The sequence below is a fragment of the Bos mutus genome, chromosome 26, assembly GCF_027580195.1.
Source record: "Bos mutus isolate GX-2022 chromosome 26, NWIPB_WYAK_1.1, whole genome shotgun sequence".
Classification (NCBI taxonomy): Eukaryota; Metazoa; Chordata; class Mammalia; order Artiodactyla; family Bovidae; genus Bos; species Bos mutus.
Genome location: NC_091642.1, coordinates 9,914,114 through 10,172,055, shown reverse-complemented (window position 1 = coordinate 10,172,055; position 257,942 = coordinate 9,914,114). Strand labels below are relative to the sequence as shown.

At 47.9% G+C, this 257,942-nt stretch overlaps 1 protein-coding gene, 1 long non-coding RNA gene, 1 other non-coding gene and 1 pseudogene across 15 annotated transcripts; 1 reads left to right on the top strand and 3 right to left on the bottom strand.

The window, feature by feature from the left end:
- Positions 1–18,216: 18,216 nt before the first annotated feature.
- Positions 18,217–252,758, top strand: TACC2 (transforming acidic coiled-coil containing protein 2). Of its 13 annotated transcripts, XM_070364033.1 has the most exons (25): positions 18,217–18,322; positions 44,504–44,582; positions 49,496–49,555; positions 62,489–62,601; positions 92,296–97,557; positions 98,120–98,233; positions 154,058–154,192; positions 204,872–205,008; positions 213,837–214,060; positions 214,937–215,148; positions 216,977–217,012; positions 219,143–219,203; positions 220,314–220,608; positions 227,797–227,858; positions 228,890–229,005; positions 230,378–230,549; positions 231,822–231,962; positions 232,848–232,937; positions 239,763–239,906; positions 240,368–240,444; positions 241,894–241,937; positions 247,875–248,035; positions 248,254–248,360; positions 249,019–249,139; positions 252,205–252,758. In XM_070364033.1, exons 2-25 carry the CDS (start codon positions 44,550–44,552, stop codon positions 252,268–252,270), a joined length of 7,983 nt encoding a protein of 2,660 aa, XP_070220134.1. In that variant the 5' UTR covers positions 18,217–18,322; positions 44,504–44,549; the 3' UTR covers positions 252,271–252,758. The 13 variants fall into 13 exon arrangements, with proteins under 13 accessions (XP_070220134.1, XP_070220125.1, XP_070220130.1 ...); XM_070364024.1 differs by having other exon boundaries at positions 62,492–62,601; positions 213,837–215,148; XM_070364029.1 differs by having other exon boundaries at positions 213,837–215,148; positions 220,314–220,515; positions 228,893–229,005.
- Positions 33,714–35,822, bottom strand: LOC138985854 (uncharacterized). Its single transcript, XR_011462817.1, has 3 exons — positions 35,757–35,822; positions 34,568–34,617; positions 33,714–33,778 (listed from the first exon to the last, which is right to left on the bottom strand). It is a non-coding gene; the product is annotated as an uncharacterized lncRNA (long non-coding RNA).
- LOC138985856 (U6 spliceosomal RNA) lies at positions 138,234–138,340 on the bottom strand. Its single transcript, XR_011462823.1, has one exon. It is a non-coding gene; the product is annotated as a U6 spliceosomal RNA (small nuclear RNA).
- LOC138985863 (U6 spliceosomal RNA) lies at positions 152,633–152,733 on the bottom strand (annotated as a pseudogene).
- Positions 252,759–257,942: the final 5,184 nt, after the last annotated feature.

The following is a 257,942-nucleotide window of genomic DNA, read 5'->3' as shown; positions in this document are numbered from 1 at the left end:
AATTCAATGAAGTGTGTAAATACTATATAAATAGCTTTAAATACAATGTAAGTGTTACCTGGGCGTTGCCAGTGCATGGCAAATTCAAATTTTACCTTTTGAAACTTTCCAGAGAAAAAATTTTTCCAAAATATTTTTTATCCTTGGTTGATTGAATCCGTGAATGCAGAAACCTCTGATCTGAGGGTTGATGGTATACTATTAATACTGCTTACCTGGAGTAGAAATAAGAAGAGAAATAGGTTATTAAATCTGTACTGCTTCAGTGATATGTTAATTGTATCATTTCAGAAGAGAAATTAAACTTTAAAATGTTAATTTTCAATCTGTACCGTGGAACAATAAGTACAAATTAGCAATCAAAAAGTGCAAATCAACATTTTCAAGGATATAGGGTTTTAAGGGTCTCAAGGTCTAAATATGGTTGTCTGTTAACCTCCGCACCCCACAAGCATCGCCCTGTGTTTTTTAGAAAAGAGTCCAGAGCCATGCTAGTCGACAGCACTTAGAACAACAGCTGGTCAGAGAAAGTTCTACACTTGAAGTGATTTCTAGCTGACAAAAACAACCACAAATGATATTAGCTCAAGGACCTTTTATAGCATGCTTAAGCCCTGGACTTCACACCATTCTCCAAAACTTCCCCCACCCCTGATTTCTTTTATTTCTTTTTTTAACATTAAAGAGCTTATAGGAAGTTCTCTGGTGGTCCAGTGGTTAGGACTCTGAGCTTTCACTGCCAAGGGCATAGGTTCAATCCCTGGTTGGGGAACTAAGATCCTACAAATAAATAAAAAGGATAGTTTTTTTTTTTAAGCAAATTATTGCTTATAAAAGAAAAGAGAAACTTGTAAAGAAATAAAGGCCAACAAATTAAACAATTCTTTTTCTAAATTAAAATTTGTTCTAACATTTTTTTCTAATCTCATGCCTTTGAAATCAAGTGTGTTAGTATGATGACTTCTTCTATATCCTTGTCACTCAATGCTAGACTCTTAAGACCTCATTAATGTTTTGGATCATGGTGTCTTGAATTTGAATGTGCATATGAATTACCGGGGAAGGGGCCTTGTTAAGGTACAGACTGTGATTTCCGTAGGCCTGGGAGAAGCCTCTCATTGTCCATTTCTCACCCTCAGGCAACGCCTATGATGCTGCTCATGGACCAAGCCCTGACCAGATGATTTGGTAGAGCAGAACCATTTCAATATGTAGTGCTCACCTCGGAGCACTATAGTAAGATTTTTCTTCTCATCAAGATATAATTCATGAGCCAATACAATAAAATTGAATTTAATAAAAAAAATTTAAAAAAAGGTATCATTCACATATCATAAAATCCATTCTTTTACAGTGTATCATTCAGTGTTTTTTTTTATTATATTTACAGAGTTTTGCAAATATCACCACAATTATTTTAGAACATTTTCATCACCTGAGGAAAAAACCCCATGCCTATCAGTAGACTCTCCCCTACTACCCCCAAGCCTCCCCCAGCCACTGGCAACCAGGGACCCATTTTCTGTCCCTCCAGATTTGTCATTTTTCCCTGGACATTTCATATGAGGGGAATCAGACAGTCCTATGTTGTCTTTTTGTATGTGGCTGCCTTCATTTAGCATGATGCCTTCAAGATATGTCCATGTCGTAGCGTACGTCAGTACTTTTTCTGGCTGGATGATAGTCCACTGTGTGGACTGACCACATTTGGTCTATCCATTCATCAGCTAATGGACACTCGGCTACTCTTACCTTTTCACTGTCGTGAATGCTATCTTGGCATTTTTCAAGCGTGCAAAGGGGCCCCTGTTGTGTCACAGTCACTTGTTCATCCAAGAGTTGGTTACTGCTACTTTTTTTTTTTTGGCAGCATGTAAGGCATGTGGGATCTTAGTTCCCCAACCAGAGATCAAACCAGCGCCTGCATTGGAAGCCCTGAGTCTAAACCACTGGACCCCCAGGGAAATCCCAGGAATATGATCTATTGTGAACATTTCATTTATGCCCTCCTTCTCCTCTCAATATTCTTATCATATTTTTCTTTTTTTAAAATCAGCCTTAGCTATGCTATTTTGCCTCATAATAAGGATGTTAATAATGTTACAAAATTGCTGTTATTTTCATTTTTAATTATTGATTTCATGAGTAATATTTGCTAACTTTTAAATATCCCAATCTCAAAACATAATTGAGATAGTTTTCAAAAATTTTTTGGCACAGAAAACTTATTTGGTTTACATATTAATATTGGTCTTCTCAATTGTGTAAAAGAATGCTAACATTTGCCTAAATATAATTGTTTCTTCATACACAGAAATTCTCATTGTATTTATCTCACATCAGAAACATGATATATGTCTACTCCTTTCTGGTCTATTGCCCTGTTATTTTTATACACAGCACTCTTTTAAAAATACATACGAAACCTGATACTCAGTGTATTTATTTAATTTTAATTGGAGAATAATTACTTTACAATATTGTGACAGTTTCTGCCATACATTAACATGAATCAGCCATAGGTATACATATGTCCCCTCCCTCTTAAACTGCCCTGTCATCTCCCTCCCCATCCCACCCCTCTGGGTTGTCACAGAGCACCAGCTTTGGATTCCCTACATCGTACAGCAAATTCCCACTGGCTGTTTTACACATGGTAATGTACATGTTTCAATACTACTCTCTCAATGTATTTTAAGATATAGAGAGTAATGCAGTTTAGCAAAGCTCTGAACATTGAAATTAGTGGTTGAAGTTAATATTGAAAATATTGCAAAGGGGATGAAATTTTCATTACATTCTAGCACTCTTTGGGAATGCTCACTTAGGTTGATATTCTGGATCTCCAGTTTTAACACACACACACATAGCCTCATGCACAAACACACACACACTCTCTCTCTCTCTTTAGCTGATATACTTCTCTGACCATGGAAAAACAGCACACTCTTTCCTTCTGGGCAAAGCTATCAGATATCACAGGAGAGATTTCCTCTCTTGGCCAAATGAAACAGATGAGACTGTAGGCATAATGGTTAACCAGGCTTCATTGTAAAATAGACTTGAGCTAATTTCTTACTAATTTAGGCACATTACTTAACTGTGTTGACTTACTGCCCTTACCTCTAAAATGAGGACAATAATTTGGCATCAGAGAGTTATTATAAAATATTAAAATCAGTATTATCCTATCTAAAGTTCTTAGCACAAGCTAAGAAATACATATATTTTAGCTTAAGTATTTTTGTTCTTGTTAGTTTTGTGTTACTTAAGGAGTGCCCTGGTGGGAAATATGAAGGGAAAAAAGGCAGGAAGGAAAAATAAACATGGGAGGTGATTAAGGGACTAACAGGGGTGGATAATTTACACTTAATACCGGTTGGAACCTAGCTTAGGAAAGCTGATCTAAGGCATGTCATGCATGCGTGCATGATAGGTCTCTTCGTGTCTGACTCTCTGCGACCCCATGGACTGTATCCTGCAAGACTCCTCTGTCCATGGGATTTCCCAGGCAGGAATACTGGAGTGGGCTGCCATGCCTTCTCCAGGGGATCTTCCCAACCCAGGGATCAAACTCAAGCATTGGCAGGCGAGCTCTTTACCACTAGTGCCACCTGGGAAGCCCAATGCATATTATAAATGGCTTCAAAATAGAGCAGCTTTGTTTTTCTTTATTATTATTTATTGACCACTCTGTGTGCAAAGTGGACAGTTTGCAACTTGATTTGATGTATAGAACTTTGCATGCATAAGAATGCACATCTTTCAAATACTCATGGAAGCTTCATGAAAATGGATCAAAGGCAATAAAGAAAAATTAAAATCTACAAAGTAGAAAAACTGTAAAAAGTGAATCATGTTAGTTAACACATATTATTCTTTTCTTAATCTAAATTTTTAGACTTTCTCTATTCATTGTAAATATTGTTTGTAACTAGGTTTTAATTACCATTATTTGTTTTTAAATTTATTTTAAATTCAAATTTAGATTAAAATAAATATTTTTAAATTTATTTTTATTTTTTAAAATATTGATTTGGCTGCACCAAGTCTTAGTTTCGGCATGTGGGATCTAGTTCCCTGACCAGCAATCAAATCTGGGCCCCCTGCGTTGGGAACGTGGTGTCTAGGCCACTGGGCCACCAGAGAAGTCCCTAAAATGTATTATTTTTTATTTTGAATTTATTTATTTTTTAATGGAAGGATAATTGCTTTGCAGAATTATGTTGGTTTCTGCCAAATATCAACATGAATCAGCCATAGGTATACATATGTCCTCTCCCTGTTTATTTAATTTAAAATTTAGTTAATTTCTGCTTTTATCTTCATAGCACTCCTACTTTCTAATGTCCGAAGGTTAATTTAGCTCTTCTTTCATAATACCTTGAGTACATTTATTTATTTACTTTTAGTCTTCCTCATTTTGTGTTCCTTCTTTATTTTAAAATAAATTCATTCATAGTGTTAGTTTTCCACTATATACCTTAAACTTGAGAGCTAGTACTTTCATTTCATTTTTTAAGAAATAGGCATCAATTTTAATTTGTATTTTTCCTTTTTTTCAGCTAAGGATCCTGTGTGCTTAGTCGCTTCAGTCATGTTCAACTCTGTGACCCCATGGACTGTAGCCCTCCAGGCTCCTTAGTCCATGGGATTCTCTAGGCAAGAGTACTGGAGTGGGTGGCCATGCCCTTCTCCAGGGGATCTTCCTGACCAGGGATCGAACCCACGTCTCTTACGTCTCCTGCACTGGCAGACAGATTCTTTACCACTAATGCCACCTGGGCAACCCTCAGAGAGGAAGTTTCAGATTTCTGCTCTTACACTTATAAACTATGGGACTCTGGAAGCTACCTCACCTCCCTGACCTTTAGTTTTCCTATACCTCAGTAGGATTAATGATAAGGATCCTCAGCTCAGTTCAGTTGCTCAGTCATGTCCAACCCTTTGTGATCCCATGGACTGCAGCACGCCAGGCCTCCCTGTCCGTCACCAGCTCCTGGAGTTTACCCAAACTCATGTCCATCGAGTCAGTGATGCCATCCAACCATCTCATCCTCTGTTGTCTCCTTCTCCTCCCACCTTCAATCTTTGCTAGCATCAGGGTTTTTTCCAGTGAGTCAGTTCTTTGCATCAGGTGGCCAGAGTATTGGAGTTTCAGCTTCCAATGAATATTCAAGACTGGTTTCCTTTAGGATGGACTGGTTGGATCTTCTTGCTGTTCAAGGGACTCTCAAGAGTCTTATCTAACACCAGAGTTCAAAAGCGTGAATTCTTTGATGATCCTGCTGCTGCTGCTAAGTCACTTCAGTCGTGTCGGACTCTGTGACCCCACAGACGGCAGCCCACCAGGCTCCCCTGTCCGGGGGTGTTATAAAATTTTTTACATTGGCTTTTGTTTGTTTGCTTTTGTCATTCTTTGAAATTAGTCTCTAGTTCCACTGAATTTGGGTTAGGAATTTGTAGAGATTTTTTTTCTTTAAAAATTCAGTTCAGGGGCTTCCCTGGTGGTTCAGTGGTTAAAAATCCACCTTGCCATGCAAGGGACACCGGTTCCATCCCCAGTCCATGAAGATCCCACCTGCCGCTGAACAACTAATTCTTTGAGCCACAACTACTGAGTCCATGCACTGCAACTACTGAAGCCTGAGTGCCTCGAGTCCGTGCTCTGCAACAAGAGAACCCACGGCAACGAGAAGTCCACACACTGCAACGAAGCATAGCCCCTGCTCACCACAACCAGAGAAAGCCCACGTGCAGCAACAAAGACCTGCTGCTGCTGCTAAGTCCCTTCAGTCGTGTCCGACTCTGTGCAACCCCATAGACGGCAGCCCACCAGGCTCCCCCGTCCCTGGGATTCTCCAGGCAAGAATACTGGAGTGGGTTGCCATTTCCTTCTCCAGTGCATGAAAGTGAAAAGTGAAAGGGAAGTCGCTCAGTCGTGTCCGACTCTTAGCGACCCCATGGACTGCAGCCTACCAGGCTCCTCCATCCATGGGATTTTCCAGGCAAGAGTGCTGGAGTGGGGTGCCATTGCCTTCTCCACAACAAAGACCTACTGTAGCCAAAAAATAAAATCAATACATAAATCCTAAAAAAAAAACTTTAAATAATTCAATTTAATTAAATGAAAAAAGCAATTCACTGATTTCTTCCATCCACACCCTCCCCTCTGGAAACCACTTTTCTCTGTATCTATGAGCTTGATGTTACATAGGTGTATATGTATGTATATGTATTAAATTCCACATAGAAGAAAAATCATATGGTATTTGTTTCCCTCTCTCTGACTTGTTTAGCTGAATACCCTTGAACTCTATCCATGTCATCACAAATGGCATGATTTCATTCTTTGTTAATGACTGAATAATATTCCATTGTAAGTGCATACCAGAATTTTCTTTCTGATTCATTCATCTATTGATCTTAGGTTGTTTGCATATCTTGGCTACTGTAAATAACGCTGCAATGAACATAGAGGTGCATACATCTTTTCAGCTTAGTGTTTTTGTTTTATTTTCATAAATACTCAGAAGGGGAAGTGGAATTTCGGAGCCAGACCACTTGCCACCTGGCTGACACTGAGGACATTATCACTGGTGGCAGATGACACACAGATTGTCCCTGGCAGAGGGGTGGCACTGCGATTGTTAAGTGAACCATTTGTGCTTCTTCCTAGATTGATTTCCAAATCTGAAAATGACAATGTTTTATTGGATTTCTGTGAGTATTGTTTAGCAAGGAGCTAGTGATCAATATGATTACTGGTTACATTTTTTTCTTATACTTTATATTTCTCCTACAGTTTATGATTGCTTTGATTGCACTATTTGAAGAAATATTTTGTCATCTTTTCCCAATTTTTTTGTTCAATTCAGCTATTCTACTGGAATTCTCCTTTAATCTGGAGATTTCTGTCCCAGCGCCCTCTATCTGCCCACTTCAATTTGAAGGAGCTGCAGTTCCAGCCTTGTGCACAATTGTCCTAGTGGGGCTTCCCATTCCTGCTTCCTTCTGTTAAATCCATTGTTTTCTGGATTCCACGTTTAAAACCTTTCTTAATTTATGCTCTGATTTTGTGGAGGCACTTTCTTAGAAGAATGGTAAAGGGGAAAATTTTATGAGTCTGAAAAATGTCTCTAATCTGTCTTTCGATTTGGTGGATGATATGACTGACATAGAATTTTGAGTTGAAAATGGTGTTTGTTTTTTTAATCAGAAACATAAAGGCATTGCTTTGTTGTCTGCTTGAGAGGGATTCTGATTCAATAGCTGCTCAACAAACATTCCAGGTAGTGCTCTAGGCATTGGAGATACAATGTTGAATAGGACAAAGTTGCAGGCCTTCCGGGATCATCCAGTGGTTAAGACTTCAGGTCCCAGTGCAGAGGGCTGTGGATTCCATCCCTGATCTGGGAGCTAGGATCCCACATGCCCTGCAGCCACAAAAACAAAACAAAATGGAGACAATATGGTAACACATGCAATAAAGACTTTAAAAATAGTCCACATAAAAAAAAATATTTAAAAAAAGACAAAGTTGCTACTCTCATGAAGGAGACATAATAAAAACAAGAAAAAAAGACTTGGTTTGTGCCATGAAGAGAAGGCAATGGCACCCCACTCCAGCACTCTTGCCTGGAAAATCCCATGGACAGAGGAGCCTGGTGGGCTGCTGTCTATGGGGTTGCACAGAGTTGGACACGACTGAAGCGACTTAGCAGCAAGGATATAAAGGAGGGCGTCACTGACTCGATGGACGTGAGTCCGAGTGAACTCCGGGAGTTGGTGATGGACAGGGAGGCCTGGTGTGCTGCGATTCATGGGGTCGCAAAGAGTCGGACACGACTGAGCGACCGAACTGAACTGAACTGAACTGAAGGATATAAATGCTGACTGCTGCTGTTGCTGCTGCTGCTAAGTTGCTTCAGTCGTGTCCAACTCTGTGCAACCCCAGAGATGGCAGCCCACCAGGCTCCCCTGTCCCTGGGATTCTCCAGGCAAGAACACTGGAGTGGGGTGCCATTGCCTTCTCCAATGCATGAAAGTGAAAAGTCAAAGTGAAGTCGCTCAGTCGTGTCTGACTCCTAGCGACCCTATGGACTGCAGCCTATCAGGCTCCTCTGTCCATGGGATTTTCCAGGCAAGAGTACTATGCTATTTTAGATATGATGAGCAGGGACACCTCAGAGGAGGTGACATTTGAGATGAGAGTTGAAGTGTGAGAAGTAGTGAGTCATGCAAAGATTCAGGGAACATGTGTTCTAGTCAGAGACGATGGCAGAGAAAAGCCCTCGAGGATAAAATGAGTCTGGCACATGTAACTGCAGTATGATACACAAGGGAGGAAATGCTGGAAAATGAGTTTGGTTCTGATTCTCTTTACTTTGTAAGTGACCCAGTGTCTTTTATTTCTAGAAGCATTTAGGGGGTGGTGGTAACTTGAGATGGCTGTGAACTCTTTGATATTTCTCCCACTGAAATGGAAGATCTATGTTTCCTCCCCTGTAATCTGGGCACTGTGACTCTCTGATGAGTAGAATATAGCAGAAATGACACTGTGTCCGTTTCTGGATTCGAAAGATCGGCAGTTTCTCTTTCCTGTGTATTAAAACAGTTGCTCTTGGAACCCATCTGCCATGCTGTGAGGAAGTTCAAGACACACGAAGAGGCCATAGGTAAGCCACTGCTGAGCTTCTAGCCAAAGTCTGCGTGACCTGCCAGTGATGGGAGTCAGCGTTTTGAAAACCCCAATCCATGGAGCCTTGGAATGACTCTGGTTTTAGCTGCAGTCTGATTGCAGCCACATGAGAGCCCTCTCCCAACATAAGAGTTCGCTAGCTGAGCCCTGTCAACTCACAGGACAGTGAGAAATAGTTTTAGTTATTGTACCAGACGACTTTTCAATCCGGAGATTCATCTCCTTCGACTTTGGGAAATATTTTCGTTATTCTTATATTCTTTCTTTGATAATTTCTTCCTTCTGCTTTTTTGTTCGGTGTCTGGATCTCCTGTTAATCAGATGTGAGACTTCATAGACTGACTCCCTAAGTCTCTTATATGCTTTCATATTTTAAATCTTTCTTTAAATCTATTTGTAAGTTATTTTATTAAGGTTACCTTTAACTTTCTGGGTTTTTTTTCCCCAGAATACATGGCTAGTTTGGTTTTTGGTTTTGGTTTTGCTTTTGTCTAATTGATAGGCACCAGGAGAGGGTGAGATGGGGAGTTGGCTTCATTTACACCTGGTTTTTATTTTCAGCCCGTTCTCTTGGTTCTCTTGGGAGTTTTCAGCTCTCTGCCACGTTCCTAGTGTTTCATTGCCCCTCTCCCCCCAGCTCTGGGCTGGGACACCTCAGCTCTGATTCCCCTGTGATCAGACCTCCATCCCCTTCCGTTACCCACAAACACGGAGCCATCTCTTGGCTGGCGTGCCGTCCAGTTTGCTTCATTATTGCCCTAAGACGCTTGAAAACAAAAAACATCCTTTAGCGATCACTTTAATGAAGTACCTTGAAGGGAAAGAGTTAAGTGTGTACGCTCCAGTTGCTTCCTTAATGGGAGTTTCTTTTTCACTGCATAAGGAGATAATGAACCGTAAACATTATCTTTTTATTTTAATAAATCCACCTGTTTACTGTCATAATAAACATTAGTTTGAATTTACTTTCCTTTTAGAACTTTTAAATAATCAGCAGTTCTAGGCATTTCCTGGGAAATGTTTTGTTTCCTTTGCATTGTCGGCCATATGCTAGTAATTTTCAGCAAGTCTGCATTTACATGAATTTGAATTGGGCAAATAAGTAATACAAAATAAAAATATTATAAAACCTCACTTTATAAGTGAATTTTGAAATATGTCAAATATCCTCAAATTAAAAACAATCTTTTTTTCTTTTGTGAATTAATTAGTTTTTAGGTTAAGAATCCTTTCAAAGCTGACCCGACAAATGATGAAAACTGCATCCACACAGTGGCCACGTGGTGGCGCCACCTCCGCTGGTAAGCAGGCGTGTCCGCAGCTTTTCTTCAGGACCGAGGGAAGGAACCACACCGTTCATAGCCATTAGGACTTTCGCTTGTGATTTTCAGTCAGTTCAGTTCAGTCGCTCAGCTGTGTCAGACTCTTTGCGACCGCATGGACTGCAGCACACCAGGCCTCCCTGTCCATCACCAACTCCTGGAGTTTGCCCAAACTCATGTCCATTGAGTCAGTGATGCCATCCAACTATTTCATCCTCTGTCGTCCCCTTCTCCTGCCTTCAGCCTTTCCCAGCATCAAGGTCTTTGCAGATGACTCAGTTCTTTGCATCAGGTGGCCAGAGTATTGGAGTTTCAGCTTCAACATCAGTCCTTCCAATGAATAATCAGGACTGCTCTCCTTTAGGATGGACTTTCAGTCTATCTCCTTGCATGCAGGCCAAGGGACTCTCAAGAGTCTTCTCCAACACCACAGTTCAAAAGCATCAATTCTTTGGCGCTCAGCTTTCTTTATAGTCCAACTCTCACATCCATACATGACTACTGGAAAAACCATAGCTTTGACTAGATGGACCTTTATTGGCAAAGTAATTTTAGTGTAATCGAAAGTTGTTGTTTTTTTTAATATCTCAAGGCAATTTAGCCCAACCATGATGACTTGGTACTAATGTGAGGACTAAAAAAAAAATGCTTCTGGGTAAATGAACTGGGAACAGAACTTAGATTTGATAGAAAACCTTGCAGGAGGGCAAAACAGCTCACGATGACAGGACAAGAGGTTGTTTAGAAGAAGATATGGGAGGTGATGCTGAGAAAATTACGGAGAGCACTAAGATGTACATTAACCACAATGACTGTGGGCCCAGGTCCTCTGAAACTATGCCCTTGACTTCCATGCTTGTTCTTAAGGGAAAATACAACTTAAAATACTTGAGGGTTGAATTGCACAAGAACTTCAAGAAAACATGATCAAATGTGATCACCCTGAACCATCCTATTCCTGAATAGGGGTTTTCTGCTTTTAGAGGGCTTTTATATCCTTGTCTTATTTGGACTGTGTAGGCCTGTGGAGAAGGTGAGGTGGGGGACAATTTTACACCTGATGAAACTGACGTATTGTCACGCGAGTGTATGTTCCTCGGTTCTTTGTCTCGTCACAACAAAGGTTTGGAGTGACGGACATTAAAGCCCCCTCAGCGGGTCACAGCTCTCGGGTCTTGAATGGACCATGTTATAGCTCTTAGACAAATCAGTGTTACAGCTCTATTTTATTTAGAAGATAGCAGGAAAATCCATCTTCAAGGTGTGAGGGCACATCGATCCAAAGACGCGAAGAGAAGAGCGCCCCAGCGCGCGGGAGAGAGAGAGAGAGAGCTAGCTTTGGCTCCTCTTTTTATATGTTTATCTCTCCCTGGGCCTGTCCTATGTAAATTGGGCCAGCCAGGAGTGTTGTTTGTTTTACCTGAGGTCCTCACTCCGGTCCTCACTCCGGTCCTCACTCCGGTCCTCGGAGCTTCTTTTGTTCTATTTTCGTGGGCTTTTCCCTTCCTTGTCTTTTAGCCACTGCCATTTTGGACTCCTTTTCCCTCTTCTACCTACCTAACATTCCCCCCTCAAGAGATGGGAGGCCCAATTCTTTGGGAATAGGGGCGTCAAGGTCTTTCTGGCTACTTCCTGCTGAACTGGGACGGTGAGGGGTATTGGGCCTCCCCCTCTTGTTAGTCTCAAGCCTCAGAGTCCTTATAGCTGTGTCCATCTAAGGGTGTGTGATATTTTCCGTGGTCAGCTGTAGTTTTATATCTTTGTTGAACTGGCACTGCATGTTGTAGCTGGTTGACCTGGTGGCAGAGGCTTAGCCTCTATGGTCTCAAAATTGGAGACTACTGCATACCCGGCTCTTCTTTTTCCATCCAAGACAAAGCTGCTTCCATCGGTGTACCAGATTTCCTCAGGATTGGTCAGAGGATCTTCTGACAATCCCTCTCGGGGTTTTGTCCAGTGGTCCAAGGTTTCTAGACAAGAGTGAAAGGGGAGAGAGCCCTCGGGGGTAGGCAGGAGGGTGGCTGGCTTAAGAACCTCACAAGGGGATATAGTGAGGCCTGGATTTTCCATCAGCGTTACTTGATATCTGAGGATTCTTTGATCAGACATCCATAAATGGCCTCTCCCATTTAGGAGTTGTTTTACTTGGTGGCTGGTAAAAATAGTTTGCCCCCAAAGGAGAGTTTTAAAGCATCTTCTATCATGATTGCCATAGCTGCAAGATTTCGAGGGCAGGGGGCCCAACCTCGGGTAGTTGGATCTAGCCTCTTGGATAAGTAAGCTACAGGCTGGGGCTCAGATCCCAACCTTTGAGTTAACACTCCCAAGGCTATTCCCTCTCTTTTATGGACATAAAGTTGGAGTGCTTTTTCTGGGTCTGGCAACCTCAAGGCAGGTGCCTGAGTTAAGGCCTGTTTTAGTGTAGCCTCTGCCTTCTTTTGAGGAGTTCCCCACGTCAGTGGGATTGAATCATCTCGTCCCTTTAAGCTTTCATATAAAGGCTGGGCAATTAGACCATAGTTGGGTATCCAGCGGAGAAGGCAATGGCACCCCACTCCAGTACTCTTGCCTAGAAAATCCCATGGACAGAGGAGCCTGGTAGGCTGCAGTCCATGGGGTCACTAAGAGTCGGACACGACTGAGCGACTTCACTTTCACTTTTCACTTTCATGCACTGGAGAAAGAAATGGCAACCCACTCCAGTATTCTTGCCTAGAGAATCCCAGGGACAGAGGAGCCTAGTGGGCTGCCGTCTATGGGGTCACACAGAGTTGGACACGACTGAAGCGACTTAGCAGTAGCAGTAGCAGTGGGTATCCAGATTCTACAATACCCAGTTAGCCCCAGGAAAGCTCGCAATTGTTTTCGAGTCATGGGGGAGGGCAACTGGAAGATTCCTTGTACGTCAGAGGACAGCCTCCTGGACCCATGTGTAATCTGAACTCCCAGGTAAGTGACCTTTGTCTTGACCATCTGTGACTTAGCACGGGAGACTTTATATCCCCTTTCTGCCAAGAAGTTTAGAACCTGAATTGCATGTTGTTGGGCACTTTTCTCATCTGGAGAGAAGATTAGTAGGTCATCTATGTATTGTAATATTTTCCTATTAGGTCCCAGATCCAGATCTCGGAGATTCCGGCTAAGGGCCTGTCCAAACAGGTGGGGGCTACCTCTGAACCCCTGAGGTAATACTGTCCAAGTCATCTGTTTGTGTTTTTCTCCTGGGGCCTCCCACTCAAAGGCAAAAAGATATTGGGATTCTTTAGCCAGTGGTGTGCAAAAAAAATGCATCTTTGAGATCCAAGACTGTAAACCACTTGGCACTGGGTGGGATTTCTCCCAAGATTACATAGGGATTGGGTACTGTGGGATGGAAGGGGACTACAGCTTCATTTGTGATCCGGAGATCTTGAACCATTCGCCAGGTTCCGTCTTTTTTCTTTACTGAGAGGATTGGGGTGTTACATGGCGAACTGGTGGGGACCAATAGCCCACAAGCAAGGAATTTATTTATTAAAGGCTGTAGTCCCTCCCGAGCCTCTCTTTTGAGAGGATATTGTTTCCAATTAGGAAATCGAGTGGGATCTCGGAGGACGATGATGACCGGTTCAGCTTGGTGGGCTCGTCCAGGAATCCCCTGGCCCCACACCTGGGGGTTAATTTTGTCTTCCCATAGTTTTTGGTCCCTCTCTATTGAAGGTGTAACGGGTTCTTCAGTAGTAACCAGGAGCTGTAGAGCTCTACGGGCTCTATGGGCTCTACCCATCACAAGGCTGGTCCCCAGTTTAGTGAGTATATCTCTTCCCAATAAGGGGGTAGGACACTCAGGGACCACCAGAAACTGGTGGGAAAATATTTGTCCATCCCAGCAACAAAGAAGTGCTCGGGTGAATCCTTTAGTAGTTGCTTTTCCTGTAGCACCCAAAATGGTACAGGTTTGGGAGAAGGCTCCGGAGTAGGAGATCAAGACAGAGTAGGTAGCCCCTGTGTCAACCAAGAAATTCTCGGACCTACCTGCCACATCCAGTTGCACCCTTGGCTCCAGCCCCGTGATGGTTATCTGTGACAGCGGGCTGGCTAGAGCAGGCCGCTTCAGTCCTGTTGAACCATCGTGAGGGAAGGCTTGGCGCTTGACCTTGAGGCTCTTGGGTCTCGAGGGCAGAGTGCCGCCCAATGTCCCAGTTGATGGCATTTGTGGCAAGCCGTTCTAGGAGACTGGTCACGGTTTGGACACTCTTTGGCCCAATGCCCCACCTGTCTACAGATCAGGCATTTGTCTCGTGCCTTGTCCTTCAAGGACTTGGGGTTTGCCACAGGGCTTCTCTGGAGGGTGGCCAGCATCTGGGCATGCCTTGTCTCTTTCTTTCTCTCCCTCTCCTGGGCCTTGGCCTCCTTCTCCTGTTCTCTGTTATAAAAGGTATTGGTGGCTGTCTGAACCATCTCATCTAAAGAAGCAGCAGGGTCCTGCTCTTGTAGCTGTTGTAACTTAATTCTGATATCTGACGCACACTGGGACAGGAATTTAACCTTTAAAATCACCTGTCTCTCGTAAGAGTGTAAGTCCAGATTGGTAAACTTTTGGAGGGCCTCTTTTAGCCTTTCCAGAAAGGCAATGGGGTTCTCATCAGGCTCCTGAGTTATAGTCCCACAAGTAATAGGCTTCCTTCTGTTTCCATGGGAGGACTTCCTTAGGGTTGAGTCTTTCTGAAGTTTATCCTACCCAGAACTGTTGCAACCTGAGAGCCAGGCATCCCCGGGTCAGGGTGCAGATCCCCAGGCAGGCTGAGGCGTGACAGCCTTCTAGAGATTGAATCCCTGGGCAGGTCGAGGTGTGACAGCCTCCCGAGAATTGGGTCCCTGGGCAGGTCGAGGTGTGACGACCTCCTGGGACCCCTGGGACTGGCGGATCCCGCCTCTACTGCGGGAGCTTCGCTGAGTTGGGCTCCTGCTGTGCTTGGCCTCTTCTGCACGGAGGTTGTTTCAGCCGGGTTAAATCCGAGTCACAGCACCATAGATGTCACGCAAGTGTATGTTCCTCGGTTCTTTGTCCTCGTCACAACAAAGATTTGGAGTGACGGACATTAAAGCCCCCTTGGCGGGTCACAGCTCTCAGGTCTTGGATAGACCGTGTTATAGCTCTCAGGTCTCGAATGGACCATGTTATAGCTCTTAGACAAATCAGTGTTACAGCTCAGTGTTACAGCTCTATTCTATTTATAAGATAGCAAGAAAATCCATCTTTGAGGCATGAGGGCACGTCGATCCAAAGACGCGAGGAGAAGAGTGCCCCAGCACGAGAAAGAGAGAGAGCGAGCTAGCTTTGGCTCCTCTTTTTATATGTTTATCTCTCCCTGGGCCTGTCCTATGTAAACTGGGCCAGCCAGGAGTGTTGTTTGTTTTACCTGAGGTCCTCACTCCAGTCCTCGGAGCTTCTTTTGTTCTATTATCCCGGGCTTTTCCCTTCCTTGTCTTTTAGCCACCACCATTCTGGACTCCTTTTCCCTATTCTACCTACCTAACAATATGATGTTCAGACACTTGATCCAAGTCCAGGTTAGAAAGGAGATGAATCAGGACTAAACATCCAACCTTCAGATGCCTCATTCAAAACTCACTCAGGTGTTTTGCTATTATAGGGTTTTTACACACACACACACACACACACACACACATATCACAGAACTCCATCTTCTTAAAGAATTCCTTCTCAATTCAATCAAAATATTTAAATATATGAGAAGTAGGATTTATGGTCCATAGAATTCAGTGCTCTGAATAGTAGAATAATTTTGAAAATTAAATATTTATGCTAATGAAAATTAGTATTCACATTATGAATGTGGATGTGAAAAATTCCTATTCACATGAGATAAAATTCCTAGACCCTAAGAGGAGGCGATCGTCCTCTTTCTCTGGACCCCAGTCCCCACACCTCCCTGGCTCATGCTGGCCCGCCCCCCGGAGGCAGCCACTGACACTAGTTTCTCCTGTGAATTTCTAAAAAGAGTCATTAACTTATATATCATAAGACAGTATAGTATGAGTTTTTCAGAACATAGAATTTATATACTATACATAATGTAGTATAGACATGGAAACTTATACCCTCCTTTTTTTTACATAGATGGTGGGTGACATATTAGAAACACTGTGCTGCATCTTAATTTTTTTTCACTTAATGATTTATCTTGGAGAGTTTTTGGTGTTGGCATGTAAAGAGCACCCCATCTATCTTGAAAGCAGGACTCCATCTTGGGCCAGACTGTGGACTTTGAGCTATATGCCCAGTATCTATGGAAACGACATACCAACTGAAAAACCAGGCCCCCAGAAGGAAGAGCCCCAGGGCTCTCTATTACCTAAAAGAATACCCTAATTATCCGTGTAACTGAATAGAATCATACATTCTATTATGGTTATTGGGGAATGACCACAACCTATTGATAATTGTCCGCTGTTAACTACCTAGGCTTCAGTTCAGTTCAGTCGCTCAGTCGTGTCCCACTCTTTGCGACCCCATGAATCGCAACATGTCAGGCCTCCCTGTCCATCACCAACTCCCGGAGTTCACTCAGACTCATGTCCATCGAGTCAGTGATGCCATCCAGCCATCTCATCCTCTGTCGTCCCCTTCTCCTCCTGCCCCCAATCCCTCCCAGCATCAGAGTCTTTTCCAATGAGTCAACTCTTCGCATGAGGTGGCCAAAGTACTGGAGTTTCAGCTTCAGCATCATTCCCTTCAAAGAAATCCCAGGGCTGATCTCCTTTAGAATGAACTGGTTGGACCTCCTTGCAGTCCAAGGGACTCTCAAGAGTCTTCTCCAACACCACAGTTCAAAAGCATCAATTCTTCAGTGCTCAGCCTTCTTCACAGTCCAACTCTCACATCCGTATATGACCACAGGAAAAACCATAGCCTTGACTAGACGGACCTTTGTTGGCAAAGTAATGTCTCTGCTTTTGAATATGCTATCTAGGTTGGTCATAACTTTCCTTCCAAGGAGTAAGCGTCTTTTAATTTCATGGCTGCAGTCACCATCTGCAGTGATTTTGGAGCCCAGAAAAATAAAGTCTGACACTGTTTCCACTGTTTCCCCATCTATTTCCCATGAAGTGGTGGGACCGGATGCCATGATCTTTGTTTTCTGAATGTTGAGCTTTAAGCCAACTTTTTCACTCTCCACTTTCACTTTCATCAAGAGGCTTTTCAGTTCCTCTTCACTTTCTGCCATAAAGGTGGTGTCATCTGCATATCTGAGGTTATTGATATTTCTCCCGGCAATCTTGATTCCAGCTTGTGTTTCTTCCAGTCCAGTGTTTCTCATGATGTACTCTGCATATAAGTTAAATAAGCAGGGTGATAATATACAGCCTTGATGTAACTCCTTTTCCTATTTGGAACCAGTCTGTTGTTCCATGTCCAGTTCTAACTGTTGCTTCCTGACCTGCATACAGATTTCTAAGGCTTATGAATCAAGCACAGGTTAACTTTGACTGTTTCTCTCTTCTTCCTTTGTTCAGACTAGTTTCAGGGACTTTTGGGAGGTGGATTTGGACACATGCTTAGGGTATATAAGGTTTTCACAAAACCTGGTCGGGGTCCTTGGCTAAGAGGAAACTCTGCCTTGGGCCCGCTGGTGTAATAAACTGCACTCCACTATCTGCATTGTCCTTCTGAGTGAATTTGTTTCCCAGAATGTGTGGCTACAACAGAATACTGATGGAATTTTTTTTAGGTATCTTTGCCATTTAGAATCGGCATTAACAGCCTTTGCTCACTTCGCCTTTCCCAAAGGGGCCTAGTGACATTTTCAAAAAAGACAACTTGATTTTACAAGGCCAGTAGAAGTTGACAGTGACCTGTCCCCATTTACCAAAAGTACTTCTCATTTTATAGGTTTTTTTTTTTTTAAAGACCGTTTTGTTTTGAAAAGTAAGGTATAGAACTGCCCCCAAGTAAATTTGATTGCAGCTCGAAGCAATCTGGCTTCAGATCCCAGATACACGTAGAAAAACAGAGCACCTCGGGCTCCCAGTACCTGCAAGCTCTCTGCCCCTTGTTGTCCTCCTTCTGGGCAGCAGAGGTTTCTGGAAAGTTGCCTCTGGCCTGGGTCAGATTGCTTACACACTGCCGGCTCCCAGGCCAGCGTTCCGAACCTTAAGCCAAGGCACATTTATAGAACGCTTCCATGTGATCCTGGGAAGACAGACTGCGAGCGGAGGGCAGTGCTGAAGAGCCGTAACATCAGGAAGAGAGGGCCTCTCCCCCTCTCTGCCCCTCATGCTGAGAGGATACTGGGTAAGTAAGCCTCAGATTGATGGCTTTATTCCTTTGAGCAACATGTGCTTTAAACTGGTTTGGCTGCTGAGATTAGCGGGGTAAATGCATTTCTTTCTTTCTTTTTTTCCCTTATAAAGGGAAATTGAAGGCCCATCTGTGCTTCTTATTTCTCCCCTTCTGATTGTCTCCAAAGCCACATAAACCGTATTTTTTTCTTTCCACTTAGTGATTTGTTGCTTTTGGTAGGACAAGTCCTCATTAACCTAGACCTCCATCTCTTCCCTGGTAAAATAAAGTTTGGGCTAGGTGATTATTGAAATTTCTTCTGGCTTCTGTGATGATTCTGCCGACAGCAAACTGGATTTTCAAGTATTTATGAGCCTGTGGAATGATGATTTAAGAGAGCCCTGAGGGCCTGAGACACCAAGACTTTATGACAAAAAGTTATTTTAAAGCTGGCGATGCTGTTGATTTTGACATGTTTGCACAGCGTCTCTCTAGACTCCACAAGTACCTTTTCAGACCTGCTTCTGACGTCATGGCTGCCAACTTGAGCTGCCATGTGATTTCAACAAAAGCCGAGTGTTTCTGAGTTTGACTTGGTGTCAGCTATAACCCAGTCATCAGATCACACTGAAGTAAGGCAGTGAACTTAGCCTCATGAGAGAATCTAGCAGCTGAGTTAAACACAGTGGAGTGTGGGAGTGTGTGTGTATGTGTGAGCATGTGTTTTATTTTACAGCACGTTCCGTGCAACAGAAATGCACAGACTGAAATTCTTTATCCCACTTACTCTTGAGTATAATCCAGTGTGTAATAGCTGAGTTTGTCTGGATGCAGCAAAGTTCCTCCCAGTTTTAGCTGCTGCTCCCACACTGGCCCACCATCCTCTCCACTGACACCTGTCGGCTCCCTGGGCGGGTTTCCTGCTCTCAGGTCTACCTGACTTTGCCCTGTTGCTTCTCTCTGGGTCCTCCTGCACAGGTGCCGAAACCAGGTGGGCCCTGTGGATGGCTGAGGTTAGGGGAACCCTTATCATCCAGTTCTGTTGTGAGTGTCCACAGGTTTTTACTTTTACTATGCAATTTGTTCTATCTGTTTACAAGAGGGGATTTGGGAAGACCTGAAAACTCTGCTGCCACCATCTTCCCAGAATTCCACTCTGCAGGCATTTAATTGCACTCAGAGAGACCAGCTCGCTTCTGCAAGAGCGCTTATAGGTGGTGATGAGGGTCTGGCCCAGGAGCCAAGGCAACGGGCAGGAAGGGGACAAGAAGAGACCTCAGGAAGGAAGAATTCAGAGGGCTTGGTGAGTATGTATTGGAGAGACCAGAGGAATGAAGCAGAGGGGCAAATAAAAGATAATCATCAATTCATTCAGCAAACATTTAAGTGATCCCCATGTACCAGACCCCTGGAAACAGTGGAGGAAAAGAGGCCACCAGTCACAGAATCCAGGCCCTTGTGGAGCCCCCAGGCTAGTGGGGAGATAGAGACTAAGTAAGCCATCACCACACTGTGTAGTGTTACGGTGAGAGCCCCAGGGGATGTGCCTGAAAGAATGCAGGCCTCTCAGCCAAAATGGGAAAAGTCAGGAGAGGGATTGGCTGGGAGATATCAAATGTGCATTTCAGGAGGTTGAGTGACTATGCATCATCCAAGTGGAGATATCTGTCAGAGAGTTAAAAATGCGGTGGAGGTGGAAGGGAGAGGTCAGGGCTGGTGTCTAGACGGGGAGTCTTCTCCATGGGCTCAGTAGCGGAAGCAAGGGGACCTGTGGAATCTTCTAGGATCAACCCAGGCCGGAAGACCAAATCCTGAATCTCATTAGAAGGCTTTACAAAGAGGGGAAGAGGAGCACTGGAGAAGGAAAAAGAGGACGAGGTTTTGCAGCACCTTTCAGAAAAGTCCTAAGTGGAGGGAGTTTGTGGAGGAGGGTGGGGTAACAGTGTCAGGTGCTATGGAAATGCTGGAAGATGAGGACTGTGAAGAGGCCAGAGTGTGAAGGTCATGGGCAACTTTTGAGTGTGGTTTTAATCCAGGAACATTTGGTTGCAAGAAACAGAAACTCATTTAAAAAGAGAATGGGGGATTCGTTGAGAAGACACAGCTCTGGGTTGAAGCAACTCTTTTAACCCCTACTTCTCAGTTCCTACCTGCTTCATTCCAGTCTGAAGGTGGGCCCGTCTCTGCTGGGCGCCCACACCCAGTCCCCACTCAGGTCAGCACGCACTGGCTCTGGGGGTCTCTGGCACTGAGCTAAGCCCTCCTTCTTATTGCCTCCTGGCTTGTAGCCTCCTTCATTGACTTCCAAGGCCCCTATCAAATAGCAACAGAGGGCTCAATTCCTGTAGCCAGGCTGCTTATATCTGCGCGAAGTTCTGGAATGCCTAAAACTGGTTGTGTCTCAGGGTTCCGGGGCACCAAGGAAACATCCAGACTCTACCAAGGTCCAACTCACCTCTGAATAGTTGCCTTTGATGCTGGTCAAATCCTGAGTTGCAAGATTTAAACCATGAAATATTATTCTTTCTGCTTGTGCTCCTTTAGTACGAAAGGGCTGTGAACGGTTTGGAGGTGGGTGAAGCTGGAGTAATGATTCCTACGTAGGACCAGGTTTCTCATTTTGAGGGGACACAATTTTGTAGGTGACTCAATGAGTTTAAAAAACATGGCCCTGGGAATTCCCTGGCGGTCCAGTGCTTTCACTGCCAAGGACCTGGGTGTTATGAGTGCTCAGTCAGTGTGTGGTGGGCAGAGAGAAGAAGGATGAAAGAGTAGGTTTCACAGCAAAGGATAAAGGCAAGCCCTTGTAAGTCTCCTGCTTGAGTGTGTGATTTGGTGGGAGTAGAGAAGTATAAGCTGGGTAGCTGTGACAAGTGCAGGCAAGGATGTGGATTTAATAGGCCAGGGGTAGGGGACAGCAGTGGATGGCTGATAGGGAAGGGAGAGAGCCAGGACAAACACCATTGACCAGATTGTGGAGTATCGGCAAGCAGAAAACCAAACTCACTGTGATGCCCACACTAGTCCAATGCTCTGATTCCTAAGGAGGTGACAAGCCTGGGTGAGATTTGTCCAGCTCAGCACAAAAGATCCCATCCCAACACCAAAGGCAGGGCATGGGGACCAAGACTCCATGTGGTGAGACAACAGAGGAGCAGCCAGAGACCAACTAAGAAACTCACACAGAGAGACAATCTTTGTGGGCTTGGCTGTACCCTCTGATGGTCGCTGAATAACCCATGACCCTTGTCCTAGGGTTCTTGATTCAGTTGTGTTCAGAAGAGGTGGAGATCCATGTGTTTTTACCATTCTAGCCTGGCAGGCAAGTTTGTGTGTGTGTTTCAATCTTGGGCAATGCCTACATTCGGCAGGGGCAACTCAGGATAGCTGCCACTTTGCTAACATTTCGTAAATGTTAATGCAGATGTTTAAAATTGACACAGTGGAGTCACTGGTGTGAGTGGGTTCTCTGAGTTTGTGACCTAAAAAGGGGAATTTCTGCTCCACACTCGAGTCAGGGAACAGCTTGGCTGAGCCCAGTGCCAGAAGTGGTGCCAAAGAATTATAAAGAGATTAAACCCAGCAACGCAGGCTAATGTTGTTCCAGCAAAGAGGGCCCACTTTCTGTAGCCAGGCTGCTTATATCTGCACAAAGTTCTGGAATGCCTAAAACGGGTTGTGGCTCAGGGTTCCGGGGCATCAAGGTAACGTCCAGACTCTACCAAGGTCCAACTCACCTCTGCATAGTTGCCTTTGGTGCTGATCAAATCCTGAGTTGCAAGATTTAAACCATGAAATATTATTTCTTTCTGCTTGTGCTCCTTTGCTATGAAAGGACTGTGAAGGGTTTGGAGGTGGGTGAAGCTGGAGTGACGATTTCTAAGTAGGACCAGGTTTCTCATTTTGAGGGGACACAATTTTGTAGGTGACTCTATGAGTTTAAAAAACATGGCCCTGGGAATTCCCTGAAGGTCCAGTGTTTTCACTGCCAAGGACCAGGGTTCAATCTCTGGCCAGGGATCTAAGATCACGCAAGCTGAGGGGCATAGCCAAAACAAACAAAGAAACAAAAAACAAACAAGGAAAAACATGGCTCTGTATTCACTTTTGGTCACTCAAGAAACCATCCCTATGGCTACACTTCTGCTGAAACATAGGTTCAAGTTAGGATCTGATGACGTTACTTTGCATCTCGTATTTCATAGCAAACAGATGAGACAACAACTCTTGAATCCTGTCAGTCACAAGATCATCCCCTAATGTGTTCCAGTTCTTTGAAGAACACTTGGTGGGGGTATTGTGTGCATCACCTGGCAGAAGCATCACAATTTGACTTCTGTTGCATGTACTTCCCTCTCCGCCAGCACCAGCCCCAGCTTGTCTAAGACTGAGATGCTTTTGCAAACGCCTCATTCCTTGGTGGCTTGGGCCTTCCCAGGTGGTGCTAGTGGTAAAGAAGCCACCTGCCAATGCAGGAAACAGAAGAGACATGGGTTCAATGCCTGAGTCAGGAAGATCCTCTGGAGAAGGGCATGGCAACCCACTCCAGTATTCTTGCCTCGGAAATTCCATGGACAGAGAAGCCTGGGGGCTTCTTGCGATCCATGGGATTGCAAAGGGTTGGACATGACTGAAGTGACTTAGCACACCGCGCTGGTGGCTCACTCAGGAAAGAATCTGCCTGCAATGCAGGAGACCACCTGCAGTGTAAGAGACCTGGGTTTGATCCCTGGGTCAGGAAGATCTCCTGGAGAAGGAAATGGCCACCCACTCCAGTAGTCTTGCCTGGGAAATCCCATGGACAGAGGAGCCTGGCAGGCAATAGTCCACGGGGTTGCAAAGAGTCGGACACGACTTAGCAACTGAACAGCAACAACAACAAATTAGCAGCAGGTCACCTTCACGCATCTGGGAAAGGGATGATCTGATTGCACTCATCACCATGGATGCAGCAAAGATGGGCTCAGTTGGGGTTGCTGGAGAACTGGAGTCACACGTGTAAGAGGAAGACTTTCCTTCCCTCTCTCCCAATCTCCTTCCCTTTCTTCACTTTTTATTGTGCTTTCCAAGCAAGCACAAAGGTAAGGAGAATATTATAAGAATCTTCATATACCAATTACTAGTTTCAGTGATTATCTGCATCTGGATAATCTTATTTCATTTATAACTCTACTTGCCATTAATGTCTGTCCCAACTATGATATTGTTTTTGAGCAAATCATTCCATCATTTAATCAGTAATATTAGGGTATGTATCTCTAAAAGATGAGGACTGTTTTTAATATGTGTATAATGATAACATCATACCTAAAAATAAATGATAATTCCTTAATATTAAAAATCCTGTTGGCATTCAAATATCACTGGTTGTCTCATTTTTTAAGACAGTTTATTTCAATCAGGGCTCAAACAAGAACCGCAGATTTCTTGGGTTGATCTGTCTCTTAAGCTACTTTTCTATTTCACACCCCCCTTTGCCCAAGCTTCCATAACTCTCCTATATCCTCCATTATATGTGTCCTCCACAAACTTCCTGTCTTTCACCACCATAGTTACCTTTTTTGGTCCTGTTTGTAAGAGTTATTTTTAAGTTCTTGTCTGCTACTTTCGCCTCTAGGACATCTGTGTGTCTGCTTTTATTGATCATTCTCCCTCTTGATTTCCATTTTCTGTTCTGTTTTCCTCCTTCCTCACATATCCAGCAGTCTGTTATTATGTATTGGGTATTATAGTAGGTACTACATTCTATTCTCTTCCTTTAAATAATATTGTATTTTCCTCTACAGGCAGTTAAGTTACTGGGAGATTGCCTTGATCATGTGGTGGCTTAGTTTTAGACCTTGTAAAGTTGAGTTCAGTTCAGTCGCTCAGTCGTGTCCGACTCTTTGCGACCCCATGAATCGCAGCATGCCAGGCCTCCCTGTCCATCACCAACTCCCGGAGTTCACTCAAACTCACATCCGTCGAGTCAGTGATGCCATCTAGCCATCTCATCCTCTGTCGTCCCCTTCTCCTCCTGCCCCCAATCCCTCCCAGCATCAGAGTCTTTTCCAATGAGTCAACTCTTCGCATGAGGTGGCCAAAGTACTGGAGTTTCAGCTTTAGCATCATTCCTTCCAAAGAAATCCCAGGGCTGATCTCCTTCAGAATGGACTGGTTGGATCTCCTTGCAGTCCAAGGGACTCTTAAGAGTCTTCTCTAACACCACAGTTCAAAAGCATCAATTCTTCGGCTCTCAGCTTTCTTAAGGTAGGTCTATTTTGATTTAGCCCTTATTCCTAGGGGATAATGTTTAGTCCTGAAATATAGTCTTTATTCATATGGTGTAGTTCCTCCAGGGTTTTAATGAGAAGTGCAAAGCATTAACCAAGCCTCTCTAATTCCATGGAGGGGGAGGCTTCCCTGATGGCTCAGACAGTAAACAATCCTTTGGCAGTGCGGGAGACTCACGTTCGACCCCTGGGTCATGAAGAAACCCTGGAGAAGGGAATGGCTACCCACTCCAGTATTCTTGCCTGGAGAATTCCATGGACAGAAAAGTCTGGCAGGCTATAGTCCGTGGGGTTGAGAAGAGTTGAACATGACTGAGCCACTAACACTTTCACTACACTTTAATTCCATGGGACTCTGAACTGCAAACTACCCTCTTGACACTGCCCCTTTTAGCTTCTAGCTGTTGCTTTTTCTTGAGCTCTTTGGAGCTTACCCTGAGGTTGTGCATTCTAGGAACTGGTCAAAGACTTAAGGGGAATCTGTGTACAGATTTTGGCTCTTTCCCTAAAGAGCTTCCCCCTTCAATTCTATCCTCTCTGGCAGACTCAAACTCTGTTTCTTTAACTTAGCAACAGTGAGATTTTCTGCATGAGTTTTGGTCCCCATTTATCAAATAGTAAAACTATTAGATTTCAAAGATAAAAGATAAAATTCTCATGACCTCCAGAGAGAAAGATCAAATGACTTATAAAGCCAAAAGAATTAGAGTGCTATCATATTATTAAAAATCAACACACAAAGCAAAGTTATCATGCAATAGCGTTTTAAAACCCCTCCAAAACCCAATGAACTAAAGTATGAATGAAGGAGTTTATTTTCAGTCAACCTGTTCTTCATATATCAAGGCTAGAATAAAACAGGTTTCAGCATATAATAACTTAGGAATTCTGCTGCCTCGGGAATTGATTGTTCTGGGTAAATTTTCCCAGGTATTCAGTGATTCCTTTCAATGTGTACAGATTCAGGTATTTTTCTCTTTCAGAAATTTTTTCTTGGATCAAAGTTTTTAAATATCCGCTCTCCTCCATTGTTTTGTTTTCTTGTTCAAGGACTTCAACAAAAGGGATATTACTCTCTGTCTCCCATTCCCATATTTTCTCTCTGATCCTATTTGCTTCTTTCTTCTTTTAAAAAAGTAGTTTTAATTATGGCCAATGCCACAACTAGAATTAATTTATTTTAAAACTTTGTTTATTGTTTTTAGCTGCGCTGGGTTTGCATTGCTGTGCACGGGTTTTCTCTAGCTGTGGCGCGGCGGCTGCCCTCTAGATGCAGTGTGGAGGCTTCCCACTGAGGCGGCTTCTCCTGTTGCAGAGCACAGGCTCTAGAGCATGGGCTCAGTAGTAGTGACTCATGACTTAGTGGCCCCATGGCACGTGGAGTCTTCCTGGGCCAAGGATCGAACCACGTTCCTTGCATTAGCAGGCAGATTCTTGACCACTAGGTCACCAGGGAAGTCTTATTTGCTTCTTTCTTGTGTCATTTCTCATTCTTTTCATCATTTATCTGATTTTCTTCAGTGCCCTTGTTTAACTTTTTTTTTAATCTATTCTTTTTGGGTGCCTTGTGATTTATTTATTTCTGAGGTAATCCAGCCATTTTCTATTTCCTTCCTGAGTCCAGTCAACAGTCTTTACATTTCTTCCTGATTTTTGTTCATTGAATTTTTGAATTTCCGATTTGAAGTGTTTTACATATGCGCGACAGCATGTTAAAAAGCAGAGACATCACTTTGCCAACAAAGGTCCATCTAGTCAAAGCTATGATTTTTCCAGTAGTCATGTTTGGATATGAGAATTGGACTATAAAGAAAGCTGAGCACTGAAGAATTGATGCTTTTGAACTGTGGCATTGAAGAAGACTCTTGAGAGTTCCTTAGACTGCAAGGAGATTAAACCAGTCTGTCCTAAAGGAAATTAGTTCCAAATATTGTTGGAAGGACTGATGCTGAAGCTGAAACTCCAATACTCTGGCCATCTGATGCGAAGAACTGACTCATTGGAAAAGACCATGATGCTGGAAAAGATGGAAGGTGGGAGGAAAAGGGGACGACAGAGGATGAGATGGTTGGATGGCATCACAGACTTGATGGTCATGAGTTTGAGCAAGCTCCAGGAGTTGGTGATGGGCAGGGAAGCCTGGCATGCTGCAGTCCATGGGGTTGCAAAGAGTGGGACACGACTGAGTGACTGAACTGAACTGACATATGCTTGAATGCTTGTTTAAGAACATTTAATTGTTTGGTGGTGGTGGTGTTCAGTCGCTAAGTTGTGTCCAACTTTTTGTGACCCCATGGACTCCAGCACACCAGGCTATTCCGTCCTTCACTATCTCCCAGAGTTTGCACAAATTCATGTGCGTTGAGTCGGTGATGCTATCCAACCATCTCATCCTCTGCCACCCTCTTCTCCTTTTGCCTTCTATCATTTCCAGCATCAGGGTCTTTTCCAATGAGTCAGCTCTTCATCAGGTGGCCAAAGGATTGGAGCTTCAGCTTCAGCATCAGTCCTTCTAATCAATATTCAGGGTTGGTGGACTGACTTACAATTCTCTCCTACTTTCTAGCTATTTTGAGAGTGGGGGAAAGATTTTTCCCAGGTGATACATATGAATTGCTGTCTCCTGATATTTCTGTTTCGCAATAGCTCTGTATAGATTTGTTGACATTCCTCTTTTGCATTTTTATAACATTGGGATGCTCTCCAGGATTGCTGGGTTAATACTGCCCTGTTCTGTCTGTACAGCTGCCAAGTTTGGTGGCACAGGGTGGGGAAGGTTTTGTGGTTCTCTTTTTTCCTTGTCAGTCTCTAAATTTTCTCTTGCTCCTTCTTTTCCTCATTTAGCACACAGTTGTGATAGAGTGCTTCTCCTGTGGTTTTTGCTTTTTTCCCCCCTCTCCCAGAGCACTGCGTTTTACATCATGCCTGTCTCTTTAAATGCCCTGTGTTTTGAGGCCCTGCCCCTTTGAAGTCCAGGCTCTGATTTGTTCACACACTATTTTTTTTTTTTTTGGTATTTTCTGACTTAGAGTGGACTTAATCATTCTGACAATAATTTTAGACCATCTTTATCTTCCTTCTGTCTTCACTGTTTTGCTGATAGCAAAGAAAAAAAAATCATTCAAAGTCAATCTGAGAAAGAGAGGAAAATTTCATTCCATTCAAATCGAGGATTATAATCCATGAGACAGCCTCCCAGAGAGCTCTGAGAAATGCTCTGAAGAGGTAAAAGAGGAGGCCAATATGTCTGTGATTTGGCAGAAGAGGATACGTGCAATCAGGAACACACTTGAACAGAAGTTTGCTGCTAGCCACAGGAGCAGACATTTTAGTTAATAGTTTTAGTGCTTTTTTAAGTAAGGGAAGATGCAAGAATCCAGGTTCATAAAAATTTTCTCCTGAAGATATCTAACTATCTGAAGGCCTGTTTTGTCAGTTTTCCCAGAGTACGGAGTGCCTCATCCTGATCTTTGCCCTGAATTCCTTTCAAGGTATATCGTATGCAGGTCTGTGACTGTGGTGGCTAATGACTAGTGTCTGGTAGAACTGGGTAGTGCTTATCTTTTGGAAGCATATTAATTCCTCCCAAGGTTTGGGAAGCATTTCATGTCTAAATTTGTCCCACTGCACTGGGGATTCTCATTCCTATTTCAGGTGATTTTGTTGATAAGCCACTCAATGTGCTGTTGCTGGACGAGCTCTGTTAACAGAAGTCCAAAGCCTCTGGGCCATCTGTCTTATTAGTCTGTTTGGTTCAGGAAATGGTTTCTTCTTGTTGACTCTTCTCTAGAAGTTAGACTATTACCATCATGGTCTTATAGGACTGTATATTTGATCAATCATTTCAAGTAATCTAATCATTTTATTTATCTGCAGCTCAGTCACACATTTGATAATGCAAGAACCAAGGATCTAGTAAATAGGCAGAAAACAGGTAATACCCCTGGTAACACTAATAAGGTCCTAAGTAAGTGCTGGGGCTTTTCAGACAGTGCTAGTGGTAAAGAACCCACCTGCCAATGCAGAAGATATGAGACTCAGGTTCGATCCCTGGGTTGGGAAGATCCCCTGGAGGAAGACATGGCAACCCACGCCAGTATTCTTGCCTGAAGAATCCCATGGACAAAGAAGCCTGGTGGGCTACAGTTCCTAGGATTCCAGAGTCAAACATGACCATAGCGACTCAGCACACATATGCAAGTAGGGACTTAAGCAAAGAACTTCCATTAGAAGCCACCCAGTATCTTCCCAGGTTATCTGACCTGTCTGTTCTGCACCAATCACTGTCTTTAAGGGAAATGATATATCGACATTATACATAAAGTTCACCAAAGATGTCCACATGGACAAGGCAAGTGGTGGCTCATCATAACCCCTTACAAGACTGAGAAAGAAATATTTTATTCTAAGGAGTTACCTGACTCATGCCAGAAGGAGAAAAATTGGTCTTTATGGTTGAATGGGTATTTCTGCCACTGTTGGCAGGGAGTCTGTTGAAGTATAATACAGATACATGATGCATCCCAGAGGGGAGGGAGGAAGCTCAAGTGGGCGGAGAAAATTTTCTGTTTAAATTTTTTTTATCTTGCCTTGAAGTGAATTTTTTTTGGTGTACCATGTGACATGGAGGATCTTCCCTGACCAGGAATCAAACCTGTGCCCGCTGCACTAGAAGTGTAGAATCTTAACCACTAGACCACCAGCAAAGTCCCTAGAGTGGGAATTTTTATTTCATCACTAGGATACTAGGTCAGTCTGTGCTTTCTACAAAGTTCCGTGCTGGGGGGAGCACGGGAGCTGAGGAATTGTGCCCTGGGACTGTCTGACTTTTCTCTTTTTATTACAGTTATTTTGAAGACTGCTTGAACTTCTCTTTTTTACTAAGGACCTGGCTTTTGTATACAGTTCCTTTTTCTTTCTCATTGTTTTGTATCATTTGGGGTGGAAATAGCAGGAGGCAGGTGGTTAGGATGCCTCCGTTGTTTCAGCTGTCCCCAAAGCTAACTTAAAAACAGGAATACAGGGGTTGGCTGTAGCTCAGTGGTTCTTTCGACTACAGAGTGATCAAATTACTCAATTACCCTCTCTGAGGCTGGTTCGAGACCAGCAGATGCTCTCCAGTCCTTCAAAATAAAAAATAGGAAAATAGGATTAAGATGTTCTTTTGTTCTTGCTGAAAAGAATAGGACATAACAAAGTATTAAAAAAAATAAGACTTAACAAAATTTTATTTATTAGGACTTTAAAAATTATATCATAACTTTTTATCCTTAGGACTTTAAAAATTATATCATAACTATTTTTATCCTTATTTTAAAAAATCAATTAATTATTTTTTCTGGCTGCACGGGTCTTAGTTGTGGCATGTAGGATCTAGTTCCCTGACCAGGATTGAATCCAGCCCCCCGACATTGGGGGCATGGAGTCTTAGCCACTGGAACCACCAGAGAAGTCCTCTAATATTTTAAAGATAAATTTACAATAAACTTACCTGAAGAACAGAGGTTTTAGAAAGCTATTTTCTATTTTACATAATGAAAGTACCTGATGTTAGCCAAACTCTCTCTAAAGCCTAACAATTACATTTGCAAAGGCTTACTAACTGTGTCATGTCACTATGTGTCAATCTCCTAGCTGTGTTAACTCTTTGCAATCCCATGGACTGTAGCCCACCAGGCTCCTCTGTCCGTGGGATTTCCCAGGCAAGAATACTGCAGTGGGTTGCCACTCTCTTCTCCAGGGGATCTTCCTAATCCAGGGACTGAACTTGGGTCTGCTGCATGGCAGGCAGACTCTTTACAGTCTGAGAAGGCAAATATCTTCCATTTCTTAGTTTAGCTCTAACTAGTGACTCATCCGTGTTAATATCTTTGGCTCTGATATGATTGGCCTTGGTACTACATCTACACTCAAGATCTTTATCGTGTTGTTTGCGTTGAAACAGCCTTCCTAGCCCTCATTCCAGCCTCCTTCCACCCTCCCCTTAGCCTACAGTTCCCAATTAGGTTGATACTGTATTTAATTTCCAAAAATGGCAGCACAGTTCAGCTTTTGGATTCAAAGTGATGTCTGAATCTTTGTGGGTTTCAACAGCTTGTTTTCATAAGAAATAGGTTTTGCTAGTATCCAGTCCACAGAGAAGGACTGTATGGAAATTATGAGTAAGGACAGCCTTATATTTAAATGTATCACCAAAGATCTGTTTTGACAGAAAAAAAAAGAGAGACCCCTTACTGCAAATCAGTACTCAGCTTCGTGTTTCCACTTTGGGCTGAGGCTTTATGCGTGGTTTGTAACATGGGATGCTGAGAGCAACGTCCTCAGGGAACAACAGGACAATGACACTCAGTCTGGTCCAGACCACAAGGCCACAGTGGCCACCGGTCAAGGAGTTGTTCTTGTAAGCTGTCATCTCGCCGCTCGAGAGGGATTTGATGCATCCATTGATCCTCTCTTACGTAGTGTTCTTTGTGATGTTTTCAAGATGGCCAAGCGAATTGGGTACGGGCTGGTATGAAGGAATATTAAAAGGATCCCCCCAAAACCAGTCAATCCTAAAGGAAATCAAGCCGGAATATTCATTGGAAGGACTAATGCTACAGCTGAAACTCCAACACTTTGGCCACCTGATGCAAAGAACCAACTCATTGGAAAAGACCCTGAGGCTGGGAAAGACAGGGCAAGAGGAGAAGGGGATAACAGAGGACGAGAAGGTTGAATGGCATCACCAGCTCAATGGACATGAGTTTGAGCGAACTCCAGCAGAAAGTTAAGGACGGGGCAGCCTTGCGTGCTGCAGTTTATGGAGTCACGAAGAGTTGGACATGACTTAGCGAGCAAACAACAACAATGCAATAAACCATCCCAAAACTTGGTGGTTGACAACAATAACCACTCATTTAGCCTCTGATTCTGTGGATTGGCAATTTTGTCTGGTCTCAGCTACGATCCCTCACGTGTCTGTGGTCAGCTGTGGGCTGGCTAACTGACAGCTACCACTCATCAGTCATGAAGACAAGAGAACACGCTGATTGAATGCAGTCTCAGAACAAGGCAGATTTAGATTGGCGCTTGAGTAAAGGTCTGCACCCATGTCTAAGATAATGGTCCGTAAAGTCAGCTAGATTGGCCCTGTTGATTCTCAGGCCTCAGCACTGGCTACTGCCCAGCCCACGTCCAAGTTGTAGTCACTGTTGTCCAGAGCCCTTAGTTCAGTTCTCATGGAATCATGAGTGGGAATCTAGACTATGAGGCAATAGAAGTAACTGTCCAGTGAACCAGTATACCTCTCTCCAGACAAGATGCCTCAGGATGGAGTGAGTTTCCCATCACTGCAGGTATTCAAGCAGGGATTCCATGATTATCCCCAGGTTCTAGTTTAGAGGTTCAAAATTTAGAGGGCATCATTACCATGAATACCTGGCCTCTGTCCCCAAAGAACCAGATTCCAGCTCATGAACTAGACCTTTCAAGACCTGTGTCAAATATCCTGGGATGTGACTGCCAGTGGAGACCCGGGGTCTCCCCATTAAAAAGCAGCATAGGGCTCCAGAACTCTCCTGACCCAAGAATCCTCCCCTCTCCACCCTATCTGCTTGTGCTGGCTCTGTCCTTGCCCCGATTTCTGATCCTGCCAACCTGATTGTGCCCCTAAGTCTATCCCCGCTTCACAAGTCTCTGGATTCAGTACCTTCCTGCTTCATCTAACCTAGGGCAGCCGGTCTAGGCTAACCACACACCGTCCCCCGCCCGCCCCCCACCACCTGCCTCACTCTACAACCTCCCCCACCATCCCAGGCAGAAAGAAGGTATAAGGAATGAGATGTGTGTTTTTAAACAGCTAAAATTTGTCAACCACTTAGTATGCACTGTAGCTATTAAATACGATACTGTAGCCATGGGAAAATATTTTTGATATGTTACTGTTAAATGGGAAAAAAAGAAGTTTCAAAAAGAATACAAACAATATGTGTGATCCCCGACTTTTATTTTTGTGGATTTTATTTAGGTTTATAAATACATGTTTACCCAGATGTCAGCTGGGTTCTCCCTGCCCTTTTTAAATTTAAAATTGGAATAATTTATTTGGAGAGATTTAGAGAATAGGCATTGAATTCTGATTGAACAACAGTTGCCTGTGATGGTTCAGACGCAATTTGAAATGCAGAGAGTCTGATAAAATGACATGAGCAATGAACAATCATGAACACCTCTCTGGGTCCAGACGATTCCTCGATGGGGCATGGAGATCAGAGGCACGGAACTTGTTTATAGCATCCGCCATAATGCCATAAACAACAAGCAGCTTTGAGAAATGCCATAGCGTTCTTCACCTGCTAGTGTTGGAGGGTCTCCCGCGGAGGCGTGGGTCACGACAGCTCACCACAGGGCCGGGGGCACTGGCCGCAGTACTTCTGGGAGGTGCCCCTTGGTTTGAACCCTTTTGGAGGTCGCCATCAGCTCTGCCACAATGCCTGCAGACCTCCCTGCCCTTCTAGACTCCAGTTCAAGTCCATGCCTATGAGATCTCCAAAGTCCACTCTCAGATTTCCAGGAATCCCCAAAGGTTTATGGTACTCTCTGTCTCCTCTACATCAGGCCCCTACTTTATGCTGTCTTTGTTCCATATTGTACTGACTCAAATATGAATAAAACGCAGCCCTTTCTTCAAGCTGCAAACCCCAGTCATAGCCAAAAACCAAACAAAGCAAGACACAGTACTTGCGAAGCATTGGTGAACGCAGCATGAAAATCTGGGGAGAGAGAAGGGCTTTGAGATCTGTTCTGCCCAGTCTCTCAGTTGGGTCCGAGACTCTTTGCGACCCCATGGACTGCAGCACGCCCGGTTTTCCTGTCCGTCACCATCTGCCGGAGCTTGCTCAACTCATGTCCATTGAGTCGGTGATGCCATCTAACCATCTCATCCTCTGTCCTCCCCTTCTCCTCTTCAATCTTTCCCAGCATCAGGGTCTTTTCCAATGAATCAGCTCTTAGCATCAGGTGGCCAAAGTACTGGAGCTTCAGCATCAGTCCTTCCAATGAATATTCAGGGTTGATTTTCTTTAGGATTGACTGCCTTGATCTCCTTGCTGTCCAAGGGACTCTCAAGAGTCTTCTCCAGCACCACGGTTTGAAGCCATCAATTCTTCAGTGCTCGGCCTTTTTTATTGTCCAGCTCTCACATCTGTACATGAGACTTTGTGATACGATAACAGAAAACAACTTTAAAATAATGTTAGACATTCTTATTATTCAAATTACCCCATTTCAGGGGAAGTTCCACCGCCCCTTTACCTTTTTCTCTGTCTCACACAAAAGCCCAGGTTCATCTCCTCCAGCCCCCAGTTCCTTTCTCTGACCTTTCGACCTCTTCTCTGACCTTCCACTTCAGGAACCAAACCCCAAGTGCTGTCATTTTACACGGGAGCCGGGTAAACAACTCATTTTCCTGAGCTTCAGCTCCTGCCAGTGTTTGCATCTACACAGATTAAATCAAGTTGTTCTGCTACAGGAAGACCATTCCTTCTCTGGAGGAATATTGAGCTGGGCTTGAGAAGGAGCCCAGCCTGGCCTGCTGCAGGATGGAGGAGAGCTGGGATGCTCCACCAAAAGTGAGGCTCTTTATACTGGGGCCAGTTACCTAAACTCTCTGGCCTGATGCTCAACATCTGTCAACAAAAGCCTTACATTAGCTCTCTGCTTCTCCACTCTAGGCCAGTGACCCTCTGCTGGGGAGACAGGTTACAAGATTTTGATATCCTCAATTCTTGATGTGACCAGGTGGGGACTGGACAGTGGACAAGCCATCCAGGAGCCTTGTTCCCAATCAGGGGCTGTATTTATGTGATTGTAATCTGTGTGTGGGGGCTTCTCTGGGGGCTCAGCGGTAAATAATCCACCAGCCAATGCAGGAGATGCGGATTCGATCCCTGGGTCGGAAAGATCCCCTGGAGAAGGAAATGGTAACCCACTCCAGAATTCTTACCTGGGAAATCCCATGGACAGAGGAACCTGTTGGGCTGCAGTCCATGGGGTCTGCAAATGAGTTGGACACGACTTAGTGACTAAACAACAACAATAAATTCTGTGTGCCATTATGTGAAAAGCTTGGGAGCCTTAGAGGCCAGAGCTGTAGTCCCTCCCAATTCTAATAGTTGGAAATAGAGATTGACATTTGGATGACAGAAACGCCAGGTTGTAATTGGGTTCAAGTACGTTGTTGGTGATGGGGAAGCCTAAACAATTCCCTTAAGGGCTTCCCTCCCTGGTGGCTCAGTTGGTAAAGAATCTACCTGCAATGCAAGAGATCACCTGTAATGCAGGAGACCTGGGTTCCATCCCTGGGTTGGGAAGATCCCCTGGAGAAGGAAATGACAACCCATTCCAGTATCCTTTCTTGGGAAATCCCATGGACAGAGGAGCCTAGTGGGCTACAGGCCATGGGGTTGCAAAGAGTCAGACACGACTTAGCGCTAAGCCACCATAAAAATTAGAACTGCTGATGGAGTGAACTCGCTTTACTTTTTCATTTAATTGGACCCATGGTTATTGGGTTTCAAGACAGAGAGTCTGGAACCAGGAGAAAGAAGACTTGGGTTTGATCTCAGCTCTGCCAGCATATCAGAGTCAAGTCAGAAGGCAGAATGTTCCAGGTATTTCAACAGCAAGAATTTAATATAAAGGATTGCTATCTAGGCAGATAACAAAGGCAGACTCTAAGGGATGATGAAGGCAGCCACTGCAGGAAGCAGGTGCCACACTCAGGGCTTAGGGAGCACAGAGAAGTAGGGGTTATTATTTAGGGGTGTGCAGGAGGGGCCCCACAGAAGGGGACCTCAGACCTCTGTGGAGGGATTTCCAGTCAGTTGGGGCTGATGTCTGTGAGGCTAGCTCTGTGAGAGCTGGGAAAACTGGACTGCTCTGCTGCCCCCGGGAGGGGACTGGCTGCTGAGGGGGAGCGGTGAGCCTGGGGTGATGCTCCCAGAAGCGGGAGGCAGACAGGAAGTTGCGTGCCTTACTTCTGCCTCACTCCTCTGGGCTTTGCCTTCCCCTGGCAGAGACTCTCAAGGAGCAGTTGGCAAAGCAGAAAGGGGGTTTTCAGAGTCTCCCAGCATCTGAATAGAGTGGATTTGGAGCTGAGAAACAAGAACTTAATAACTGGCCCAGCCGCTCACCTGCAGAGTCTTGTGTCTGATCTCCATGGTGTGAGAACAGGTGATTTCTAAGTTCTGTGAGACTCGACTTTTCACATCAAAGTTTCCAGGTGGCTTCAGAGATGGGGGGGCTTCCCTGATAGCTCAGTTGGTAAAGAGTCCACCTGCAATGCAGGAGACTCCAGTTTGATTCCTGGGTCAGGAAGATCTGCTGGAGAAGGGATAGGCTACCCACTCCAGTATTCTTGGGCTTCCCTGGTGGCTCAGCTGGTAAAGAATCTGTCTACAATGCAGGATACCTGAGTTCGATCCCTGGGTTGGGAAGATTCCCCTGGAGAAGGGAAAGGCTACCCACTCCAGTATTCTGGCCTGGAGAATTCCATGGACTGTATAGCCCATGGGGTCACAAAGAGTCAGATGCGACTGAGCAACTTTGACTTTCAGAGATGAGAGAGAGAAGAAGACAAGAGGCTAAGGGAGGATATGAAGGAAGAGTTGTGATTTCACTCAAACCCCTGGAGCAGCCAGGTCCGCAGTGCTCAGGGAGGGCCTCTGCCAGGGCAAAAAGCAGGCAGTGCCTCTTAATATTAATAAATCCCCTTCCCAGGCTACGGGTGTTTGTTTGTATTAAAACAGGAACATGATAACAGAGCTATAAGTAGCTCCGTGCTCAGCTGTGCAAGGTAGGGACTTAGAAGAACTGAATTCAGCCACTGGAGGAAGAGGCTGAGGCTGCTGCTTGCCTGGAGTGAGGGTTGGGGCCATTTGTGGGAACAGCAGCTAGCTGAGGTCACTGGGTTTGCCAAGCAGCCAAAGGAGCTGCTGGGTCAGGTGAATCTGAGCTCGCTGCCAGTGAGCAAGCGTTCTCTCCCAGTCAGGGCCCCCCACATCCTGGGCTGACATGGGGCTCGAATGGCCGGAGGCCACTGTGCCTGGAAGGCAGTGCCAGGCAGGAAAGATGGGTCTATCTGATCTTGCTAGGCTGGTCTGGAGACCACTCCGGAGCCTGCCGAGGCCTTGGCAGGGCAGCCTGCCCCTTGGAAGCAAACCTGGTCTGAGTCCAGTTCTGGTTCCAGCTCGGGTTTGCTGTGAGAGGACAGGCAGATCATTTTCACCCTCTAGGCCTCCACTTCCTCATCTGTGTTGGAGAAGGTGATCTCCAAGGTCAACAGTCGAGACGATTCAAAGCTGAAGAAGAATCAAAATGTATTAAGCCTGTAAAATATATACATTTTCCCCCATACACACAAAAAAGAGTTTTTAAAATAGAGAATTAAAAGCCCAGCACAGAAAACTCAATGAGATTGATGAATCGACACATCCCAGTAGATTGTTCACAGGACAGTGGGAGTTTGGCTGCAAAACCTCTCTGAGTCCAGGTGTTATCATCGATGAAACCAGGCCTGCAAGATCTCAACTTCGTTTCTCCAACTCCTTGTGCCTCCGACCCTGTCCACAGCAGATAAAGTAGGGGGTCAGCCCAGACAGCACAATCTGGGTTCTGAGCCGAGTCCTCCACCCCCATTCTGCTCTGCACAGGTTAGCTGCTGTGCTGGTTCTCCTGGCTTCATCCCCTCCTCTGTCGGACTTGACTCCAAGTCCCATTTCCCCAGTGATGCTTTTGGCTTCTCTCAGCAATGCTTCTGGCTACCGCCCCCCCCCCGCTAGGCTACCCCAGCCATGATTGTTCATCACCAGCCCAAACTTTTCCTTCTACCCTCCTCCAGATTAGTGGGCGGAATTCATAAGCTGGGGCCTTTCCAAGAAACTTCAGTGGACAACAGCTGGAAACTCCATGTTCTGCTACAGAAATAAATGAGTGAGCAATAAAGGCAGTTAGTTACCTTTGGACTCTAGGTGAAAATCTTCCAGGGTGACCGCACTACATTGTTCATTGAATACTGGGGTTGGGGCCAACCAGACTCCATTCTTCCTCTTCCTCTCTCCTGGACTTCAACTGTTTATCCATACAGAAAGAATACACCTGCCTCATATTAATAGTTTTTCTGTAAGTGCAGGGGAACATAAGCAACTCAGTGCTTAGCATGTAGAAAGAGCTCAGAATTTACTAAATAGATGAGTAACTGAGTGAATGAACTGAAGAGAGTCCTGACTTGGGACTTCCCTGGTGGTCCAGTGGTTGGAATTCGACGTTTCCAATGCAGGAGTTTGATCCCTGGTGGGGAAACTAGATCCCTCATGCCACAACTAAGACTTAGCAGCAGCAGCAGCATACATCAGGTACGTGGTGGAGTTGGTGTTCCCTGGGCAGTGCTCTGGCCCCAGGGACTTGTTCATAATCACAACCTTATCCTGCCTCCAAAGGCAGGTTGTCCCAGAGACAGATGACGGAGCTCACATACATGAGCCTTTCGCCATCTGTGGCAGGAAGCGAAGACTGGTCAGTTGCTGAATGTCCAGCTTGGAAGAAAACAGCACAAAGAGAGGGAAGCTGATCAGCTATGAACACGTATAGACTGTGATAAGACTGCTGTTGGGGTCCCATCAGAGTATTGCCTTGAAAAGGGGTCGTGGCTAAGGAATGAAGGTACTCTGGAATCCATGGTGTCCCGCCTCTGGGTCCATCCCCTGTGTCTGGAAAATCTGTCTTTTTAAGAGGCTGAGCACTGGTTCCTGGGATAGAAACTTCCTGAGTAGAAGTCTGTCTACTCCTTCACTCTCTTCCCCAGTGGCAGTGACTCTGATGCCTGGTGGTGGTCAGGACAACAGCAGTGAGACAGCTGTCAACGACGATGCTTAATGTCCGGTAGACATGGTCCAGGGGCTAGTGGTGGTCACAGCAACAGATGAGGCTGCAGAGTTGACCGAGGGAGTGGTTCCTGGAGGGGATTTGCCCTGCTGAAGTGTACACAGCTGAAAATTGAATACCGAACATCCCTCACCTTCACGGTCTTTACTGGGCTCTGCCATTTGGGTTGGCCATCTTCTCTCTGCCCTTCACCCCTCTCCTTGGGAGGGAGCCCCCCATTCCCTCCTTCTCTTTGTCAGGGTTTTGCTATGTTTGCTCACCTGCTGGAGACTTGCTTGGGACCTTTCTTCATTCCCTATGGACTTATCTAAGATATTTTGCTTAAAAAGTTCCTCTTCCCTAGAAGAATTCTCTTTTGACTTTTTGATGGGCGTCGGGGATGAGGGTAGGCCAATGTTCTTGTTTTTTATCCCTTGAATTCTCAATTTTATGGAATTCTAGTATTAGTAAACCCAAAAGCAATCATTTGCAAAATTTTCCCCCAGTAGTAGATTTATTTTTTTCAAGCAATATCTTATGCAGAATCTCAAGATATGAAACACATTCACGTTTAAAAATTGAGGTGAAATTCACATGACACAAAATTAACCATTTTATTTTATTATTATTAGAGTATAGTTGATTCACAATGTTGTGTTAATTTAAGGTGTACAGCGAAGTGAGTTACCCATTCTTTTTCAGTTTCTGTTCCTATATAGGTTGTTACAGAATACTGGGTAGAGTTCCCTGTGTTATACAGTAGGTCCTTATTAGTTATCTATTTTGTATACAGTAGGGTATATACATTAATCTGCACAGCACATGTGGGATCTTAGTTCCCTGACCAGAGATCAAACCCTGCCCACCACCCCTGCAATGGAAGTGTAGCATCTTAACCACCAGATCTCCATAGAAGTCCCTACCTCTGCTTTATAAAAAGTTTCTTAGTATCATTTTTATTAGATTCCACATATAAATGACATTATATACTTGTCTCTGTCTGACTTCACTTAGAATGATAATCTCTAGGTCCATCCCTGTTGCTGCAAATGGATTAACTATTTTAAAGTGAGCAATTAAGTGGCATTTGATACACTCACAATGCTTGCATCTGCCTCTCTGGATTTACCTATTCTGGACATTTCATGTCAAAAAAAGTCACATAATATGTGACCTTTTGTGTCTGGTTGCTTTCATTTAACATAGTACTTTCAAGTTTTGTCCAAGTTACAGCATGTGTCAGAATTTTATTCCTTTTTATGGCTGAATAATATTCCACTGTAGGGATCGATCTCAACTCACTTATCCATTGCCTGCTGAAACATACACACTTCGGCTCTGTTTGAACCAGAAGTGGGGCCCTGAGATCCCCCTCCACATTCAACTTTCCCCTCCAAGGAGGTCCTGACACTCCTCTGAGTTTGTTGACACCTGGTCTCCAGGAAACCTTTGATGAAATGCTGACTTGTTTCCCTGGAGTAGTCACACAGTGGGGACAGAAGTAAGAGTTTTCTGCAGAATGAATGAAAGTCTGCCACTACAAAAAATATATGCATATTATATGTTAAAATTGGCTGCATTCATGCAAATAAGTGGCTGATTGTTAATCACTGGAATACGGGGGAGGAAAGAAGCTGCCGGACACAAGGGTCTTCGGGGGGCCCGCCCATCTCCAGCCCCACCCTCGGGCTGCAGAGCCTCCTCCTTCTCTGGCGGACAGGTCTGCCTACCCGCAGTCTGGGCTTTTTACAACTTCACTTGTTGAAACTCAAGCCACGCCTGGGTAAGTACATTCTGCACGCATCACACCATAAACATGTGCCAGACTTCTGGCGTCATCCTGTTTCCACAAGTTTTCTTTGTCTTTCCACGTTATTTACGGTGGAATTTTCCCAGGTGCAAACAGGAAGCCCTTGGAGCATTTTCTAGAAGGAAAGGTTTGGCCCCCTCTCTGAACTGCAAGGACGCGAGAGTGACTCATGGTGCCCCTGCTCCCGGGGCAGGGCAGCCCTGCTCCCCTAGGTGCGGCCAATCAGATCACAGGGGCCAGTATTGGTTTAGATAAGCCTTTGCTGAAAGGAGCCCAGCTCATGTACAAACGGGGAAAATCCTCCTCGTGAAAGGCCAGCCTCAACGGGCTGGGAAATGCTGATGTCTGTGTATTCACTGCGCGGCTTGCAGGCTCTGCCCAGGTATGGGGTGCAGCTGGTTTGTGTCAGCGTCGTGGGTGGAGACTGGGCTGCTTGCCCGACGGCTTTAGGTGGGTCAGCGCCTCTGCTTAGACCTCGCCGCTTCTGAATGGAGGAAGAGAAAGTCCAGTTGCTGACACGCAGACTTTCCGTGGGCCTCGGCCTCCAAAGTCAACAGACTATCCCCGACCGTAAGTAGATGGCAGAGTGGTACTTACCCCTCTGGTCTTGGGGAAGCCCAACGCGGGGCAGTTCTAGAGGTCAGTGGGAGAGACTTCCAGGCACAGTCAGGCTTCCCTCCAGGAGGTTTTGAAATTTACCCTGAGCCAGAGGCCGTTTTAAAAGCTAGTTTAAAAAATCTAGTTCAATAGATAAGTAATGAGAACCTGCTGTATAGCACAGGGAACTCTACACAGCGCTCTGTGGTGACCTACATGGGAAGGAAATCTAAAAAAGAGGAGATAAATGAATATGTCCAGCTGATTCACTTTGCTGTAGGGTGGAAACTCGCACAACATTGTAAAGCAATTGTACTCCAATAAAAATTTGAAAAAGTGAAAACCTAATTTAGATGTTCTGATTCTTAAGAAAATTGATTGAATTTTATTTGGTGAATGAGTTTGAAAAATGAATGTTGCATCGAATCATGTGTAATTCCAGCTGTGTGTGGTTTGGCCTGGCAGGTGCAAGGAAGTTATTTTAATGGAGAAGGGCACAGTGATTTTAACACTCACCATGTTTCCTAGGGAGGCATCATTTTGAAAATGAATAGAAAAGATAAACTGAAGTGACTGATTTTAAATAAATGAACATTTTACATTCTATAATTGAGCATATGCTTCCTTTTTTTGGTCCATCTTATAAACAGCAAATGGCAAAAAAGGATTGAGCAATTGCAACTTTTTGATTAAAGAGTTAGGAGGGAGAGAGTTGATCATTACAGTGATGCCACTCATAATTTTCTCTGGGGCGTTTTATTTAATTTTTTGAAAAACTTTTTATGTTGGAGTATAGCCAGTTAACAATGTTGTGATAGTTTCAGGTGGACAGTAAAGGGACTCAGCCATGCATACACATGTATCCATTCTCTTGGGGGCTTTCTAACTGGACTTGTTCAAAAATTTATATTTTATTTTCCTGGGACTGTTAATTACACATAGTATGTGGTAGCTACTCACTCAATGTTGGTTGAATGGCTAAGCAAATCGATGGACATGTTTTATTTTGAGTAAGTCCATCGCTGAGCCATCCTGCCATGGAAGAATCTTGAATCAGAAGGAAGGAGACTGGGGTCTGTTTCCAGCTTTGGCTTCTCCATCTGGGTCTTCGGCAAATGCCTGGCCTTCTCTGCAGCCTGTTTTCCCACTGGATTAAATTGGTGATCTCTAAGGCAGAAAGTGAAGAGGAACTCAAAAGCCTCTTGATGAAAGTGAAAGTGGAGAGTGAAAAAGTTGGCTTAAAGCTCAACATCAGAAAACGAAGATCATGGCATCTGGTCCCACCAGTTCATGGGAAATAGATGGGGAAACAGTGGAAACAGTGTCAGACTTTATTTTTCTGGGCTCCAAAATCACTACAGATGGTGACTGCAGCCATGAAATTAAAAGATGCTTACTCCTTGGAAGGAAAGTTATGACCAACCTAGATAGCATATTCAAAAGCAGAGACATTACTTTGCCAACAAAGGTCCATCTAGTCAAGGCTATGGTTTTTCCTGTGGTCATGTATGGATGTGAGAGTTGGAGTGTGAAGAAGGCTGAGCGCTGAAGAATTGATGCTTTTGAACTGTGGTGTTGGAGAAGACTCTTGAGAATCCCTTGGACTGCAAGGAGATCCAACCAGTCCATTCTGAAGGAGATCAGCCCTGGGATTTCTTTGGGAGGAATGATGCTAAAGCTGAAACTCCAGTACTTTGGCCACCTCACGCGAAGAGTTGACTCATTGGAAAAGACTCTGATGCTGGGAGGAATTGGGGGCAGGAGGAGAAGGGGACGACAGAGGATGAGATGGCTGGATGGCATCACTGACTCGATGGACATGAGTCTGAGTGAACTCCGGGAGTTGGTGATGGACAGGGAGGCCTGGTGTGCTGCAATTCATGGGGTCGCAAAGAGTTGGACACGACTGAGCGACTGATCTGATCTGAAGGCTCCAGCTCAAAAAGTCTGTAGTTTAATTTATTTATTTATTGAAGTATAGTTGATTTAATACAGTGATATGGTGGGGGTTCCCTGGGCAGTCCAGTGATTTGAGACTTGGTGCTCCCCATGTTTGATCACTGGTTGGGGAAGTAGGCTCCTGCATGCCACATGGTGCAGCCAAAAATAAAAACAAAAATTTTTAAAACGACGTTTATTTTATTAAAAAAAATACAATGTTGTTAGTTACTGCTGCATAGTCAAGTGATTCAGATACACACACACACATACACACACACACACATATGTTGTTGTTTAGTCGCTAAATTGTGTCTAACTCTTTTGCACCCCATGGACTGTAGCCTGCTAGGCTCTTCTGTCCATGGGATTTCCAAGGCAAGAATACTGGAATGGGTTGCCATTTTCTTCTCCAGGGGATCTTCCCAACCCAGGGATCGAACCCACATTACCTGCATTGGCAGGCAGATTTTTTACCACTGAGCCACCAGGGAAGCCAATACATACATATACACATTCTTTTTTAGAATATTATTTTCCATTATGGTTTATCATAGGACATTGAATATAGGTCTCTGTGCTATATAGTAGGACCTTGTTGTTTATCTGCTGTATATATAAAAGCTTACCTAGTAGCCATATTGCTGCAAATGGCGTTATTTTATTCTTTTTTTATGATTGAGTAGTATTCCATTATGTATAAAGTACCACATCTTCTTTAGCCATTCATCTGTCAAGGGACACTGAGGTTGCTTCCATGGCTTGGCTATTGTGAATAGTGTTGCTGTGAACACAGGGGTGCATGTATTGAAAAGTCTGTAATTTTAAAAGCTTTCTGAAACTTGGTTTCTCCACCTGGAAAAGTGAACAAATAGTCCCACTCCTGCTTCTCTTATGGGGTCTCAGAGCTGGAACTCTGTTGGGTGATGTCAGCAGACATCCTGGGTTTCTCTGTGGGCTGTGTGGGAAGCACCTTCATTATGACGATGATTAATAAGCAGTGTCATCAAGTGAGCCCGATGCAGTGACTCTGGGTGTCCGGGCAGCAAGCCGCCTTTCATGATTATTTATTCACTGTCTGGCTACAACAACCCATTTTCCTCAGCAAGAAAACCATGCTGCCTTCAGAGAAATATGTGCAGAAGTGAAACTGATTTGCTGAAACAAGTGTTTAGAGTGAAAAATATCAAAACCACATGTTCCCGAGGAGCAGTGGATTTCACGCCTGCTAATGTTAGGCACCCAGCTCTGCTGTCCCCGACGATGGGACCCCAGCCACGCTCTGGATTTCCAAACTGAACACAATTGGAAACAGAAAACACTCTGACAGGGCGTGTCTCATGCTCTCCTTGGCACACCAGCCCCTTTTGCCACTCCGTTTGTATATATCCGTATGTGTGTACATTGGCGTTAAGTCAGAGACTCAGTAACAAACTCGTCTTTCAGAAGTGTCTGCCAACCATGGGTGGGAGTTAAACACCAGCCTGTACTGGGAAAGACGGCTGGGTGGCACTTCGCAAAGGAAAACCCTTCAAATGCAGTTTTCCATGATGTGACTCTAGAGATAAACACTCCCTATCATCTGGTTTTTAAGTTCGGGGAGATGAGTAGGCAGAAAAAAGCCCCAGACCTCCTTCAGTTTTACAGATGTACATACCCTTTCGTTTCTTCCAGTCGGCACTAATCAAATCCGGAGGGACGCTGAGCACCCTGAGTCGTCATGGGCAACGAGAACAGCTCCTCAGGCAACCAGGTGGGTGTCACGGGGTTTCCCCTTGACCTGCGCCGGGCTCTTGAGTGACACTGACTAGACATTTCCAGCATCTCCTCTCTGCCCGTCTCCTCTCCTCTCTATATTCGTGTAGGTGTTTCTCATTCCATTTTCAGAAGTTTCATATTAAGTGTATGTTAGTCACTCAGTCAGCTCAGTCATGTCTGAGTCTTTGCAACCCCATGGACTGTAGCCCCCCCCCAGGCTCCTCTGTCCATTGGATTCTCCAGGTGAGAATACTGCAGTGGGTTGCCATTTCCTTCTCTAGGGGATCTTCCCGACCCAAGCATCGAAACTGGGTCTCCCGTACTTCGGGCAGATTCTTTACCATCTGAGCTACCAGGGAAGCCCTTTGTAGTAAGTCTAGCCCTGATTTTATAAATTATATAAAAACTAGTTTTACTTCTTATTCTATGCTTTTAAAATTGACATAGGAGAGTTTGGCTCATTTTTCCCCCCTGGATTTTGCCCCTCCCCCATCCACTAACCTACATGGATATATCATAGGTTAAAATAAAATCATTTCCACACTCCCCTACCACAGCCTCCCCAGCCCCCTGCCACAAAAAAAAAAAAAAAAAACTTAAGATCTGGAAAAAGTTTTAAAATCTATCAATGTAGAGCAGATTAAATGTGAACTATCATTTCCATGTTAGGTAAGGTTTTCAAAATTGAGGAATAGACTTTGCTTAGTTGTGCGTAATATTGGGATATTAAAATAAATACAGATTTTATCTTAAGTTTGAGAGCTATAATTCAATGCCCTGGTGAACAAAATTAGGGAAACACTTTCGCATTGATCTGACACACAATGGAAATCTTGGATTAATAGTACAGAGTGTTTTGGATGAGAAAATCGGACCTAAAAGCCACCCTTGGGCAATTCATTTTCCCTTAGCTTTTTTTCTTCCCTACTATCTTTTCTCAAGCAGGAAAACAGGAATAATCAAAAGAAAAGGTAGAGAGTTTCCTGTTGACCTAGTGGTTAGCATTCTGGGCTTTCACTGCTGTAGCTGGGGCTCAGTCCTTGGTCTGGGAACTGAGATCCTTTAAGCAGCGCCCAGTGCAGCCAAAAAAAAAGTAAAAAGATAATATTTATTTACTTACTTGGCTGTGCCGGGTCCCAGTTGTGTCGCACAGGATCTTTAGTTGTGACATGCCAACTCTTAGTTGGGCATGTTAACTCCTAGTGGGATCTAGTTCCTGGAACAGAAATCGAACCCAGAGCCCCTGAATTGGGAGCACAGAGTCTCAGGCACTGGATCACCTGGGAAGTCCCTAAAAAAAGAAATGAAAAGGTGGCCAACTTCAGTCTTTAGAGGCAGAGAAGAAACAGTGATGGTGTTAAATGGCTGGAGGGGGGCAATAGGGAGAGGTGGGGACTGTCGCAAACCGGGGCTTCTGTTCCATTGTCTAAAAGAGAGCGGCGCCATCAACTCCAGCAGAGGTTGCCAAGTGGGAATGTGGGCCCAGTGTTACAAGACCTTCCTGTGCCTTCAAGAGAAGGCAGAAACCTGTGTTTTTTCCTAAAAATCTTGCAGTTTTTAAAATTAAACTTTTTTGTTGTTGAGAGAATGGTGGATTGACATGATGTTGTAAGATATAATACAAAGAGGTACTTCCCTGGTGATCCAGTGGTTAAGACTCCGCCTTCCAATGCAGGGGGTACAGGTTTGATCCTTGGTTGGGGAGCCAAGATCCCACATGCCTGGTGACCAGAAAACCAAAACAGAAAGCAGAAACAACATTGTGACAAATTCAATAACGACTTTAAAAAAAGAGTTCCACATTAAAAAAAAAATCTTAAAAAAATTTTTTTTAAAAAAGAAGTAATACAGAGAAATCCCTGGTACCCTCTACCTAGTTTACCCCAAGGGCAATATTTTACAAAACTAGAGTACAGACTCACAAGCCAGATACAGACATTGCCACCATCTAGATACAGAATATTTCCAGAGGCAGAATTTCTTTTGTTGCCCTTAGAGCCACATCCACCTCCCCTGGGGCCCTATTCCTAACCTCTGGCAATTTCTAATTTGTTCTCTATCTCTATAGAGATGAGCTAGAGAATGTTATACCATGTTACATAAGAGGAACCACACAGTAAGTGACCTTCTGGAATTGGCTTTTTTCACTCAGCATGATTTCCTGGAGATTCATCCAGATGGTCGTGTATGTCAGTAGTCCACTCTTTTTTATTGCTGGGTAGCATTCCCTGCTACCGTTCATTGAAACCGTCATTTAGTGAAGGACATCTGGGTTGTTTCCAGTTTGGGGCTACTACAAAGAAAGCTGATATGGACATTTGTAGACAGGGGTTTTTTTTTTTTTTTTTTTTTTTGTTGCTGAACATAAGTTTTCATTTCTCGGACATAAAGCCCAAGAGTGCAGCTGCTTGGTCATGTGGTAAGTACGTGTATAGTTTTATAAGGAACCACCAGACCGTCTGCTAGAAGCCCTGAATCACTTTACATTCCCACCAGCAGTGTCTGTGTGACCAGTTCTCTGCATTCTGGTCATCAACTGGTATTGTCACTGTTTGGTGGTGACGTTCTGATGTGTCTGTTTGATATCTCTTTATGCTTTTAATTTACATTTCCCTGATGACAGATGATGTTGAACATCTTTGACGTGCTTATTACCATCTGTTTACTCACTTTGGTGAAATATCTGTGTCTTTTGCCCATTTCCTAACTGGATTTTTCTTACTGTGGAGTTTTGAGAATTTTTATAATGTCTAGGTACTGATCCTTTTTCAAATTGTGGTTTGCAGATATTTTCTCCTATTGGTAGCTTGTCTTTTCATCCTCTTACCAAGTTCTCTTACAGAGAAGCTTTTAAGAAGTACAATAGATCAGTTTTTCCTTTTAGAGTTAGTGCTTTTTCCCTAAACTGAGAAGAATTTCTACTTGAATATAGACAGAGTTAAACTAGCTTATATTTTCTCTCCATTACCTATACTAAACCTCACTGTCCAGAATTGAAGGCTGGTTTATTTATAATAGATACATAGAAATGGAACTGGTGCAACAAATGGAGGGTATTTTTGAAAGGTTCTTACTGTATATTAATAGCTATACCTATAGCTGTATCTCTATACAAAGCACTTTCTAGAAAGGTGATGAAAATTTATATGTCTCTCAACAGGATGTGAGGGCCCATCTCACTATATTCCTGCAAACAGTGACGATTTTAGTGTCTTAGATTGTTACTGATTAGGGGTAAAAATGCTCAGAGGTTTGAAGACTCTTCACCCACACTCCTCATCTCCTGCCAGCTCCCAACCCCAGGCTCCCTCCCCACAGCCCACCTTCCTGGAGCAGACGGGAGATGTTTTTCTGGCACCACAATTTTTTACATTTCCAACCTCAGCCAAGCGTGACCCAGTGGAGCATCATGGGTTGCCTTTAGGACTCCCGGATCAGAACAAGGCTTGCCTACCTGGCAGAAACAAATAGAAATTAAGCACAAATACATTTGGCTTCAGAGCTCAGGGTCCCCCAAGGGGCAGAAGCTCCAGTCCCGTCTTTCCACCGTCGCCTGGATGCCTCTGTGTGGATGACTCACAGTCACCCAGCTCTTTAAACCTGAGCTCGGCTTCCTTCCCTGATCCTCCCCTCCGCATTCTCTCTCTTGGGTACCATGACCTATCCTACCGTTCAAGATAGAAACCTGGGAGTCACCTTTAACTCCACCCGTCCCCATTCTCTGCCTTTAATACATCACCCTGTGATTGATTGATTGATTAGTGGGCGGGCTGTTGAGTTTTCCAAATTTCTGTTTAATCAGGACTGTTTTGGGTTGTGAGAGACAGAAGCCCATCTCCAGCGGCCACATGCAGAGAAGGGGCTCATCTGTCCTAAAGAACCGAGAAGTCCTTAGAGAGGGTCTAGCTGCAGTAGTCACTGGGCTTCAAAAGATGTCACTGGCGATCTCTCCTCTCTGGATTTTGCTCTGTTTTCCTCTCTGACACCCTAGTCCTCAGGGAGGTGCCCCCAGCCCTATAGGCAGCTCCACGCTTCTTCCAGCTAATGGTCCAGCCTCTGATCAGCTCTCTCTAAGGAATCTGATGGGCCCTGATCCCTCTCCGGCTGGGACCAATCGCTGTGTCCTGGAATGTGAGACAGCCTGAGTCATGTCCCCATGCCTGATGGGGAAAGGTGGTTCCAGGGCAATGATAGTCCCATCAGTATAGCTTAGAGCACTTTCTCAAAAGACAAAAAATGTAGCATAGATCCATGTGTTAGAATACATGTATATATAGGTGTATATATACACCTATACATGTGTATATAGCTATACATGTATATATACGTGTATATCATGTATATGTATATCATACATACATGTGTGTATATGTATATACATACATATCATGAATGTCATACATCCATATAGTATGTTAGAAGTCCTGCCTTCTAACACCCTTTTCCCTCTCCATTCCCGTCGTCACAACTGTATATCCTCATAACTGGGTCACTGCAAACACCTCCAAACTAGTTCTTCTGCCTCCACACCCTCTCCCATCCCACCCTTGCTCGCAGTCCTCTCTCTCAGAAGCTTTTTCTCTGTGAAGATGCACTTGGAGGTGCCTGTATCCTGCTTACAAGTGAACTCCTGGAGGGAAAGACGCAGGTCCGGGTGAACCTCTCTTCACAGATTAAGGACCAGCAGCATCACCGGTGCAATGGATGAGAGACGGGTCTTCCTAGGCCTGCCTAGTCCTTGCCTCCTTCAGACACCCTCGGGCTGCAGGTCCTTCTGTTGTCTAACTTCCCCTGGGTAGCGGTGGGCAAGGTTGGGAGCGCCTCCAGCAAGGTAGCGTCTCTCTCTGGTTCTTGGGAGGATTACCATTCACTGTGGCCCATCCTAACAGCAAGACACTTTGCTTTCAGCAAGAGGACTCTGGCTTGAATAACATCATCCTGTGGCCTCCCAACCCTGAGCCTCTGCAGGTACTGAGAGCCGTGCTCTGTGTGGCTTGCTGTGAGACCCTTCCTAACCTCTAACTGGTTGCAGACTTTTGGCGTGCTGTGTTTGTTTGCGTTTTTCGTTTTTCTCCTCCTCTTCCTTCTCCCACTGCCTCCTCCCGCCCACCTCAGATTAGTCATAAAACACAGTTGATATCTGCAATATATGTTTGGATTTCTAAAACTAACATTTTGGTGTGTCTTGCCAAACATCTGGGCTTCCCTGGTGGCTCAGTGGTAAAGAACCTGCCTGCCAATGCAGGAGACCTGGGTTTGATCCCTGGGTCAGGAAGATCCCTTGGAGGAGGAAATGGCAACCTGCTCCAGTATTCTTGCCTGGGAAATAGCATGGACGGAGGAGCCTCACGGGCTACCGTCCATGGGGTCACGAAAGAGTCGGACATGACTTAGCCGTTAAACAACACCCAAGATCTGGCTCGGTTGCTATGCTGTGAGATGCTGAGTATGGCTTATGTTCTCAAGGTAATGAAACTGCCAATACTGACCCTTCCAAACATTTCCGCTTTGATTTCCTTTATCCTGGAGGGAGGCTGAGTATGGGGTGCTGGCCGCCCTTTGCCACCAGTGGGCAAAGCTGAATTGTCCTGAGGAATATTGCTTTCCCAACCGCCTGCAGTGTGGGTGTGCATCATGCAGCTGGCTGAGTCCCCTCGTTTGAGCTCTTCCCGAAGTGTTTGCCATCCACTGGGAAAGAGGGCAAATTGGGGGCTTTGCCTCCCTTTCACGGGGATTCTTCCTGGAGACAGCGTCAAGGTAGGTGTGTGCTTATGGGTGTGGTCAGTGTGAGGCGATAAAATGTAGCCTGCTGTGACATCCCCACACCCAGGAGGAGGCGTGTTAGTCACCCACGTGCTGAGTTCCTTGCCTTAAGGAAAGAGTAGCTCCACCCACCAAGCGTGGCTTCCAGAAGCTCTGCTTGGTGCTATTGATGAAAATAATCAATCATAAGAAAAGAGTTTTATTTGAGCCAAACTTAGGACTAGCCCAGAATCCCAGCTTCCCAGATTACTCTGAGAAACTACCCCTGAGAGTTTTCAGAGGAGGAATGACTTGAACTGATTAGATACATATTTTTTTAATTTCTAAAAATTTATTTGGCTGCACTGAGGGGTCTTAGTTGTGGCATGCAAACTCTTACTTGCAGCATGTGGGATCTAGTTCCCTGACCAGGGATTGAACTCAGGCCCCCTGCCTTGGACCACCAGGGAAATTCCTGATTGGAGATTTTAAATAGAAAGTTGTGGTTGCTATGTTGGGCATGGTCTTTAGGGGGCAGAAGGCAGGAGTAGAGAAGGGGCATTGATTAAGAGGTTATCTAGAGGTCAAAAAGATAGATGATTATGGCCTGGAATGAGGTATCAGGGAAGAGGGTTCCTGGAAGGGGATGTATTTTGAAGGCAGAGAGAAATGCTTAATGAGGGATCGAACCTAGAGGGTGGGGGAAAGAGCAGAACCGAGAAGGAGCCCTAGGTGTTGGGCCTGAGCCTTTGGGTAGAGGGGAATGTCATTTCCTCAGATGGGGAGGATGGGAGGAGAGGAAGTTTTAGGGAGAAGGGAGAAAATCAAAGGTTCTGGTCTGGCATAAAACCTGAATGCCTCTTGGGAGCTACAGTGAAGAGATCTGGTGGGCATTTGGGTACATAAGAGATGGGGCCTGAGATGTATATTTCAGTCATCAGCACAGGTATTTAAATCCATCCGACTGGACCTCTGTCCATGGGATTCTCCAGGCAAGAATAATGGAGTGGGTTTCCATTTCCTCCTCCAGGGAATCTTCCTACCCAGGGTGAAACCCGAGTCTCCTGTGTCTCTTGCACTGCAGGTGGATTCTGTACCCGTTGAGTCACCGGGGAAGGCCACTGGGAGAGAGTGAAGGACTTGATTAATTGGAGATGCTCCAACATTTAGACATAAGCCCAGGGGGAAGTGGGAGAACCAGGGTGGGCGTGATTTTTGGAGGAGTTGAAGCTGGTTCAACACAAAGGAGAACGAGGGACCTAAGGGATCATGAATGTCGAGGAGCAGACAGGGTATAGTGGCGTCGGACGCTGCTGACAAACAAGGAGCAGACACCTGTCCATTGAGCTGACGATGTGTCGGCCGTGTGAGGAAAGCCTCACATTGCCCTGCAGGTCCTTGACAGGCACCGGTCCAGTGAGGACAGGGATGCAGGTTGCAGGTGGGAGATCTGATGCGGGAGTTGGAGATAAGGAAGTAGAAAGAGGTGTGTAGGTCATCCAAGAGGTTTTCCTAGGAAAAGGAGCAGAATATTGGGACAGTAGCTAGTGGAGAAATTTGCCTGGAAGGTTTAATTAAAGACTGAGATACTGGATGCCCGTGTGCCAGTGGGCTTGTGGAAGAGAGACAGGGATCGGTGGAGGATGGATGAGAAAGGTCAACAGAAAGAAGGCTGACCTTGAATGTTTGAGAGGGATGGGGCTGGAGCAGAAGTGGGCTTAGAGGAGAGACATTTCCATCAGTGTGGACTAGGGGAGAGAGGACAAAAGCAGATACAGCTGGGATGGCTGATAAGGATGCAGAGAAAGGGGTGCATGTAGTGTGGGGCAGGGGGTGGAGATGAGGTCAGAGGAGGCACGAGGTATACCAAGCGTGGAAGCTGGGGGGATAACAGGTACCTGGGGAGCCTGGGCCTTCATGTAGTCACTGAGGGAAGCCAGGTACGAGCCGTCGTAGGACCTCTCTTCATAGTCTCTTGGCAGAAGGCCAGCAAATTAGCTTAGTGATTTTTTGCTACTGGCATTTTTTGGAAGCAACTGATGTGTCAAATTAATTATTCACCGTTTTACCTTAAGAAGTCGTTTAATAACATTACAATTGTCCTACATCTAGAATCTGCCAAAGAGCACAGTTATTTCTTCCTTCATCAGCACAAACACTCTTCAAACTCTGAAATTTAGTCGTGTGGCCTTGGTTTCTTGTCTGTATTCCCAAGGGAAGAGAAGTCATTGGTGGGGAAATTCACACACGCAGACTGGACCAACTCCATCCATTTATTGAAGGTTCCTTAGTGACTGAGACCTTTTGACCTTGGAGGAGACTCAGCCCCTCCTGGATGCCTGTTCCTGCATGCTGAGTCCTACTTGTTACTCCCACTCCTTCCCTCCTGCTGACTGATTCACTGATACCTCCTGGCAGGCGGACTGCTCTCAGGAAGCCCAGAGCAACCACAGCTACTAAAATGCACAGCTGTGACTCATAGGCCTTTCCTTGCTGGTGACTCATCTTCCTGTGGGCATCAGACGTGTTGGCTGGGAATGAGAAGAAAGCCGTATGTCCAACCAAGGCTGTGAAGGGGGACTGGCTCCAGGGCAGGAAGGTACAGTGCAGTGGGAGGTCACTAGGGAGTCTTAACACTGAGACAAGGGCAGCTGAGCGGCCTGAGCCTGAGCTGCTGACCAACACACCAGTTAGTCTCAGGGTCCTAACTGGCATGTCCTCTTTGGAACAGAGGTGGAGGTGGTATGGTAATGAGGGTAGCTTCCATACAACAGCCCTTCCTGGGGTTTCATGCATCAGGACTCTCACAGAAGGATTTATGGTGAGAAAAGGGCCACGTCAGCCCACAGCCCCAGCACCTGAAAGCGGACGTGACGGTGATTCAGTGTTCTTTCCTGAGTGTCTGGTTCTGGGGAGCCCTGCAGAGACACCTAAGCTCTGAGCACATGGATTCCAGAGCAGAAGGGCAACACTCATCCCACCCTGCTTTACCACTTTTGAACTTCCTCTTGGCCTTGGGGCTGTCATGGGACCTGTTTATGGCTCTGAAAGCATGGGGAGGAAAAGAAAGACAGTCAATCCTATTATTTTTTTTATTAATATTATGGCTTGACTTAAAAAATATGATCATTAATAATGCTCTTTTAAAGCAGCTCCATTGTTTGGATGTTTCTGTAGTTTGAAAAACAGGATTTTCCACTATAGAAACTGTGGTCAGTGCTGTGAAGCAAGAGGGTGGGAGCAAGGACAGCTGAGCTGGCCCTGGGCATCCCGGAAGACTCTGGGGTGCTGGAGGATGAGCAGGAAACAAGCAGTGTATGGAGGCTTGAGGGCAAGTCACCGCGCAGGCCTCCCCAGCCCAGCCCTCACTGGGGCAGGTCTTTCTGGTTCTGGCTCAGGGCCCATGAGGCAGCTGGGTCTGAGGTTCATTCCTGAAAGCGACCTCAGCACGGTGGCTTCAGATTCTCTGACATCCACGGAGCAGAGGACCAGGACAAGAGAATCTGTGCTATGCGAGGCACCCCAGGGCATGCTTCCACGGGCTGAGGTCAGCTGTGGCCCAGGCACTGTGTGGTGATTATTTTGCTTCTAGGTAAATGGCCACTAAGTATCTGCACGGGCGTCCCTGGTGGCTCAGATAGTAAAGAATCTGCTTGCCAGGGCAGGAGATGAGGGTTTGATCTCTGGTTCGGAAAGATCCCTTGGAGAGGAAATAGCAACCCACTCCAGTATTCTTGCCTGGGAAATCCCATGACAGAGGAGCCTGGTGGGCTACTGTCCTTGTTGTTACAAAGAATCAGGCATGACTTAGTGAATGAGCACGCACACAGGCACACAAGTATGTGCATATGTTGTTTAAATCTACAAATGCCTGGGATCCCAAGTTCAGCTTGGAGGGTGTCTCTTTATTTCCAGAGGAACCCAGGGTACTCAGCATTATGATGGCATTGGCAGAACAGCATCTTCTAATAGTCTACTGACAGTAAGTGGGCACCTGGGATGATTTAAGTGTGCTTAATGAGAAATAAATTGAACAAAGACAATTAAACAGCATGAATGCAATGCTGGTAACAGTGGAGAGAGTTTGTTTAGTATGACGTCTGATGGCCCAGCCCAGAGGGTTGGTGCTAATTTTTGCTGCAGTAATTATTAAAGTTTGTGAACTGCATGGCTCCACGTTTGGCCGGATGCCGCTTCTGAAGAATAGGACTTACTGTCTTAACTCCAAGCTGAGAAAGGCACTGGGGCTCCTAGTTAATGAGTTCTGAATCCGTTTCTTCTTTATAATTATAACTAACATATATGAGTGTCTACTATGATCTAGCCTTGTACCTGGTGCTTCACACATATTGTTTTATTTAACCTTCGAAACAACCCTGTAAATATGATCCCTCTTTTCCAGATATGATACTAGAGGCAGAGAAGACTTATGGCTAAATATACACTACAGTTTGGCTTTGAACCGCTGGACCTGGCTTCCGCACCCTTGTTCTTTTTTTCTTTTATTTTTATTGGAGTATAGTTGCTTTCTTGAACCCTTATTCTTTTTAAAATTTATTTATTTTTAATTGGGGGCTTCCCTGTGGCTCAGCTGGTAAAGAATCCACCTGCAATGTGGGAGACCTGGGTTCGATCCCTGGGTTGGGAATATCCCCTGGAGAAGGTAATCGGAGGATAATTGCTTTTCAATATTGCATTGGTTTCTGCCATATACCAACATGAATCAGCCACAGGTATACATATGTCCCCTCCCTCTTGAACCTCTCTCCCACCTCCCACCCCATCTCGCCCCTCTGCATTATCACAGAGCACCAGATTTGAGCTCCCTGTGTCATGCAGCAAATTCCCACTGGCTATCTATTTGACATATAGTGATGTATATGTCTCAGTGCTGTTCTCTCAATTCATCCCATCCTCTGCTTCCTCCACTGTGTCCACATCTGTTCCCTGTGTCTGTATTTCTGTTGCTGCCCTGCATATCGGTTCATCGGTACCCTCTTTCTAGACTCCATATACATGAGTTAATATACAGTAGTTGGTTTTCTCTTTCTAACTTACTTCACTCTGTATAATAGGCTCTAGGTTCATCCACCTCTTCAGAACTGACTCAAATGCATTCCTTTTTATGGCTGAATAATATTCCATTGTATATATGTACCACAACTTCTTTATTCATTCATCTGTCAATGGCCATCTAGGCTGCTTCCATGTCCTAGCTAGTATAAACAGTGCTGCGATGAACATGGGGTGCATGTGTCTTTTTCAGTCATGGTTTCCTCAGGGTATATGTCCAGTAGTAGGATTACTGGGTCATCAGTTCAGTTCAGTTGCTAAGTTGTGTCTGACTCTTTGTGACCCCATGGACTGCAGCATGCCAGGCTTCCCTGTCCATCACCAACTCCTGGAGCTTACTCAAACTCATGTCCATTGAGTTGGTGATGCAATGCAACCATTTCATCCTCTGTTGTCCCCTTCTCCTCCTGCCTTCAATCTATCCCCAAATCAGGGTCTTTTCCAATGAGTCAGTTCTTCAAATCAGGTGGCCAGAGTATTGGAGTTTCAGCTTCAGCATTAGTCCTTCCAGTGAATATTCAGGGTTGATTTCCTTTAGGATTGACTGGTTGGATCTCCTTGCAGTCCAAGAGTCTTCTCCAACAACACAGTTCAAAAGCATCAATTCTTGGGTGCTCATCCTTCTATATGGTCCAACTCTCACATCCATACACGACTACTGGAAAAACTGTAGCTTTGATTATACAGATCTTAGTCGGCAAAGATGTCTCTGCTTTTTAATATGTCATCTAGGTTTGTCATAGCTTTCTTTCCAAGGAGCAAGTGTCTTTTAATTTCATGGCTGCAGTCACCATCTGCAGTGATTTTGGAGCCCAAGAAAATAAAGTCTGTCATTGTTTCCCCATCTGTTTGCCATGAAGTGATGGGACCGAATGCCATGATCTTATTTTTTGAATGCTGGGTCATGTGGTAGTTTTATTCCTAGTTTTAAAAGGAATCTCCACTGTTCTCCACAGTGGCTGTATCAATTTACATTTCCACCAACAGTTCCACCCTTATTCTTGAATCAAGCGTCATGCTGCTTTAGCATGAAAATGAATAGATGTATTAAAGAAATTCTGAGGAGCAAAAAATAAGATTTATATCTGTATTTCAAGTGCAATCATGTAAAAAAAATCACAGGACATTACAGTCCATCTGACAACCCCAATTCTGAATAAAGGGACTCTGCTCCATTTGGACAGTTTTTTTTTTTTTTGCCATATTGACAAAGTTCTCTCGTCACTCACTTGGGGCAGGCAGGTCGGGGATTGGGGTGAAATGATTTGGGTTTTCTGACCTTATGTATCTCTCTTTAAATCACATTGATACTAAAATATTAAGCACAGACAAGACATTAATATTGAGCAGTTTTTTGAAGTCCCAGAGGTTTTCCTCTCCCCTCAGACTCCAGATGTCAGAACTTGTGAACTCCGGCATCTTTGAGGTTCCTGGGTACTTTGGGGGGTAATTCTTACCACTTTTGATGCCAACAATTTTGAGGAAGGGAAGACAAATATTATTCATTGAATGTTATCTCTCGTTCATTCACTAAACTGTAAGTTCCATGAGGGTAGGAACCATGACTCTTTTATTCTAATTAAATGTTTTATTTGGAAATATTTTCCGATTTATAGAAAAATTGCAAAGAGAATAGAGAGAATTCCCTTACTCTTTCCCTAAACTTCCCCTAAAGTTAGTATCTTACACCATATCTTTTAAAATATATATATATATATTTTTATAATACATCTATCTTTTAAAAATATATTTATTTTTGGCTGCACTGGGTCTTCGTTGTTGCACACAGATTTTTCTCTAGTTGTGGCAAGCAGAGGGTCCTCTCTGTCTGTACTTGTGGTGCTAGGGCTTCTCTCTGTGGTGGCTTCTCTTGCGTAGCCCAGGCTCCAGGGCACGTGGGCTTCCGTAGTGGTGACCCGTGGGCTTAGTTGCCCTGCAGCCTGTGGAATCTTCCAGGACCAGGGATCGAACCCGTATCCCCGCATTGACAGGCAGCTTCTTAACCACTGGACCACCAGGGAGGTCCACACCTTATCTTTTAAAATCTTCTGTATCAACCTAAAGTCTAGACTCAGCCCTTCCTGAACATGAGATGGAATCACCCAAACCCCCACGCAAACTCGATTCTCTTATTTTCTCCACCTTCTCAGGGTAGAGTTGGGGTTCAAACCCAGCTCTCTCTGACTCCAAAGCTCGTTCATTTATCCTACCATGTCTCACCATGTTTCATGAGAAAGCGTTCCATTTGGGGAAGCCTAAAATTCCACCTGGGGGCCTCCCCGTTCTTGGCCTGACAGAGAGAGAGGTGAAGAATGGTTGGGATGATCTAGCAGAACCGGTCTAAGCCTCTGCCCTCGCTTGACAGGGAGGATGGGCGGCCCACTGGCCCTCGCACAGAACATGTGTTCCCCCTCCATATTTGGCAGCCTGGCAGTTGCTTCTGAAATCCGATTCCTAATGCCATGGGGATGACCTTTGGTCTACTTCCCAGCATTCACCTGCAGTCACACTGCTCCCCAGAAGCTCATTCCAAGAGGGGCCGACTTGGCAAGACACCCTGGTCATGATCTAACCGTGTTAATTAAACCTTTTTATTGGCATGACCAGTAAGCCGTGGTCCAGAGAGGTGGAGCATATTTGAGAGGTAAGGTCAGGAGAATTTTTCTTTTTTAGTAGGGAAGCACTTTAGCTTTGGATAAAGTGTATTTTTTAGGACTGGAAAGTTGTGACTGTTTGAAGACTGACTGCTTTTAAATAAACCCAGAGCTCTGGAGTATTCCTGAGCCAAAGAAAGGCTGTTTGTTTACTCAAGCAATGGCAGCAAAGGAAAGATTTGAAGAAGCAACTTGACAAGGCTGTTTGTCATGTGGAGCATTGCCAGTTTTTTTTTTTTTTCCCCAGCCTGTAGTTTGGAAGTGTAAGGGGTAACTTTAGAAACGTATCCTGTTTTGTAGTGACGCCTGTTGACACAGCAGACCCCTAGGAATCCTGTAAGCAACAGGGCTTAGTACTGTTGCTAGGATGGGGAGCCTGGATGGGGAGCGGTGGGGGTGGGGAGGAGGAGGGACGGGGGAGGGAAGAGCTCAGAGGCATTGCGGGCAATGAGGCAGAGGTGAGAGCTCCACAGACCAAGTTTGCGCCCCTCGATTTGCAGAGGTGGCTAGCAGACTAAACAAGAATGATCTATTTTTCATACATTCAACAAGTATTTCTGGAATGCCTCTCCGTGCCAGGGGACCATTCTGGGCATTGACTCCAGGCCTCTGTACCACAGTGTTCATAGATGTCCGGTTGGTTTAGTTCCTTGGAGCATGGCAGGAAGATGATGGGAGTCATAGGCAACTATTTCCACTGCCTGGTGAGGCGGCATAAGGCAGGGCAGCAAGGGCGCCAAACCATCTGAGTCCGAGTCCTGGCTTCACCACTTCCAGACCGTGTGATTTGGGGCAAGTGGCTTAACCTCTCTGTGCTAGGTGATCTTAGTGGTAAAATAGGGTTGTTGTAAGAACTGGATGAGTTCAAATATGTTACGCACTTAAAAAAAAATAGTACAGGCTACCCCAGTTGTCCGCCTTCTGAATGTGGAGCATTTCTAGGAAAGCTTTTGGAAGCTGATATGGCTTAAAGCGAAGAAGTGATTACCTTAGGACATCTTGCTGATAGATGCACAAAATAAACTGGATAAAGCCCAGGTGCTCACAGACACAGTTCAGAGATGCGGCGACGTGGTGCTGGAATGTTGAGTGTGGCTTCCAGGGAAGGCGCGTGGCGTGTGGACTTCAGTAGGTGGAGCACGTGGACCCAGTGGTTGTGGTTTCGGGAAAACATGTACAGGCCTTTTGTAAAAGAGAAGTGATGTAAAGCAAGCTTGAAAAATCAGTGGAGCCCTGTATGTGGCACATAGAAAGTGTTCATGATAATGTCTGCTATGGTTATTATACCAAAAAATATGCGATGCAGGCATTGGGTGTTATTACTGTGGAAAGAGTATTGGACTTCAAGGCAGGAGCCCTGGCAAAAGTTCCTCAACCTTCTGCTTCTGAGAATTGGAAAACAGCATTTTACCTGCCTGCTTAGCACACAGGGATTTTTGTAAGAATCAGAGAATGTGAAATAACTTTGCCAGTGCAGTGTGCTGTCCCCATAGATGGTACAACTGCCTTTATTTTGACTCCATCCAGGTCTGTTTTCGCTGGAGAGAACTGCTGTTCTTTTTACAGATTCGCTTTCTATTAGGAGGACAGGTGGGGCTGAAAAGAGATAAAGGTCTACCCTCTTTTCTTCTCTGAAGACAAATCTGAGGCCTTGTCATATTTCCTTTGCCGGAGGAAATTCAGCACGTGGTCCCCTCCCCACCTTTGGTGAGAGCAGAGCTCTGCCTCCCGATTCTTCTGTTGTTTGCATCTGTCTGAGCTGTTAGATACATCAGTGTCTTTCCAGAATTACTTTAAATTACCCTTGATCATGGAATAAAAAGCAGGAGATTTATCTGTTCAATTATTTGCAGATAATAGGGTGATTGAAAGGGAAACCTGGCTGCAGAAGAGATTTGGAGCTGAGACCTGTATGACAGTTAGACAAGCAGGAATTGGGTTAGAGTTTTAAAAATTCAGGACCCTGATATGAAAATGTCATTCACTCTGTATTATGATTCTGGAGTCATCATAGTAAAAATTGTAAAGCAGGCACCCAAAGGTAGTAAGATGGAATAAAGAGCCTTCATCAGAAGAGTCAGGGACACTTTGGAGTTGGAATTTACTGTGACTGGAAGTTTGTATTGTGTTGATACTGCTCTAGAGAGTGATTTCTGTCCAGGACTCACAGATCAGAAGACTGAGGTCCACAGGATAGAGCAGGGAATGGGCCAGCCAGCATGGAGGTCAAGCCAGCCTGGGGTCCACAGTTCCCCTCTTAGGTGAGGAATCGACCCCAGCTCCCCACCTCCACTGAGATGCCTCTCCCTGGCTTTGGGATCAGAGAGGATCGGGTCCACCAGATTCCCCTGCTGTGTGATCTTGGCCAGATACATAACCTCTTAAAACCCCTGTTTTAAGATAGCGACATGAGTGTTGATAATACAGCTCAAAATACTTCAAATTTTTGTCTGGAGTGGCTTCATGTAGAAATTTGAGTAATGGGATGATAAATCAAAAATAAGCCCATAAGAAGATTTACTGTTAATTTTTTATTTTTAGTTGAAGTATGGTTGTTTTACAGTGTGGTGTTGGTTTCTGTTGTACCGCAGCATGAGTCAGCTCTATGGGTATATTTGTTGTTCAGTCGCCCAGTCGTGTCCGACTCTTTGCGACCCCTCTTGAGCCTCCTTCCCACCCCTGCCTCACTCCTTGGGGTCATCCCAGAGCACCGAGCTGAGCTCCCTGTGCCAAGCAGCACCTTCCACTAGCTATCTAGAGATAGTATATGTATGTCAGATTTACCATACATGAGATTTACCATTAAATTTTTAAAATAACAACAACAAAATCCCCAGAGACACACATAGCATCTTCCTCGTAAGGCTGAGGTGAAGACTGGAAGCCAAGCTGCTGGCCCAGTGCCTGGCACTTAGTCAATGCTCAGTACACAGGTGCTGTTATTATTATTGTGTTCTTTCCCTTCATTCTGTCTCAGCAAGAGTGAATGAAGATTTTTCGAACTGTAGTATTCCTATTTAGCACTGGAAAGTTTGAGCTCTCAAGAGCTGAAGCATCTTTTATACTTCACCTCTGGACACAATGGGGTGAATACGAGCAGCCGACCACTCAGTGAAATAGACCAGATGGGGAAACATTCCGTCTTGGCTTTTCTCTACCTGCTGAGTCTGTACTCTCTGCTGCAGCCTGCCTTCCTCCACAGTGGCCAGAGACAGACTGCCAGGAACTCTTGCGTTCATATTCTAACAGAGCCAGCGGCCAGCTTACCCTTCCTCTGCTTCTCTGGGGAGTCTTGAGGAAGGACCTGCCTTAAGCTGAGTTTTGTGCATATTCGGATAGGCAGGGGTGAGGGGCTCTAGGACTGACGTTTCCGTGAGAACCTTAGGGACAGACGGACAGAAGAGCAGTTCTTTAGAAGAGGCAGATCTGGCCCCAAAGGAAAGTGTGTGTGTTGTTTCGGGGAGCGGGGGTTCAGGAACCCCGCTGCGAAGACAAAAGACAGCCACTGGGGACTTCCCTGGTGGTCTAGTGGTTAAAACTCCGTGCTTCCACTGCAGGAGACATGGGTTCAATTCCCACTGCAGGAGACATGGATTCAGTTCTCCGGGGAAGTAAGATCCCACAAGCCTCTCAGTGCAACCAAAAACCAAAATAAATACTTAAAAAGTTGTTTAAAAAAAAGAAGACAACCACTGCTTTGAGGAATACTGCTGGGGATTCCTAGAAGTCCTTTCCCCCATTTCTGATATTTGTATCAGACTTAAATGAGCATCATTTAAATTGAGTTTTTAAAACATCTCATCTCTTTCTGTCCTATGATTTGACGTTTTGACTGTGCTTTAAATGTTTGCGTTTTGGTTTGAAAAATCATGTGAACAGCAGACAAGCTTATTGTGCCATTTAAGAAATGATGACCAACTCTTAGAATGGTTGAGACCTCAGTGAGTGGCCCCAGGGTTCCTCCTCATTTTCTCCCTTCAGTATTTTTTTCTGGTTTCCAGCTGAATTCCAGCGTGCAAACCATGGGGCAGGGGCAGGAAGTGTATTTTCATTGAGGTGAGGCCACAGACAAGATGCACGGAGATCTTAGATTCAGTACCCCAGTTTCTTCAGAAGCAGATGGCCCCCAAAGTGCGATGGGTGTCCCCATTATGTTCCTTTACTGAAACAGTCAGCGACTCAGCTCAAATCGCTGGTTTGCTGTGTTTCTCCTCCATTAGGTGAGAGCAGGGCTTTGCTCACCGTGTGCCTCCAAAGCCTCGCTCAGCGCCTAGCACTGTCAATGCTCAGATGGACGGTAAAGCCAAACAACGAACAAACAAAAACACCCCTGGCTCTTCAGTGTTGTGATCAGTGACCTATTGATAAAGTCTCTGTGTTTTCAAAGACTCCTACTTGATTTCCTTTCCAATGTCTCTTTCTTGTGCTCCAGAAGACTTCTTTGGCGCGAAGTCCAGGATCTGTGCAACCACCTGGGAACAGTCAGAGAGTAGAAAGGAAGCCCGAGGAGGCACCCGAAGGCACGGACCCAGGAGACCAGCCCAGGTAGGACCAGGTCCAGAGGCGTGACCCAGCCCGAGGCGTGGCCAGCTCTTGGCCTGCTCAGCGTTTGTTTTGCTCCGTTTGCTTCGGGAATTTTATCCTAAAATCCATGATGTAGTTGTCGGTGGTGAGATGTTCCAAGCAGTGGTTCCTAGACCTCTTTGTGATTTGCCTAGACCTGCCTGATTGGAAAATTAATATTTTCCTGCCCAGAGATGCATAATAATGATAGGCTTCCATGCCACAGCATTCCAGGTCTTTTATCCTCATTCTCAGAACTTACAATAAAAAAGATCAAGGCTGCCAAGGGCCTTAGGAGGGTGTGGCTAATTGGTGGCAAAGCTGGAGTCTGGATTCCAAGACAGAAGTCAATGTGGGCTTCCGGAGGGTGAGACAGAGGAGTCAAAGAGCAATCATCCAGTCCTAGGGAGGCTGGTGGATGCATTTCAGAAATCAGCAAAGCTGCCGTGCCACAGCGGAACACGGCCAGTGCAGGCTCAGCCCACTCGTCCGTGGTTTATCAATGTGGCCCGCAGTTGGGTCCTGATTTCCCTGTTGGGGCTACTGTTCAGGACCCACAGGTTTGGAATCATTCAGAAGTAGAGGGTGGGCAGACGTGAATGTTCTGTCCCCAGAACAAACACAGGTTAGGACACTGGAAGCAATGAATAATTGTCTGTGAGTTCAACATATGGTCTGGTTAGAAAAACCTTCCTTAACAAATTGAAGCCCAGCTTCTGGGACGCTGTAGTTACAGATCTTAAAGGAACAAATGAACAAAAGCTGCAAGGACCAAAAATGCAAAACTGAGTGATACACACTGTCCCCCGTCCGTCACCACCCCACCACCCACCACCAAGTCCCTGTCACTGACTTTGGGTTTCAAAAGCTTTGCAATCCCTTTTCACTTGAAGCGTTTTAGCAGCATGTTTTGCTTTGGCTTTGAACTATGGAAGGTCCTGGGAGAAGGCAATGGCACCCCACTCCAGTACTCTTGCCTGGAAAATCCCATGGACGGAGGAGCCTGGTGGGCTGCAGTCCATGGGGTGGCTAAGAGTCGGACACGACTGAGCGACTTCACTTTCACTTTTCACTTTCATGCATTGGAGAAGGAAATGGCAACCCACTCCAGTGTTCTTGCCTGGAGAATCCCAGGGACGGGGGAGCCTGGTGGGCTGCCGTCTCTGGGGTCCCACAGAGTCGGACACGACTGAAGCGACTTAGCAGCAGCAGCAGCATGGAAGGTCCTGGGTGAGTAAGAGCGGCCCCTGGTGGCCGGAATTTCCATGCCTTCTGGTGTTATTTTCTGGGTGGCTTTGGTTACCCAGTCCCCTGGGTCGCAACAGAGTGGGACACAACTTAGCAACTGAACAACTGATTATGCGGTTTGAGGAGAAGGCACTTTGAATGTCTTGCATAAACATTGGATTTCTTTAGGGAAATGATGATCATATGGGGCAGAGGTTTCTTTTTTTGCTGAGAGAGGCATGAACTTGAATGGCACCTTTGATCTCAGTTCTTTGCAAAATGGGAGCCTCCTTTACCTCCCAGAGTTCCATGGCTGTTCCGCCTTCATGAACTTTTTTTTAAAAAATCAGGACAAAGGGTTTAATATTTGGCTCTAAATTGACTGGGTAATAGTTTAGATTGGCTTCCCGTGATCATGAATCGAATGATCTGGAATCCTACACAAGGGAAGTCACTCCTTCCAACTGGATACTCAACGTCCAGCTCTTCTGTCTCCATCTTCATGTGGTTCTGGGATTTTTTGAGAGGTTTGGGAACTACCTGGGGAGGCCTGTGTCCCAGCTGGACTGGGGAGGAATAGCAGCTCAAAGGTCTTTCATTTCTTGTTCCTCAGCTTTAGTCAATTAACTTTGCCTTGAAGACGAATTGTCTCTAATTGGCATGCAAATTGAACATAAGAGGTGCCTTCTAAGAGCAAGCTCAAAAAAAGCAACTTTCTGTTCACAATTAAAAACATGATTCCCCTCCATGAATGTGCCCACGTCTATCGCGCAGGGCTCTGCACTAACTCAGAAACTAGCAAGAAGCGGCCGGGAAACAGGATGTTTACAGGAAAAGAGTGTGAACCCAAGTTCCCCCGTGCGATGCTTCAGTGAGGCATGCCACCCTTGGCATCTACAACAATGATCACCCTAGCATTTGACGTTCATTTTGCAGATGGGGCACCAAAAACTATGCCAAATGCTCTACGCATACAAGACGAAATTTTTTTTTTCTTTAAATGAATTCATTTCCAATTGAGCCCTTACTCCACTAGGCTGGTGGGAATGCCCCTGTCATTGTCCTTGGGAACTCCTCTCCTGACCTGATCTACTGAGACCGTCACCTGTCTCCTCCCACCCCATCATCACTGAGATGTCCACTGGCTCAGGCCCTGTTGTCCCTCGGGCCCTAAGACAGCTGCTTTCACGATACACCTGGCACAGGGGGATCTTTGGTGAGGCTGGGAGCCCTGGTCATTCCCTTCGGCATTCTGGGCTCATCTTATCTTGAACCTGAGGGCACAGTCAGGAAGCAGGGAGGGAGGCTGGGAGATTCCCGAGATTCCCTACTTCCCGTGACCTTCCCCTGCTCTCTCCTCATCGTTCTTGAATGCATTTATCTTCTCCTTTTCCCTCAACGGATAGCCAGCACTTTTTCTTCGAAGGACACGCTACAGATTTTTACAAAAGATAGAAAATGCCAGTGACCTCAAACTATTTCTACTTTCTACTTGGAAAACACAGAAAGGGCTGCAGTGGCCCTGCTGGACCTGAAGGCAAGAGAATATAAGGAGGAAGGCATACATTAATATTGCCAATGATGAGTGAGAGGGGAAAAGGAATTCCCTGGTTTCCCAGTGGTTAGGACTCTGTGCTTCCCTTTCAGGGAGCATGGGTTCAATTCCTGGTCCAGAGAACTAAGGTCCTGCTTGCTGTATATATATATATATATATAGCCAAAGATTTGTCCTTCTGCACAAGCCGTCATCTCTACTCTCCAGAGGAGGAAACTGAGGCTTGGAGCACTATGCCATCCAAGCCCTAGTGGTAGAAAGTCCATTGTATCCCCCTGGAAGCTCTTCTATCCTCTGAATACATAAAAACGGGTTCATACATCCCCAAAGAGGTTCTATCTTCATCCAATAGGGAGTCCCCGCAGTTCAGCTGCTTTGCTTTCCAGTTGTCACAGGGTGTCGCTGTTGTAACTTAGCCCTGCATTGGCCAAACTGTGCAGCGGCTGGGCGGAGCCTCCCAGGTGCTCCGCCCTGCCTAAATCCCTGGGCTCTTGAGCATGAGGCCCATCCCCACGAGCACAACCCTAGGCTGTTCCTCTTACTGCTTGTCAGTGTCCACCCTCGAGCACAGCTGCCCTGGAGACGCATCTGGACTGGTTCCAGCTCCACTGTCCAGTCTCTAGGAGCCCTTCCCCTCTTTGGGTACCAAGAACCCTTGCCTTTTAAACACTCACAACATGATGGATCTTATGATACAATCTTTCCCCAGATAGTGAAGCCATTAGGTTGCACCAGAGGAAACTACAGTTTTGGCAGGTTAAGAAAGATCTTGGATAGTGGCCATTTCCTGTGCTTCACCATCATACTTGCTCATTCTCAGAGGCAGGCGCCAAGCAATATTTCAGAGATAACTGACCTTTCTCATGGAGGGTCCCTAAGAAATTCCTGGGTAAACTTCTGGCACCGCTTTGTCCCTGAAAGGAGAGTGGAAACTCAACAGCCACCAGTCTTAACTGCTCTTCTTTGGCTCTCAAATGTGAGCAGGCATCAGAATCACCTTTAAGGCTGGTTAATAGCCTGGTTCCTGGGCCCATCCTCCAGAGATTCTGATTCAGTAGGTCTGGGGCTAGGCCTGAGAATGAGCATTTCTGACAAGTTCCAAGGTGCTCCTGGTCCGGGGATCACACTTGAGAAGCACTGCATTATGCCCGAGATCTGCGTGAGCTGTCGGTCTGTGCTGCTGGGGTCCTGGGGAACTTGAACCGAAGGGATGACTGTAGAGGCCATTCCAGGTAGGGGCAGAGTTCCCAGTTGGACCTCTCAGAGGCAGAGCAGGAAGTGAGCCCAGACCTGGGGGTGGATGTTCATTAAAAACAAGGCTGGAGAAGTGATGCCAGATTGAAGAGAACTTGGAGGTCAGGGGAAGGGTTGAGATTTTATCCTGCAGGTAACAGGAAGCTGGGGAAGTGCTTTGTGGTTGGTTGGTTTGTATTTAAAGAAGGGTTTATGCATTCAAGCAAAGTGTTCCAGGAATTTAGGGCCTGATTAACGCACTGGAGTTGGGAGGCTGGAAGGGCCCTAGGGGATGCTCTTTAGTAGAAGGATGGTGGCTGGGAAACCATCCCAGGGTAGAACCTGTTACTGAACCAAACTCGGGTTTGCTTGCTGCACTTGCAGCAAAGCTGATCTATTGACACTGAGTTGTGGTGAATGGAAGTACAGTGTTTTTTTCAGGCTACCATGTAAGGAGAATGGGCATCTAATGCTCAAAAGATCTAAACTGCTTGATGGCTTTCAGAGAAGGGATTTTAAAGGCAATATTAATGGATGAGGGTTGATCAGCTCATGAACAATTTTCTTCCTGGTTGATGGTAGGTAACAGGGTGATGCTATGACAAGCCTACACAGTGTATTAAAAAGCAGAGTCATCACTTTGCCGACAAAGGTCCATATAGTCAAAGCTATGGTTTTTCCAGTAGTCATGTACGGATGTGAGAGTTGGGTCATAAAGAAGGCTGAGCACCGAAGAATTGATGCTTTCAAAACTGGTACTGAGGAAGACTCTTGAGAGTCCCTTGGACAGCAAGGAGATTAAACCAGTCAATCCTAAAGGAAATCAATTCTGAGTATTCACTGGAAGGACTGATGGTGAAGCTGAAGCTCCAATACTTTGGCCATCTGATGTGAAGAGCCAACTCATTGGAAAAGATCCTGATACTAGGAGAGACTGAGGGCAGGAGGAGAAGAGGGCAGCAGAGGATGAGATGGTTGGATAGCATCATTGACTCAATGGACATAAGTTTGAGCAAACTCCAGGAGATAGGAAAGGACAGGGAAGCCTGGCCTGCTGCAGTCCAGGGGGTCGCAAAGAGTGGGACATGACTGAGCAACTGGCAACAACAGCAGGGTGATGATTGTGGAATCTCAGTCACCAGCTTTCTAGTCCCAACTAGTCTGATATCTACATGCTTTTGGTCAGCATGCAGTCACCATCCTCCACCAGGAAATTTTTATTTATATCCCTTCTGGAGGAGCCAGAGTCCTGTGACTCAATTGTTCTAATCATTAACTGCTTGAGTCTGCTCTTTGGAATTCAGGGAAGGTCGAACAAGAGGTAGGGAACAAGACAGTGGTTTGTACCTAGAAAGGCCCCACAGAGTCTTCCTTGGTTTCAAACTCACAGAACCTGGAGATGGTCTGGATGCAGGCAGAGGAGAGAGTCTAAGAAGATGCTAAGGTTCTAGACCAAGAACCTAAAAGAAGGATGCAACATTGGAAACTAGAATGTCCAAAGTGAGAACTGCTATAGGGAAACTGATCAATTTCAGACACACTGAAGAAAAGACCATCAGGCTTTCTGGGAACCCTGCTGGCCTGGTCTTTATGTAAGCTGGCCCCCGGCTGGGGAGGAGTGACATTTTAACGGGGTGATGATGGAGCGTTGTGGCCTCAGACGCTCTAATATCCTCTTGGTGGCTTCAGTTATTTGCACAAGTTATTCTCAGATAGCTTGGCTCGTTCCTGTGCTGCTGCTTCCGTGTGTGTGTGTGTGTGTGTGTGTGTGTGTGTGTGGTGTGACTCTAAAACTATATTTAAAAGCTTAGAGACAGATCAGGGTTGGGGTGAAAGATTGAAAGATAGTAAGTGAAATCATAAGGGACGGTGTCTTCCAGACTTCTCAGATCACGGGACTTACCGAGGTGTTTGTTAAGTATATAAATTCCTAGGCCCCATCCTAGTCCTTCCGAATCAGAATCACTAGATGTGGAGTCAAGGAATCTGTGTTTTGAATAAACACCCTGGGTGATTGTGTCCAGCCAGGACATTTGTGAATAGTGATCAACTGCCAGGGTCACCTTCTTGTGAATTAAAATACCCCGTGTTTTGACCCCCTCCCTTGAAGAGGCTGATCTAGTAGGTTTGGGGTGAGGTCCCCAAATCTGTGTTTAATAAAAAGGCCATGTGACTCTCATGATAAAGTTTGAGACACACTGACCCAGGGGTTACTCTCAGGTCAATAGCCATAGCTGACTTTTGTTTGCTCTGCTGTGAAGTTTATATATATACATAAATTTATATATATATAAATGTATATATATATGTATGGCTCAGAAATCAGGGATAATTAGCACACATTAAACTCATGCCCCCTCTTATCTTCTCCTCTGTGTTTTTCTTTCACTGAATGTCTGTCGGGAATCCACTTGGGGCCTGTTTTTCTGGAAGGCGCTGGGGACACACGCATCCTAGGAGGCTGGGGACTTCGGCTCCAGTGGATGAGAAGGTTGCAGTGAGGAAGTCAGACATAGAAGTAGGAAACCAAGGGAAGACGGGCCCTTTCAGGCCGTGTCACAGCTCTGAAAGACACCAGTGGGTGTTGTGACAGATGGTAAGGAAGAAGGGAGTGGCTGGTTTGGATTAGACTGGTGATTAAAGTGGGGATCTCAGATCAGCAGGCTCCGCATCACCTGGGACCTTGATAGAAATGCTAAGTCTTGGGTGCTTCTCCAGGCTCTGGGGTGAGCCTTCCCCAGAAGCAGTTAGGTTGTTCTGATGCACCCTAAGGTTTGAGGACCATTGGATTAGATGGTCAAGGAGGGGGATGATGTTGTAGCCACACATTCCGGGAAACAAACTCACTCAGAAGGACAATGCAGGTAGTGGAGTGCAGTTTATGACACCGGCGGGCCCAAGGCAGAGTCTTCTCTTAGCCAAGGACCCCGACCAGCATTTGTGAAAATCTTTTCTACCCCATGTGTACATATCTGAACCCACCACTCCAAATTCCTTGAGACTTACATAAACCAAGGAAAACACAATCCCAATAACCCCATCATTCACGTGCTATGTGTTCAAACAGTCAAACAATTAGCCAATAATCAATAAACCTGAGGTTACACTCTGATAGATACAGAAAAATTTATGGCCTGTCTGGAGGAAGGGGTGATTAGTGTATGTTTTCTCTTAGGCGATGACTAACCTAGATACTATCTTCAAGGTTCCCCTGTCTGGAGGAGGTCTTATCCTTCAGTTCTTGTTTTCATAGGCACTAAACACAGAGTTCAGAGTTCGTTGGAAAGGTGACCGAGCATGATCAGCATGAACAGGCCTAAGATGGAGTCCAGGCCTTATGAATTCCTTCTTCAGTGATACTTGAACTAAGTTTGGAATGACAGAAAGGGGGCAGGCAAGGGAAGATCTGGGGGGAGGATCAGGCAGTGCACAGACCTGAGGGGGAAATGAATTTGTTAGAGAAACTGAAGGAGGCTCATGAAGGAGCAGGAGGTGGGCAGGGGCCAGATCAGCCAGGCTTGGGCCTTGAAGGCCAGCTATGGTAAGACATCCAGATTTAGATACCATGAACCAATATGTGTTCAGCAGGACCGCTCTGGTTGCTGTATGGAGAATGCAAGGGGGCAAGACCGCAGGCCAGGAGGTCTGAGGAGAGGCCATTGCAGGACCCTGAAAGCTGCAGGGGTGCCTGGAGCCAGGACAAAGAAACCCGTCCTTACTTTCATGATCTTCTTTTCTCTGTCCTCCCACAGGAACCTCTGTAGATACGTCATTCCCCGTTGCCTTCCCTTTCCCCAAGAAAGTTCAATCCCATAGATATATTGTGTATGTCTGTGGACTGTGGTCTTTGCAGGGCCACAAACCAGGTGGTGCCAGTGGTAAAGAATCCGCCTGCCAACGCAGGAGACGCAGGACACTCTGGTTCAGTCCCTGGGTAGGGAAGATCCCTTGGAGGAGGAAATGGCAACCCACTCCAGTATTCTTGCTGGGAGAATCCCATGGACAGAGGAGCCTGGCCGGCTACAGTCCATAGGGTTGCAAAGAGTCGGACATGACCGAGTATCTGAGCACATAAACATGCTCAGATGTAATAGCTAAGGGTTTTTTTCTGCCTCCTGAGAGCCAGTTTTACCCTTCTGTGGATGATATTGACCCACTGATGATGCAAGGACTACGGTGATAACAGTGAAGATGGAGAAACATATGCAGCTTTTCATATCTTGCGTATTTTGAAGCTAAAGATGCCAGGACTTGCTGAAGGATGGGATTTAGGAGGGAGAGAAGAATCAAGAAGATTCCTGAAGTTTGGGCTTGAGCAGTTAAGTAAGCGGAGACATTTGCTGAGATATGAAAAACTGGCCTGATCAGGTCTACCTGCCAGGTTCCATAGTCACAGACCCAGTGTCCAGGAGGAAACCCTGTTGCTACCAGGTACCAGTCTGACCAGACAGCGAAATGACTATCACAAACCCTGTCTCAAACTAGGGGAAACTTAGGGCGGCCCCCCACATTTGAGAGAAGAGCAGTGTTCTCCTTTGTGCTTCACAGATGGCTCATTTCCTGCTGTATACCTGTGGTCTTGGGATTGATAATAAGAAACATATATTTGGTCTTCATCCCAGCCCTGGCACTGAGCTCCTAAGACCTTTGGAATTTCCTAAGTGGTGAGAGCAAGAAAGGTGTCTTTTGTTATGCTAATGAAGCAGCTTTTGGAACGCACTCAAAAGTGGGGGCTGGCTGCCAGGGGAACCAATTCTGTGATTGGAGGGTTGGGACCTTGAAGATTAAAAACTTAGAGGTTCCTCTGTAGGGGACTTAATGTGCTGACTTTTTAATTTTTACGTATTTTTAAAAATATTTGTTAATGTATTTATTTTGTCTGCATTGAACCTTAGTTGCAGTCCTGGGATTCTCTCTAGTGTGTGCCCTGTGACATAGGGGATCTTAGTTCCCCATCAGGGACTGGACTGAGTGCCGTGCATTGTAAGGCAGATTCTTAACTAGTGGACCACCAGGGAATTCCCGCGTACTGACTTGTTAAAAACTCATTTTTATTTTTTAATTTGAAGTGTGTTAGTCACTCAGTCATGCCTGATTCTTTGCAACCCTGTGGAGTGTAGCCCACCAGGCTCCTCTGTCCATGGAATTCTCCAGGCAAGAATACTGGAGTGGGTTGCCGTGCCCTTCTCCAGGGGATTTTCCCAATCCAGGGATCAAACCGGGGTCCCCTGCATTGCAGGCGGATTCTTTACCATCTGAGCCACCAGGTGAAGTATGCTTGATTTATAATGTTGTGTTAGTTTCAGTTGTACAGCGAAGTGATTCAGTATATATATATATGTAGGCTTCCCTGGTGGCTCAGTGGTAAAGAACCTGCCTGCCAATGCAGGAAATGGGGATTCAGAGTCCAGTCCCTGGGTTGGAAAGATCCCATGGAGGAGGAAGTGGCAACCCACTCCAGTATTCTTGCCTGGGAAATCCCATGGACAGAACAGACTGACGGGCTACATGGGGTCAGAAAGAGTCGGACATGACTTAGCGACTAAACAACACCAACTACATATTCTTTTTCAGATTCATTTTCCTTATCGATTATTTTTGAACCAAGGCCACTGCATGCTGGTCAGTGGGCTCAGGACATAAACACATACCTTACCCAGCAACTCTGTGGATGAATGCAGGTGATCTGAGGGGTTATATGAGGAAACTGAGGTTCAGAGAGGTTAAGGAACTAGCTAGCCCCCAGGTCAAACAGATAGAACCTGGCGTGCTAAGGGCTAGAATCCAGTTTGGTTTGATGCCAAAGCCCAGGCCCACAATCATGAGGCTGAGTTCTTACAGGTGCCTGAAAAGATTTGTGTCGTGGTCTCCATAATTAGAAAGCAAACCCCAGTCTGTTTTAAAGAAGGTCGGTTCTCAGACCCAGAAAAAAAATCGAAAAAGATCTGGTCAGTTTTATGAGCAGCGGCCGAGGGCCGGCGCTTCATTACCGGCCCTCCCCCCATGTTTCTTAAAGCAGTGGATTCTGTTCCTTTAAACGAAGCTTTGTGAAGTCCTGGATTCCGGATCCCGGATCCGTAACAGGCTCCTGCCAAGGCAGGGTGTGTCACAGAGCGGGTGCGGCCGGTCCAACTTCTGAGTCACTGTTTATCTCTGGCAGGAAGTAAACACGGGGAGGAGAGAGGGAGGGAGGGAAGGAGGGCGCTCTCGGACTTTTGACGCTGGCTGGGAAAGAATATCGTGTGCTGAGTTAGGTGTGCGTCTGCTCTTCTGGTTTCAGCCCAGAACCTTTAAGAAGTGAAGAGGAATGGTGCTGTTCCAGTCTGAAACAGTACTTGGGAACAAAGGAAATTAGAAAGTAGAGTGGGAAGAGCAATCAGCACCTACAGACAACTGTTCTTAAAATATTGGTGTGTTTCCCTCAGAGTTCTCTGTTGATTTCTAGTTCTTCCTTGATTGTGATAGCTCTGTACATGTATACATTTTATGTATCATTCAGTTCAGTCGCTCAGTCGTGTCCGACTCTTTGAGACCCCATGGACTGCAGCACGCCAGGCCTCCCTGTCCATCACCAACTCCCGGAAGTTGCTCAAACTCACGTCCATTGACTCAGTGATGCCATCCAACCACCTTATCCTCTGTCGTCCCCTTCTCCTCCTGCCTTCAATCTTTCCCGGCATCAGGGTCTTTTCCAATGAGTCAGTTTAAAAAAATTATAAACTATTAAATATATACGATAATAAATTATATATGTAAATCTAAAAATATTTAAACATGTTAATATAAATGTTACATAAATGTATACTATATTTGAATAATTAATAAGCTATTTTTAGAGCAGTTTTACCGAAAAACAAGGGTACCGAGAACTCCCTGAAGCCATCCCTTCTCTGTATAGTGCGGTTCAGTCGCTCCGTCGTGTCCGACTCTTTGCGACCCCATGAATTGCACGCCAGGCCTCCCTGTCCATCACCAACAGTTCCCCCTTATTATTAAGATTGTGCATTAATGTGGTACATTTGCTACAGTTAATGAACAAGTGTTGATAATTATGAACTAAAATCTGTACTTTCCGTTAAGGTTCACTCTTTGTATTATACATTGTCATGTGTTCACCATTATAACATCGTACAGGATGGTTTCCCAGCCTTGAACATTCCTGGGTTCCGCTTATTCATCCCTTACTCCCTCCTTCCTTTCCTCCCTCCCCTGGCAAGCACCAGTATTTTTGGTCTGCGTAGTTTCTTTTTTTCCCAATTGCCTTTTATTTATCGGTATAAACTGCACACTGTTTAAGTGTGTAAATCTGAGCTTGACGAGTATTTGCACTCCTGCGCATCTGTAATCACACTCAGATCTGTTTCCATCGCCCCGTTCACGCACTCACGTCACTTCCCAGTGCCTCTGTCCTAGAATAACAACTATTTGAACTTCTACCACCGGTGACTAGTTTTGCCACTTCTTGAGCTTCGTGTAAATGGTACTGAACAGTATGTATACTCTGGTATCTGGTTTCTTTTACACACTGCTACTTACTGATGTTTTAAAATTGTTTTTACTGTGGTTTAAAAAGGCAAAGCGTTCCATTTACCACCTTAACCAATGTAGTGTTTAGTAGTACCGTTCAGTAGTGTTAAGTATAACACGTGTTATAGTTTCTTAGTTTCTTAAGGTAGAAACAGGTCATTTCTTTGAATCTACCTTTTTTAGTATAGGTGCTTGAGTGTCTTAAAAGCCACTCTAAATGCTGCTTTAACTGTATCTGACACATTTTGATATTTGAGTTTTCATTTCGTTCAAATACTTTCTAATGTATCAATTTCATTTCTTCTTTGACTCATAGGCTATTTAGAAGTGTATTATTTAATTTCCAAATAGTTGGGGATTTTCCAGTTACCTTTCTGTTATTGATTTCTAATATAATTCCATTGTAACCAGATAATATGCTTTGAATAATTTAAATCTTTTAAAATTTATTGAGTTTTTTTATGTGTAGAATATCATCTGTCTTATAAATGTTTCACTTACACTTGAAAAAAATTAATCCTGCCACTACTGACTGCTGCTGCTGCTGCTGCTAAGTCACTTCAGTCGTGTCCGACTCTGTGGGACCCCACAGACAGCAGCCCACCAGGCTCCCCTGTCCCTGGGATTCTCCAGGCAAGAACACTGGAGTGGGTTGCCATTTCCTTCTCCAATGCATGAAAGTGAAAAAATAAAGTGAAGTTGCTCAGTCGTGTCCGACTCCTAGCGACCCCATGGACTGCAGCCCACCAGGCTCCTCCATCCATGGGATTTTCCAGGCAAGAGCACTGGAGTGGGGCACCATCGCCTTCTCCACCACTATTGACTAGTGTTCAATAAATGTCAGAGAGTCAAGTTGGTTGTAGTAGTTGTTCCAGTCTTCTGTATCCGTGCTGATTGTCTATCTCTTCTATCGATTATTGAGAAAAGTGTATGGAACTATTACCTTTTAATCGTGTATTTGTTCATTTCTCCTTTTATCAGTTTTTGTGTTATGTGCTTTGAAGCTCGGTTATTAGGTAGATAAACTTTCAGAATGGTTACATCCTCTTAATGAATTGACCTCTTTTTCATTTAATCTTTTTTCCACTTGGTAATGTTTTTGCTCTAAAATTTGATGTAGTATAGAGACAACAGCTTTCTACTCATTGGTGTTTTCATGCTATATCTTTCCCCCCTTCATTTTCTGACTCTCAACAGATTTGTGCTTGTTAAGCAAAGTTTGAAGTGCCTTTTTTGTAGGCAGCATATAAGTTGGGTCTTGCTTTTTCGATGCACTCTGAATATCTCCAGCTTTTGACTGGAGTGCTTATAATATTTACATTTAACATGACTATTAATATGGTTGGTTTAAATCTACAGTCCTATTGTTTTCTCTGTCCATCTCTTGTTTGGTTCATTTTCCTTCCTTTTTGGCCTTTTAAAAATGTTCATTATTTTTACAATTGTACTTTACTTCCCTTTAGATTTATTAGCTACAGTATTTGTGTTATCTTAAGTGGTTGCTTCAGGATCTATAATATGTATCTTTAATGTATCACAAGCTACTATTAAGTGATATTGCACCTTTCGCATATATTAGAAGAATCTTGCAAAATTATACTTGGGTTTCTCCACTTTGGGCCTTTGTGCTATTGTTTTGTTTTGTTTTTTAACCCCCCACCCGGCCACCCCTCTGTTATTGTTGATAGACATTTTACTCCTACTATTGTGTTACAAATCCTACAATATATGTTATTTTTGCTTTACATAGCCAGTTATCTTTTAAAAGCCACTTAAATAATAAGGAAAAGTGACTTTACATTTACCTGCATAGTTAGCATTTCTGGTGCTCTTTATTCTTTTATATAAATACTGATGGCCATCTGGTATTATTTTCTTTCGATTTAAGGGACTGCCTTCAATATTTCTTGAAATACTGATCTGCTGGTGTTGAATTTTTTTAGCTTTTGTATGTCTGAAAAAAATCTTTATTTCATCTATGTTTTATAAATTTATTTTCAATGGGCAAAGAGTTACAAGTAGACAGTTTTTTTTCCCTTTTATTGCTCCATTGTATTGTAGCTTGCATTGTTTCCAACCAAAATCTGATGTCATCCTAAGTTTGTTCTTCTGTCTTTTTTCCTGCTCTGACTGACTTTATTATATTTTACTTTTTCACTGATTTTGAGCAATTTGGTTATGATATGCCTTGGTATAAGTGTCTTCTTATTTTTTATGCTTGAAATTATTAATAGTTAGATTTGTGGGTCTGTGGGTTTACAGTTTGCATTATATTTGGAAATTTTGCAGTCATTATTTCTTCAAGTGTTGTTTTTTTTTAATCTCCCTTCCACCCTGGGACTCCAGCTACACATGTCTCCAGCTGCTTGAAGTTGTCCTGCTGTTCACTGATAATCTGAATCTGTTCTTCTTTTCAAGTCTTTTTGTGTTTCATTTTGGGAGAATTTCTATTGCTATGTCTTCAAGCTCACTAATTTTCTCTGTAATGACTAATCTGTTTTTAATCCATCCCAGTGTGTTTTTCATTTCAGGAACTGTATTTTTCACCTCTAGAAGTTTGATTTAGGTCTTTTTTATATTACTGTCGTCCATGTCTGTAGTTAACACTCTAGCATCCAATAACACTCAATGTCCAATTCATAACACATGTACTTTTCTCTAGCATCCTGAACATATGTACTGCAGTTATATTACTTTAAAAAAGTCTTTGTGTACTAATTCTGTTATTTGCACAATTTCTGGGTTGGCTTTGATGAATTGAGTTTTCAATATGGGTCTCTTTTCCTGCTTCTTTGAATGCCAGACACTGTGGACTTTATGCTTCCAGATTCTGGATATTTTTGAATTCCTATAAATATTCTTGAACTCTGCTCTGGGTTGCAGTTATTTGGAACAGCTTAATCTTTTGGGGTCTTGCTTTTAAGCTTTGTTAGAAGGGACTAGAGCAGTGTTAATTTTCTCTACTACTGAGGCAAGAGCCTTCTTAGCACTCTAACATATGTCCCATCAATTATGAAGTTTTCCACCCTGGTTGGTAGGAATGGGAACTATTCCCAGCCCTGTATTAGCTTTAAGGATTCTCACTTATAAACCTTGCAGGCGGTCGGTACCTCGTCTCCTGTGGTTTCCATACATATACACGCCAATCAGTATTTTGTGTATCTCTGGAGTTTTCTTTTTGTGCAGCTTTTGCGTCTTGGTAATTTGTCTTGGGAACTCTAGATGCCTTGGTCACTGCTGACATCCAGTTTCATCTCCTTAAGTCAGGGAGGCTAACTGGCTCAAGCTGGGGTCCCCTACCCTGGGACACTCTCCAGGCCGTAAGCTGAGGCAATAGCAGGGCTTACTCTGCTCCTTTCCATCTCCAGGGATCCCTGCCCTTCATCTCCCACGACTCCGAAAGAAGCCAATCTCCTATCAGCCCAAGCCCCTGTTAGTTAATAATTCTTTATATGACATTTTCCAACCCTGGCTCCCTGAAAACCTTGGACAATCTACTGTATCAAATTTCTTTCTTTAAATGGAAATGCAGCAAAAAACACCTGGCATTTATTTTGGGAACAGTGGGGAGTCCTTCTAGAAAAAAAAAATAAGAAGAGAGAGGATGCCAGGAGCAAGAGTTGTTTCTTTTTTCTCTTCAAGAGCAGCTTGTATTGCAGACACTTACTGTCTCTTGTGTCTTTTTTACAGCCTCAAATGCCAACTTTGACAGCAATTAATCTTCCAAAATGCGTCACTGCTGCTGTGTTAGAGCCGGGAAGGAGCCTAGGATGGTCTTTATGTCTTTGACATTGAACCAGCTTGGCCCCCACTAATGTTGACTCATCACCCCCCGCTCCCCCGACAAGCCCCCCTGCCATGTAGACCAATGGGATTACAGAGAGACACATCTCAGCAAAATGGCTTGTGGCTGGGGATTGTTCTAACAAGAAATCCTTAGTCACATTTTTGAATTCAGTCTCACACGGGCAACATTGGTAATATCTTCTTTTTCGGAGGGTGGCCCAAATTCCTGAAAGGCTTTTCAGTCATCAAGAGAAAACTGCATTATGTTCCCTGTTGTTGTACTTTGTTGGCTAAGGGAGGAAAATTTTTATAAAATATGTCAGAAGCCTTATCAAGAAGGAATATAACAAAAATATGTTTACCACTATTTCTTATTCAAAATACCCTTGTGGTATCAAAATAAATACCCCATAATCTAATCATATGGGCAAAACTGTCATTTGCATTTTTTCCAAGGACGACTGCTGCTGGTAAGTCACTTCAGTCGTGTCCGACTTGTGCGACCCCATAGACAGCAGCCCACCAGGCTCCTCCATCCCTGAGATTCTCCAGGCAAGAACACTGGAGTGGGTTGCCATTTCCTTCTCCACTGCATCAAAGTGAAAAGTGAAAGTGAAGTCACTCAGTCGTGTCCGACTCCTAGTGACCCCATGGACTGCAGCCTACCAAGCTCCTCCATCCATGGGATTTTCCAGGCAGGAGTACTGGAGTGGGGTGCCATTGCCTTCTCCTCCAAGGATGACTAGTAGGATTTAACTTGCAGTTCAGGAGATCTTCATGTTCTCAGATAAATATTCTGCCTACTTTCTTGATTTGTGCTTATTAGAGTTTTAAAAATCTTTTTTTTTATTGTGCATAAAAATAAATATCTCTATGAAAGCAAAACTATCATTACCAAAGAGCACAGTGGAGGCTGGCCGGGGTGGTAGAGGTAAATTGGGAATTTGAGATTAACATATACACACTACCATATATAAAGTAAGTAAGTCACAAGGACCTACTATGTAGCACAGGAAACTCTAGTCAGTATCTTGTAATAACCTATAATGGAAAAGAATCTGAAAAGGAATATATGTGCTGTGCTGTGTGCATAGTCACTCAGTCGTATCCGACTCTGTGACCCCATGGACTGTAGCCTGCCAGGCTCCTCTGTCTATGGGAGTCTCCAGGCAAGAATACTGAAGTGGGTTGCCATGCACTCCTCCAGGGGATCTTCCCAACCCAGGTTTCAAATCCAGGTCTCCCACCTTGCAGGTGGATTCTTTATCATCTGACCCATCAGGGAAGCCATATATATTTATATATAAATATGCATAATACAAACAAAAAACTACCTGTATACAGCGTTAAAGACATTTAATGACTAATTGTGAATAACAGTTACAGAAATTTCACTTTGTAATCACATCTTACTAATTTTATCCAATAAATATCTTATTAGATTAAAAATTAACAAAAATACACCTAAAGCAACTAGAAAAGGAAGAAATGAAGAACCCCAGCATTAGTAGAAGGAAAGAAATCTTAAAAATTAGGGCAGAAATAAATGCAAAAGAAACAAAAGAGACCATAGCAAAAATCAACAAAGCCAAAAGCTGGTTCTTTGAAAGGATAAATAAAATTGACAAACCATTAGCCAGACTCATCAAGAAACAAAGGGAGAAAAATCAAATCAATAAAATTAGAAATGAAAATGGAGAGATCACAACAGACAACACAGAAATACAAAGGATCATAAGAGACTACTATCAACAATTATATGCCAATAAAATGGACAATGTGGAAGAAATGGACAAATTCTTAGAAAAGTACAACTTTCCAAAACTGGACCAGGAAGAAATAGAAAATCTTAACAGACCCATCACAAGCACGGAAATTGAAACTGTAATCAAAAATCTTCCAGCAAACAAAAGCCCAGGTCCAGACGGCTTCACAGCTGAATTCTACCAAAAATTTAGAGGAGAGCTAACACCTTTCCTACTCAAACTCTTCCAGAAAATTGCAGAGGAAGGTAAACTTCCAAACTCATTCTATGAGGCCACCATCACCCTAATACCAAAACCTGACAAAGATGCCACAAAAAAAGAAAACTACAGGCCGATATCACTGATGAACATAGATGCAAAAATCCTTAACAAAATTCTAGCAATCAGAATCCAACAACACATTAAAAAGATCATACACCATGACCAAGTGGGCTTTATCCCAGGGATGCAAGGATTCTTCAATATCTGCAAATCAATCAATGTAATATACCACATTAACAAATTGAAAAATAAAAACCATATGATTATCTCAATAGATGCAGAGAAAGCCTTTGACAAATTCAACATCCATTTATGATAAAAACTCTCCAGAAAGCAGGAATAGAAGGAACATACCTCAACATAATAAAAGCTATATATGACAAACCCACAGCAAACATTATCCTCAATGGTGAAAAATTGAAAAAGGTTTTGGCCACAGCAATCAGAGCAGAAAAAGAAATAAAAGGAATCCAAATTGGAAAAGAAGAAGTAAAACTCTATTTGCAGATGACATGATCCTCTACATAGAAAACCTAAAGACTCCACCAGAAATTACTAGAACTAATCAATGATTATAGTAAAGTTGCAGGATATAAAATCAACACACAGAAATTCCTTGCATTCCTATACACTAATAATGAGAAAACAGAAAGAAATTAAGGAAACAATTCCATTCACCATTGCAACGAAAAGAATAAAATACTTAGGAATATATCTACCTAAAGAAACTAAAGACCTATATATAGAAAACTATAAAACACTGGTGAAAGAAATCAAAGATGACACAAATAGATGGAGAAATATACCATGTTCATGGATTGGAAGAATCAATGTAGTGAAAATGAGTATACTACCCAAAGCAATTTATAGATTCAATGCAATCCCTATCAAGCTACCAACAGTATTCTTCACAGAGCTAGAACAAATACTTTCACAATTTGTATGGAAATACAAAAACCCTCGAATAGCCAAAGCGATCTTGAGAAAGAAGAATGGAACTGGAGGAATTAACCTACCTGACTTCAGGCTCTACTACAAAGCCACAGTCATCAAGACAGTATGGTACTGGCACAAAGACAGAAATATAGATCAATGGAACAAAATAGAAAGCCCAGAGATAAATCCACGCACATATGGACACCTTATCTTTGACAAAGGAGGCAAGAATATACAATGGATTAAAGACAATCTCTGTAACAAGTGGTGCTGGGAAAACTGGTCAACCACTTGTAAAATAATGAAACTAGAACACTTTCTAACACCATACATAAAAATAAACTCAAAATGGATTAAAGATCTAAATGTAAGACCAGAAACTATAAAGCTCCTAGAGGAGAACATAGGCAAAACACTCTCCGACATACATCACAGCAGGATCCTCTATGACCTACCTCCCAGAATATTGGAAATAAAAGCAAAAATAAACAAATGGGACCTAATTAAACTTAAAAGCTTCTGCACAACAAAGCAAACTATTAGCAAGGTGAAAAGGCAGCCTTCAGAATGGGAGAAAATAATAGCAAATGAAGCAACTGACAAACAACTAATCTCAAAAATATACAAGCAACTCCTACAGCTCAATTCCAGAAAAATAAATGACCCAATCAAAAAATGGGCCAAAGAACTAAATAGACATTTCTCCAAAGAAGACATACAGATGGCTTACAAACACATGAAAAGATGCTCAACATCACTCATTATCAGAGAAATGCAAATCAAAACCACTGTGAGGTACCATTTCACGCCAGTTAGAATGGCTGCAATCCAAAAGTCTACAAGCAATAAATGCTGGAGAGGGTGTGGAGAAAAGGGAACCCTCTTACACTGTTGGTGGGAATGCAAACTAGTACAGCCACTATGGAGAACAGTGTGAAGATTCCTTAAAAAACTGGAAATAGAACTGCCTTATGATCCAGCAATCCCACTGCTGGGCATACACACTGAGGAAACCAGAAGGGAAAGAGACACGTGTACCCCAGTGTTCATCGCAGCACTGTTTAAAACAGCCAGGACATGGAAGCAACCTAGATGTCCATCAGCAGATGAATGGATAAGAAAGCTATGGTACGTATACCCAATGGAGTATTACTCAGCCATTAAAAAGAATACATTTGAATCAGTTCTAATGAGGTGGATGAAACTGGAGCCTATTATACAGAGTGAAGTAAGCCAGAAAGAAAAACACCAATACAGTATACTAAGGCATATATATGGAATTTAGAAAGATGGTAATGATAACCCTGTATACAAGACAGCAAAAGAGACACTGATGTATAGAACAGTCTTATGGACTCTGTGGGAGAGGGAGAGGGTGGGAAGATCTGGGAGAATGACATTGAAACATGTATAATATCATGTATGAAACGAGTCGCCAGTCCAGGTTCGATGCATGATACTGGATGCTTGGGGCTGGTGCACTGGGACGACCCAGAAGGATGGTATGGGGAGGGAGGAGGGAGGAGGGTTCAGGATGGGGAACACATGTATACCTGTGTCGGATTCATTTGGCAAAACCAATACAATATTGTAAAGTTTAAAAATAAAATAAAACTTAAAAAAAAATTAACAAAAAGTGCCCCAGATATCTCCTCTGATGGGATTGTAGTTTTATTTTTCATGTTTGACTGTTAAGAAGCATTCAAATGACCAGAAATAATTATTATGCCATAAATGTATTTAAGTGAATTTCTGTTTTCTTTTTTTTTTTTTTTAATTTTTTTTTTTCCTTTATTTCTCATGTGTTCCCCATCCTGAACCCTCCTCCCTCCTCCCTCCCCATACCATCCCTCTGGGTCGTCCCAGTGCACCAGCCCCAAGCATCCAGCATCGTGCATTGAACCTGGACTGGCATCTCGTTTCATACATGACATTTCACATGTTTCAATGCCATTCTCCCAGATCTTCCCACCCTCTCCCTCTCCCACAGAGTCCATAAGCCTGTTCTATACATCAGTGTCTCTTTTGCTGTCTCGTATACAGGGTTATCGTTACCATCTTTCTAAATTCCATATATATGCGTTAGTATACTGTATTGGTGTTTTTCCTTCTGGCTTACTTCACTCTGTATAATAGGCTCCAGTTTCATCCACCTCATTAGAACTGATTCAAATGTATTCTTTTAATGGCTGAGTAATACTCCATTGTGTATATGTACCACAGCTTTCTTATCCATTCATCTGCTGATGGACATCTAGGTTGCTTCCATGTCCTGGCTGTTATAAACAGTGCTGCGATGAACATTGGGGTACATGTGTCTCTTTCCCTTCTGGTTTCCTCAGTGTGTATGCCCAGCAGTGGAATTGCTGGATCATAAGGCAGTTCTATTTCCAGTTTTTTAAGAATCTCCACACTGTTCTCCATAGTGGCTGTACTAGTTTGCATTCCCACCAACAGTGTAAGAGGGTTCCCTTTTCTCCACACCCTCTCCAGCATTTATTATTTGTAGACTTTTGGATCAGCAGCCATTCTGACTGGTGTGAAATGGTATCTCATAGTGGTTTTGATTTGCATTTCTCTGATAATGAGTGATGTTGAGCATCTTTTCATGTGTTTGTTAGCCATCTGTATGTCTTCTTTGGAGAAATGTCTATTTAGATCTTTGGCCCATTTTTTGATTGGGTCATTTATTTTTCTGGAGTTGAGCTGTAGGAGTTGCTTGTTTATTTTTGAGATTAGTTGTTTGTCGGTTGCTTCATTTGCTATTATTTTCTCCCATTCTGAAGGCTGTCTTTTCACCTTGCTAATAGTTTCCTTTGATGTGCAGAAGCTTTTAAGTTTAATTAGGTCCCATTTGTTTATTTTTGCTTTTATTTCCAATATTCTGGGAGGTGGGTCATAGAGGATCCTGCTGTGATGTATGTCAGAGAGTGTTTTGCCTATGTTCTTTTATAGTTTCTGGTCTTACGTTGAGATCTTTAATCCATTTTGAGTTTATTTTTGTATATGGTGTTAGAAAGTGTTCTAGTTTCAGTCTTTTTACAAGTGGTTAACCAGATTTCCCAGCACCACTTGTTAAAGAGATTGTCTTTAATCCATTGTATATTCTGCCTCCTTTGTCAAAGATAAGGTGTCCATATGTGCGTGGATTTATCTCTGGGCTTTCTATTTTGTTCCATTGATCTATATTTCTGTCTTTGTGCCAGTACCATACTATCTTGATAACTGTGGCTTTGTAGTAGAGCCTGAAGTCAGGTAGGTTGATTCCTCCAGTTCCATTCTTCTTTCTCAAGATCGCTTTGGCTATTCGAGGTTTTTTGTATTTCCATACAAATTGTGAAAGTATTTGTTCTAGCTCTGTGAAGAATACTGTTGGTAGCTTGATAGGGATTGCATTGAATCTATAAATTGCTTTGGGTAGTATACTCATTTTCACTATATTGATTCTTCCAATCCATGAACATGGTATATTTCTCCATCTATTAGTGTCCTCTTTGATTTCTTTCACCAGTGTTTTATAGTTTTCTATATATAGGTCTTTAGTTTCTTTAGGTAGATATATTCCTAAGTATTTTATTCTTTTCGTTGCAATGGTGAATGGAATTGTTTCCTTAATTTCTCTTTCTGTTTTCTCATTATTAGTGTATAGGAATGCAAGGGATTTCTGTGTGTTGATTTTATATCCTGCAACTTTACTATAATCATTGATTAGTTCTAGTAATTTCTGGTGGAGTCTTTAGGGTTTTCTATGTAGAGGATCATGTCATCTGCAAATAGAGTTTTACTTCTTCTTTTCCAATTTGGATTCCTTTTATTTTTTTTTCTGCTCTGATTGCTGTGGCCAAAACCTTTTTTCAATTTTTTCACCATTGAGGATAATGTTTGCTGTGGGTTTGTCATATATAGCTTTTATTATGTTGAGGTATGTTCCTTCTATTCCTGCTTTCTGGAGAGTTTTTATCAAAATGGATGTTGAATTTGTCAAAGGCTTTCTGCATCTATTGAGATAATCATATGGTTATTATGCCATAAATGTATTTAAGTGAATTTCTGTTTTCTTGTGCTAATATCTACATTCATTTGAAGTACAGTGACAGACAGAAGGAAGAGACACAGAATTCATTCCAGCTACAGGGAAGGCTTGTGGGTCACACTTGAAGCCCAGCACTGAAGCTAGGGACCACACAATTGGGTCAGCCCCACGTGAGGAGTGCTGAGAAAAATCGACGACAAGACAGTTTTTTAACTTTCTTTGGAATTCAGTTGCCTGTACCCACCTCCATTATGCTGGATAATTGAGTTCGTGAGTGTGCCAACACATTGACCTTTCAGTTCAGTTCAGTTCAGTTGCTCAATTGTGTCCGACTCTTTGCAACCCCATGGACTGCAGCACGCCAGGTCTCCCTGTCCATCACCAGCTCCCGGAATTTACTCACACTCATTTCCATTGAGTCGGTGATGCCATCCAACCATCTCATCCTCTGTTGTCCCCTTCTCCTCCCGCCTTCAGTCTTTCCCAGCATCAGGGTCTTTTCAAATGAGTCAGTTCTTCGCATTGGATAATGGAGTCTCATGAGTGTGCCAACACCTTGACCTTAAAGTCATATAAAAGTTCACGTGGCAAAGTGTAGGCTAAATATTAAGAATGCTTTGGTATTTTATTCACTTGCACATACCCGTTTCTCCCCAATAACGTTTTAGACCCTACCAATATTTTCCTTTCATCTATTGCTTGAATTGCCCTAGCATTGTGGTCTTTCTTTTTTCTAACACAGAATGAGCACAGAAAAGAGTTAAAACTGCATTTAAAATATACAGTTGAGTCTGATGGGGTTGCCAAGGTCAGCAGCTCCCTGGCATCCATGTAGGGAGTGTTGTTCGGACAAGTTAGGACCGAGAATGTGGATCGGACCTAATTTGCTAGGATCACAAAGAAGTTGCTGAAGAGGTGCCTTTCTCTGAAATACCATGTTATGGTTGTTAAAGCATGGCGGTTGTCATTGCCTTATTAACTTGAGAGTTCTTTGCACAGATCACTCAGAATGTAAATTGCTTCTCTGAAGTCTCTGGAATGGTGATCCATATCCACAGTGCAAGAGTCAACCTAAGTGAGCAGTTATGGTGTCAGTTAAAAAAATTTTTTTTCTTCACTTATCTATTCATCCCATTGTCAACTGAAAAAAAAAAAAAAAAAGAAGAAGCACAATGTGAGAGTTGTGAGTTAAGTTTTATTGGGGGCAAAATGAGGGCTATAGACTGGGAGACAGCATTTCAGAGAACTCTGAGGAACTGCTCCAAAGAGGTGGGGCGAAAGTCAGTGTTACATATGATTTCAGTGAAGTGGGTACGTGCAGTCAAGCACAGATCTTGGTAGAAGCTTGCTGCTAGTCATGAGAAGATGTCTCCATTAATGATTTTAGTCCTTTTCTAGATATGTGAGTGAAAAAACTTGTTTAAAGTTCAACATTCAAAAAACAAATATCATGGCATCAGGTCTCATTGATGGGGAAAAAGTGGAAACAATTGCAGATTTTATTTTCTTGGGCTCCAAAATCACTGCAGACGGTGACTGCAGCCACAAAATTAAAAGGAACTTGTTCCTTGGAAGGAAAGCTACAACAAACCTAGATGACATATTGAAAAGCAGAGACGTTACTTTGCTGACAAAGGCCTGTATAGTCAAAACTATGGTTTTTCCAGTAGTCAGGTACGGACGTGAGAGCTGGACAATAAAAAAGGCTCAGAGCTGAAGAATTAATGCTTTTGAACTGTGGTGTTGAAGAAGACTCTTGAGAGTGCCTTGGACTGCAAGGAGATCAAACCAGTCAATCCTAAAGGAAATCCATCCTGGATATTCATTGGAAGGGCTGATGCTGAAGTTGAAACTCCAATACTTTGGCCACCTGATGCGAAGAGCTGACTCACTGGAAAAGACCCTGATGCTGGGAAAGATTGAAGGCAGGAGGAGAAGGGGATTACAGAGGATGAGATGGTTGGATGGCATCACCAACTCGATGGACATGAGTTTGAGCAAGCTCAGGGAGATAGTGAAGGACAGGGAAGACTGGAGTGCTGAGTCCATGGGGTCGCAAAGAGTTAGACATGACTGAGCGACTGAAAAACAACAGCCTAACCATCCATCCATCCATTCATGCACCCATCCATCCATCCATCCACTGACACATTCATATATTCAGTGTTTGCTATATGCCAAGCACCAGAGACATAATACTTAAAAGAGGCAAGACCCAGTCTCCATCATACTCCAGAGGGAGGAATGGTCATCCTTCTTAATGGTAGCCGTGACTACTGCCCTCACTCGGTGGGGCTGTCGAAGGAGATCTGATCCCAGAGGCCAGGCCAGGGAGGCTTCATTGAGAAGTGGAGATTGGGTCTGAGATTCTCAGGGAGAAGCAGGAGCGCTCCAGCTCCAGGAAGATGCAGGGATGGGGAGCTCTGTGTGGGATGCTGCGGGAAAGGCAGGCTGGGGGCACAGATGACTGCAAACTGAAGTCATCACCGGAGGGTCTTCCCACGAGGGTGACAGGATCAGGCTTTCGTGTCTAAGCTGTAGTTCTGGCTGCAGCCTGGAGAACAGAGTGCAGGGCCCGGAGTGGGTGGGAGAAGAGTTTGCTGCCCTGGCCCAGGAGAGGCGAGGCCAGCAAGAATGAGGCAGCCAGAGGCGGCGGGAGCCTGGAGCCAGGCAGGGCTTGGTCTCACTTTGTACCAGGAGTTCTGCGTGCGACCCGGGTCTGGTCTGGAAGCTCTGTGTGGATATTTTTTCATTTGTGCATTGAGGGGTGGGGCGACATCCACTCTGCTGGCTACTGTGTGGATTAAATGTCATCAGAACTGAAAAGTGCTTAGCGTGGGCTTGGCCTTAGTAAATACTCAGGATGTGGCAGTTGTCCATCTTGGCGATTTTGCTTTATGGTTTTGCTGGTTCCCTTGAAGCCTGGTAGTGCAGAGACCATGTTTGTTTTTCCCCCAGCCAGTCTCCTTCCTCTTCTCAAGCATTCCTAGTTGGCTTGAGTGTGCGTCTTCGGAACTACGCCTTAGGAACCCATCTGGATGTGATTGTCTCCGGCTCGGGTGGTGGGGAGGGCCTTCTCTGCATCTTCATCATCTGCTCAGCCCTTTGCTGCAGCAAATCAGCCCTCCTCCCAGGTCTCTGCACTCCGTGCCTCTCCCTTTGTTGGCGGGGGCATCAGGGCTGCACCGGGGCGGCTGTGGTCTGTATGCTGTGCCCTCCTCAGCTCAAAGGCAGTGCCCCCTCCCTTTGGGCTGAGAGCCTTGCATTTAGAACACACTGCCCAGCCCATAAGAGCTTGCCTTTAGATTCTGAGCTGAACCTCCATCCTACACGTATTTTATTCCATCTTGAAGCACAGAAGGACATTGTGCAAGCTCCAATTAATACAGGGCCCTTTCAAAATACTTTGTAGAATTTTTCCTGTCCTTGGGCAAATCTCCTCCTGGTGAGTGACTTTAATCTGGTTTAAAAATTGGCTTCTGATGGGCAGTCACGGAGATTACAGGTGCTTAGTTCAGGTGAATGAGAGCCAAGACTGGGTCATTATTTTGAAGGGAGTCGGTGTTCACACTCTGGGGGATGTATTCCTGGTTGCTCTCTTATAAGACCTGCAGGTCTTCAGGGTGCCCCAGTGGAGTGAATTTATCATCCTGTCCCCAGAAGATCATGACTTCAGGCAGCCTGAAGGGAAGTCACACACTCTCCTGAGTTGGCCACTGCTCTCAGAGGCATATCAGTAAAGCCGCTTTGTTCTTTTGTTGCCAGCGCAGAGGGAGCTGTGTTCTATGCTTCTTGAACAAGCAGACATCAGTAGGAATGCTTCATTTCTGAATTACATGCTATTAATCTCATTAGCTACTGAACCATTTGACCCCCTGCCTAATGAGTGGAACATAATTAAGCATAAAGTGCCTATTAAAAGGAAAATAGGTTCACAAGTACAGAGTTGCTAGTTCTGGAACAATCCATTGAATTTCAGAAATCCTGCTCTGCAGAGGTCAAGTCAAGGAATCTTACCTGCAATTCTAGGGGTTTCACCCCTGTCCATCAGCACAAGGCCAGGACTCTCCATGGGCACATCTGTCATAATGACCACTTGAGAATTGGAGGGATTCATGTAACTTAACCCTCTTTAGTTTTCTCTTCTTTGCTCTTGTGAGCCCTGTTTTTTGTCTGAAAATGCTAATCTCGTTGAGATAGTAGCCAACTCTCTCTCGGGTCCATCTGAGATATTTTCAGTGTCATATGTGCAGAGGCATTACTTTACCATTAAGGTCCGTCTAGTCAAAGCTGTGGTTTTTCCAGTAGTCATGTATGGATGTGAGAGTTGGACTATGAAGAAAGCCGAGTGCCAAAGAATTGTTGCTTTTGAACTGTGCTGTTGGAGAAGACTCTTGAGAGTGCTTTGGACTGCAAGGAGGTTCAACCAGTCCATCCTAAAGGTGATCAGTCCTGAATATTCATTGGAAGGACTGATGTTGAAGCTGAAACTCCAGTACTTTGGCCACCTGCTGCGACGAGCTGACTCATTTGAAAATACCCTGATGCTGGGAAAGATTGAGGGCAGGAGGGGAAGGGGACGACAGAGGATGAGATGGTTGGATGGCACCACCAACACAATAGCCAAGAGTTTGAGTAAGCTCTGGGAGTTGGTGATGGACAGGGAAGCCTGGTGTGCTGCAGTCCATGGAATCTCAAAGAATCAGACATGACTGAGCAACTGAACTGATACTGAACTGATGTGCAGAGATGGGCATTAAATCAGGATGACTGGTGTAGTAACACCTGAACACACCTCCTCCGAGGTTGTCATGTGATGTCATGTATAATTCATAGGTGAGGGGCTTGGTGAGAGGCTAGAATGGAGTCAAGTAAAGAGCCTCTTGCCTTCTGTCCCAGTTCATTCAGGCTGCTATAAAAATGACATAGACTGGATGGCCTAGCCAACAGGCACATGTTGCTTGTGATTCTGGAGGCTAGAAATCTAATATCAAGGTGCCAGCAGATTTCAAATCTGGTGAGGACCCACTTCCTAGTTTGTAGGTGGATGCCTTCTCTGGGAGTCCTCACATGGCAAAAGGGTCAAGGGAATTCTCTGGGGATCTCTTTTCAATTCAGTTCAGTTGCTCAGTCATGTCTGACTCTTTGCAATCCTATGAACCATAGCACACCAGGCCTCCCTGTCCATCACCAACTGCCAGAGTCCACCCAAACCTGTGTCCATTGAGTCGGTGATGCCATCCAACCATCTCATCCTCTGTCGTCCCCTTCTCCTCCTGCCCCCAATCTTTCCCAGCATCTCTTTTATAAGGGCACTAATCCCTTCATGGGGGCTCCATCCTCATGACTTAATCACCTTCCAAAGACCCTCCTTTCCTAATACCATTGAGAGGGTTAATAGGTAGGAAGGCCAGAGGTCCCCAAGTGGCGGGAGGAAATAAATTGCAAGTGGCAGACATTTCCCCCCCCCTTCTCTGTTGAGGACACCTGGTTCTGCCTGAACTTAACTTTTTCAAACCTTGAGATAACCAATACATTTTTCTTATAGAAGTGTTTTTCTTGAGCTATGTTAATGCAACTATGTACTTGCTTTAAAATTTGCCTTTCTTCAAACCAGTTCACCTAAGATGAACTTTTTTTTTTTTTTCTTTTCTCAGACCTTGGGCTGATGATGGCTCAACAAACCAATATTCATGTCAGTTGTTTTATGGCCAGGGATAACACACTTTGTGCCATTCTATCTCAGAAATGCATAATGTGGGAGAGGGGCCTGGTATAACTCCCTCAGCCTTGAGGTGTCTCTCTTGTCCGATTAACAGCTTGCTAACAGACATAAAACATCTTGCTGAAAACTAGCAAGCAGGCACTCTTTCTGTCCCTTTCTGATGTCTATGTCAGAAGTTTTCCCTATCTCTATTGCGCTTTTATAATAAAACCTTGCTACACAAAAGCTCCTTGTAGTCAAGCCTCGTCTCTGGCCCCGGACTGAATTCTCCTTTGGAGGCCACGAATCCCAGTGTAGCACGTGGCTTGCAACCTCAGCCTTTCACCATCATCTTGGGGATCAGTTTTCAACATATGAATTTTGGGGGACACAAACATTCAGTCTCCCTTCTTAAAAGTTTTTGCTTTCGGAGGCATAGAATGAATAAGAAGATCATGATCCGTCAGATTCAAGCTTAACCCCTCTGTTCTCAGGATTCTTCTCTGCAAAATGACAGTAGTAATATGCACCTTGCAAGGCTATTGGTAGGGTTAAATGAGATAATCCATGTAAAGCACTGATGTTCAGGAAATTTCGTCCATTAGTATTTTCCCAGCTTTTCATTTGGACAATTTGAGACCTTAAAAATGTTGAAAGGATAGTAGTATAATATCCAATATACCCATTGCAGCAGTTTATTCACAGTGCCATAGAGAAACCCACAGACTGGGTAGCTTCAGCAACAGAATTTTGTTTTTTCACAGTTGCAGAGGCTGGAATTCCAAGGTTAGGGTGCTGGCAGAGGTGGCTTCTGGTGAGACCTTTCTTCTTGGTTTGCAGATGGTACCTTCCTGCTGGGTCTGCTATGGCCTCTTTGTATGAGTAACTCCTGGTATCCCCCTTCTTCTTACAGGGACTTCAGTTCTCCTAGATTAGCGCCCCACTCTTATGACCTCACTTAAATTTAATTACCTCCTTAAAGGCCCTATGTCCACATATACAGTCACATTATGGATTAAAACTTCAATATGGATTTTCAGGGGGACACAGTTCAGTCCATAATTGCTGTTTTTGTTCAGTCACTAAGTCACATCCAACTCTTTGTGACCTCACAGCATGCCAGGCAGGCTTCCGTATCCTTCACTATCTCCCAGACTGCTCAAACTCCTGTCCATTGAGTTGATGATGCCATCCAACCATCTCATTCTCTGTCCTCCCCTTCTCCTCCTGTTTTCAATCTTTCCCAGCATCAGGGTCTTTTCCAGTGAGTCGGCTCTTTGCATCAGGTGACCAAAGTATTGGAGCTTCAGCTTTAGTATCAGTCCTTCCAGTGAATATTCAGGGTTGATTTCCTTTAGGATTGATTGGTTTGATCTCCTTGGTATTTAATTTCCCTATTCACTACTGACCAGCATGGAAAACCTCAGACTGAATGTTTGAGATTCTCTGCATTGATTTTTGGAGAAAGTCATGGTTATGGGCATGGTGGGATGGGGAGGGGACTCTCTTCATGGGGAGGATGAGCCGCATGAGGATGGTGTGTTACGTCCTCTCGTGGGAGAGGGGCGGGGTGATTCTGCCTGTGCTTTACTCTCTCCTTGCCATCCATGAGAACTGATGAAACATTACATGTTTTCATTGTTGGCAGCATCTGGCATGGAGGTTCCAGCTCTGCTTCTGAAGGTGCTGCCAGTCCAGACCCCTGCCTCGTGTCTCCAGAGGTGACTGAGCCGAGAGAGCACCCACAGGCAGCCAGGGGCCCAGAAGATTCTCCACGTCCCAGCGCACCGGAGCCCCAGGAGCGGGAGAGTCCCTCGTCCTCCATGCGCTTTGCCGAGGGCCCCCTAGAAGGTTCCTTGGCAAGCCCAGAAGGGGAACCTGAAAGTTGGCCCCTCATTCAACACCCTCAGAGGGAACTTTCTCCAAATGGCCCAGGAGAGGCCCCGGCAGCCTCGGTCCCTCAGGACGACAACTTGACTCAGTGCAAGGTGGTTTCTGTCATCCCCAGTGCCGGAGGAGAGACAGGCTCGAAGGAAGAAGAAGGGCAGAGACTGTCTTCCTCCAGCTCCACTGACCAGTTGGCAGGAATTCCACCAACTGCTCCTCCAGAGCCGATGAAGGTGCAGCTGCGTGGAGAGGATGCCCGGCCTGGTGATTTCGAGTCCCAAGGGCAAGAGGCTGCAGCTGGCTTACCATGGCCAGAGTCCTGGCAGGGAGCCCCCAAGGCCCCTGCCGCCCAACTAGGCCAGGAGAGTTCAGCCAGCCTGGAGGAGCCTCCCCTAAAACCCGAGACCTCAACCTCACAAGAGCCAGCCCCCGAATGCCCAGTGGAGGGGCCACCTCAGGATTTTACCGATGATGCGGGATTCCTTGGGGCCTGCCCTCCCACTGGGACCAGTTCAGGGGCCGCCCAAGAAGCCAAAGCAAAGGCCGATTTCCAGGAAAGCTGCCAGCAGCCAATGGGAGCACTCCCGCCCACAGGGCTGCCCTGGGATTCACCGGGTGCTGCCCTGGCGCTGGGGGACAAGGGCTCTTGGGAGGAGACTCTGGGTGCCCCTGATGCTCTGGGTCACTCACAGACCGGGAGCCAAGATGCTGAGCCCGGTCAAGTCACTGGGGCGGTGACAGGTGACCAGTCCGAGGGAATTTTGTTCATGAGCTCTGAGCCTGCCCCACACACCGCAACCAAGGATATGGGTCCAGCTTCAAGCCTCCCCTCCCAGCCAGCTGCTCTGGCCTCCATGGCTGCAGAACAAGCCAGGGAGATGGTTTCCGTGGCTGAGGTGCCTGTTCTCACAGATCCGGCTACAGAGTGGGCAGAAGCAGGGTTGTCAGGACTGGAGAAGCAAGCATCAGACCTCAGAGGAGAAGGAGAGGGTCTGGAAGGAGGCCCCAGCGAGATTCCTGCTCCTGTTCCCCTGGAGGAGAGGGCAGAGCTTGGGAATAGGGAGCTAAGCCATGAAGTCCAACCAGAGGTTCCAGCTCTCCCTGCTCCCAGTGCATCAGATGAGAGTGCCAGCAAGTCACCAGGGCTGAAGGATGAAGCTGAGCCCCGCGAAGGCCCAGCTGTGGCTAATGAGGAAAGCAGAGTCTCTGGGGCTGATCCTAGAGGACAGGGAGCAGCCCCAGGGCCCCTTGATGGTGCAGATCCTGGGAATCTACAGGCAGAGCAACCCGAGGCCTGGGACTGCAAGCCTGACCCAGAGGTGGACAAGGACAAGGTTTCACAGCTGACTGGAGATGAGGAGAGCCAAGGCCTTCCGAACACAGTCCTAGCACAGCCACTCGGAGAGGAGATCCCCGGGCACGTGGACAGGTCTGACTCTCCCTCAGAAGATGCAGCTTGGAACGTGGTGGCCCGTGGGATGATGGGAGAATCTCAAGTGGACCACGTGTCGGGCTCACTGCACCAGCTCCCTGAACAGCATCCCAGCCCACCCTCAGGGCCAGAAGGAGCTGGTGAACGTGTTCTTCCTGGGGGAGCCATCTGGGTGGGGCCGGGACTGCAGACCAAATGTCCCGACACCCTTCAGGACGTGGAGGGACTGGGAAGAATGGACTCTCTTCCTGCTTTAGAATCTGAGAAATCGGATTTCCTGTCGGCTCCTGCTCCAGAGGTCGTCCCCAAAGCCCAGGAGGCGGAGAGCATGCCTGAAATAAAGTCGGGGAGCCACCCATCCGCACAGAGGCCCGGCCGTGGGGAGGGGGAGGGCTCGCTGACATCTCCCTACCCTCGTGGGCTGGGGCGTGACACAGCTGGACAGGAAGTCCACGCCGATGGGCCCCCTCCCCCCGAGAAGGAGAACTGGGCAGTGGACTGCAGGCTCACGATGCTCAGCCTGGAGCAGGATCGGCAGGGAAACCTATCCCCCCCGGGCAACAGCAGTATAGAAGCGACTGCATCCGAGAGGCCCTTACTGTGTCCTGAGAACCATCTCCAAACATCCCAGACACACCCAGAAGCGTCGGTCTTCGATATGCTCAGGGAGACATCCCAAGGGTGCGAAAGCAAGGAAGAGACTTATCCAGGTGATACGGATTTTAAGAACCTGGGTGCTGATTCTCCACAAATCCACATACCCGTGGGACCGCGGGAAGATGTGAACTTGTCCACTCATGGAGGAAAGCAACAGGCTTCTGAAATGGAACTTCCAAGTGAGCTCCCCAAAGGCAGTCTGTCTGATGCTCCGAGTTTACCTCCCAGGGACACAGTTCCGGAGAATCCTACGACTGCGAAGTCGCAGTTGTCAGCACCCATGAAGCCTGAGTTGCCTGCACTCAAGGAGAAGGGGCAAGAGGGAGAATGCAGCAGCAGTCAGCCGTCCAGGAGCTCATCTCCTGCAGCAGACACTTTCCAAGACCCTTCTCTTGTAGGTAGCTTGAGCAGAGAGGAATATAGCTGTGCTGGGCAGGGGCCAAACGAGTCCCAACAGGAGCTGGTTGATGGGCTGAACGCCGGCAGCCAGCATGAAGAAGCATGTCTTGAGGACGCAGGCATTTCAGGAGCAGCTGACGCTTGGCCCCAGCTCCAGAACTTGGGCAAGACAGAGAAGGCAAGTGGAAACACCGTGGGGGCCCCGCCTTGTCGGCCTGACTCAGTAGCTCTCCTGGAGGCAGCTCACAGCCAGCCGGTTCCAGCACCTGCCAGCCCCCGAGCCACACCCTCCCAGGATGCCCCAGTGAGAGAGGCAGGTGAAGAAACCCAGGAGGGCGGGCAGCAACCGGGGTTGGTCCCACAGAAGGAAATGGAGCACCTCACTGCCTCGGATGCAGAGGTCCCGGAGCTTTCTGGAATTTTCCCATCAGCCAAGGATCAAGGTGTGGATGGTGCTGAGACTTGTGGGAAGGCAGACAGAGGAGTCCTGGGGATGTGGCAGGCTCTGGGGGAGCCAGGCTCCCTCCAAATAGAGCAGCGCTCCTCCCCTGGGGAGGAAGCCTCTACCTCTACTCTAGGTGAGCAGCCCTCGGCCAGCAGCCAGGATGCCTGGCCACTAGCTAGGGAGCTGGCTGAGAGTCCCAGGAGCGTGGCAGATCTTTCTGCAGTGCAGGTTGTCCCCGACCCAAAGAGGCTCCTGCCTTCTGGACCCCCGCAGGAGGCTGCCCCTGGTACTCCTTACCTGCACATCGAAGGTGCTGCCAGGAAAGGGCTGGAAGACAGTGTCGTGAAAGCTGTTTCACCCCAAGGCCCCGGAGCCCCTGGGGAAAGCCCTTGTTCCGCTCGGGAGCCCCTGCTTGCCTCGGAAAAGGCGTCCTCCAGGGAGGGCTCTGCTGAGTCCTCCTTGCAAGCAGGAGCTGCAGGTGAGGGAATCTCTGCAGCACCAGTCAGCCTTGGAAGCTCCAAAGCTGCAACCTCGGAGGGTCCTGTGGACTCTGTGCCCTACCTGGACAGGATGCCATTTCTGGCCAAGGGTAAGGAGACCACGGGGGAGGAGAAATGGTCAGGAGCTCCTGGTGCAAGTGCTGAGCCCAGTGAAATTCCAGCATGCCCCGGCAGTGAGGAGAGCAAGGCAGGGGAAGCAGCCAGAGAGACCGAGGGCAGCAGGGAGAGGATGCTAGAGCCTTCCAAGGACCCCAGGCAGGGAGCATCAGCTGGTGTAGACGCAAGCTGCAGGCAGACTGGGATGCTTTCTGGGTTGCCTGATTTCAGGGAGCACATCACCAAGATCTTCGAGACGTCTGTGCTTGGAGCCCTGGCCGCCGATTGGCCCCAGAGCACAAAGGGAGAAAAGGCGGGAGCCAGGAAGAGGGTGATGGGCAAGGGCCTCACGGTGCCAAGCCCAGAGAAGCTTCCAGATGGGACTCAAAGAGTGGCCATCGCCCCTCTCCCCACCCTTCCCACTGGTCTCTGGGTGGACTCAAAGGAAAGGAAGCAAGAGCTGGCTATAGAGGCTGAGATTTCTCATCTGGGTCCCCAGGATCCAGCTCCAGGAAAGCTGCCCGGGCTGGCCTGGCTGGCCGCAGAGCACACCCTGCCGGGCGCCAGTGAGGAGAAGGAAATAAGCGAGGCCCCGCAGATGCTGGCAGACAGCAAGAAGCCGGAGGGGGCCGGGGAAGGCTGGTGGCCTGGACCTGGAGGAGGCCAGGCCCATTCACAGCAGGCAGGTGGCCCGCAGGAAGCAGCTTCAGGTCTGTCTGCACAGGCAGCTTCTCCAGAGATTTCCGGGGCTGAGTTGCAGGTGGCTCCCCAGAGCCGCGGAGAAGGGGACTCTGGTCCAGATGACAGCATTCCTTCTGGAAAACAGAGCCAGGAAACAGCCGGCCAGGACAGTCAACCCAGAGAAGATTGTCCCCGGGGCTCTTCTCACCCCAGGGCTCTGGGTGATACGCCAGGATCCACCTCTGCCCAGGGAGCATCTCCCCACAGGGATGTCCCACCTCTGCCCGAGGCCATTGGTGAGCCCTGCACCCCAGACCCACTTGGGGGTGAGAGGAGGCGTGCAGGTGCAGCTGGCATCTCGGGAACACAAGATGCCCTGGGCACCCAGGGCACCCCGGAGCCCCCAGCTGGGGAAGTAGCAGAGAATCCGCTGGAGCCCGGCTTGGAAGCCGGAGCTGCTGGGGAAGCAGAGGGTGACGTCACTTTGAGCACAGCTGGGACCTGGGCATGTGTGTCTGAGGACCTGCCTGAAACAGGTACTACGAGAATGTTCTCTGGTGCGGCTGCTGCCTCGGCTGTGCCAGGAAGCCCTGGGGACCCAGGCTGCTCGGAAGGGGCTCTGAGGATGGATGCTGAAGTTGCCCCAGGAGGGGGCCGCCCAGCCAGGCCCCCACAGGCAGAGGAGCAACCCAGGCCTGAGTTCCCTGCTTTTGCGGAGGACGGGAAGATAGGTGTCTCCTCACCCCCAGAACCTGACGAGACTCGGGACCTGAAGCTGCAAAACCTGGACCCAGAAGCACTGGACGCTGAGAGGTACTTAGAATAAATTCACACGCTAATGCGGGGTCAGCCGTAAAAGTGATTCTCATTTTTAAAAGTCAAAGTGATGAGTGGCTTTAAAGAAGCTTCATTTTTCCGTATCTAATTGTTTAAATTTCCCTACTTACAATCTCTGGATGTGCTGAGAGTCTGAAAACATGTGAGAAATGGTTTGGAGGCGTCTGTTTGGTTTGGAGGAGCTGTCTGTTTAACACATCTTTTTTCCTCTCCTTGTGTTCTTTAATTCTTCTAACTGAAACTGTAAAGCATGAAATATTTACAGGCCAGCAGTGGACTATGGGGTCATAGGTTATGGTCAGTCAGACTCTTTCTGGTGTCCAGATACATTTGTTTTTGAATCTGGATTTATTTAGGCAGAGAGGCCTAAACGATCCCAAAGCATCTCAAAGCCTTTCACTGCCTGAAGCTAATTTTTTTTTTCTAGAGATTTTCATGAAGTAGCCACTTAAAGCTTAAACTGGGAAAAGGGCTTTTCAATAGGACATGGAGAAAAATGCCATTTCTAAGATGTATTGCTTTCTTTACATTATCCCAGAAAGATCCCCAAGGCTGGCCCATCCACGTTACCTTTGGTTCCTGAGAAGGATGCTGCAGACATCACGGACGAGGTTATTTCAGATGATGCCAGCAGTGCGGGAGGAGCAGAAAGGTCAGTGAAAAGGCTTCAGGCTTTGGAGAACCCTGCCTTCCTTTGGCAGAGACATGCTGGATGCTTTGCAAAGGATAGTACTGCTAATGTGTGCGTCTTAATCTAAGAAAGATGCACATAGCCGTTCTGATTCTTTATACAGTGCCTGAGATAACTATGATCTCCATTGCTTATATAAAGGAGGTGTTTTCACATCTGAGCTTTGTTTTTCTTAACATCTTTATTGAGACGTAATTCACATACCATCTCATTTGTTCATTTAAGGTATACAAGTCAGTGGCTTTTAATATATTCACAGAGTTGTGCAGTTCTCAACTCTGTAGTCAATTTTAGAACATTGTCATCCCCTCCAAGAAACCCTGCACCCCTTAGACAACATGCCCCGTATCTCCCAACTCTCCGAGCCTGACACCTCCTAATCTAGGTCATTACCTTTTGAGGTAAACGGGTTCAAGTCTGATTTAATCTTGAGCAGGAATGTCTAATCACCAACAGCAGTCATGCCCCCTAGGGAGGAGGACAATGACAGATGCAACAAGGAATCCCAGACCTTCACACTTTGCAGGGTACCTGCTTGTTCTTTCCTAAGTGAAATGCCACCCGTGGCTGGGCACCAGCTGCTGCTGGGAAATGACATCCTCCAGGGGAGAGGGAGGTGCTTTGGGCATAGACACATACTGAACAAGCTTTGCAGCATCCTTAGCTCTTTGGCTCCTCCAGAGGTGTGTGTGTGTGTGTGTGCGCGCGTGCACACGCTCATGTGAGCGAGGCGGGGTTGGATTTTAAATTAGTACCTGTGGCTAGCCCAGAGTAGCCTACCAAACAGCTGCAGGCATTTTGTAAATGATTTGATGCATATTTTGCACACGCCAAAAGAATGCACGATCACCTGTTTTTCAAGTCTGAGCACTTCCACCCAACTGCCTTGCCTTCCAAACCAGGGCAACTCTCATAACTCTGGGCCAACAGAGTTGCAAGCCCTGTTGCCAAGACAGATGCAGTTTAATCTGCACTGGACACTTGTCTCTGCTGCTGACTTAGTGCAACATTCCCCACAGCTCTTGCTCATATGTATTTTTGACATTCCCAGTAAAAGTGTAGGAATAGATGTCTAACTTGAAAAATCCTCCCCTTCCTCTCCCCACAAATGTTATATTAGCTCTTTCTTCAGTCCCCGGATGTTTTATCATCCTTCCTGGAGAACAAGAAGGTCTTAGGACCAGGCATATAGTAATCCAATAAATATTTCATGACTTGATGTTTTAATCACTTTTAATTTTAAAATTATAATTTCTAAATTAACATTAGATATGTGTAAGGTGTAGAAAAGTATAAGGAAAAAGAGAAAAATCCACAGCCCCACCACCTAATGATTGCTGGTATTTATGATGTTAGTGTGTGCACAAACACACATTATGTTAGGGTAGTTTCATCCACTGTGTTTTTTGTTTTTTCTGTTTAAATTCTCAGAGTCCTTTTTTCCAGCTGCCATCAGAACTCTTTGCAGACATAAATCTTAGTGGCTCAAAGTGTATGACTTATCATAGTTTACAGAGCAGTAGATATTGACCTTAATATAATGGGGGTTCTGTGCACTTTGCTCTGGTTGAAGATTTGTTGGGTGATAGACGTTCAGATTCTCGAATTGTGCCGTTCATTTTGGCAGCCCTGGTCACGTGTGTTCGGAGGTGTGCTGTGAGGGTAAAACGCATCTCAGATGTTGAAGATTTAGTGCTGATAGCTTATGGGGAACGATGTTGGATTTGTGTTCTCCGAAGATTTAGCTTCGGGACCAGGGACCAGGCTTGATCACTCAAGAGCTTTTGTGTAGCAGAGTTTTATTAAAGTATCAAAAGGGACAGAGAAAGTTTCTGACACAGACATCACGAGGAGGACAAAGAGTGTTCCGCTCACTGGTCTTACCAAGGCCTTAAATGCTTTTACCAGACCCACTCCCTCAACATGCGTTTTAAATGAAGATTAGAACTAACAATAGAAAGGTCTTACCAGACCCATTCGCACAACCTACATCTTTTGTTTTATTGTTTAATCATTAGCTCTGGGCTTAAAGAAAATAACATCTTCTGTGACTAAGACTAAGGAATGTAGGGAAAAAAGTTTGTCCTTTTCCCCTCCTTGAGAGCCCTGGACCCTTTCCTGCTTGAGGGCCCCGACTCCTTATCAACCTACCTAAGGATTGGCTCTCTCAATGTGAAGAAAAGAATACAGGGAATACCCTGGTGGTCCAGTGGTTAGGACTCTGCACTTTGAACTAGAATCCCACAACCTGCCTAGTGTGACCAAAAAAAAAAAATATATATATATATATATATAAAAACATCACTAATAATTTTTATATTTTATGTTAAAATGGTAATATTTTGGATGTACTGGGTTAGAATATGTTATTGAAATTATTTTCATATTTTTTCTTGTTTTTACTTGGCTACCAACATTTAAAAATTACCTGAGTGGCTTTTGCGTTCGTGACTTGCATTTGTGACCGTGTGGCCTTGAGTGCACAGTTGTGTTCTTCTCTTTGAGATCCCATGGACTGTAGTCCGTCAGGCTCCTTTGTCCATGGGATTTTCCAGTCAAGAATACTGGAGAGGGTTGTCATTTCCTCCTCCAGGGGTATCTTTCCAACCCATGGTCTACTTCTATTTAGATCATTTGCTTTGCTCTGGTCCTTGAAGGAAATGAGGATAGAAGGGGGCTCACCTTTCCTGTGCTTTGGGTTCTTAGGAAAAAAGCCTGCTACTCTCCCATTGGCTGAAGATTTCCAGAAAGAATTCCAGGTGGGGTGACCTCTGGCTCTCCTCCCTCGAGGGCAAATACAGGGACAGCCACGTCTGAGCAAATGAACCACAACAGAGTCTGCTTTATACTCAGTAGACAATCAAAGGTCTCCAGAAGGTACAGACCAGGTCTGTCCAATTGAAATAGGATATAAGCTGCAAATATAATCTTAAATTTTCTAGTAGCCATATTCAAAACAAATAGAAATTATTAAAATTATTAAAATTTACATGTGGACTTCCCTGGTGGCTCACTAAAGAACTTGCCTACCAATATAGGAGATTCGGGTTTGATCCCTGGGTTGGGAAGGACCCCTGGAGAAGGAAATGGCAGCCCACTCTATATTATTGCCCAGGAAATCCCATGGACAGAGGAGCCTGGCAGGCTACTGTCCATGGGGTTGCAAAAGAGTCAGGCATGTCTTACCAACTAAACAACAACAGCAAAACCCCATATATGACAGATATTATCACTTCAACATGCAATCAATGTATAAATTATTAACTTGGTATTCTGCATTCTTATTTGCATATAAAGTCTCTGCATGCTGGGGTGTATTTCATACCCACAGCACATCTCCGTTTGCACTAGTCACACATCAAGCACTTAACAGTTCCATATGGTGAGTGGCTGCTGCCTGGGACACCCCAGCTCCTCCCAGAGCTCTCAGAGTCATCGAACGATCTAACACCAGTGCTAGGAATGCTTCTTTGCCTTGGGGGGAAGCTCAGTAGCTCCGGTGGACTTTCCACCCTGAGGGAGCTGTGCTGTGGATCTGAGCAGGCCTCAGAGAAAGTCCGGCCAAAGTCGGGCGTGTGTGCCCCGGGAACAGCAGGTGCTGTACGTGAAGGTGAATTCGGCAGCAGTCTGGGGGAGGTTGTGTGGTCACACTATGGCAGATGCTACCAGGAGCTGGGTGGTGGCGGAGTTTGGGTTCACACCCAGCTGTGTCCCTTACTTGTTTCATGCCTAATCTCAGTTTGCCCATCTGTAGAATGGGGAGGTCACAGCTATAATTGCCTCCCTGAGTTGCAGTGAGGGCCAGGATAAGTGATCAAATGCAATCGTGGTGCGTTCCCGCTCAGGCAGAGGTTAGGTTTTCTTTTTTCAGTTCTGTGGGACAGGCTTTTCTCCTGCAGTGAACTGAGTGGCCAGTCCTGTTCGTCTTCCTGGGGTGGAGGTTCCAGCCTGGCCGTCTTTCTTTTCCAGAACTATCTTCTTTGTTAAAATGTCTTCATGGCAGAGGAGAGGGAATTTACTGCCCACAACGATCTGCTTCAAGTTTAAAAATTTTGAGATTGTGTTTTATTGTAAAACTTTATGTGTTTTTTTTTATTGTGTATTGCATTGCATTTCAACATAAAAATAATACTTTGAGTTGCCATGAGAAGAAGCAAGTCAAAACCAGATTTTCTACTCTCTTGGTTATCGGGTGACACAGTTCTGTTGAATCTACTGAAATTTAGAGATTGTTTTGACTTGGTTAGAGCTGATCCCACTGATCAGACTCAGTACCTAAGAAGTGTCTCTTTTCCGTCTTGGTGACAGGATGATTTGAAAACTCAATCTCATTTCCATGTAGATGCAGGGAGCACATATTTTGCTGCTTTATTTCCCATCTTTTGAAGTCAGATTGGGCCTGCTGGTGCATGTGCTGTGGGTATCCTGTGGCTTTGCTCACCTCCACCTAAGGGGCATGTGTACACCCAACTCCGAGAAACAGGCGATGACAGACAGCTTGGCTGTGGATTTCTGTATATGTCGTGTGGTCCCTCCCTGTGGAAGATTCTGGAACCCATAGATTTTATTTTTAGAATGTTCTACAGAAGACGCTTGAATGATTTTGACTTTGTATCCATCCAACTGTCTTCAGGGGACGGAAAGTCTATTATTAGAATTTGCCGTTTTGCTTTCATGCCACTGATGATCAGATGTGCAGTTCTGAATCCATTGTGGACGTCACCAGGCTTGCTCTTGCTGAATATTTATTTCAAGGGGTCTCTCTTTTCTTCCATTTGAGGAAATGGCTGGAAAGGTATCATTTTCAATTACTAGTGCATTTGAGAGAATTAAATTATTCCCAGATGCTTCAGGTCTTTGAGTGCACCTAGGCTCAACCACAAGGGGCAGTTGGCTGAGGAGCGGAGGGAGGGACCAGCAAGGTCCAGCAGGCCTCTTGCCCAGGAGGCCCTGGCTGGACCTGAAGGCGGGGCTGGAGTGGGTTGCCACCCTTCCTGCTACTCTGTCTGCTTCTTCCTTCTCTCTCCTCTTCTTTCTAAAATTAGCAGCTGTGACACCATGTTTTCAAGTTTAAGAATAAGGTTTTGAAAAGGGCTATAGTCATATAAATTAAGGAAAAGAAAAGAAGCTAGCAGGCCTAGCAGATAAAGCCAGGACAACAGACCCATCCCGTCCCCACCCCCATCCTTCTGGGTTTGATTGTATATGATGTTGCTTGGACTATTTTAAACTTTCTTTTGAGAAGTTTTGGGCTATTACAGGGCTATTACAGAGCTACAAGTCTGACACTTCATTCCCTTGGAGCAGTTTTCTTCCCAAATAGGAGATGATAGAGTAAGACAGAGGGTTCATATCCCAGCAACCTCTTCCAGGCTGTGTGATGCCTGGAGAAGCTGCCTGACTTTTCAGTCCTCAGTTTCCAAATCTATAAAATGGGAAAAAATAACACTTGGGTTGGAATTGAGATTAAAATGGAATGTTTCCAAAGCGATGTAGTATAACGCCTGATATATGGTAAGTGTAAAATACAAATGGGAACCATCATTCTCATTTTCAATGTATTTATTCAAAAATACATCTCGAAAATTAAGCAAACAAAGAAAATTCCTGAGGTCTCCAAATGAAATGGAAACAGACCCTGCAGGGAGGGGGGATGTGAGGCTGGGTGAGACTGTGCGTGCCTCTGCTTCTGTGTGTCTCTGTCATGTGGGAGCCCCACTAATGCTGCCCGGCTCACAGGGCTTGTTAATGGTTCAAAGGGACCGCAGAACTAACGACTCTACAAATGATGTGGACTTATATTACGATCAGCAGCTTCAATCATTGTGAACCATCGTGTTATAAAAGTCAAAGGACCTTTTAAAATTCTGTCTTTATGTTCTGAAGGTTTTGTGTTCCATAATTAAAGCAATTTTTTTTAGAGGTGAACCCGTCCTTTGGAAAAACGCCAAGTCGCTGTGGAAAGCTGGGTTAGGAGACACCTGCACTGGAAGCCGGCAGCCTCTTCCGAGGCTGGGGGCTGACTCTGCCTCCAGGTGCCTCTGATGGGACCCAACGCCTTGGTTTCCCGCCGTTCTGGGTTTCTGGGCCTCTCTGCCCTGAGGCCTGTGTTATGTGGATCTGAGTGGGGGAAGAGCCACTTGAGAATTCCGGGCCAATTTCAGGGCAAGGTGGTGATTTTCCAAATGAATGTGTCCAGACCGACCCTCTTTTCTTCCTGGAACCTCTCATTACTGCCACTCTGTTAGGGATTCAGGTTTGTTTCAGCAGCTGTGTTTGAGAAATGGATATTTTAGACTCTAGCTGGCTATCTGGAAGGAAATTTGAGTGCATTCTTGTTGAGACTGCGAATAGGGAAGGGACCAGGGAGCACCTAACAGAATCTGACCTCCGATGGCAGGCTTCCCCCCCTGGACAGCTGAGCTGACCCAAGGACCTGCCGTGGGGGAAGGGGCTGTTCTCAGCAACTCCACCCCGAACCTGCTTCTAGGCTTTAGAGAGCAGACTGTATAATTGAGTTCTATGGTCTGAGACCAGCTTCTGCCTCGAGGTCTACAGATAAGTTCCTGCTCAAGTTCTAGTTCTGTGACTTTGGGGACATCACCTTTGATGAACCTGTGTTCTTACCTGTAAAGTGGGGGCATATAGAACCTAGGATTCAGTGAGTCACTTTGCCCAACACAAAATAAGTACTACTCAGTGTAAGTTCCTTTTTACTTATTCCTCCCTCTGAGCCAAAGTACTTCGACATCCAGCGTCTTATTTCATCCTCACCTTGAGCCTTAGTAGGTATCATTTGTGCCCTTCTTCTGTAGAGGAGGAATTGGATGCTGGGATAGGTGACATGGCTTGCCCAAGGTCAGTGGGCTAATGAGAGTTAGAGTCAGGACTGGAATCTCTCTTCTGGAGAGGTCTTCAGACATCAAATCCGATTTTGGATCTCTGATCAGTAAAACTAGCCAGAAGGAATCTTGGAGATGTTACTCTACAACATGCTGTCCACTGGAACAGAGATTTCTATGATGATGGAAGTGTTCTGTGTCCCCAGTATCAAGTAAGGCAGTCACTAGTCACATGTGGATATTACACACCTGAAATGAGGCCACTTGAAAACCTGGGGTCCGTTTCAGGGTGATGTGGCTTCAGGGTCACGGAACTGAAACTGGATTTTATTTAACTGTGATTAATTTTTTATTGATTTTTTTATGTGAACTATTTTTAAAATCTTTATTGAATTCATTACAATATTTCTTCTGTTTCATGTTCTGATTTTCACCCCCGCATTGGAAGGTGAAGTCTTAGCCATGGGACTGCCAGGGAAGTCCCAACTTTCATTAATTAAAACTGAAGTTGAAATAGCCATGTGGGACTCTGCATGGCACAGCCCAACCTGAAGACATAGTTTCATCTCATGTATAGGAGATGAGTCATCCCTGCCAGCAGTGTGGATTCTGAGAGTTTCTGGGGGAAGTGCTTACAAGGCTCAGATACCTGGCTGTGTCCAGTGAGTGCTGGGTTCCCTCCTCACTGCCTCCCCCCGGCTCTGCCAGTGGGAAAGCCAGGCAGCTATGTCTCCAGAGTGGAGACTGGGTTGTATTCATGGGACATGTGCCTGACAACACGGATCAGCAGGAGGCGTCTCCCTGGCTCCTGAACCAAGGAGATTCACCACTGGGCCGACCAGAGGCCTTGGGCTTATCTAGTGCAACCTCACGTCCAGGCCTGGTAAGGAGGCTCAGGTGATCCAATCACCTGGCTTCAAACACTTAATCTAGAACCCTCTGTGCTCACCCATCCCCACTGGCTGCACCTACAGGGGTGCCCCTCCAGGCTGTTAGGGAGCTGACATGGGTCCACAGCAGAGAATGGATTGCCAGTTGCCATCTGTCCCTAGAAACTGGCAGCGTGGAAAAAAGGCTTCCTGTGGGGTGTGCAGGGCCAGTGGCCCCCACTAACTGCATCTCAGCCTCCCTTTCTTCTCAGGCCTGTTAAGTCATCCAGCATTAAATATTTTAGCAGCCTGCTGACTCCGAGGTACATGAGTGTTTCTCTGTTTCCAGGGAAGGCGTTGGAACAGGTCTGATTACTGAGACTTGTAATGCCTTGTCCTTTTGTAAGGCGGTCAGAGGGTGTTTGGGAAGCAAACCCTCAGGGGAGGGGGAACATCTGTGCCCTGGAGTGGGCGGGCTGGGCGAGAGAGGACTGCAGTGCGCAGGGGACGCAGTCAGCGCTGAGTCCTCAGGCTGGGAGCGTCTGTAGGTGGAGGGAAGCCGGGCCCCCGAGAGGTGAGTGTGGAGGGCGAAGGAAGAGGGACCAGAGGCCGAGAGAGGGAAGCCTTAGGTCTTGGAGTTGAAATCCCTCCCCCATCTTGGACCGCGTTGGGCGATTAGGTCACTGCACCAGTCTCAGCTGCTTCTTGGGTCAGCGGGCCACTGATGTCTCCCGGGGCTTAAAGGAAGGTTAAACGGGTTTAGAGGAGGCAAGACGCAGAGTAGCCTGTACAAGCCAGCCCTCCATAGCCAGGAGCTGTGACCTCAGAGCAATAGACAAGGCCCCTGGGCCACAGGGGCCTCAGCAGGCAGATCCACCCCCACAGCCGGCCCAGTCCTCCAGCAAACGTGCACCAGGCTGGGTGCTTAGAAGGGAAGCCAGAGCCTCCCCGTGATAGGGAGGAGCCGGGACACTGGACAGTCCTCCCTTGGAAAGAGGGCTGGGGTGGCTCGGTAGGTGGGCAGTCGGTGGGCAGACACACTGCCAGGGAGTGATGCACGTGGTTTGTTGACTCCCAGCCCAGTGCTCAGCAGCCTCCATCCCGAGGGGCCGGGTGGCTCACTAGCTCCTGTCCGCTTACGTGTGCCTTTGTGCCTTCACCAACAGACAGCCTTCCTTCCCCTCCCTGGGCCTCAGTGTCCTCTGACACAGGTCAGGAGGTGGGTGTCATAAGCCTGAATTCTCCACCTAGAAATGTTTGCTCAAACACACACAGTGGTCATGTCTGTAAAGAGTGGGTCTCAGCCTCTGGCTAAGAGAAGAAGTCACGATCTTGTTTCTTTGGGAAGGTTAGACTTGCAGACGCGGCTCTTGGTTACCCAGCACCCGATACTCTGCCTGGCACACAGTGGGCGCTCCGTAAGCCCTTGCTGAATAATTCATCCCAGCTCACTGTCAGTTGGAGGCTTTCTGTCCTGGAAAACCAGGTCAGATGAGACTCTGGAGGCAGACGGCTGGGTCTAACTTCTGGCACTGCCATTAGACTCTTGAGTTCCTCTTAAATTCCTTAGCTACTCTACGCCTCAGTTTCCTCATCTATAAAATGTATATAATACTAGCTGCCACCACAGAGAGCTATTAGGGAGATTACATGTATGTTAAAAGCTTAGTAGAGTTCCTGCCTGGCACGCAGTAAGCACTTACATATAAGGGGTAATTTTTATTGCTCTCATTATTACTCTGATAATGGGGCTTCCTTGGTGGCTCAGATGGTAAAGAATCTGCCGGCAATGCCGGAGACCCAGGTTCGATCCCTGGGTTGGGAAGATCCCCTGGAGGAGGGCACGGCAACCCACTCCAATACTCTTGCCTGGAGAATCGCATGGACAGAGGAGCCTGGCGATCTACAGTCCATGGGGTCACAAAGAGTCGGACACGACTGAGGGACTAATAACACTTTTCACTCACTTTGAATGGTAATAATGCTATTATTATTCAGGCAGGTTCCTGGTAAACATTCATGCTTTGACACAGGGACTAGTTGAAATTTGCTGAAGTTCATTTATATCTGCCCTGGATTCTTCAGAAGGTGTCATTACCTTCTAAAGCTACCTCCCATCCCGCGGCCTGTAGCCTCCCCAATGGGGTGGCCCTGAGTGTCGCAATGTTGTATTTGATGCAATGCAAGCCTTCAGGGACATAGGGGGAAAGGTTCTCTGCCTTGAGAAAACTAGGGCTTTGGGGTTAACCTCTTGCCAAGAGTGGCTGCAAAGAGGCTGAAACCTAACATTTGTGGCAGGGAGGGAGTGCCTGTGTGGGGGAGCCCGGCGGGGCCTGCACCCGAGGAACGCAAGCTCGGAGTGCATCTTATGGGGCACATTGCCCGGCTGTCTGGCCCGACGTTTGGAGCGGCTGGCCCATCCCAAACCTCCTAGAGGAAAGGGCAGGGATGAAAGTTGTCTGGCCCTGCCTGCCTGCCAGATGCTGTAGCACAGTAGCTAGTGAAGGAGACCCCTTTCTGGCAGATGACCAAGCAGCTGGTATTTAAATGGGCACAGCCGGAGTTGTCAGAAAGTGAGAATTTTGGATGAGGGGAGAGTGCCAAGCTTGGGCTTGAAGTCTCAGTTTAGGCCAGACTGCCTTTCAGCGGGGGCCACCTATGAAGAGTGTCTGGGGCAGACAGCCCCTTAGGCTCTTAGCAGGATGCTCACTCTTGGAGATGGGTGCCACCCACCCATCTCAGGCATTCACAGTCATGAAACATCTGGACCAGAAGGATCTTCGGGCTCCTCGTTCTATAGATGAGAAACTTGAGACCTCGAGAGGATGTGTGACCTCCTTACAGCCCGCACAGCTTGTCGGGGTACCACTGACTCATACTGGATGCAGTTCTTCTGGCCTTGAGACCAGCGCTCTTTCCAGCAAACCCACTGGCGCTGTAGTGAGCAGGCACCCCCTTTCCTCTACACAACAAGCACCCCAGGTAGGCCTGGTATGAACTGGCATTATAGAAGGTTTTCTGGAGGTGGTGGCAGCATTCTAAAGTAATCTTTTCCTCTAGTTGTATCTGAGAAAGCTACATATGCAGTCTTTTAAAAATAATGTTATGTGTTTATTTTTGGCTGTTCTGGGTCTTTCTGAGCTGTGCGGGCTTTCTTCAGTTGTGGCAAGCGGGGCCTCTCTTCGTTGTGATGCTTGGGTTTCTCATCGTGGTGCTTCTCTTTTGCAGAGTATGGGCTCTAGGCGCCTGGGCTTCTGTAGCTGTGACACATGGACTCAGTTTCTCCGTGGCACGTGGGATCTTCCCGGACCAGGGATCGAACCTGTGTCCCCTGCATTGGCAGGGGAATATTTTACCACTGAGCCAGGGAAGCCCCTGCATATGCAGGCTTGCTCCAGCTGTTTTGCAAAATGAGTTAAACTGCAGCCTCTGTGCTCTGCTGACCCTGGCTTTCCTTTGCTTGTGGCCAGTAGCATTTGCTGTAGGATTGCAGGAAAACCACTGTGAGAAGCTGGTTGGACAAGGGCTCACAGATTCTCTAATTTGCTATGATTTGGGGAGTGTGCAGATACTGGTGGGGAGGGAAGTCTCTGATTAGAGTTAACTCAGGAGAGAGCTGTGCTGAAACTTGAGATCTCTCCTTCTGTCCCAGTGTGTCTGTGTGAGCAGTTTACTGAGGAAACTCTCAGAGGATACTGCAGTCTGTGTCAGGTTTCTTCACTAACAGTTGAGCCATGAATCCTTGGGAGATAAAACACTCTTAATGATCACTGCAGGGTCTAGTTTTGTTTTTGCATGAAGATGGGAAGTTTATATTGGAAGCCACCAGACTCCCTGTTGACTTGCTGTTTATACCTCTTCTTTGGTTCATCTTTGATCTTCAGTGGAGAGAAACTATTCTGCAGAAAGAGTCCTGCCTGGGGGCGGTGTGGGGGAGGACAGTTTTGCTTTTCAGAAACTGGCTTTGCATTTTGTGTTCAGGAACTATAACTGCCCCAAATGGAAAAGTGTTACCCCTTCCTACTTCTTCCTGGCAGTCCTGAAAAGCCACTGGCTCTACAAGGCTCAAGAAGGGCATTTTATATTTTCTGTTCTAAATCCCTTTTCTTTTGGTATAAGAATTGGAGGAATGTGTAAATGCAGAGGCAAGTCCAGACTTAAAAAAAAATTATTTGTTTGGCTGCTCTGGATCTTAGTGTAGCACGTGGGATCTTTCATTGAGGTGCACGGACTCCTGTTGTGGTGCGTGGGTTTAGTTGCTCATGGCATGTGGGATCTTAGTTCCCTGACCAGAGGTCAGACCCATGTCTCCTGCACTGCATGGCAGAGTCTTAGCCACCAGGGGAAGGCAGACATTAAAGGCATTAGAGGCAGGAACTCCAGTGTGGCTGAGAGATGCTGGCCAGACTCATCCCTGGGTGAGCCCTCTGCCTGCTTTGCCCCTCCCCCTACGTCTCCACCCTCTAGGGAACCTCTTTCTCCTGAGACCATAGATGATCAGATAAATGTAGTGCCTACGAAGCTTTCTCACCCTCCAGCTCCCCAGGAGTACCCTACTCCTGCCCTGCCCAAGCATCAAGAGTTCTTTCTGTAGCCTGAGCACGGTTTTAAGACAAAGCAAATGTGTTATAATTTGTGCCTCCCTCAAAAGAGAAATCCAGGTCTACTGGCCAGGTTAGTTCAGTAACACAGTAACAGAATGACTGTAGTTATAAATCGTACATTCGTTCATTATTTCATTCACTCAGACTGAGGGCCTCTTCCATGAAGGTCAAGGCTAGGTGCTCCAGGCAGAGTTTCTGATCTTCAGCACTATTACCCCTCACTTAGCTGGGTAACTGATGGAAGGGTCGTCCTGCACATAGTAGGCTGTCTGGCAGCCCTGGATGCCAGTCGCATCCCCCAAGTCGTGACAATCAAAAATGTCCCCAGGTACTCCTGCACCAAATGTCCCCAGCGGGCAAAACTGCCCTTGGAGAACCGCTGCTCTGGGGCTGTGCTACCCGAAGTGTGATTCCTTAGGCCAACAGCCTGGCATCACCTCGGAGCCTGTTCAGCTGTGCTTGTTTCATCAATACTCTGTTTTCAACCATTGCTTTGATGTGACAAAGACGTCCGACTCTGACTTCCAGGGAAGATCGCTTTTCTGCCCAGCAAGGTGGTATAGCAGTCAGGGCTTGCTTTATATTTAGTCAGACTTACTTAAAATTAGGACTAGGTAAAATTCAAATACAGGTACAGCTGAGTACATGTTCAAGCGATGGAGACCCTTGTGTAAAGTGGGCTTCATGTCCACTCAAGGAAAATTCCAAAGCCACATCTAGAAATCCTGGACGAGGCTCAGAAGTCACATGGAACTGCTCCCGCCCTTTTTCTGCGTAGATTTCGGGTGCAGGCTGACATTTCATCTTAGCTTGGGTGGAGGCTGTGGCTGAATTTTTGAAGGCCTGAATCCAGTGTTTCCTTTGTGCTTACAACTACATTTTGCTGGGCTGCAGTTCAGAAACGTAACTCCCTGCCTGGACAGCCATTCACAGAATGTGAGGATGTAGCTCAGAAGCCCAAAGCAGGGATTCCTTCTAAAAAAATTTTTTTCCCAGAAGTGGATCTTATATTATTAGTTGTGAGAGCTGAACTCTCATGCTCGAGCCAGGCACTGGTCCTGCGTTCCTCATGGCATATTCCTTTGCTGACGTGTTCAGAGTATATAAAAATATCCTGAAGCTAGTTTGTCACTGTGGATGGGTTAGGAGTTCGGGTCATAGACACACAGCCTCTGCGTGAACCTGGCTTTGCTTGGGGTGACCTTGGGTAAGAGACATCACCACTCCAAGTCTGTTTCTTCCTTTGCAAAGGATAATAGCAGTGCCCACCACATAGGGTCATGTGAGAATGAAGTCGGAAGAGAGATGGAAGCCCCTTAGCAGAGTGCTGGCTGGGTAGCAAATGCTCAGAAATGTCAGCTAATATTAGAGTGGTCATTTCAAAACATTTTTTTAAATTGCCTTTTTGGTTTTCATGATCTGATAATTGAGTGGGGACAGCAGAGTGCACACTGTCTTATGGGTGGTATTTTGTCATCCTTCAAAGCTGGCAGATGACAGGATAATCTAGGTGAAAATGCCCTTTCGGTTTGGGTTTCTGGTAGTTGGATGAAGGCCTGAGATGTTTAAAAAGCAGAGACATTACTTTGCCAACAAAGGTCCATCTAGTCAAGGCTATGGTTTTTCCAGTGGTCATGTATGGATGTGAGAGTTGGACTATAAAGAAAGATGAACGCTGAAGAATTGATGCTTTTGAACTGTGGTGTTGGAGAAGACTCTTGAGATCCAACCAGACCATCCTGAAGGAAATCAGTCCTGGGTGTTCATTGGAAGGACTGATGTTGAAGCTGAAACTCCAATACTTTAACTGCCTGATGCGAAGAGCTGAGTCATTTGGAAAGACCCTGATGCTGGGAAAGATTGAGGGCAGGAGGCAAAGGGGACAACAGAGGATGAGGTGGTTGGATGACATCACCTCTCAATGAACGTGAGTCTGAGTAAACTCCAGGAGTTGGTGATGGACAGGGAGGCCTGGCGTGCTGCAGTCCATGGCGTCACAAAAAGTCGGACACTACTGAGTGACTGAACTGAACTGAACTGAACTGAGATGTTGCCATGCTGGAGAAGGGCCTCAGGAAACAGGGAAGTATGGGCAGTAGGGAGGGCTGGGGGAGTCTGGCCCTGCAGCGGGGGAGTCTGCTGGCCAAGCAGAAGGACAGTGGGCGACAAGCACTGGGCTGAGTGTCAGCACCGCTGCCGGCGGGCATAGGAAGTCCTGTTTTTCTGCCCTTGAGCTGACAGTCTGGTCCAAGAGACAGCATTAAAGGATTACAACAGCACACGGCCCTAATTGTCTTTGCATCTCATTTGGTAATTAATGTAGATGGCCATTAGTATTTATCTAGAAAGTATTAAAAAGCAGAGGCATTACTTTGCCAACAAAGGTCCGTCTAGTCAAGGCTATGGTTTTTCCTGTGGTCATGTATGGATGTGAGAGTTGGACTGTGAAGAAAGCTGAGCGCCACAGAATTGATACTTTTGAACTGTGGTCTTGGAGAAAACTTGAGAGTCCCTTGGACTGCAAAGGAGATCCAACCAGTCCATTCTGAAGGAGATCAGCCCTGGGATTTCTTTGGAAGGAATGATGCTAAAGCTGAAACTCTGGTACTTTGGCCACCTCATGCGAAGAGTTGACTCATTGGAAAAGACTCTGATGCTGGGAGGAATTGGGGGCAGGAGGAGAAGGGGACGACAGAGGATGAGATGGCTGGATGGTATCACTGACTCGATGGACATGAGTCTGAGTGAACTCTGGGAGTTGGTGATGGACAGGGAGGCCTGGCGTGCTGCAGTTCATGGGGTCGCAAAGAGTTGGACATGACTGAGATTGAACTGAACTGAGAAGGTATTCTCCACAAAGGCAGATATCTTGTCTCTTCTGTTCACTCCTATCTCCCTGCTTCTAGAAAGTTCCCACTGAGAAATACTTGTTGAGTGACTTAATCACATGCCTCCTTATCACAGCCAGTTCCTGGTTATATTCAAGAGGAGATTTCGTTCCCACTACCCAGAACATTCTATTTCTCTTCTCCAAGTCCATTCACCTCTTTTTTGGCTCAGTGTTTCATCAATGTGTGTCTCCCCTGTACCACTTTGAAGACTTTTTATCACATCTGTATACCACTTGTATTACTATCTACTTACTATTTTTCTTTACATTGATTCTTTTTTTTTATTTCAACATATTACATTAGTTTTGTTTTAGGTAATGTCAGTGAAGTTACAGGTTTGGCGCACTAATAACTTTTCCCTAATATGCTTTAAATGTATAACTATTAAAAATATCCTCATATAAGAAACTTGACTATGGTAACACCTCCTTACCCTATAAAACTCCAAGTATTCCCTCTTCTGGAAAATCTCCCCAGACCTCTTCCAAGGCGGATTTAAACATGGCTTTTATGTTTCTGTCATGTGGTAACCTTTCCATCAACCATCTACAGAAGTGGGCAAGGGACCACGAGGCTTCTGACTTGATACAGGGCCAGGAATGCAGTCAGTCCTTAGTACCTGATTTTGAAAGACTGAAGTAAACCCCTCGAGTCTAGGAGAGTTTGTGCTGTCGGGCCACACATAGGTGCCCTGAGTGGATGCCCTAGGATTCTCTGAAGACAATTGGCTGTAGCCAGCCTTCCATGCGGGTGCCATCCACAAGTCAGATATGTGAACTTCCATTTCGACTCACACCCCCAGCAGGGAGCTAGTGTGTTCTTTGCAGAGGGAGAGTTTGGCCTCTGCCCTTCAGCATCACATAGTCCCCATCAGTTAACCAGCCAGCCTTGCATATTTCCAGTCTCTGGCTTTGCTTCCCAGGTTGCTTCATCTATGAAATCGTGCCATTGGCAGACTAGGGAGGTGCCATTGGCCCAGTGGGGCAGACACAAGTAAAACAGAATGAATAGAATTGGATGGGCTGAAGGTTCCTTTCAGTCTCCTGAATAACTTATTATACACACACTGCACTCTCCGTTCTTCTTAATCTGGACACTGACTGCACCTGGTATCTGCCAGTGCTCTTGATCCCATACTCTGGCTTCTCGCCCCTCCAGCATGAGTCTGTCTGTACAGGCAGGGTCCTGTCTTATACAGTTTTATGACCCCCTTGTGCACTTGGGACAGTGCTCAGTGACTATCTGATTAGCTCCTGATATAATGTACGTATCAGGCCAATTTGGGCATAGTTTTCTAGCTTGGCTTCCCATTTTTCACTTGACTTCTCACTTCTCAGCTAAAACAAAAATATTGTTGCCCCAACAGAGTGTAAAGGAAGCTGCAAACACAGAAGAGGGCACTGCCTGGTGGACAGGGCTTGGGATATTTCCTAGGCACTGATTCTCCTTTTGTTTTCTAGAGAACTCTGTTGGCAAAGATCTTCGATTTGCTTTGTGGTTTTACATTCTTTTCTGTAACTGAGTGCTTCTCAGTGTCACAGTTGACAGCCTTTTCAGGATGCTTTTGGCTTCAAGTAACAGATAACCCAATACAAGAAAACAATGTTTTTTGTTGTCATTCAGTTGCCAAGTCATGCCAGACTCTTTGTGACCCCATGGACTGCATGCAGCACACCAGGCTTCCCTGACCTTCACTATCTCCCGGAGTTTGCTCAAACTCGTATCCATTGAGTCGATGATGCTATCCAGCCATCTCATCCTCTGTCATCCCCTTCTCCTCCTGCCTTCAGTCTTTCCCAGCATCAAGGTCTTTACCAGTGAGTTGGCTCTTTACATCAGGTGGCCAAAGTACTGGAGCTTCAGCTGCAGCATCAGTCCTTCCAATGAATATTCAGGGTTGATTTCCTTTAGGCTTTACTGGTTTCATCTCCTTGCTGTCCAGTGACTCTCAAGAGTAGCTCTTTTTATCTTCCTTTACCTGAATTCCGTGTGTTGGTTCGTGTCTTTTTCATTGTTTCTAAGTGGCTGCAGCAGCTCTATCAGGTCCCACATGACAGTGTCGAGTGGCAGGAACATATCTGAAGAACATAAAATCTACAGTCTTGTATCTCCTCTAAAGACTGAGAAAAATGTCTCCAGAAGCACAGCTGGCTTTCCTTTCTGTTTCATTGGCCCAAGTGTATGTCACATGACCATATCTAAGCTAATTATTTGAACATTAGTAAGTATGTAAACAGGAGAGGGAACGTACGTTTTGGAGGCAACAAATGACATCTGCCACAAAAGTTCAGATTCAGAGTTTCTCCCAGTGTGAATCGGAAAGCATCTCCACCAGAATCATCTAGAATATGCTTGCTAAAATGCACCTTCCTGAGCTCTTCCTGACTGTTTTAGTCAGAAGCTTTGGGAATATTTTAACAATAATCCTGGGAGTCTTAGATGCAGTAGGCTTCAGATCCATGGTCTGGTGTTTGTAGTTGTCACTTATCAATATTTACAAGGTTAAGATGATCCTTCAGCAGTGCTGATCCTCTTGATAGGAGGAGAAGACAGATTCAGCCTTCAAAAATTCCCTTCCCAGCCCTAGCCTTTTGGAGATTCAAACAGAAATATTAGCTGATACAAGGATGATATCTAGGATTTGCTTTAAAATAATCTGAATAGCAGGGGAGAAGAGAGTATGTGAATACAACAGAGTTGGCCCTGATCTGATAATATTGAAACTGTTTGATATAATAGAGTTCATTATATTGTTCCATTTACTTAAGTTAAAAAAAAAAGTCTCCTAGACATCCCTGGTGGTCCAGTGGGTAAGAATCTGCCTACCAGTGCAGGGAACACCGGTTTGATCCCTCCTCTGGGAAGATTCCACATGCCTCGGGGCACCTGAGCCCATGTGCCACAACTACTGAGCCCATGCTCTAGAGCCTGTGCTCCACAACAGGAGAGGAGTCCCTGTTGACGGCAACTCAAGAAACCCCGAGTGCTGCAACAAAGACCTAGCACAGCCAGCGATATCTCAAATTCATCTAACCCCCACTGCCCAGTGTGCTCAATCGTGTCCACCTCTTTGTGACCCCATGGACTGTGGCTCACCAGGCTCCTCTGTCCATCGGGATTCTCCAGGCAAGAATACTGGAGTGGGTTGCCATTTCCTTCTCCAGGCAATCTTCCTGATCCAGGGATCAAATCCATGTCTCTTTTGTATTCTCATTGGTAGGCATATTCTTTACCACTGCGCCACCAGGGAAGGCGGAGAAGGCAATGGCACCCCACTCCAGTACTCTTGCCTGGAAAATCCCATGGATGGAGGAGCCTGGTAGGCTGCAGTCCATGGGGTCGCACAGAGTCGGACACGACTGAGCGACTTCCTTTTCACTTTTCACTTTCATGCATTGGAGAAGGAAATGGCAACCCACTCCAGTGTTCTTGCCTGGAGAATCCCAGGGGCGGGGGAGCCTGGTGGGCTTCCGTCTATGGGGTCGCACAGAGTCGGACACGACTGAAGCAACTTAGCAGTAGCAGCAGCAGCACCAGGGAAGGAAGCTCTATACCTAATTGGAATGCTCAAGCTTAGGAGGTGGTGAGTGGAGCTCCTTTTTTATGTAAGTGGGTATGACCTGGGATCAGGGTACAGGACACAGAAGACTGGGCATTCCAATTCTTGTGTTACCAATAGCTGATGGTATACAGTCTAACAAATTAGCCTATTTGAATGTCAGTTATTACAGTGAAATAGGCACTTTAATAGTAAACCATGGAGTCCATGATAAGCACATGAAGAAGGAATCTATTTAAATTTCCATCAGAAATGTGACTTTTAGAAGTATGTGTGTGTTAGTCGTTCAGTCGTATTCGATTCTTTGATCCCATGGACTGTAGCCTGCCAGACTCCTCTGTCCATGGGATTCTCCAGGCAAGAATACTGGAGTGGGTTGCCATTTCCTTCTCCAGTAGATCCTCCCGACCCAGGAATTGAACCCAGGTCTCCTGCATTGCAGGTGGATTGTTTACCATCTGAGCCACCAGGGAAGCCCCTGGTGTTTTGCAATAGAAGTGTATTTCTTTCTTTATTATTTTTTTTTTTTAACCTTTTTGGCATCTGGGATCTTAGTTCCCCAACCAGGGCCTGAACCTGAACCCCCTGCATTGGAAGACAGAGTCTTAACCACTGGACCACCAGGGAAGTCCCAAAAGTATATTTCTTTATGCTGCAGAGAATTCTTGTTTTGGGCCATCAAGCCTTGGGGCATCTGTTTCTTTAAGAGGAAGAAATGAAGCCTGGAGTCTGTGAGTCTCTTGCCCTTTGGTCCCAGAGGATATAAAACATAGCAATGCTTTCTTGACTCTAAAGATAGGAAGCCTGGTGTCCACCTATAGCCACAGTCTCTTCCCCATGGGGGCCTAGATGCAGAAATTTCCAGAGAAAAGGTGCTTCCTTTTAGTGGTGTGGGCAGGTAAGCGCCACTCTTTGTGAGAGGTCTGTGTCAGCCAAGGAGCTGATCTGGGGCCCTCTGAGGAAACAAAGCAAAATCCACAGCTCACAAATGGCACTCCTTCCCTGACAGTACCGCCCAGGAACGGGCTGTTAGATTTAGCCTCTGCCCAATTCAGTTGGTAAAGATTTTGCCTGCAATGCAGGAGACTCAGGTTCCATCCCTGGATGGGAAGATCCCCTGGAGAAGGAAATGGCAACCCACTCCGGTATTCTTGCCTGGAGAATCCCATAGACAGAGGAGCCTGGCCGGCTACTGTCCGTGGGGTCGCAAAGAGCCAGACACGACTTAGCAACTAAACCATTTTAGAGGGTACCTCAGCCCAGGAGAAGGCATTTTGCAAACTGTAGAGCGCCGTGTGCTCTACGGATCCGGATCCGTGGTTAAGCGGCGTTAGGACTCCGCAGGTGAAGAAATGAAGGGCCAGAATTTGGCTCCAGGAACAAGTGAGGCCCCACAACACCCCAGCTTCTTTCTGACGCTCCAGAGGGCAGCGGGCCGGCATGTCCCCTCCTCACGTCCGTCCCCACAAGCGCGCCTGGAACTCCGAGTTGGGGCACCGGCCTGTACTTGGCCTTCTCAGTGGGTTCACACGCCGGTGCCTTCCCCGAGGTGCCCTGCGTAGTGGAAAGCGCCGTGGAAAAACTTAAGAACTGTGACAAGTTGTCATGACTCAGACTTCTGGAGGAAGTTGGCAGTGCCGTTCAGGAGCCACGGCCGGGCCGCGGGTCCGTGCGTCGGTCCCACTGGCCCTCTGTCCCCTGCGCGCTGTGCGGCCGCGGGGCGAGTGGGCGCGCCGCCACGTGGGGCCCTCGGTGGCCTGGGCGCGCCGCGGCCGGCCCCGCGCATTCCTGGCCCGGGAGGAGAACGCGGCGGGCGCCCTGCGCGAGCAGCTGGCTGCGCGCTGGCCGGCCCGGAGCGCCGAGAGCTGGGGGAGGAGCCTGGCCCGGCCGCCGCCGCTCTCCCCACTCCTTGGCCTTTTGTGCCGCCACTTTGCCCGAGCCCTTCAGGGAGCCGCGCCTCCCCGCGCCGTTGCCCCGGGAAAGTTCGCGTCTCCGGGCCGAGCCGGGCGGTGGAGACTCCGCGCGCCGCGCCGCCGCCGGCCTCGGAAACCTCAGCCTCTCGGGGGGTGGTTCTCGGGCACTTGCGTCCCCCCGAAGGAAGGCGGCTCCCTGGCGGGCCATCTGCAATCGCCCCCAACCGGTAAGTGCCCCGCGGCCAAGAGCGGGCGGGAGGACGAGCGCCCGGGGTCGGGGAGGAGACCCGCGTCCCCCGGACCTTGGCCGCCAGACAAAGGCGTGCTAGAAGTAACCAAAGCTCATGTCATCTCTCTCCACCGGGGACTGGTTAAGGGGAGGAAAGGGACTGGACACATATATGTCCCCTTGCCGGCGGAGTGTGTGTGTGTCTGCCGGGCAGACGCCCTCGGCGTCGGCCCAGGAAGCTCGTGCCGTCGGGTGAGGCGGGTCGGACTCGGTCCCCGAGGTTGGGGTGCGAGCCTGCGGCTGCGATCCCGCCCACGGTGGAGGGAATCTGTGCCCGCGGCCCGGGGCCCCATCCGAGGTCGGGGTTCCCGCCCGCCCCCGGCTCCGCGCCATCCCCGCCGGGTTCCTGGCGAGCTGGTGTGGTCCCACCCGGTAGCGCGGGGGGCTCCCCTGGCGGGCCACCGCGGCGCGTGGATGAGCCATAAAACTCCGCACTGGATTGCCTCCGAGTTTGGGACTTTTAAATTCTCGAACAGTTACGTCAGCCGGGTGAGCGCACTTCGGGGCTCCGGAGCACCACGTGACCGGCCCCCTTTCACCACCGCCCCCCCCCACCTCCTTCGGCGTCCTTGGCTCCCGCGGCCTCGGAGGCCGAGTCTTCCCTGGCCTTCGGGGCGTCCTGGAAAGGCAACTTCAAAAGTAGTGATTGACAGCGGGATTCCTGCGGCAAGCTGTTGTTGCATGGTGCTCCCACAACGTTTATTGTCCTCCGCGGTGCCTGTCTTTTCTGAAAACGGCATCATCACCGTGATATTATTATTGTTGTTATCTTTTGCCTCCGTCAAGTGCTCTGACAGGAAAAAGTGAGAGTGGGTTGAGCTGCAATGAAATAGACACGGTGAGACCGATGTCTCCAAGGTGGCCTGGGGGGATGGAAATAGAAGCCAAGTCTGGGAAGGGTAGCCAGGGGTCTTGGTTGGTGCCCGAGTGTGTGTGTATGTGCGCGCGCGCGCACGTCTTCATATGTGGGCGTGCATGTGTACACCTGACTGTCCAAGTCATTTCTATCACAGTACATGGAAAAGCAAGGGTCCTAGTGAATTTCCTTTCAGTTTCATGCTAGAGGAGGGTGCAACTCTGTTAATCGGTGGAGAACTTTTTATTTCTCTAGGATTCCCTATGGAGGCCACATCTCAGAAGCTGTTTTCACTGTATTTGGAAATGACTTTGTCAGGGGTCTTGTCCCAAGGCTGGGTGTCATCTGGGGGTTCCATCCATTCAGATTCACTTGTGTATTTCAGAGCTAGTCTTCACTAGTGTTTTTATGGGGCCCGTTTCGACAATTGATGAGAAGCAGAGGAAGGATTTGGTTGGGAACTGTGGAGTGAGTGACCTCCTAGACTGGTTTCCCTGTTCTCAGGTGGAGCTGGGAGCTCCTGCAGAGAATGGGGCCAGTTGTGCTGGGCAGGTGAGAAGGGACTGAATTCCCATGGGGCTTCTCACAGGCAGTGTCTGGGGCTGGGCATTCTCCTCCAAGGAGAGTCGGAGCAGTAAATAGGTCAGGGACCCACCTCCTTGTGCAGACACCACAGCCAGCTCTCAGCTACCCAGAGCCTCATCTTTGGCTCTTGCGTTGTTACTGGTTTCTCATCAGAAGTTAACTTCCTGAGTCTCAGATAGACCGGGCAACAGGGAGTGTGACATACAGAGGCATTACTGCTTATGGAAACCCATGGAGCCAGGGGGCCTCTCCTGGCTCCCCCTGGGAGAGTTAGAATTGGCTTCTGGTCCCTCCATCCATTCCTTTTGTTCTCCATCCCTTTTATCTCTCTAAGCTTGGCCACTTAGAATATTTTAGCTGGAAGGAAACTTGAAGGTCAAGGTTTTATCTTGTAGATATGAAAAGGGAGACTCAGAGAAGTCTTGGGTCTTGGCTACGGTCACACGTGAAGGTGGGACTCAAACCCTAGACCACAGAATGCTGGCCTGGCGGCCGAATCCTGTGGCCTCTTTGGTTTCATCCCGCTTTGTACCATGGTTATTTACATTTGTCATTGCCATGGAAACAGGCAGTGCTTGCCAGATACTTGTCTAGTTTGTGGTACTACTCCATAAGAGTGAGGAGGGGCCTGGGGGCTGAATGGTGGTTGAAGTAAGTAAGCCTGTCCCTACTTGCTGGGAGGTGTGTGTGTGTGTGTGTGGTATAGCTGAGCATACACACATTGGCCAAAGGGGTGTGTGTGTGTGTGTGTGTGTGTGAGATATTCCTGACATACACACATTGGCCAAACTTTATGGTGAGGATAGTGTGTGTGTGACTGTGTGTGTGTGTGTGAGATATACTTGAGCGTACACACATTGGCCAAACTTTATGGTGAGGATAGTGTCTCAGGAAGGGATGTCTGGATATGCATAAGGATGTTGTGGTCGCCTCAGTGACTAGAGCGGGCCCTATCTGGTAAGAGCCAGTGATGCTGTGTACGGGGACAGTCCTGTCCAACTGAGAACCGCCTCGCTCCAAATGCTGATAGCACCCCCTATAAAGGACACCGCAAGGGCTTGAGGAGTAGGGAGAGACCAGTTCTAATTGGGAAGATGAGAGATGCTGATCTGTGGGCTTGCTGGAGCCCAGGCTTCAGGATTGGGTGAGGCTGGGAGAGACTGAGGGTGGAGTCAAGAGCACGTGTGTGTGTGTGTGTGTGTGTGTGTGTGTGTGTGTGTGTGTGTGTGGTGGTGGTGGGGGGGGACTCAGTTCCACAGCCAAAAGCAGATGGTTCTTGAATTAACTGTGGTTTGAGTCTAGCAGGCCCTGGCACCTTTTGCACATTCAGGAGAAGGTTTAGGAAGCTGGTGGTGGTATCGCTGACTAGTTCGGTGGAGGAGAAAATCTAGGGAGAAGGGCTGGGTGCCCTAGTCTCTCTTGCTGTGACCTGTGGCCAAGGTGCGTGAAGTCCATCCTGGTGGCTGGGTTTTGTCCTCCCTGCCCCCACTGAGGTCACAGTCCTTTGTTTATAGACTCCATAAATCATTTCTACAGCAACTCATCCTGATGACAAAACAGCCCATGAATTATGAAATCATTCGAGAGGAAAGAAGGCATGAAAAAGAAGAGCTGGAGAAACAAGTTTGAGGGGAAGTGCCTCTAAAAATAGAGTAGAGGGCAGGGGAAATTCTCCAGGGACTACAGAGCAATGATCTGTGATGGGGGTTTCGTTTCAGATCTGCTGGGTATCAGTGGCAGCCCCCTGCCCTTCTTATCTGGTCCTCTCTGGTGTGTAGTTTCAGTCTGTCATTTAGCAAATGTAGTCAGTGCTGCCAGTTAAAAGAAAGCAAAGTTCCCAAGACTTTTTTTTCCCGGGGTTGGAGGAAGGCAGGACAGAGCTAGCTCCAAATTTAGGCAGAGATTCTCCATGAGAATTCCTGCCCGACTCTCACCAGCTGTGTGACCTTGAACATGTCATGAAGAGTTTGTCTGAATCATGATTTCCACTTTTAAAGGCTGGGGATACTTACCCTGCCCGCCTGGCTCACAGATCTGTGGGGGCAAGAAAAGTCATGTGCGTGAAAATACTTGGCACACTGTGAAGTGCTATGCAAATGGAAAGTCATGCAAGTATTTTTCACCTTGTTAGATTGAAAGGGATTTAATTAGAAGAGCTCATTTTCCTAAGCCCTTCTGAAGCTTATTTTTGTTGCTTATTGTTTTTAATTGGAAAGGAGGTGCTTCCTATGTGGCGCTAGTGGTAAAGAATCCTCCTGCCAATGCAGCAGATGCAAGAGACATGGGTTCGATCCCTGGGTTGGGAAGATCCCTTGGAGGAGGAAATGGCAACCCGCTCCAGTATTCTTGCCTGAAAAATTCCATGGAAGGAGGAGCCCGGTGGGCTAGAGTCCACGGGATTGCAAAGAGTCGGACACGACTGAGCACACATTATTTTTAACTGGGAACGAGGAAGGGTGCTCTTCCATGCAGATCTCTTTTGTTTGGAAGCTGGTTATATAGGTTTTCTTTCTTTACACCCTCCCGGGTTTTGTCATCCTCCATTTTAATTGCTTGTTCATACGTTCCCCCACAAAACAAGTAAAAATAAAAGAATAGGAAATGCATGTTGGTTCTGCTTACAGAGAACAAGTCTGGGGGAAAAAAAGGAAAGATAAAGCAGTTGCTTTACTGGCTCCTGTTACTGACTGTGTCTCAGTGGTCCTCTGAGGTCCAGAGCTCTCCCATTGGGGTGGTCATTGAGAGCATACAGCTCCTGGCTGGCATCCTCAGGTTTAAGCTCCTGAGGGCACAGGTTGGTTTCATTTCCCTGATGGGGGCTCATTCCAACCTGAGAAGAGGCAGTTGGGTCATGTCAATGTCAGGAGCATCTTTTTCTTCCTTCTTGTCAGGACGCCTCTCCCTCCAACCCACGGGCTTCCCTTGATGCCTGCTCTGCAGCTGCGTGCTTCACAGCAAACAAGAAAAGTTCCAGTGTTTCCTTCAAACCTTGACCGAGGCGTGCTCACCTTGTGAATTATCTGGCCAGGGAACCTGCGTTCCACTGCTTCCTGCTTCCAGCTCACAGGTTGTCTCGTGTCCAGCTGTGTGTGCTAGGGTCCCTCTCCTCCAGGGCTGACAAGACCCTGACTCACTTCTTCCAGCTTCCTTGTACCCAGTACTGTGCCAGGCAGGATGCATTTCCAGCAGTTCCTTCTTGGATTGGTGACTCTCTGCCTTGACTCCTCTCTGGAAGGGCGGGTACAAGCCTTTATTCCTCGCATGAGGTCTAGACCTATCTTTGCATTCATGGGTAGGGAGAGCTTTCAGAGGCAGTGTTACTACTTGTGTGGTTTTGGAATCAGGGAAAGTCTGTCATCGTTATGAGGTACTGAGGACTCCAAGAGACTTAAAAAAAATTATTTATTTCACTTTTTTGGTTGAGCTGGGTCTTCATTGCGGCACTCGGGCTTTCTCTAGTTGCGGGGGACTACTCTTTGTGGCAGCGTGTGGGCTTCTCATTATGGTGGCTTCTCTTGTTGCAGAGCATTGGCTCTAGGTTGCCGGCTCAGTAGTTGTGGCTTTGTTGCTCCATGGCATATGGAATCTTCCCGGACCAGGGATCGAACCCAGGTCCCCTGCATTGGGAGGTGGATTCTTATCCACTGTACCACCAGGAAAGTCCCCACAAAGCTTTTTTAAAAAAACAAACACTACATTTTGCCTTGTCTATAATGAAGGCATTTGTGCAGTCCTCAGCTTAATTGTAGACTTCCCGGTAGCTCAAACTGTAAAGAATCTGCCTGCGATGCAGGGGACCAGGGTTTGATCCCTGGCTAGGGAAGATCCTCTGGAGAAGGGAATGGCAATCCACTCCAGTATTCTTGCTTGGAGAATTCCATGGACAGTGAAGCCTGGAGGTCGCAAAGGGTTGGATGCAATTGAGCGACTAACACACAGCTTAATTGAGCTGAGTTGCCTGCTCTCAGTGCAGAAAAGTTAGAGAGGAAGCTGGTTCTGGCCCGAATTAAGTGGCAGCTAGATAGCTCTGGTGGCAGCATCTTTCTGTCCATGTTACTTTCCGCACATCCATACGTCCAGCTTATATATATCAGACACTTGCTATTTGTTGAGGACCCGTTGTGAGGTCCACGCTATGCTTTACATACACATTTTGCACTTCTTTTCTTAAAAAAAAGTATGATTATTTATTTTTGACTGTGCTGGATCTTCATTGCTGTGTGGGCTTTTCTCTAGTTTCGGCAAGTGGGAGCGACTCTCGAGTTGTGATACACAGGTTTCTAATTACCGTGGCTTCTCTTGTTGAGGAGCATGGGCTTTAGGGTACATGGGCTTCGGTAGTTGCGGCTCCCAGGCTCTCGAGCACAGGCTCAATGTTTGTGGCGGAGGGCCTTAGTTGCTCCAAGACATGTGGGATCTTCCCGGACCAGGGATCTAACCTCTGTCTCCTGCACTGGCGTGAGGATTCTTTACCACTGAGTCTACCAGGGAAGCCCTCTTATTTCTTTTAGTAATCTTTCCCAGTGATTCGACATGTCCCCATTTTACAGATTCAGAAACTGAGGCTCAAAGAGGACTACAGCAGGCTGGTCAATGGCAGAGCTGAATTCAGGCTCACGTCTGCCTGAACTGCGCTGTCTGTCTGCACTGGCTGCCCTGCTCGTGCACGCGGTGGATGCCTCAGGTTGATTTCTTTGATTTCTGTGTCTGGTGTTCTGGTGAAGTCGGGGCACCTGTTGGGTTTCACACCCTGGCTCTTGGGAGAGGTCGGCAGCCTTGGCTGAGGTCTTGCCCCTGAGGTGCTGGCCTGATCAGCAGGCATACCCCCTTCACTTTGTGCACTCTGATCAGAAGGATAGTGACATCATCACTTAACCTGAGCATGCAGCTTCTCCCAGGGCTTGGATGGGTTTATTTCTTTGTCTTTTAAAAAGAACAGTGACTGCTCTCTCCTTGCGTTGTCCTAGAATAACTTCCTCCCCTTTGAGCTTTGCATAAACCCCAGTCCTCCAGCTCATTAACCCTGAGAGGTGTGGGAATGATAGTCCAATTTTAAGGAGTATTGAAGTTGTATGCGAGAGGAAGGCTCCCCCTCTGCACCCCCTCCCCACCATCAGGTCTCCCAGGGAGCTGGTGCCCTCCACCTCCCATCCGTACATCCTGACCAGGATCCTGGCCTCTGGCCAAGGCACCAGGCCAGCCGGGGCTGGGCCACCCTGGGCACTACCCAGCGCCTCCTCCAAGCTGTTCCTTCTTAGCCAGCCCAGAGGGCTGCGCCTCTGGAGCCTTGGGTTTTTGAGATCAGAAAATCAGAGGCCTGGAAGGGACCCTGGGGACCCAACAGGCCAAGCCCTCCTCACTCTACGGAGGAGGCACTTGCAGGCCAGGTGGGGAGGGGTCTTGCCCACCTCCCTTGGATCAGAGCCATGCGTGCGGCCCTGCTGGCAGCTGACAGGCTTTCCGTGGGGAGGCCGACCCCGCTGGGCAGCTTTGCACCCACTGTCTTCGCTCTGCATCCTTGAGAGGTAGTGCTTGAGGCCCAGGGTCCTGTGGGCCTGAGGTCTGTGTAGCAGCCGGATGGAGCTCAGCTCAGCGAGGCCACGCGTGGAGGGACTTTTCCCACCCAGGGGGCTCCATTTGCTCCTCCCGAAATGGGCTGTCCCGTGGCTCACAGTGGTGGAGGGTCTGCATGGTGCCCAGCAGCCCACAGTAGGTTCCCACAGCCCTGGTTCCCTTTGCTTGTTGCCATGCCCATTCCACGGCCCCAGCCGACGTGCACACGGGGCCTGGGATGGCTAAGGAGCAGTGCACACCCGAGGGCATTCACCTGGCCAGGGGCAGCCGGGGGAGGGCATGGGTACTCTGGAAAAGCACATTCAGCGTGTCCTGTTGGGGAAAACAGCACGCCCTGTTGTTTGCATTGCTGACGCCGTCGCTTGTAGAGCGCTTCCCACGTGCCGGGCCCTTTGCTAGAGAAACATTGACCTGACTGCTCTCAGTGGACCCTCCTCATGCCCTTTCCAGGCAGAACGGCCCTTGCCCTCGCTGACAGGTGCGGGGGGCCGACCTCGGAGGGAACTTCTCGCAGGCTCGCACAGCTGTGTCGGTGAGGGCTGCCCCACCTCCCAGGGGTAGGGGCTGACCTGAACTTGGTTGGGGGCTGCCTGATCCTGCTGAGTTATCTGTTACTCACTCTGTGTTAGAAAAAAGTAAAAGCACAGCAAAACCACCGACTCATAGTTTTCTGTTCCTTAGAATGATGTGTCTTTATTTAATTTGAGCAGTGGATTTCATTGAAAGTTGAAGTAAATAATTGTACAGAGTCGGGGCTGGAGTCTGAGGTGTTATCTGTGAAGCATGTGGTTAATAAGGTGACCTTCCAACCAATCAGATGCTCAAAACCCACGTGGTCTTTTTTTAAAAGCATCTGTTTATCTGTTCGGCTGCAGTGGCTCTTAGTTGCATCATGTGGGATCTAGTTCCCTGGCCAGGGATTGAACCCGAACCCCCTGCATTGGGAGTGCGGAGTCTTAACCACTGGACCACCCAGAAAGTCCCCCACTTGGCCTGGATTGCTCCCCAGGGCCCTTCCCTCACACCTGGTGTTGGGTGGATGTTGTGAAGTTCGATGCAGGACTGATCCCATCTCCTCTGCACCTGCTGGGATTCCGCCCCACGTTCCTTGGCCCTGCTCCACGGCTCCTGCATCTCCTCCCACTCCAGTTATTCTCTACCCCACCCCCCACTTGCAGGACAGCCTGTCCTCAGCCTTCGAGGCCTTCTCTGCAGGCTGGCCCGGGCCCGGCTGTCTAGGTGAATGAACGCCCCATGGACCCCCATTCAGTGCTGCTCCCCTTGTGACCATGCTCTGCCCTCCCGAGCCCAGATGGGCTCTGCGGGTGCTGGGAGAGGCTGGTTGCCTGCATGCCTTTACTCCAGAACGTTTTGTTCGCTTCTTTCTGAAATAATTTCCTACTTAGAAAAGTTGCACAAGTAGCCCAAAGACCTCCCTACTCCCTTTGCCCAAAGTCTGAATTGTTGCCGTTTTACCTCCTGTGCTCTCGCCGCTCCCCCCCCAATATGTGTAGGTGTGGATGGAGATGCATTTATTTATCCATCATCACTGTATTTCTGAATCATTTGAGAGCCAGTTGCAGACTGGAGAGGGGAATGGCTACCCACTCCAGTGTTCTTGCCTGGAGAATTCCATGGACAGAGGAGCCTGGTGGACTATAGTCCATGCGGTCGCAGAGTCGGACACGACTGGGCGACTAACACTTTTTGCGACTCAAAGGTGTCCCCATCCAAACGAAACTGAACAGTCCAGTGACCAATTTCCCCAAACAAGGCCCCTCTCCAGCACGACGCCGAGCCAGCCATCCAGTTGGAAATCACTATGATACGTCCCAGCATCACTCAGTCATCAGAAGCCATTCGGATTCATCCACATGGTCTCTTTTCCATCCAATCTGGGGTTCAGCCCAGAGGCATGTGTTGCACTCTAAGAATGCCCGCAGACTCTCCTTCAGTCTGGAAGGACTCCTCTGTCTCTTGCTGTCTTTCATGACCTTCTGGGGTACAGCTCCTTCATTCTGGGAAGATCCCGCAACCAGCGTCCTCCAGAGCTTCCCCGTAACCAGACTCTGGCTGTCACTTGGGGCAGGGGTCCCACAGAAGTGACGCCGGTCACTTCTGATCCCGGTCAACACCTGGCCAAGTCGGTGCCCATAGCGTTTCTCTTACTTTGAGTCTTCGTACCCCACCACCTCACAGTCAGGTGGGAGAGTCCTCCAAGCCCACTCACTTGCCCTTCACTTCTTTGAACCTCTGTCCACCTGCCTTAGAGTCCTTTGATAGCTCCTGACTGACTTCATCACCACTCTGATGGTTCTTGCACGGGGCATTTTCAGTTTTCATCACTTCTTCTACATTTACCAGTGGACACTACAGTAAAAAGGAACTTTCACCCCTCCCCTTTTATGTATTTGTTCATGTCTTTGTATGGACTCATAGATTATTACTTTACTCAGTGGGTTTTATTACTATCTGTATTTTTTTTAATGCCAAAATAGTCCCTGATCTGGCCGGTGGCAGCCTCTTTGAGGTGGTTCTGATGTCCTTTTGACGTGACCTCTTTCAGCAGACAGAGCTGGAAGATAGATGTGTATACACACACATGCACACATACACACACCCCTTTTATTTATGAGTTCAGTTCAATTCAGTTGCTCAGTTGTGTTCGACTCTTTGCAACCCCATGGACTGTAGCATACCACGCCTCCCTGTCCATCACCAACTCCCGGAGCTTACTCAAAGTCATGTCCGTTGAGTCAGTGATGCCATCCAGCCATCTCATCCTCTGTCGTCCCCTTCTCCTCCTGTCTTCAATTTTTCCCAGCATCAGGGTCTTTTAAAATGAGTCAACCCTTCACATCAGGTGGCCAAAGTATTGGAGTTTCAGCTTCAACATCAGTCCTTCCAATGAATATTCAGGACTGATTTCCTTCAGGATGGACTAGTGTGATCTTGTTGCTGTCCAAGGGACTCTCGAGTCTTCTCCAACACCACAGTTCAAAAGCATCAATTCTTCGGTACTCAGCTTTCTTCACAGTCCAACTCTCACATCCATACATGACCACTGGAAAAACCATAACTTTGACTAGACGGACCTTTGTTGGCAAAGTAATGTCTCTGCTTTTTAACATGCTGTCTAGGTTGGTTATAACTTTTCTTCCAAGGAGCAAGCGTTTTATCTATAGCTAGTGTTTATCTGATACCTCTGATTACAGCCCAGCCCTGAGAGTTCTTTCAAGCCTAAATTGCCTTTGTATAGGCAAGTCTTCCCCTGACTGTGAGAACCTGCTCCCTTTATCCTTGATACAGTTATTTTTCTGCTAATCTCCATGTGGGTAACAATTTCCTTAAGACACCAGTCTCATCCTCCCTGCCATTGTGGCCCCGACCCTTCTCCTGTCCTTTTTTCTTTTCCTGCCCAAACTGTCAGGGAGAGAGGGAGGGAGAAGCATTTTTAATCTGGAAAGCCCTCTGCACACGTGTGTCTGGTGAAGCACTTGGCTTACTCCTGTCCCCTCATAGGCCCTTCCCAGATCGCCCTGGCCTGAAAGGAGCCCGTTTTTTTTTCTGCTGCAGCTTGTTTTTCTATTACCAGCCTTCTTAGTTTTTTTTCTGTGTTAGGTTTTCAACTTGCCTTGCTCTCACTTAGCCTATCAACCCTGCGGTGTGCAGTCCTTCTCGTCTTAAAAACTACTTTATTGAGATGTGATTGACATAAATGAGGGACTTCGCTGGTGCCTGAGACAGTAAAGAATCTGCCTGCAATGTGGGAGACCCAGGTTCAATCCCTGGATCAGGAAGATCCCCTGGAGAAGGGAATGGCAACCACTTCAGTATTCTTGCCTGGAGAATTCCATGACATATAAAAGCTGTGCTATGCATATTTAATGTATACAGTTCAACGGGTTGAGGGATAAGTATATGCCTGTGAGACCATTACTGCCATCAAGGCGATAAACATATCCATCACCTCGCAAAGTATCCTCCCACCCCCATTACTGTTACTGTTATTATTATTAATATACGTGCTTAGTTGCTCAGTCTTGTCCAGCTGTTTGCGACCTCATGGACTGTAGCCCGCCAGGTTCCTCTGTCCATGGGATTCTCCAAGCAAGGATAATGGACTGGGTTGCCATTCCCTTCTCCAGGGGATCTTCCCCATCCAGAGACCAAACCTGGGTCTCCTGCATTGCAGACGGATTCTTTGTCATCTGATCTACCAGGAAAGTATGAGGATTATTAATCTGATCCCCGTTTAGCTTCTCTTGGTGCTGGCACCAGAGCTGTTCCTTTTGCATGGGTCTCATGTGTAAAACTGAAGGTGTTGGCTTCTTAGACCAGAATCTGAACGCCTGCCTCTTCGAAGCAGAGCTCCCCTCTGCCTCAGCCTCTGCAGGAAGGTGACTCATGGCCCTTTGGAGAAGCACTTGTTGATGCAAGCCTCCCTCCCTGGCATTCCACTGGAAAATCAACCCTTTGCTGGCCTGACTAAATTTATAAAGGGTTGGCCCCAGCAGCTGGTGGCAGCAGCTGGTAGTTAAAATCTCTGACAGATTTTTTTTTTCTCCTCTGAAAAATATTTCAGACACTCTGGTCCCAGCACCACCACTTGTAGAATTTGGAAGCCATTTATAGTCACTTACAGTTGGTCTGAGAAGAATTCCCCTCTGTCCTTATAAGTCAGCCCTCCGCTGTCCTTAAGCCATCTGGAGCATGACCGATCCCTTCGAAGTAAGACAGGAAGATGCAGGGGCTGAGGGTGCAGTGTGGATTTGATGGTTTTTTCCTTTACAGTCTCACTTGGTTCAGTTTAATATATATGTATACACACATATATGCATATTTAAATCATCCCTGAATATTCATTGGAAGGACTTATGCTGAAGCTGGAACTCCAATCCTTTGGCCATCTGATGCAAAGAGCCAACTCATTGGAAAAGACCCTGATGCTCGGAAAGATTGAGGGGGAGAAGCGGGAGACAGAGGATGATGGTTGGATGGCATCACTGAATCAATGGACACGAGTTTGAGCAAACTCTGGGAGATACTGAAGGACAGGGGAGCCTGGTGTGCTGCAGTCCAGGGGGTCGCAAAGAGTCGGACACGACTGAGTGACTGAACAACAGCACGGGAGGCTTATAAACCTTTATCTGAGCCTATTAACTCTGCACACTATTCGAATGCCCTTTAATCTGCAGTACATTAGGAGCAGAGAATTGGAAAGCAGAAAGTAAAAAGATAGTCAGGTGAGGTGGTGGAGGCAGATGCGCTGGCTCACAGCCTGTGAGGGAGAGGCCAGACTGAGCTTGCAGAGTCCTCAGCCATGGTACTGTCCAGGGCCTTCCCTTTCAGAGATGGAAAAGTTAAGCTCAGAGCAGTCACCTGGCTGAGATCCCAAGGTGGGGCTTGGTCTAGAATCCAGCCTTCATGACTCCATATACAATTGTGTTTTAGGGCCATGGCATACCTCCTCACTTACATCATAGGCGCTCAAGACGCTCGCTGATCATGTGTCACTGACAAAGTGTTTAATTATATTCAGGATTCTCTGTTCCAAAAAAATCCCAGCCGTCAAGCAATTGTCCAACATGCTTTGAAAATTAATTCTGTCCCCAATGAGTTAAAATGCCATCTCATAGACTGTGCGGGGAGATACTGTCATCTGACAAATTCTCCACCGGGACCTTAATTTTCCCCAGTGGTGCCTATTGAGAGAGGAACAGCTGGGTTTCTGCCCTGGGATGAGGCTGGCAAGCCTGGGTCCTCCCAGGGAGGGAAGGTGTGAGTAGAGAAGTCACTATAGGTGTGAGTTTAGAAGCGTTGCTTTGCTGGCCCCCTCTCTTAAAATTTTCACTGAGCTATGAATTGAAATTGCTCCCTGGCATCGAAATTTTCCTCCAAGATGCTTTTTCTTTTGCTTATAAAAGCCGCATATGTTCAGAATAGAACTAGAAAATAGAGTTAAACTCAACGAAAAAGAAAAGAAACACTGCTAACTTTACTACTGAAAGAGAATTGCCGTTAACTCCTTGATGTGTATCCTTCCACATTGCTTGGTTTGTTCACTGTCAATTGCTTCCTGTGTGGGTGTTTGTACATACACGCATGTGTACACACATACACACAGATACGTGTATATTCATACACACATGCACGGAAAGTCTGGATCATGCTGCCAGTAGTTTTTTAACCTATTTTCAGTTAATAATGGATGTCTTTATTTTTGAATGCATGGAGATCTACCTTCTTTTTGAAATTTTTAAAGTTGATTTTCTAACCTTTTTTTCACATGGCTGAAAATGAGTCCATTCTGTGACTGCTTTAACTTGCCTGACTGTCCCCTAGTGTGGACATTCTGGCTGTTTCCTTTTTGTTTTTCCTATTGTGGTCACAGCTGTGATTGGCATCTTTGCTCACACCCTTAATCATCTCCTTAGAATAAATTCTTGGAAGTAGAATGGTTGTGTCAAAAGAAACAGTCTTTTATGGCTTTCGGTGTGTGTTGCCAGAACTCCTGGGCCGTGTTTTTCCGCTCAGGTTTTATGACTTTGGAAGGCCGGTATTGCCTGTGGTTAAGGATTCTCCAAACCGTGGTCCAGCAGAGACATCCTGAGTCCCTGCGGGCCTCCTCCTCCAGGCCCGCCCCTTCCTTCACTTCGCTCTCTGCTCATCTCCCTCTGACTCCTCGGGTGTGGTCATCACAGGGCTCCAGGGTCGGAGGGCTTGGGATGGTGGGTGGAACTGTGAAGGAAGAAGGAAGCGTCACAAGATCCATGGGAGTAAATAGAAAGGCGTGGGCACAAGTGTGTGCCAGTCTGGCCCTATTTAGAACATAGTTTCGGAACGCTCACCCTGGGCCTCCCCGCCTCTCTTTCGTCTCAATGCCAAGGGAAGCACTTTGGGGTGTTTTGAGGCTTTGGGCTGATTCTTCAGCTTAAGATCGACTCCCAGCCCCTCACCCTGGCCTTGTGATCTGGCTCTGGCCCTTCTGTCCCCTTCCTGGTCATCTTGATCTGTGCTCCAGCTGCAGTGGCCTTTCCAAATTCCTCCAGACCGGCACTCTCCTTCCTGGACTGGGCTTTCAGATCTGCGGCTCCCTCTGCTGCAGGCTCCCTCTGCTGCAGGCGCCCCTTCCCTTACTCTTCTGCCCTTGGGATAAAACCCAGTGGGGCGGTTAAGGGCGTGGCTCCTGGTGTCTGGCTTGGGTTTGTATCCTGGTTCTGCCTTTTACCAGCTGTGCAACCTTGGACAAATTACTCAACTTCTCTATGCATTGGTTTCCTCATCTGTAAAGTGGGACTAATGATAATACCCACCTCATAGGGTGGTTGTGAGCATTGAATATGGTGATGGCTGTGAACACTTAGATCTTAGTTCCTGGCACAAAGCACGTGTCAGCAAACATTAGCTGTCACTGAGCTGATTGATGGCTGGCCTCAGCTTATAATGTTACAAAGACGTTTTCCCTGATCCCCACTCCAGGCTGGGACCTCCTAGTTTATGTTCTAGCCATTTGTATCTCTCTATCTTAGCAGTTACAACAGTTTTTACTGGAGAAATAAGTATTTTTATTTTACTTTTAGAATTGTTATTATTATTTTTAACACCAAAAACATTTTGTATTGGGGTATAGCTGATTAACGGAGAAGGCAATGGCACCCCACTCTAGTACTCTTGCCTGGAAAATCCCATGGACAGAGGAGCCTGGTAGGCTGCAGTCCATGGGGTCGCTAAGAGTCGGACACGACTGAGCGACTTCACTTTCACTTTTCACTTTCATGCGTTGGAGAAGGAAATGGCAACCCACTCCAGTGTTCTTGCCTGGAGAATCCCAGGGACGGGGGAGCCTGGTGGGCTGCCGTCTATGGGGTTGCACAGAGTCGGACACGACTGAAGCGACTTAGCAGTATAGCTGATTAAAATGTTGTGGTAGTTTCAGGTGAACAGCAGAGGGACTCAGCTATACATACACAGGTATCCATTCTCCCCCAAACCCCTCTCCCCTCCAGGCTGGCACTTGACATTGAACGGAGTTCCATATGCTATACAGTAGGTCACTGTTGCTTATCCATTTTAAACGTAGCATTGTGTGCATGACCTCCCACAGTCCCTAACTATCCCTTCCCCCTGTTTACCATAAGTTTCTTTTCTGTTTTCTAAGTAAGCCCATTTGTGTAGTTTCTTTTTAGATTCCATGTGTAAGGAATGTCACGATATTTCTCCTCCTCTGTCTGACTTACTTCATAACTCTCTAGATCCATCCATGTTGCTGCAAATGGCATTATTTCATTCTTTTTAATGGCTGATTGATATTCCTTGTATATATGTATCACATCTTCTTTATCCATTCCTCTCTTGATGGACATTTAGGTTGCTTCTGTGTCTTGGCTATTGTAAACAGTGAATACGCATTAAGAAAAAAAAATTTTTTTTAAACTTTGACTGTTGCCTGAGACTGTAAGCTCCACGAGGGCAGGGACCACCTTACAGGGTTGTTGTAATAATAACATAGTTGTTATTCAGTCAGTGTCTGCTCAGGGACTGAAGGTAATGGTCTCGTTACTGACTGCTACAGAGCCAAGTTCATCAGAAAGAAGTAATGACCCTTCCTGATAAGCTAAGACATGACTGGTCACGGAAGGGGATTCCCAGAGAGTAAAAGGATGTGTGTGACCAGCGACAGCGTCCGGTGTCCCTCGGAACTTTCAGAGCAGCCTGCTCTTGGAGGTTGTCTGATGCCAACCTTCTCAGCGGACAAAGGGCCAGTGTAGTTTTTAATTTCTAACTCACTTTAAGGTCTAAACTTCTGAAAACATATTTAAATGAATTACTAGAAAGCAAAACAAAGCTCAAGGCCAGGGTGTCTCTACCCGGGTGTACCGACCTCTGGGGCCAGATAATTCTTTGCTGTGGGTCTGCCCTGTGCATTGTAGGGTACTTAGCAGCATCCCTGGATGCCAGCTGCACCTGGCCCTCTGGTTGTGACGATCAGAATTGTCTTCAGATATTGCCAAATGTCCCCTGGTTGGCAAAAGTCACCCCTGGTTGAGAACCGCCCATCAAGACCTACAAAAGACAAACCCCGACTTTAATTACTGGAGTCAACAGACAGAATGAATACCATGTTCCTCTAAAGACCTCTAGGCCCTTACCCCGGGTGTGTGTGCTGTGTCTTCATGGAGCAGTAACCAACCCCTCCTGGATCAGCACCGCCATGGGCCATGCTTGGAGTAGCCCAGCTCCTTCCTCTACAGGAAGGGAAATTGAGGCCCTGCGTGGGACCCAGAGAAAATGTGCAGTTGAAACACATTGAAGACGTTCAGGAACATTTCTGAGCCTTGGTTTTCTCCTCTCCCAGTTCACTTGTAGCAGATGATGTCATCCAGCCGGCTGCCCTTGAAGACCTGGAAAACTCACTCTTAGCTGCCTCGACCTCCCACAGTGATGTCAGCAGCCACGTCTCCAAGGATCTGATAGCCCAGAGGTGGGGTGGGGGTGGGCCGGCGGCTGATGGCAGGACCCTGGGGCCCACTCTCTGAGGCTGCCTCCTTGTCCTCCCCTGCCCTCTTCTGCCCACAGTTCCAGCCCCTCACCCCTACACCCCTAGCCCCGGTGTGCACACTCCCCTGCATGGGGCTGGGCCAAGTCGCTCAGTGGTATTTGACTCTCTGCGACCCCCTGGACTGTAGCCTGCCAGACTCCTCTGTCCATGGAATTCTCTAGGCAAGAATACTGGAGTGGGTAGCCATTCTGTTCTCCAGGGATCTTCCTAATGCAGGGATTGAACCCAGGTCTCCTGCCTTGCAGGCAAGGCTTTACCATCTGAGCCACAAGGGAAGCTCTCCTGGGGCCTTAGGGATGACCTGAGGGGACCCCAGGAAGGAGCTTTCCCTGCCCCCAACAAAGGCCATTTTAGAGATTTGTCCTCCTGTGTTCTTATTTAAATAGAAGCCCTCCAGGAATGACATTGTGCTATTCATACTTTCCCAGGAATGACTTAGCTGCCTCTGTCCTCCCAGGACACAAGCTGGGGTAGGTGCTTGTGTTCTTTATCTTTGGGAGGTGGGCAGAGACTATAGGAGCCAGCAGCCCACAGGAAAGGGACCAGATCCCGTGTCTTCGCTCCGCAAATGGGCCTGGCTGAGGACTTCTCCTCACCTTCGAGCCGCCCACCCGCCTGCCCTGGCCCTGCCCTGCGTGCCCCACACCCCACCCCTCACTGTTCTCCGTGTGCAGTGTGTTCATCGTGCGTCTGCCTGCAGACTTCACACTTAGTTTATTGAAACCAGGCTTGTTCACAGCCAGCCTTGGGACTTGGCTCAGATGCCTTTACACACACACACACACACACACACACACACAATCTCTCTCTTTCTCTACACACAGGTGTATATATATGTATGTCTCTATAATGTATATGTATGTGTATATATATATACATACTTCTGCTTTATATTGATATATATATGTATAGTATATATTATATAATGTATAATTATATAATACATAACGTATTTATATATATGTATGTATATACTACTTCTGCTTTATTGACTATGCTAGAGCCTTTAACTGTGTGGATCACAGCAAACTGTGGAAAATTCTTAAAGAGATGGGAATATCAGACCACCTTATCTGCCTCCTGAGAAATCTGTATGCAGCTCAAGAAGCAACAGTTAGAACTGGACATGGAACAACGGACAGGTTCCAAATAGGAAAGAAGTATGTCAAGGCTGTATATTGTCAGCCTGCTCACTTAACTTATATGTAGAGTACATCATGTGAAACTCCAGTCTAGATGAAGGACAAGCTGAAATCAAGATTGCTGGGAGAAATATCAAGAACCTCAGATACGCAGATGACACCACCCTTATGGCAGAAAGTGAAGAGGAACTAAAGAGCCTCTTGATGAAAGAAAGTGAAAGAGGAGAGTGAAAAAGTTGGCTTAGAACTCAACATTCAGAAAACTAAGATCATGGCATCTGGTCCCATCACTTCATGGGAAATAGATGGGGAAACAGTGGAAACAGTGACAGTTTATTTTTGGGGCTCCAACATCACTGCAGATGGTGACTGCAGCCATGAAATTAAGATGCTTGCTCCTTGAAAGAAAATCTATGACCAATTTAGACAGAATGTTAAAAAGCAGAGACATTATTTTGCCCACAAAGGTCCTTCTAGTCAAAGCTATGGTTTTTCCAGTAGTCATGTATGGATGTGAGAGTTGGACTATAAAGAAAGCTGAGCACAGAATTGATGCTTTTGAGGTGTCGTGTTGGAGAAGACTCTTGAGAGTCCCTTGGACTGCAAGGAGATCCAACCAGTCCATCCTGAAGGAAATCAGTCCTGAATATTCCTTGGAAGGACTGATGTTGAAGCTGAAACTCCAATACTTTGGCCACCTGATGCGAAGAACTGACTCATTTGAAAAGACCCTGATGCTGGGAAAGATTGAAGGCAGGAGAAGGGGACGACAGAGAATGAGATGGTTGGATGGCATCACCGACTGGATGGACACGAGTTTGAACAAGCTCCAGGAATTGGTGATGGACAGGGAAGCCTGGCGTGCTGCAGTCCACGGGGTCGCAAAGAGTCTCCAACACGACTGAGCGACTGAACTGAAAGGACCCACTGGGGGATCAGGGCAAGCCCATAGGCTGCCTCCAAACCCTGGTGGACTGCACCCTGTCCAGGGCCCTGGTTGGCTGTGTGGGTTCTCCCCACCCCGCGGCCCTAGACAGTCCAGCCCCTAGACCTTTGCCTAGGTAGTGCCTGCTTCCTGGTGTGCCCTTCCCTACCATCAACCCCAGGTCTTTCTGGAAAAAAGCTTCCAAACTGGGGAGAGTTCGACAGCTTTTGGAGGAGGAATTGCAGACTGAATCCAGGGGCCCTCGATGGGTTAAGTTTCTTGCTTATGAGCGAGTTACAGCTAAAAAGCTTATGTGAATAGATTATGGATATGGATATGGGGGGAAATGGCAAAATATGGAACGCTTCACGAATTTGCGTGTCATCCTTGCGCAGGGGCCATGCTAATCTTCTCTGTATCGTTCCAATTTTAGTATATGTGCTGCCGAAGCGAGCACGAACTTGATGAAGACTCCAGAGCTATTTATAGTGGACAGAATTAAAAACTTTTCGCTGAGGGTGAATTCCATTAGCAACCAATTCAGCAATTCTTCCCCCCCCCCTTTTTTTTTACTGCATTAGTGCAATAGTAGCTTAATCTAAAGGAGTTATTCACTGAAACTGAGAAAGTGTTGCTTCACTAATTATAATGCAGATCGCTGTTGGGAATCAACGAACGTATGCAAATTACCCCGGAAGAGGGGCGGAGCCACTGCCGTCCCGGAGGTGTCCCGAAGCTGAACCTGAATGTATATATACATGTTGTTCATTGTTTTCAGTCCCTCAGTCGTGTCCGACTCTGCCACCCCAAGGACTGCAGCCCGCCACGCCTCCCTGTCCATCACCAACTCCCGGAGCTTGCTCAAACTCTTGACCATTGAGTCGGTGATGCCATCCAACCATCTCATCCTCTGTCGTCCCCTTCTCCTGCCTTCTATCTTTCCCAGCATCAGGGTCTTTTCAAATGAGTCAGTTCCTCACATCAGGTGGCCAAAGTATTGGAGTTTCAGCTTCAGCATCAGTCCTTCCAAGGAATATTCAGGGTTGATTTCCTTCAGGATTGACTGGCTTGATCTCCTTGCAGTCCAAGGGATTCTCAAGAGACTTCTCCAGCACCACAGTTCAAAGGCATCCATTCTTCGGGGCTCAGCCTTTTACACTGTCCACCTTTTTCATCCGTACATGATTACTGGAAATACCATAGCTTCCACTATATGGACCTTTATTGGCACAGTAATGTCTCTGCTTTTTAAAAGAGCCTTGACTGTGTTTTTCTTTTTTTTTTTTTTTTTTGACCTCAGCGTGCGATTGTGGGATCTTAGTTTCCTGACCAGGGATCAAACCTGGGTCCCGAGCGGTGCAAACACTGAGTCCTAACAACTGGTGTGTGTGTGTTACTTTACTTCAGTCCTCTCGGAGTGTTTGCAACCCTGTGGACCATAGCCCACCAGGTTTCTCTGTCAATAGGTTTTTCCAGGCAAGAATACTGGAGTGGGTTCCCATGCCCTCCTGTAGGGGATATTCCTGACCCAGGGATTGAACCCACCTCTGTTAATTTTCCTGTGTTTGCAGGCGTGATCTTTACCACTAGCACTACCTGGGAAGCCCTCTCCCCCCACCCCCCAACAACCAGACTGCCAGAAAATTCCCCCTACACACATTGTAATTATATCTTATTAGTAAAACTGCTGCTTTTGGCTGCCTAATGCGTGGCACTGGGGAGCCATAGTGAATGAAACAGGCTAGGAGTCCCTTCTCCCCAGGCTGAGACCCGAGCCTCCCTCTGAACTCTTTCAGCCACCCTTGCCCCAGGTGTCACTGCCCTTCTCAGATACCTATGAATGATCTGTCTCAGAGGCCCTCTCTGTGAATGGAGGAACTGGATCAGTTGCGACCTCCAGAACCACAGCACCCAGCCTGAGTCCGGCTGGCCCTTGGGAAATGTTGCTGAACTTGAAACGGGTTAGAGGGGAGTGATGGGGTGGGCCTCCTTCTCTGTCTGCTTGGGGGTCTGTGTGTGCTGACCACCTCGCAGCCGGCTTTGTCGGGGGAGCAGGCCGTCCATTCCTGCTGTCCCGCTGGGACAGTGTCAAGCGACCTCTTCATAAACTGGGAGGTTTACCTGGTGGAGGAGAAATGTTAGGGTAGGGTTGACACAGCAGGAAGCTCTAGGCCAGAAACAGGTGCTGTGAGGCGGCTGCATGTTGACATCGAATTCTGAATGTTTCTGTTACTGGTGGGAGCCAACTATAGTTCTTATGTGCGAATTTAACTTCTTAAAGAGAAATCTAGTTGGGGAACAAGACCCTCAGCACCCAAGGAGTGTGCAGAAGCTTCTAGGGTGAAGTCAGGCATGCCTTGCCATCCTCCTGCTTGGCTTCCTCCCTCCCCCATGGCTCTCCCTGACCCCCACCGTTTTTATCTTATTTTTTTTTTTTTTTTACTTGTGGGGTAAGTGTGAAGGACTCCCGTACTCTCCGAGTTGACCCTTCTCCCCCAGTCTCCAAGTTGGCCTCAAGATGGAGGCTCCTCTTTTATCTTACTTTTTAAAATTTATTCATGTATATTGATTTTTGGCTGCACTGGGTGTTCTTTGCTGCGTATGGGCTTTCTCTGCTTTTGGTAAGTGAGGGCTACTCCCTAGTTGTGGTGAACGGGCTTCTCGTTGCAGTGGCTTCTTTTGTTTTAGGGCACAGGCTCTAGGGTGCCTGGGCTTCAGGAGCTGTGGTTCTTGGACTCCAGAGCACAGGCTTAGAAGTTGTGGTGCATGGGCTTCACGGTCTTCTCCAACCAGGGATCAAACCTGCGTCTCCTGCATTGGCAGGCGCTTTCTTAACCACTGGACCACCAGGGAAGTCCTCCCCCACCGTTTTAGCAAGGCCGAGGGACCTCCAGCTGCAGTGGGAGGGGCTCACCCTTAGTGGGGCTTGGAGGGGGCCTGAGATCATCCTTATTCAGAGCTCCAGGGAGACCCAGGGGCGTGGGAGCAGAGGCTACAGGAGCCTCTGCCGTCTTGGCTGGGCGGCACTCAGGACAACTAAAGTCCACTGGGGGTGTTACTGGTGCCCCTAAAGTCCTCTCCGCACCCCGAGACTGTGTATTTTAAATGGCTTGTCCAGGCCCCACTATAGTCCAGTGATGTCTGCTCTTCAGGCTCCCGCTGAGGGCACTTTCTGTGGTCTAGGGCCATGCAGACTGCTCACTGTAAATGCTCACAACACCCCCAGGAGGCAGGGGGTTCTGTTATGACTGCTCTGTTACAGATGAGCAGACCGAGGCACAGAGATGCCAGTGTGTTCAAGGACATGTAGCTAGTGAGTGGCAGAGCTGGGCTTTGAAGCAGGTCCAGCTTGGCTACCAAGCCTGGTTCTGAACTTCTCCACTGGCTGCAGCGAACTGGGTTCCTTCCTTCCCCCATGCCATGAAGTCCTGCCTACATCATGGCCTCTCTCAAGTCCGAGGAAGACACGAGTAAAGAAGCTGTGTCTCCTGTGACCATGACCAAGCGTGAATACAGGATGCAGGAAGGAACCGATGACTAAGTTCCAAGGACTGATTACATCCATGCTGAGAGCCTGGCCAGCCCTCTGGCTTCATTTTCCAGTGGAAAGATTCGGTAGATCTCTGTGCTGACAAGCAATTTTGGTGCCTTGCCAGTGTGATTGGACTTTTGTCCAGAGTTGTATTGTCCTATTCTGACTGGAAATTGGGGGGAAGGGGGTAGTCCATATTTAGTGCCATGCTTTTCCTGATTTTGTGCGTTTTGTTGGTGATGTTGCTGTTTCAAAGCACAAGAAGGCTATGATGAGCCTGATGTAGAAAATGCTTGTGTTAGATAAGCTTCATTTGGGTGTGCGTTATAGTGCTGTTTTCTATGAATTCAACATTCAGTTCATTTCAGTTCAGTTCAGTCGCTCACTTGTGTCCAACTGTTTGCGACCCCGTGAATTGCAGCACGCCAGGCCTCCCTGTCCATCACCAACTCCCGGAGTTCACTGAGACTCACATCCATCGAGTCAGTGATGCCATCCAGCCATCTCATCCTCTGTTGTCCCCTTCTCCTCCTGCCCCCAATCCCTCCCAGCATCAGGGTCTTTTCCAATGAATCAACTCTTTGCATGAGGTGGCCAAAGTACTGGAGTTTCAGCTTTAGCATCATTCCTTCCAAAGAAATCCCAGGGCTGATCTCCTTCAAAATGGACTGGTTGGATCTCCTTGCAATTCAGGGGACTCTCAAGAGTCTTCTCCAACACCACAGTTCAAAAGCATCAATTCTTCAGCGCTCAGCCTTCTTCACAGTCCAACTCTCATATCCATACATGACCACTGGAAAAACCATAGCTTTGACTAGACAGACCTTTGTTGGCAAAGTAATGTCTCTGCTTTTGAGTATGCTATCTAGGTTGGTCATAACTTTTCTTCCAAGGAGTAAGCATCTTTTAATTTCATGGCTGCAGTCACCATCTGCAGTGATTTTGGAGCCCCCAAAAATAAAGTCTGACACTGTTCCCACTGTTTCCCCATTTGCCATGAAGTGATGGGACCAGATGACATGATCTTCGTTTTCTGAATGTTGAGCTTTAAGCCAACTTTTTCACTCTCCACTTTCACTTTCATCAAGAGGCTTTTTAGTTCCTCTTCACTTTCTGCCATAAGGGTGGTGTCATCTGCATATCTGAGGTTATTGATATTTCTCCTGGCAATCTTGATTCCAGCTTGTGCTTCTTCCAGCCCAGCGTTTCTCATGATGTACTCTGCATATAAGTTAAATGAGCAGGGTGACAATATACAGCCTTGACGTACTCCTTTTCCTATTTGGAACCAGTCTGTTGTTCCATGTCCAGTTCTAACTGTTGCTTCCTGACCTGCATACAGATTTCTCAAGAGGCAGGTCAGGTGGTCTGGTATTCCCATCTCTTTCAGAATTTCCCACAGTTTATTGTGATCCACACAGTCAAAGGCTTTGGCATAGTCAATAAAGCAGAAATAGATGTTTTTCTGGAACTCTCTTGCTTTTTCCATGATCCAGCGGATGTTGGCAATTTGATCTCTGGTTCCTCTGCCTTTTCTAAAACCAGCTTGCACATCTGGAAGTTCACGGTTCATGTATTGCTGAAGTCTGGCTTGGAGAATTTTGAGCATTACTTTACTAGCGTGTGAGATGAGTGCAATTGTGCGGTAGTTTGAGCATTCTTTGGCATTGCCTTAAGGAATATATATTGTGTGCATGCCTGCTAAGTTGATTCAGTCATGTCCATCTCTTTGTGACTCTATGGACTATAGCCTGCCAGGCTCCTCTGTCCATGGGACTCTCCAGGCAAGAATAGTTGAGTGGGTTGCCATGCCCTCCTCCAGAGGATCTTCCTCACCCAGAGATCAAACCTGCATCTCCAGCATTGCAAGCAGATTGTTTACCACTGAGGCACCGGGGAAACCCCAAGGAGTACATATAAATTTATATTAAGGAATCACTACAGATGGTGACTGCAGCCATGAAATTAAAAGACATTTACCCCTTGGAAGGAAAGTTATGACCAACCTAGATAGCATATTCAAAAGCAGAGACATTACTTTGCCAACAAAGGTTCGTCTAGTCAAGGCTATGGTTTTTCCTGTGGTCATATATGGATGTGAGAGTTGGACTGTGAAGAAGGCTGAGCGCTGAAGAATTGATGCTTTTGAACTGTGGTGTTGGAGAAGACTCTTGAGAGTCCCTTGGACTGCAAGGAGATCCAACCAGTCCATTCTGAAGGAGATCAGCCCTGGGATTTCTTTGGAAGGAATGATGCTAAAGCTGAAACCCCAGTACTTTGGCCACCTCATGCGAAGAGTTGACTCATTGGAAAAGACCCTGATGCTGGGAGGGATTGGGGGCAGGAGGAGAAGGGGACAACAGAGGATGAGATGGCTGGATGGCATCACTGACTCGATGGACGTGAGTCTGAGTGAACTCCAGGAGTTGGTGATGGACAGGGAGGCCTGGTGTGCTGCGATTCATGGGGTCACAAAGAGTCAGATACGACTGAGCGACTGATCTGATCTGATCTGATTAGCTGCATATTAAATAAAGTATTTTAAAACAGAAACTCACATAAAACAAGGTTATATTTTGATCAGTTGACAAAAATACTATGGCCAGTGGCTCACAGGAACCTACCCCTATATTTCCCCTAGGACCAGTGGTTCAGTGTTTGCTAATTCAGTGTCTACATGGCTTTATAGAATGTAATTACTGCAAATAAAGAGAATCAACTGTACTTAACTTTGCTGCTCTGTGGGAGTAATTAAGAAGGGCATTCTGGGTGTGTGGTGGTGGCTTTTTAAACCTCAGAAATGGCCCTGCCTACTCACCCCATCTGTTTTAGTCTCTTCCTGCTGCCGTAACAAAATATCACAGACTGGATGACTCATAAGCAGCAGAAATTATTGGACCTCCGTGGTGGCCCAGTGGTTTAAGACTGAGTTTTCAGTGCAGGGGGCATGGATTCAGTCCCTCGTTGGGGCAGATCCTGATGCCACGAGATGCAGCCAAATAAACAAAACAGCAAAAAGTACTGCTCACAGTTCTGGAGGCTGGAAGGCCACAGTGAGGGTGCCAGCATGGTTCGAGTGAGGGCCCTCTTCCTGGTTGCAGATGTCTCACTATGCCCTTACATGATGAAGGGACCTGGGGAACTCTGAAGGGTCTCTTTTATATTGTCACTAACCCCTTTCACGAGGGCCCCACCCTTATGACCTAGTCACCTACAGACGGCCCCACCTCCTAATGCCATCACCTTGGGCATTGGGATGTCCATGTAGGAATTCCAGGACACAGACATTCAGGCCATAGCATTACCCAGGTTCCTGTTCAGAGCAGGGACAGGAGGGGCAGGAGAGGTGAGCAGAGGCAGGGAGGGAAGAAAGCAGAGGGCAGTCTGGAACATCCTCCCTGGAGTGTTGCCACCCTGCCCGAGCAGGTTTGGGACCTTAAATTAAAAAATTAAATTTAAATAAAAGCATGTTTAAAAAATTCACTAAAACAAGGAAAGTGGGGCTGGAGCATTTTCTTTAAGCCCCTGGAGAGAAAGCAGAGCTTTCTCCCTCCTTTCTGCCGCTACTATTTCTTTGGCGCTGGATCTTTCCCTTTTAAGAACTCTTCTTTCTGAATGAGAACCGACAGGACACCCTGGTCCTTGCAGTAGTTCTCACATACAATGGATGGGATTTCAGTGCCCCCCCCCTCCCCACCCAATTAAAGCCGCTGGAGGACATCAGACTTGCCCCCTCCTCGGGGAATAGCCTCTGAACCTGCTATCGGTGGTTGGGCTTCCCTTTGGCCTTCGGCCTCCCAAGATGGCACAGAAAGTCCAACTCAGACCTTCTAGAGCATTCTACAAATGACCAGATTGCCTGTGGCCACTTGTACTCCCATCTGTTCAATATTTTCTATTTTTTTTTTTAATAAAGCAGCAGGATTGCTTTTCAATTGAAACCATGCAGCTGTACTACCATTTGTTAAACAGAGTAAAATAGGGCACCCTGGTTACATCTGGGAACTCTGGTGTTTTTCCCATAGTCAGGACTCCGAGCAGAGGGGTCTCTTTAGATCTTGAGGACTCCCTGGATACAGCTAGGAAACTCTTCACCTGAGTCATGTCCACGGGGTCCAAAGGTTAGCACGCCTCAAAAGAACCCGGGTCCAGCCCAGATTTCTGCCCCATTCCTTGAGTGTCTGATTCAGGAGGTCTGCAGAGAGGCCCCCCGCCTCTGCAAACCATTTTTTACAAGTTCCCAGGTGCTACTGCTTCTGCTGGTCTGGGGTCCACACTTGGGGAACCACTGGGTAAGGCAGTCGTGTCCAGATGCTTTCTCCTCACCTGTCAGGCTGTTCACAGCTCCTCAGAGTAGGGAAGTCCTGACCCAGCAGCTGGTGTCTGAAGTTTCTGATTGATCTTCGACTTCAGACAGGAGAGCCAGGGACGAGGGAGAGCCCCTGCTCTGTGTGACAGCCTCTATAGAGTTTCCCGATTCCGAAACGGAGCTTCAGAATTTTCCAAAGTTGAAAGTACAGGGAATTCATACTGACTTGCAGCTTCTGTTGCTCCTCTTGCTCCAAATAGTGCAGTTTATTTTGGTTTCCTCTGTTTGTACTGTAAGATTTTTTTTTTTTTTTCGTCTTTCTGCTATGGATGTGCCTCAGTGGGTTTAACTACTTCAGAAAGGTTAGCTGAACCTTTATTTAGGCAAGTACCTTAGTAAAACTGAATGATAAAGTGGAACTGTTGTTTTTTTTAATTTAGAAAAGGAATCACCTAAGCTTCCCTGGTGGCTCAGAGGTTAAAGCGTCTCCCCACAATGCGGGAGACCTGGGTTCCATCTCTGGGTCGGGAAGATCCCCTGGAGAAGGAAATGGCAACCCACTCCAGTATTCTTGGAGAAGGAAATGGCAACCCACTCCGGTATTCTTGCTTTGAGAATCCTATGGACGGAGGAGCCTGGTGGGCTACAGTCCACGGGTCGGGTTGCAAAGAGTTAGACACGACTGACCGACTTCACTTTCACTTTCAAGTCTCTTCTGAAGAAAGGGATTCCTTTACACCATTTCAGAAGTACGTGTTGAAGGTATTCGTGCTCTTGAGACAAATTTACGTAACCAGCGCCCAGCAGGCTGAGTCACTCGGTTGCACCTAATTTGTTCGGAACCTGTGAGTTTCCAGTGTCAAGCTTGGTGCTCTTAGGTTGATGCACATGAATTGCCACACTGGCAATTGTCAAAATATCGGCCATTTCATATGGTTCAAAGTAGTACAGGATCTTGTTCTTGGTCTGGTTTTTCATGGTTCTGGAGCTGCTTTATGTAGTAGATAGGTTTTGACTTTTGAATAAGTAGTTAAATCTTGGATATCTGATATCAGCTTCCGGTTGGTCCTCTGAATCCACATCTCTACATTCTCTGTAACCACGCGAGGAGTCTTGCACCTGGAGAAAGGATGCAAAGGACTGGGAAAGACAATGGTGGGAATTAATGGGCTGGATGGTCCAACCCAGATCAAAGCCTCTTGTGGTCTTGGGACGGTATTTACGACTTTTTCTTTAGTTAATATTTTCCTTCCTGATTAAGTTTTGCTTCAGCCAAGTTTAATACTAATTTCTCCCCTCTGAGCACAGACTCGCTCTGTGAAAAGGGTATGAACATGCTGGGTCAGAATTGACAAGCCAGCTCAGGGTTAACATGTGCGAAGCCAGCCTACAGCCAGCTGGACATCTGAAGGTCAGTGGTGTTTAGGGGCTGTGTATATGCTCACGTGGGCTGCTGCTGGCAACTAGAGATCTCTTGATGTGCCTGCTTTGGAATTTCCAGCCAATTCGCAAGCGTCTCTGGGCACCTTCTCATTTTGGCTTGGCTACTTCTCGGTGGTTGTGTCTCGAAGGAGGACGATCCTGGAACTCCCATCTCGGCGACTCCTTGTATCAAACCCCAGGCCTCTGCTGGACTGATTGTCTGGTGCTCCTATGGACTGAGCGTAGCTCGCTAAGCCAGCAATTTCCAATTGCTTTTTTTCCTTTGGCTTGCGTCGTGCTTTCAGTCTGAGCCGAGTCTTGGCCTTAGCTCTTGTCCTATTACGTAATCGTGTGCGCTTGGGGATTCAAGAAGAATAAAATCAAGGGGCCTGTGAGGAAGGGGCTATTGGGCTAATACCTTCCAGATGGCGATGTGAAATGGGAGATAAGATGCTGCCGCCCATCTGGCCCGACAGGACGTGATACGCTCCGCTCGTATCTTTGGGGCTGTTATCACCCTCCCGTGACAGCCAGGTCAGTCTGGTGTTTGTCCTTGGACAGGGGCTTAACTTGGCAACTCGAGCCGCTCTCCGAAATGAAATCTGCTATCAGGTCAGTGGGGGGTCTGCCAAGAAGGACTCAAAAGCCCTGAACGGGGACTCAAAAGACAACAGTTGGTGACAGCAAATCACTACAGCTGGGCCTGGAGGACTGTCGGGCTGAGTGCAAGCCCCGAAGCAACATCCTCTGTGTTCTCTGGTCCTCTGCAGGCAGAGACTGCATCCCTCACGGTTAACAGGGCCAGCTGTTGGTAGTGCCGACCTTGGTGAGGTCCTGCGTCAGGGACGACCAGCTCTGACCCATTAGTAGTGGTTCCCCAGGGATCTGTGTCGGGAAGGATTCAGAGGTCTTGTCCAGCTGGGCCTCTCAGGAAAGATGCCTTGATCAATAGGCCATTTCTGTCTGCTAACAGTATGGTGAGTTTATTTGCCTTTTTGGGGGTCAACTCTTCTCTTAAAAAAAAAAAAGGAAGCGAGGGCTTAAATTAAATCAGTGTTTCCTGCATCTTTCAAAAATACAAAAACTTAAAAAAAATACAAAAACTTGACAAGAATTTGAATTCAGTTTCTTTGTTATTCCACAGGAAATATTGATTAACTCCTTAAATGGGAAAAGGGGTTAGTGGACTTCTAAAACTGGAAGGGCCTTCACAGTCCCGTTCCTGGCCTGTTTTATAAGGACAGAAGTCAAGGGCAAGTGAACGTAAGCATCTTGCAGAAGCCACCTGAGAATGCACTGTGTACCCCGTCTCAGGGTGCTGCCCTCCTCAGTGCTGGGCTTGGCAGCTGTCCCGGAGTTCCCACTGAGGTTGGGAGTGGAACTGGACATCCGAAAGGACCTGACTCCCTGGGGATGAGGTCTCTAAGATGAGTCATTGCTGCTCAAGGGAGGCTTCAGTGGACAGGAGCTGGCAAGGGAATGCCAACCTGGTTAACTGCTTCCCATCTCTGCTCCAGCAGCATGGCCCTTTGGCAGCTCAAGAGGCTTTTCCAGGCAGGGGGACCTATGAAAGCTTTCCCTCGGAGGCCAGAACCAGGGCTGGCTTCAAGGGCATGTGACTTGGGCAGTTGCCCGGGGCCCCGTGCTTGGTTCAACACTCTGCCATCACCTTCCTGAAAGTCTAACCCTTTTGGAATGCAGGGCCCTGCGTTTTCACTTCGCTTTCATTTGCATTCCTGCGGCTTATGTTGCTGGTCCCACCTCAAGCTGGTTGCACTCTGGGATTCCAAGAAGAGAGGACAGTTGTCCCACTGTCGGTGGCCCGCGTGTTTGGGAGGCCAGGGGCAAGAGTGAAAGAGCTGCTCGGTGTTTCATCCTTGCTCCCGGCCTGGCTCTGTGCTGGGCGCTGGAGAGACCACCGTGGCCGAGACTTTAGTCAGAGAAGAGGATGAGTTAGTAGAAAACAGCAGGAGATGCAGAAGCCAGGCTCAGCCCAGCCCAGCAATGCAGGGCGGACATCATTACCCCTGCCGGGGGTTGGGGGCACTTCCTCTCTTATGGGGTCAGCTAGGAGCGGTGCTAGGAGGGCTTCTTGGGTGGCACGAATGGTAAAGAACCTGCCTGCCAATACAAGAGACACAGGAGATGCGAGTTTGATCCCTGGGCTGGGAAGCTCCCCTGGAGAAGGGCATGGCAACTCACTCCAGTATTCTTGTCTGGAAAATACTATGGACAAAGGAGCCTGGCAGACTAGTCCATAGGGTCGCAAAGAGCCAGACACAATTAAGCCACTTAGCACAGGAGGGGATTTGAGAGAGGTAGGCGGGGATTCAGGGGCAAAGACACAGAGGCAAGAAACTACCAGGAGCCCCCAGACTGGCTTGGTGGGGTCAGGACAGTGACAAGGTAAACCTGGGAGGGAACAGAGGCAGGCTGATGGAGCCCCAGCTTTTGAAGCCCAGGAGTTTCACCTGCATTCTGTTAGACGTAAGATGTGGAAAGTGGGCAAGGGCTTCTGGCAAGGAAAGGACCTCATCAGGACTCAGGGTGGGGCATTCTGGTGTCTGGGGGAGATGGATGCAGGGGACAAAAAGCAGGATGTGCCGGAGCCCCGCTCAGAGAGGCTGCTGGCTTGGACCAGTGGGACAAAGAGGGCAGATTCTAGAAGGAAAAAGGAGGTGACTCAGCACAAAGGGTGATGATGGGGGGAGAGTCCAGGGCAGTTTCAACTTCTGATCCAGGACCTGGATGGCTGGTGGGGCCACTTGCCAAGCTGGGGAGAAATTGGGGAGGGGAGGAGGGTTAGGAGGGAAGAGGAGGAGTTCTGTGGGGTCGGGAGGCATCAGTTGGTGCCACGTGCCAGAACTTCAGTCGTGAGTCACTGAGTCCTTCCCTGTTGGGACCTGACCTTCCTGTTTCTGGAGTTGGGCCAAGGGCAGGCTGCAGACCAGGAGGGAAGGGTGCCGTCATTCTTAAGAGAGCTGTTGAGTCATTTGTTTGGTGCCTTTAGCTGATGGGAACAGGCAAATGCAGGACGGGTGTGGCCCTGGTGATCAGGTGCCAACGGAGTGAAGGGTGGAGGGGGCAGTCACCCTGGTCTCCTGGCCAGAGAGCTGAGGGGACCCCAGGGCGTTCTCAGGGGCGGGGACAGTCAGCCTCGGGGCATCGTCATCACAAGGAGATGGCCTTTGTGCTTCCCCTGCGGGCCTGGCCTTCTTCTGAGCCTGAAGAGCCTACCCTCTGCCAGCGTTTTCAAAGACAGAGACCTTTCCTTGCACTTTGATGGGAGTCGTAAAGTGCAGAACCACAAACCGCGTCACCTGTCCTCGGTTTGCGTTAAATAAGACACTTCATGGCAAATAGAAGGAGAAAAAGTGGAAGCAGTGACAGGCTTTATATTGTTGGTCTCCAAAATCACTGTGGACGATGACTGCAGCCATGAAATTAAAAGACGCTTGCTCCTTGGAAGGAAAGCTATGACCAACCTAGACAGCGTATTAAAAAGCAGAGACATCACTTTGCTGACAGAGGTCTGTCTAGTCAAAGCCCTGGTTTTTCCAGTAGTCATGTGTAGATGTGAGAGTGGACCATAAAGAAGGCTTGAGTGCTGAAAAGCTGATGCTTTCAAATTGTGGTGCTGGAGAAGACTCTTGTCCCCTGGACTGCAAGATCAAAGCAGTCAATCCTAAAGGAAATCAACCCTGAATATTCATTGGAAGGAGTGTTGCTGAAGCTGAAGCTCCAAGCCACTTGATACGAAGAGCCAACTCATTGGAAAACAGCCTGATGCTGGCAAAGAGTGAAGGCAAAAGGAGAAGAGGGTGGCAAAGGATGAGATAGTTGGACAGCATCACCAACTCAAGGGACATGAATCTGAGCAAATTCTCAGGAGATGGTGAAGGACAGGGAAGCCCGGTGTGTTGCAGTCCATGCAGTCACAAAGAGTCGGACACAAGCAACTGAACAACAGCAAAATAAGATCTTCAGGGGTGTGCAGAGAAAGGGGCCTGGCCAGTGTAATTTCTTTAGAAAATAAATTTTAGACTAGGAGTTTGGTTTTGTGAGTCGCCTGTTAACTTCTTAGAATAGGAATAAATGTCACTTTCCAGACGGTGAAATGGCTTTCTTAAGGAGTTTAACAGCCCCCAGTAATTTGCACTATTCATTTGAGTCATTCTTTTATGAGATTCCTTCCCAGGTGGCCCTAGTGGTAAAGAATATGCCTGCCAATGCAGGAAACGCAGGAGACGCAGGTTTGATCCCTGGGTTGAGAAGATCCCCTGAAAAAGGAAATGGCAACCCACTCCAATGTTCTTTCCTGGGAAATCCCATGGACAGAGGAGCCTGGTGGGCCACAGGCCACGGGGTCACAAAGTGTCAGACGTGACTGAGCACGTACATTTACAAAATATTTCAGCCACTGCCCATGTTGTTACAACCAGCAGTTTGAATGGCGGAGGCATCGTGCCGTCTGCAAGCCCACTCTGCACGTTTGCTGGTCCTGTCCACGAACTCACTGTAATTTTTGTTCACGTGTGGATTGCCTTGCTCTGGGCTTATCCAAGGTCATTACTCTCAGGTCTGTTCTGCCCCTTGTTTCCATGAGGCCCAGGGGCGAAGGTCTTGGAGGTTCCAGCTCTGCTCCTGCTCCCCAAACCTTGCGTGGTCATAGCCCTTCGGGACCCCTTCCCCGCTCTTCCTCTGCCTGTGTGAGTGCGTACTGGTGGTGGCCCGGCTAGACATTGGGCTACTGGGATGACTCTTGACAGGTACAGCCCCTGTCCTCAAGGTATTCAGTCTCCTAGTGGTCTTCAAGTCCCTGTGATGCGTGTCACTGAGGAGGAGTTAGGGGCTTCCAGGTGTGTGCTGGGGAGTCCATTAGAAAGTAGACATGGAGGTGGTTAAGGATTCAGAATCTGGATTCACATCCTGGCTCCACTTCCCACTCTGTGACCTTGGGCAAGTGACCTCACCTCTCTGAGCCTTAGTTTTGTTTTTTTTTTAACTTATTTATTTTTAATTGAAGGATAATTGCTTTACAATGTTGTGTTGGTTTCTGCCATACATCAACATGAATCAGCCATGGGTATACATATGTCCCCTCCCTCTTGAACCTCCCTCCCACCTCCCACTCCATCCCACCCCTCTAGGTGGTCACAGAGCCCTGGTTTGAGCTCCCTGCGTATGTGAGTGTGTGCTCAGTCGCTTCAGTGGTGTCCGACTCTGTGCAACCCTATGCCCTGTAGCCCCCCAGGCTGCCCTGTCCATGGGGATTCTCCAGGCAAGAATACTGGAGTAGTTTGTCACACCCTCCTCCAGGAGCTCTTCCCAACCCAGGGATTGAACCCACGCCTCATGTCTCCTGCTCTGTCAGGCGGGTTCTTTACCACTGGTGCCACCTGGGAAGCCTTCGAGCTCCCTGAGTCATACAGCAAATTCCCACTGGCTGTGTATTTGTATATGTTTCCATGCTAGTCTCTTCATTCAAAAATATCAAACGCTTCACAGGTTTGCGTGTCATCCTTGCACAGGGGCCACGCTAATCCTCTGTATCATTTCAATTTTAGTGTACATGCTGCCAAAGCAAGTACTGAGCTTAGTTTTAATCTCTGTTGAGCGAGGATGATGGCATATGACTCAGAGGTTGTTGTAGGGGTTCCTGAGGTTACATATGTAAAGCTTCTAACACAGGACCAGGTACAAGGATCAGGCACGTAGAACAGAGCCACTCATGCCTGGGCACCCAGGATCAAGCATGTAGGACCGGGCCTCAGCCAGGTTGAGCTGCTGCTGTTTTTATAGCTGTTGATGAGTGAAGACCAAGCCAGGACTCAGAATTGCTCGCCTGGGCAGGGGTCGGGGCTGCGTCCTTCAGGCCAGGAAGCCACCTTGTAGGTGGACTTGGAGGAGGTGGAGATTAGCAGAACCTTGACACGGAAGGCCAAGCCTCCTACCTTCCTGCAGTGGGGGAGCTTCCTGCAAGAACTCACACCCACAGGGAAGAAATGAGTCCCCGCCATGAGGCTGTGAAACTTGTAACCCCAGCTTTGACCTCTGGCTGGGCTTCAGGCTCTTGGTGCTGAGTCCCTTCTAATTCCAGCCCCACCCCGGACAGCCGTTTGGACAGCCGGAGAGGCTGGGAGGGCTGACCCTCCCTGGAAGTCTGTGGGCGGCATTGCTCGTCTTGATTTTGCCAGAGGGGAAAATGAAAACCTCTTTTGAGCTCCAGGCCTGGTGCCTTTTGACTCCAAGGGCCTGTTTGCAGGTCCTTCCTGCCTTCCCACCTGCTGGAGACCACCCTGCACTCCCGGCGTTTCCCTGTGTGTCCAGCAGGGGGCACTCACCCACTGAACCAGGGACAGAGCTCTGCTCTGAAACACCTTCACCAGGGAAAAGGCATCCCGAAAGATCCCTAGTGCAGTTTCCTTGATTACCGCTGATTCCTTGATCAGCCGCTCCACCTTGACTTTTCTCAGCCTCAGATTTTGTTGGGGCAAGTCCTGGGGAGTTTGCAAAATTGTATTTTAATTTTCAACTCGGAGAGATTCACTGCCTATTAAAAAGCAATTAGAAATGATCCTATGAAACAAACACACAAAATTCAGAGTGTTCTGACACCCTAGCTGCTCCATCAAAGAAACCTTGGGTTCTGCTGCAGCCTCGGTGGGGAGGGGGATTCACGGCCTGGCCTGGGGGCTGCTGCACAGGAGGATGCACTCCCCTCCACTCTGTTTGAGCAGAGGCCTGGGGAACTCTGTGGGGTGCCCCGGCCAGCAGTGTGCTGGGTCTTTAAATACCCCACGCCGTGTGTGGGTGGGTTGGGAGGGATGAGGGGGGCTGATGAATGTGCCATTAATGAGCCATTAATGAGCCGAGTTCCACTGGGAATAATTCTCCCTTTGTGTCCCCAGCACCATCCCAGCTGCTGCCCGTGTGGATCTCACTGCCCCAGCCTCAGAATACGCATCTTTGCCTTCCGTCCCAGCTGGTGATGGAGTCGAAGCTTCCATTCCCTCCTGCCAACGTCTGGCCAAGGACTTAAGCAGGTATCGTACAGAACCCTCCCTCCCAGCTGCTGCCCCCAGAGAGGAGGGGCCTGGCGTCCCTGTCCCACAAGCCCTGTGGGAGCTGCATTTAGGAGGGTGCCAAGGAGGCGTTGACAGCTTGGACCCGTGATGCCATGTATGATCGTTTGGCCTGTGGTTGATCTGAAGTTTACCCTTTCGAGCAAGCTCTCCACGTAACAGTGGGGACACCCTGTGTGAGCGTTCGTGTATTAGTATTAGTAACAGTCGGCATATTCCAAAGAAGCAGTACCAATAGGATATATATTCACATATACAGGCATAACTTATTTTATTGTGCTTTGCAGATACTGAGTTTTACAGAGTGAAGGCTTGTGGCAACCCTGAGTTGGGAAGTCAGTGACATTTTTCCAACAGCGTTTTTTCACTTCATGTTTCCGTGCCACATCAGACTTTCTCACTGCTATATATGTTATGATCATCTGTGACCAGTGATCTTTTTCATATTTACCTATTTTATTTATTTATTTGCCTGTGCTGGCCTGAGTTGTGGCATGTGGGATCTTTAGTTGTGGCATGCAGACTTCTAGCTGTAGCATGTGGGGTCGAGTTCCCCGACCAGGAATGGAACCCAGGCCCCTCAGCCACTGGACCACCAGAGAAGTCCCTGTGATCAGTGAGTTTCGATGTTACTATTGCAAAAAGATGATGACTCACTGAAGGCTCAGTGATTAGCATTTTTCACTGATTAGCATTTTTTAGCAATTTTTCTTTTAATTAAGGTATGTGCATTGGTTTTTTTACACATAGTACAGTACACTTACTAGTCTACTGCTGCTGCTAAGTCGCTTCAGTTGTGTCCGACTCTGTGCGACCCTATAGACGGCAGCCCACCAGGCTCCCCCATCCCTGGGATTCTCCAGGCAAGAACGCTGGAGTGGGTCGCCATTTCCTTCTCCAATGAATGAAAGTGAGAGTGAAGTTGCTCAGTCGTGTCTGACCCTCAGCGACCCCATGGACTGCAGCCCACCAGGCTCCTCTGTCCATGGGATTTTCCAGGCAAGAGTACAGGAGTGGGGTGCCGTTACCAGGCTCCTCCGTCCATGGGATTTTCCAGGCAAGAGTATTGGAGTGGGGTGCCACTGCCTTCTCCCAAGTCTACAGTATAGTATAAAAATAATTGTTTTGCACTGGGAAGCCAAAAAATTCTTGTAACTCACTTTACGGTGATACTTTCTTTATTTTGGTGGTCTGAAACCAAACCTATAATACCTCTGAGGTCTGCCTCTTTAGCCTGGAGTAGGAAATGGCAACCCACTCCAGTATTCTTGCCTGGAGAATCCCATGGACAGAGGAGCCTGGCAGGCTACAGTCCTTAGGGTCACAAAAAGTCAGACACGACTGAGCGACTTAGCACGCACTGTCTCTTTAGAGAGAAATTTATTTTAAGGAATTGGCTCATACAAATGTGGAGACTGGCAAATCCAAAATTTGCAAGGCAGGCCAGCAGGCTGGAGACCTGGGGAAGAACTGATGTTGTAACTGGAGTTTAAAGGCCATATCCTGGCAGACCTCCCTCTTCTTTGGTGGATCTCATTCTTTCTGTCTTAAAGCCTTCAACTGATTGGGTGAGGTCCATCCACATTATAAAGGGTAATCTTCTTATTCAAAGTCTACTGGGTTAAATGCTACTTTCATTGGAAAAGTCCCTAATGCTCGGAAAGACTGAGGGCAGAAGAAGAAGAGGGCGTCAGAGGATGAGATGGCTTGATGGCATCACTGATGCGGTGGACATGAACTTGGGCAAACTTCGGGAGATGGTGAGGGACAGGGAGGCCTGGTGTGCTGCAGTCCATGGGGTCACACAGAATCCAACAGGACTGGGTGACTGAACAATAACGACTCATCTAAAAAATATCTTCACAGTGACATCTACAGTGGTGTTTGACTAAATATCTGAGTACGATGGCCAAGTCAACGCTTAAAATTAACCCTCACAGCAAGTAGTCAGAAATCCTGTTTCATGCAAAACAATTGATGCTGATTAGAAACTTTTCTGCTTAGCTACTAAGTCCTCTGAAGAATGTGCTTGGACAGCCTTTTCTTGTGTAGAGCTAAACACACCGTGATGTGTTGTGAATGGGCAGCCTGTGACCTCAGAAAGTCTACTGCTGGGGAGGCAGTAGGTGGGGATGGAGCTAGTCCGGAGTCCCTCTTATCTGGATGGTGCATCTTGGAGTAGAAGCTCTTTCCCTCCCATCATCTCCTGAGATCAACCTGCTGCTCTGTTGGTCCGGAGACCCAGAGGGATGGGTGGGATAATTTATCTGCAATCCCTCCACCCCTTAATGACAGAGCAGGAACCTCATCCTACCCCTCCTGGTTCCAGGGCCCTGCCTTATCTACTGCTGCTGGCCTCAGGCTGAGCGAGAAAGGTCTGGGAAGCCTGGCTTCTGGTGGTGAGACTGCATGAGCGATCATTCGTGGGAGTTTGGGGAGACCCTCTTGATTTGCCTTTGGACATAGTAGGTGCTTGATAAAAATGTGTTTAAGAAAGAAGTAAGCTTCTTAAATAGTCTGCCCTTTAGTTTCTTAAAAAGTAAGCACACATCTATCATCCGATCTAGGAAAGCCACTTTCAGATATTTATCCATGAAAAATGAAAATATGTATCTACCTAAAAACTTGTATGTTTATAGCAGCTTTATTCATAATCACCCCCAAACTGAAACAACCCAAATGTCTACCATTTGGTAAATGGTAAAGCTGGTAAATGAATAAACAAATTCTGGTCTATTTATCCTATAGACTACTGCTCGGCATGAAAAGAAACAAACCACTGATTCATGCAACAAAATAGATGAATCTTAACTATATTATGCTGAGTGGGAAAGGTCAGGCTCAGAAGACTACATGTTGTGTGAATATCCATTTATTTGATATTCTGGAAAAGGCAAAGCTGTAAGGAATGGACACCATGTCGGTGGTTGCCAGGGCTGGGAGCGGGGTTTGGGAATTGACTACGGAAGGCCATGGGCGATCTTTAGCGGGCGATAGAAATGTTCCATGTTTTGATGGTTGTGGAGGCTACATATCAAAGTTCGTGGAACTCTACATCTGAAAAGGATGAATTTCACTGTCAATAAGTTATATCTCAATTTAAAAAAAAGTTATGACAGCCCATACCTGCCACTCGGGGTGGCCTCTACCTTTAGGTTACATCTTTTAAAAAAGCAAAATTTGAAACATAAAAAGAAAAAGAACCAAGCTTATCCAAGGGCTGGAGTAAGTTTTTGATGGAATCACACACACACACACACACACAAACTGCACCCAAAACAACTGTGTCATCTAGACTGTACTGTAAGTACAGTCATCCAGGCTGTACCCTAAGTACAGTCTGGTACCATAACCCATCTGCTCAGGGTCCCCGCCCTGAGGTCACCTGGGTTCCACATTTTAAACCTCGCACACAAGGTGCATCTGGTTCACCTCACCCCTGGGGTTTATTCCTGGGAGCCAGTCTCCTTGGGTTGCTTCTGAATCTCATTCATTCATGTATATGAGGGTTTAGTAGTATGAACTTGGGGTTTTCTGGGCCATAGACAGGCACTGCCCCTGTGGCTCTTACAGCTCGCTGGGGAACACAGCTGAGCAAGTAGTTTTGAATGGGTCAGAAGAGGGGTGCAGTGCAGGGTGGTAGAGGAACCTCTTTCCATCTGGGTGACTGGGGAAGGTTTCCCCGGGGAGGTGACTTCTAAGCTGAGAGCTGAAGGCTGAACGGACTTAACTATGTATGGGCAGGGCAAGGCGCAGCATCTGCAGAAACCTCAAAGATAGAGACGGGAGCAAAGCTGAAGGGTCTTGTGGAGGAGGCGGGGCTGGGGGTGGCCCAGGGCACAGGGGCAGGTGGTTGGCACACCGTGGCTCAGGAAGGGTTAGGGGGCTTTATAATTTTTCTTGGTGGAATTTTTAAAAAATGTATTTCTTTTTAAAAATTTTTATTTATTTAATATTTCTTTATTTTTGAGTGTGCTGGATTTTTTTTGCTGTGTGCGGGCTTTCTCCAGATGCAGGGAGTGGGGGCTTCTCTCTGGTTGTGGCGCATGGGCTTAGCTGCCCCGTGGCACGTGGGGTCTTCCTGGACCACAGGCAGATTGAACCCGTGTCCCCTGCATCGGTGGGCGGATCCTCAACCACTGGGCCACCTGGGAGGTCCTAATGGATTTATTTTAAGAATAGTTTTAGATTTACCAGAAAAGTGAGACGATAGTGTAGAGTTCCCATTTACACACGCATAACTATCACTCACTCACTCACCATTTCCCCTGATACTAACACCTTAACAATAGCATGGTACATTTGATACAATTCGTGAACCAATACTGGCACGTGATTATTAACTCAAGTCCATAGTTTATTCCGATTCCCATATTTTTTTCTCCTAATGTCCTTTTTCTGTCTCAGGACTCCATCCAAGACAGGACATGGCATTTAGTCCTCACGTCTCCTTAGGTCCCTCTCGGCTGTGACAGTTTCTCAGACTTTCATGTTCGTGGTGACCTTGACCATGTTCATTTTGAGGAGGGGACGGGTCAGGTGTTTTGTAGGATGTCCCGTAGTTGAGATTTGTCTGGCATTTTTCTTCTGATCAGACGTATGGGGTGTGGGGAGGAAGATTACAGAGGCTAAATGCCGTTTCCATCACATCATGTCAAGGGTGCTTACTCTCAGCATGGTTTATTCCTGTGCGTGTTGACCTTGATCGCTCGGCTGGGGTTGTGTTTGCCAGATTTCTCCACTGTCAAGTTTCTCTTTTTTCTCCTTTTCCATGTTGCCCTCTTTGGAAGGAAGTCACTGTGGACACACCTCAAGATTGGAGCATTGTACCCCTTCTTTTACGGGGATTATCTATCCACAAAGTTTTGGAAATTTATATGGGAGATTTTTCTCTTCTCCCTCATTTATTAATGTATTTAGTCATTTAGCTATATCACTCTGGACTCAAGGGCATCTATTTTATGAGTTATACAGTACAATACTACTTTATTTGGTTACTCAGATTGTTGTTTCAACTTTGACCACTGAACCGTTGGTGCTTAGGGCTTTATTTTAAGAAGGTCCAGAAGCCCCAAGGCAGGCAGAGATTTGAGCAGATTTGCATTTTTGAAGGATCTCTCCAGCTGCTTGGCAGGGCTGGAGTGGTTTCAGGGTGGATCAGGGTCCCCAGGGTTTAGGGCTCTGTGTCCTGGCCCAGTGGATTGGATGGGACGGGGGCAGCTGCGGTCCCATCGCCCTAAGTACATCTCAGCTGTGCCTTCAGGGTTGCCAGCCCCACCCCCCACCCCTTCCATGGCTGCTTTTTACAACAGGGCTGTGGCCTGGATCCAGGGATCCACATAAATCCTGTCTTTTTGCCTTTGCCGGGTCCTTGGAAGTTTTCAAAGCAAGTTTCAAAAATGCACAGATGATTTCATTTCACTGAGATGGAGGTTGTTATTCAGGTCTAGGCTAGAGTCCGAGGTCCCCGCTGGTCTCATGGTTCAGAGATATATCCTTCATCAGTACGATTTCCAGGTTTACCTGGTGGTTCAGTCGGTAGAGAATCTGCCTTCAATGCAGGACATCTGGGTTTGATCCCTGGGTTGGGAAGATCCCCTGGAGAAGGAAATGGCAACCCACTCCAGTATTCTTGCCTGGAAAATTCTATGGACAGAGGATCCTGGCGGGCTACAGCCCATGGAGTCACAGAGAGTCGGACATGACTGAGAGACTAAACCACCAGCAGTGCCCGTTTCTAGCCAGACTTCTCTCGCTGGAGCTGGCACACGCTCTGTGTGTTTCTGTGTTTACTCCATGCTCAGGCGACTGCAGTGGCTTTGTCTTCCCCTTTTTGGGCTTGGAGGGGACCAGGAGGGCATCAAGACCCGGCATCTTAACAAAGAAAGCCCAGGGCACAGCTCATCACAGAATCGACAGATGTTCTGTTCTTGCAAGCACACCGGGTGACTTCCTGCAGCCTCCCCCTGCTTCTGATGGCTGCTGTGGAAATGATGACATCAACCCACATTTCCAGTGCAAATGGCTTTTCTCCGGGGTTTTCCCACCCCACCCCTCCCCCGTGCCCACTGCTAATCATTAGGCCGCAAGCCTCAGGGAGAACAGATGTGACTTTGACAGAGTCCAGGGGAGGGGAGGAGGAAAGAGAGCTTCAGTTTCTCTGCTTCCCAACTCTGCCTGAGCCCGTCCTGGGAGGGACACTGTCCACCAAGGTGGCAGCGCTCCGACAGGCCCCCCTTGCTCCTGCAGCATGGCCTGTCCGTGGCCTTTGTGCTCAGCAGACACTCTGACCTACTAAAGCTGTTTGGAAGGCGTTATGCAGCAATTAATTGAGCTTTGAGAGGCTGAAGCCAGGCACAGCGTCTAAAGATAAAGCATTTCCAGGAATGCAGGTCCAAAGCCCTCACTCTTAACCAAGGCATCCACCGCTGACCGCGGGTTTTGGGACCTCAGGGGGCTTGTGGCAAAGAGCCTGCTGTGTTTGGCGTGTGGGCCAGGCAGACGTGAACTTGAGTACACGAGAGCTGACCTCCCACTCTGCTTGCCGGGGACGGTTGTCCTTGAGGAAACTGTAACTTGGAAACCTGGCCAACGGCTGCCTGCATGGTCCGGAAGGAATGAGACGGGGCAGGGGGTGGGGGGTGGCAGCTGAGCTTCTTGCAAAGAGGAAGCTGGTTCCATGTTGATGCAGGAAGGCCAGGGAACAACATCCCTGAAAAACGCCACCCTGAACGCAGCCAGGGGTTTGGGGAGAGGCAGGCGGTCTGGGCTCACCAGGGTGTCTGGTGAGATGTCCCCAGCCCCTGCTTGCCATCAGCAGCCCCCAAGAGCTCTTGGCTCTCTGTCAATCCTTCTCCTGGATTTGAGAGGTTTGCCCAGCGGGAAAGGGAGCAGAAAGCCCTGCTCCCTGGCCCCACCTAGGGTGGTCCCCTCCTCCTGCCAGGTCTGGGGAGTGGACCCCTTGAGAAATACTGCACATCCTTGCACACAGAGCCAGTTCATTTGTCCACTCACAGCTCAGTGGTTCATTTTGTAGGTGGTAGTTTATCGTGTGCAACTCTTGTGATTCCACGGACTGTAGCCCGTCCATGGGATTTCCCAACCAAGAATACTGGAGTGGGTTGCCATGTCCTCTTCCAGGGGATCTTCTCCACCCAGATATCGAACCCCAGTCTCCTGCATTTGCAGGCGGATTCTTTACCGCAGAGCCATCAGGGAAGCTGATCAGGACCATTCTTGGGTTTGCTGATGATGAGCCACTGCACCAAGCAGACTGGGCTCTGATCCGGCTTCATGGTCCATTTCAGCCACTCTCCTGCCTATCAGACCCACTCTTGCAGGGCAGCCTGGGCATGGCTATGTTGCCAAGCATCCCCATCCTGGCGGGACCAGCAGAGGCCGTCTGACCTGGGCCTCCCCGGCTTTCAGTCATTCTCAAGAACAGGCCCCGGTGTTTGTGAGCTGCTCGGCTTCCCATTGTTTGTGGCGGGCGTATCTGGGAGCTATACCTGACTGACTTCAGCCCTGGCAGCCCAGGGAGGGAGGGAGGCTGATACCCCCTCTCCAAACTCAGTGCAGCAGAAGGTGGACTTCCCAGTCTGGGCGAAGCCCGCATGGAGTGGGCGGGCCCCATGCTCCATCCCTCAAATTCTTCTTCCCGTTTCTGGGGGGCCACCAGGCAGCGCTCCCCTCATCCTGCTTATTGGGGCACACCTGGGAGACCCCCGCTCTGGGCTGAAGTCCCAGGACCCTCTCCAAAGCCTGGAAGGGAGTCCAACCTGATTTGGGGCTTAGTGAGGAGCAGGGGGTGGCCTTGGAAGTTTGCGGAGCCAGTGAGGGCCTGCCTGGCCCAGCTCCGGTTTGGTGGGAGGTATCAGGGCAGCGAGAAGCCTGCAAGCTCACTCCCCATTCCCAGCGGTGCCCCAGACCCTATGTTAGATTGGCTGCCACTTTATAATTGTAGATTTTGCATTTCAAGGGGCTGCTTTTCTTCCAAACCAAGGATATGCCTTTGGACCCTCAGACCCAGCAGGAGGCATAAGGGTGGTTGCCAGGAGCAGGTGGAGAAGGAGACCCCCGAATTGAAGGAGGAGCCAGGAAGGAGACAGAACCCCAGGGAGGTAGAGTGGGAGAAGGGCTCCTTGTCAAGACATGCTCAGCTCAGGGCCCCCCATCTCCAGTTGTGGGGGCCTCTGTTGGTGAGTCCGTTTCTGTTACACTTTGACTCAGGAGATGAAGTCACAGGCGCGATGCTCTGAGCGGCAGGACGTGCTGAGTGCACTGAGTCTCAGTGGTCCTGTAGTGTGTCTTCTGCTTTGTTTCTGTCCATCTGTCCGTCTGGGCATCCCCCTATCCAGTCCTCCACTGGTTTGTGTCCATCCGCCCACTCAGCACACACATCCTGGGTGGATTCTATGCCATATCCCGTGTATGACACAGCATAGGAGAAGGTGCACAGAGTCGGAGAGATGGGCTCCTGGCCCATCTGTGAGCTGTGTGACCTTGGACAAGTTAGTTACCCGACCACTCTGAGCCTTTGTTGACCCATCTGTGAAATCAGTCTGGGTAGTACCCACATCTTGGAGGTAACTGTGAGGAGTAAATGAGGTCAGTGAAAAATGTCGCTTGGTGCTCCGCAGGTGAAAAGTGAATGTTGCTCAGTCGTGGCCAACTCTTTGCAACCCCATGGACTGTACACAGTCTGTGGAATTCTCCAGGCCAGAATACTGGAATGGGCAGCCTTTCCCTTCTTCAGGGGATCTTTCCAACCCAGGGATCGAACACAGGTCTCCCGCATTGTGGGTGGATTCTTTACCAGCCAAGCCACAAGGGAAGCCCAAGAATACTGGAGTGGGTAGCCTATCCCTTCTCCAGGGGATCTTCCTGACCCAGGAATCGAACTGGGGTCTCCTGCATTGCAGGTGGGTTCTTTACCAGCTGAGCTATCATTTAATCAGCATCAACTCCCCTGATGCCCAGGGGTGCTGGGAGAACGGGGGCAGACAGAGAAGGCTGTTCAGTAGACAGACACAGTGTGATCAGCATGTAGGCTCTCCAGCAGAGTTGAGAACAGAGGACCCAGCAGAGCAGGCTGGAAGGCACCCCGGGGAGGGAGAGCCACACATGCAAGGCCTGGTGGGAGGCTCAACAGTTTCCAGCAGCAGGTTGGGAGAAGCCTAGAGGGACCAGGAGGAGGATGTGGCAGTGATTTTCAGATCTGCAGCCAGGCTGGGAAGTTCCACTAAGTGAAAGGATTGTCTCCTCTTTTTAAGCAGGGGACAGTCAGGACCGGATTTAGTCTGGGGAACTGTCTCTGGAGGCCAAGGAGAGGGTGGATGGCGAGGAGAGGCTGGAAGTCTCTGGACCATTGGAGTTATTACCATGGTCCAAAGGGAGGGGATGGTGGCCTAAACTAGGGCAGTGGCCATGGGATTGGGGAGGATAGGAGTTGATCTTTCGGGCTTGCATTCGTTCATTCTGCTGTGGGCTGGCCTGAAGCCTGGGGCTGGGGATACAGTGGTGCCCCCAAAGACACAGGCACATTCTTCTGAAGGGGACCCTGCAGGAGTGGCCGTTCCCGGCTGGACTGTGATTCTGGGCAGGAGCTCCTGGACGAGTCTCCCGGTCTCTGAGGCCCTCTCCCAACATTTCCTCCCATCCTGCCCGGGCTGGGCTCAGGGTGGAAGGGGCGTAGGGCCCACATGGTTCCACCCAGCACAGAGCCCCTGGTGTTTTCTTCTGGCTCCTTGGGGATGACTTGCCCACCTTGTGACCCACCTCAGCAGCCCTGACCCCGACTCTGTCTAAAAACCATCTCACTGAGCAGCATCATCCCCCGGTGGCTTCATGAAACCACAGAATCTGAGGCCTTCTCAGGTTTCCATAACACGGCTCCCCACGTTTATTGTCCCCATTGTATAGATGGGAAAGTTGAGGCTCAGTGAGGTCAGGGCCTTGCCTAAGGTCACAAGCTCCTAGAGCAAAACTGAGGTGGGAGGCGTTTGGGTTGGGTCATCTTCAGGACTCCTGCAGGACGCCTGCCAGCTTCTGACTCCGGAATGAGGCACTCTGGGCTTGGTGTCCCAGAGATGCGGTTAAGAGTCAGTGAAGCAGGGGCACGGAGTCCTCCGCTGGACACAGTGACTTGCTTTTTCACAAAGCGGCTGCAGCAGCAGGTAATCTGGATGGAGCACTTGCTGTATGCCTGGTGCAGCTGTACTAAGAACTTTTCATATATCATCTCATTTAAATCTTACACTGTCCATGTTGGTGGGAAGGTACGATTATTATCATTTCCATTGCACAGATGAGAAAACAGAAACAGGAGGGTTAAGTAACTTCTTTGGGTCAGTTTAAGGATTCAGATGAGTGAAAACATTCCCCACTCATCTTTTTGATTTAGGTATCTGGGGAAGAGAGTTTAAGTCAGACCTCATTCCTGGGCACCCAGCCTGGCCGTCTCTCCCAGTATCACACACACAGAAATCAGGACTTGCCATCGAGGAGGGTGATGAGGTTGGTGGCGGGGCTGGCACTTGCATGGGATACCAGTGAGAAGATACATCCTTGGGATCACTCCGCTGATCCTTCTTCAGCTCTGGCCTCATGGGAAAGGACTTTGGTTTCTGCCTCTCTCCTCTGTGTCTCTTACGTACAGATCTGTCCACCCATCTGTCCACCCATAGCTGTTGAAGGTCTCCGAGTGCCAGCACTGGGCATTCTGTGGGGCACGTGGGAAGCGTGGCCTCAGCCCTCCGGGAGTGGACCTGGCCCAGACCTCTGCTTTGTAAGGAGAAGCTGGGTGCTGGGGGTGCCTGGGGAAGGCGGCCACCCTAGTTTGTAAGGGTCAGAGCAGGCCCCTCTGGAGAGCGAAGCTGACCTTCCAGAAACCAGGAACCTTTGGTACCCCTGAGGCTAGGGGACCAGAGGCATGTTCCTGGGCTGGACAGTCACTGCCCCATGGAAATGTTCACATAAAGTAGGACCCCTTCGTCTTTCTGGATTAATGGCGTAAAGAGATGCAAAAAAAAAAAAAAAAAAAAAGAATATACCAAGCACTTAACTCTGCACTCAACTTTTTTTTAAGTCATCAGCCTCTGTAAGCTGTCAGGAGACCTAGAAATGTCTCTCACACATTTTCTTAAGGTCAACGGGATGAGGCAGAATTGGGTCAGTCTGTTGTCATGGAAAGAATGTCTTCCCGTGGAGAGATCAGTTCTTAAAAATCTGAGTATTGGGGAAAAATAATCCCTTTTCCTCAGGCACAGTTAAAAGCTAATTACATCCAGTGACAGATAGGCAAGTGCCTTGGGAATTACACAGACAGGGCCTGTGGGGGTGGTTATGAAAAGAAGGATGCATTTTTAGGGTTTGGTAGCACATGGAGAAGGCAGGGCACCCCATTCCAGTACTCTTGCCTGGAGAATCCCAGGGACAGGGGAGCCTGGTGGGCTGCCGTCTATGGGGTTGCACAGAGTCAGACACGACTGAAGTGACTTAGCAGCAGCAGCAGCAGCACATGGATAGACAGACACATGCCTGCACGCACACGCGCACACACACACACACACACTCATTCACCCCCTCTGCTCTCAGATGCTATGCTAATTATCTCTGAGAAGATGCTCACGGCTGCTATTTCTGGCCCAGCCGTTCTGGATTGCTCTTCTATCCCAGAGCCTTGAGTCAGCAGTTCTGGGCCTCGGTGCTCGGTTTCCACTGCTCCGCTCACAAGTAGGGCAGTCCCGTGTCAGGCTCTGTGTCGAACCGCTCGTCGGGGGTGGGAAGGAAGTCAGTGATTCCAGACTAGCTGACAGCCTGGCCGCCCTCCTGAAGGGGCCGCTGCTCCAGGGCAGGGGGCGTCCCAGGGACCCAGCGAAGCAAGGGCCACAGAGTCCAGCGCTCCGGCCGCGCTTGTTTGCATTTCCATCTTGGAAGCGTTTCCCCGCTGAACGGCCACGGTGGTGGTGCCGCTGAGGAGAGACCTCCCCGAGTCCAGACGGGCGGCACCTGCACTTCTCAAACCGTTTCTCCAGTCCGGCTTCGGAAAGCAGCTTTGCTGTCCATTTTGGCAGCGGGGAGGTTCCCTCTCTGTTTACCCCTGGATGTTCTGTTTAAAAGGCCTCTTATTCCTGGTACACAGTAGTAAGCTCTAGAGGAACTCTGTGGATTAACACATCGACAGTCCAATCAAATACAATATTTAAGCCCTTCTAACAAGGACTGAAATGTTTTTACAGTGATTTTGCAATATTCGGTTCTTCTTGGAAATAGTTCTCTGGGAAGAAAAATGGATTTCACTGGTTATGTTTTTGGCCCCAGTCAGTTGGTTCTCTGCTCCCTGGCTTGAATGAAATTCCACTATTTCTACACAGAAGCTTGCACTCCGGAGGTTGGAGTTTTATTTGGCCAAATGTCTACCTGTTTGGTTTTGCCTGTGATCTTAAACTTAGTTGATAAAATTAGCTACAGGAAGGAGTCCAGATTATCTAAAGAAAACTGTTCCCTGAGAAAGGCCACTTGACATGAATCCACTTACTGAATCGAACTTTTAAGGTGATTGTGTGGAAAATGTTTGATTGGGCCTTGATGTTGAAGAAAGAAGTGAAAAAATTATGAAAATGATTTATATTTAACAAAATGTGGACTTTAATGATAACCACATGTTAATGCTTAGCATGAACAAAGGATTTTGGCCATATTTTTCTGGCAGATTTTCAGACTCACATATTCTTCACACTTGACTCCTGCATCTCAAGAACAGTCACTTTTAACATAAATGCTTCAGTTTTAACATAAATGTTTCATTTAATATACATGCTTCAGCAGTTTTCTGAAGGGCTCTTTCCATTTTTGGACGTCCTATCTTGGAAGCTACCTTCTTCCTCATTTTTGAGAGTTTTTCCTCTTCAGTTGTTCACAGATTGTCATTTTTCAATGGCTCTGGGTGGCTTTTGAGCAATTCATCAGGGTCAGATTCGTCCACTTCATGGTGTCCTGCAGCTTCTGCTAGGTTTGCAGTTTTCTTTGCAGTTGTTGGTGGTGTATGCTGCTGCTGCTGCTAAGTTACTTCAGTCGTGTCCGACTCTGTGCGACCCCAGAGACGGCAGCCCACCAGGCTCCCCCATCCCTGGGATTCTTCAGGCAAGAACACTGGAGTGGGTTGCCATTGCCTTCTCCAATGCATGAAAATGAAGAGCAAAAGTGAAGTCGTTCAGTCGTGTCTGACTCTTAGCAACCCCATGGACTGCAGCCCACCAAGCTCCTCCGTCCATGGGATTTTCCAGGCAAGAGTACTGGAGTGGGGTGCCATTGCCTTCTCCGGTTGGTGGTGTATATTTCCCCACAATCAACGAGAGACACTGGCAAGGACTCGTGAAGCCAGGAGGATGTGAGGGACAGCTGAGTCCAGAAGTGGCTGCTTTGTTGATGAACATCTTCCAAGGCTGACCTTGGCTTCCTCTTTGTAACCTTCACTTTACATAACTATAGAAACACTTGAGTCTTTTCAGGAGCATAAATGAGGGGACCCTCTCTGCAGGATGGGACAACCAGAAATATATCCTCAGGGAAGTTCATTTATTTTTTCAATATCATTTTTTGATGTGGACCATTTGTAAAGTTTTATTGAATTTGTTACAATATTGTTTCCATTTCATATTTTGGTTTTTTGGCCTTGAGGCATGTGGGATCCTAGCTCCTAACCAGGTAGCAAACCCTCACCTGCCTGCACTGGAGGGCAAAATCTTAACCACTGGACCACCAGGGAAGTCCCTATCCTTCCCAGAACTTCTGATTGTATTAATTGGTGGTGGAGCTGGGTAGCTGCTGATGTGCTTGCTGAAGTAGCCACATGAAACTGAAGGTCTTGTTGGTGGAAGGATATTGTTGAAGGCACTGTCTACTGTATACACCATCTCCTCATGGAGAATCCATAGGAATGAACATATTGAGAATGGCAATCATGCAAAAAGCTGTTTATCCATGGAATGGCCGTTAAAATCTGCTAGGTTTTATGAATTGTGTAACTGAAAATGATTGTTTCCCTTTTTGCTTGTTGTTGTCGTTCAGTCGCTCAGTCGCATCTGACTCTTTGCGACCCCATGGACCAGCACACCAGGCTTCCCTGTCCATCATCATCTCCCAGAGTTTGCTCAAAGTCATGTCCATTGAGTTGGTGATACCGTCCAACCAGCTCATTCTCTGTCATCCCCTTCTCCTCCTGCCTTCAATCTTTCCCAGCACCAGGGTCCTTTCCAACTAGTCAGCTGTTACATCAGGTGGCCAAAGTATTGGAGCTTCAGCTTCAGCATCAGTCCTTCCAATGAATATTCAGTGTTGATTTCCTTTTTGCTTTGGCTGCTGAGGAAGTTAGATCCAGGCCTGCAGCTGACTCCAGCCAGGGCTCAGATAAGTCCTTTCAGGATAAGCTCACTCTCTCTGGCTTTTATCTAACTTTTCTTTCAAGATTCTTTTGCTGTCTTGAGTTGCAAGCTTGAGTCATTTCTTGAAATGAGGTAGGATATATTTTCTAAAATGTCATCTCAAGAGTATCTTCTACCATTTCCATCTCAAAAGAGCTGAATTTATTTGGTAAAGAAAGAAGGATTCTAAGGCTTTTATTTAATCTTTTGGGATGTGGTGTTTGTGTTACTGATTTCTTTTTCATATGTGATGAGACTTCTTAACACAGTGCTGTCCTAACTTTTGCGTAGCCCTGGGTTTTAGTGTTGGCTTGCTTTCTTTCCTTCTTGTAGGAATCAAAGATGTAAAATGTATCCTGAATTCTTAATTTTAAAATAAAAGTGAGTCTTGGGACTTCCCTGGTGGTCCAGTGGTTAAGATTCCACCCTCCCAGTGCAGGGGTCTGGGGTTCGATCCCTGGTCAGGGAACTAGATCCCCATATACTGCAGCTAAAGAGCCTGCATTCAGCTATGAGGATCCTGCATGCCACAATTAAGACCTAGTGCGGCCAAAAAAAAAGAGATGAGTCTTATCTCTCTTTACTAATTCCTTTTCTAGCACATTCTGGGTTGCCTTCCTGGATCTAATACCAAAATCCTCAGCCTTTACCTTGTATCATGTTGTTCAGTTGCTGAGTTGTGTCTGACTCTTGGGACCCCATGGACTGCAGCACGCAGGCTTCGCTGTCCTTCACTATGTCCCGGACTTTTGCTCAAACTCATGTCCATCGAGTCAGTGATGCCATCCAACCATCTCATCCTCTGTCGCCCCCTTCTCCTCCTGCCTTCAATCTTTCCCAGCATCAGGGTCTTTTCCAATGAGTCAACTCTTTGCATCAGATGGTCAAAGTATTGGAGCTTCAGCTTCAGCATCAGTCCTTCCAATGAATCTGAGGGATTGATTTCCTTTTGGTTTGACTGGTTGAATCTCCTTGCTGTCGAAGGGATTCTCAAGAGTCTACTCCAGCACCGCAGTTTGAACAGCATCAGTTCATTGGTGCTCAGCTGTCTTTATGATCCAACTCTCACATCTGTACAAGACTACTGGAAAAACCATAGCTTTGACTATGCGGACCTTTGTCAGCAAAGTGATGTCTGCGTTTTTTGATATGCTGTCAAGGTCTGTATAGTTTTCCTTCCAAGGAGCAAGCATCTTTTAATTTCATGGCTGCATCGTAACAGAAATGAAATTTTCCCCCATGAAGAGTAGTAGCTGTTGGAGTGGTCCTTGCTTGAAAGGATCTTTGAAAGATCTCAGGTGTAACTATGGTAAAGGAGGTGAAAAAAGCATAGAAGATCAGCGCTTTTCAAAGAGTGAGCAAGAGCACCCTGGAAAAGATGGGGTTCTACCTGAGCTGGCTCTTCAACCCAAGTTAACCACTCAGAGTCCCCAGGGTGACCACATGAGATTCAATGTTGGAGTGTAGAAGACAGTCAGATCTAAAAATGAGGGAACCTGATGATGAGATCAGTAGCTCAGTCGTGTCTGACTCTTTGCAACCCTATGGACTGTAGCCCGCCAGGCTCCTCCATTCATGGGATTTTCCAGGCAGGAATACTGGAGTGGGTTACCATTTCCTACTCTAGGGGAATCTTCCTGATCCAGGGATCGAACCCAAGTCTCCTGCATCTCTTGTGTAGGCAGATGAATTCCTTACCACTGAACCAGCTGGGAAGCCTGACAAGCTCCTCCCTTTTCTCTATTCATCGTAAGAATGAAGACTTTTGCCAGGGCAGGCCGGAGAGCAGGGACGCCAGACACAGGCACAGGATACAGTGAGATTCCGATGAGGCGAGAAAGCACCAAAGCTAAAATTTGCTGGAGGTAGCACATGGAGGGGGACATCTGTGGGCTGGAGGAGACTTACGCCTCGTAGAAGCTGGCCGGGAGCTGGGCCCTGATGCACAGGAGGAACGGGGGACCTGGGCCCTGCTCCAGTGCAGGATGGACCCAGTGTTGGGATCAAGGCCAGGATATTGAATTGGGAGTTTCTCCTGAAGACAGTGGACAACTTTTGGAGCAAGGCTGTGCGACATAAAAGCTGTGTCTTCAAAAGCCCAGGAAAATGGACCCCAAACGTAAACCCTGGATGGATAAAGTGCCAGCAGCGTGCCACTCTTGGCCTGCAGGCCGGTCTCCTGCTTGCTGGTCGGCTTCGCTTGTCTCACGCTCCTGTTTACCTACGGTTGCTGAACATGGGCCTGAACTCGGGTCTGAAATCAAACGGCTCCCAGCTTTTACAGTCTTTTATTTTTTCTTTTTATGTATTTGGCTATGCCGGGTCTCAGTTGGGATCTTCGATTTTTGTTGCGGCATGTGGGATCTAATTCCCTGACCGGGGAATGAACCTGGGTCCCCTGCACTGGGAGTGTGGAGTCCCAGCCATTGGGCCACCGGGAAAGTCCGCAGCTCTTGCAGTTTTAGGCAAGGCAGCATGTGACAAGCTGGGTGGAGTTGTGGGGTGTGCAGCTGGACTTTCTGGGTCTCAGTTGAAGGAGCAAGTTGCAAGCGGGTGGTGATGCTGGAGCCTATGGAAAGGTCAGCTTCCTAAAGAGAAGGTCCACGTGCTTTTGTGCAGCCTCTCTGCTGTACCCCCACTAGCTGCACCCCACCCCCCCGCCCCGTGATGGTGAAGGCGAGAGACTTGAAGAAACAGGACCTTGCCCGGGCCCGTTTTCCATCTGTATTTACATTCCCAGTGCTCTCCAGATGGATTTTCTTGTGATCTGACCTACTTTCTTTTAGCAAGTGTGCACAGGCTAATTAGCAGCACAGGGGTCCATTGGTCTTGTTTGTAGAGCGTTGCTGCTATGGCAACTGGAGACTTCCTTGAGGCTGGAGGCAAAGATAAAGCCGCTTAAGTGTGTTTTCCTTGGGGTGTCAGAGGTGCTTCAAATTACTTGCCCTTTCTGACTATGTGTGGTTCAGTCCCTTGGACTTGAGTGGGATTTCAGAGTCTGTATCATATATCTTATCTCTCAGCTACAAGGATTGCGCAAGTTTGCTGAACTTTCTGGTACGTATGTGTCAGGAAGTAACTTGAGAACAGACTCATCTTCTATAGGCCAGGCAGATGCTAAGTGCACTAGTAAATGTGGAATCTCTAATTGTTCTAGAAATGATGGGTGCTTTCTTGGATTTATGTAGGTTTCTAGGATGTTTTGGGGACATCAGTAGGAGGGTTGGCAGTGGAGCCCATCTAAGTGGGCTTAGCCTACCTTTAGCATCCTAGAATATGCATGCTCTGGTCCAGAGGGCGACAGAGGGAGGGACCTCAGGGTCTCCCTGGTAGCTCAGTGGTAATGAATCCACCTACCAATGCAGGAGACGCAGGTTCCATCCCTGATTTGGGAAGATCCCTTGGAAAAGGAAATGGCAACCCCACTCCAGTATTTTTCTTGCCTGGGAAATCCCATGGACAGAGGAGCCTGGTGGGCTACAGCCCATGGAGTTGCAGGAGTCAGACACGACTTAGCAACAAGGGCCATGGTTAGAAAGTCTGGGCATCCCTGATTTGGTGGAGAGAGGAGGTGCCCTGTTGTGGCGGCCTCTGCCCCTCCCAGGGTGGCCAGGGTAGAGTCTGGAGTGTGAGCTGGGCATGAAGAGGCGGTAAGGAAGGGAGGAGCGGGCCCCTGAAAGCAGCGGTCTGGGAAGGAAAGTCGGGATGAAGCAGAGCGCACTGATAGGTTGTCTGCAGCCTCAGCTCCAGCCAAGGGCCTGGCCCAAGTGAGTGCTCAGTGCAGGTTTGAATACACTAGGGAATGTGTGATTGCAAGGCTAGCTGCTGGCATTTTAATAATTTGGGGTGGAATCTGTGCTTTCTTATTGTGCAAACCCATTATTTAGCTTCCTTGGCCATCACTTGGGGTGGGGGTGGGTGAAGAAGAGAGGATTTGGAGGCAGTAAACAGGCCAGAGTGGGATGTAGCCAGTGGTTTCTGAGCTATCAGTGGTTCCTGTGGATAACAAGAACCCAGGAGCTGGGTTAAATGGCCCTGAAATTGTTTCGAATTTCCTTGGTCTAACTTGGAGAGTTGTTTCTTTCTTTCTTTCTTTTTTTTTATCTTTTCCCTTCTTGTTAGTTATTCTTGGTCCCTTAGCCCTGTATCTTAAACAGCCTGTCTTGGTTGGTCCGCTTGGGCCGCTATAACACAAAGAACTTGAGCCGGGTGACTTCAACAAAAATGTTGATTTCTCACAGTTGTGAGGCGGGAAGTCCGAGATCAGGGTGTGAGCATGGTCGGGTTAAAGAGAGCCCTGCTTCTGGTGTGCAGATGGTTGCCTTCTTGCTGTGTCCTTGAAATGGCAGAGAGAGAGATTATGTGTCTCTTTCTCCTTTGGTCGCTGTAGTTCTAAGTCGTGTCTGACTCTTTGCGACCCCGTGGACTGTAGCAAGCCAGGCTTCCCTCTCCTTCACTGTTTCCCAGAATTTGCTCAGATTCATGTCCATTGAGTCGGAGATGCTAGACACTTGTGACTTAATCTAACCTAATTACATCCCAAAGGCCCCCTCCGGATACCATCAAATTGGTATCAGGGCTTCAGTATATGACATTTTGGGGGTAGATACATTCAGTCCATAGCATGGCTCTTTTCCTCTCTAATCACTCCCCCTCTCCACGTTTTATACGTTTTCCTTTTTTTTTTTTTTTTTTCCTGTAGGCTGAATTACTAGATAACCAAGCTTGTTTTATTATTATTATTTTTGGGCTGCACTGTGTGGCATGCAGGGATCCGAGTTCCCTGACCAGGGATCAAACCCATGCCCCCTGCAGTGGAAGTGTGTCGTGTTAACTGCTGATTGCCAAGGAAGTCCCCAGGCTTGTTTTGAACTGTGTGTAAAGTAAACCATCAAATGTCTTAAATGAGAGTCTGAAAAGTTCTTCCAGAAGTTTATTATACAAACTAGTAACGCATGGATTTCAGTTGCATTGACCTCAACGGCATCCAGATTGTTTTTCCACTGGTTCTTGGCCATGTTGTTAACATCACTGCGATGGTGTCAGTGACACACAAATGAAGTGTCACTAGGTCGTAACTTTACGATTGTTGAGATTCTAAATAAAAGCCCTTCGCTGCAATGCCCCCTCATTATCTATGTGGTGCTGTGCTTAGGGAAAAATGTTTCTAATAAAGAAGGAAGGAAAATTAACACCGCTCAAGCACCAGTTAGTCCTGGTCCCGGGATTTCATATATATAATTAGGTTTTCCTAATACTCTGCAAAACAGATGCTTTCTCTCTCTTGCCAGCTGAGGAAGCAGTGGTTCAGTACCGTCAAGCATTTGGCTCAAGGCCACACACCAAACGAGGGAGAGGTCAGGATTTGACCTCCTGTCTCATTTCAAAGCCCTCTCTAGTTATTGCAGCAGACCCCTACCTGTTACGGATCAGGACACTTGGAAGGTTTGGTGCTTTTCTGTATCATGAAAAAAATGAGCGGATGAATTCTAATTGTTGTTTCTCATTTTTTCCCTGTGTATTTTCCTAGGGCTGGGTTTGGCTACAGGCCATAGATACCATCAGTGCCCAGGGAAGTGGTCACTTTCCTCAAAAGGTGAAGTCTAGGTTTGTTGTTCTTTGGTCGTTAAGTTGTGTCTGACCCTTTGGGACCCGGTGGACTATCGAACACCAGGCTCCTCTGTCCTCCACTGTCTCCCTGAGTTTGCTCAAATTCATATCCATTCAGTCAGTGATACTATCCAAGCATCTCATCCTCCGTCGCCCCCTTCTCCTCCTGCCTTCAGTCCTTCCTAGCCTCAGGGTCTTTTCCAAAGAGTTGGCTTTTCACATCAGGTGGCCAAAATATTGGAGCTTCAGCATCATTCCTTGCAATGAACACTCTGGGTTGATTTCCTTTCGAATTGACTGGCTTGATCTCCTTGCTCTCTGAGGGACTCTTTAAGAGTCTCCTCCAGCACCACAATTCAAAAGCATCAATTCTTCGGTGCTCAGCCTTCTTTATGGCCCAACTCTCACATCCGTACATGACTACTGGAAAAACCATAGCTTTGACATAACGACCTTTGTCGGCAAAGTGATGTCTCTGCTTTTTAATATGCTGTCTAGGTTTGTCATAGCTTTCCCTAAGTTAGCACTTAGGAAGTTTTCAGCTCCACGTGGTAAGGTTCTTTGGACTTCTAGCTGCATATGAGGCCCAAGAGTTCTGTTTTCTGATGAAAAAACGAACCCTCGGGGTGCTGGGAATGACCAGATGAGCAAAGCTCAGAATCCCTGCCACCAGGTGACTCCGGGCACTGATTGTGAGTGACAGGTTATGGGAGGTGCTTTCAGGAGCAAGCTTCACCCGGCCACCCCCTGACAGTCACCTTCTCTGCAAGACTGACGGGATCATTAGCTATTTTCATATAAATTCGAAAAAGTCAACCTTTTCAATGTAGCCTGGACATTTCATGTGGTTGCAGCCCAGGAAACAATTTTGACTTTCTGGGTCTCTGTTTGACACTAATTTTAAATATCAGCAGAGGAAAGTCAGCCCACCATGAAGCTCTGGAACCATCCTGAGATTTGAGTCACAACTTCAAAAGTAGCCGTCCAAACATCCTCAGCCACAGTTTTAGGAAACACTCAGTATGTGGAGGACATTTCAGAATGTTTTGAGCAGTTTTGTTTCCATTTTATTTTTGTTTTGGCCACAAGTTACATGCATTTTAGGCTGACTCTAAAGAAATGCTGGGAAAATGAAGATGAGTTTTCAACTTACACATCAGATGTGCTCAGTAGCTCAGTCTTGTCCGACTCTTTTGTGACCCCTTGGACTGTAGCCCACCAGGCTCCTCTGTCCCTGGGATTTCCCAGGCAAGAATCCTGGAGTGGGTTACGTTTCCTCAGAGGTTCCGCTTTAATTCCATTGTGAGTCTGATTGGACCTCAGAATGGGGATGGACCGTCAGTTTCCAGGTGGGCCCCCAAACCTCCTGAACCAAAAGGAGTTGAGTAGCCTGCGAGGAGGCCCAGGAGCCCAAGGAAGTCTGCAGGGTTTGGGAGCAGCCAGAGCTGGGCGAGGGGGCCTGGCTAGCCGGGCACAGCTTGCCCCAGCAGAGGAATCGGGGTGGGGGCTGGGGGCACTGAATGGGGTGTCACAGACATTCCTGCAGGCCCGGTTTGGGCTCAGAATCACGGAGACAGATGGTTAGATCGTGTGTCATGGAGAGCTATCTTTCCCCTGGACACTCTTGTGGTCTTAAAGGCCTGACACGGATGGGCCCTCTCAGCTGGCCTGACCTCTGACGGTTGGGAATGAGCCTTTGCAAGGGGCGTCTCCGTGGAGCCTCCTGTGGTGGCTAAAGATGGGGGGTGCTTCAGACTCCGTAGCAGGCTTTCCCAATCCGCCCTACCCCCAAACTGTGTCCTTGGAGGCCGGACCTGGGCTCAGGTGAGGTGGGGAGTGGGGGTGGCAGGGGGGAACCCGGGAGCCAGGCCCTCGCATCTCCCTGGTACAGGCCTCAGCCTGAAGAAGGCAGAAGCCACCGGGACACTGCAAGTGTCTAGCACATTTTCCGCGGCAGCCTGTTTACCTGCCCGCCCAGCCCTGGGAGAGTCCATTGCCTCCCTCCGGGAGGGGTGAGCCGGCCGGAAAGAGGATACCCTCCCCCGCCCCCCACCATGGTTCGCCTGGCCGGGACCACCGCGGCCCTACCCCCTGGGGCCCCCGACTCCCGGGTCCGAAGTGTATTTGCATTTCCAAGCCACACAATGCCGGCGATCGGGGCGAGGCTGCGGAAGGCTGGGGGAGGCGACTCGGGGCTAGAGAGGGAGGGTCTTCGCCCGCCCTCCCCCTGGCCCGGTTTCCCGAGCCAGCGCTGGAGCTTTGTGAAGATGCAGGCGTCGGGGGCTGCTCGCGGATGATGACATCACCGTGTCCTACGCGGGAGCCGAGCTGCCGGGGGCTTTAAGAGCAGATCCCTTCGGACCCCGCCGGCGCTCACGCTCACACTCGCGCGCCCCGGGCAGAGCCGCGCGCGCCGGCCACCCTCGCGCACACACTGGGGGCGCGCGCCGGCCACCCTCGCGCGCACACCTCCGCGGCGCTCGCTCCCCGGGCTCCGGCTCGGGCCCCGAAGCCGCAGCTCCCCGCCGCCGCCGCCGCCGCCCCGGATGCCAGCAGCTGCTCCCATCTGCAGTGCAGCAGCCCCGGCCGCAGGCCGGCCCAGCCCGGGCTCCCGCTGGAGGTACCGTGCCAGGACGCTGGCCCTGCTCGCGGCTAGCCTGCACTCCAGGGCGCAGCGAGGATGGGAGGGTCGCAGTCTCTGCAGCCAGTCCCAGCCAGCGACCTGAACCAGGAGGCTTCCGAGGCAATGTAAGTGCTCCGCCCGTCGCCCCGGAGGGCCCCCCGAATCCTCCCAAGAGGAGAGGGTGCTGGGGCTTTGTTAGTATCCTCTCACCTGATGCCCCGTGCAGCCTGGAGCTGGGGCTGGCCCTGACGTTCTCGGGCAGCCTAGCGTGGTTTTTACCTGGTGGCTCCCCTTCTAGCGTTTCGCGCCCCGCTCTGGAATGAGCATCTGGCAGCCCCTGGAGATTCCTGGGGGCAGAAATGACCCCCCTGGAATTTGATGGTTGTTCAGCAGCCCAGTGCGTGCTTGGGGGGGCTTCTCCCTGCATCTTAACACCGCACCCCCCCGGCACAGTGGTATTTCCTGCAAAGGGAACAGCCGGGCATTAACAAGGGCCTCATGGGAAGAATCCTTGAGGGTGGCAGTGCCGTGCCCATGGAGACAGACCAGTTTAGGGGCAGCCACTCACATAGCTAGCTAGACGGATGGCGTGGAGCTTCGTCGCTAGACGTCCAGTCGGGTTAATCCAAGCGTCCACACACTGACTGGTGAACACCGGAGGACAAGGCTGCTCGCTATTATTAGTAAAGCCAGCCAAACAGTCTCGTCGTTGGTCCATTGGTGGAAGCAGCATTTGACTGTGCATCCAGTTTCTGTAAACCAAGAGCCAGTGGGGCCTTTATACTGGATGGGTGCTTATTAGGGTTCCCGTTTTTAAATGGTCATCTCCATTACCCACCTGGGCCTGTCTGGAGGATGGGGCTTATTGAATAGATCTGGCTGCAGGTCATCCCCTCCTTACCTGCTCTCCTTTCCCAAAGAGAAGAATGTGTTTCAGAGAAGTGTTGTGTGGGGGTTTGGGGGTGGGGAGGCAGTAAAGTGGTCATGGGAGCCATTGATGTGTAGACGAAAGGACTCCAGGGATTGGTCTGTGTGTTGTAGTAGGGACGCGGGGTGCCATGTGGGGCTTCCTCACTCGTCCCTGTGCCTGGGGTTTCAATGAGGACCTGGCTCAGTGTGGTGATGTAATGCTAGGCTGAGCCTCGTGGTTTTCCAGGCTCCAGCTCTTTAGCAGCGAACCATTCTGAAGAGTAGGTGTGCACCGATCATTTGTCTTTCTCCTTGTAGCTCGAGACAGCATCATCTTACAATGGAGGTGCGTCGTGTTGGAGGCTTTTCAGTGCCACGAGCCCTGCGCTTTGCCTGCCCTGGTTTTCGTTCGTGTGTAGTATTGTTCGATGCATGGAAATATGTACTACCACCCGGGACTTGAGCCTAAGCCGAAAAGAACAGTTCCAACCTATTTTTGAGAAGTCTCTAAACTGAAAATCAGTTAAAGAGTGGTAGGCGCTAATCGGCTACTGAGCTAGCTAGCTCTCAGGGCTCAGATCTGTCTAAAAGCTTTCGGGAGACACGAAAAAGATACTGTGACCATGTGTTTGGGAAAATCCGCTCCTCAGCCATAAGGGATTCAGCTCACGTGTCCCCAGTGTCCCCGCCCTCTTTCCCAGTTGAGTTAATAAATGACCAGGCTTCTGTTGGCTGAGGGCTGAGTTGGGAGAGATTCTGTTAGATAGAAGCTGGGATAAGGTGTCCTAAGTCCACCCTAGGGGGATGTTATCATTGTTTTAGTCACTAAGCCGTGTCTGACTCTTTTGTGAGGCCATGGACTGTAGCCCTCCAGGCTCCTCTGTCCATGGGATTTCCCAGGCAAGAATACTGGAATGGGTTTCCATTTCCTTCTCCAGGGGATCTTCCCAACCCAAGGATCGAACTCACATCTCCTGTATTGGCAAGCAGATTCTTTACCTCTGAGCCACCAGTGAAGTGTGTGTTAAGTTGCTTCAGTCATGTCTGACTCTTTTGAGACTCTGTGGACTAGAGCCCACCAGGTTCCTCTGTCCATGGGATTCTCCAGGCAAGCATGCTGGAGTGGGTTGCCATGATTGACCCAGGGATCACACACATCTCTTATGTCTCACTGCATTGGCAGGGGGGTTCTTGACCACTAGCGCCACCTGGGAAGCCCACCTACCAGGGTGTTTAAATAAAACTGCAGGCCAAATGGCCACGTTGTAATGGAAGCTCCTTCTCAAATATTGCCTGGATGAGCCGGTCCACGTGTACTAGCCAGAGTCTTCTCTCCTTGAAACTATTTCTGAAATGTCTTTAAATCTTTAAGATAGTGTATTTACTCCTTCACAGAATCCACCCTCCATCCCCTAACACTTTTGTTTTTTAAAAATGGAGAGAGTGGAAATGATTGGGGCTGGTTCCATACCTGGCAACTATTCTCTAAAATCGCATCTCTGCTGTCTGAATAACTGGGAGTTTTTCTACTATCCATTTGCTTATTTCCAGTCTAGAGATTTTAAGAAGTGTATTAAGAGAGTGCCTTTCCGTGCACCTAAAGTCACATGCTTGTGAAGAATAATAAGGCAGGGTAGCCATGTGTGGTCTGTGGCAGGAAAGAAGCTTCCACTGAAGGATAATGCTGTCAGGGCTGCAGGAGTGGAGAGGAACTCAGGGAGCACAAGCTGCCTTGGCGGGGTACAGTCCATGACAGCTGGTAACTAGACTGAACCTGTGTCTCTTTTTCTATGATGGTTCCCTGTGAAAGAGCAAATCAAGGAGGACCTGGGTAAGAGTGAAACCGAAGACGGGGATGTTTTAAAAGTCCCTGCAGAATATTTTCTCTTTTAGTTGCAGGATTTCTGTGCTTCTGCGTTCAGGTTTGGGGTGCCTTTGGGCAGCTTTTGTAGCCCCAACTGATAGCTTCATTCTGTCCCTGGAGAGCAGTAGAATAAGAAAGGAGGAAGAGGGGGAGTCCTGTGTCTCCCCTCTGGGGTGCAGCAGCAGACTGGAGGTGCAGGATGGCACATGGGGTTGGGAGGGGAGGCGGGGATGGAGGTTCACGTGTTGAAATCCCTGTGACTCCTGGGATGGTCCACTCCTCCTCGGAGGGCAGCATCACCCTCTGCTTTGCTTCTTAGAAAGGCAGAATCAAAGGGCCCACCTTTGAGTCCAAGTCAGAATCTCCATTTACCCAGTGATTTGTAAAGACGCCTGGATGACTTTTAGGCCGGAAAGTTTGAGAAGCCCTGAGCTTCTCCATCCGGGTGAGTCCCTCCATCTGGGTTCCTGAGAAACTGCTGGACACTTCTCTAACTGCCGCTTTCTTATCTGGAAAAGAAGTTCTGGTAGCAATAGTAGCCTTTGTTTCCAGATAGAAGACGGCGGGGGCAGGGGGGCGGTGGGGGGGAGTCAGGGAGAGGAGAATTCCACTGCAGAAGACACTTCTCAGCACGGACGGATGGGACACACACAGGAAAGGGACGGGAAGTACTTGAGTCAGTGTGATCTGAGTCCATCGATTAGACCCCGCCGCTGTGCCCCCTTCCGCTGCAGCCCCTCGAGGCTGGGCTTCTGCTAAGAAAAGCAGCGTGAAGTGCTCTGTCTTTAGTGTAGCCAGAGACCCCCATCCCGGGGGCTCCCTCCGCTTCCTGCAGATCCCACACCCTGGCTCTGCAGGGACAGCAAGGGCCATCAGCATCTGAGGGTAAAAGTGGTGCTTGTATGGGCGAGTTTAGCCTGCTTCGGCTGTGGCACTGCTCATGACCCCCAAAAAAAAAAACCAAACCCAAAATCTCAGATAGGGAAACTGCTGCCTGTGTGGACCCGTGAGCAGCAAAATAGAAGGGCCAGGAGGGATGGCGGGAAGTGATGAACGATGAAGCAACAGGCCACAGTGATTGATGAGCAGGGAAGGGAAGGTTATAAAGACAGCGGGGAATACAAGCAGAGGATTTATGCTTAGATGTCCAAGGAGAGGATGTGGCATTTGCCAAGACAAGGAAGTGGAATTTAGGAGCGCATCTGGGGGAACGTTGATGAGTTTGGGCTGGGATCGGAATTATAGCTGAGAGAGTGCCCAGGACCCGAGAGGCCCTGGGCGCCAGCTGCACCAGGAGAGTGCTTCTGGGATGGGGTTGGAGCTCTCTGGGCGGCTGTGGTCACAGATGGGAAAGTGGAGTTTTGGTCTTTCCCATCCTCGTGTGGCTCCTCTCTCTCTCAGTCTGGGGGCTGTCGAGAGGGTCTAGCGGCTCCGAGCTTGCCCGGCCTGCCTCTTAGGGCTTCTCAGGGGTGAGGTTCTGTGTCTGTGAAGACCCTGAGAAGACAGAGGCACCAGTCAGCAGGAAAGGCAGGAATGCTTCTGCATCTGAAAATTGCCAGCATGTCTGTTGCTCAGAAGCCCAGAAAGGGCTGCTGGGGCTCCTGGCAGGAGCTTTCTTTAGGTCTCATTGGATTTCTTTCAAAGTCTTACTTCTTAAGGCGACCCTTGGCTAAGTCATTTAGCTTCAGTGACAGCATCTTGACTGTGGGCCTCTCAGTTCTTAGAAGCAGATACTTCACTTTGGATATTATGGTTGGATGAAAGGATGAGCCGTTTTCCCCCGAAACTGAATAAGCTGTAAAGTTGTTTGTAGAATGGGCGTTGCCTGAGTCCCAAAGGTGCTGTCTTAGTTCAGGTTGCTGTAACATAAAATACCACAGAGGACACGGCTTAAACAACAGATGGGTATTTCTTATAGTTCTGGAGGCGGCAGAATCCAATGTCAGTGTGTGGTGAGGACCCGCTGCCTGGTTTATGGACGGCTGTCTCCTTGTCCTCATCTTGTCCTCAGACATCAAGGCAGTGAAAAACAGCAGAGCAAGCACTCAGGTTCTCTTCTTACAAGGGCACTGATGCCCTTATAAGGCTCCAGCCTCATGACCTGCTGCTGCTGCGTCACTTCAGTCGTGTCCGACTCTGTGCGACCCCATAGACGGCAGCCCACCAGGCTTCCCGTCTCTGGGATTCTCCAGGCAAAAACACTGGAGTGGGTTGCCATTTCCTTCTCCGTTGCATGAAAGTGAAAAGTAAAAGTGAAGTCGCTCAGTCGTGTGCGACTCTTCGCCACCCCATGGACTGTAGCCTACCAGGCTCCTCGGTCCATGGGATTTTCTAGGCAAAATTACTGGAGTGGGGTGTCATTGCCTTCTCTGACCCTCATGACCTAGAAAGTAGTGAAAGTGAAGGTCGCTCAGTCCTGTCCGACTCTTTGCGACCCCATGGACAATAAGTCCATGGGATTCTCCAGTCCAGGACACTGGAGTGGGTAGCCTTTCCCTTCTCCAGGGGATCTTCCCGACCCAGGGATCGAACTGGGGTCTCCTGCATTGCAGGTGGATTCTTTACCAACTGAGTTATGAGGGAAGCCCCCTCATGACCTAATCACCTCCCAAAGGCCCCACCTCCTAATACCATCACATTGAGGGGTAGAGTTTCAACATAACAAATTTTGGGGAGACGTAAGCAGTGAGTCCATCCACAGCAGGTACTTTTCCTTGGTTATCATTTCTGAATATCTCCATCATGGGCCCTGTGTCCAGAAGGATCTTGGCCCTTCCTATCTTCTCTCTGCTTATCTGCTGGCTTCTCTAAGGTGGGCCGAAGGCAGGAACATTCTGAAGCCATCCAGGTAGCTGCCAGTGATCCGGGGAGTGATGCCACCTGCTTCTGCTGGGGCCCTGGGCAGGGCATCTGCTGATGGCGGGTGAGCAGCTAGGATTGGGAGATGGATTAAGTGACTGTGGGCAAGTGTTCGTCTAGGTCATTGGCTTCAGGGCACTCTCTGCATCAACCCTCTGTCCCTGTCTTCATGTTTCTTCCTGCCATCAACAGCCTGTTTCTGTGGCTATAGTTCTGGTTGCCTAGGAACCAGTGTAGTCTGAATAGCCAATATGATTGGCTGTTCTTGCCAGATGGATAGCCTGAGCTGGGGCAGTGTTCCGGGGTAAGCAGAGGATGGTGAACAATTCTGTCCTCTTCCGCTAAGATTAATGATGAGGACATAGGCTTTGTAAACAACTTTTTTCCATGAAAACCAGTTGTTCATGGACTCATGCTTTTGTTTCAGGTTGGATGGGAGTCAGAGGGAGACTGGCTGGCCACAAAGAGCTGACTTAGAACCGCTCAGTATACATCCATTCTACGTTGGAAGTGGTGGCTTGGATGACACTGGCTCTGTTTGTATTTACAAATTCATTTTAGCAGTTGTTTCTAGAGAGCGGGTGGGTACTGGGTGCTTTTGCCCAACGTGGAAACAACGCCGGATGCTTTGAGAATGAAGAGCTCCTCTTTTAGCCTTGTTGAGTAGATTCAGGTGTTTCCCATTACAGACACACATCCATTACTGCGACCCAGGCACTTCTGCCCCCATTTTATAGATACGGAGACTGAGGGTACTCCATGCTTAAGTCAAGGGGTTGACAGGCACTTTCTGTGAAGGGCCAGACTGGCTTTGCAGGGTGTAAGGTCTCTCTTGCAGCAACTCAGCTCTGCCCTGAGAGTGTGAAAGCAGCTGCGGACAGTTAGTAAATCAACGTCCCAGTTACGCTTTAGTTACAAAAAGAGACAGTGAGTTGTATTTTGCTGGCACCTGATTGTATAGGGCTTTGGACCCGTGTCCTCACCCCTCATGACTTCATGGCCATTTATCAACACTAGAGTCCTCGAGTCTTCGGCCTGGGCCACCTTCTTTGTTTCTTTAAGACGTCTCCTCCACACTCATGGATATAGTACCATGATGTACTCAGAATGCCCCCGTTTATATCCTCCCGTGTTGTCTGAGCACCGTGCTTATCCAGCTGCTTACTTTGTATCTCCTCTAGGGTTTCTCATGGAGCTCTCAGGCCTAACTTGTCCAAAATAGAATGGATGACCTTCCTTGTATCAAAAACAAATAAAGTATATATAAAGTGACCCAGCCCTCACCCCAGTTCCCCATCTCAGCACGTGGCACGTCACCTCCCAGCTGCTCTGAGCAGAAACCTGGTGGTCAAGCCTTGTCCTTTTCCCTTACCTCCCTGTTTCCTAAAACAGTTCAGATGATGGTTCTTCACTGTGTCTGCTTGCTGTTGCTTTTCGTCTCGTGTTGGAGCCCACTAGCACACTGGTCACCTGTCAGTTCTCTGAACATTCAATGCCCACCTGCCCCGGGGCCTTTGCACATGCAGCAAGCTGTCTAGGAAGCATTCTGCCCTATGCTGGCACGGCCGGCTCCTTCCTCAGCTTCCATTCTCGGTGGATTTCCGTGCCCTCACTCTCTGGTGCAGTCCAGTAGAGCCTGTGACCATGGAAAGATCCTGTGTTCTCGTTGTCCCATATGGTAGCCACTGGCCACACTTGACTCTTGCACACTTGAAATGTGGATAGTGCATCCAAGAAACTGAATCTTTAATGTTATTTAGTGTAATTTAAGTTAAAATAACCACATATGGCAAGTGGCTGTTGCAGCAGACGGTCATCACAGCTCAGTCTTCACTCTTGTTTGAGGCCTTTGTAAAGCTTAGCGGAAGGCGGAGTTTCTTGATTTGTGTCTTTAACTGTTGTTATCAGGATGTGAGCCATGTGAGGGCATTGTCCTTGGGTTTTTTTTGTTTTTTTTTTTTTAGCTTTTAATTTATGTATTTGAATTTTCTCGAAGTATAATGAATGTATTTAAAGTGAAGTGAAAGTGAAGTCACTCAGTTGTGTCCGACTCTTTTCGACCCCATGGACTGTAGCCTACCAGGCTCCTCGGTCCATGGGATTTTCCAGGCATGAATACTGCAGTGGGTTGCCATTTCCTTCTCCAGCGGATCTTCCCGACCCAGGGATCGAACCATGTATTTAATTTCTGCTGTACAGCAAAGTGACTCAGATGGACGTATATTCTTTTTCATATTCTTTTCCATTATTGTTGCTGTTTGTTGTTTAGTTGCTAAGTCGTGTCCGACTCTTTTTTGACTCCATGGACTGTAGCCCACCAGGCTCCTCTGTCCATGGGATTTCTCAGGCAAGAATACTGGAGGGGGTTACCATTTCCTACTCCAGGGGATCTTCCCAACCCAGGGATTGAACCCAAGTCTCCTGCATTGGCAGGTGGATTCTTTACTTCTGAGCCACCAGGGAAGCCTTTTTCCATTGTTGTTGTTCAGTCGCTAAGTCATGTTGACTGTGCAACTCCATGAACTGCAGCACGCCAAACTTCTCTGTCCTTTGCTATCTCCCTGAGTTTGCTCAAGCTCATGTCCATTGAGTCAGTGATGCCATCCAACCGTCTCATCCTCTGTTGCCCCATTTCTCCTCTTGCCCTCCATCTTTCCCAGCATCAGGGTTTTTTCTGTTATTATAATTCTATTTGTTTATGCTTGTGTACCCACATCCCTTTTTTCAGTAAACAATTTGTTAAATAAATGAATGCATGAATAAATGAATGAATGTCTCACTAGCAAAAAGAATTCTAGGCATATCTGCTCCACACTGGGCTGTGCTAATGAGGGGCTTACAGGGGCAGGGAGAGACTCAGCTGGACCCTAGGCATTAAGGTTCTGTGGGACTTGACCCAGGAAGACAGCCGGTTCAACCCTCAACCTTCCTGTCACTACTGTGTGACACCTCAGGATCCTGCCAGAGCACCAGGTTAAAGGAAGCACATATGTGCGTCTTGCACAGTCGTTCAGCCACGTCCACCTCTGTGATACTGTGGACTGTAGCCCGCCAGTCTCCTCTGCCCATGGGATTCTCCAGGCAAGGAAACTGGAGTGGGTTGCCATACCCTCCTCCAGGGGATCTTCCTGGACCAGGGATTGAACATGAGTCTCTTCTGTCTTCAGCATTGGCCGGTGGATTCCTTACCACTGAGCCACCTGGAAAGCCCACATCCCTGCCTCAATGCTCCTGCAGAATATCCCAGCATGCACTGTAGCCTGCAGGCTACTCAGGTCACCATTGGACACGTACCATAGCCTTTTCCTCTCCCCTCCTGGATGGTTTGTTTCTCTTGGATGTCTGTTGTCTCCCAAACCTCTGTGCCCCTGAGAGTGTCTCTGTCCATCTCTCAGCTGGTCTCTTTTCCTTCCTTTCATCTCCTTGTCCATTTGGAAGCTGCTGCTTGCTAGGTAGATAAGGCAGAGCAGAGGCTTGCAGGGAAACTGGGCTTGGGCTGTGAGTGGCAAATTGCCTTTGTTCTCTCACTCTTTGCCCTGGCAAAGGAAAGCACCTCCTGGGGTCGGGAAGGTGGGCCTTGTGCACACTGCATCCCACGGCTGTGCGATGAATTACCTGTTGGAGAGGTGGACTTCCCGCAGGTTTTTTTGTACTTGCCAACCTTCCTTATTTAGAAGGAATGTTCCCTTTACTGCTTTCAATGTTCCCTGCTTTCTCCTTAAATGGAAGCAGCAGCAGCTCCTGGCTCTGGGCCGGGGAGGGTGGGGTGGAAACAGGTGGGGGTGGCCCTTCTGCCCAGGGTTTGCTCCAGCCCTGCTCTGAGGCGGATCCTAGCAGCTCTGTGTCCTTCTGGGACTGACTGCTCAGGCCAACTGCTGGACTCAGTTTGCAGTCAGTATCCCAGCTTCATTTCCTTCAAGGTGCTGCTGGAGTTCCAGAGCCTGAGAATTTTAGAGCTGGAAGCATCAGGATCTTAGATATCACAGGGACTTTTTCCTAACAGAAAGTTTGTCTCATGAGTGCATATCATTCATAAAATATCACTCAGGCCTTTCCTGCTAGTCACGATTCAGACTCAGTCAGGTAATCCTTTTAATCTTTTCCCTTTAACTTCCAATTTGCTGAAAAATATATATTTATTTATTTATTTTGGCGGCTTCAGGTCTTAGTTGCGGCATATGGGCTCTTTGTTGTGGCACGCAGACTTCTCTCCAGTTGCGCTTCTTGGGTTTTGCTGCTCCACGGCATTTGGGATCTTAGTTCCGGGACCAGGGATCAAACCTACATCCCCTGCATTGGAAGACAGATTCTTAACCACTGGACCACCAAGGAAATCCCTAAAACAATATATTTAGATAAATCATTTGGTGAACTGAAATCAGAGGTGTGTTCCCAGTGAAATCTCTTGAGAGTGCAAATTCTCTACCTGCTGAGAAAATGTAGTGGATAGTTTATTTGGGGATAAAAATGACTGACGGGGCCCTTGGTCCAGGCCAGTCTCAGCTTGTGTCTTTGCCCTCACATGTCTTTTTCTTTTCTTATTCCTTGCATCATCTCAGGGATGTTCCAGAGGTCAGTTTCTAAGGGAAACGGGTATTTACCTTGTTTATCCAAGTGGGAGGTGGCTGAAGTTCATCTACGTTGAATCTGACATTATTAAATACCCAGCCACTGTTAATTGAGGCCAGGGGAGAAAATCATGCTGGTATTTGCCAGCCCATGAGCGCTGCCCGCCCAGGAGGAGCCATCCTTTCTGCAACTCCCCACCCCCAACTCGCATGCAGCCTCCATCTTTAATGGGGTTTGGATCTGGATTTTGGGGACTTCGGAAGCAATTTGGATCAAAGAGGGCTGCAGCATCTGAGAGTTGCTCTTTTGTCAGGGCCTTGGTGGGATGCACTAATTATTCATTGTTCTCTTTAAAGGGACTCGCCTTTAAAGGGAGCGGTCTGGAAGTATTTTCCCTCCAGGAAGGAGGCAGGAGAGCCTGGCTTTACTTTGGGAACATCTGCACACATGTGGTCTTGCGTGGAATTTCCCAGCCCGACTTTGTTCAGAGAGGATCCTGTGACTGTGTTCATTTCCTTTAATGCCCGAGGGGAGAAAGACTGACCCTGAAGACACTTCCCTGCCCAGCAGGGCTGCTGGGGGAGTGAGGTCAACACTCATGGTATCGTCTCCAAGGAACTCTGCTCCTGGGGAGAAGGAAGAGGCAGGGCTGCCCAGAGAGTGTGTGAGAGACAGATGGTGGGGGGTGTGGGTGGTGCAGGGGTCAGAATGGAACTCCAGCCCGAGTGTGTCTCTTTCTCACAGGGCTTTGCCTGTGGCCTCTGCTGGGCACCTTTGCTGGCACTAGGAAAACCAAAACTTCAAACTGACTTTAAGAAAGAGGGCAGGGAGAGATAAATTAGGAGTTTGGGATCAACAGGTACACACTACTATATATAAAATAAATAACCAACAAGGACCTACTGTTTATAGTGCAGGGAACTGTATTCATTGTCTTGTAATAACCTGTAAGGAAAAAGAATCTGAAAAAGAATGTATATAGATGTGTATGTAACTGAATCACTTTGCTGTATACCCAAAACTAATACCACTTTGTAAATTATTAATATAATAACTATACTTCAATTTTTTAAAAATGGCTAAAACGATAAAGGTCCAGAGCAATAAATAAATAAATAGAAGGAGAGAAAAGAGGAAAGATGTTTCCTATAATTGATAGGTGGTCATTATCAGGATGGCTAAGAAAACAGAATCTCCTCCCCACTCCACTCCCTTCAAAAAAAAAAAACTGGACAAAACCCTGAAAAATTTAAAGCATCAGAGTTTGTAGCGTTTAGACTCTCGTTCTTTGATCTACAGCAGCTGAGTTCCTCCTGGAGCTGCCCATCTAGCCTTGGGATGCCTCATGGGCTATCAGCTGCTGGGGTTCGGACCCGGCTGGGCATTGAGGAGACGGGTTGGTGCTCTGGGCTGGTGCTCGCTTGGCCGATGAACTGACCTTCGGTGGCTCAGCCTGTGTCTGGGGCCCTAACAGGCGTGTCGTGGAAGGCAAGTCTGCCCCTGGGATGATTCCCGGGTGTTTTGGCTCCCATAGTTGAGTATTTTCAGGTCCCAGGGCCAGGCCTGGAAGAAGACCCCAGGCGCCAGGAGAGGTAAGGAGTAGGAGGAGCATGGTCATGTGTGGCTGGAAGCTTCTATCTGCAATTTCCCCAGAGACTCGCTGCTGCTGATGGTTCTGGGGGATACCCCGGGGTGGGGTCAGTGGGAAGGACCGCCAGGTGCGAAAGGCAAGGCCAACTCTAGGGAGAGGTGATGCTCAGCGTGCTGCCTTGACGATGGAGAAGCTGGACGTGAGGAGTGGAGAGGTGCTTGTTCTCCACGCCCCTTACACCCAACTGTTCCAGTAACAGATGAGGGAGAACAGGTCTGAGCCCACCCTGTGGACCATACACCATGATCGCTGACCCTGCTACAGGACATAGCTCTTATCACCCGCAAGGCTGTGCGGAATGGGGGCTGTCCCCAGCTGCCAAGGCCACCGCGGGATTGAGTTATAGCCCTGAGGTCACTGGCCACCTGGCTTCGAGACGCCAGGCTGAAGACCTCAGCCTTCAGCAGGGCTGGGGACGTGACAGAGCAGCGTTCCGTGTCTTTGGGAGATCTCTACGTATCTCGTTGACAGTGTGTCTGTGTGTTAGGAAGTGAGTCATCTTCTTCTCTTGTCTGGGACCTGGAGAATATAAGGTGGAGAGCACTGGATACTCCATGATAAGATGGGTGAGGGATTTCCCTGGCAGTCCAGTGTTTAGGACTCTACCCTCCAGTAGGGGCTGTGGGTTCCATCCCTGGTCGGGGAGCTCAGATCCCACGTGCCTCATCACCAAAATGCCAAAACACAGAACAGAAACAGTATTGTAACAGATTCAATAAAGACTTTTAAGATGAGTCACATCAGAAAAAAAAGATGGATGAGTGGACCTCTGGACATCCCTTAGACAAGCATCTCTTACGGGCTCAGAGGCAAGCGTTTGTGCCCATGGAGTCCTTGTTCTGAGTGACAAATACCCACCCCTTCTCACCCTCCTTTTGGCTCATTCTGAGGCATTGCTTCCAAGGCCTCAGTCAGTTCAGTCGCTCAGCTGTGTCTGACTCTTTGTGACCCCATGGACTGCAGCACGCCAGGCTTCCCTGTCCATCACCAACTCCCGGAGTTTACTCAAACTCATGTCCATCGAGTTGATGATGCCATCCAACCATCTCATCTTCTGTCATCCCCTTCTCCTTCCACCTTCAATCTTTCCCAGCATCAGGGTCTTTTCTAATGAGTCAGTTGACCAAAGTATTGGAGCTTCAGCATCAGTCCTTCCAGTGAATATTCAGGACTTGCTTTCCTGATTTCCAAGGCCTAAGGTGAAAATAGTGTCTAAGAGGGAAATTGAGGGTTTGTGGGGCCTCCGTCTTGAAATGGTGCTTAGGAAGTGTCTGATTATTTTTCCACATCTGAGTACTTTTCATTCTTTGGCCGAGATGCTCTTTTTCCGTCCCTGTAGTCTTTGTTGTAAGATTTCTGTTTACTCGAGGCTAGCGGCTGTGGAATGAGGATTCGGTTGGTTGGTTTTCATCCAGGAGTGTGAACTCAGCTGACCAGTCTCTCAGTGGTCCTGCTGATCCTCATCAACTGAGCCAAGCAAATGAGACCCTTCTGGTTTTTGAAGGAAGTGCGGGTGTGGAAATGTCTAGAGTCAGAGCTTTTCCATCTTAATTTTGGGCAAAATGTATCATTTTCTCCATTCATGCTCCCCCAGTTTTGTGAGGCAAGGCCTGAAGGAAATTTCCCGATTCTTTCCTTTTCTTCTAACCTAATCCACTCATGTGTCCTGTGGCCTCATCCATCCACATATCCTGAGACAAAGAAGAGATAAGCCTCTAGTTATTTATTCATCTTACATTAAGATTTTGAGCTGAAACCAGAAGCACAGGACTTTTACATAGCAGGAACCTTGAGATAATGGAGAACTTTGAGCCTTTGATGCAAGAGATTTGGAAAACAAAGCACAAAGCTGGCCTTTAACCTCATGCCCTAAAAATAAGAGAGGGAGGAGGCTGGAGCATGCTTGTAAGTGATTGGGCTTGAAGGCAAGATGAACAGAAATAACCGGTGACTGTGGTCGGATTTGTGCCATGTTCTGGTCCTTTTATCATGAAATTGAGTGTTTTGTGGCAAGAAGGCTAGCCCTGAGAGTCTATTTTAACCCAGTTGGCTTATTGTCACAAATTCCTTAACTCTGAGACAGTTTGCCTGTTTGATGAGGGAGATTGTGTTGTTCGTTGGAGCTTTGTTAACCAGCCTTGTCATATTTAAACTAGTTATATGACTCTGCTATTTTTATTATATCAACTGGTGTAAAAAATGATTCAGAGTCTCTCAAAGTCGAGAAAAACTCTTCCTTGTATCAGTTATGGTGCAATTAAAAAGACAGGTTTAACCAGAAGTTTTTGAAAGCATTCTCTGCTCCATTCCTGACAGCCAGCTCTGAACTTCCCACGGGCATCTGGGAAGCTCTGGCTACTGCTCATGACCATGGTCCTTGCTCATCTGCTGGCCTGAGCCCCTTCTTCTCTGGATTCTACTATCTCTTTGATGATCTGATCATCTCCCCCTCCTCCCACCCTACTTCTGCCGCTGCTGCTGTTCTCTGAACAACCACATGACCTTTTTTTTTTTAACCTTTTTATTTTGTATTGCAGCTTCCCAGATGGGTGTGGTGGTAAAGAATCTGCCTGCAATGCAGGAGACTCGGGTTTGATCCCTAGGTCCAGAAGATCCCCAGGAGAAGGGAATGGCTGCCCACTCCAGTATTCTTGACTGGAGAATTCCATGGACAGAGGAGCCAGGCGGGCTACAGTCCATGAGGTCACAAGAGTTGGACATGACTGAGCAGCTGACATAGCCTATTGAACAATGCTGTGATAATTTCAGGTGAACAGGGAAGGGACTGGGCCATTCAGATACACGTATCCATTCTCCCCCAAACTCCCCTCCCTGCCACAGAACGCTGAGTAAGTCCACGTGCGGTGCAGTAGGTCCTTGTTGGTTATCCATTTTAAATATAGAAGTGTGGACATGTCCATCCCAAGCTTCCTAACTATCCCCTCCCACACTGACAACCATATGTTCCTTCTCTTAGTCAGTGAGTTTCTTCAGAATGACCTTTTAGAAATATAAATCGGGGACTTCCTTGGCTGTCCAGTGGTTGGGACTTCGCCCTCCAATGAAGGGGATTCGGGTTCCATCCTTAATCTGAGAGCTAAGATCCCACATGCCTCGGGGCCCAAAACAGAACAGATTCAATAAAGACTTTAAGAATGGAAGTGAAAGTAGAAATGTGTTAGACGCTTAGTCGTGTCGGACTCTTTGCGACCCCATGAACTGTAGCCTGCCAGCCTCCTGTGTCCATGGGGATTCTCCAGGCAGAAATACTGGAGTGGATTGCTATTTCCTAATCCAGAGGATCTTCCTGATCCAGGGATCAAACCCAGGTCTACTGCATTGCAGGCGGATTGTTTACCTTCTGAACCACGAGGGAAGCCTTCAAGAATGATCTACATCAACAACAAAAAAACTTAAACAAACATAAAAACACGAGTCAAGGTGAGCTCTTGCCCTGAGTAGAACCCCGACCCGTGTCCAGCTCTTCAAGGCAGGCTTCTCCTCCCACCCACCCACTGTGCCCTCAAGATCTGGCGCCTTAGCCCCATTCCTTGCACTTGGCAAACTCCTCACCTCTGGGCACTTCATCTTGTGGTTCTCTCTGTCCAGAACATTCTTTCCCCAGCTCTGTGGGGTCTGGCTCCTTCCTCCTTCATGTCTGTCTCTAAGAAGCCTTCCTTCTAGGGAACGCGCGAGAGAGAGAAGCTCCAAGTGCAGCCCAGAGCCTGAAACAAACCAGTGTCAGCACGTCCTCTGTTTTGTTGATTGCACTTCCTCTCCCAGTGGCTGTGAACTAATGAATTAATTCAGTAAATATTCGAGGGGAGTTTCTTGCTTCATTTTACAATTCCTCGCCCACAGCCATTTTAGCAGTGCTGGTCTGGGGGCGGGGGTTGGTGTTAGGTGTGTGGGAAGAGCAAGAAAATCACACTCTTTTCTCATGACTCTGTAAACTCAGAAATCACTGGTACAGCTGTTCCCTGACTACAGGGGGCTTTAAAGAAAGAACACTACGCTTAGTGTTTCTCTAACTTATTCTAATTCTCTGAATTATGTTTAGGTGATGGATATAATGATCTTGGTTGTAGAATTTTAACACTTTGAGGACTGGCGAGGGTAAATGTGTTCTAACTTCCTGGCCTTGTGCGTGGCACTTTCCAGGTGTAAACTCACTTCCCAAAACCACCCCATGTGGCTGGTGGCTATTACCACCACCTATTACCCGCTACTAACCACACTGCGTAGACGAGGAGACTGAGGCCCCGGACATGTTGTGGAAACTGTCCTGAGTGTTTAACAGGTGGCAGAGCAGGAATTTTGGAACCAAATCTGTTAATCTCATTTTTTATATTCAGTGCGTGTTCTGTTGTGTGTATTTACGAAATGATAAGAATAACAAGTTCATATGTTATACACGAAGAAAGTGCTTTCATTTAGATTTCATCAGTTCAGAATTTTTAATAAGTGGGTCAAAGACTGGATTGATGTCGCTGCATTATGTATGAGCGAAAAGGGCGTGACAATAAACTGAGACAGGCAGTGCCTCAAGGGAAAAGCACATTTTCAAGGCGTTGAACAATACTTATTCTCTGCAACTGGCATGCTGTTTACAAGCTGTTCTTTCTCCTTTTTATCGTGTAAAGAGATGGGAAAGAAAGGGACAGAGGATTGAAGTCCTCCTCTCTATTGTACAGAAGCAATGTTTGCAGTCCGTGGTAAAAAGGGAGCTTTTAAAGCTTTTAAAACATCGGACTTCTTACCTAAGTGTTCTGGCCACTCCATGCTGAGTCGAGGTTTGTGCATCTGTTTCTATGCGCATTATCATGACTGAGGCTCATCAAGACCCACAGAGGACCACAAGTTATTCATTTCGCAGAGCTGGGGAAGAGGTTTTCCGCAGAATGCATCTTTCTGCTTAGCAGAAAGCGGAACATATTTGTTCAGATAAAAGAAATACAGCAAAACCCAAACCACTTCTGGAGGCACGTGCTCAGCTGTCAGAACCTCAGGGTCTCCACATGCCTCACTCAGGGTCACTGTTCTGCTCCCCGGCAGAGGCCACTTTCCTGACCCCAGAGGTCTGGGTGGCCCGTGACCTCCCCTCTCACTCCGTGTAGGTTCCCAGAACCTTAAGCTTAGATGCCCACTGCTTGAATGAGGGAGGGGATTAAGGTATGGCCAAAAGGAGGGAGTGAAGAAGGAAATGGCAACCCATCCCAGTCTTCTTGCTTGAAAAATCCTACGGACAGAACATGGGATTGTAAAAGAGTCGGGCATGACTTAGCAACTAAACAACAAACGAAAGCAGAGGGAGAGGGTGGGCCGGGGCGGGAGGCCCAGGCTGGCCCGGCTGGCTGCCCCAGTGGCCTGTATGGATCCAGATGCAGAAACTCCGTTTCATCTGTCACCTTGGAAGGGACGATGCTCAGGGAAACCGACAGCATCCGAATGTACCAGGGGCTGAACTGCAGGTGAGGAGCACAGCCTGTCGCCGTCCAGGAGCCCCTCGGATGTGACGATGGCTCCTGGTTAGGGTGAGAGATGGAGGACGTGCTCCAGTCTTGGCTCGAGCCTTTGACAAGTCACTGAGCCTTGAGAGTGGGAAGAAGAAGCGTGCTTCTTGAGAGCGGGAAGCTGATCTGACTCAGCTGCCCAGGTGCCCAGCATCTGACAGGTCCTGCTGAAATTGTCATGGAGTGAAATCCACAGGCCTGCCCTATTGTGAGGATCACATGAGAGGGTGGATAAGGATATTCCGAGGTGCTAATTGCACAGTATCGGCTGAGATGAGCAGCCTGGGCCTCGGAGTCCCTGGTGGGGACATCCGCATCCTGGGACCCAGGTACCTGCCTGGAAGACCACCTTGTTACCAGAAGAATGCTTGTTGAGTGTGGAAGGTGAGGGTGGAAGGATGGGTGCTTCTTGCAGGCTGTGAGAGCACCTGGACTGTGGCCCCACGGCACCCTGAGGGTGGAGCCCCCAGGGGCCTTGCCCCCAGGTGGGCGTGTCCACCCTGAACTGTGCAGTGGGGGTGGGCTGGGCGTGGTGCTGCATCTTAGCTGCCCGTCTGCTCTCTCCAGGCTCGTTGTTGGCGCCCTCCCTTTTACCAGTGTCACCTGGACATAATCCAGCTAATCAGACCCCAGCTGTGTTATATTCCTTGTGTCCTGGACCACAATGAAATCTGGGAGAACAAGCCAAACAGATCTGGAAAGATCCCAGGTGTTCCCAGCAGCTGGGTTGGGCTCCACCCTGTTCAGGCCTGCATCTTCCCCTATACCCAGCCAAATGTGTCCTCCTGTTTAAACATCTTCTTCTGATTACGACCATAACACATATATGTTGCCTAGCCTTGAAAGTGGCTCAGTCTTGTCCAACTCTTTGCGACCCCATGGACTGTACAGTCCATGGAATTCTCCAGGCCAGAATACTGGAGTGGGGTAGCCTTTCACTTCTCGCAGGGATCTTCCCAACCCAGGACTCCTGTGTACATGTTGCCTGTACGTGTATATATTTGTCTCTGCATAGGTATGTAGTGAGTGAAGTTGCTCAGTCTTGTCTGACTCTTTGGGACCCCATGGGCTGTAGCTTGCCAGGCTCCTCCGTCAATGGGATTTTCCAGGCAAGAGTACTGGAGTGGTTTGCCATTTCCTTCTCCAGGGGATCTTCTCGACCCAGGGATTGAACCCGGGTCTTCTGCATTGCAGGCAGACTCTTTACCATCTGAGCCACCAGGGAAGCCCTGATGGATCGGTAGATAGGTATTAAATATACATATGTGTTTATGTGTATTTGTTTATGTTGATATATAATTATTGTATCCCAAATAAGCTCATACTGTATGTACATTCCTTAATCTGCTGTCTTTTTCTACTTATTATTTAGCTTGCAGTTTTCCTGACTGTACATGTAAACAGCATGTGGTTCTGAGGGAGGGTCTGTTATTAATACTTGCCAGGTACTGGCGGAAGTCCTAGTTTTGACCAGACTTGACTGCTCTTTTTGAGTTTTTACGTCCTCTCCTGTCGTTTTTCTGTCTCTTTTTTTCTCTTATTCTTTATAGATGTTGTTTATCTGCCTGTTTTTAACACCACCCTTTGTCTTCTAATTTGTTTTGATTTCAGAAACCAGATTATCGAATTGTCTTTGTTTGGGCTGCTGTAAAAATTACCATAGGCTCATGGGCTTAAGCAGCAAATGTTACAGTTCTGGAGCTGGAAAGTCCACACTCAAGGCATGGACAGATTTGGTGTCTGGATGTCTTCTCACTGAATCCTCACATGGCAGAAGGGGCTGGGAGCTCTCTGGGGTCTTTTATAAGGGCACTAATCCTGTTCCCAAGGGCTCCACCTTCATGTCCCGATCACCTCCTAAGGACCCCACCTCCTAGTACTGTCACCTCGAGGATGAGGTTTCAATGTGAATTTGGAGAGACACACACATTCAGTCCATAACACCAACCTGTTGGAATAGTATATGAAAGAAAGCTAAGTATATTGTTGAACAAGACCAGAAGAGGTTTCTCTGAGTTCAGGAGCTTTAGTACAAGCTCTGGGTCATATGACTTGGTTGAGCAGAGACATTTTTGTATTTTCTTGGAAGCTAGCTGTCTCTTGGCCAGCTGAAGATACTGCCTGCATGTTGAGAGGCTTCTCACTAGGTAGGGTGTTCTATAGTTCTCGCTGGAGAGAAGAGAAGGACTTTTAAATGACAGCCCGTCAGAAGCGCCTCCTTGTGTCTTTTACAGTCTTTTTTTTTTTCCACTAGCATCCATAAATGTCTTTGGAGAAGGGAATGGCAACCCACTCCAGTATTCTTGCCTGGAGAATTCCACAGACAGAGGAGCCTGGTGGGCTACAGTCCACGGGGTCACAAAGAGTCAGACATGACTGAGCGACTTCCATCACCATGAACGTCTTATTTCCAGTTAGATTTTTTTTTTTTTTGAGAATTTGAGTTTACAGATGCCAATTTAGGTTACTCAAGCAACGAGTTAGGCTACAAAGATGGGATTTCAGGGCTATCAGTGTATGAAAGCAAGAACATAAAAGGGCTGCCTGAGTCCCTTCTCCCTCTATTTTTCCTAAGACTTGAGTCAGTCTGGCCTTTCTCCAGGAAGGCACAACACGATCCAGTTACAAATCTGTGGCGTCAAGAGCCCAGAGCCCATTCAGTGCTGATTCTTTACTACCTGCAGTGGGGCCTGAGGCCACTGAGAGTCCCTTCCCCTTTGCTAAGTACTTGGTGTCATTGCAGTTAAGTCAGTTTCACAGCTTGTGCTGTGTGTGTGTGTGTGGGAGGGGTAGCGGGGTTCATTGGGCGCCTGTGTACACAGCCACGTGTGCACAGTGCCACACCAAGCCTTCTCCCCGTCCCTGGCGAAGTGGGTTGTGTGCACCTCAAGGGAAGGGTGAAGTCCAGCTCGGCACAGCTCCGACAGGGTCCACGTTCTCCTGGATACACTCGTGTCCACGGACCACCTGGCAGGACAGCCCTCCCACACTGTGTGTGGCCTCCAGATTCTCTTTCATGCCTAACTCAGGAGCTCTGACCACATGGGAGTCTTAACTAGCTAGCAAATCACTTTTCCCAGAATTTCTAATGCTTGGATGCCGAGGGCAGAGCCGGAGCTGCAGGGACTTCGGTGCTGGTCCAGAGGCTGAGGATCTGAGCTCCCAGCCCAGGTTTGATTCCCGGTCAGAGAGCTCGATCCCACGTGCCACAACTAAGACACGGTGCAGCCAAATAAATAAATAAAGATTAAAGAAAAGAATCCGAGCTGCAGTAATAAGGTGGAGAGCAGTATCCTCACTGTTTTTATTCCCACTTACTGGGCAACAATCCAAGGGCCTGGAAGGTCAAGGGACTTGTCTAAGCTGACACAGTTGCAGCAAGTGACGTGGTTATAGTGTAGTGAGAGCTTGTGGACAGCGTTCCAGTCATTCCAACTTCTGATTTCTTTGGGGGACAGTCTGTCTCCCCCATTCCATCGAGTCTGGGTCGTGCTAAGTCACGTCTGACTCTTCTGCAACCCCATGGACTGTAGCCCACCAGACTCCTCTGTCCGTGGGATTCTCCAGGCAAGAATACTGGAATGGGTTCCCATTTCCTTCTCCAGGGAGTGTTATGGGTTGCTTATTTATTAGGGTTCCTCACCCTTTCTGGGCTTACCCAGGTGGCTAAGTGGTAAAGAATCTGCCTACTAGTGCAGGAGATGCAGGAGATGCGAGTTTGATCCCTGGGTCATGAAGATCCCCAGGAGGAGGAAATGGCAACCCACTCCAGTATTCTTGCCTGGATAATCCCACGGATGGAGGAGGGTGGCAGGCTACAGTCCATGGGGTAGCAAGAGTCAGACACAACTTAGTGACCGAGCACTCAGCACTCACACCTTCTTCTAGCTAAATGATGAACATACGACCCAAGGTGGGCCAATTGGATGCTTAGTCCTGTCTCTTCAAATCTGACTCCTCAGCCACCATAGCCTTTTAATAAATTCCACTGTTGCTTGAGTTATCTAGTTGCTTCCTGTTTCTTACTTTAGTCAGTTCACAACTGGCCATCACCAGGTCTGCGGGACTCCTCTGTCTCTGAGGATACTCTTCCCCTTTGTGATTGCATTTTCCTTTGCAGCCAGTGTGTTGATACCCCTGGGAACCCTGCTGACATCTCTTCGTAACCACCAAGTGAAAGCTGCTTGAATCTGAAAATGCATCTGCCTTATAACCCGACACACGCTAGGTACTGGGAGTCTTAGGATGCGGGTGTCAGCATCAGTGGGACTTTCCCTCGAGTGTCAGGCTGGAAGATCCTAGCTGCCTGGCTAGGATGCCTGGGAGCTATGTTCACAGGAGACAGCACCTGACTATGGCTCCTCGGTCACCTGACGGACCAAGAAGCACCTCAGCCTTTGACTGTGTTGAAATCACAGTCTCCCTTTACTGATTTATTGAGGAGTCATGTTGCTGAGCAAAATCCTGTTTCTATATCCAGGATGGGGAAATTAAAATGAAAGACACTTTTCTGTCAGCCTGAAAAAAAGGACCAGTGTGGCCAAGTTGTTTTAAGCAGGAGGGAAGAGTGTGTGTGTGTGTGTGTGTGTGTGTGTGCGCGCACATGCTTGTGCATGCACATTGGGGCAGAGACAGAGTTTCTTGACACAGCGGAATATTCTGATGAATAGAATTTAGGGCACAGCAGTTTCTAAGATATCTGCTCACTCACAAATGCATCAGATTCTTACACGAGGTGCAGAGATGAATGAAGTGGTCTGATGCGCCGAGAGCCCGAGTTCCTTCCTGGAAGGTCTCCCTCTGTCGCTGGGACGGCGGATGGTCTTCCGGCCTGGAGGACGTGAGCCCTTCTCCCTGGCTGGGCTTTGGGCCCACACTCTGCGTTTGTCTTCAAGGGGGAGGACCACCAGAAGGAGCGTTCACACTTCTTGCTCAGGTGGTCTCCCCTGGAGCTCAGAGGCTGGGGCTCGTATCCTGGGAAGACCCCCCCACCTCTCAAGTGTCTGCACTGTGTCCTTTCCCTCTTGGTGGGCGGTGGCAAGAACTTACAGCGCCCGGATTGCTCTCATGGTGAGAAGTGCAAACTGGAGTTCTGAGGAGCTGCTCTGCATGTGAGGAGTTGATCCACATGTGGAACTCCCCTTTTCCTGTAGCCATCCTTAAGCTCAAACTGCATTTTGATAATCACTGTAAGTATAAGTAATTTTAGATTTCTGGAATAGGAGGGCATTAATTATATTATATTAATTATATTAGTTATATTTAGAACTAAAGCTCTTACTTGGCAGCAGTTTCATGCAGGCAAGCCCAGTTCCATGGAAGACCTGCCAGGAATAGGCCTTGGGAAGCACTTCAGCTCTCCAGGCCTAAGTTTCCTCACCTGCATAAAAAGATATGATAAGTGTACTGAAGTAGGAAATAGTCTCTAAATTTTCTTCCCGCTTTGAAGGTGAAAGATTTTATGTTCTCTGAAATTTATTCTTCCGAACCCTTTAATGATCTGTAGTAAAGCTTAAGCAAAATGTGAAAGATTGAGGGCAGGAGGAGAAGGGGACAACAGAGGATAATTGGATGGCATCATCGACTCAATGGGTGTGAGTTTGAGCAAACTCTGGGAGATGGTGAAGGACAGGGAAGCCTGGTGTGCTGCAGTCCATGGGATTGCAAAGAATTGGGTACGACAGAGTGTGAACAACAAGCCATTTAATGATATGCTGGAAGATGGCATTTATAGTTCTTCTTTATTAAAAGGTTCCAATATTTTATTTGTAGATACATATATTCACACATATATTTGTGTTTGTATGTATGCATGTGTATGCCATTCCCTTCGAGGATCTTCCCAACCCAGGGATCGAACCTGGGTCTTCTGCATTGCAGGCAGATTCTTTACCATCTGAGCCACCAGGGAAGCCCAGGATTGTATTATACTAGCTTCTCATGTCTATATTATATTATGTTACATTATTATTATGTGAATGTTGATCTTATACTCCTTCACTATTGTCGTTTACAGAAATAAAACATAATGTGTTTAAACCAAACCAAAAATATAGGTTGATAGGCCTCAGGGTTCTGCATGTTGCTGGCTAACTGTCTTGCTTTGGGGAGAGCTGCCATAAAATACTCTTTTGTCTGGATGGGAGGGAAGTTTGGGGGAGAATGGATACATGTATGTGTACGGTGGAGTCCCGTCACTGTTCACCCGAAACTGTCACAACATTGTTAACCAGCTGTACCCCAACACAAAGTAAAAGTTAATAAAGGCAACTCCCTCCCCCCAAAAAAAACCCCAAAGATAAAATACTCTTTTGATGCAAGGTGCCATCTATGAAGGGTCTGGGTTCCTCGTTGTGTGGAGGAGGTTTCCAAAGTGTGCTCGGTGGGGCTTTAGGTCCTATAAAGACTTTCCAAAATCTGAGAAAAATATTTGAGGAAATATTTTTAAACTTTACAAGCACCCTGGGGAGCCTGGCAGACTCGGGTGTCAGCAGGCAGCACAGTCTCTACGCCCGTAGTTATGCGTTTCCATCTTCCCTTCTCTGTACACACACGCTGTGTGTATCGCCTGCCACCAGCATATGGCCTTGTGCTGATTGATAGATTAATTTGGTTTTGCCCAGTTAGGTAGTTCTCCTGTCCTGACTGCCTTATTAAAGAATGTCCCATGATCACAGGACAAGCTGTTCAGAACAGGTGCTGTTCGTGGTTACTCATCAGGACTTCTCAATAATGTGCAACCAGGAGAGAAATCAACAGACCCAGTGCTGCATTAGGCATCCTCAACCCCCAGGGTCAGATTGTTTAAGTTCGTAAAAATAGCTTAATGGTTCTCAATGATGGGCTTCCCTGGTAGCTCAGCTGGTAAAGAATCTGCCTGCTATGCAGGAGACTCCGGTTTGATTCCTGGTTCAGGAAGATCTGCTGGAGAAGGGATAGGGTACCCACTCCAGTATTCTTGTGCTTCCCTGGTGGCTCAACTGGTAAAGAATCTGCCTGCAATGGGGGAGACCTGGGTTTGATCCTGGAGTTGGAAAGATCCCCTGGAGAAGGGAAAGGAAAGGCTATAGACTTTATAAGAATACATCATACAGTGACCTTATAAAGTGAGTGAAATACTACTTTTCTCTGTGCATAGGAAATTCACATAAGATGCATTTAGAAAAATAGTTTTGTTGCTGGAAAGGTTTAGAAGCCACTGACGTAGTAGTAAGACAGCACAGATTTTAGAGGCAGACAGTTCTAGATTTGAGCCCTGCACTTCCCTAGTTTACTAACGAGGTGGCCTTGGGCTAAGCAGTGTGCCTCTCTAAGCCATAGCTGTGTCATCTGCAAAATGGGCCTGCTCTCCAGTAGCAGGATATTTTTGTAGCTTATAGAGAAATGTGCAAATGGCCTAGTCCAGTGCTTGATATGTAATAAAAAAGTTCAACATACGATAGCTATTAGAATGCTCTTTATGCTGGGAATTAAAGTCATTATATTTCATGCCCAGCCATTAAGAGGTACACCTTTACACTCTGGAAATGCATATACCTTATTATATTTGCATTCATTTACATATTTACTTATGGAGAACTTAGCATTTGCATATCCTGGTAAATACATTTCTCTGTAATTTAGAGTCATTTTAGCAGACTGTAATGGCACATTTCTCTTTCTGACACAGCTTCTTGGCAAATTAACTTACTTGCATTTTCATTTTAAAAACGTGTGGTGCCTTCGCAGAATAATTTCCCGTACTTTCAGTTCTTCTTGTAGGAAAAAAATAATTGCACAGCCAAGGAAAGCTGCTTTCATGCATTGGGACTCTGGAATGCTGCTTTATGTTTATGTCCAGGCTCTTTGTGGGTGGACTGTAGAAATCCCCACTCTTGGGAATGTTTCTGAGCCCCCTCTGAGAAACTGAATAGGGAGAAAAGAGCTAATTAAAAAAGCTGCCGTCGGCCTCCTCTAATTAACTTGCTCTCCACTCCTGGGGGAGGGTGTGAAAATATGAAAACGGCACTCAGGCGGTGCTGGAAGTGAACGCCATTCTAGGGGTCCCTGGTAGCCTCTGGTGTTTTGATGCAGAAAAGGTTCGTAGTGAACAAGGCGAGGAGCCTCACAAGGGGCCTGGTGTACCCTTGCCCTCCCTGGACACTGCCTCCCACACGGGGCCCTGGTGAATAGTGGTCCCCTCTGAGCAGGTGTGCACGCTGGGCAGCTGCGAGCTGGGGAGACCTCATTGGAATTCAGCAGCTTGAATCCATGAGCGTCCGGCCCTCCCTGTCGCTTGCTTATGCTGCTGGGAAAGATCAGGGGCCCTTTGTGCTCTCAAGCCACACATCGCTGGAGCCCGGGGATGCAGAAGCCGTGGGAAGAGCTCCCTCTGCATCTCTGCTGGGCGCTGGGGAAGCTCAGAACATCCCTGCCTGGTGGTGCGGCGGCTAAGTTTCTCGTGACATCGTAAAGAGATTCAGAACCCAGACGTATCGGCAAAGGAATTAGGGGTGGAAGTTTGGGGACAGAAGCTGTACTTCAGCGGAAATGGCTTTGGCCTCCTGGTGGACATGGCCCCCGGTGGAATGGGCCCGGTGGATGTGGACGACGGTAACCGGCAGTGGGGATTCCAGTCTGCGGGTCCTTCATGGAAACCCAGGAAAGAGGCAAGTTGTCTGTGTGCGTCTCTTCAACATTGCCGCCGATGAGTGCAAAGCTGGGGGCCAGGTCTACACCCAGAGCCCACCAGGCAGATCTAAACTACTGTTCCTCTTTGATGCTTGGCTGCATGACTTTCTTGTGTTTTTCATGCCAGTAAAAAGATTCTGCAGAAGTTCAGCTACCTAGATCTGTGGTTGTCCAGGCATGGATCTTAAATCTCTCCCCCGCTCCGACCCCAGACGAAAGCTAAGTCTTTTAATATTAACATGTGTTTGTAAAAGTTGGTATGGCCCCTGTTGCATTTGTATAAATTAAGTCTTGTGAAATTTGATAGTAAACAGGCTTCAGCTCATTGGATTCTGTCGAATCCAGCTCTGATGTTTCTCTTCATCTCTTTGTGTCCCTGGAGAGCTCTGTGGCTGGTTGCAGGAGCCAGAGTCCTTGGAAGGATGGGAGTAGGGGATCTTTGGCTCCGATAAAGTGAGTCTCTGACACACAAGTTGTAAAAATCTCGATGGAGATTTTCTGAAGGAGACTCACCAAATGGCTCTTTTTCTCCTGTCCTGGCTGACTGCAGAGGGATTGGTTGGTCGTGGTGCTCTCTGCTGGCTGGCAGACAGTCTTTAGAAGATGCTGACTTCTGCGGAGGACACTGGTCCTTTGATCCTTGTGGATGTTCAGCTCTACGAGCGTTTCAGCGTCCACACGTACCTGATACATCGCTCTCTGATTATATATCTTCTACCAAATTGCCTGCTGTGTTGCTTGTGCCAGCAGCAACCCTAAGTATCCACTGTCTTGATAATTACCTTCCTTGTTGCAAATAAATAAATGGCATTTTGGTCAACTTAAAATATCCTGAGATGGGAGTGAGCCTGGGTGATGCTGCTGATCCTCAAAGTGAGCTGAAGCCGGCACCACAGACCCCTCCGCATCCTGAGCCCGTTAAGGAGCTGCCCTCCAGCCTGAGGACACATGCCTGGCTCAGTGATCTGGGGACGCCTCATCCTTTCTGGCTCGAAATTGAGTCCCTAGTGGAAGCAGGGTGATGAGAAGGGCTGGCTGCCCTTGGTTTTCTCGAGCCAGAATAAGGCTTTTTTTAGCTTTGTGAGCCTGTTCCCCTTTTTACAGGGTGGCATGGCGGGCATTCCTCTGGGTGGGGTTTTGGTTCCTTTCTCTGGGTGAAGAATCTTCCTTGAGAGCAGACATCACTGCAGACCAGCAAGGGTGATTTTCATGCTGCTGGGATCAGCAGGCTGTGCTTTGAGCTTTAGTCTGACACACCCTCCCCTGACTTGCCAGCTTTCATGCCTTCCTTCATTGACTTAACAGATGTTTATTCACTGCCTCCTGGTTTGGACTCGGGGATGCAGTGATAAAAAAACACAAAACAGAAAAGGCTGCCCTCTTGGCCTTTTCAGCTCAGTCGAGGAGAAATATAATTAACATGATTAGAAAGTGAATACATCTATAATAACAAATTATGTGATGTGCTGGGGAAGGAATGGCAGTGGGAGAGAGTGGTGGGGTGAGAGGAAGAGGCCAAATTCATGGGAAGAGATTCCGCTTCATGGGGTGAGGGTCCTTTGAATGTGTTGGAACCACAGCATCGCCAAGTGTCCCTGGGAATGCTTCCCTATCGGTTTGACTGAATTGATGCCAAGTAACACCTGCCAAAGTTGATCAAAGGATTCTACTGTTGTATTTACCACTGAGGTCAGAAATGTGTATTTCGAGTAGAGCTGAGTTCAAAGACTCTGTCATTTTGCCCCAAAACTGGTGATAATGAGATTCACTCCTGGGAAGCACACTGCTTCAAGGCTGGCCCTGGACCATTTAATTGGGCCGCGGGCCTGGTTGCGGTGGTCCCGGGAGGGGTCATTAGGCCGTGCACTGCTCCTCAGCACCGGCCCCTTGGAGCAAATACAGCCCCGGCCCCTGTCTAACCTGTCCTTCTCCCTGTCTCTCTCCATCAGGAGTTCTGACTCTGAAGAAGCATTTGAGACTCCGGAGTCCACGACCCCCGTCAAAGCTCCACCAGCACCACCCCCGCCGCTCCCCGAAGTCATTGCAGAACCTGAGGTCAGCGTGCAGGCTCCCCCGGAAGAACCAGGTAACCAAGGGCCCGGCACCCATGGGGCGGCGTGGGAGCAGCCCTACTGCTGAGCCCTGGGGACACTCACAGCGGCTTCTCTGGGGACTGGCCTGGAGGAGGGCACCCACCCCCGGGGACTGTCGCTGAAGCTCTTTATGTCCTCCCCAGCCTCTGGGCCTCTCAGCGCTGGGCTTTGTTTTATGTGGTGAAAACTTAGGGTGCAGGAGTACAATGGGTTATTTTGTGTTTGCTTTGCAGAAGTTTAGAGGTGGCCTCTGAAGAAATAGTGCATTTAACTCTGGGTGCCTTTCAGCCAACCCCCAGAGCTGGGTTTGTATGGGACAGTGGGGTCTTGGAATTTTCTGGTGCAATCTTGGATTCTAATTTCTGGCCCCTGGCTCCCGTAAAAGCGCTGGTTCTGGTCACCCATGTGACCTGCATTTTTATCAAAGGACACAGGCGAGAGGAGAAGGGGAAGACAGAGGATGAGATGGTTGGATGACATCACGGACTCAGTGGACATGAGTTAGAGCAAACTCTGGGAGATGGTGAGGGACAGGGAAGCGTGGCATGCTGCAGTCCATGGGGTCACAAAGAGTTGGACACGACTGAGTGACTGAACAACAGAAGCCCACACGGGCTTGGGGATGATAATTGGTAAATGGGCAAGAAGAGAAAGTGATGGGCGGTTGAATCTGTGCAGGGGTGACTCCTTTATTCCTCATTAACTTCAGACTATCCAGATTTCCTATCACGTCCCCACACCCATTCTCCGCTAGTGTGACTTAAAGACTTTTCAGATGCAGTGATTACCGGGGGTGGGGGATGGGGGAGGACAGGACAGATCTCGGGCCCCAGCCTCCAAGCTGCCCACCTGACCGCTGCCATCTGTGTGCATCCTCCAGTGACGACAGCAGGGGTGGGACCACCTCGAGCATCAGAGTTTAACATGAGGCCTGGGAAGAGATGGAGACTGCCGGAGATGACCCCATGAGCTGGTTGGGGGCCAGGTGGTCCCAGAAATGTCCACACAGGCTGGTCAAGAGACCACGTGGTCTCAGAAATGGCCCCCCCAGGCCAGTCAGGGGGCCAGGTGGTGCCGTCTCCAGAGCTGGATTGCCTCCTGTGGACCCTGAACTTCAGAGGGCCCCACTCTGGCCTTCCTCGGCCGCAGCCCTGGCAGTAAGATAAGTCTGTAGAGCTGAGCTCCCCCGGACCATGTCCCGGATACCTGGGAGCAGCCGCTTCCTGGGCCCACCCAGGCTCCTTCTTCTGTCCCGTCTTCCCGAAGCTGACTGTGCCCACGTTTACACCCTTTAGCCGAGAAGGAACCAAGGCTGGGGCTGGGACGTACGAGTGGGTGTCCACACATCTGTGCTTAGAAGATGCCCCAGGTGAGGGGTGGAGGCCGGGGAATGGAGGAGGGGGCCAGCGTCCATTCGTACTCCTGCCCTAGCCAGGAGCCAGGTGAATGGCAAAATAAAAAGCCATTTGACCTTGATGTTGGTCTTAGAAAGAAATGGGTGGAATCCATTCCACCCGCTCTGGCTTCAGCCTGGCCGTTGATTAAAGGCAGACACTCCTGGGGCTTTGTTCCTAAGCACACATGCTCCCTGGTGCTGGGGGGAGAGGAAGAGACACCTTTGCTGGGATCCGATGAATGCAATTTTCACAGTCTCCCTTTTCTGAAAGCTATCAGTTAGTAGTACCTGATTCTGCATCATTAGTCTAGGTGCTAAGCTCTAAGAGGGTGATGATTGAAATTTATTTGATTTTAAGGTGGGGAAGAAGCAGGAAGGGCTGCTTATAGTTCTCAAAGAGTCTTTTGCACCCTGTGTTCTCTCTTGCATATAGTAAAGTATATAAAAATTCCATTTCCTACAATATCGTAGAAATTTCACCCTGAGGTTTTAATGGAAAGCAGCTGAATGACAAATACATTTTAGTCCTTACATCAAACATCCAATTAAGAATAAATGACCCATTTTTATGGGTGTAATAAGTTCACACTCTGCATGCGTGGGATACCTGAGAAAGGATGTTAGAAGGAGAACGAAGGCCTAAGACAAAGTGTGGTCCATCCTTGAGCATCACATGGCGTCCCAAAGGTGGTCACTGCTGCCAGCCTGCGTGTGTCCTCTGGGATTTCCAGTTTTTCACGTCCTGATCGTTTCTGGGGATGGTTTGCCACCCCCGTTCTTTTCTTCAGCCTGTCTTTGTTCCTTCTGCCTACTTCTTTTTTCAATAAAGCAATGAACAATCTCCATTCTAACATACACACACACACTCAACCACAGTACCCGCCCCTGGCTTAGATGGCAGTTTCTGAAAGAGTGAATATTATGGAGGATTAAGAGAGACCCCCCACCAGAAGGGGTTGCAGCTATGCATGGCCATGAGTCACAGCCTCACAGAACTTTTGATTGCACCGGTTGGAGTCTGACTTTATGCTTCTCCTCCTTGGAAAACTACAGTGAGGCTACATGTGGATTATACAGTGAGGACGCTGAAGGTCGGGATCGTGTCTGCCTAAAGCCCCCTGGCTTGGGCTGCACAGAAGTCCGTCTGATGTGCCACATTCATTTGAAAGATCTGCTTGTCCCTTCTGTAGACATCATGGGACATTACCCAGAGTGGGGAGGTGGCTGTGCATGCCCGTGGAGGAGAAGAAAGCATCCTTCTGGGAACCAGGAGAGAAAGGGCAAGAGGGGAACATCTGTTGTTTGGTTTGCCTCTGTGAAGTGCCTGCAGTGTTGCTAAAGGTACCAAGAGAACCTCGGGAAATAATAGATGAGACCTTTGGCTGTGCATAAGGACATAATTTTTCCTCCTAGAAACTTACATTTTGCAAAGTAATCCATCACTTTATTTTGGGCTTTGCATGATTGTGCGCCATGGGAGAGGAGGGTGGCTGAGACGCTGGTGGCCACCTTGAGTCTGCTGCTCTTCTGGGCTGTGCTGGGATGTGGCTTACCACAGTCCAGTTTTCTTATCTGTAAAATGAAAAGAGTGACCCGTGAGTCCTCTGAGATCCTCTCCACTCCCACTTCTCATGCTTCTGTGATCAGGACGCTTGGTTGCTGTAGGGTGGCTGCATTATTAGAACTTAGGACTGGCCACTGAAAGATGTAATGAAATGTCCCGTAATTAAACAATAGCTCCATTTAGTGTCTGCCATGTACCAGACCTGTGCTAAGTTATTTGCATGTTTCATCCCAGCTTGGATGAGGGAAGGATCCCCAGGACTCCAAGTATCTGTGTGTGGGGCATCTCATCACCTGCTACCCAGTGAGATGTGGGAATAAACCCTATAAAACATAGCCCACTGGTTCCTCTGTCCATGGGATTCTCCAGGCAAGAATACTGGAGTGGGTTGCCATTTCTTCCTTCTGGGGATCTTCCCAATCCAGGGATCGAACCCACATCTTCTGGGGCTCCTGCGTTGCAGGCAGATCTTTACCCCTGAGCCACCAGGGAAGCCCTTACTGATTACAATCGGTTATTCATATACTTGGAGGATGTAGAGCTGGGCTCCCTCTGTATGGGACCATTTCCCTTTTGATATATTGGATGAAGCTAAGCGTCTGAGGGCAAGGGTGCCTTGTGTTAGCACCTCTGTGCCTCTGGGCCCGTGGATCCCTGCCCAGGGTGAGCTCACAGTGGATGGGGGGAGGGGAGAGACGCGCAGCACAGCTGGCAGAAGTGCTCCAGTTAGAAGCGGTCGGCGCGGCTAAGTGATGTGGCCTTTGAAGACAGTCAGGGGAGAGGAGACGTCAGGAGGTGAGTTCATATTGAGCAAAAGTCATGTGCGATACAGACAGAAGATGCCCGTCGGCAAGTCAAGGAGGACTGGGGACATCCTGACCTTGGACTTCCGGCCTCCAGAGCTCTTCATTCAGCCTGTGGATTTGTTCCAGTGGCCCGAGCTGGACTGCTGCAGCCGGGAACCACCTAGTGAGCCTTTGAGTGTCGTGAAACAAGGATGCTGACTTTGTCCTCAGAGTGAGCCAGGATCTGGAGCCAGGGCAAGCGTTGTCCAGGTCTGCCCTGGTGGGGTGGATCCCTCTGGGGTCCTGACGTTCCTCGCCTCTGTGTCCACAGTGTGCCTCCCAGTGGTTGACTGGGAAGCACCCAGATTATTTGATGTATAGGAATGCGTGTGTGTGTGCTCAGTCCGACCCCATAGGCTGTAGCCTGCCAGGCTCCTCTGTCCATAGGATTTCCCAGGCAAGAATACTGGAGTGGGTTGCCATTTTCTTCTCCAGGGATCAAACCTGCATCTCCTGAATTGGCAGGGCAGTTCTTTACCACTGAGCCACTAGGGAAGCCCCAATATATAGGAATGAATGAATACATTGTCTTCGTGTTGATGTGGTGTGTGAGCATTTAGAAGTCCAGTGCGGGCGACTGGGAATCTAACTGGCCCACACCTGCTCTGGAAAATCAAGGCCTGCGTGTGGCAGTGGCCCATTTCTCTGGTCTAGGGCTTCTTCTGAAGAGAACCAAAGGGCCCTCCCACCTGCTCTGGTTGCCAGACAGTAAGATGGTGGTTCTCAACCAGGGATTATTGTGCCCCACCCCCGGGGAACATTTGGCAATTTCTAGACAGGGACGACAGAGGATGAGATGGTTGGATGGCATCACCAACTCAATGGACGAGAGTTTGAGTAAGCTCCGGGAGTTGGTGATGGACTGGGAAGCCTGGCGTGCTTCAGTCTATGGGGTTGCAGAGTCGGACACAACTGAGTGACTGAACTGAACTGAACTGAGTGAGACACGTTTTTGACACATTTTGGATGGCATCAGGGACTCGATGGACATGAGTTTGAGCAAGCTTCAGGAGTTGGTGACGGACAAGGAAGCCTGGCATGTTGCAGTCACAAAGAGTCAGATATGACTGAGCGGCTGAACTGAACTGAGACACATTTTTGGGCTTTGCTGGTGGTTCAGATGGTAAAAAGAATCCACCTGCAATGCAGGAGACCTGGATTCGATACCTGGGTTGGAAAGATTCCCTGGAGAAGGGATAGGTTACTCAGTCCAGTATTCTTGCCTGGAGAATCCCCATGGACAGAGGAGCCTGGCGGGCTACAGTCCATGGGGTTGCAAAGAGTTGGACACGACTGATCAACTAAGGCTTTCAGATACATTTTTGGTTGTCACAGTTCAGGGTTGGGGAGGGTAAAGGCATCTTGTGGGCAGAAGCCAAAGATTCTTCTAGATATCCTACAATGAACAGTATCTCTCCCAACTCTCCCCCACCCACCACACACTGAGACAAAATACTTACCATCCTGACATGGGCGCAGTAAAGAGGCTTAGAAACCCTGCACCAAGATTCGATTTCTTGGTCCATGATGATTTAATTATGGTATGTCACGTCTAAAGAGGAAAGCCACATTAAGCAGTCAGAGAGCTTTTCTTCTGGGGAAAAGAGTGAGCAGATGGTTAAGCTGAGTATCTGCTGCGTGTTTCGTGGTTTGGGGAGAACTCCTGACCTGAAGGGCCTCAAAAGGCTGCTGGGGTGTGCCTAGTAGCCTGGGAGAAAACAGGCTGGCAGTTGTGGGCCTTGCTTTGGAAATGATGGGAAGCATTGAGGCTTCTTCCTCCTCCCGCAAGGCCCACTTGAAACACTGGGTCCTCTGCATTCCCTGGTCCTTCTGTGCCCTCTGCACTGTGTGTCCAGGGCAGGAAGAGGAGCCAACTGCTGATGGAAGGAGGGTGCAGGTCTCTGGAGGCAATTGGTTTTAGAAAGGAGGAGGGAGGGGACATCTTTTGAGACGAGCATGACTCAGGAGTGTGTTCGAGACATGGCGAATCTTTTGGTGGAAAAGGTTGAGAGGTTCCATCTTCTAGGACATCTGCTCCAAGTAGGGCCTGGGTGGCTTTGGATGCCTAAGAGAAGGGAAGGTTTGAAACCATGATTGGCGAACAGACCTGCTTCCAGAAGGTCATCTCAATGCCAGAGGCATTTAATCAGCTGGCAAGAGAAAGTGTGACAGGTCTGGGGAAGACAAAGATAAATCAGACCAGCTCCTGAACTCAAGAGGCTAGAAGTTGCCTTATGTTGTCATGTCCCAGGCAGCCCTTCATCTCCTCGGGTTCTCTGCCAAGTGCTCACCCCCTCGGAGTTGCAGCCATGAGCATGAGTGGCCCTGAGAAAATCTACCGTGAGAAGCCAGTTCGGGTGTTAAGTGAAAAAGAAAGTGAAAGTCGCTCAGTCATGTACGACTCTTTGTGATCCTTCTAGGCCAGAACACTGGAGTGGGTAGCCTTTCCCTTCTCCAGGGGCTCTTCCCAATCCAGGGATCGAACCCAGGTCTTCGGTATTGCTGGCAGATTCTTCACCAACTGAGCTCTCAGGGAAGCAAGCATCTCCCAAACTTGTTCGTTTGTTGGAATGAGGTGTTAAGGCTGCCAGATTTAGCAAACAAACATACAGAGCATCCAGTTAAATTAGAATCTTAGATAAATAATGAGTGATTGGGACATATTTCAGAGAAGACAATGGCAACCCACTCCAGTACTCTTGCCTGGAAAATCCCATGGACAGAGGAGCCTGGTAGGCTGCAGTCCATGGGTCGCTAAGAGTCGGACACGACTGAGTGACTTCACTTTCACTTTTCACTTTCATGCATTGGAGGAGGAAATGGCAACCCACTCCAGTGTTCTTGCCTGGAGAATCCGAGATGGCAGGGCCTGGTGGGCTGCCGTCTATGGGGTTGCACAGAGTCGGACACGACTGAAGCGACTTAGCAGCAGCAGCAGCAGGGACATATTTATATAAAAAACATGTTCGTTTATCTGAAATCCGTATTTAACTGAACATCCTATATTTCATCTGGCAACTGTTCCAGCAGGCGATGGGGTGGGTACTGGAGGATATAACTCCTGTCAGTGAACCACACTTTGGGAATGCTGGTCCAAGTCATATATATGCTAGCTCTCTCTTTTTTTTTTCTTTTTTGGCTTCACTGTGCAGCATGCAGGATCTTATTAACAGTTCCCTGACCAGGGATCAAACCCATGCCCCACCCCTCGAAGTGGAAGTGTGGAGGCCAAACCACTGGACCAGGGAAGTCCCTGTGCCAGCTCTTTAATTCCTTCTTCTGTGGACCACTTTGCAACGTTTCCTCCCCTTTGTCTATTTACACATCTTTGGTTTTCTGGCCAATCGTTTTCTGGTATCTAGACTGCCCAGGGTCTCTGTGAAGCCAGGAGTGCGTGCAGGGCACCGCCTGGTGCAGGCAGAACCCAGGGCAGCTGAGACAAGGCCAGGCTGGTTGCATCCCCGTGGAGCAGCCGGGCCATGAGATGATGGAGCATCTCTTGACCAGCATCTGGAGTGTCCATGTGCCTCTGTGCTCTGTTGTGTCCTATTCTTTGCGACCCCATGGACTGTAGCCCGCCAGGCGCCTTTGTCCATGGGGTTCACCAGGCAAGAATACTGGAGTGGGTTGCTGTACCCTCCTCCAGGGGATGTTCCCAACCCAGGGATCGAACCCACATCTCTTCTGTTTCCTGCCTTGGCAGGTGGGTTCTTTACCCCTAGCGCCACCTGGGCAGCCCAGAGGATCCACAGCATGTTTTAAAATAAGAAGCAGCATCCTTGGCTGGCAGTGGCTGAGCAGGAGGGGAAGTTGGGAGGAAGCTGCAAAAAATGGAGAGAGAATGGATGAGAGGGAGGTTGAGAAGAGAGGCGTGGCAGGTAGGGTTGGAGGGAGAGATTTCAGGGTGTGCCTAGAGTCGGGACAGGTGGCAGATGCATAAGCTTCGTTCTGCTGCAGTTGCCTGGGGCCTGCACTTAAAGGCTCTGCATGCTCTAGAGCAGGCTGGGTGGTGATAGTAGCTAATATTTACCGAAGGCTCACTATATTTTATCTGCGTTATTTCTCTGTCTTCCTTTCCTGCTCCTCTCCTTTACTTAAGCCACACTGGCCTTTGGGATTTCTGCAACACCCTGTGTGTGGACTGACCCCAGGGCCTTTGCACTTGCTGTTTCCTTGGCCTTGGATGCTTACCCCCCAGATATCCCCATGGTTCACACTTTTACCTTGTTTCTCATCTTGCCTTAAATGTTTTCTCCTTGAAGGGCTTTGCCCAACTACCTTATTTTAAAATTGCAACACTCCTACCCTGACTTTCTTTTTTTCCTTAGCACTTACCACCATCTGACAGCCCATACATGTTACTTGTTAATTGCTTCTTGACTGTCTTCTCCCTAAAGAACCTAACTTGCAGGAGGGCAAGGGTTTTGTTCGTTATGGAGGCCCCAACGCCCAGAGTGGTGCCTTGCTTTGACCTGGCGCTTGGTAAACGTGTTTTAAATTTTTTTAATATTTATTTTTTGGCTGTTTCAGGCCTTAGTTGTGGCACACAGGATCATCGATGTTCATTGCATTTTTAGTTTTGGCATATGGGTTTTTTTTTTTTTTCTTCTGCTTTTTTTAAAGTTGCAGCAGGAGGGCTCTTTAGTTGCAGCATGTGGAGTCTAGTTCCCCGGCCAGGGGTCGAACCCTGGGCCGCCTGCACTGGGAATGCAGAGTGTTAGCCACTGGACCCCTGGGGAAGTCCAGGTAAATGTGTTTTAGATGACAGTATTTAAAGGTATCCTTTAAACAGCTCTTATTGCTCCCATTTTATGGATGAGAAAGCTGAGGGTCTGCTTGTCCAGGGCCTGGAGCTGCCTGGTGAGAGCAGGATTTGTACCCAAGCAGCGTGCTTGTGGGGTGGGCAGGCTGGCCTGGGGCTCTGGTGTTAGAGGGTGATGATGGTCTGGCACGAGATGAGGGACTCTCTTAAGTGTCCTGTGTCCTTCAGTGATGGCTTTGTCTCCGTTCCTTCAGGATGCGGCTCTGAGCCGGTCTCCATCCCCGATGGCCCCCGCAGCAGCTCCGTGGAAGGCAGTCCTTTCCATCCCCCGTCACACTCCTTCTCCGCCGTCTTCGATGAAGACAAGCCGATAGCCAGCAGCGGGACTTACAACTTGGACTTTGACAACATCGAGCTGGTGGATAACCTTCAGACCTTGGAGCCTCACCCCTCAGACTCTAAGAATCAGGACTGCAAGGTGAACTCACGGAGGAAGTCCACGGACTCCGTCCCCACCTCTAAGTCGACGTTGTCCCGCTCGCTCAGCCTGCAAGCCAGTGACTTTGATGGTGCTTCTTGCTCAGGCAACCCCGAGGCCACGGCCCCGGTCGCGGATGCATACAGCGCGGGTTCGAGCAGTGCTTCCAGTACCCTTAAGCGAACTAAGAAACCGAGGCCACCTTCCTTAAAAAAGAAACAGATCACTAAGAAACCCCCCGAAACCCCCCCAGTGAAAGAGACACAGCACGAGCCAACTGAAGAGAGCTCTGGCCCCAGCAGAGAGAGTCAGACAGCCAAAACGAACACAGAACCGGCCAGGGCAGAAGCTTCTAGCTCAGCCCTATTGGAGGAGGCACCCCTAGAACCTGCTGCTGCCCCCAAGGCGGCCTGCCCTCTGGACTCCGAGGGTGCAGAAGGGGCCGTCCCCCCAGCTTCGGGGGGTGGCAGAGTGCAGAACTCACCTCCCATTGGAAGGAGAACCCTGCCTCCGGCCACGGCCCCTGAGGCAGTGGAGGTGACCCCATCAGATAGTGGGGGGCAAGAGGACTCCCCAGCCAAAGGCCTGTCAGTGAGGCTGGAGTTTGACTATTCTGAGGACAAGGGTAATTGGGACACCCAGCAGGAAACCCCGCCTCCCACCAAAAAGATAGGCAAAAAGCCGGTTGCCAAAATGCCCCTAAGGAGGCCAAAGATGAAAAAAACACCGGAAAAACTCGACAACACCCCTGCCTCGCCTACCAGGTCCCCTGCTGAACCCAATGACATCCCTATCGCTAAAGGTACCTACACCTTTGATATTGACAAGTGGGATGACCCGAATTTTAACCCTTTTTCTTCCACCTCAAAAATGCAGGAGTCTCCCAAACTGCCCCAACAGTCCTACAACTTTGACCCGGACGCCTGTGATGAGTCCACTGATCCCTTTAAGACGTGCTCTAAGGCCCCCAGCTCACCTTCTAAATCCCCAGCCTCCTTTGAGATCCCAGCCAGTGCCATCGAAGCCAATGGAGTGGACGGGGATGGGCTGAACAAGCCCGCCAAGAAGAAGAAGACGCCCCTCAAGACGTAAGTTCAGGGGAGCAGGTGGTTAGGTCAGAGGCGGGGCTGGGCACTGGCTGTGTAGCTGCTCACTTGCCTGGAAACCTGGGCTGCCTTGCCCCCCCGCCATTTGCCACAGCGCCACCACGCTTGCAGCAGGGTACCCGTTTTCGTTCCTCTCTGCACCCATAGTCGTGGCATGTCCCATCCTCACATCCCTTTGGGTCTAGAGTCCTTGACCGCTTGCCTCGATCAGTTAGGGGTCTAAAGCTTTACTTATAGCTGAAGACCTGACCTTGAACTTCACGAGAGAGTGGGGAAATCCGTGGAGAGGGAGCAGCCCAGTGGTGGCCTGGTCAGCCTCCCTATTGGTGATTTAGCATTTTCTGTTTAACACGTGAATTGCTTTTTGGAGTGGCCTGGAAACTAAGGGGTCCACCCTTCAAAATATTATTAAAATTTTGTAGTATTTGTTTCTGCCCTTTAATGAGACATTAGGCCATTGGAAAGACCCTGATGCTGGGAAAAATTGCAGGTAGGAGGAGAGGGGCTGACAGGATGAGATGGTTGAATGGCATCACGAACTCAATGGACACGAGTTTGAGCAGTCTCAGGGAGATACTGAAGGACGGGGAAACCTGGCGTGCTGCAGTTCATGGGGTCGAAAAGAGCTGGACATGACTTAGTGACTGAACAACAACAAGCCCAAGAGGCAAACACAATAGACTCAAGAAGCCCATGAGAGAGAGGCCTGGTCTGGGCCGCTTCCTGTACCCCGGCTACCCTGTAGGAAGCACCCACGTTGTTTCTGCCCCTTTATCTAGTCATCTTCGTAGATGAGAGTCCACAGGCCCTGTGGATCCAGAAAAGATCAGTGGAACCTGAAAGGGAGAAGCGGTGCCCACAGTCTCCAGGAGGCCATGAGTAATCGGGTCTGCTGTCCAGACCGTGGCTGAGTAGATGGCACTTGATACACGTGTCCATGCCTCTGGAGTCCAGCCCAGGATGGCTGCAGGGCCATCCTTGGGGCTTTGGTCCAAGTGTAGTGTGGTTTGGTGCTCGGAGCCTTTCTCCTTGCTCTCGAGTGAAGTATCATCAATAGTTTGACCAGAAGGCCGGGCTTCTGGTGGCATCTCAGCAGAACAAACCAGGACTGCTGGCCCCTCTGAGTCTGCCTGGCACAGATCAAGATGGGGTAACACGCTTACCTCTCCTTCTGCACTCCCCATCCCCCCCCCAACATTTAACATTTGAGAAGAACCCGAGGCTTCCTGAGAAGAGGGTCTCTAAGCAGTCTTTGACCTTGGGTGGTGGTGGATGGGAGACGGTCCTGGCCAAAAATATGGACTTTTTTTTTTTTTAGATCCCCCGCTAAACCAGGCCCTTCTTAAAGATTCCCTAGAATCTGTGTTGGAAGCTTTATTTTAAGCCTCGAACAGGAGAAAACGGAAATGCCCACACCACAAAGCCATTTCTGTCATTTTGGGGGATGAGAGTCAACTTGAAGCCATCACCTTCTCCTTCCCCACAAGACAGCTTGGTTCTGTTCTGTTCTGTCACCAGAGCTGACTGAGGTCAGGGACACCTACCTGTCCCCAGGTCTCACCTCTGGTGCAGATGGCTAGGATTCCTTCACTTGGGGTGGCAAGGCTCTTTGAGCCACCAACACTTTATGGGATAATTGGAACCAAGAGAGGAAGGTGTTCTCTAGTAGCTCCTCTCCAAAAACCTGGGATGTCACCCCCATGCCCAAGCCCAACACCGGATGGCCCCTTCATAGCCAGTCACCTGCAGATTTATCTTTTTTGTCAGTTCCTTCTGTCTGTCTCTCTTTTTCTTTGTCTTCTTGTCTTAGGATGGTTGAAGATGTGATGTCTGTGTGTTCTCTGTTGTAAGTAAATTTAACGGAATCTGCCTCTTATGCCAAATGTGCTTTTTCCTGCCTTTGCTTTTGCTTCCAAGCTCTTTTTTATTTCCTTTCCGTGGCTGCTGCTTACATCTTTCTGTGGCGGGCCTGGGAATGACGGGGCATGGGGCTTCCCAGTAGCAGAGGTTATTTGTCTGTTTCATAGTGATTAGCATAAGTGAAACTGCTTGGCTGTGAAAACGTGATTATCCAACATCTGCCTGCTTGTCAGGAATGGAACCTTTTTTTTTTTCTCCCCTTGCATATTGGATGTCTTCATCTGAAACCCATACATTTTTTTTTTTTAACTCTCATTCCATTCTTCCATTTTAAATGGGACATGTAGGCGATTGCTTTCAAAGTATTGTGGCTTCACCTTAAAATAACCATCCAGTCTGACCACAGGCAGGAACTGCTGTTGCTTGTTCTGGCTACATGTGAAGCAGAAACATTTGGGCTCTGTCAAATTGAGACCGATGGGAGCCCCCTGAAATGCAGGGTCAGCTCCGAGTGGAGCTCACGGCTGTGAGAGCCATCGCCAGGCGGCTTCCGGGCAGGGTATCCGCATGCCATGGGAGGGGGTTGCCTTGTTGAGGGAAACAGCAACAGGTCGGACCACGTCTGCCTGTAGTGCTGTGCATTCCGGGCCGTGAGAGATCGTGCAGGCCGCTCCCAAGGGCCCGTGGACAGGCATCTTCTTTGCCTCAACGTCTTTCCAAGAGAAGCTGGCCTGGTCCCAGGCTCCCAGCAGCCCTGGGATAGAGTGGAGTCTCTCAGGGTCTCTTCTGCCCCAGGGATTTCTCCAGTATTTTAGAGCCACTTAGCAACTGTAAAATACACAGTTGCATATTTATATGCTTGAATAAATATATGCTTCAAGCTGTAATTGCGCTGTTCACATGACAAATCCCACAAATGCTGTAAATAACCATTTATAGTATTTCTTTCATAACTGAATGCCATTGTTGGAGTGTTTTATCTGAGAGAACACTAGGAGGAACTTGGTGCCCAATTGCTCTGTCCGTGTAGTTACTGACTAGAGCAGGAGATGGGGAGTGGGAGTGTAAGATGAGGGGATCCCCCCAGGCCCTTGCCTTTCGGGGGGCCAGACCAGACCACTGAGGGGCCTGAGACCATGGGGCAGAGTCTGGTCTACAGGTGGAGAAGTCTCCATTCTGATTGTGGAAACAACCCCCCGATCACCCAGGAGATATAACGGAACCATCTATGCTAAAAAAAAAAAACCTTTCCTTCTGACTCTTTCAGGAATCTGAGCTGATGTCTCCTTTGCCTAGGTCCTCCTCTCCCTGACCCTCACCCCCAGTTATTTATATGAAGGAGAAAAAAGCGACCAGAGTCGTTAATCGTAATTAGGAAAGGCATTTTTTTTTAATGATCTCATCTCTGAAAAAAGAGTTCTGGAGTTGGGTTGCACAGCAGTGTGTATGTACTTCACTGAACTGTACACTTAAGAGTGTTTGAGATGGTAAATTTTATGTGTATTCTACCATAAATGGGGGAAAAAAATGATGTCACCCCTGGCCCTGCCTTTAGTCAGAATCCCACCCAGAAGGTCAGAGGTGCCGGAACCCATTAAGCTCAGAGTTCCTGCATATAGGAGGGAATCTTCCAGTTCCCTCCGAGACCCAGACCTTCCCTTGTGCACGGCTCCTTCAGCTGTTTGAGTGCTGTGTCGGCTTGGCCGTCTGTCGGTTGGTTCCTGTTCACTGGTGTCGTGAACTCACATCCCCTCCCCCACCTTAGCTGGTTCAGACCCTCCTGGATGAATGCAGATGTGTTAATCCGCTTACCAGATTCTGCTTTTTTAAAGTAAGAACATCTGGGCAAAGTTAGCTTCACTTTCTGGGTCAGCTCTCCACAATGGCATCTCTTCAAAAGACTTCTGGCTTGATGAATCTTTCCCTCGAGGGCAACAGTGTCTGTTAAAAAATCAGAATGGATTGTCGGTGTGGACGTCTTTCAGTTGGGGTGGGAGTGGTGTGGACGGGAGGGTGGTCTGGGCCAGACACTCGGCACTCAGCTGCGGGCCTCGGTCGGCTCTGGAATGCTCTGTGCCTCTGTCTGTTGTGTTTACATTTCTCATTTTGTTTCCAGTGACACATTTAGGGTGAAAAAGTCGCCAAAACGGTCTCCTCTCTCTGATCCACCTTCTCAGGTATACTGTTCCCTTGATATTTATCATTTTATCGCTCGCCTGGCGGTGGGGCGGGGGGAGTCAAGACTGATGGGTGATTGTCCCCTACTAGTCAGTTGCCCATCATGGCTATGTTTCCAACACCCTCTTCCTTGTCTTCTGCATGGAGGGTCCCTCAGTGTTTGCAAGACTTGGTTTTGATCACTTCCCTTGGGGAAATGTCAGAGAATGTCCCCAGAATTGGCAGATGCCCAGGAAAAATGTTAGTTCTCTGGGAATCGTGCTGGTCCGTTCTGGCCAGTTAATCTGCTGAGAACATCCTTAAATATCAAGTTGAGGAAGTCTGTGGAGATAAACGCATATACAGAGAGAAAGAACTGAACGTGCGCGAGGAGCCCTGGATTGTGTAAGGACTGGGGCGGAAAAGGGACTCCATCCCCTAAAGAAATGGGGGCTGGGCTCTTTCTTCATACAGCTCTCTGTCTCCCTCTTACCAGTTCCTCTCACCTTCTTTACAGACCAGGAATGTGTGTCAGGCCATTCAAAGTCATAAGCAGATCTCCTCTGCCGCCCTCATCCAAGCCAGTGAGACCCCAGCCAGGCCAACCCTGGCCAGGGTGGGGCTGCAGAGAGGCGCCCAGCCCCACCAGAGGGGTCTTGGGTCCAGTGCCACATCTGTTGTAACATTTTGGGCTCCCACCCTGCCCTGCTCAGCTGCACACCTCTGTGGAGATGGGGCTGAAACTCACTTTCTCTACCTCTGGCATCAGGCGTGACGATTGTTGGGCAATGTCGGTGGTATTGATGTCCAGCCCTTTGTGGGCATAACACTATAGTTGTCCCAATAAAAGTGCCAGATGTAAAAATTTTCTTTATTTTTCTCAAAGTGAATGAGCAGGAATGTCTCAAATAATCAAAACACAAAATCCTAATTCCTTTTTAAACCCATGGTCATCACCCCCTGAAACAAGCCATCAGAAAAGGAAATTCATAGAGGAAAGAATTTGTTTCCTTAGAACTGTTTTGAGCAGAGGAATGTGACAGGGTCCCATCCTGGGTGGAGGTACCCAGACCCCGTGGGTGGGCACAGATACGGGACGAGACGAGAGATGGCTTCCCTTCTCCTGGTAGGACCCTACCCCCGCGGCCACGCCGGAAACGCCGCCCGTGATCTCGGCGGTGGTCCATGCAACTGACGAGGAGAAGCTGGCGGTCACCAATCAGAAGTGGACGTGCATGACGGTGGACCTGGAGGCTGACAAACAGGACTACCCCCAGCCCTCGGACCTGTCCACCTTCGTGAACGAGACCAAATTCAATTCACCCACGGAGGGTAAGCAGCTTGGTGGCCAGCTGGACTCCCACCCTGCCTTGGAGACCACTGCCCCTAGGGAGCAAAAGGCCAGGAAAGAAACTGCTAAGCCAGGTAACTGTGCTGTGGATCGCCGCCTCCCCGGGCTCCCTGAGCTAGGCTGCCTGTTAACACAGCCTGAGGCTTGAACCCTGCTGTGCCGTGACCCGCAGGCACCTGCTGAGAGCTAGCAGAGCACCCACTAACACCTGGCCCTGAGCTCCCCCAAGCTTTGTACCTTCTCAGCTGTATGGCTTGTGTTCCTTGAGGATTTTGTGTCGAATGCTCGGCTGGGTAAACTAGCCTGGGGGCCTCTCGGGGTCCCTACAGTTCATCGGCCCCTCGGGACCTTCCACCATGTAACCAGCACCTTATGCTCAAGCCCTAAACCAGAGGCTTTCCCTCGACTTGCCAGCGAGAACCCTGAGTCCCTCTCACAGGCCCTAGGTGTGTCACTTACGTCATTCTTATCTTCTTCCCCCTTAACATGTATCGACTTGCAGCTGTCTGCCTGATTCTTTGGCTTGAAAAATCCGTATATCTTAAGTTGGCAACTAGAACCTTCCAGGGAGGGATATGATGGGACCCTGCATTCCTAGTCCTCACAGGGCCTGTCCTCCACCCACCTCATGTGGGGCTTGTGAGCCTAGTCGTGGGCCATCGTTCCAGTACACTGGGCTATCATTGATGGGTCTAAGTTTCCCTCTCTAAGATCTTAATTTCTAGCAAGTCTTAAAAACTGAGTAGCATTCAGTATGAGGATAATCATACAGGGAAACCTTATCCACTTCTTTGCTGCTAATAAGGAACCGTGAACTCTATGAGGCCACCTCCTGCCTCCGACCTGGGTGGAGCAAGGGTGTAACCAAGGACATTTTTAAAATTTATTTATTTTTAATTGGAGGAAAATTGCTTTACAATATTGTGTTGATCTCTGCCATACATATTGGAGAAGGAAATGGCAACCCACTCCAGTGTTCTTGCCTTGAGAATCCCAGGGACAGAGGAGCCTGGTGGCTGCCATCTATGGGGCTGCACAGAGTAGTACACGACTGAAGCGACTTAGCAGCAGCAGCTGCTGCCATACATCAGCATAAATCTGCCATAGGTGTACGTATGTCTCCTTCCTCTTGAACCTCCCTCCCACCTCCCCTCTGAAAGTGAAAAGTGAAAATGTAGTCAGTCAGTCACGTCCGACTCTTTTCAACCCCATGGAGTGTAACCTGCTAGGCTTCTCTGTCCATGGAATTCTCCAGGCAAGAATACTGGAGTGGGTTCCCATGCCTTCCTCTAGGGGATTTTCCCGACCCAGGGATCGAACCTAGGTCTCCCACATTGCAGGCAGATTCTTTACCGTCTGAGCCACCAGGGGACTCCCACCCCTCTAGGTTGTCACAGAGCGTCTGATTTGAGCTCCCTGCGTCATACAGCAGATCCCCACTGGCTGTTTTATCCGTGCTAATTTACACATGTCTGCCGCTCTCTCAATTCATCCAGCCCTCTCCTTCCCCAGCTGTGTCCTCAAGTCCGTGCTCTATGTTCTTGTCTCCACAGCTGCCCGTGTAACTTGGAAAGCTTCCCCGGAGGCTCTTCCTGATCCAGGGCCTGGGTGGCATGCTTTGTGCCCAGAGGTTTCTGAGTAGTGGTACAGTGAGAGCCATTTCAAGTCTGGGGGAGACTGTGGGTGCTTATCTTATGACACGCCTTTCTGTATTTTGATGATGAAAGACTTGGACTTCAGGGCATTGTATTTTCTGAATAATGGAGGCTTGGATTGGCTTTCGGGTTAGCCCTGCGGCCGGGGGCTTGGGAGACTTAACAGTGGCCATCTTACTCCACCGTGACCCTGGGGGCCTGGGGTCTGGCCTCAGCTCTACTTCAGTCCTCCTCTTCCTCTCTGCACACACCCCTGGGCCAGGAACCCCACCGGATGGGACCCCCCTCCAGCCCCTCTGCAGTGGCTGCTGCAGGATGCCCCCCACTTTCCTGTCTCTCGGGCTTGTCCTGCCCCCTCCCAGCCTTTCCCTGGTCATGGCCCCTCGCTGCCTGTCCTCAGTGCCTGGTCTGAACCTACTTCGAGGTTGCTTGATGCAGTAACAATGATTCAAGTGCATCTCTTGCCTCTCCACTAGATTGTGTGTTTCTTGACAACAAGAACCCTATCTGAGGCAGCTTTTCTCAGAGCGCCATGAACACAGTGGGAGCTAAAGACAGCTTTGTGGGGAAAGAAAACAGAAGGCTAGGCAGGTATACAGGGTAGTGTCCACATAGTCTGAGTTTTGCATCACTCACCTCCTGTGTGAAGGAGATGTGTGGACATCCCAGAAGCAGCAGGGGTAGGTGAGGACCAGGGGGGACCTGGCCATTCTGATAGCTCCTGCTGGTTCACATCCCTTGAGGTTTGGAAAGGATCTGTTAAATGTCATAGAAACGTACAGAAGCCAACCTGAACTTGCCATTGAAGGCAGGAATCAAAAAGTATATGTGTTTTGTGGTATATGTATGTGGTTGTATTACCAGGAATCAGATAAATGCATGCATTATTTTCATAGAAAACAGAAAATCCCTGGGTCAGGAAGATCCATTGGAGAAGGAAATGGCAACCTATGGACAGAGGAGCCTGGCAGGCTACAGTCCAGAAGGTTGCAAAGACTCAGACATGACTGAGTGACTAAGCATGCAAGAAAATAGAAAGATCCTAATAATACCTTTTAAGCTAATAGGTGCCTCATTCAGTGGTGACATCCATTTCTTCATCTTCAACTTGGAATGAAGACCACTCACTAGCTCATTGACATATTCGAGAATTGTTTTCTGCTAAAAAATTTAAAAAATAGGGAAATCCATCAGTTTGGAACAAAACTCTAGTAAACCTGCCTTCTTAGAAAATGACTGAAGATTTGAGAAGCCCTGCCCGTATTTGTCGCTGGTGGGCAATGGGAAATCCACTGGATGTGTGAATCCAGAAGTTTCAGTTTCAGGAGGTGTGGTCTGTGTCCATCTCTCGGGTGTACCTGTTCCTTCCAGCAACCGGACGTAGAAATGGATGGAGCCCTGTTCTTGAATTGTCCTTCCTGTTCATGAGGTCATGTCTGGCCACACCAGGTGGAGGCGGGGAACAGATATGTCCCCCAGAAAGAACCTGAGAGCGGAGGATCTGAGCTGTTAGAGATTTGCTCAGTGTTGAGGGGCTAATCCACGTAGGACCAGATTTGCCCGACTTGAAGGGCCTCTTCTTCCCCACCTCAGTCTTTATGTGACCGTTGTTGGGGACTTTCTCCCCAGGACTTGGAAGCGATGAACCTGAAAGAATGACACTCGGACAGTCTCTTGCAAGGGCTGAGAAGTTTATTTCTGCAGTCAAGACTTTTTATAGAAGCAGGAACAAAGAGCTTAGAGTATACAGCCAGCAGAGCGCGTACGGGGTTAACACCTAATCAGTAAAAATATTTCAAGGACAGCGTGCTCTAAGTGACCCATGTGCTTACCCATAACCTGTTTTCTCAAGCAACATCTTTAATATTTATTATTAAATCTTGGCGCCGGGCATAACCAAAGGCAGGAGATGTTTTTCTGCCCGCAGCACCAAGCCAGGGTACTTCTGGCCCTTCGCCATTTTCCCAAGGACTTCCTCCAACCGGCTATTTTGTACTGGGCTTCCCAACAACCGTCTTTCAGGCTTCCTTTCGTTAAATGTAGAATGAGGATGTTGAACTTCCTAACCTGGGTCCACAGGAGATTCAAATCATCTTAATATTCCAAAAAAACCTGAATAGACCTAGTTTAGATGGATGCCCAGCTAGTTAAAATTGCATGTTTGGGGTCTATAAGCTCATCAACTCTCTGTGGTGACATCGATAGTCTCCAATTGCTTAAAACCGGAGCTTGATGATCAAACAGTTTTCTTTGAACCCTTGCTTAGCAAATGCCATTTTCTAGGGCAATCTTTTGAAATGTGATGCCTTGAGAGGAAACTTAGTCCATGTGGTTCCCAGGGATGAAAAGTTTAGAAACCACTGGGCGACAGAGCCTCTGAGATCTCCCCTGTCTCTGGTCCGAGACCCTGAGGGAGTGGTGGCTTTAGATTCACAGATCTGGATGGCCCATTGCTAGGGCATCAGCCTCTCCCTCTTACAATCCAGCAGAGAGGAAGGTGTCCTCAGGAGGAAGCCTAACCTATTCTTCAGTTCACTTCAGTTCAGTTGCTCAGTCATGTCCAACTCTTTTTGACCCCACTGGCTGTAGCACTTCAGGCTTTCCAATCTATCCCCAACTCCTCGACCTTGCTCAAACTCATGTCCATTGAGTCCATGATGCCATCCAGCCATCTCATCCTCTGTCGTCACCTTCTCCTCCTGCCTTCAATCTTTCCCAGCATCAGGGTCTTTTCCAATGAGTCAGTTCTTTATATCAGGTGGTCAAAATGTTGGAGCTTCAGCTTCAGTGGTGGGCACCATTGCCATTGAGATACAGACATATAGAAGGGCCACCCAGGGAAATCGGAGCAGTGTCCTTGTCCCTTTCTGAAAGCCTCTTCTCCTCTCATCGCATATGTTAAAAGTTTCAGAAATATTAGCAGTGAGCAATAATAGACCGGTTGCAATCCATTACCTTTTGCATGACCAGCTGTGGGGCTTTACATCAATTCATTTTATCCTGTAAGAGGTGTGCACTTTGAACTCCATTTTATGAATGAGTTAATAGGCCTGGAGAAGTCGGTGAGGTGGCTTCCTTGATCCTGGGAATGACAGTCTGGACTCAATTGCACCCTTCTGGCTTCTGCTCAGGCTCCTTCCGGTCCTCTAGCAAAGCTCCAACAAGGAGAGTCCAATGGAAACAGCAGTCCAGCCCTCTCACGGTGCATTGCCTTCAGAACGACAGGACCCCTTGACAATAACGTCAGGCCTCTTCAGCTCAAAGCAGCACGTGCTTTAGCGAGCTGCCTCTTAGATGTAAAGACATGGAGCCGCTTGGTATAATTGCTGTTACCTTTGCTGGTCTGCCAGCACGTGTGTGGCATGAGGTAAAAATGGGGCTAAAATTGCATGTGGCTCCCCTCTCCGAGCCTACCCTCTGGGGCTTAGAATTTAAGGCAGGTGAGTGAGATTTTGAAAAGCAAGTTCAGTAAGATGTTTTCTCAAAATATCTGAGAACCTGGGACTTCTTGGTGGTCCAGTGGTTAAAACGCCACACTTCCACTGCAGGGGGCTTGTGAGTTTGATCCCTGGTCGGAAAAGTTAGATCCCCACCTGCCACGTGGTGCGGCCAAAAAACAAGAAAAGAATGTATCTGAGATGCTCTTGGCAGGTAGGAAAGAAGGCAGATAAATGAGCTCAGTGACCTAAAACTCACCCAGATCTGCTGCCAGGAAAACAAGCGCAGATTCCAGGTGGGACCCTGAGGCGAGATGGTAACCAGAGCTAGCTGACCCGGGGTCCCAGGGCCTGGAAAATCTCCACGGTGGCCCCCAGGTTATTCGGTGCATCCCGGGTACTCTGTGCATTGTAGGGTATGTTTGTGTGTGTGGTGGGCGGGCGGGTGGTGGGAGGCTTTCTGTTAAATCAATTAGGATAAAATCATGCCTTGGCAATAGCAGTGATACCTTGGAGGAGCAAAGAGCTGATTCGTAGAATCTTCTCCAGTTAGTCTTTAGCAGAACAATAAAAATGAGCGCTGGCATCCTCCAGAAGAGGCCCTAGAAATCACTCTGTCCTTCACTGTCCCCTGCCTTTAGAAGATAGTAAGTCTTAATAAATGAACGCTTCTGTGTCTTCAGTTGAGGCAGACCCTGGGGACAGGTTCACAGCACGGTTACAGACACTGAGCTCCTGCCCAGCGTGCGGTTCGGCTTATTTCATGTTCTTCCCCAGTGATGAACAAGTCAGCGCCTTCAGGATGTGTGAGGTCTTTCTGACCATTAAACCACAAAACCATCTCCATTCCCGTGAGCAGGTCACGCCTGCCAGAAAGATGCATTTGCTTCATCCCAGAGATTCCTGAAAAGTCATCCACGGGGTTAAGTACTGCAGTTGATTCAGCCAAAACCACACACACTTGCAGGTTTTGAGAAAGTCTTTGAGGAAATCCCTCATTCATTATTTTTTTGGCCTTGCCTCACGGCATGCAGGGTCTTCGTTCCCTGACCAGGGATCGAACCCATACCTCCTGCAGTCTTAACCGCCGGACCACCAGGAAGTCCTGGATATATCTCATTTTAAAGCTCATATTTAAAGGATCATTTAAAAATGATCCCTTCTGTTGAATATGCTTATGAATATGTAGGAATGAGGGACTTTAAACCAGAAGAACTGCTGCTATTTCTGTTTATTTTTTATTTAAAAAACTAAGGCATTGGGCTTTAGGGATTGCCATTGACACTCTTGCTTTCTGAGTGGGTCATGTCATGTCTTGCTTTTCTTCTTAAGTGTAAAAGAGCCATCGGGTAGCTGTGGATTGGGGTTCTTGTGACGACAGGATCCTCTTCTCTCTTGTTCACTACCATATCCACCGTGCCCTGCACAGTCAGGCATTAGTCCATTCACCAGACAGGGACTTGGATGGAGTGGCAGAGCTGGGTCTCCATCTGTAACTGCCTGGGAGCCGAGGCAGGCAGTGGGATTTCTAGTCTCCAGTGAGAGTATCTGGAGTTTTCCTTGTAGCCTAAAGTCTCCTGTCAACTTGAAATAGGCCATTACTCCACCAGATTGGACTTTAATAGTCTTTGTGTCTGAACATTTGATTCAGACCAGCCCCTCGGTACTGGCAGAATTGGGGGGATGTTCTAAGCGACTTGCAGAGCTTCTCTTCTAGCAGCCCCCTTCTTCCCCCTTGCTTCCATCAACCAGACGGGCAGCTTGGGTCCAGTTCCAAAATTTCCCCAAGTCTTGGGGAGATTCCCTGAACCGCACTTGAGACTTTCAGAGAAAGCAACACCCAGAGGGCACGCGTGCTCTGATCTGAAAACTCAGTGCAGAATGCTCGGATCTTTTCCCAGTCAAATCCGTGATTGGTCTTGACATTTAATTCCCGTAGGACTCTCTCAGACTCCCAAGTGGCCGAAGCCCCTTTATGGTAAGAGGTTTACCAGTTGTCTGAAAATAGCTAAGGCAAGTCTCCCCTTTTGACTGTATTGGAAATCTCAGTCAGTGGACATTCTCAGAAAGCTTAAGGCCTTGTTCCAGGCCCCACCTTGCCCAGCCAAATAATCTTTTGTTTTCGTTTTTCCCTCTCTGATGCTCACTTGTCCTTTTGTTTCTTTTGCAGAGTTGGATTACAGAAACTCCTATGAAATCGAATACATGGAGAAAATCGGTTCCTCCTTACCTGTAAGTTCTTCTGCCTCCAGCCAGCAGGGGACTTGCTCTCTACCCTGTTTTGGGTTCAGTTTAGTGACCCGGGGCTGGAGTGGGGGACGGGGTTGAGGTTTGTCTCAGTCCACTTCAGATGCCATTTTCAGGGAGGAAATGATAGGATGCTGTTAGACTTCCTGCAGAATTATGTCCTCTGGCTGAGAAAGAGCTAGTCTGAGATTTCTTTTGAAAAGGCAGGAGTGGTTGTTTTTAAGGTGTACCATGATCTGGTTTCTTCCGACTAACTGCTTTATGTAATTGAAGATGATCCCTTTGAGCAGTAAGTTTCTCCCTCATTCCTTTTTCGTTTTGAGTCACTATGATGGGCGGGTGCCTTCCCTGGCTTCGTATGTGTTGCCCCCGGGCGTTTGGTCCTGAGCACGACCTCTTGCGCTGTGTTGTTTTCAGGCAACACTCACAGGGGCGTGGCGATGCCCAGGGTGGGGGTGGCGCTTGTGTGACACTCAGGATCCCAGAGTTGTTGCTCTTCTATTTCTTTCTCTGAGTTGTTCGGAGATGTGGGGTCGCTGCTTCTAAACCACAGTTGCTGTAAGTCAGTGAACCTCGATGGTGATGCTGATCACACTAGTCCATCATGCCCGTGTCCCCCCATTCAACTGTGGGCAACACCTGGGCGGGCTGTCTCTGACCCCTCTGTTTATCCCGGGTGGCCAGCATGCTTGTGCAACCAGAGAGGATGGCCACTAAAGGCAGTGGCCGAGCAGCAGTGAGCGTGTCTCACACCCACCCCATCGCAGTCAATCCTTCCCAGAAACGTGCCCCCCCCAGGTGGAGTCGCATTTTCTCTTTCCGCCTTCCCCTTCCTGCCATCCGTGCCTCCTCTCTCCTAGCCGGTACCACTTTCTCCTCTCTTGCGGGTGGCTGGAGAGAAGGAAGGCTCCTTCCTGACCAGTTAGCTGTCCCCATCGAAGTGCTCTCTGGTTTTCGACTCGGTAGCGCATTTAGGCCACAGTGGCTGAGCTGACATGTGACTTTGATCCCCGCAGCAGGACAATGACGCCCCGAAGAAGCAGGCCTTGTACCTTATGTTCGACACGTCTCAGGAGAGCCCGGTCAAGTCTCCCCCCGTCCGGATGTCCGAGTCTCCAACGCCGTGTTCAGGGTATGGCTGCCGCAATGCCCTGGGAGGGAGGTCCCCGGCCTCCGAGCCTTACACTTCTCTCCCGACCTCGATTCACTTGCACACACACAGCCCCGTCTCCATCTCGGCATCCACTCTGACGCAGATGCAGCGGTTTGTCCCTGGCTGCCCTTTGGACTGGGCTGGGGTCCTTTAACCAACTGAACGTGTGCAGCCCTGGCATCACCTCCCAGCACACACACAGCTTGATTCTGTGATTTGTGCCGTGGGGAGGCGGCATGCTGGAGCATTCCGAGCTGCAGTCCCACTCCTGGTCCTCACTGGTCACTTGAGCCCTCCTGGGCTGCACTTCCCTCGTGTGTAAAGTGAGAGTGAGGAATGCAGTTGACCTTGTAGGGATTTTATGAAGATGAATTGAGGCGCTCAGTCTTACAGGCATCCCCCATTGGGGACGGGGCTAGGGGTCCCTGTCCAAAAAGTCATCAGGGGAAGTGAACGGAGATGCTGTAAGGAGAGCGCTGGTCACGAAGCCTGGCACAAATAAAGTGCCTGATAAATGTTGATTGTTAATAAGATGTGAATGCAAGCCTTTGTCAGGGTCCGGTTCTGAGCTGTGTAGTGCTGGGTCGGGTGTGGGTGGGGTCTCATGCTGAGACTGGGAGCTTCCTGCCCTCCCCTGCTGGCCCGGTCACTAAGCAGGAGCGAAAGCACTTGCTTTGACTTCCCACACTTACTCCAAAATCTGCCCGGGGCGGGGAGAATGAAATGATGACCTTATCACAGCAGCAGTCATGGTGCCTTGTGACCGGCACGGCGTCAACGTGCATTCCATGCAGGCAGCGTCTCCCTTGATCTTCACTAAGTTACAGCCCCTAACCTCTCCTCCTGAGGTGCACAGCCAGGGGCCTAGTGGTCTGCTTAACTCCAGAGCTTGTGTCCTTGGGCTTCCCTCGTGGCTCAGACAGTAAAGAATCCGCCTGTAATGCAGGAGACCTGGGTTCAATCCCTGGGTTGGGAAGATCCCCTGGAGGAGGGCATGGCAACCCACTCCAGTAGTCCTGCCTGGAGAAACTCACGGACAGAGGAACCTGGTGGGCTACAGTCTATGGGGTTGTAAAGAGTCAGACACGACTGAGCAATTAATACTTTCACACTTTGTGTCCTTAGCTAGATGGCATCTGTACTTCTGGTTCTACCGTGTCAGCAGGCCTTAGGGTGGAACTGGACCACCCTCCGCTCAGCCAGCAGGCCCCTTGACTGTCTAAGACCTGTCCATTTTCCTGGGGAATGTAACCCTGAAAGTCCAGCATCCCTTGGCATATTAGTCGAGGCATCCTGGCTGATTTTGGTGGGGTTTCCGGTACAGACTCTAAAGATGCCCTTTCTTCCTCAGCTCAAGTTTCGAAGAGACTGAAGCCCTTGTGAATACTGGGGCAAAGATCCAACATCCCGTCGCACGAGGGCTGGCCCCCAACCAGGAACCACACTTGCAGGTGCCAGAGAAGTCCTCCCAGAAAGAGCTGGAGTCCATGGCCTTGGGCACTGCGTCGGAAGTGATGGAAATTGTAAGTGGGGTCGGAGGGACCCGAGATCATTGTGGATGAACCCAGGACCACTGGGCTGCCATCGCTGCTCGGGCCAGGTCTTTAAAGCACCACTTGCCTGGTACCGGGCATGGGGCCGGAAGCTAGCCTAGGTCATCCCACCCCGTAATGATCAGAGGAAGGCTCTCCGTCCTCACCAAGGTGGTTTTGCAGTTCTCACCTAAGTGCGTTATTTGCTGTCAGGGTTATTAACTTTCCACTTCCAGCCCCTTCCAGCTGGACTGTGGCTTTGGAGCTGTCATCCGTCTATATCCTGCCTCTCAGTCTTCTCCGGCAGAGGGCAGAGAATGGTGGAGCAGGTGAATGCTCTCCTTTTGAGAGACAGTTGGTTCTCCTGGGCCTTGGTGATGGGAAGTGCCTTCTGTGTATAGACCAGGACTTAATACCTCTTCCTTCCCCAGCCCTGTGGGGCTTTCTCAGAGCGAATAGACCTGAGGTCAAGGCCCCGCCCCCAACCTCCTCCACACATCTAAAATGGATCATCCTTCTAGATGAATTTTCTTTTGCTTTTTTTACCTCCCCCCTCGCAATCCCTATGAGGGTTTGAGGCCATTGACTTAGCATGGTACCTTGTTGTTCCGGATGAGTAGACGTTCATTTATCTCATGCATCAAGTACTTAATTTAGCACCTACTGTGTGTCTGGCTGTTGGACACTGGAAAGATAATTATGAGCAAAAACATGGTCCAGACAGGACTCAGAGCATCTTTCAAATAGACATCATGAGGGACTCATGCTTAATTCAACTTTCTGCCAAGTTGGCTTCTGATTTTGAAGTCTTTCTGATCTTTTTCTTTTGAAAGCATCTTTCCATTATTTAGAACATAACCTTTTACCAAAACCTTACTTTCAATATTTACCTGGAAGGTATTTTCCTGATGAGTTATGTTACGTTTGGAATCCCCATCAGCTAGCTTGTCGCCCACCTGCTGAGGTTTTCAAGTACCTAAGGACAGCTGTCCTCCCAGCAACTGGTTATGGAGTGGGGGTGGTGTGGGGGTGGGGAAGGACCCTAAGATGGTGCTTTGGGGGAGGGGGTTGGGCCTGTTGGTCTCGAGATGCCCGTCGTCAGCATGTGGACATCCGTCCAGATGAAGAGGGAGGTATTGGCACCTGATACTCTCTTTGGCCTTACGGCAGAAATGTTCAGCCGATAGATGGGTGGTCCTTGCTCAGAAGCTATCACTCTGTCTCCTCTGTTTTTCCTCTGTGTCCTCCTCTGCCGGCCTTCAGACAGCTCCCGAGGGCTCCTTTGCCTCTGCTGACGCCCTCCTCAGCAGGCTAGCTCATCCAGCCTCTCTCTGTGGTGCGCTTGACTATCTGGAGCCCGACTTAGCAGAAAAGAACCCCCCAGTCTTTGCTCAGAAACTTCAGGTTTGTAGCCCATGTGTGACTTTGGGGGAGTTTGTCAAAAACCTCAGTAGAGAATGAATCTCCGAACTCCAAAAGCCTCGAGGCAGGAGTTCATGGAGCATTGCTGTGAATGTTCCAGATGGAATCGCTTCCCCTCCAAGACTGATGTATGTGGCGTTCTCTACCCGGGACGCCAGAGTGATATAAATCGTGTCGTTCCATATGGAACAAACCATTTGTATTTCAATTTGGAAATTGGATCCAAACAGTCATTTTTCAGATGTCTTGATAGCCCCAAAAGCAGCTTTTTGTGATTTATTGATGGAACCAAGGGTATTAGCTCACCAGTGAGCCAGGCTGTTTATATATATGAGATTATCTCAGACCCCCATTGAGATAACATCTGGACTCAGGTCTCGCATCTGGAACCAAAACCATTCTCTCTATGCTGCGCTTTAAATTTGACCACTTAATTTGATACTCCCCTAGACTGGGACGTGCAGAGCAAACCTAGAGAGATGGCTTATAGTCCTTTGAGAGATGCAGATCCACTCATGGAAATTGTTGGCCAACCTTACATGAAATGAACAAAAGGAGAGAAATCGAAGGAAACAGTGCACTAAAAATTCGGATCCCGTTTTAAAAATCACTTCATATTTGATGGCATAATACTTCTGACAGACATTCCAAAGGGTGATTTAACAAAACAAAAAAAAAGGAAATTAAGCACCTATTTCATGATCTGCTGAGGTGTTAATTGTGAAAGAAAGCCAGTGCGTGTGTTTTCCCGAGTACCTGTTACTACACATTCACGTGGCCCATTCGTTTCTTGGATGTGGACAAACATTTCCGTCCTGTCTCGCTGCATTTTCCCTGCGGTCTGCTCATTCCCCGCCCCTCCGGCAGGAGGAGCTAGAGTTTGCCATCATGCGGATAGAAGCCCTGAAGCTGGCCAGGCAGATCGCCCTGGCTGCCCGTAGCCGCCAGGACACCAAGGTACCGGTTTGCTGCTGCTGTGTGCTGCCTCTTGAGAATGTTGTGTGGTCCAGAAGCTTCTTTGCTAACCGCAGCCAGGCCGGTGTTCAACAAAGAATATCTCCAAAAAGCTAAAGGCATAGCTCATGCATAAGTACACGCTGAGTGCATGTCTTAAGATCTGGTCCACTCAGTTAGGGAGGAACCAAGCAGGGTGGGTGGTAAAGCTGGTTGAATGGAGGAAAGTACGAGAAACTCATGTACAGTCAGAGGAGGGAGGAAACTGGAATCAGATCGCAAAGTTAGATATAAAACTGGTTAGTTCTATTCATAGTTAAACAGGACAGATAAATCCTAACCTTTGAAGTTCTTTTTTCTTCCTACAGAAATCATTTGCTTCTCTGTTGATGAAAAGTAATTTGTAGCTTTTCTGTTTTCTATAGTTATTATAGAATAATAGTAATGATTATACTGAGACCAGACCCTAATAAATAGGTGAAATAGTAAATAGGTGAAAACAAGACCTTCTTGACATGTCAGATGACCCTTAGGTCAGGGTCAAGAGGATTACAAAAAAGCTATCCTTTTCTGCAAGTAAAGAGTGTAACGTTTGAGGCTTTGCGGTTATCTATCTGATCTCTGACAGCTACTCAATTCTGCAGCTCTGCCAAAGCAGCAGTGGACAGCACTGGATGAATGGCTCTAGCGGGGCCCGGTAAAAACCTTTTACAGGAAATGGCATTAGGCCATTAGGCCCACACGCTATAGTTTGGCTCAGATGGTAAAGAATCTGCCTGGAGTGCAGGAGACCCAGGTTTGATGTCTGGATTGGGAAGATCCCCTGGAGAAGGGAATGGCAACCTACTCCACTCTTCTTGCCTGGAGAATCCCCATGGACAAAGAAGCCTGGTGGGCTACAGTCCACGGGGTCGCAAACAGTCCTACACGACTGAGCGACTCACACTTTTGCTTTCTCATTATAGTTTGCCAGCCTTTCTCTAGAGGAGAATATGATGTCGACAGTCCCTGCAGAGATTGTTTTGCTGGCTTCCAAGCTTGGAGTCATTTTACTCAACAGTTGGGATGAGTTACTGCTGCCGTGCAATACAGCACGTGGTCCACGGAGGTTCAGCCCATCCCCAGGGCTGACGGATGCCCTTGGAGTTTGAGAAGCCTCCTAATTCCTTCCCCCATACCCAACCCCCAGGTGGCAGCCCAGTTAGACAAGAACTGGGCCCCAGGGCATTCTGTGGCCTTGAACCAGTGGGTGAGCCTCAGGTTTTCCATCTGTGTCAAGAGGCTCATAGCAAGCTTGCTGTGAGGACAGTGGGTGATGTGCAGAGAGCGGCACCGTGCGTGGTGCACAGTAGGCCTGTGATCAGTGAATGGGCGCTAACCTTCACTGGGGCCTCTGTTTCCCAATGAGACGCTCCCAGCATCTCTCCTCATACGGCAGGCCCAGGTCCCATTTTACACAGGGGGAAAACGGAGCCTGGGAGCCAGCCCAAAGCCTGATGGTGATTCACTGGCTTTCTGAGAGCTAGTGCTTACATCTCCCGATGGGAGCCTGTTGCCCATCCATCTCAAGCGACAGCTCGCCTAGCAGCAGGACCATCTCTCATCCTGGATACAGGATCAGGAATTCACGCTGCTCCTGCCTTGAGGGCCCCCTGCATGTGGTCCCCCTGGAGCCAAACAGGGACCCCCCTCTTTCAGATACATCTCTTGAGATGTCTCCCCATGGATGTCCATACCAGGAACACTTGGACCCAGAGTCGAGACAAGAATGTAAAGTCTAATTGTTGATGTCCTTGTTCTTCTGGCCAACTCATAAACCTGTGTTAAATTTCTGTGAAATGAGATTTTTAGAATACATTATGTAGTTAGGAATTTTTCCCTCTTAGGTTTATTTATTGATATTCTTGGTTAGTGGCTTAAACACAGAATGAATTGCTTAAAGTTTGGTCACTATGAATACAGGTTATTCTTGTCCAGAAGTTTGTGGCAGAATCATGTTTTAAGTAGTTCTTACTGAGTATGAAGTGTTTGGAACTGCGTGGTACCCTTGCCTGCTTTCTCAGAGATGGCTAGCAGTTGACTCCCAGGCAGTTACAGCCTGTTCTCAGACCATGTGTCCTGGTTCTGATTTAGAAAATACTGTCACGTGAATCTCCTGAGTGTAGTTTGGAGAGACAGCACCCGCTCCCTCCTTCCATATTCCAGAAGGGCGTGTTAAAAGATTCCATAGGGTCTTGGAGTATGAGGAGTATTTTCCTCCACTGTAGGAACTTGTTCCACTTTTGTGAGAAGTCTATTATCTAGGGACCTTGGCCCATGGAAAATAGATGCTCTTTCCTATAGTTGATTAGCCTAGGGTGATCCATTTGCCTGAACCCAATTAGGTCCCTCTGGGTTTCTTGTTCGTGAGATGCTTGATAATCCCTTAGTGCATTGGAAACTGTTGATATATAGGAAGAGAAAACAGCAGCTGTATATCCAATTGGCTCTTTTTGCTGCCCATATATTTCAGCTGCAAGTGACACAGCCCCCGTCTTTTTGGCAGCGTGGTCTTAAACTGTGGCTCACACAAAATGAAATCTCTCAGAATGAAAAAAAAAAAACAAACTCACACCGAGGGGATGAAAAGCATTGTGAAATATGACGGGGGTGATTTCCGGTCTCTCCTTGGAGCAGCTTCGCTCGTGTTTCCCTTTAGACTGAGGGTCAGCAAAGCCAGGCTCCCAGGGATTGCAGTGGGGTTTCCTTCTCCTCATTAGTCAGAAAAAGTTAGAAATGAGGGAAACTCCAGGGGCTGGGGTGTCAGACTCCAACTTGTTTTCCTTCCACACGCTTCTGGCAGTGTGGTGTCCTCCTGGGGGTAGGTCTGAGCAGTCCCTGGCTCTGCGGTGCCGTGACCCTGAATTCACCAAGAACCAGGATGGGCAGATCCTCGGAGTCTCATCCGCATGGCTGTCCAAGGGCTGCAGGACTCAAGGACGGATTGCATTTGTATGTGTAACAGACGCTGCTTGTGGCCCCGAAAGTTGTTGGCCTTTTGGCAAGAGGGTGACCCTATATAAAGAATGAAGGCTGTATCTGGGTAACTTAGGAACAGGGATCATACAAATGGCAAGCTTTGGGGCCGGAAGAAGTCCTAGAAGGAGGCTCCTCTGGGCAGGAAAGGGCATTACTCCTAGTATATGGTTCCTGCAGGAGTCCTAGCCGATGAAGGCAGAGACCTGGCTTGTTGCAGCAGGAAAAGGAGGAGTCAGGTCTGGGGCAGTTGTGTGGTTGCTGAGCAGCCTGATATCCTAGGGTCCCTTTCTCCTGCTGTGTCCAGGGCCCCGCACATGATGCCTCAAACCCACAGTGACCATCTGAAGAGCAGTGACAGAGGACTTGCACGTGGGTTTCAGCTTACTGCCCAGTTGTAAGAATTTGTGGTCATCGCCTGCAGCCTAATGTTAAGGGATCAGGCCATGCCTTTTTTTTTTTTCTCCAGAAATTTTATTATTTTTTTTAAAGGGAGAATACGTTATATTTTTTTATTTTTAAATTTATTTTTTAATGCATGCTTTTTTAATATATGTTTTAATTGGAGGATGATTGCTTTACAGTGTTGTGTTGCTGTCTGCTCTACGACACCGTGAATCAGCTATAAGTATACGTATATTCCCTCCCTCTTGAGCCTCCCTTCCCGTTGCCCCCCATCCTACCCGTCTAGGTCAGAGCACTAGGCCGTGCTCTACAGCTTCCCACTCGCTATCTGGTTTGTACATGGTAGTGAATATATGTCAGCTACTCTCTCAATTTGTTCCACCCTCTTTTCTGAGGCCGTGTCTTGACCCACTGGGATGGAGTGGCCAGTTGGCGCTGGTGGTGCCTCCTGTGAGAGTGGATTAAGGGCACGTATCAACTGCCTTCCTCTTGTTTGTCATCCTGAGCTCAAGACCGCCCGTTGTCAGACTTGGGTAGCACAGCAGCAGGGTGAGGCTGCTCTCTGCCTGACCTGGCACCGTGTGGCCCAGACACCCCCAAGTGTCCAGCCTGTGTCCATGCTCCATGACCTTGGCCCATGGCCCGGTCTCGTCTCCTGGGCCCCACTCCCATGCTCTCTCACTGCTGTGCCACCCGGTTCCGCGGGACAGCAATCCTGCCTTGGTCCCGGACATGGCACCTTCCCATAAACCTGGCAACGGGATTAATTGGCCACGAGTGGGACTGTGAGCCCGGGTGAGGGGCAGGGTCTGCAGCCCCTGGCTGCAAGGCCAGAAGGACCAGGCATGTCTGTAGGTCTCACTGGGGTGACTGTGCCCCAGGGGTCCCCCTAGGGATCAGGGTTCGAGGGAGAGGATTGAAGGCATGGACATCAGTTCTATAGTCAGTCCCATGTGGTCTGAGTCATGGCCATTTCACATTTTAAATTGCTATTTTAGGGGCTTCCTGGCTCCTCTTAAGTAGCAAGTGGGAGATTATGTGAGAGAAATACAGCTTAATCTAAGTCTGATCTTAAAATACCAGGAAGAGACAGAGCTATTAATTTCAGTTTAAAACAATCCTTGGTTGTAAGAAAAAACCAGGGTGTGTATCTTGAATTTCATTGACATGCAGCTACTTGGGTGATAATTCAGATGGACTCTGAAAGTCATTGTTTCTTTATTGAAAACACAGGTGGCCTGACTGGCAATGGTGAATCACTGTTTCGCTAGTAACCATTTGCATTTACTCAGAAAGCTCATCCTCTTGTTTTTCATCCTCGTCCTTGTTTTTACAAAGGACATGAGGCAGCTTAAAAGTCATTAATTCCTGCATTGATCTTATTTCATTTCTGCCCAGTACAGTAAAATTAGTTTTCATTCATTTTTCTCTTCCACTTCAGAGAGCTGGTTTATTTGGAGTCAGAATTGAATCTCATTCTGGGAAATGATTTGGCCAAATCTTATTTAGATTCTCATTTTTTTCATCATCAGAGGGACCGGGATGTTCTTTCCATTTTGAAATTTTATTCTGATTTTTTTTTTCAAAGAACACATTATTTTATTTAACTGATAGGAACAATTTTTTTTAAATCCTCTTCAGAATTTTATGTTTTTGAACTTTGATGATAAATTTAAGTACTGAGTTTTGATGCCATTATAATTTTCCATTTACTTCCTGAGAAGTTTCCCTTTTGACAAGCAGAATGTTGAAAGCATTGCAGACATCACAGATTAACCCCTAGACAGGAGAGGTTCTGCCCTCCGATCTGGTGGCCCTCTTTCTTCTAAGAGGTCAGTCTGCCTGCTCCCGACAGCTGTTAGCTCTGGCTGTTAGCTGTTCTGCTCAAATGTCCGGCCGCAGAATACCTTTAGGACCCGAGGCTGAGGGACCCTGGCATTCCATTGGACGGTGGGTATCCCTGATGTCTGGTTGAACAAAACTGTGTTCCCCACTCTGAGAGCAGTTGTTCCGGCTGCACGTGAGGGTTAGATACCCAAGATCAGGCTGGGGTGTGGCAGCCACACCCCAGACGCTTGCTTCCAGGAGAACATAAACCACTGAGCTCATCGTGCATGTGTACGACTAACTAGTCCTAACCCTGTGACCTCCAGTCCTATCCATTAAGCTTCTACCTGCATTTTCCGAGCTGTCTCAGGTTCCTTGTCTCTGAGGCCACAGTAGGGTAGGCGTACCTGTTCCCATGATTGAAGAGAGAAGTTGTGCTCAAGCACCTTCAGGTCACTCCTTTCCCACTTACTATTGGTTCTTTAATCTCTGCTTCCACCTACATGATAAGTCCTCACTGTTCCATCCCCACATTTCTTTCTTCTACATCACTGTTCTGTTCACGACTCCGTTTCTTCTACACGTTTCCCAAGGAAGAAGCAGTTGCCCTCCTTGCATTGGACCACCATTGCTTTGCATCGAATCAGACTCTAGTAACCAGGGTGGAGGTTTGCCTTGGCCACCATGACGGGCCAGGAGGTTAATGAATGGGACTGAGAGTGTGATTGGTTTGGCGTTTCTTTGCAGTAGAGCTAGATTGACAACCCTGCTGCGCTGCTTGGTGATGTTCCTAACATTGCATTTCAAGTGTGTTGGAAACGGCTGAGCATTTGTGCAGAAGGAAGAATAGTCAGTGTAGCCCTCCCTGGGGACTGTCCAGTGTCAGTTGTGGGTGGTGCGGAATCACAGTGCTTGTCGAGGGTCTTATTTGCACACATTCGCGCACATGGATATTGTCAGTAATCTAATTTTCTATTTTCCCATTGACACCGTTGAACTCCAGTGTAACACTTACCTTTCGGCATCCAGAAACTCATTCACTGAAGGTGACATTGCTTGACGTCTACAGTAGATCTTAAAACTTTGTATGACTTATATACTTTCAAAGAGAGCTAACTGATGCCCCCTAAATTAAAATGTGGACAGTCTCACCAAACCATCAGATCTGTGGTTATTCAAAACGAGGCAAACGTAGAGTAGAATTCAGCGTTGTTCACCGTCAGGCTTTTATTTGGGAAGTGGTGCCTGCTGGAAGGTGGCCTCGGTAAACACTCGCTGTGGCTAAGTGCCTGAGTCTGATAAACAGCAGTGATAAACAGGCAGTAGACATGCCTGACTCCAGGGCCGGGAGCTGGGGGCGCCTCCCCACCAGCCTCTTCGTCAGCCTGCGCAGGTGCAAAATGATAAGACTGCCATACATTGTATCCGGCATTCCCCCGTTCATCAGTCTTAGCATTTTCTCATGCTTTCGATGTTCTTTGTTTCAAAACCATACAACCGACCCATTCGTGAGAGGATGAATGCAGTTCTCTTTGTCAGAAGCGTGATGGTCACTTTTTAAAATTAAAAACCGTTCCACAGAGAGAAGCTGCTCACCCACCGGATGTCTCCATCTCCAAAACAGCCTTGTATTCCCGCATCGGGACGGCCGAGGTGGAGAAACCCGCAGGCCTTCTGTTCCAGCAGCCCGACCTGGACTCCGCGCTCCAGATCGCCAGGGCAGAGGTACTGTGGTGTGCGGGTGCCCCCGAGAAGGCAGGGCCAGCTCTGGGTGCCTGCGAACAGCTCCCATTCTGCCACTTGTAAATAAACGTACATCCCCATGGCCCACAAAGCCAGCATCTCTGGACACAGACCTTCTCCTCTGACCACTGCCGGCAGAGATAGGTAGCAAACCATGGGTTTTGATCTTGGACACTATTGTTTAATAAGCCTTTGTGGGCCTCATTTGATTTATAACAAAAAAAAAGCACACATGTTTTGTTGCTTTCCAAGGGCACTGTGAAAGTCTGGTGTATGGCTTATTTCTGTCACGCTTGGGGAAATTCTCTCAGTACAATAATTGTTTGGTGCAGCAGGTTTTAATCCCATGTTTGTTCATGTCTCCTTGTCTCGGTCTGTGGATTGCTCACATCAGAATGGACACATCTGGGACTAACCTTTCCTCTTCTTTACCCTGATACTAGATCATAACCAAGGAGAGAGAGGTCTCAGAGTGGAAAGATAAATATGAAGAAAGCAGGCGGGAAGTGATGGAAATGAGGTCAGTTGTGATGCTCGGGCTTCCTGGTTACCTGGGGAATGCTTACCTGTGGTTTGATAACAGCTAGAACTGGTGTGGCCCATGAACAGTGTCCTCTATAGAAGTTACTCTTCCACGAGGATTCTTAGTATATTACGATTATTAAAATACCATGAGCATGAGTTAAATAATGCACTCATTGGGAAAGACCCTGGTGCTGGGAAAGATTATGGGCCGGAGGCGAAGGGGCAGCAGAGGATGAGGTGGCTGCATGGCGTCACCGACTCAGTTGACATGATTGAAGAAGCCTGGCGCGTTGCAGCCTGTAGGGTCGCAGGGAGTCGGGCACAACTTGATGACTGAACAACAACAAAATATACCTACAATGAAAAACAAATCTCCTTCCCACTCAGCCTCTGGTTCCACAGCCAGGTAACCGCTATGTACAATTTCAGGGGTATCCTTCCTAGACTTTTGCATTTCTGATCCCAAATGTGTTAAGGTATCAGTATAGCCTCCTTTTTTCTTTAGTGTAGTATAGAAGTATACATGACCCTACATTCTTTTTTAACTTAAGATAACTTAGATTTTTATACATCTCAATCTTATTGTTCAATTGTTTGACAGTCCTTATGAGGGTCTAATACAATTAATTTCACCAGTCTCAATGGATAAGCATTTAGGGTGTCTTCCAAATTTCACTTGAGTGATTTATTTTCATTTTCTGCATATACTCACAGAGGTATGACGTGTGCCACACGGGGAGCACCTGCTGTGTGCCAAGCACTGTGCTTTTGTCTAGAGACACATGATCTGTTTCTCCCCACAGCCCTTAAGGGGATGGTCAGCCCTGTTTGAAGCCTCAGAGAGGTTAAGTGACTTGACCAAAGCCAAATTAAAAAAAAAAAGAAAAGAAAATGTTCTTGGGTTCTAAAGAGAAATCAGGGAAGACTTCTTGGAGGAGAGAGCATTTGAATTGGAACTTGAGAAACAGATTCTGACAGCTGGAGATAGAGGGGAAGTGAACAACCATGTTCAAGGCCACAGAGGCAAGAAAGCTCAGAGCAGATAGGAAATAATTTGCTATCACTGAATCACCGTGTCTACAGGATGGCATGGAAGGAGGTACAATTGATGAAGGTCAGGCCTAGGTTACAGAGGGCTTTGACTATCAGGCTGAAGTTTTAGCCTTATTTTTTTCTCAGTGAGCAGTGGAGAGACACGGAGTGTTTTGTATTATACAAGAGAGTGATGTGTTCAGAGTCGTGCACTAGGAGCATGAACCTACCTGGGTGTGCAAGGAGAGGGCTGAGGTTGGAGGGGCCCCACGGCCTCTGAGCCACCTGGGACCCAAAGGACTTGTCCTCTTGGACGGTGCTCAGGCTGTTGATGTCCAGCGCATGGGCACCCGCGTGAAAGTAAAAACCATTGTGTGGTCTTAGTACCAACCTGTTTCCACTTCTTTTACAGGAAAATCGTGGCTGAGTATGAGAAGACCATTGCCCAGATGATAGGTGAGTGTCTTCACTGGCAGGGGCTCAGGCCCGCCCTGAGGTTTCTGAACTGTGGGGAGGGCTTTGAAGGCAGAGACCCAGAGTGTGTTCCTCTCAGACTCCTTTTAGAGCATGAAGCCCTTTAGGGAGGGACCAGAGCCTCCCAGAACGAGGCTCTGCTGCAGGCGGTGAGTCTGGGGACCTCCTGGAAACACCCGCCCGCACATCCCTTAGTATGCAGTGGGGAGCCATGGCCATCACCTTCATGGTCACCATTTGACCCAGCCAGGATAGTCCACCTCATGGGGCCCAACCCCAGCCAAAAATTGGGGTTGGTTCCTAGGATGTTTGGAGGCTTTTTTGCTCATGAGAGAGAATTAGATCTCTAACATCAAATCGCTAAACCCTAATATAGATTAGATGCAAGTAAAAAAAAAAAAAAATCCCACTGGCCTTTACACAGGGTCCAGGACAAGGAATATTAGAACATGTGACAGCCCAGCTGCCTGCCCTATTAACTGATCACTGCTCTTCCTTCCTGAGGTTGGATACTACCTCAGAAACTGTCTTAACACAGCATCCCTGGCAGCCAGTAGTGACGGATTACTTTGGCCTGCAATGAAAGAAGGCCTCAAGTAACCAGACCTCAAGTAACTGGCTCTTCTGCTTTTAAAGAAAAATCGAGAAAAGACCTTGCAGAAGTGCCAAGCCCAAGATTTTTCACTGATGATCACTATTCAGAAATGCTGTTAAGACTCTGGGGGTCAGGTGTGGAATTTTTGCTTATTTATTCATTTGCTTAGGTCCATGATACTGGATTTAAATTTTTTTTTTTACTCCTAAGGACATGTGCTCACTGCAGACCACAGTTTCTGTGTCCCAACTTGATGCTTGTTTCAGCTGATGACTTCTCATCATATGAGTCACACCATTCCTCTAGCTTTTGTCCCAAGATAAGCATGACAGGAGCCTTGGGAACACTGAAGAAGCTGCCTATTGAGTGCTTTCCTTTCAAAAAAGCTTTCATTTTGGTTTATTTTAATAAAGGCCATTTCTCCTAGAGCTCAGGGGAAAGCCCATTGGGATCTTTTTTAAGGATCAGCCTCATGGTGTATGCTTTCTATTAAATGAAACTTCTTTGTTAAATGGGAATAAAAATTTATGGATACATATGGATGAGATTAAAAAAAAAACTCTTGGAACTGAAACTGCTGCTGAAAGTGTTCAGAAGGAAGCATTTATATCTTCCAGTATACACTGTTTAGTGAGCTGAATGAGACGTTTCCACCTCCTGGAGTCAGGACACAAAAGCATCACTCACACCTACCTGGCTCATCTAGAAACATCCTTCCACACCTTGGAGTCGTACATTTTAATTTTTATTCTTGACGATGATGGTTAGGCCAGTGTTGAAGAGAATGTGAGCCTTTGCCCTGACAGCAGGCTGCCCACAGCAGCCTAACTTACTTGCTCGACTGGCAGTTTGATAGAAGCCGACACTTCCCTCTTGAAAACTGACGAGAGTCAGAATCTCTAGTTGACGTAAGTGGCCTGTCCTTACGTGGTCGCCATAAGTGGGGACAGAAAGCGTATTCCCCTATGATGCTTTCCTTGCTGTGTATCTGCAGGCGACAGTCGTTAGAACAGTGTTTTCACTTCTAGACCATCTGAGGAGCGTGTGGAACCCTGACTCCAGGGATTAAGGCCACGCACACCCAACCCTCTCCCCTCCCAAGAGACCTGGTGTGTTTGACCTGAGGGTCCATCTCTTCCAGAGCTCTAAGGTCACCCGCTTTGAGCGATTTCCTGTTTGGGGGTGCTTGAGCACCCTCCTGGTGGCTCTGCCAGCCCCCAACATCCCCGGCTGGAAGCCACTCTGGTGGCACCCCTTTGTGAGTCCCCATTGCCACTGACCGTCCTCTTTGTCATCCACGTTCCCAGAGCGGGTGTCTCGGCGCACGGTGGCGCGTCTGTGCGTGTCGTCCCTGGTCATCACTGCAGGTCGTCGACTGGGGCCCCTGTCGATTTCAGGGCCCTCGTCCTTGCTGAGGACAGTGTGGGGCTGCAGCACGGCTGGGACTCACTGTAGCTGTGGGCGGGACCTGCCTTCTTTCTGAGCAGGAAACACCCATGTTTCTCATCTGGATCCTGTCTCTTTCTTCTCGTTCCCACTCACCCATGCAGCCTTCCCTGCCCCACACAGGGCTAACTCAGACAGCTGGGCAGTTCAGGGCCCAGAATAAATGTAACAGCATTCTGAGGTTAAAACCAGCTTCCACTCCACCTCCACTAGCCTCTCCTGGTTCCCGCCTGGCTCCCTGGCTTCCATTTAACCTCTACAAATGCTGTGTGTCAGTGTAACATCTGTCCTGCCATCACTGTTCATTCTCGTCATATGATACTAAAGAGACTATATTTCATTAAGTTCAAATATCGACTGTTCAGAATTCAGAACGAAAAGGGATTTCTGTGCTTTCTGCATTCCGGGTTGTTGCAGTTGATTTTTTTTTTTTCCCCCTGCTTTCCTAACAACTGCCCTGATTATCTGTTTTGCTTCCATTTTCTGTTGCTTCTTGCCCTTTGCTTGCAAAACAAACAGGCAAGCCTGGTAAGTAAATGCTTTTTCACCTAATTTGATACCCACCCATTGCAACCCTTATTTGTTTGTTTTTCTATTTTTATTATTTTTGCTTTTGTGTTTTGGCTACATTCCCCACATGGTTTTATAGTGTTTTGCCTGAAAAAGCCAAAAAAATCTCCAGGGCCATTGTTTTACTGTGTTGTCTAGAACATCTTGGGTTTTGAGCTGATTTCCTGATTTGAAGAACCTAGCAGCATTTGTCATTTACAAAAAAAAGATGTGTGAAGCATTCTCTCCTTTTCGGTCTCCTGGGAACAGGGAAATTCTATTTTTACAAGGGTTATGGTTGTGGGGAGGAGGAAAGGAAGCCTGAGGCAGTCTAATCTCAGATCCAGGAAATCAGATGGATTCCGTTTAATAAATGACTCCTTTACCAAGCCAAGTGAAATGTATACATGGCCTGAAACCAGCCCAGAATGTGTATTATACAGCTTGCTGAGAACTAAGGAAGCAGTTAAAATTCAAAGAACAAAAACAAGCTCTTGGTTACTGGTGGGACTTTGAAGTGCCCTTTCTTTTAGGAGTCTAGATGTAGCAAGCAGATTGTTGGTGGTTCTGGTCTCACTATATGTTCAAAAGCTCCCTCTTCGTGGGTCCCTGCAGTTCAGGGAGATCGTGATGTTGTTGATAACGGATCACTGATACTAAGTTCTTACTATATGTAGAGGGCTTTATATTTAATCTTCCCCAAATGCCATAGATATATCCTCTCATCCCGTGTTTCAGATGTGGAGGACAGAGCTGAAAAACTCTGCCCAAGGTCACACTGCCAGGAATTATCAGAGCTAAGACTGGGACGTGGGCTGTCAGACTCTGGCTCCTGGTTCTTTACCTCTGTCCTGGGAGGAGAAACTGAGAGGCAGGATGTCAGGTGTCTTCCTGGCCTGCGGTTCTCCAGATGTGGTCCCTAGACCGGCTGTCTCAGCATCGCTGGGGACCTTGTCACACGCAAAGATCTCACCGCAGAATGACTGAATCAAACCCCGCTGGGTGGGCTCAGTCTCCTGCATTTCAACAAGCTCCCAGCCGATCAGGGTGCATGCTCACATGTGCGAAGCCCCTCATTTTGGAGCTGAGTCCCTGGGACCTCAAGTGAGGACTTTGAGCAAGTTTACAGTCAGGACTGGAGCCAAAACCCCAATGCGGTCCCTGTTCTGTGCTCTTCACTCCTGTCCACACACAGACAGGAAAACGCCCGACGTTGGGATACAGAAAGGTGCCCCTCTGTCAAGAATCTAAGGGGAGAGAACCCAAAGCGACATCTCCCCACTTTTAAGGGAACTTCTTCCTTCCATTGGAAGGACTGATGTTGAAGCTGAAACTCCAATACTTTGGCCAGCTAATGCAAAGAGCTGACTCGTTTGAAAAAAGACCCTGATGCTGGGAAAGATTGAGGGCAGGAGAAGGGGACGACAGAGGATGAGATGGTTGGATGGCATCACCGACTCAACAGAGATGAGTTTGAGTAGACTCCGGGAGTTGCTGATGGACAGGGAGGCCTGGCATCCTGTGGTCCATGGGGTCTCGAAGATTCGGACACAACTGAGAGACGGAACTGAACTGAACTGATCCTTCCAGTTGCGTTAGTAAGAGGCCCACGTAGAGACGCAATTGCGAGCACAGCCTTGGGTCTGGTTCTGGCTCTGTTGCATCCTCGGTGAACGAGGGACTCAGCTTCTCCTGTGCGGGAGATTGGAGTTCAGCCTTAGGGCCGCCCTGCTCGTTCATTCACTGCACGACAACAGGCATGTGTTGCTGTGTCCTGAGTCAGGATCTGGGCCTGCGACAGAGCCGAGGACAGAACAGACTCACAGGACCCTGCCCTCGTGGAGTGTGCGTTCTTTATACAAACATGCACACCCACACGTCTGATATAACGATAAGGAGTGGTCACTGCTGGACGTGGTGCTGGGTGCTCAGTCACTCCATCACTCGGTCGTGCACCACTCTTTTGCGACTCTATGGACCGTATATAATCCGCCAGGCTCCTCTGTCCATGGGATTTAGCATTAAAGAATACTGGTGTGGGTTGCCATTTCCTACTCCAGGGGATCTTCCTGACTCAGGGATCGAACCTGCGGCTCCTGCATTGGCAGGCAGATTCTTTTTATCACAGAGCCACCAGGGAAGCCCATGCTGGGCATGGAGATGAGGCGTTTCCCTCGTGGGTTCAGGAAAGGTGTCTCTGAGCAAGGTGGGGCCACGGGGGGCTCCAGGTCGGCTTTCCCAGCAGAGTCGTAGCAGTGCTGAGAGCCGAGAGCATGTTGGGTGGGGGTTTATTCCAGTGCAAAGGGGAGCCCCTGGGAGGAGGGGTGACCCGGTTTGGACTTCTTAAAGCCCAGACCAACTGCCGGGTGCTGGCTGAGGAGCACGGAGTCAAAAGGAGGGTCAGCCCAGCGCCTGACACGTGCAGGAGTACACATGGGCCGCTGCTCTGCCGTGGTGCTATCGTCGTTGACAGCTGCTGTCCATCCTCTGGCCCAGGTGCCCCCCCAGGTGACCTGGGGACGGACAGGAGCTCCAAGCAGGGGTGCTCCCCTCCACTGACTCTCTGCTGCCAGCAAAGTTCCAGAGCGATCAGAGCAAGCGGCTCCTTGCCCACGCAGACCAATGACAGACTGGTATGCAGAGCATGCCACCAGGATCAGCCACTCCAGACTGGGCCAGAATTTAATTGTTTTGTGCAACACTGAGAAAGTCACTCCAACAGAAATAGCTCCATTTTCCTGGGAATTAAAGAAGACACTCGCCGTATCAAAAGAAATGGCCATTTTTGTGGAGCAGGATTTCAGGGCCACGGTTATGTGGGCTTGGAGTTCATGGGATGTTTTAAGGATGAAGAAGCCTTTTTCTTTTCCAATGCCCATCTCTTTAGCTTCATCACGTTTAAGAAGGGGTATTCCTTCCCTCACAGCTCAATCTACAGCACATTTTATTCTGGCTCAACACCAAATTCAGGAGTGATGTTTTCTTTTTTACCTTATGGATTGGTCCTTATGCTATCAACAACCAAATAGAATCAGCAGGGTCTCCAAGGTAGTTTAAGGGGCTGCAGTGTTCAGGTTAAAGGATACTGGTTCATTTCCATCCCATGTAATGTGGCACAGGCCCAGGTCTGGGACGCTGGAGCTGTGGATTTTGTTCCTTTAGAGGAGGAGTCTGGGTGGGCTCGAGGGAGCGGGTCTGTGTCAAATGAAAGCCGAGGTCCTAGATGGCCCACAGGTCAGACTTGAGCTGTACCCAAGGCCTCTGCTGGCCCCCGAGACCAGGTCCAGAAGCTGTGGGCTCCATCATTGTGTTCCTGTGTCTCCCACCAGAGGATGAACAGAGGGAGAAGTCGGTCTCCCACCAGACTGTCCAGCAGCTGGTCCTGGAGAAGGAGCAAGCGCTGGCCGACCTGAACTCCGTGGAGAAATCCCTGGCCGACCTCTTCAGGAGATACGAGAAGATGAAGGAGGTCCTGGAGGGCTTCCGCAAGGTGTGTGGCGTTTGTGGGGAGGGGGGGCGAGACCTACGTGGTAGGGGAGGAGGCGTGGGCTGGGAGGATTGTGGGGGCACTTTGGAGGGCCGTCCTCGCCAGACGGGTGGGTAGGACGCGGTGGTCAGGGGTTACACCCACATCCGTATCCCTCGGCGTCCCCAGCCCTCCTTGAATTTTCTTCTGTGGGCTTTACCCCCATCCTCTATCATTGTCAGAATGAAGAGGTGCTGAAGAAGTGTGCACAAGAGTACCTGTCTCGAGTAAAGAAGGAGGAACAGAGGTACCAGGCGCTGAAGGTCCACGCGGAGGAGAAGCTTGACAGGTAAGGCCACCCGGAGTCTGCTCCCAAGGGCCCCTCAGTAGCCAGCCCCAGCCAAGGCTGGCTGGGAGCTCCCTGGCACCCCTGCCATCGCCTTGGGATAATGGATAATTCCCAATCCCAATCCCACAGCTAAGTGGATCATCCAGCTGCATTTTTCAGTACAGTTTAAGATAACACACTCTCCACCAGTATCTATCTTGATAAGTGAGGGATGCGTGTTGTAATTTCCAGGGTACCCACTGGAAGCACCTCGGCATTACAGGGATGGGGGTTCTTATGGGCTCCTGTGCTCAGGGCCCCGTTGGAGGGAGCTGGAGCCAGATGGTTGGTTCCCCCTGCCCAGATTTGAAGGGCTTCCCGGGTGACGCTAGTGATAAAGAACCCACCTACCAATGCAGGAGACATAGGAGACACAGGTTCGATCCCTGGGTCGGGAAGATCCCATGGAGGAGGGCATGGCCACCCACTATAGTATTCTTGCCCAGAGAATCCCATGGACAGAGGAGCCTGGGGGGCTACAGTCCATGGGGTCGCAGAGTTGGACACGAATAAAGCGACTGAGCAAGCACACGTGCCCAGACTGGGGAGGAAGAGGGTGGGAGGCATCTCCAGGGAAGAGTGATCATCTCTGAAGCCCATCCCCAACCCATTCCTACAGGGCCAACGCCGAGATTGCCCAAGTCCGGGGCAAGGCCCAGCAGGAACAGGCTGCCTACCAGGCCAGCCTACGGAAGGAGCAGCTGCGAGTGGACGCTCTGGAGAGAACGCTGGAGCAGAAGGTAACAGGCTGAGATTGCTGCCTCCAGACGGGCGGAGCTGGCCAGAGGCTCAGACACACGGAGCTGGGCTTCTCACTCTGGGCCACATGTCAGGCATTCCTCGGCAGGTTCATGCTTCACAGGTGTGGCCTTGCCTTCCCTCCAGGTTAACCGGCCCTGAGACTGGCTCCCTTTCTGCCTTCCCCGGAACTGCCATTTTCCGTTCCTTCTCAACTTTCATTCATTTGTCAGATGTTTGCTCAGCAGCTACGGTGTGCCAGGCATCATGCTTTAACCCCTGCACCCAGCGAGCAGGATGGTGCCCAGCAGGCAACACCCTGGGAAGAGACACCTGCAGAATATGGGCAGTGCCAGGGTCAGAAGGCCCCCAGGTGTCCTCCTACTCCTGTGGATTAGAGGGGGATACTCCTGAGGATTCTGAGCTTGCACCCAGATTTCCTGATGTCCAGTCAAGGGCTTGGATCACCTTACACACCAACTCCCTGGGTGTCCTACAGAGAAGCCTCTCCCACCCAGGAGAGCCGTGAGGCTGATTCTGAGTGAGTGTGCACCAGTCAGGCTCCCTCCCTGGATTTCCAGACATGCACCCCCCATTCTGGTTGGTTTACTGAGCCCCAGGATGGTCATCGAGAGCCCAGTGACTGGGAGTAACAGTGCTTCTCATGCACTGGGATCTTGATGGGCATTGGTGGGGGTACTTTAAAGGCAGGTGGCATCAGGAGTCGTTTGTCTCCCAGATGGCTTCTGCTCCTCTTGAAGCACCCAGTTGGCTTCCAGGGTGGCTGGCTGGGCCCCAGGGGTTCTGGGCCAAGTAGTACTAACCTCTGCAGTAGGCGGATACCACCTCTCACATCTCCTACACGGTCTCGGGGAAAGAGCTCGGAACTCAGGAGATTCAGGTCCCCACACCTCCCTGCCGTCCATCCTGCCCCTCGCAGGCCCGGCACTTCACCGTGGTTTCTAGGTTTGTAATGCTAGGGGACTAAACCGGAAGATTTTGAAGGTGTAAAGTTGTTCCCTCCTGTTTCCATCAGGGTATGATGGTATTTAAATCGCATCATAATATTAGCTAGAACAATAAATCTAAAACCAGAGACAGGAGAGATGCTTTAAAGGCACATGGCCTGTTCAGATGACTATAGTTGCAAAGTGAAGGTGATGGATGTTAGGTTTTCTGGCAAACTAGAAGACAAGGAAGAAAGCAAGTAAGCTTTGCACTGATTTGGATAACAAAAAAAAAATGTATCCGCAAACATAATTTTGTCTTAAACTAAAACTCAGGAGGAGTGGGTCAACCACATGAGTTCTTCCTTAAAGGGCTCCAAGTGGTATGGAGGGGGTGGTCTCTGTTTTCAAGAGATTGAGAAGCATTATTCCCCCCAACCCCACCCCAGGCAGCTCTTAGGTGAAGGCATTGGGCATTTTGCCCAGCTGGGGCTTGATAAAGGACCTGGGACTTCTGCCTGGTGAGCTGAGCTCCGTGATAGGGCAGGTTCCTGACTGGTGGCTGACAGTGCAGGGATAGAGCTTGGAGAACCTCCAAGAATCCACAGCTAGTGGGTCTGCTCTTGCCCCTGCGTCATCAGTCAATAGGCGTTGTGCCTAACACGTGAAATAGCCAAGCTGTTGGGACCAAGGCCGACTGGAATTCGTGTTTCAGGTTTGCTGTGTCTGACTGTGTGACCTTACGCACAAACGCTTAACCTCTCTGAGCCTCAGTCTCCTCACTGAAAAGCAGGGGTATAACAATGGCTTCCGTTAAGAGATTCTGATGAGAATGGAGTGCGATCCAGGGCCCGCACTGGCTTTGCACGGTGACCAGCATGTGCTACAAGTGCTCCAGTAAGATGAAACGTCACTGCGAGCAGCCCGAGCGGTGATAACAGGAATTCCAGGATTAGTGGCTTATCCTGCATCCCATGCAGAATCCATCCCCCAAGAGGCATTTCAGTGCTTCCGAGAGCACAGGACTTGAGGCAGGAGGTGGGCCGAGGTGATATTCCTGGCGGAGCTGTCTCCCCGTGGGGACTGGAGGCAGGACTGAATCTGCAGCTGCAGCCAGGACTGAACCTCCTCTGCTAAGGAGTCCAGATTCCTCCGGAGCACCGGCTCAGCGATGAGTGGCACCTGGAGCCCAGCCCGGGTACCCAGGGCACATGGCTCCCAGCTGGAGGCCCAGAGCTTTCTAGAGAAGGGCCTCAGCGCAGCCTCAGAGCACAGCCTTGTGACTTAAGACTTGCCTTCCACGGGGACCTCAAGGGAAAGCTGGCTGCACCATGTTCCAGGGATACAGAAGAGTCCCGCCCAGTTAAAGAGGACCCGTCAAGACTGGCTGCTGAGCCAGATGGGCATCAGGCATGGCATTTAGTCCATCTGAGAGCAAAGCCACCACTGTCCGGATGGAGGTGCCACCCTGTTGGATGCCTGTTGAAGATCTCTGGTGTGAGATGAATACGTGGTTGGCTCCTCTTGATGGGGCTTCAGAGGATGGGCAAGGTGTGGCCCGAGAAGCCCCTGAAGATGTCCTGTGTCTACCCTCACCCCTCTCCACATGCCCTGTATCCACAGCACTGCCTCACTTGGCATCCTCTGAATAATGCTTGGGGTCCCATCCAAGTAGAATTGCTTAACCCCTCTGGTGGCATTTCTCAAAAAGAGCCACCAAAGAGCTCACCGCAGACCACCTTTTTGTGCCCAGAGCCTTGGAGGCAAATAAGCAGAAGACAATGAATGCTGGTTAAGCCATACTCTGTGCTGGCCACTGTGCCAGGGAGCTTGGCATTTCTTACCCCACTTAATTCTGAGAGGGACAGATGTTATCATCCACACTTTTGAAATAAGGAAACTTGAGGCTCAGAGAGGTTGTGTAACTTGCCCAAGGTCACACAGCTAGAGCTGGGATGTACAGATTACTTGGCTCCAGGTCATTTCTTTTGCTGCTTTAGATATCCTAAGGGGGACCAGTCAGCCCAGAGAACATTAAAAAGCCCAGTGACATTCTGATCGGCTTGATTTCCAACAACCAGGAGATTTCAGCAACCTCTTTTTTTTGTCTTCACTTGCAGAATAAAGAGATCGAAGAACTCACCAAGATTTGTGATGAACTGATTGCCAAAATGGGGAAAAGCTAACTCTGAACCAAATGTTTGGACTTGACCGTTGCGTGCAATATGACCGTCGGCACACTGCTGTCCCTCCGGTTATGTGGACAGGTTCTGTTTTCACTTTTTCGTATGCACTACTGTATTTCCTTTCTAAATAAAGTTGATTTGATTGTATGCAGTACTAAGGAGACTATCAGAATTTCTTGCTATTGGTTTGCATTTTCCTAGTATAATTCATAGCAAGTTGACCTCAGAGTTCCTGTATCAGGGAGATTGTCTGATTCTCTAATAAAAGACAAATCGCTGACCTTGGCCTTGCCCTTTGTACATGAGTTTCCAGGGTGAGCGGCTTTTGGATTTAATATGATCATGTACAGCTTGCAAAGGGACTCTTGCCTTAAGGAGTGTAAACTTGATCTGCATTTGCTGATTTGTTTTAAAAAAACGAAAAAGAAAAAAGAAAAATGCATGTTTCAAATAAAATTCTCTATTGTAAATAAATTTTTTTCTTTGGATCTTGGCAATAAGTGTGGCTATGATTTATTTTCTGGGAAGGGTTGGGTCTTTTCTCGCCTTTGTTAAATCATATCAGATTTAGCCTTTTGCTCTCTTTATCTAGGCTCACTTTTTTGGCCACAGATTTAAATAATGTTTCCTTTGTTATCATGGCTGTGTTTGTAAGATGGAGCAATTGAGGAATATTGACTTGCTACTTAAATAATTAAGTGAGTGTATTAAATTAGCTTGGACTTTGTTTTTTACAAATTCTCTTTGACTTTAGGGGGCAAAATCTATTTCCCTTTATTGGCTCAAAGCAGCAGCAGGCTGTCACTTTTCCTGTTCATTCCTTTAGTCTGTGCAGATCAACCCTGAAATGTCCATTCCTGTCCCAGGGGAATAGGAAAAGGTGGACAATTCACCATGGGTGACAGATAATTAGGCCACTTTGGAGATTAAACGAGGGATATCGGCGGTTAGATTCTCCAATTACTCCTGACCTTCCCAGGGACCCCAGTTTGGAAGGATGGTATATACAGGGAGTAAAGGGTGGGGGAGGTGTCCAGTTTCCCAGGATGGCCATCATAAATCACTTCACAGCTTAAACAACAGAAGTTTATCCTCTCACAGTTCTGGAGGCCAGAAGTCCAAGGCTACCCTCCAGCTTAGCCACCTCACTGTACCTGCCTACGGGGCCACTGTGGGGAGTGCCTGGCCTCAGGGACCCCTGTGGGTTGGGATCAGCCACTTTTTTCCTACACTCAGTGTATACAGTGCCACATGCATGTGCCAAGTCGCTTTAGTTGTGCCCAGCTCTTTGCAACCCTATGGACTGGAGCCCGCCAGGCTCCTCTGTCCATGGGATTCTTCAGGTAAGAATACTGGAGTGGGTTGCTGTGCCCTCCTACAGGGGATCTTCCCGGCCCAGGGATCGAACTCGCATCTCCTGCATTGGCAGGCGGGTTCTTTACCACTAGCACCACCTGGGAAGCCTCATATAATGGCACCTATGCTTGCAAATGTTCACCCAGGTGGTGGCCGCTGAGGACCATTTAAGTTACTTGGCTTTGCAGGAGAAACAGGAGAAGCTGGCACCTGACCTCCTGGCATTGCAACCTTTGAGATCTCAGCATCTTTTAGAACAATTTGCCAAGTCAGTTGATGGCTTGAGCTTCTTGTATCATTTTTCTTTTCTGAGAGCTCATCTGGGGCTCTCATAGGTGACTTTGCTGCTGCTGCTACTGTTGAGTCGCTTCAGTCGTGTCCAACTCTGTGCGACCCCATAGACGGCAGCCCACCAGGCTCCCCCGTCCCTGGGATTCTCCAGGCAAGAACACGAGTGGGTTGCCATTTCCTTCTCCAGTGCATGAAAGTGAAAAGTGAAAGTGAAGTCGCTCAGTCAAGTCCTACTCTTAGCGACCCCATGGACTGCAGCCCACCAGGCTCCTCCATCCATGGGATTTGCCAGGCAAGAGTACTGGAGTGGAGTGTAGGTGACTTTAGGGAGATACTAAAATTACCTTCTGAGGATGGGGCATGGGGCAGGGGAGAGAAAAGAGGGAGGGGTCACTGGCAATGGAGGGGGCACGTTCTGGGGACTAGCCCCTTAGATGTGAGATCTGAGGGACCCGAGGTCATGCCACGGAGCACCCCCTGCCGATGCCCCTCCCCACTCCAGGCTTCTGAGTTGGGAAGAAAGAAGCGGCAGGTAGGAGCGGGTGAATCTGGGGGAAGGCTTGTGGAAGCAGGACTTTGCTCTGCATTGGAGGTTACGGGCCCAAACAGGGCTGCCCGACTCCCCGACCAGCTCCATTAACGAAATCCTTGGCCGTTGTGGGATGCCGAGGTTCTCAGCAAAGCCTCTGTGCTTTCCAGGACGTTGCATTTGAAAAATTGAGCAGGAGGAGGCGGGTGTCCCCGCGCGGCCGGGGTGGAGGTGTGCGCATGTGCGAGGCACCGGACAGGCGGAAGGATGTTGACACGTGCGCACCCACGGGGGCACCCTCAAGGTAAGCGTTCTCTAGCTAATTTCACGGAGAAAGCAGTGGCACCCCACTCCAGTACTCTTGCTTGGAAAACCCCATGGACGGAGGAGCCTGGTAGGCTGCGGTCCATGGGGTCGCGAAGAATCGGACACGACTGAGCAACTTCACTTTCACTTTTCACTTTCCTTCATTGGAGAAGGAAATGGCAACCCACTCCAGTGTTCTTGCCTGGAGAATCCCAGGGACGGGGGAGCCTGGTGGGCTGCCGTCTATGGGGTCGCACAGAGTCGGACACGACTGAAGCGACTTTGCAGCAGCAGCAGCAGCAGCAGCAGCTTATTTCCCCCTCGAAATATTCTGGTGCGTGAGAACTATTTTTATTTCTATTTTACAAGAAGGAAACAGAGGCTCAGAGAGGTTAAAAAACCCCGCGGACTTGACTGAATCACTCAGCCAGGACACTGAATTCCGGATCCTCGGTGACTGCAAAGTCTTTTGCTTTTCCCCAGGGAAGGAGAGTCCTTCCCCAGGAGGTCAGGACAGGAAGTGGCGGGAAGAGAAGTGGGGATAGGGGATGCTCTCTGATGCTTGCCGTGGCCCTCACGCCCATTCGTCTGATTGGTGGCTCTGCCTTGAGTCTGGGGCTGGCTCCACTGTTGTTTTCACAGCCGATGAAAAGCCTGCTCATTTATTTCAATGGGTGGGAAGGACAGTGGGGCTGCCCCACGTGTGCACTCTTGGGCTGACCCGAGTGGCTTTGCTCTTCTGGCCTCTTGTGTGTTTCCCTCTGCAGTCGGTGGACCGGTGGTGCCTCCCCAGGCTGGTGGCACCCAACCAGGCTTCTGGGTTCCCTGAAATAGCAAAGGCAGAATCTGGAGAGTTCACAAGTCAGTCTTTTGGACAGTTTGTTGTTTAGTCCGACTTTTAGTGACCCCATGGACTGTAGATCGCCAGGCTCCTCTCTCCACGGGATTTCCCAGGCAAGAATACTGGAGTGGGTAGCCATCCCCTTTTCCAGGGGATCTTCCCCACCCAGGGTTTGAACTCGCGTCTCCTGCATTGCAGGTGAATTCTTTATGACTGAGCCACTGGGAAGCCCTTGGGTTTATTAGGAGCTGGGAAAAACAACCTGGGGATCAAAAGTGGTAGGACTAAACAAAACCCAGACTCTTTGGCCCCGCCAAGCCCTGGAAGACCTGGACCCTGCTCCCTTTCTGACATCCCAGCCCCTGTTCCCACCCTTTCCTGCCATCAGACTACATGGACATTCTCTTCCACTGCAGTCCAGCAGGTGCTGTTCCCTCCACCTGCGACACCCCTGCCTCATTGTATCTCTCAGCCAATCCCTACCCCCTTGAGGCTCATCCTTAATGTCACTTCCTCCAAGGAGCCCTCCCTGAAGCCCCAGGTCCCCGGTGGATGTTTTAAAATGTAGCTTTTATTATTATTCAGGGAGGATGAGGCCAACAGATGAGGAGACAGTTGCCACTGAAAACATTGTTACAGCTCCCAGGAGGAGGGGAGCAGGACCAGGTGGAGACACACTAGGGCCGATCAGGAGGTAGAAGGGGAAAGGGGGAAACTTGCACAAGAGCCTTCTTCGTGGTTCCCAAGGGAAGGACCAGGTGAGCAGGGTAAGCAGGCTTGGGACTGGCTAGCCTAGGACTCCAGCCTTGGCCTGGACCCGGTGCACAGACAGCTCCCCATACCTTGGGAGCCAGCTGATCCCGATATCTATGGGGCCTTCCACTGCACACACACAGAGTCAGGGCCCTGATTCTTCTAGAACCAGAGACTTTAGAGCGAACACTCAGGCTCTGAGACCTAGATGTTCCAAACTGCCAGCCCCAAAGGCTCTGCGTCTGCGCTTTCCACCAAGGGAGGATAAAGTCATGGCCAGGGTCATACAACTAGTCAGTGCTGGTGTGTGTGTGAGTCACGCAGTCATGTCCAGCTCTTTGTAATCCCACAGACTGTAGCCTGCCAGGCTCCTCTGTCCATGCAATTCTCTAGGCAAGAATACTGGAGTGGGTTGCCATTCCCTTCTTCAGGGGATCTTCCTGACCTGGGGATCGAACCCAGGTCTCCCACATAGCAGGCAGATTCTTTACCATCTGAGCCATCAGGGAAGCCAGTGCTAGAACCAGAGCCAAATCAGGTGTTCCTTCCCATGTATTCCACCGCCTGTCCACATGAGTCACCAGATGGAGTGGCTGAAATGGACCATCTGGGACCCTCTGGGAAGGTAGTGAGCTCCTCATCTCTGGAGTGTTCTAGAATAAAATGGACATCACACTGGAGTCCTGTCACTATGGCACGGGAGATTTTGGTACAATGTGGTTGTAGCTCAGAGCTGTACTCAGTGAGGTTTGGTGTCTGAGCCCCTGAAGTGAGGTCTTGGGACTGCCGGGGTCCAGCCCCGGTGGATCCAGGGAATTCGAAGCGGGGACGGCGTCGGCGAGGATCGGGAAACAATTGCTTAATTAAACGTTAATTAAGGATATAAAGAGTAATAGAATGAGGATGGCTCAGTGAGGAAATTCAGTGGAGAAAAGAGGCTGAATAATTCAGCCAGAAGGTAAGAGAAAGAACGACATGGTGAGACCAAGTTTCGGTGAACAAGGCCCTCACTTTAATTTCCAAAGTAGTTTTTATACCTTAAGTTATGCATAGAGGATAATGGGGGAAGGGGTAGAGTCATGCAGTAAGCCAGGCTTTCTTCCTGCAAACTTATCATATGCAAAAGTTTAGGTGATTTGCATCATCTTCTGGCCCGGAGGCCTTTTTCTCTAAAGGTGATTATTCTAAAGTCAGGCGCCAGCCTCCAAAAAGCATTAGATAAAGTTGCATTCCTACAGAGCAAAGGTGTGGTGGGGTATAACAAGAAAAAGAATTAATTCAAGGGTCCCAGGTTACAAACATTAAAGCTACTATTTACACCAATTATATTAATCAATACACTGCCAGGGACACAGCAGGTAAGGGATATGGAGACTTAGCAGCAAACATTGGCCCAACAAGTGAAAATCCCTTCACCAATACAATTTCTAATCAATCTTTTAACTGCTCAAAGGAATCTGTATTTAGACAGTTTAGAACATCTCATGCCTCTCACAGTTTGGAGGCTCTGAGCAATCACATGTGGCCAGAAAAACCTATTCAGGCAGGCTAGAGGACTTCCAAGGGAGTTTGTAGGTTGAAACACTGTCACACCCA

Bases quoted from the DNA above. Each gene is read 5' to 3' on its own strand.
- TACC2 (XM_070364023.1), top strand. From the start codon at position 44,550: ATGGGCAACGAGAACAGCTCCTCAGGCAACCAG. The intron at 98,234-154,057 runs GTCAGTGAAAAG...TTGTGTCCCCAG, and splicing joins AGTGCGGGAGGAGCAGAAAG to CACCATCCCAGCTGCTGCCC. The intron at 249,140-252,204 runs GTAACAGGCTGA...CTTCACTTGCAG, and splicing joins AGAGAACGCTGGAGCAGAAG to AATAAAGAGATCGAAGAACT.